Source organism: Lichenostomus cassidix, chromosome 4 (genome assembly GCF_008360975.1).
Source record: "Lichenostomus cassidix isolate B80296 chromosome 4, HeHo_3.0, whole genome shotgun sequence".
NCBI classification, from domain to species: Eukaryota; Metazoa; Chordata; class Aves; order Passeriformes; family Meliphagidae; genus Lichenostomus; species Lichenostomus cassidix.
The window spans coordinates 66,790,558-67,070,011 of NC_139484.1; the positions used below are offsets into that span (position 1 = coordinate 66,790,558).

At 39.1% G+C, this 279,454-nt stretch overlaps 4 protein-coding genes across 22 annotated transcripts; 1 reads left to right on the forward strand and 3 right to left on the reverse strand.

The window, feature by feature from the left end:
* Positions 1-46,198: 46,198 nt before the first annotated feature.
* On the reverse strand, positions 46,199-99,331 carry TRMT44 (tRNA methyltransferase 44 homolog). Of its 2 annotated transcripts, none has more exons than XM_085059725.1 (11): positions 98,941-99,331; positions 97,170-97,287; positions 96,108-96,327; positions 94,818-94,886; positions 92,548-92,655; positions 91,069-91,140; positions 88,338-88,444; positions 87,511-87,694; positions 86,451-86,841; positions 85,477-85,593; positions 46,199-46,603 (listed from the first exon to the last, which is right to left on the reverse strand). In XM_085059725.1, the coding sequence occupies exons 1-11, from the start codon at positions 99,329-99,331 to the stop codon at positions 46,416-46,418; spliced, it is 1,965 nt and encodes a 654-aa protein (XP_084915851.1). In that variant the 3' UTR covers positions 46,199-46,415. The 2 variants fall into 2 exon arrangements, with proteins under 2 accessions (XP_084915851.1, XP_084915850.1); XM_085059724.1 differs by lacking the exon at positions 46,199-46,603 and adding an exon at positions 82,608-83,053.
* On the forward strand, positions 99,287-182,111 carry ACOX3 (acyl-CoA oxidase 3, pristanoyl). 7 transcript variants are annotated; one of them, XM_085059719.1, is made up of 18 exons: positions 99,287-99,422; positions 101,655-101,833; positions 103,352-103,585; positions 104,598-104,669; positions 105,339-105,428; positions 105,896-106,039; positions 106,913-107,001; positions 115,669-115,765; positions 116,181-116,363; positions 117,634-117,756; positions 119,348-119,468; positions 119,950-120,069; positions 121,219-121,332; positions 122,669-122,784; positions 125,392-125,566; positions 126,028-126,095; positions 126,797-126,883; positions 181,867-182,111. In XM_085059719.1, exons 2-18 carry the CDS (start codon positions 101,666-101,668, stop codon positions 181,957-181,959), a joined length of 2,094 nt encoding a protein of 697 aa, XP_084915845.1. In that variant the 5' UTR covers positions 99,287-99,422; positions 101,655-101,665; the 3' UTR covers positions 181,960-182,111. The 7 variants fall into 7 exon arrangements, with proteins under 7 accessions (XP_084915845.1, XP_084915842.1, XP_084915846.1 ...); XM_085059716.1 differs by lacking the exon at positions 181,867-182,111 and adding an exon at positions 142,122-143,132; XM_085059720.1 differs by lacking the exon at positions 181,867-182,111 and adding an exon at positions 137,953-140,813.
* Positions 182,112-185,814: 3,703 nt separating this feature from the next.
* Positions 185,815-208,303, reverse strand: HTRA3 (HtrA serine peptidase 3). Its single transcript, XM_085059726.1, has 9 exons — positions 207,496-208,303; positions 199,904-200,003; positions 198,314-198,536; positions 197,454-197,648; positions 194,829-194,861; positions 194,043-194,157; positions 189,729-189,777; positions 187,955-188,050; positions 185,815-186,781 (listed from the first exon to the last, which is right to left on the reverse strand). Exons 1-9 carry the CDS (start codon positions 207,917-207,919, stop codon positions 186,616-186,618), a joined length of 1,401 nt encoding a protein of 466 aa, XP_084915852.1. The 5' UTR covers positions 207,920-208,303; the 3' UTR covers positions 185,815-186,615.
* Positions 208,304-239,692: 31,389 nt separating this feature from the next.
* On the reverse strand, positions 239,693-273,492 carry SH3TC1 (SH3 domain and tetratricopeptide repeats 1). 12 transcript variants are annotated; one of them, XM_085059730.1, is made up of 18 exons: positions 273,472-273,492; positions 263,946-264,198; positions 261,541-261,615; positions 259,675-259,796; positions 257,078-257,183; positions 256,445-256,588; positions 255,612-255,786; positions 254,745-254,818; positions 253,693-253,888; positions 252,661-252,788; positions 250,548-250,589; positions 247,311-248,996; positions 246,764-246,944; positions 244,234-244,384; positions 242,056-242,178; positions 241,610-241,760; positions 240,513-240,709; positions 239,693-240,294 (listed from the first exon to the last, which is right to left on the reverse strand). In XM_085059730.1, exons 2-18 carry the CDS (start codon positions 264,154-264,156, stop codon positions 240,064-240,066), a joined length of 3,993 nt encoding a protein of 1,330 aa, XP_084915856.1. In that variant the 5' UTR covers positions 264,157-264,198; positions 273,472-273,492; the 3' UTR covers positions 239,693-240,063. The 12 variants fall into 12 exon arrangements, 8 of the variants coding, with proteins under 8 accessions (XP_084915856.1, XP_084915854.1, XP_084915853.1 ...); XM_085059728.1 differs by lacking the exon at positions 273,472-273,492 and adding an exon at positions 273,006-273,263 and having other exon boundaries at positions 250,551-250,589; XM_085059727.1 differs by lacking the exon at positions 273,472-273,492 and adding an exon at positions 273,006-273,261.
* Between the last annotated feature and the right edge of the window lie 5,962 nt (positions 273,493-279,454).

A 279,454-nucleotide genomic window follows, 5' to 3' on the forward strand; every position in this document is an offset into this window, starting at 1 on the left:
TATCAGGCAATCATGCCTTTCCACTTTATGTTTTCAAATAAAAAGAATACTTTGTGAGCGCAGATCTTATTTTTGTTATTATTCTAGCCCACTGCCTTTCTAGGTTTCCCAAATAGAGTCTTTCTCTAGAAAGAAATACAGGATTAGAAAAAAATCTATTAAAAGGCAGATTCACTTATTTTTCATTCACCAGACTTTGGTCAAGTATCTCTGCAGAGCATTGTATGGGTGTGCAATGTTACAGTACATTTAATCTCTTCTAACCTTAAGGTATTAGGAAAATAGTGAAAAATTATTCCATTTTCCTTCTCATAGCTTGACTGACAACCTAGTGGAAGAAAGGAAATTAATTTGATTTCTCCACATGAATCTCTCAATTCCTAAGACTAACTGAGGTAATGTATTCCCAGATAAAGCTGAATTTGGACCAAATAAGTGCTTAACCCAAGAGAAATATCAGCTGCTTTTACCCAGTGGCTCCTTGGCAATGTGGGAAATGGGAAACAAAACACATCAACTCAGGTGGCTGAGGATCCAGGCAGAGCAGTGCAGAATGGATAATCCCTGTCTGGCTCAAAGGGGAAGTGAACAAACTTGGATCACCCAATTTCCCTACAGCTACACCACTCCTGCTCACTGCATTTGCATCACAGCCCTGCCAGCAGCAGCAGCAGAGCTGAGTTCCTGCTACACCCTTTGCAACCACTCTTGGATATCCCTGGCTGTGAGCAATATTCCATCAGCACTGGGCAGTGCTGGGGGGCTCCTGGCCACACAGCCACTCGGGACAGCCATCCTCTGTCCCTGTCACTCAGTCACTGCCTGACTGCTGCTGCTTCTGCACGTTGGTTCACCACTCAAGGGTTTGGAGGCAGCTAAAGCATTTTGCAAGTCTACTCTGATTTCTCTGAACTCTGAAAGCTTAAAAAGCCTCTACAAACAAATGGGGTTTCTCCTGTTTACCTAAATACTTGGCTTTAAAAAAAGCCAACAAAACAACAGCAACAAAAAATTCCACCTCAAACCCATAAAGAATTAAAATGAAAACAATGTTGTATTGAGCATTTCACATGCAGGTGTGCTTGCTTCAAGGACCATTCTGCATTTCTCTAATTTCATTCTTTAATTTCACTTTCATTCTTTAATTTCACTTTCAGCAGATTTTGTTTCACTTCATTTCATTTCCAACCTTTCACTGTAATTTTCTTCCCAACATTTTATTGATAAAAAACATCAATTTTTTAAACAAGGAAATATCTTTTCCCTGTTTGTGAACATTATGGCCCCAACACTAACTTCCTGTTTGCCATATGCACACTGATAATATTGAGCTTATCCCTCTCTAGGTCACCATAGAAATATATTTAATTTGCTAAAAAAACCTCTCTAAATTATTATTCTGAAAAGAGCCAAGGAAAAAAATTTACATGTTGAAAAACATATTATATTTTTAGCTCCTTTCATGTTTGCTTGAAAATCGAGGACCCTGCTCAGCTGTCACTGAAAGCAGTTACAATTCCTGTTAAACTGAAGGCAAAACAATTAACCTGATACTCGATTTTCCAGCAGCGTGAGGCTACGTAGAGCAAACACATGTGCATTTCTCAACACAGCCTAGTATTCTCACTAATGGAAGGCTTCATTAAAATATTTATTCCGTTAGATTTGCTTCTACTGTTCGTTAATTTGGGAATGCAGGAGGAAAATTTCCGGGATGGCACCACTAGAGGGACTCGGTATGTGGATGAGGAGCTGCTGGGCAGGCTTTTCCCAGCCCCGGGGGGAGAGAAGGGCTGGTCAGGAAGCCAGGACACTCTCACCTGCACTCCTTTTTATGTGTTTGAAAGAAACAAACAAAGAACCACAGCAAACCCCCGCTTTTTTCTGTGTAACACATCAAAGAAGCCAATGAAGTCAGCATTAAAGGAAGGCCAACGCTGGAGAGAGCATCCCTGAGCATTGTTCTGGGAACAAACAGTTTCATCTTCAGTGCCTTGCAGAGCACTCGCTGTCATTCCAGGAAAAGTCCTGTCTCATTTTTCCAGGTGTACAGCTAGTGGAATATCTTACAAATGTCGGTTCTCAGCCACAATTTCAAGAATATTTTTGCAAATTTACTGTCTTTACAACCTGACTTTTAAAATAGTAATTGGTTGGAGCCTCCCACTGACTTCCCAGGGCCTTGAGTAATCTCATTAAAAATCCTTAAAACCTTGACCTGCAAAAAACTTCTACTTATGATTCAACTTCATGCCTGTAAGTTGTCTCAGTTAAATGAGTGAGAAAATATGTGTATGGTTAACAGGAAATTTGCTATACAAGGCTTTTGGATTAGACTAGAGGCTGTCCTTGTTTCAAAGCTTTGTATAGTACTTAGTGTGCATTTGGCACCAAATAGTACTGAATGTAGTGCTAATCTAGAATACCAAACAATACTAATATTAGCCTGTGTAGCTGTTTCTTAACTATGAGAGGAGCTATTAGAACAATGCATTTTCAGAAACCACTTTGTTGGTTTAACTCAAAAGAGAAACACAGTCCTCTCTTTCCCTGAGACACTTTGATGAAGTTTCCCATGGAAGGAAACAGACTTGCCTCAGGCATGGCCTGTCTCTCTTCACAGGCTGCACCTTAGTCATTCCCCTTAACTCTGACTCAAGACTGCCAGCTGTGCCACCAAACTGCAACTGGAGAGCAGAACTAATGCAGAGTTTGTGGAAGTGGATATAGAGAAATCTTGAACTCCACAAAACTAGTATTTCAGAATTTACCCAGTGAAATGTGGAACTAATTAGGGCACTAAATGTGACAACCCCAAGTTCAGTTTTTTGCAATCATACTGGAAAGCAGTAACGACAATTGCATGGCACATATTTGCCTTTGCCTGAGGTCAAATGCCTTTTTCTTTTGAGACATGTTCCTTTAATCCACTGCAGGCTGCACAGGCTTTGCCAGCCTCTGTGGGGCTTTGTGTTCTGTGATGGGAGTGCCAAAGCAGGAGGTTTTACCTTTTAGTTTCCCTATTGCACTATCAGAGCATGTGCTTGGACTGACACACTTTGCACCAACACACAGCTGGAGCAGGACCTTGGCCAGAACACCCAGGTGAAGAGAACCAAAGCCCTTGGCAGTGCAGCTACAAGAGCCAGGGGTGCATTCCCTGGTTTCCAGCATCCATTCTCGTTGTCTCCAGCATGCACCCAATAGTGGGTGACAGAGAGGACTGTCAGAGGACTCTTACATTTGTCATGAAGTCACAACAGTTTTAGTCCTCAAGGTCTACTGATTTACTAATAATCACTAAAAGGTGATTCTTAACATGTTCTTCTGCTAGGATCATGGCAAAACACACCACACCAAGGCTTGACATCCTAGTTACAAATTTGTCTGGATAACCCTTCAGATGCTTCAGTCAAGTCAGATGTGACTGTCCTTCCACCCAGCATTGCAGCCAGGCTTCCCCTGCTGCTCCCTGTTGTGTTCCCAAGGGCAGGTAGAGGTCTGGTATCAAAGGCTGGAAGGAAATGTTGTCACTGCAAAAATCCAGCCTGCAGTCTGGTGATCAGGCAGAGCTGAAATCCTCCCTCTCACAGAAAGGATTTTAAACTCCAAATTCATCAAGAAAAAAGTTCCCAGCCCTAACTGCACCGCCAGAAATTACACAGACTAACAGGGTATCACTTCTATTTGTATTATATGTTGGCGAAAGAATACAATATTAAATATCCAAATACCAGAGAAAAGTGAGAGTTCAGGTACAATCTGTACCCAGAGCTTTCTGTTAGCTAGTTGTAGGCAGGCCTAAGCTTATGAGAACAAACAAATTGGGTTAGACCAAAGAATCATCCATTGGAGACTGATACAAGCAGCATTTATCAAGGACTGCATGTGCCTGTAGAAGGGCTGAGATCACCACGTGGATATTCTGGGTCACTGTGGTCCCCTGTGTCTCTGTACTGATTGTAAGAAAGGTCTGTACCATCCCATTAAACCACGTCAGTGAAAGATGTAGAAACTCTCAGCACTCATATGTCTCTGCAGATCTTCGGTTTGTCCTTGAGACATATAAATCATATAATGGAATATATTTCTTGCTGCTCCACCAGCAAACAAAATAACTAGGCTCAGAGAAGCACTAAGGCAATACATCCCTGTACCAAGTAGGAAAACTGGTGAGATAAAAGCCTTTGTGTTATTGAAGGGAAGTGTTCAGCCTGGGACCTGTGGGTTGGAGGAGCAATTTTAAATAAATTGGTTCTACTCTCTCATACTCTCTAAAAATACATAAAATTGTTCCTGCTGTTAAATTACCATTTGCTGGTACCTGGCAGACTCCTAATTGATTAGAAAAAACTAATTTAGTGCAATGAATTATTTGCAAGTGAAGAATCTGAAATATCTACTTTATTAATATTTTTGATGTAAAATTATAATTTTATTCAGCTGTCTCAGCTTGTTATAGTTCAGAAAAGTAACTTAAAGGAAGGCTGAATAAAACCAATCCCTGGTGCAAAAGCAGCTCAGCGAGCAGTCATGCCAAGGATGAACTTGTCCCAGGATAACTCTGTTCATTTTGTTGGCACTGCACCAGGTTAAACTTTTTCAGATAGTTCAGAGTTATTCCCTGATGGGAAAAAATAAGAAACTCATTAGAATTTGGCAGCATCTTTTTTTTCCTGTTAAATTATCCTGACCTTTCCTGTGAAAGTTCAGAATTTGCCAGCTAGCAAAAATTCAGCCAGGATTCCAGCACTGATTTCTGCATGAATTCAGGTTTAGCATCCTTTGCTCCCCAGCCCTGACCTTCTCCTCTGGCAGAGGCCACATCATGCCCTCCTTCACACCTTTCACCTTTTCATCTAGCTGAGGACACCTTGTATAAGAGAAATGGAGAATATTTTTTTGGGCAATATCTTTTGTTCATTATCCAAAGTTTCTTCTATTTGTAGTCCATATGGATGGCCACATGCAAGGCTGCCTGATTTGTAGAACAACATAATGAAAGACAGCTGAGTGTTTGTGACTTTTTGTATGAAATCTCTTTAAAACACTGCAGTTTCACTAAATTCTGAGTCTACTCAGGCTTCTCCATCAACACTTCCATCTAGTCAGGCACTGTGAGAGTTAGAGTGGTATAAAGGGTTTCCAGCACAACACATGGGATGCAAGAATCTTCAAAAGATGCTTGCACCCTTCCAAATATCTTCCCAGTTTCCAGAGGAATGGGACATTTGAGGTAAGGATTACTGGCAGATATCTAGCAAAATTCAAAGCTAGGCATTTGAATATGAAGCAGCAAAGGGCTACAGAGACCAGCTCTTCCCCCTGAAAACAAACAAACAAACAAAAGTATCCAAGCAAAACAACAATTAAAAAAAAAACCAACAAAACCGGCAACCAAAAAAAACCCATAAAAAACACCCACAAAAAATCTCAAGCCAAATTATTGAAAGTTATCTCAAATGTAGTCCTGCTCAATGACTGACGCCACACAGCTCTGCTGCAGGATGAGTCTCAGCACACTCTGCACTCCCTGGGCTTTCCTGTACAGGACTGTCCCTTCACATCTGTCACACTCACTGTTTGCATCCCAGCTTGGTCAAGATGCAAACATCCTGAAATGTGCTGTTCCATTTCCCCCTCCTCCTAGATATCACTGATTAGACATCCACAGCTGCAAACATGAAAATGACATGCATTTCACTCTTCTTTCCTACTCAGGAATTCTGGTTTCACTTAAAATCATGAAATATCTGTAATATGAACGTTCCCCACTCCTCCCCTCACCCCTTTTTTTCTCTTGCCATCTTACTTTTGCATCCATGTTTGTCATGTTTTTCTACCAGCCAGTTCAGTCTGACCTTTTACCACTTTACATTGTAAATAATATGTCTTGAGAAACAAGAACACCTCAACAGTGCACCAGTCCCTGGCTTGTCCCCAGTGGTTCAGAGCTCAAATATAATACTGCAATAAGAGAAATTATAAAATTGGGAATGGGGAGAATGGGCTGAGTCACACTATCCCCACACTTTGTGGTTTGTAAGATTCATACACGCACTTTATATTATTTCCTATTTACAGCCTTTAGTAGTGACTCACAAAGCATGAGAGCCTTAACCTGCCTCAAGCCCTTACTACCAACAGTCTGAGCATCCTCTTGTCCATCCTGAGGCAAGTGTGACATCCAGCCCTGCATAGCAAGGGTTGAAAATAACAAACTTCAGCTGCAAAAAGCAGTGGGATTTTGTTACTTGAGCTGCTCCATGCAGGAGGAGTGAGACAAGCAATGAATATGCTGCAGTCTTGGCATGGCTTCTTTCCCTTCTTTTTATGGTCTCAGTGGTCTTAGAGGTCACTTCCAACCTTAATGAGTCTAAGGACAAGACAGTTTTTGCAATAAGTGTCTAATTAAAGCAGTTCCCAGCTGAACTGCTGGAAATAGGGCAACACTAAGAAGTTTTGGTCCGTGGGGGGTACAGCCCCAGCATGGTCCTCTACCACTGCTTTTGGTTACCAACCTCCACACAAAACAGGCATAAACCACCACCCTTCAGACCCAGCAGGATTTTGCACTTCCATCCTACTTGTGCTACAACGTACACTGTGGTAAGGGAAGAAAAAGCTGTGAGCAACCTAGACCTTAATAAGCTACAGCTGTGCCCCTAAACAAGTGATATAAAAAACTTCATTAAAGAATAATGCAGAAAATGCAGACAGACCTGTGAATAATTTGGTAGCTAACTGTAATGTAATAATAAACACCTGATCTGCATGTGAAGAAAGGGTATAAAAAGAAATAGTAGGGGCTGATGCTTGTCACTGTAGTGGGTGTCAGCTATGAGTTCATTCTCATTACACCTAAAGATGTGTAATGGTCATGCCCAATGACACTGTGTGGTGTTTATCCAAAGCAGCTTCACAGGACACTGGTTTTGGACACAAAGTTGATGTAAATAGATCCTACTGGGGATTTCCCTTTGACTCTGCAAAAGGGGTTTTTTGCCCTTTGACTCTGCAAAAATCAAAGGTGTTCCCTTTGACTCCTTTCCTTTTTTCTACCCTGCATTCAAACTGCAGTATTCCTCCTTGTTTGTGATTGACACATCCAGAAAAATTGCACCATCAGCCAAAATCACTTTAACCACTTACCCTGACTGAGCCAAGACTCTGAAAATCCATGGCTCCAACACAGTTTCTCCATGGTACTTTCACCTCAACCAGATGCATCAGAATAGTCAGTACTTGAAAAAATATCAACATTCACCCAGACACATTAAAACAGAATAATGCATTTGAGCAGGAAACACCTCGACTGGATGTGACATTAGCTCTCAGTGATGATTCTCACTAACCAGTGTAGTTATCCTGACAGCCTAGAAACTACTGCATGGGTAGGATGTTATCTCTCTAAGAGTAAATAAAGCCTAGTGATGCAGTGCAAAGACAGACCATGCAGAGCAAAATGTTGGTTTTATATCCTGGAGCACATCTAAGATAGATAAACTACTTTCAATGGAATATATTCAGTCATCCCTAATATTTCATTTATTTTATGTAAGAAAAAACAGACCATATGGTTTTAGGGGTTTTTTTAAGAGACAAAGATTTGCTATGTGAAGATTTTTAATATAAGGAAATACCCTAATCAAAACTATGTTTTCAGAAAACCTAAATGCTCAGCACCAAAGCAGTATTTCCAATGCTTATAGGGGGTCCAGTTCATCCCATCTCTCATGAATATAACATAAACTTTCCTGTCAGTGCCTAGGCATTCCTACTTTGCTTTTATCCAATGAACACTAAGATTTCTTCAGTTTCCACTCCTTTATTAAAATATATTTGGGGTTTTCTTCAGAAAATAAACATTCTCACTGACAAGAAACTGGACAATTTTAAGCAGTCTCTAGCTCCTGGTCTATGTTTGTCCTAGATACACAGACAGCATAAAAAGCATCAGTTATAGAGACACCAGGTCTTGTTCTGTCACACTTTAGTGCAAGGAAACTATTTGCAGAACACCAATGAGCCACCTGTAGTGCATCTCTGTAGGGATGTATCTCCACACAGGAATATCAACAGCATGGTATGGTCCCAGGGTAAGGTCTCAGCTACTCAGACAATCATATATTTACTTATAAATAACTGAACAGAAACAGATCAATAAATTAATCAGTACTAGCTTGACACAAATGACACTTTCCAGCTCTGTGCCAAAGCTTGGTATAGTTTTGTTGATTGTATGACTAAGCTATAAGTGGAGATCCAATTATAGTACCTCCACTAGGGTGCTGGTGATGAAATCCAGCTGAACTTCTAATTTAACTAATAATGTGCAGGCATGGAAAAAAAAATCAAACGATTTCATTGAGCTGAAATAGGTGAACATGCTAATACACTACAATGTAATCGTTTGTTGTACATTTACATCAGGCCATGAGGAGTGAGCAGTGAAATTTGCAGACTGTTTTCTTACCACTTTATAGAAGTTTTCCTCCAGGCTTTTGTTTCATGCCCCCAAATTCAGCTGTAGCACTAAATGTTAAACTTCAGACTTTCAGGTAACACTGGTCATTGCCTTCTGCAGCTCAGCACTCTGACTCAGCTTGCAGATTCTGTCCTCCTCTGTCTCTCTGTGAAGTGATGCTAAAGCCAACATCACCAAAATAGGAGAGTGAGGTTTGGAGATGTTTAAGGCAGATATGGAGGGAAATCACATAGGAACAAAATACAGCTGCTAAAATGCACTTCTTGAGGTAAGGTCTTCCCATCAAATCAATGCCTATGTGAAGGTACACTGGGGCTGAGATGAGCAGGCAACAGTGGGAAGGCTGAATGTTCTACAAGAAGGAAATCTAAAGGTGCAGGAACAGGACATTCCCATGTCCTGAACAATGAAGCAGCAGGGAGGACAACCAGCCTGGCTGAACAAAAAACTTTGGCTAGAGCTCTGGACAAAAAGAGTTTATCACTTTTGAAAGCAGGGGTAACTTAGGAGGACAACAAGGATGCCATGAGGTTATGAGGCACAACAAAGTGAAGCAGGAGGTGCTACCCTTGGGTCACAACAACCCCAGACACTGCTACAGGCAGGAAAGCTGCCCAGCAGAAAAGGACCTGTGGGTGCTGGTCAACAGCAGCTGAACATGAGCCACTGTGTGCCCAGGTGGCCAAGAAGACCGATGGCATCCTGATCTGTACCAGAAATAGTGTGGCCAGCAGGACTAGGGCAGTGACTGTCACCCTATACTGTGCACTGTTGAGGCCACACCTTGAATATTGTGTTCAGTTTTGGGCTCTTCTCTGAGGTAACTAGCAATGGGATAAAAGGAAATGGCCCCAGGCTGTGCCAGGGAAGGTTTAGCTTGTATATTAGGAAAAAATTCTTAATGGAAAGGGTTTTCAAGGATTGGAACAAGCTGCCCAGGAAGGTGGTTGAGTCACCATTCCTGGAGAGATTTATATATGTAGATGTGGCACTTAGGGATATGGTTCAGTGGTGGAGCTGGCAGTGCTGGGTTAATGACTGGACTCAATAATCTTAAAGATCCTTTCTAAGCTAAGTGATCCTATGATTCTAAGATCTACCTGGACAGGGGGCTGTTAAATGGAAGACAGTAATGAAAGCTCTCTATTCAAAATGGAATAGGAAATAGGGAAATGAACTTCAGATTTGCCTTTGATCTCTTTAGGAATATCTCAATATGACAAGTTGGAAAGACAAAAAAGCATACCTTAGATCATGGAGCAGAAGCCACAACAGGTTTTAAAACCCATCAGTAATCAAATACTTTTCAAACACATGGCATTTCAAAACAAAGCGAAATATGCACATAGTCCTGGGCTGTCTCTGGTCTTCATCCAGAGATTCACATCCCAACAGAATATGCAATCCAGAAGACTAGGAAATTCACTTCCCCAATAAAATGCTGAGGTGGCACTAAGCATGGTTCAGGAAACTGTGACCAATTTGCAGTCTTTGTCAGGCATAAAGCAATTACTTAGTATTAAGTGTGAGTTAATGATTTTCTTTGAAATAGGAACTTCCCCCTCCAATTTAAATACCCTTGGAGCATCTTTGCAGCTCTCCTCCAGACTTGCTTCAGCAGGTCCATGTCCCTCCTGAGCTGGGGACCTCAGAATTGTGTGCAGCACTGCAGGTGTGGTGTTTAAAGAGTGGAGCAGATGGGCAGAACCCCTCCTTTGCCCTGCTAGCCACGTTGCTGCAGCTCAGGATACATTCATCTTTCTGGGCTGCAAGTGCACATCGTCTGCTCATGTTGAACTTCTTGTCCATCAACACCCCCAAGTCCTTCTCCTCAGGGCTTCTCCTCTCTCTGCTCTGCCTGTATTTGTGCTAGGGGTTCCCTGACCCACATGCAGACACTGCACTTGGCCTTGTTGCACTCCATGAGGTTCACCCAGGCCCACCTCCCAGAGCTGCCCAGGTCCCTCAGGATGTCTCTTCCCTCCAGTGTGGTCTGCATCACACAGCTCGGTGTCATTGTCACACACGATGGGCTGAGGAAGGAGAGGGACAGAGAGCTGAGGAAGCAGAGCATTTCTGAAAGAAAAGGTTTTAGAAATCAATTGGTGGAGCAGATCAAGTTTTTCATCAGACTTTAAACCTGGCAATATTTTGGGAGACTTTAAAAGAATTTTCCCCTTTGGTCAAACAAAAACCTGTTCTTGCAATCAGCAGAGAAATCTATATTACTGCAAATTGGCACTGAGAAGAGCAGAGATGTTGAAATACAGAGTAATTTTCACCGTTGCTGGATTGCTGAACTTTTCCAGCTTTCCCAAAACTTCCCCTGGCCCACCATGGATGCCAGGGGCTGATTTTTGCTGACTCCTGACAACTGGGTGGGCAGAAGAGGTTGCTCCCATTTTTTAAAAATTACTATTTCAGATGTATCTGGGAAATGAATGTAAAGAGGGAGGAAGTACAGTTTTGATCCAAGAGAAAACAGATAATTTCCTTTAAGGAAAGGTTGCTGCTAATCTGTCTGGGACAAAATGCTTCTTGCAGGGAAGAGTCAAATTATAGGCAGGCATAGATTTATTTTTACCAGAGGGAATTGGACATGTGTTCATATAAGAACTTCTCAGAATTATCCCAAGTGACTCGAGTGACTGAAATGTCATATATAAGCCTATAAACCAATCTCTGTTAGAGACAAGAATCTAAAATGACATATTTTTACCTGTTGTCTACAAGTGGCTGATTTGTACAGCTTCTACTAAAGTAGCTGATACTGCCTCCATCTGACTGTTAGATTACATGTCTCTTGGGTCCAATCTGCTCTGCAATTCCTGAGTAAATGTTATTTAACAAATCTAAGATGGCATAAAAGTCAGGGAATAATGACTAAAAGTCAGAAAACACTGACAATTATTGACCACTTATATTAGTAAACCCTCTCTCCATACTTAGTCACAGCCTATACCGTGACTCACCTTTTCATATAAAGATTTATTTTATCACTTGGTAGACATTAGCAGTTAAGAGTGGATAAAAAATGCAAACCACGCTTTTCTGGATACTATAAAATATGTTAATCTCCTCGCTGGGGGTTACAGAGGACAGAGCTCCAGAGTCCCAGAGAGGAGATAAGGTGCAGGGGAAGAGAGGGTCTGGCACTGACTCTGGTCTGGCACTTTCTCTAACTGCCTACTCTGAAATGTATAAGGTAGAGGGTTTGATCAACCAGTGTTGAAATAAACCTTAACCAGTGGATAATAGATATTATACAGAAAATTTTAAGCTCATTGTTTATAGGAGTAGCACCTACAGCTGCAACAGGAAAATGGCCAGAACCCAGCAGTTTCTCAGGCTCTTGTGAAGTTGAGAATGTCATGAAGGAACACATCTTCAGGTAGAAAAGGGTTGCAGGTGACAGCACTAAACAAACAAGCTGAAGTGCCAGCCCTCAATATCCACCAACTGGTGCAACCTTGTCAGGATCAGAGCACTGTGTTCTGTAGAAAGTCAGTGAGCAGGGTCAAGCTCCTAGAAATTTGCTCTGTTGCATCCCTCACCATCTGGACACCATTTTTGAGGGCAGTGCTACAAACCTGGATGCAGCACACAGGAGCACCCCTGTCTTCTCCTGTCGTACCTCCAAAGATGGAGTGGTTCAGCAAGTTCCCAGGAAGGTGCTGGACAGCAAATGCAGATGGAAGAGCTTGTATCTCTTTAAAGAACAGCTGCTTTCAAGTGCTAAAAGATCATTTATAACCCTTGGGAAAGCTAAAGTAAGATCCTTTTAAGGGAAAGAGATGACAGCAATTTTAGGCCTTTTTTTTTGTACTCCCACAATCTCCAGACAGGCAAAGCCACCACAGAGTACAAAACCAAGCCTTAACACCAGAAAAGTTGAGCTGACAGACCTAAGCTAAATTAGTGGCCTGTATTTCAGACACCAGGATTTCAGGAGAAGCTGCTGAGTGCTTTTCAAAGTGCTAAGTTCATCTGCTTCTTAAAACTGTAAACTGTCATCACTAACCAAGGAAATTTCTACTCACAGCTCACCCAAGAGCTGCAGCCTTGTGCACTTAATAAGGCAGCAAGGTCTATCCTTAATCAAAATGCAGAAGAGACAATTTGCTCTGTGCTGCATCCATGTTTTTGTCAATTGCAGAAGATGCTGCTGAGTGCACAGCACTCTTACAAAGTCAGAACATTTCTTTCTGTTCATAAATATTAATTCGAGGCACTCAACCACAAACATTTGAAATTCTTGGCTCTTTTCTATTATTATTCATTGCACAATGATATTTCAATTGGAAATAGATAATTACCAGAATATTAATTCTGTTCTACTGTCTTGGAATTGATATGAGTTTATCTGCACACAAAGAAACACTGCAAGTGTTTATTTGGCTGTGTCTTAAAACTGACAAGTGTCTCACTATATTGTATGTAAACATTACACAAAATACATATTTTACATCTAGATGCCTGCTATCATAATAGTGATGTTTTTATAGGGCAAGAGCTGTGAGAGGAACTGCATTTCCCCTGCTGCAGCCTTTTACAAAATCAAAGTAAGGCAGAGGCTCTAATTAATTTCAAATAAGAATGAAAAGTCTGTTGGGCTTGACAGCAGCATTTTGCAGAAAGCTGATGAAATCTGGATTTGACTGATAATGTGTTAAAAACATACTGTTTTGGTGAAATCACTTGATTTTTGAAGGATCAAATTATCCCTGCAAGGAAGCCAGGTTTTGACAAAACCAAAGCAGAAAAACCAACAGAAAGTTGAGCAGTTTTTAGCAGGTATGCCTTGCTGAGCCATTCTTCCAAGAACTGCAGTGCCAGAGAAATTAGCAATGCCTGGGGTGCTTTTCAAAGTACCCAAATGTTTGTCCAAGCAATGGGCCTAGGATGGCTGTCCCTCAGCACTGATCCTAAATATCCCCTTGGCATTGTTTCAGACATTTTTTTCCTGGGTGGAGGACAAAAAGATTATTTTTCTATTTTTTTTTTTTTTCTGAATTTACTTACCTGCCTGCCAGCTTTATTTTAAAAGCATGCAACTTGTAACATAAAAGCAGAGACAGCAACAGCTTCATGAAGAGTGATTTTTCAAGAAGGACTTTTTACAAGGGCACATAACGGTAGGACAAGGAGTAATACCCCAAAAGGAGGTAGATTGAGATTAGATATTATGAAAAAATTCGTTACTGTGAGGTTGATGAGGTACTTGAACAACATGCTGTGGATGCTCCATCCCTGGAAGAGTTCAAGGCCAGGTTGGATGTGGCTCAGAGCCATTCTAGCAGAAGTTGCCCTGCCTGTGCCCTGTCCAGGGGTTGGAACTGGATGATCATTAAAGTCCCTTCAAACCCAAAAGATTCTCTTGCAAGTTATTCACCACCAGTGCTGAGCTGTTTTCCTTTAAGAAGCGCCTTTTTCCTTTTGAAGGTAGGTGTGAAATATTTTGATATTCAGTGGGCTGAAGATCACAGCAGCTACGGGTGGTGCACTCTCCTATTATTCTCTAGCAAGTTCCTGGTGTTTCCATACTGATTAGTGGATTACCCAGTCAAAAGGAACAGCCTCTGGAGGGGCAATCAGGGGAAAGGCACTGAATGCCTCTGTCCCAGATGATTAAGATTGTCTCCTGAGAGACAGAGAAGAATCACTCCAAGTCTTTGCAGCAGGACTAATGAAGACTGATTTCTCGAGGCTGCAGTACAATTCCCCAGCTCCATACCCACCCTTCCCTCCTCCCCTGCAGTCACCTCAGCTCCCCTCCACGTCCTCAGCTGCCTCTGCAGGAAGGCTCAGGCACACTCCTGTGCCACTGGAGCCAGAGGTGTGCTCTGGGCCAGCTGGCTGCTGCTGGCATCTCCAGTGAGCATGGAGCCAAGAGCCTCAGGTCTGCACATGGAGGGAGAGCTGAAAAGAAATCTTTGACTTCCCCACCCTTCTATCAGGTTTGATTGGAGCTAATCAATGAGTTGGGAGTATTATTGCTGAAAGAGAGGAGTTTCTGAGATAGCATGTGGATATCTTCCCTTTCTTTATTAAAGTTAAGAGAGGCAGGGGGAGAAATCAGCATGTTGTGCACAACCTTAATAAAATGCCAGGCTTTTGGAAGCTGGAACTGGGATGTCTGTCTGTATAATATTTCTGAGCAGAAGTTCAGGCACCAACCTGTTAGTGCTGCTGCTCTGTCCCTCAACTTTATTCTCCCTCTGAAACAGTCATTTTGAGTAAAGGGCTTATGAGTCTTAATGCTGCAGAGTCCTGCTTAGATTTGAAAAACATACATTTCAACTGGTCATTCACACATGGCAAAGGGACATCAAAAATCTCTGCTGGCAGTGAATTAATCATCTACTGAAGAATTTCTTGAGCAGAGGCATCCATTGCTTTCTTTCATAACAAGTCTGGCTTGATGCAAATAAAGACATGGACAAAACATATTTCCAGCTGCTCTTTTAATTCCAAGTTCTCCTCTGTTTTTACAAGGAAATAAAAAGAATAAAAAAATTAGAAAAAAACCCTACCAAGCCTGAAAGCAGAGCTGTACCATAACTTCACACATGGAAAGAAAAGCAGTTGGCTGCATTCAAAAATTCTGACATATGGTCTCTAACTTTAAAATTCAAACAGTGATGATAAAAACTATACTTTGGGCAAAGCAAATTTTATTAGTAAAGGTATAAAAGAAATGCACTGGAGCAGCACTCTGAGAAAATACAACTTGGAGCATCTATTTTGTTCCAACTTTGAGATGCACTGTAAGAGGTGGGCTTTAAGAATTCCAGGACCTCAGTTTGCAAGTAGGGAGTTGCCAAAATTCCAGGTGCAGTTCATAGTGCCAGGAAGGGATCCTGCAGGGAAATAGGTAGGGATGAGGCCAGCAGGACTCTGAGGCCAGAGGCAGAATCAGGCTGATAAAACCGTGGGTTTCAAGGCTTTCCTGCCCCCTCACCTGGCCTGCTGAATTACCCACCAGTCCTCCTAGAGCTGGGCAAACCCCATGCTGTAATGAATGTTCTTTAAAGCAACTTCATGCCACATGGATAACAAATCACATGGATTTGCTGCTGCAGAGTTCAGCTCTCAGTAGCAGGTCATGTTTAGAGTCCTGAAAATTCCTGGTCTAGTAAATACCCCTTTGGCCAATGGCTCATCAGTCACAGATCCACCAAACAAGGTGTGAAAAAACCCATTAACTCCATTACATGTTGATCTCAGGAGCTCTGGAGTCAGTCCTGGGTATCAGCATGAAAAAGAGATTTCAAACCCTCTCCAGGTAGAAGTGATGTGCAGTGAAGGTGAGGTGAAACAGAGCTGCTCTCATGCATGATCAGGGTATACAGAAACAGGCATGAAATGACTTTTATATAGCTACTATGTAAATTAAGGAGATTTATTTATTGTTATTTTATGGATCATCTCAACATTGAATCTTAACTTATAAAAGTAGGGGGGAAATACACATTCAACAAAAAGTATATTGAAGTAATGAAAAATTCTCAGGAATCTAAGAGTTTGGAAAACTAGCCATGCTTCTGCAGTAGGATTTCTTTATCATTTGTCTAGACTAGTTAATAAAATTCCTTTAAAATACTGAACCTCATTTTTAAATTAATGAGCACAAACTTCCTAAAGCATTGTAAATTCATTTAAGTATTAAATACAACTTCTTTACAGATTACTAAGCTATTCAAGTTCCCACATATGAACGTTATTTAAAAAAACTCATTTTCTATTTGGTTTTAGAAAAAAATATATTTAATACTTCCAATTAAATAATTCTCATGTGAATTCTTGTGAGGAAAAAGAGTCTCATAATACTTATTTTCAGATGAGGGAAAAAATAAGCTATTCTATATGCAAATATAACTGATTTCATTTAAATGTTCCTGAGGGAAGAAGAAGATTTGCATGCAAACCTCTTGCCAACTGGTAGACTTCAACCTCCTAATTTTTTTTCCCTCTCAAATCATTAATTAATAACTGCACCTTCCTAATGGGAGACAGTGTAGCTCCTGCAGGGCATTGTATTCAAGACCTCCACATCCTAAAGAAGTCAGCAGAAGCTGAGGGTGGTAGGACTAAGCTGTGGAAGCACAGAGACAAATGCACAACATATCACAAGCCCAGCAAAGCAACAGCAAATTTCCCCAGAAATAGTACTGCAGGAAGCATTTATTAGCCCCCATGAGGGAATTCACATCATCCAGGCATGCAGTGATCAAAATGATCATTCCAATGTACCCATATGAAACATCCTTTGCTGATCCTTGAGTTCTGTGCTGTTCCCATGGCAAGTGGTAGAAGCACTTAACTCAGTGGCACAGCCAGGGGCTCAGGAGAGACAAATAATCCTTCATCAGGCCACTTAAATTTCATCTCTACCTTTTACCCTGTGGGAAAAGTCTATGGGGTGTCTGGTGGAGGAAAGCATTTTGAAATTACATTGTGACAACCACAAAAACCTATATCATCTCTGCAAAAGGCAATCTCACGCTAGCACAGCTGGGGTTCAGGCTGCATCATGAAGACCTTTTTCTGTGTTCTCTCATTCTGATGAATATCCCTGAATCTGTCTCAGAACAATGCATTCTTGACTCTGCTTAGTTAATTTATCCACTTTACATCCAGTTTATATACAAATTCCCATCTCCCCTTATTTAGCTAATCACTTCATGCAGTTTAAACACTTCACTAGCCAGTCAAAAGGCAGATTTACAGTATACTCAATATACATAAACCATATCTACTAGTTTAGAAAAGAGAGACACCTAAGGAGCCGAGCATAGACAAAGCTGAGGACACCCACTGATCATTCTGTCCCTTTTGCCAAAGAGCTTTGCAGTTTTCTGTGTCACACACCTCTCTGTCAGTAGAAGTGTTGAAAAACAACAAATGGTTGGGCTTTCATTCTTTTGCTCCTGAATTTGCACTGTGGCTTCTTGATCTCCACACAGAGAATTTGACGAGCATGTTGAGCTCACCAGCCCTGTGCTTTAATGACCTGCTCCTCTTCAGGTGCAAATTTCAGTCTTTGGCAGATGTGATTTCAATTGCATCCAGCTGCTCTCATGCCCACTCCAGGCACACCCAGGCCCTTGCCTGTTCCCATGCACCCTTCAGCCACCACTCACACTGTGTGGTCTTGCAGGGCAAATGGGGCTCAAGCAGGACTCACAGCCCAATGGAGTAATTCTAGCCTCAAGAAAACCTGATGTGTGTTCGGGGGTATAGTGAATTGATCACTAGAGAAACCAAAATACTATTCCAGGTGCTAAGTCCACCACTCCAAATGCTGGCAATCTCACAAACATATACATTTTGGTGTCTTCTGAAGTCCTAGTGCATCTACCAGGGCATACAAAATATTATTCCACACCTTATTTTAAAACGTCTTGAGTTTTTCATAAACTTTTCCCTAAAGAAGCAACAAGAGAACAGCTAATTAGTAGACAATTTATCTTTTATGTTGTTACTCACAGCAGTCTGAAAGAAGAGTGGTTTATAGACATGTAAGAATTATAGTGCAAATAATTAAGTATTTTCCAAACAATAGATAACATCAATCAGTTCCCAAAGCAGTGTTTGAACTTGACTATGGGACTCAGAGTTTGTTTCTCCAGATGACTTAGAGCTTTCATTCCATGATCATACACTTTTTCTACTCAGAAACAGAGCAGAATTTGTTTAGAGGAACAGAAATTGTTTAGAGGAATAGTGCCAGGATTTTTTGTTACTTATTAAGCCAGGATCTGCTGCAGATGGAGCTAATACAGAATGCATGACAAGTAGAGCTGGAATATTAGCTGCATCTATAGTCAAATTGAAGAACCATATTACAGTATTTATTGTTCAAAATTATATAAAGATATGATTCATGGTTGAAAGTTTTGTAGCTATTACAAAGTCTGCCACGTTAGATTCCCAACATTTATCTTAAGCCCCTTAATTATGACTTTGGGAGCATAACAGCCAAAACCTGCCAGCCAAAAGCAAAAAAAAGTCATACTCTATATGATGACTTATGGATTAAAGCCTTTGTCAACAAAAACCAATACCATGTCATTAAAAGTGTTGCTGAATTAGAGATGGAAGTTACTATTCAGCTGGAAGTCATAGCAACAAAACACCTGCATGTCTTTCTCTGGCTTTGTCATTGATTTCAGGAGTGAATTTTGCATGGTTTGTTAGCTTCCCTATCTACATGCAGAGGTTTTGGAAACTAGCTGAAGTTCTTACAGTTCCTATTAATGGAAGTGAGCGTACAAGAAATACTGATTTAATGAAGTGGTAAAATTTATGTTCAGTATTTCTCAGCAAAATAGATTAAGGAACAAAAGTGTAATACTTCAGCAGTTTACATTGAAAGAAAGAATTGAATCCTATAGCTAAGAAGAACTTATGTGTCACATCACCCTTCTGCTTTAAGCCTCTACCCTGACTCCTTGACTTTCTTCTAAAATAGTAGCTGTCAGGACATCATCACTTGAACAAGGTTCTTGTTAATCTGACAGTCACTATAATCTACTCACACTCTAGATCTGCACAGTTTATTGTGCTGGGTTAGATTTTAATTCCTATATGCTCACTTATAAAGACAGATTCCTCAAAACGGCTTTATACACTTCTAATTTTTCACAGTGTTGGCAGTTTTTTGGCACAGGCTACTTAAAAACAAGAAATACAACCAAAAAATTCACATGACCCAATTACTGACCCAAAGCAGAAAAATCTTGAAGCTGACAAGTCAATCTCATTTGAAAACTGACAATCATATAGACAGACGAGCTCAGGTAGTTTTGTGGGAATTACAGAAATGTGTTGTCCCTAGGGCTAAATATTAGCTGTTTGTGAAGTGGTTTAGAAGTCAATAACGCATCCATCAACTCATTAAATATAGTTTTTTTAACTATTCGTTCAGAGCTATTTTATGATAAAACACTAGCAGTCTTGTAACTGAGTCTAAGCACTTGGATACTGCTAGATTAATATCAAATAAGTCCCTGTTAGTCTGAGCCAAATAGATTTAAAAGAAGTGTTTTGTTCTAGCAGTATGAAAAAGTTAAGGAATTTTATAATGGATTTCACTATAGGCAATCAAAATGAGATTTAATACTTGACTTGCATGTGAATTCAGCTTTTAGCAGCTGCAAAAATGCTTTTCTGCCATTTGGTTGTAACCCATTAACTGTACTCACTCAGTTCCCACAGTTTCTAGGTGCAACCAGGAGGGAATTTATCCAGAGTATTAGAGCTCCTGTGAGGTATTTGGGAGCAGCAGGGTTGGAGCTGCACCCAAATCTTTAATGCAGATCTACATGCCATCCTGAAGATAGAGCAAAAACTTAAGACTAAAGACAGATATACCTACAGCAGATCAGCTCAGGGCCAGGTGTGAGCCTAAATGAGATTCCTGGGTCTGTGATCAGGGGTGGGAAGAGGTCCCAGGCGAGGCTGGTCAGAGCCATTAAGGGCCATTCCTGCTCTCAAGGTATTGGCAGGCAGAAACCAAAGGATGAGGATACAGAATGGCTGTAGAGCTCAGGGATTTATGAAGAATTTCATGTGTCTGGATAATAAACCTAGGAAGAAAGGTAAGTCATACCATGTGGAAATTCCAAATGAGAAAGTAGGACTTGAACTCAGAGGGGATGTTAAAATCCATGATGGAAAGATGAGATATAATGCAAATCAAAAGAGGGGTTTAAAAAAAAATCCCAACAATACAGCTAAAAACTAAGAATGGAATTTGATGTGCAAAATGCCCCCAGGGAGGGAAGTAGGACTAATGGTACAATGCAGAGGTAAGGCTGAAACACTCAACAGAAGCTCAGACACGAGTAAATCTGGGCTGTGAAACCATGCTGCTTCTCTCCCAAAATCTGCAGTATTTTCCTCTCTCAGTAAATTGGGAAATAAGAAGATGATGTTACTGCAGGAGGTGTACAAGTAAATAATGGTTTGGAGATTCTTTTGGTTTTTTGGGGTTGAGTTTTTTTTCCAAAATACTTTGTTTACTTCCCAATGCCGATTCAGTCACAGAACCACAGAATATGCTGAGTTGGAAGGGACTCAGAAATTATTAATAATGTAGAAAAATCGAAACTTACTGAGTGAGTGCTAACTGTCTTCTGTCCAGCTTCAAGAAGGAACCTGGAGGGAAAGCATCTTTATGTGTTATATCTGACTAACCCTCATAAAAGGAAAGCTATTCACCAAGACCTGAACTGAGAATGCACAGGCAATTTTGTTCTGTCGAGTGTTTGACTCCACTATCTACATAATGTTCCTCTGACCATTTCTTTGAGTATATGATGTACCTGATGTGCTTTTCTGGGTGCTCACAACAGGATTAATGTACCTCCAAGTGAAGCTGGTGAGCCCTTCAAATGTACTTATTAAGGTTAACAAGATGGCTTATTTGAATTAAACTTTCATGAACAAAGGAATGCTATTCAGACCTCACATTACATAACAGTTGTCTTGTTCAAAATACTTTCAGAAATGTATCTAACTGTGGAACATTTTTAGAATGTCTTGCTGCTTCTAAGAACACTAAGGTATTTTAAAGTTTGTAAATGGAATTTGAGTTCAACAAGTCTTCTTGTTCTAAAAGGTTCAGTAGAACATATAAGGCTACAGCACTGAGAACTGTATTTTTGTCTTGCAAAGACTTCCTTCCCACTGACTTGTGATGAGTCTGAGTAGCCTGTCAAATTAATATACACTTCCTACTTGGACTTCATTAATCTACCCAGAACACATAGTCCATCAATATTAAAAGTACCTTAACAAGGAGAGGGGGTGGACAGGGAGTGGAGTTGTGTCTCATCAATTGCTGTGCAGCAGGTCAACATCAATAAATGATTATGGCAAGGAATAGACCATTTGTACAGCAAGGCTGTTCCTAAGCCCATCAATTTAGGGACTAAGAATGAAATGCAATTTTTATATTACTTATCCTTATCTCCACTTGGTTTAATTTTACTTTCCTCTCTCCATCTATTTTCCTCTGCTCTCCTCAGCAGTTGTCATTTCTGTCTGGAAAATATATCTGCAGGAATTCAGCTTTTGTCATTCTTCTCTCTCCTTCTTTTCTCCCTTTTCCTTTTTCTTCACAATACTTTTTATCTTTCCTTTGTCATGTATTTCAGCTTCCCTTTTTCTTTCCTCTTCCCCTCTCCTTTGCAGATTTTTTTCCTCCCTCCTTTGTAGATTTTTCCCTCCCTCTTTTGCAGCTTCCTCCCTCCCCTCCCTTATGTATTTTTCCTCTCCCAGACTCAGTTTCTGATGAAATAACCACTTTACTTTTATAAAATACAAATTATTTACTTATTTTTTTGAAAGATCTGACTGATGTATAATTTTGCTCTGGTTTTTAGGTTGTAGAAAATCAGCAAAATTCTTTTATCATGTTAGAATCTCTAAGTTTACCTCTTCTTTTTCTGGATCTATCTAGATCTGTCCATAAAAAATGAACTAGATTTTAGTAAAAATTTTCCATTCTTTGGCCAATGTCCCTCTTGGCTGAACATTTTCAGAAGAGGAAAAGATTTTTCTCATTGAATAGCAACTGTGGAGATGACATTGTCCCAGCCCCAGGTATCCTGGAATGGAAAGGGAACATGATAACCCTTGCATCAAAAGCAGCTTGTCTGTGGAAAGAGTTGTTGTGAATTCCTAAAGACTTAGAAAGGGGAGAGGAAAGTGGCAGCATGTTCCAGCCACCTGAATGCTGATTCATCAGGCTAATTAAAAGCCAATTCTTCAGTACTGAGAGCTGTCAGCAGAAGGGAAAGAAAAAAGAAACCCCATGGGTATTCTCATTTTTTCTTTTTAGTAATTTCCCTGGAATTTTCACTGGGCAAAACTGAGCTTGCTGAAACCAAATAATAAAGGCATCCACCCAGTTAGTGAATGTGGAAGAGGAGAAGCATGATTGCTGCTTTGCTGGATTAAAAATGCTTGAGATAACAAAAGATGATGGGAGCTGGGAAGCAAAGTGCAGTTTCAAGGACAGGCTGCTACTAATAATTCAATTTTTTAATTCTTTTCATAATGAGATGGTTTCTGCTATCCAAATTGGGAAGGAAAGGGCTCTCTCTCCTAGCAGAACAGCAACCAAGCTGTCCAATAAGTGATCCTTTTGAAACATAAGCATTTTTAACTGTGTTTTTTCACTTTATCTCTGGCACAAAAAAGAATCCATTGCAAAGGGGAAGTTGAGTTCACAGAGTGTACATATATATTTACAGGGTATCTGTTCCTGAAATATATACTCCAAAGAGCTTCTGCTCTAAAAAACTATGGTACTACTGTGTGGATATGTATGTGGAGGTCAGCTTGTTGTGGTTGTGGTTTATTAGGAAATATGGAATGTGCTCTTCAAGCCAAACAATCCAAAAATCTTTCCAAGTTATATTCTGTTACAAATAAAACCAGAAATTTGTCATTTTCAGTTGATGCTCTCAAAGTTAGACTCTACTAATGTTGCATCATGAGATCCATTTTAAATAAAGCTTCTTGTATATATTATCTGATGTTACATTTTCAGGCTTTGCTGCTTTAGTGTCCCTTCAGAGACTTCTGCAATGTTTCACAAATCCAGATGATCAGTACAGGTTCTAGGTAAGATGTAATTTGGCTCAGGGAACACATTCTTAGAAGAGATGGTAGAACTTCCAAAATGCTGCTAAGAAAAATGATGTCTGACAGGCTGTTTAGGTCTCTGTGAGACGATCTGTCATCTTCTCAGATTCTTATAACTAGCTGCAGGTGAAAATGAGGGTAAAATGTTAAAATTTGTCCAGAGCATCTTAAAAGCCATTTTCAAGAAGTGGCTTAGACAGAAGTTTAAGCTTTTAAGTCTGGTAATCACCTGTCAAAAGTTTCTCTATTCCAACTTCCTAGAATGAATAGAAAAGTCTTCATTTATTTACCAGAAGTTAAAAAGTGCTTACTTTTGGCCACAAAGCATTGCTGAAATGTTGTCAATGAGGACTAAGAATTGGAAGTGGCTTGCTGAGCTGAGAAGGGGTGGTAATGGGTAAATGCTCTGACCTTTTAAGTGATTAATATGAAGTTTGAAACTAAGCATGGAAGGAAAATGCTCTGGTCTCAGGAAAGAAGCAGTGAACACTTGAATTATTTTTCCTTCTTCCAGAATCTATGCCAGTAACAGGAATTTCCCCAAGCAGTTCCATCAGTAGCAGATTAGGGGTTTATATTAAATATTCTTGCCTGGGCTGCAAACCAAACCTCATCCTTCTTGCCATTATTTAATATGTTGGCCATCAAAGATTAATTTAAGGAATGAAATATTTAGTCAACTTCTTACTGTCCTTATGTGATACAAGGCTGTATGTGGGTGGAAGGACAAAGATTTGATACATGGAACCATGACTTTTGTTTTGCGGTTTCTGCTGTATGGCAGCTTGAACACACAGGTTTCCCACACCATCAGAGTCACAGAAATGCCATGAAGACCCTGCATGTCCACCAATGTTTCAGCCTTTCCCTGAGCACTGTGGAAACACACCAGCTGATCCCAGGAAAAGTCTTGTATGTGTGAAGTCTTGAAAAAAGATTTCCTGAACTCTAAAAGGAAAAAAAAAAAAATAAAAGTAAGGCTGAGGAATCTGGGGACTCTGGGAGATATCTCTCTAACTGGTCTTTATTAATAATAGCTTTGTGCTGTGGTTATTTGCATACATTTACTGAGCACAGCAAAGCTATTCTCCTTGTTCCGGTTTTGTCTTAGAAAACCATGAAACACTGATGTGAAACAATTTATCTAAAAGCAAGGTGGCTTAATTATGCTTATGCTTGATCTTTAGTAGGTGGGTTTAGGATAAGCACTTTTGTTTTGTAGCAACTTCCAATTTTCCTTGCCTTTACCACCGTAGCAGTAATTGCTCATGTGCTTATTGCCTGTCATATGAACATGCAGCTCCACAGAGGGATGGGGAAGGCTGTGCTCAAAAACAACCAAGGTATATGGGACACTCAGCAAAATACCCAGGAGCCTGTTTTTTGAGGCTGATTTATGCCAACAGGCAGATCCTCACACAGTGTGGAGCAGTCCTGTGCTGATCTCAATAGAGAGATCAATTTGGTTTGGTGGGGGCTAAGAATCTGGACCAACCTGTGTGATTCTGTCCTGGTGCTGATGCAATTATCCCCCCTGTGCCTAAGGAAAGGTGTCTTTGTTTCCTACTCTCCTCTCTTTACTGCCCAGTGACCCTACAGTGCACTGTTTCTTTGCTTTTGCTGCAGGTTATCCATGCTGGGGGCAAGCTGAGTTTCTGGCTCGGTGTCACTCCCTGTGGGAGCTGTGATGCCACAGGCTTGGTGGCAGCAATCACACAGTGGCACTGACGTTGCTGTAGCCTTATTGCCTACACCAGAGCCCCTGGGCTCCCCCAGCTTGTCCAGCTCTGCCCACGCTGCCATCCCAGCTACTGCTGGCACTGGATTTGTCTCTGGACACCCAGGGGTTGCTTTCCTCCCTGCAGATTGGGAGACTGAGGAGATAGTAGTTACTCTGAGCAGTTTCCCTGCCAGCAGTGGCTCATCATGCTCTGTTGATCTGGCTCATTCCTTACACAGGACAGCAGGGAGCCCTTCCTTTCCTTGCTGCTGCAACGGTTTATAATTCTAAATGCATGGCCCATTTGACTAGCACTCCATCTGTTTGTAGGTTAGATGCAGCTCCCTCTGGGCCAGCTTCACACCTTCAGCTGTAGATGTAGGTCAGCTGGCTGCCATGCAGTATGTTTGTCATCCTTTAGAGAATGGGACATCACACACAGCTTCACAGTGCATTGCATTTGCACATCTTTCCACAAAGACTCATTTTACTAGAGTAGCAAGTGGTTCAGCTGCTTGTGACATTAGCAGTCCCACCAGGATGGTGACAAAAAATTCTTCAGTCTGTCTTGCACACTTGTAGTGAGGGTGTTTTCAACTGTTTCACTTGAGGGTTTTCCTGGCAGTGTTGTGTAAAGGAGACACTTATCCCTATCAGTGAAATTCATCATCAAGTGTGGCATTTGGTGTCCATAAATCAAAGCACATCCTTCAGCTTTTCTGCTGTGCTCAGAGATTCTGTCTTCTGATGCTAAACCAAAGATTTGTTCATTCCTGCATTCTTGAGAACCCATCATCAGACCTTTGGAGTTTACATATGAAAAGGATTCTCATGAGCTTGCACAAGCCAGTTGGGTTCAGATGAAGTACCTGCTCTTTCCTCTATCATATAAATTTGCTACATTGCTCAGATAAGGCAAAAAGTGGTTTACATATGCATGCCTGCAGTCTTTAATCTTAGATACGATGCTTAATATGCAGTGAATTTTTTTTGCATGGATTCCTAAGAAATTGAGGCTTATGTAATTCTGATGTACAAGTCCCAAATGATTTTTCAAAAAAGACAGCATGAACAAGAACATGGGATCACAAATCAAAAGACTTATTTTGAGGTAAATTTTACACAGAGAAGGGAAGTGGTGTGGAGTGAACTTTGCATGAGATGCAGGGACCATGCAGCTGCCTGTGGGATCATGGTGTGGTACAGAGAAGGTGGGTGCTGCAGAGCTTCATCAGCCAAGGCTGTGTCTCTCTGTAGTCCTCAGGTAAATGTCCATGGAGGAAGTGATTACACTGCCCAGCCTAGTGGTGGGGTACAGTCTGTGCTGGGAACTCCTTTTGTTATGGTCAAGAGCTGAGGTGAAAATAATCAGAACAATCAACCTCACGAAACCCCTGCCTCCCTGGGTCTCCCAAAATCACACTAAGATTGTCTATCTCTCATCTTGCTGACTGCCAACATGGGCCAGCCATGTCACCAGCCCAGCTGTGGTTGGGGACACCACCACAAATCTCTGCATGCTGTGATGTGGCTTCTTTGTTTTCGGGATTGTTGCCAGGAGCTTGTGTGGCACCCAGGGACAGAGGTGTGGAGCTCCAGTGTTCTCAGAGGATCATCCATCACCCAGTTAGACCATGACAGTATTGGCTGGATTTGTCCTGTCTGCCCAAGAGTGCATTGGCAGTTGTCCATTTGAGTGGCCAAGGAGGGAGAGCACAGATGTGTGCCATGGTTTGGCAACATCTCTGTTATATCAGGCTATAACAGAAGAATTAAGAGTGGCCTTTCCTAGCATCATGAGCAGCCCCTGCCTCCCTGCAGTGCTCAGGCTCACCCTCAGGCTGTCTGTGTGTCACCTCCCTGACAGCCAGGAGACACCCATCCCAGGATAACCACGTCACCAACCTGCTGCAGCTTGGGCTGTCACCAGGAAAACCTGAAACAACACTCTAAAAAATCTCTTTCAGGATGTAGAAAATGAAAACCATTAGACTGGCTTGAACACTGGTCTGATCCAACATGTTTATTTGATTTATTCATCATAACAAATAAGTTGTACCTTTTTTAATTACGGTTTATTTTTCTCTGTTGCCTTCCTATAGACTTTAATACATAACAACCAATTTGAACTGGAGAAGACCAGTCTGATGGCTTATACTGAGGAATACATATGTGAAATCCATAGTTTATCTAGAAGCTGGAGAATATATTTTAGAAAGAGATGATTATTAAGTTAGAGAGAAAGACAAATCCTGAGGTGAATTTCTTCCAAGTGTAATTGTTATCCTGATTAAAGATGCATACATTATTTCTTGTCTGAATGTATTTAACTTCAGCTAGATCTGGCTGTCAGATACTATTATAACTTTTCTTCTAAAATAGAAAGTCTTATTGTATCAGGAATATTTCTTTCTCTCTGGATAGTTCCAGGCTGTGATCATATTAACCTCCCCTTTGCTAAACTGGTGCCTGAGCTCTCGTAGACTCTCACAGAAGGTAGATGAGACTAACTCCTCAAGCACTAGTACAAAGCTACCCTGGAATATTTACATTTTTACAAATGAAAAAGTGTTTATAAGGAGTATTCTGGATTATTTTTGCTTCCTTTTAGAGGTTTTCTTTTCCTCCTCTCCCTATCCACATGTCCAATTCCTGTATCTTGGTTGCCCAGGCAACCTCTGCTGGCTGAGCCCTGAGTGCAGTGCTGGGTTTTCAGTTCTCCACACAGAAGGAGGATGATTTGAAAGACAGAGGAACAGGTAATAAGCTTAAGTGGGTTAGGAAAGCCCAACAGATGACTGATGGCAGTAATGGGAGTTTTATTTAAAGGTTAAGAGCTTTAATAAATGCATCTATGCAGATAATTTTAAAAAATCCTATGACTTGCAGGAAATAGGAGGGGGAGATTTTACATCAGTGCATTTCTAATATCAGGTGCAGAGTAATAGCTAAAAGTAATACAAAGGCATGAGTGACATTTGATAAGCATGTTACTTAAACTGAAACTGATACAGCTCATGCCTTCCTTTGCATTTGGAAAGCACAAGCAGAAACTACCACCCAGGCAAAATAAGTGCATTTAAAACATTCTGAAAGTGCCTTGAGACTTGACTTTTAGGTGAGAAATCACTAACAATATCTACCAAGCTACAACAGGTAAATAGAGGGAAAGTTTAAACATTTCAAAAGCCCAAAAATTATATTCTCACACTAAAATTTTCTTCTTATGTGGATTTCAGTGTTTCTTAAGCAGGCAGCTCTCCTTTGGTCCAACAGTTGAATTATGTGTAAACAACTCACCTCCAAGTAGTTAGACTTGATTCTGGATCCAAAAGGGGATTAGGTCAGTTTGTACCACTGTGTCACTGACTTGAAAGGTGGTGGCAATGCCTGTGAGCTTCTGGATGTTGCAGGCTCTTGGTACACAGGTAGAGCATAGCTTTGAATCATAAGTTTCAAAAGCTTTTGAAAGCTTTTGACATTTTGCACCTCCCACTGACAGATGTGGGCATGGTACTTCAAAGCTCATTTGTCTCGTTTGTTAGCAGAACAGGTGACGTATTCTAACATGGAAGGAAAAAAAAGAGAGTCAAAAAAATTTTAAAATCACTAAAAATTATAATAGAAGAGATAACAATCATATTCCTGAAACAAAGCCATACTGAAGATCATTTAATAGTGTTTAAAATACTACCAAAGCAGAGAAAAAGGGAATCTGCACAGGAGACTTTATTACCACCCAAATTAAAATATTCCTCCTACAAAGTAGTTCAATTTCTCAGTATAAAATAATCAAGGCTACTTCCACTTTTCTTGAAGGAGCTCACAGACCCAGAAGGTTTTGAGGAATAAAGCATGAGAAAGATTCAAGCTCATATTCAGGAACACAAGAGCCTTCAGTCAGCTGGGTTTTTATTGAGAGCTGAATCTCTAAAGTGATTGACCATCAAAAAGATGCTCTGGAAATGTTACTGTGCTGCTACAGCTACCACTGCCAGATCATACAGCAATAAGGATTTATTCTGTGATTTCTGCTATAATGAATGGTGCAGACTATACCTACAGCTGTAAGCAGGAATTATCAGAGGAAAGGAAGGAGATTCAGAATGACCCAGAGCAAGTGAAAAATGCAGAAGTTTTTAATACAAAATCATGGAGAAGAGTTACAGACATTATTGTAGCATTGTCAGCCTTAGGGTTGTGTGCACTGGGAGAGACTGAGATTAAAAATATTCTCTCTTTTCTCCCAAATAACAAGTAGGTGCTAGATGGGCAACAAAAACAAAGTACCTGTGGCAACAAAAAGGCAGCAAAAGAGAGTTTCCAATGAATACTTGCATTTCAGCCATGCCAGGCTTAAAGCACAGACAGCTTCAGCCTTTCTTCAAAGAGAGAAAGAAGAAGGTAATGTCCTTACCAAGGCTGGTTTAGGGGTCACTCCTGGGCATCTTCTGAAAACCTTTTCCTAGAGACTGTTATCCCATAGGAATGTTGCTTAGGAATTAGATTTGGTTTAAATTTCATAGTGATAAAATTATTTTACTGGAGCTCCCAGAAGACAGAAAAATTTCATACTGTCTTGGCTTTCATAAGGAATTGCAAAAGTGAGCTTCTGGAAGTTTCAATGAAAACTAATTTGAAAAAAAAAGGTAAAATTAAATTAGAAATGGTCATTAATGTGTGACTTGTGTAGATGACCTGTTATATGCATTACTGTTTTGCTCAAATATGATGAAAAAAACCAATAGTTGAGTTGTTTACCCCTTCTTGCTACAAATGCTTAGAATATAACTTGTAGATAATTCACAAGTTTAAATGAAATTAATGAATTAATAAATTACCCTCAGACTTTTCATAGTTTCAGATCAATAATCTTTCTGTCCCAAATTTTGGGGTTGCAGGGATGAAAGTTTTTTACTTACAGTCTTCTGTTTCTTTTTTAAATATCTTCACTGTAATAGGGAAATTTAAAAGGTTATTTAAAAAAGGGACAGGGAAAAACAAAATCTAAAAATAAATCTGAAGATTTAATTATTCAGTAGTTTTAGCCTAATTTTAATTTTTAATGAAAATTCACTTTAAGTGAAAAGAGTTGCATCATCACTAAAGCATTTTAAAAGTTTTGAATAAAATTTTATTCCATTCTCCCCTGATTAACAGTGTGGTTTGGATGTAATATTTCCTTGATCTTCAGTTGCTAGTTGTCTCTTTCTAAATTTTCAGCACTTATTTGATGATGACAGATTCCTAAGGCTTCAGAATGTTGATTACCTTTTTGATTGATTGGTTGATTAAAAGTGAATTCTACAGTATTTCCTTTAAAAATTCCTTAACTCGACTGCAAAACTGCTCAGACCATAATCAAGGCATGCATTTTCCAAAACCTGTTTGCTAGCAAAATTTCTAAACTTTCTGATCTGCAGTTCCTCTATAATTTCCAGTATAAATTAAGGGGGGCCCTCTGTGTTTGAGTTCTTTGGTAGTTAAGCATTTTTCAGCTACTTTTTCTTCTTACTTTTTATAGCAGAATTTAGGGATTCCAGTGTTTGGACTGCCATTCAACATGTATTTACAAGGGTGACTTGTTTCTCTGTTAACCTGGACTAGTGTGAAAACAGCTACTAAAGAGTTCAGGAATAAAGAGAGTAATGAAAGGAGAGCACAGAAATGTGTTTGTTCACTCTCAAAACATAAAAGATGAAAACTGGATGTGATCATACTCTAAAAATATAGGAGGAGAAGGCTATTGTTTCTATTGAAGGCTAATACTGACAGAAGAATAAAGAGATAAACAGAGACTATAAATAGACTGTGAATACACTTACATTTATTTCATCTTATTTTGAAATAAGATTAAATTTCCTAAGAGGTAGAGCATGTAGATTCTGGTCTGATCGGTGCAAAAGGAAAAATATCCAAATTGATTTGAGGAAAGAATAGTGCAGAATAATCTCTGATATGTCAGAAATATGTAATTGTAGCACCATGTACACACCCATGCCTAAGAGTAATTATATGGTATGACTATGGGAATGGAGTCAGTGATGTGACTTCCTTTTCCTGGTTCTGTTGCAATTTCAGTCCCAAAAAAAGGCTATTTCAGAAGCACCTTAAACCATATATCTTACTCAAGGTCAGCTTAAAAGTATTGTCCAGGCTCAGAAGAAAAATTTTCCTTTTAAAAATGGTGGGATTCTGTGATGCCTCCCACATCATAAACAAGGATTTCTCCTGTTACTCCCTAGTCGCTGAACTTTTATTTTCAGGGGTTATAGAAGTGCTCTAGCAAACCAATCCATGGATTTCCCATGTAGGTTCTTCTCTCTGCTCCCAAGATTTGTCTAGTAAGTAAAGGAAAACCTCCCCTGGCCTCCCAGGCATCTGGAGGTGCAGTGAGACAAATCCCTCTGCTGCTGCAGGATATTGTGTGTCTGGAGATCCTCAAGGAATGGCCTTAGGTCATGGGATTCATGTGTTCACTGTGTTTTGCATGCCCAGAAAGAAATGCTTGTGCAAAGCCAGTCAGAAATGGGAGCCTGAAACCTCTGAGATTGCTCAGGTGGGAGGAGAGAGAACAAGCAGAGTGGTGGGGAAGGGATAGGGAAAAAACAGAATACAAAGACAGCTCCTATTTATGTGTCTGTTTTGGGTTTGCTGGAAAGTTTCTGAGGCATTTTAAAATCCTAGAAGCAGCTGTAGTTTGTGTGCAGAGTGTGGGTAATGGAGTCAGGCTTCAAGACAGAGCTCTTGCATGGCTGCCTGGTGCACATGGTAAATATTTATGGGTGTGCCAGTCTAGGAGCAGTGGCATTTCCAGGTGAAAAAATGCAGTGAGCATATCCTTATCAAACAGCTCCAGTAATAACCTTTTCCTAGCCACCATTGTGCTCATGAGTTGTTTTTTTTTTTTTTTTTCTTTCATGAATTTTTATATGACTTTCAATGTTTTGTCCTCTGGTTTGTAAAAGAAAATTGACAGCTATACAATTATAAACTGGGGAGAGAGACTCTAAATTTCCATCTTAAAAGAGAGAAAAGATATCTAGAAACACCTCAAGGCATGCTCCTGTGGGGATGTTATTTAAAGACCCTATTTTTTTTATCCTCTTTTCTCAAGATAGAACATCTATACAGAGTTAAAACATAGCAGATCGTTCTGTGATAAGTCTTGATGGGAATTAATAAAAATAGTGAAACACTGCATTAATCTAGATTCTTCCCCTTCCCCCTTTATAATAGTATATTTTGTCCTCTATTTTCATTAAATATTCTTTTTTTTCCATCCAGCAGACAAAACAGTAGCACATTCCACAGACAAAGTGTGTAGGTGTGTTACCAAGGACAACCATCTCAGACATAAATTGCTTTTGAACCACAAACCCTTTCGTTGCTCTTTATTGAAGGCCATCTGTATGTTGTTATGTTAATTGAAATTTTGCTACTAACCCTTCTGGAAACAGCAATCTGGTGTCATAGCAAACATCCAGGTTACAGCCTTTTTCATGGGGTGGGGGCATTAAGTTTCACTGCAAATAGTATGTCCCAGGACAAGTTAAAGTTGAAAACAAATTTTATAAAGTAGGAGGAAAACCATTCTTGAAAGAGTAGTTCCTTAAATGCTACCAAAAGGGAATTAAAGGCTGGCAAAAAATACATAACTAATGATTTTGCCTTATTGATTAAATGTATACAAGAGAAATAAAGTACAATGCATTGCCCAAGATTGCCCACTTTACAAATTACAAGTTCATAGTGGTTGCCTAGACCAAATCCTTCATCACTATCAGTTTGATCTTTGCTGTTCTCTAATGAAGGTGGTGGAGCTTGAATGACTTTCGCATTTGCCAATATTTGGAGTATTTTGCAAAAAACAAAAAAAATAGCCTGACAATATGAAAAGTCAGCCAATTGGAAAGGAAAGTTATCAAGGCAGAAAGTTCTTTTTGCTTTGCTATCAGCCTCATCCCTTGACATTGACTGAAGGTAAAAATGAGTCAGGTTCTCAGGAAAAGAGTGTAATTGATGGTTTTATGAAATGGGACTGACTTATGCCATCCAAAGACCTGGCTCTTGCTCTTTATTTTGTTTCTTTAGTAGTCACAGGTGTGACTGGATCCAATTACAAACTTTCAGGTACATAAACCACATGGCTTTTTGCTCCTTTTATATTACCAAAGACACTTTTGATGCTCAATCAATTATGACCATTATAACATTAGTGGTTTAGTTGCAGAATCCTGCAGAGTTTCAAACACCTACTTCTGAAAGAGGTTTAATTAAATTGTTTCAGTCCATCCATCTATTCAGTCCTCAGACCTGAGATGCTATTTTCTGGGGAAAAAAACAGCCTGAATGTCTGATAGCAGAATTATACATAGAAATATTCAATATCCATGAAAAAACAGCCCTCCAAAAGAAACCCTTAAATTATGGCAGCAGAGGAGGAGGGATGGCAAAATGCACAACTTTTGCATCTGACAGTTTTACATTTTATGAGAACTTCATGTCGATTTTGAGCATTCATGTCCCTACTCTCTTAAGCACCTGTGGAAATTTGGAGCAGAGATCCAGGCTGGTCTCTCACCAGCTGATAACCACACCAAAGAGCTATGGCAGTTCCCACTGGCTGTGTGGATCAGAGCACCAGCCTTAACCTTTCTACACCATCTATTGCTGAGGGCAGCCCAATTCCATAAAGAACACAATTCCCTGGAAGTGAGAACTGTGACTAAAAATAGCCCAGAGAACCAGATCCTCTCTGAAGATGACCCCATCTGTTTTTAAGTTGTATTTTTCATGATCTTGAGAAAGCTGTAAGGTCGGTTTTCAACCTTCTCTTTGAGGTGAGATTGTAGTACAAGCTCTGCTAAAGCACATCACTGTTGTGACACTTAGAGACAGCTTGTTTCTCAGCAAATATTTTACTATAGTTTGTTTGTTTGTCAAAACTGAGCAATGGAACCAGGTAAATTATGTCCTAAAGATATTTAAAATACTCCTAGAAGAGCCACTGCCCCTCTGAGAGCAATAAGTAATGGGACAAAGCCTCCTTGCTTACCTTGCAGGGCTTGTCCAGACCAGAGGCTGAAGGGTGCATCAGCCCTGCTGCTCTCTCTGCTTCCTGCAGCTCTTGGAGCTTGAGCCCCAGAGCTCACACACCCCAAAAGTGCAGAGCTCTGAGAGCCCCAGGCTTTCCATCACCCTTCACAAAGTTACCTGTTACTGCAGGGCCAAGTGCTCTGCAATGTGAGGCACAGAGACTCCCAAAACCTTCATTTTTCAGCCTGAGTGGTAACAGTCCCTGGTGGGTAAAGTTCCTGGCCAGATGTTCTTTAACAAGGATTTGACCATCTGTCTGAAGAGATCATTTAAGGTTGTGGTCAGTGAATTCTGTATTGGTGTCTCTGTTTGTCTTCTCTTAGAGCAAAAGTCAGGGAATCTCAGCAAGGAAATATCCAATCCCTGCCCTCCCACCAGGATACAGAGTTCAACAGGTAATTCAAGTTAATAAAAGATAAGCCAAATAGAAATACCTCGTACTTAGTAGATAAGGGAAAGTGACTGCAACAGATAGGATAGAAAATAAGTAAATAACATAACAATAAGATTTCTAGTATCAGAATAAGAAAAGGTGTTGGGCTGGTGGATTTTCAGCAGTGTATGTGCAGCCAAATGTCTGTGGAAGTTAGTTTATATATCAAAAGGTGAATGAGAACATAGGGGAGAGAAAAGACAGTGTTTGAAAGGGTTAGAAAGATAAAAAATATATATTGATTTATCTTATTATTGGAGAAAGACTTCCAGAAATATCATTTGGAAAGTGCTTATAAAGAATAAAAAACCAACAAATGATATGCAAAGTTACTTTGTGTTTCTGGAGTATCTCGGATAAACTCTTATAAAAAATACAAGGAACTTGTATATCCTTGTGTAACTTTTTATATGGGTATTGCCTGGACAGATTACATCTTTCATGTGCACATAGAGAAATCCTACGTTTCAAATTATTTTTCAAATGAGCTGCTTGAAAAGGAATTTTGAAATAATAAGAAAGAAAAATGCTAGCATTTAACTTGGCAGAGATGAAATCTGAGGGATTTGAGGGCTTTCCCTAATTCACACCAGTGAAAAGGATCACCATGCTTAACTCATCAGATAAAGCAGAACTCCCTAAATAAATGGCTCTGCAAAGCTGGGTTGACTTAAACTATTCAAACAAAGGAGATGAATCATTGATGATACAACCATAAGTAACAGAAGCAAAGAAACATAGAGATTACTTTTCAGAAAAAAAGTCATGGCGACATGGGCATTAGTCAGTCTGTCAGTCTCCCAAAAGAAGCAAAAGAATATTTTGTAAAAATCAGACTGTAAAATACAATAAATGGTCTGAAAATGAAATACAGCACTTTTGCTCTGGCAAGGAGACAGCAGAGAAGCAATCTCTTTTCCAGCTCTAGTGCTGTCGTTCCTACGCTTTGCTTGCCAGTTTTCTTTAGCAAAGCCATCACACTCAGCAGCTAACACACATCTTGCATGTCCTCTTCAGTTGTACTAGAAACATGACAATTTTTATCTGTGAAAATCCATATTTTCTTTATTCCTTCCCAGTCCTGGATTTTCATAGTGCTCAGCAAAATATAATTTAAACCCTCCTAAAATGAATTAGATCTGTATCACATGAGTTTTTTAATATTTCCAAGTAAAACAAAATAAATCCCTGTGATATTTTCATAAATATATTATTCTCTTTTTCAGCCATCCCCAGCTTTTGAAGAAAAATGGGAAGCTTAGAAGTAATTGATTTCTCAGATCATTACATAAATTAAAACAAATTAAAAAGAGGTAAAATAAGTGATTTTTTTCCCACCAAAACAATACTTTGCTCATCAGCTAAGACAGCTAATGGAGACTACACCAAAACATTTCCATCTCATTTACTTGGAGCTTATTCTTCTTTTAATTTATTTAGGAAAATATGAAACCAAATGCCATGTGGAAATGTATGGACTTACCCTAAGTGCTCAATTAAATATTTTCCTGCTCCTTACCTCTGCCTAGTAAAAGCAGTGTGAATGCTAACTAAGCCCATTTTCCTATTTTACGATTCCACTTTTACAACATAGTGCAAATAACCCAGATTTTCCTCCAGGAAAGGAAGCACAGACTCCCACATAAGACTTTCCCCAGTTCCTTATCCTGGCCCAAAGTCAGACTTCATCTCATGAGTCAGAAGTTCTCCACACATTGAATTGTTTGGCAGTTGCTTGAAAAGAGACAGTAAAAACCAGTCAGGACTGTAGAAGAAGATCCAATGACAACAGAAGCAAAATTCCTTTCTTGATCTCTCTGTCAGGAGAGTTGTGATTGATATTGCCTGAAGCTGCTGTGTTGCATTTTGGGAACTTCTAACTAGTGCTGAATCTAAACTTTTTACACAAAAAAAGCTTTCTATATCTAGAAGAAAGACTAGCAGCTGGCCCTCATTTTGACCCATAAGGGACCTGATTGTCAGCATCACATGGGATACAGACCTGGAGGGAAGCTGGGTCCAAGTGTTTTGGTTTGTGCTGCCACTCAAAGGCACCTCAAGGGGCTGAAGAAATGTGCCAAAAAGAAATCTCATCACATGTAATAAAGAGAAATAAAAACCCCTCTAGCTGGGGGGAAATAACCCCATGCATCAGTGTGGGCTGGAAAAGCTCAGCAGAAAAGGGTCTGAGCTGGGTGGGATGGTGGCACCACCTTGACCATGAGCCAACAACGCATCCTCACCCTTCCAGCCCCACTAGTTCTGTGATTTTTTATGCTGACATGTTTTCATGTCCATGAAACATTTCATGTCACATTTTCCTCAGACTTAGCAAAAATGTATCAAATTCCACTGGTGCCAGCTGGCTGAGGCAATAGCCTAAACACCAGAGGGGATTTTCACCCATCCTCGTTCACCTGTTTGTAACTTGAATGTGAATCTGTGATGCTTCCTCACTGGTTACTCTGTAATGCAGGCCCTGAGCACCACAAGCATACGAATTAGAACATTTGTAAGTACAATAAGCTTGGCAGAGAAGTTATAATGATGTGGACTGATCAAAAGATGACTTTCATTGTGCAGCTGAGAATACTGCAATTCAAGAGAAATTAAAGTCTTCAAAGTTGTGGCTGTGCAGCTTAACAGATGGGCTTCTTCAAAGATTCATTATTACTCTAACAGAAACTATAAATACCAGCATGTGAATTGAACAACCAAACCACACACCTGCTGGTTTAAATCCATAAGGAATATGGTCAGATCTCTGCAGCAAGGGCAATGGGGGCAAAAAAACAAAAACCAAACTCCCTGTTGGCTAAAGAGAGAAATATCAAGCACATTGTCTTGAGAGGTGAGACACAATGGCTGTTTTCACCACATAAATGATTAGAGCAAATGGGACATAATTCAATTTCATTACATTTTTAGAAAAAGAAAAGCACAAATGAAAACACATTTTTATACAGAGATTGTCATTCTGGGGAACAAGGAATCTTTAAAACCTGTGATTATCCTACAGGAGAAAAATTACAGACACTTTTCAGTATTGTTCTTCATCTTCCCTTCCCTGCACAACTGATGTCTCTGCTGCTGGTGCTCAGATTACTTTGAGAAAATGTCTGGTTGTTTTAGGTCTGAAAAATGCAAAGCAGCAAAGGGAAACACAGAAAGGCTGTGTAACAACATAGCATTTCTAGATATACCAAGGGTAGAAAGATGTCAGTTGAAAGGAAACACGAATATAATAGGCTTCTTCAAAATCACCTCCTGCTTTGGGTTTAGACAAGCCCATCCTGACAGCCCTGCTGCTGTGGTTGCACAGCTGGCAGAACCCTCACCACCTAAATCAGCACTAGCTGCTGCCTTTGCATGTGTTGAAATCTCACCATCAGTTGCTGTTAACCCCAGAAATAAACCCCTGTACTCAAGAGCTCAAAGAGTAAAAGCAGGGGAACAGCCATGCAGAACATTTGTGTTGGACATTCCTGTGAACAGACATGGAGGTTTTTGACTAAGAACAAGCTTGGAGCTGACAGATGGGATTGCTCCAAAGGCAGGGACAGAGATATTAACTCCTGCTGGGCTCTTTGCCACTTCCCTGGACAACAAAGTGAAGGTCTGTTCTTCACCCTGGAAGAGGAATACCTGCAGTCTCTGCCTGTCCCTTTGGCAGAGACTGCTGCTGAAAAAGAAAGACAGTTTTCAAAATTACTCTGTGTCCCTTGCACTCTGTAGTTGCTTGCACAGAAGATGTGGCTTTTGTTGCTCAGTTGCCCACATGTGGTTACATGCAGCAATAACCTCCATCATGGGCAGCAAACACAGGGGAAAATCATTTTCACTTCTGCTCAGCTCTCACCCCACCTCTGTTTTTGACTGCTGCACTGTATCATTTCATTTAGTAGAGTCCTTCTGTGCAGTGATCTGCTGCATTTCATCTCTTTGTAGCATGCTGTGGCTTATACTGAAACATTTAGCCGAGGTCTGGTCGGCTTCACTTTGTTTTCTCCTCATCCCTTTTCATCTGCTGTAGTTCCTCCTTTCCCTCCTAAGGCCTTGCTATGTCATTGAGTGTTAAGCCTCACTCTTTATTGAAACCAAAAGGGAGTTTCCCTAGAAAACGATGGCTTTCCTTGCTCAGAATGGGTCACCTCTCACTCCTAAAAAACTAATCTGCAAAATGCAATTTTTGTCTCACTCTCTGAGTTGTGTGCTGTGCCAAGAGGTGCAGCACCTGTACCTTGTCTGTACAGCACAGCAGCTCTGAGTGTCCCTGGGTGAGGCTGAGCTTCCTTGTGTCTGCAGGGCACAGAAAGAGCCTGTGCCAGCTCTGCATTACCTGCATTTTACACCACAGAAGACACAGACAGTGAGTTATGAAGATGCAGGCACAGCTTCTCCAGGTGGTTAAGGTTAATTCCACAGCTGGGGTCTGGAGCAGCCTGGGATTACACAGATTTTCAGAGTCTGGGCAAGGAAAAGTTGAACCATGACAGCAGAGGGATCCTGCACACAAACACAGCTCATGCTGCTCTAACTCAGCTGAAGATACAGCCTGCTGCTGTGCTGGAAAGGCTCCCCCTTGCTGAAAGGCTAAATCCTCCTGGATAACTACAGCATTTCTAATCTGAGCTGCCTTGCCTCCAGATGGTTCAACAAGCTTATTCCTCAAGGGCTGTGAAAAACCACACAGGCATCTTCTGTCATTTGGGACAAGCAGCCTCTTGTCTTTTACTGTCCAGCTGTCTAAAAAAATAAATTTCCCTTCTCTGTGTGGTCTTGTAAGGATCGCCACATTGAAAGTTTTTATATACTCAATTAATATGGAAATATAAATATGGCTAATGAAAAATTTTATTTATTAGTATTATTACAATTGCAATTAAACACTGTCAAACCTGACTGAAAATTCAGACACTGAAAATTCACAGAATCATAGAAAATATCCTAAATTGGGGGGGATCCACTAGGACCATCAAGTCTAACTGTCAAGTGATTGCCCTGCACAGGGATCAAACCCATGACCTTGGGATCATGACCTTCATGCATCACAACCCACAACCTTCATGCTCAAACCAACTGAGCTAATCTCAGGGCCGTTTGGGGCTTTATATTTTGTAGCTGGCTGAGAATCAGTTGTCTCTAAACCCTGAGGTGTGGGACCCCAGCCATGGTAGGAGTGCTGTGACTTCACTGTCCCATCTCTGTCAAGATTGCTCATATTCACATTCATATAACTCAGGCCATGTTGCTACACAGGCTTTGGTATGAATTCTGGAGGAAAACAAAAACTGCCGTTTGACAGGGAAGAAAAGGATGGTAAATTGATGTGTAAAATATATTTCCACCAAGACAAGTCACCTCCCAGTCCCCATCCCCATGATGTGCTTTCTCCAGCTGACACCAACATTCCTGACACCTTGCAGGGAGGAAATGTGCAATAAATAAACATTAGTCAGAATTTTTTAGCTAGGGTTTTAATTAATTTTTCTTTGAAACAGCTTCGTCACAGTTCCCTGTGCTCATGCAGGGTTAAGGTTATCACAAGTGTGGGAAAAAAGAAGTTTTGTGCAAACAGTGTAGGCAGGGAGAGCAAATGAAATTGGCTGTTTGAACTCAAAGCTGCTCATTACTTTAGAGGAGAACAAAATTAAAGGCACATGAAGAAAAAGATCAGAAATTCCTGAAGAATGCTGTGTACATATATCCTCCAGAGTCTCCTTCAGCATGTGGCTGTATTTGGAAAGTGAACACACACTGCTTTCACTGGGGAGAAAAGGTAATATGAAAAATTAATAAATTAGCAATCAACTGAAGTTAACAATTACTTTTAAAGGAAAGTAAAGACATATTCCTTTGCTTCACACAAAAATAGACCTATGAACCTGAAGAGATTTAGCCTTCTATCTAAACCACTTGAGCTCAGGTATGCCAAAAGCCACTCCAGTGACTCATTTCAGGCAGTGTTATTCTAGCAGTGCACTATTCTAAAATATATTCTTTATCTTTTATTTGGCTATTGGATTCTCCAAACAATGTATACTCCAGCTGGTGAACAATGTAGACATCATTTTTAAGAGAAGCTGAAATAAATGCTTCTTTCTTCCTACTGTCTTTTAGCTTTTCTTTGTAATAAAACAGCTGTGATTTTTTTCTTTAGGTGCTTCATAGACTCTGACAAGAGCATTCTCAGACAAGAAGGGGGGAAAATCTTTCTTCAGGAGGACATTTATGTCAGTAAGGTTCCCTGTTAATTCCTGATTGAGAAGTGGAGAAGTTTTGTTGACAAGAAAAAGAGCCCTCAGTGGCTCTTGGAAATGTGAAAGTACATCCCAAGCATAACAATAATCTCTGAAAGTCACACTCAGTCAGCAATACTTGTCTGAACACAGTGCATGCCATAGCTGAACAGGGTAGAGGGGCCATTTTATTTTCAGAGTCTCTGGAGAACCTATAAAATCTCCTCTGAAGTTCATCATTCCTCAGTTTCCATGTGCTTCACAATATTCAGCAATTGCACATCCTATAAATCAGTAAGCCTTGATGTGATTTGAAAAGCCCTGGGTGGAGTTTTTGAGAGAGCTGGCTGTGGCTTTTTGGCTCTCATCCCTGCTTCCAGATGGTAACAGACATTTGAAGACATTACATACATTTCCACCCAAAAACAAATAAACACAGCCCGTGCTGAAATTTATTACACACTCAAGCACCAGAAGTTAGCAAATGTGAAAAGGCAGGGTCAGCATACAGTCTCATCTCTAGCTGGCAGCATGTTCTTCACAGAAAGTTCCAGCTCCTTCCCAGCTCCCCAGCCCAAGAACAACACAATTCTTTGGCAGATACCTGAGTCCACCCCTGTGCTAGTTTTGCCCATAGTCTTGCTTCACCTGCACAAAGCCAGCCCAGGTCAGCTCTAAGCAGGAGATGCTCAAGGGATCTCTTCCCACCAAACTGATACCACCTATTGCCATCTTTACCTGGGGCTGTTCTTTGCCAGTCTGATATTACTTATATACTAAAGATTTCTTCCTATTTTGTACTCTTGCAGCAATATTCAGAGCAGCCTTAGGCCAGGTCTGGACAAACTGAGAACATATATTTACAGAACCAGTTTTGTTCATTATACCTCCCTTTGGAAAATCTGGGCTAATCTGCAGCATACACAAAAAAACTTTTTCTTCCTGGAATCCTTATACAGAAACATCCCCCCATTTTATATGGTTTAGCTTTTGTTTATGATGCTGGACACAAATTTCCATAATGGCATTGATATATCACTGTCTACAAGTCATTACCATGACCGAGTTATTTATGTCCCTAAATGTTTACGTATTCCATTTCAACCACAAACTATTTATCAAACAAAGGCAATCACTGTGAAACAAACGAAGCCTTTTGCTCGTGAAGAATGATCCAAATATAAGCACTCTCTTCCTTCTGACTACACATTAATCTTCTATGAAATAAAAAGTCTGTCCCTTCTTCCAAGCCAGGAGCAGCAAAATGATTACAGGCTGAATTTTTGAAGTACTCTGTAGCAAATTGCTCTTTTGAGAAATCCTGGTCAACACATTTAGTTCCATAAGCATATTTCATAGCATAATAGGTTGGTATTAAATGTACATAACAGCAGCATAAGAAAAATAGTTATTAAAAGAGCAGTAGTCATTTCTTTGACAACAATTTGTCTTCAAAGAGTCATGTACAATTAGTTATTACTTTACATGCAAAACTCATCCTATTCCTATTTTATTGGCCAAGATGACTTTTTTTTTTTTTAAAGATGAATTGTTCATCAAGAGATTTGCAAAGGGCCTGAGAATAAGCCTGAATTCAGTGGAGTGGAGCCCAGCTTTTGTTCTGGCTGAATAATCTGTAGTCATCCTGCAGATCCTGTGCCAAACTGGACCCAGCAGGCTGATTTTGCTACTAATAATTTCAATATGGTTTGCTTGGACCATCACTTCCAGCCTGTCCATCACTTCACCCACTGCATACAAATATTCTGTCTGCAGAGGGACTTCCAGAAAACAGAGACCTCCCAGGTCCATCCCTCTGTGCTAAGCAAGATCAGCCACATTTAAATCATTCCCCACAGGCTTTTGTCCCAACACTTTTTAAAAAAGTCTCAGTAATAGGAGTCCCATCAACAATATCACCAGTAACAACACACTTCTCTGATTGTTAACAGCAGTGTTAAACACTGCAGTTATACCAGGTGCTGAAGTAATTTTGATAGAAGCTAAGCATTTAATACTCAAAATCACTTAAAACTTAAATGAGGCACATTATTTTAGACTCTAGTTTAAAAAGCAATCTTGGCACGTAAATGTCTCCTTAGCAATTGCTGGGTTTTCAGCATATTTTTCTAGCAACTAAATTTGATTGGTTTTGCTCCTGAAGCTAACACTTACCCCCTCATGAAAATAATGTGAGGTACCTATCTCTGTAGTACAAATCACAATAATTGAGGCTATAAAACACACATACAGACCTGCACCATAAAGTTCATGGTCAGATTAATCTCTGAGTTGTTGTTTATCCACACAAAATATTCTTTTACTGATTTGCATATGAGCAATATACATATTTCTGGATTTTATTGTCATCATCTGTTTACTGGCAACTAGGAAACATGAAAGCACTAAATTCAATGAATAAATTATCTGCTGTCAACAGTCCACCAAGTACTCTTTTTTTTTTTTAAACTAGAATACCAATAGTTAGCTTCAAAGGAATTCTTTTAGTCTATTTTTTTTTCTTTTGAATGGATCAAATTTCTAGAATAAATCAGCTAAAGGAAACAAAAAACAAAGGCCATAAAAATAATTGTCCCGTGGTGTTTTGGGTAAAAAAAAAGTGTGTCAGGCTAAAAGTAGCTGTGTCTGGCAATGTTCCTATGCCAGGTCCTGCCCTGGGCCAGCCACTCCAGCTCCCAGCAGGCTCCTGATGCAGATCTCTGCTAAATTCCCCAGCAGGCACAGGATTCTTCAGTAAGGGTTCTATTCACTGACATTTACGCAACAGAAAATCCAAAATAAGGCAGCTTTTGCTGTCACAACTCACATCAGTCCCTGGAGAGCTTCAGCAGTACAAAGCAGCAGATAAAATGAAAACAAGAAGTCAACAGGCTTTGGAAGCCCAGGAGCTGCTTGCCTGGTAAACAAAGGATGTTTGTGGTGGGAAGTCCTGGGTGAGACATGGGCTGGAAGGAACTCTCCCCCCAGTGACACATGAGCATCAGTGCCTCGTTAGAGGCAGTGCTTCTTTCAGCTCTGCAAGCCTGTCATGCTCTGTCCAAAAACAAGTCCTAAGCAATAGGTCATAACTTCCACTGCCCCAAGAAGACAGTAGCAAGTTAGAATTTTTGTCCTTAGAAAGGTGAGGACCCAGCAGGCAGGGGTGGATGAATGTGGATGGGACACAACTCAACAAGAAATGACAGCTTTTCCAATGTCCAGCTGTAACTCTATTGTCTCCACCAGATCCAGAAAACCACATCACCACCAAAGCACCTCAGAGCTCAGCTACTTGAGCTAAGCTGTGCTAGTTAGTCTTTAAGACACAGCCACATAATCATAGTCAAGTGTGGTTTTAATTGCAATCCAAATCTATTAATGGGTCCTTTAGCTGCTATTCATCTCCTGTGCACAGAGAGCTGAGCTAATCCAAACCATTTCAGGGCTTTCTTAGCTGGGTTGTCTTTGCACAGAAGTAGCTGAGGAAAAAATATGTGACCTATCCATGTGGCTGAGCCTTGAGACAGTTACCTCCAGAAGGTACAAGCTAAGGACAATTTTCCTTAAACTGTTCACATTACTTCTGTAAGTAGACCTGGATTAGCAGATGGATTGGGAACATTCCAACATCTCAAAATTTAGATTAGGTGAAATGTTGCTTGTTAATTATTTTTTTCCTAAATTTGGCTGGAAAAGGAAGACTTGGGAAGCTATCCAGGCAACAGACAGGACAGAAAATCTGGAACCAAACCATGGAATACAGACATGTGTTGTGCCATTCTTATTAGCAACATGCCAAATCCAAAGGTCTTCATCAGGCTCCTTAGCTCTGAGGGATTAATTAACAGTTGCTGCTAACGAAGAGCTGTATAATAGTACAGCACATGTCCCATCTCTCTTTCAGTAATGTGATCCTATTTCAGTGATTCCTACTTTGTTTTATATCTACTTTTCAAGAACTAAAAAACATATTCTTGCTCAAGCACACAAAGCAATTTTGTTTGTTCTGGCAAAACAGCAAGGATGAAGCAGGCTTATCTGTAAACAATTTCTTTTTCTTTTATCACTTCCACATATTCCACAGATTGCTTGTCACAATATCAGAAAGGCACCACTTGAGAAAAGAAAAAAAAAGAGCCTTACTCAGGTATTGGACTGCTGAGATAACACTGCAGAATTGGGTTCAGGGGAAAATAAAAGCAAGATAATGTATCAGAAGTTCAGTTTGCTAAGCTTTAGCTAATATTATTTTGTGGTCCTAAAATACCTCACACTTTAGATACCTTATAAATAAAAATAATTACCACAGGACTAGTTATCACGCCAGAGTGCAATACTGGGAAAAAAGACCATACTAGCAGTGCACCACAGAGGCTGTGAAGAAGCACTCTTTTTGTCTCTTGCCCCTCAATTCATCAGCTGTTAAACCCAAAACTGTCAGCACAGCTCTCTAAAGCATGCATGTGTCTGCACGGGTGTGAGTGAAATGCTTTTCACAGTTTGTCAGAGCAGAAGCACTAATGAATGCCCAGCTCAGCTCTGGTGCTGACACATGCAGTGCAAACCGAGGGCTCTGCACTGGGTGAGCAGGGAGGGCTGGGGCTGCCTGGGCTGCTCAGATTCCCTGCTGGTGACAGACAGCCCCAGACAGGCAGCAGTGGGGCAGGTTTGCCCTAAATGCACAAAACTGGCCAGGCTGGTGAAGCCAACACGTGCTGCTGGCAGTGCCACACAGAGTGGCTTTCCCTGACTCCTCCTATACCCATCAAGCCTGCATTTTATCAGGATTTGAAAAATATGGTTTAGTTGCTCTTCATCCTGGCAGTCAGAGCCTATTATCTCTGTCATAAAGAGAACAGGAAACCTCCACTACTGCAAAGGGTGGTCAAGAAGCAGAGAAAGTTTCTCATGTAAATTACATGACTCAAACTATGACTCTACTTGTGTTTAATGGAAATGCATCTAAATCTGTGTTTTGCTATAGAACTATCAAAGTTGTTCAATAGTACTGTGAAACATTTTGCAAGCATTAATGAAGCAGCATCTTCCCTTTAGTGCAATTTTTATCACGTGGCTTTTCCAGGTAACATCAAGAATGTTTGCAATCAGAATATGAAATCAAATTTTCTTTCTTTTTTTATCTAGTTTAATCTTTTTTAAACACACCTGAAATTTACTTCTCACCTCTTGCTGCATGTTGAGGTAACATATATCACCACTTATAGCTTTATCTAAAAAATGAGGAAAAATATGACTTTAAGTATCTAAAATTTTTAATTCAAACTAGTTCATGTTGACACTTTAATATAATTATGATGAAAGCATAAACAAATGTTCATGTCTTGAAAGCTAATTTAATAATTTGAAGCAATTATTTCAGTTTACATATGTGTGGCATTAATTTTCTTACACAAAATTAAAAAATAATTTTAAAGCATTCAATTAAAAAGTAGAATATATTTTAAATGTTATATAGTTACATTATACACTGATACTGTATTATATAGTGTATTTATACTACAAAATACTGAGGTACTGATGTTTAAAAACTTGAAAACTGAAGCAAGTGTGTTCCCATCCTCATAAATTCATGCTGAATTTAGGTTTTAGCACAGACCAATGGGTTGAAAAGCAATAAATCAGCCCTAGAAAAATGGGTGAACGTCTTAAAAGAAGAGACTATATGAACTCACTCCTCACTCTTGAGATTCCTTCCTGACTTAAATTTTGATGGTGTGCATTGCTCTCAGTCCACCTGGGTGGATGACAGACTGCATTTTAACCCTTGCTGTGCTGTGGTCTCTTCACAAGGAAGGAGCAGAAATGATGCCCTGCTGAGGAGCCTGCAGTGCTGGTGGCAGCCAAGCAGCTCTGAGTGGGGCAGGAGCACCCAGGAACTGAATGAAGTAAAATACAGAGAGAAGAGGATTCTGGCTGGAGGTCTGCCCAGCTCTTGTTTAGAGAGGCTGAAAAAAAATAATAAAAAAAAAACTTTTTCAATCATTCCCAGAGACATATTGGTACAAAAATCTTTGTAGTATTAAATCCCCCCTCATTTTCAAATTTCACTGTGCTGAAATTTTAGCATTTCATACTAAATATGTGTTTTATCACCCTCTCTCCTTCCCAGCTATCCATGATAGACATCTGTGACGTTTTATTTCCACTGAAGGATCTGGTTACACACTACCCTGGCTGGAGCTCAGCTGGGTGAAAAGGTTACACCCCCAGATCAGCAATAGCTTCTCACCACCACCTCCCTGGGGAAAACTGGCACACTTTCACATCTCTGGCTGCAAACTGCTCAGCTGACAGCTCCCTAACCTGATTCAGTCAATCCCATCAGGTTCAGTTAAACCAAATTCAAAAGCACCTGCCCAGGCCAGGGAGTTGTCAAGCCCAACCCTTTCCAGTGTTTCATCCCACCTTCCTACCAGAGGTCTCCAGCTCCTCAGAGCTCCCACTTTAACTAATGGGTTTGGGGTTTTCTAACTACCAGTAATTGCAGAGGGTTTTCTTTAATGCAGTAGAGTGAAAGAAAGAAACCAGCCCAAAATGGTTAATGTGGGGAGAAAGATGACTTCAAGGCAATGCTTGGAACAAGGTTGCTCTTGTTCAAAGAGCAAAGATGGGTTGCAGCTTCAGTCCCTAACCCAAACCTGCCACTGCTGCAGCAGATTTGCAGCTCCTCTCCTAATCCAGATTGCTCTAGGCAGCCTTGCTTTCAGTTGGTGTTTAGGGTGATGGGCTTTTCCACAACCTGAGCTGGCCAAACATAGCCTCCTCAAGGAGAAATTTGAAAGGTTTTATAGACTGTTCATATTTCAAGAACACCAGCAATACATTCTTTCCATATAAGGGTTTTTTTTTTTCTCTTTACCCATAAAAAAGGAATTTTAAGTCTAATACTGAAGATGCAATGACTATTTCTGAGACAGCCTGGTCAGAACTGTAACAGCTATTTCTGTCTGTAAGGTAAGTGGTATGTTGAGGTGGTAAAGAAGGAAAGGACTGTAGTTATTATGCAAACTCAGAAAAAAGGGATTCAAGGGAGGGAATGAGTTATCTCCCCAAAATTCAAGGACAAGATAAGATATCCCTAAATCTTTAAAACTGAAAGCTATTTAGGAAGAATTATGACTTTGTACTCTTCCCTGGTTTTGCACTCCCTGTCAATAGTTATATTTTATTCAGTAAAATGCAATTTCCATTTGCATTTTGTGTATTTGCAGACTGATCTGATGCTACATTCCCATTTTTAAAAAAACCCAACAAAACCAAAGGCAGTGTCCAACACCTGTCCTCCCACTACTACCCAACAAATTTTGTTGAGCCTGGGTTATTTTCTCTGTATCTTACAGATTCACTTTTACCACCCCCACTTCTCTCAGTAACTCCTCAAAATTGTCAGGCTAGGCTGCATTTATTTAGCTGCTAGCCCCGGAAAGGAGGAATCAAGACTTAAATCTTTAGGGTAGATTTCCTTGCAAATTAACCCAAAATAGCAATGGGGCATGCTTTTCTAATTAAGGTATTAATTTTAGCAGGCAAACATGTGATTCTCTGATCCACACTGCAAAATAGCTATAAAAAATAGCAAATGCCTAGCTGTGTGATCCATGCTCTGTGCTTGACAGCCCAGAGGGAATGGCTCTCATACTTGCCATTCCGTTACTGAGCTCTTTGTTACTGCTAACTTTTGTAGATCTTTTTTCTTCTGCTGGAACCACAGAGCAAAGAAACAAGCAATGCTGCCAGCACTGAGCGAGCAGAACACATTCCACTGAAAAAAAAAAATCCTGAAAAATATACTTAAAGCAAGAGGTATTTCCAAAGCTGGATCTGCACAGAATAAATACATGGAGGTATTTCTGAGTCTCTGAATAGCTATCCTGGAATAACCTCTCGTGCAGACACCATGGCTTCATCTACACCATGTAGGAAAAGCAGGCGTGCAGTCACATTCACAAGCTGTCACAAGCACACAAACCTCAGTCTGCTCTCCATTTTAAAAATATGTCTTGATGTACCAAGGCAGTTCCCAGTTAGTTTAGAACTCCATCCTCCTTCATCCTTAATTCCACTGTTAAGTTTTTATCATCAAACTAGTTTGCCTACTCTCCCATGTACCTCTCCCAGCTGCATTAAGGCCCCAACTCCACTCCATTAAGTTTTCCAAACTTTATTTATTTTCAGTTTCTTTGTTATATCTCAGGTGACAACGGTTTTATTCTTGACTAACTATTACTCCTGACAGAACCTGAAAAGCAACCAGGTGCAGGCTTACCAAGTCAAAGCTATTTGGGGCTGCACTGCAGACTGTCACTAGCTTCAAGTCACTCCTAGAGCAGCCATCTCAGTACAGAGGAGATGGGATGAAACATCCTTTTATTTTTTTTAATTTACCCAAATGAGAAGCACCCTGCAATCTTTATGCATATGAAGAAACTGCAAACATACCCAACAGAGCCTGCAGGAACTATGATCTTATAATGTAAAGAAACATCATTTGGAAGCCCAAAATCAAAATAACTCTCTTGGAAATTTTTTTAAGACTGCAGAGACTGGTTCTCACATAATTTAATAACACTTTGTACAAAACTGAGTTAAAATGTGGGCTAAAATGAGATGGTCATCAAGGGTTCCAGCAAAGGAGCAGCAACTCAGAGTGTTGTTTCTTTTTGTTTAACTAGGTCACTGAAGCACATACTCTTGTGAATAAGTTGGAGGATGTCCTCTTTCTTCTGAGCCAATGAATCCACTAGAAGCCAAAAATTTGGGCAAAACTCTGTAGTTTTCCTGAAGATATTTTCTGAGGCCTGATGATACACAAGCTTGAAAGAGGCAGGCAGGTTTACAAAGGTTGTGTGGGTAAGTACCACCAAGAGATCCTCTCAGTTTTGGGTTTCTGGAAGCTGTGGCTGCAGGAAATGAAAGCAACTATTGCTGCAAAAGGTTTCTGTTTTGCTGCTGTTTCTTTTGACACGACTGTTATTTTGCCCCAACTTTCCAACAGCACCTTTGTTTCTCCCGAGTGTGGTAGAAAGATATACTTTGATCTACCAGTAAGTTGAACTCAAGCTGGTTAAAGTATATGGTTTCTTTTCCATTATGGGGGGAAGAAAAAAATGCACATTTTCTTCAGGAAGTAAGCAATTTCACACACACCCCCCCCCCAAAAAAAAAAAAAAAATCTAAACATGTACAACAAACTTTCCATGTGGCTCTGCTATGAAGTGGCTGTGGCTCAGCCTTGGCTCTCACTGCAGCACCAAAACCTGCACTTGGATTTAGAGATCCCACAAACACAGCCCTGCTCATAGACAGTTGTTCTTACTCCAGGCAGCATTCTGGAGATTTCCTTCCCCTGCAACAGTAGAGAACATCTCAGAATCACTAAGATGAGCAGCTAGAAAACTGCTACAAGAGCTGAAAGTGTAATAAATCACACAGCTAAGTCGGGGAAAAATGTTTGCTTCCTCTTGCAAGAAGTGACAAAGAGGAAAACATGACATTCTCAGAAAAGTAGGCTTTGTCCATTCCCACTTTGGCACTCATAGTCCTTCTCTGCTGAAAATATGTGTCTCTGCTGCATAAAGAGGGATTTTTAAGCTGCTGAAACAAATTGGTCCTGCAGCCCTCACTGCTTGTTGTAATAATAAAAGAAGAATAATTCCTGAGAAAAGTACAAGCAAAATCTTTTAAAAGGAGAAGAAAATGTCCCCTTTGTTGTAGGAAAATGTCAGCCTGATGTGCTACTGAAAAAGTCAAGGCTAACAATGCTTATTGCCAAGCCACAAAAAAAATGACTGAAATTGTGTTTTCTAGTTAGTGTCTCCACAGATGTTTACTTCAGTTTTACAAGAAATGAAAAATTAAGGGAAAAGCTATAATTCTCCAATGCTAAATAAAAATTTCATTGGTATGTCGAATGCATTAGGGTTCTGTTTAATGTAAATAAATGTATCAAAATTCATCTGTTGCCAAGAGCAGCAACAACATATGAAGGGAAAGCTCATATTCCCTGTCACTTCACCAAGTCACTTTGCTGCTGCACTAGAATTACTGCTAATTAACAGAGGCATGACTGAGAAGAAAATTAGGCCTCATCTCTAACGTGGATCTAAACATATTGCTGGTGCTTAACATATAAGTGTAGTTAAGAGAAACTAATTTTCTTCCTCTATACAACCACTCTTACTAAATACATCCTTCCAAATGTCAGGCTCCCTGATGAAGTAAACACAGTGTGAGTCATTAGCTTCTTTAAATGCAATGCCACCAAACTCAAAAAACTGGAAATTACTTTTAATTTTCACTTTAATGACACTGAAGAGTGCATATCTGTGCAATGACCAAGTCTGACACCCCAGGCAGAAGCACAGATGCATTCTTATTGTCTGTAAATCATTGTCCATTCAGTACTTCTTATTCTGCCTTGCCTTAGCTTTTTTCCTCTCAAAATTCAATAAATCATACCATGAGATTTAATCATAGCTTTCTGTATGAGTTATGAAATAATCATTGTCTGCTACATTATTTCTCCTTGATAACTTTGTTGCATAGTGGAACTCCAGACAATGTCCTTTGCTTCAAATAGCTAATTCTTTATTAACAGAGAAACAACAGGAGCAGCCCATAATAATCCCTTTCATTACACTCCAACACCCCAGAAAGTCCTTGGTGGTTTTCATACTGTGAGACACAGATACAGAAGGAGAAGATCTCTCATGAGACTGCCAAGAAAAGAAAAAACGTGGGGGAGACAAAAGAGAAAACATTTATTACTGGAGTTTAAACCTGAAATTTAGTATCATGGACTAGAAAAATTATTCCCTTCCTGAGATCAATTGCTAGAGCTGCTCCAAAGCACAGTGGGCTTCATGTCTGAAGAGGAAAACCAGATTACCCCAGTGCTGCTTGTTCACCTTTGTCTTCCACAAGGACAAAAAGCTTCCTCAGAGCTTGCTCCTCCCTCTGGCTGCAGTCTCACCACCTCTGAAACAGCCAGGAATCCTCAAAACCAGACTGGGGAAGATGGTTGAGTTCAGCCACGCTGCAGGTCAGCTAGAGAGAATAACCCAGTGGGGAAGGCAGCTCTGGTGCTTTCTGGGTTCTTGCAGGTGCAGTCCCAGTGATGGACAGTGCAATGGCAGCTGCAAAACCCTGGAATTACATTTCTCATGGGATGTCTGAGTATCATGCTAGACAAACTGGTAAAGGCAAAGCATTACCCAGTGCATCTAGTGGAAGTGTTGCCTACAGAAAGGTAAAACAAGAACGGACCATTAAAATTCATTTGTATACACTTTCAAGCCATTTACAGCTTTGCTAATGTCTTATCTGTCTCCCCACCTTTATTTCTGGGATGTTTTGGCTCCTTTCTCTTTCTTTATGTTCCTGTTGTTCCTTTAACTGCTTGGTTTATGCTGGCTCATTCTACTTTTATCATTGCTGTTGCTCTTTTTTTTTTTTTTTTTTTCTGTCAGCTTTCCAATATTCTATGTATTTCTGAGTAGTTGCTAGTGAACAACTATATTCTGTGCAAGTCAGGTGCTTTATAACATTAGAATCCTCTGAAAAGTGGTTGTGTTTGTTTCTCCAGTTACCCCTGGGAAGCTCAAACTATACACAGTTATGTTGTAGAGTAAAAACATAGGAAGCTTGAGACATCTATTTTGCTTGAAACAAAAGACTATTTAAGGAATCACTGAAATTAGCTGGTTTATGGAAAGAGTTTTCAGTTATGCATTGACAACACAACTAGATGGATTACTGTCTTCCTCCATTGCATCTCAAACGAAACACCACATATACTTTTGGACTCCAGCACTACCTTAAAATTATTTTCTGCTACTATAACTCCACTGCCTTTAACTAAGGTAGCACTGATTCATCATGCATGGGAGTGGAGGAATGAGGATGAAATGTTCTCTAGTTTTAGCAGAAGATATTGCCATTGATCTCATTTTGTGGTGACATCAGAAGCCAGCTGTGGTTATTCCTTGCTTGCCATCGTGGAGTTCAATTACTTTGACATTTGGTAATAAAAGATGTAACTCACACAGATGCTCTTTAAAAAATCTATTTACTAAAGAGACTTGAAAGGTTTTACTGCAGCAGCTGAACAACCTTGAAAAAATCAGGTGCCTGCTCATTTCACAGCTACCACGACACATATGGGGACTCAAATAGAAAGTGACCCTGACATACAGCAACATGAAGTTCCAGAACTAAAATAAGGACTTGTGGAGTGCTTCTGTTTCAAAATACATTTTTTGTCAGTCTTGCTAAAGAAATGTGTATTTGCAAACTGTGGCCATATCATCTTTACATCCAATTTACTAGAAGAGCATTCTATCTGTGTACACTTTAATTTTGGAAACAGATGGAGCTTCTGCTATGCTAAACATGGAGCCGGTAGATCAGCTGTTGTCAGTAGAGCTGGGTGCCAGCTCCACTGCTCTGTTTTGGGTCTGCTTCTCTCCAAATTCAGCTCCCAAGCAATTCCAGACTCCCTCAGTGACAGCAGAGACAGAACTCTGAATTCAAGGGGAGCTGCATTCTCCTGGGACAGCTTGTCCATTTCAGCTATCGAATGGCACTTGCTTGTTGGGGGAAACAACCAACAGGAGGTATTTGAAATAACATTTTCCTACAAACAAAACAAACAAATGAACAGACAGTGAGAGTGACAAGACTGAAAGCTCTTCTATTTGGGATCAGTAAAAAAAGTCAGGCTATATGAGTGAAGGCTCTCAGCACACAGGTGAGGTACAAGGGGTGAGATGCTGTGAATTTTGAGCCAAACTTTAGCAACTCCTGTAGCTGTGTTTGTGTGTCTTTCTGCTGCCCGGAAAATGGAAGATAATTTACCCCTTTTACCCACTGTTTATCTCTTAAGGTGTGCACACAGACAGCTGCCTCTGGTTTCTAAATTCCACCTCACCAGCAGTAACATCTGGAAACAGCACACACCTACGGCAGGAAAGTGATGATACATTAAACTCCCGTGGCAGGAACACTGCATTTTAATTGGGATTAAAATGTTATTTGAATGTAGCATAATTAACATTCCCGGTAAGCTGACCAAAGGCTACTTTAATTCTGAATGTAGGTGTTCACAGAAGGACTAAATGCTTTTTAATTAAATCAGAATTAAGTGCCAGTGGAGGCTGGGGGTCTGCTGCTGACAAGCCCTCAGAAATCATCACATGCAAGTGGTCAGAAGAAAAAGCAAGCTGCATGTGCTAGCTTAACTCCCTCATGTTATCTGCTAAATTATGGTGTCCTATTAAAACATTTCATGTTGTTTGACAGTTAACAAAATTATGTAAGAACCAGATTTGTGAGATACCCTCATAGCCATTTCTGATTAAGTATTTAATTAAGTGTCAACCAGCCATGAAGCCCTGGGTTTCAGGATAAATAAAGGTTAAAGAAAGAAAAGTAAATATCAAATGAAAATTAAATACAATAAAGGGGGTTTTTATTCATTGTGGTATTTTCCCAGGTTAATCTTTTGTGCATTTCATAAATGGCATCATCTGTTAACTACTTAAGCCAGTTAGCAACCTCTACAAAATATCCTAACAAAATTCTACAAAAATTTTACCAGAAGAACTATGAAAAATTAAGTGATGCTGAAATGAAATGGAATTTTCTCCCACATGTGTTGTCTGCATGTAGCCAGAAAAATGGACTTAGGTGGAGGTCACCAGCGCAGTTGGCATTTTTGGAAGCATGTAAGTATTTTAGAAGCAATAGTATAATTGAAAAGTTTCCCTGGTGCTTTCTCAAACCATATAAATACACCTGAAGAGTGCATCCCTCAGAAAGACAGACTTAGCTCTTCAAATCAAAGAGGTTTGGAAAGCCATCTGCTCAGCACAGGCTTGTTCTGTGTATAATCAGGCACCAAGATGTAGAAGCCTTTACAAAATCCCAATTTTCCCCACAGGGTGACTTGTCAAGCCCGTGCCAGGGCACATACCTTGGTGAAACCACCAAGCTGCTACAAAATGAGAAGATTGCTACAGCATGGCACAGAAGATACCCCTAGTCAGTAATTCAGGGTGTGCTGTCACTATTACGACTGCCTGGGGATCTTTTAACAAAACAGTTTTGGCTTGGAGGAAGTCTGCTTATTAAAGGTCAAGCTACCCATTGAAACATGACCACCAATTAAACAGGAATGGCATTACAAAGAGGCATTTCCTTTGCTCTAGAATGGCTCATGAATAATCCTGTGACATGAACATCAATCTCAGGTCTGAACAGATGATTTTTTTTCCCTGCTCTTCTGAGGTTCTTCCTTGATTTGCACCATGGTCCTCACTGCGAGGTAGTAGGAATGAGTTTTCTCCCAGGTCCAGCTGTGGTGGATGGAGATTTGTGCCCCAGAGTGTTTGCTGCTGCTCTGCTGCCCCAGGAACCTGCCTGGTCACCTCTGCCAGCTGAGCAGAGGGATGGACCATATCTCCTATGAGAAAAGGCTTGGAGAATTGTGTCTGTTCAACCTGAAAAAGAAACTGGGGTGACCTAAGGTGACTCAAAACCAATTCTGCAAAACTGCTACTCAAATAACTTTCTTCACTTTCACTAAAAATAAAGGGCAGCAACTCCACAAATATATTGGGCAGGAGGCTTCAGGCACCATCAGCATGCAGCTGAAGGTTACTGGCATAAGCCAAGACCTCCATCCCAGACTGAAGCTGAGCTGACACCTCCTGTGTTCGAAAATGCAAGTCCAGCCATCCAGCTGATCTGCATGAGTTTTTCCTACTTGCCTTTCTCCTTCTCCAGGCACTGTTTTACTTAATAAGCACAGTCAGTCAACGCTCGGCACCTCTCCTTTACACCAGTCAAATGATTTTTTTCCATATTAAAATATACTCTTTCTGGCTAAATTAATATTTATTTATACAACATTAAGTGACACAGCTCAGAAAGTGGAAACAAAGGAACCATCAAACCTAGAATTTAGTAATTATTGTCACAATTTCAAGTTTTTTCTAGGACTTAGAAATGTATTTTTTACCATTCTCAGCTTACAGGATGATCTACAGCCTCAGCCAATTACCTTGAGCTTCTGAAACCCCAGCAGGTACTAATTATGTAGGCAAATGCACCATTTTATGGTTGCTATCTATGAATCCATTTAATTGTTCCATCACTATTCCTCCTTGATGCTCATCTCCCCCTTTCCTTCCCCAAAGCAACAGAGCTGATTTATAAAAGCCTTTCAGTTCCTATCTGTAGCACACAAAATCCTTTAAAAAGCTAATCTCAGGTTTTGTTTCGTTTGACACTAACACATTAAGCCTCTGAGAACTCTCTGAATTGTGCTGTCAGCTTACATTTCTTAGTGCTATAGGACTGAAAAGATGAAAATTAAGTGGCAAGCCAGGTCTCCCTCCATCAGCACTGCTAGCTGCTTCAATCTCACCTTTTCAGCCCATTTTTGAAGGCAGCTGAACAAATTTTTCCCCCTCTACATACCCAACTTTCATTTCCTCTGCAGCTGTAACACATCCCTGCTCTGAGGTCCCACCAGCACTGCAGCAACTTGCAGGAACTCCCCAGGCTTTCCAGTTCAGGCTGGGGGCAGCAGCTCCCAGCAATACCAGCCACATCTTTCCCACACTGAGGGAAACAGAAATTAATGCTTCTGTTGGGCTGTGGTGTTGTTTGCTCCCAGCCAGACACAGAGCTGGGCATATTTGCTTTGTCACTCATGACAACAGCCTGCAGCTGATAAAGGATTGTATTTGCAACTGGTTTTCTTCTGTTCAGGCTGCTTTCACAGCACGGACACCGTGTTCCTACCTTCTGCCTGTGCGCTGGGCTCTCTATTATGTGAGACAGGAGGTGGTTCACTCTGCCCAAGTTCATTTTTGAATCTGATGGTTCATGGCCTGACATCACACACCAGTCAGAGCAAACCCACATCACACCCTTCTGCTGCAGAAAACAGAATTTTACAGAAACTTTGTATAAATGCCCTGTAAGAGGTGCAGAACACAAACCCTTTGTGCCTTGTGTTTTCCTGCCGGGAGGTGGAAGGGAAGTGATGTTTATGCTTTCTTTTCAATTTCAATAAGGTTTCTCCAGGCCTTAGCAAAGCTGCAGAGGGAGAGGAGCTCCCTGTTCTGGGAGAGCAGCCCATACTCAAACTTCACACTGGCTGTGGCAGAAAAGCCTCACTGCTAAATGCCAAATTGCTCCCCAAAGAGCTTCACTTCTGGTGCAGCAGATAATGGGTTGCTGGTAACAACTCGATTTTCTTCCCAGACAGCTATAATTGTCTAACACTGGTCAACATTTAGTCTGCTAAAAAGTCATCTCACAAGATGCACAGAAAGTATCTTGCTCTCTGCTCAGGACAAATAAAAAGCCAGAATCAGATTAATTTCATTAGTGTGGTCAAAACTTTCCCTTTAAAAGCTGCTTACAGAAACCTCGACTAGCATGCAAAAAATATCACAAGAAAATAGATAAATGTATTTCATAATATGCATACATCTGTATACATAATGCATACAGAAAATGTATTCAAGCAGCATAGATGCTCCTATAATCAGAATATAAATCAAGAATTTTTATGATGGATTGTCCTGTGATTGCTTGAAAGTCAGCCAGTAGCTACAGGAAAGTTAAGAATAACTAATTTACAATGCATTTCTAAGTCAACTACCCATACCCACACACACATATAAATTTTCACAAACATATATAAAATGCTAAGAAAACTATGCATTATAAACAGCCTGTCTAACAAACTAACCTGTTTTTAGATATTAACTTGAAAAAATCACACAGAGATAATAATCAGTAAGTGCATAATTCCTACATAACATTCCTTTGAGACCTTTATTTGTCGGATTTTCAGACAAATAAACACTTGATCAGTATTTATAATATGCAAGGAAAAAAACTTTCTGCAAACATTTATGCTAATGAAAAGAAAAAAGGAAGCCCTTCTCACAGGCTGGATAGTACCTTAATGTGTTTTGAGCTGCTTAAAGGAAAAAGGCTATTCAAACAGCCAGGCTCCCTGCTGCATGGAAAAATACAGGTATCTCCTGGAAATAGATCTCAGTATTATCTCCTAACCCAAAATGAATTGTGTTCTAGTCACAGATAACATCAGTTGGTAGCTTGTTCTAACTTGCAAAAATTAGCAATCTTTTTTCTTAAATGTCTCATGATAAAATGCTTACTCTATGCAGGAATTAATGAGACACCAGTGGGTTTAAAACTGTATTTTAATAAAAACAGTGTTTAGATTCTAAAACTGCTGCAACTTTTATAGAATTCATATAAAGAAAAAAAACCAGTTTTATGACTAATTTTTGTTAGATTCAGTCCTTTTGTTTACACAACTTAAGCTGAACAGAAGTGCTCTGGATATTGGTGAGTGTGTAGAGGACTTTGCAAGCATTTTCATTGCATGAGAACATCACTCACTTTTGTCCTAAGTGATTTGTAGCCTCTTTTCCTATTCCTTAAATGTACCTACAGGGAATAAATCTATAATAATTGTTTCTCTAAAGAAGATACAGAGGCAGGGTCTGCTACCCCCTGTGATACAGCAACACCTGAGCCAGGCACCATATAATTCATTTGGAGTTTATGGAGAAAATCAGGCACTTCTGGAATACATTTCATTTCATCCCATAACAGACAGCTTAACCAGACTGCAGAACACTCCCTTTAAAGTGTTTACTCCTCCTCATTCCTTACAAAAAGACTTTAGGGGAGCTAGCTCTTATGCCAATCATTACAAACTAATCATTACAAGCAGTAACTAACCATGGTGAATCCTTAGAACCACTGTCCTGTTTAAGGAATCTGGTTACCCATTTTCATTAAGTTCTCGTGAAGCAATAGAAAACTACTCTTAGAAACATACTCTGAGCTTCTTTTCAGCTTCTCAGCAGTGGGTAGAAGTGAGAAGGAGCCAGCACCATCAGGACAGCCAGTTTGTCACTGTGCTTCATCATGTGCCCCACAGGATGGGCTTGGAGAGCCACCCTCACACAACATGGCATCAACAATATTTTCATTGCCTTACTGTCTGGGGAGGAATCCAGCAGAGAAGATGCACAAAGGGCTGTTGAGAAGCACACAGATGAAGGCTGCTCTGGCAGACCTTGTGAAAACAGTCTGGATGAGAGTCTGAGAGGGGAGGAAAAGGCAAGGAAGCACTGGAAGACCCTGATCTCCAGCAGCAAACAGACCTAAGACTAGCCCCAGTTTTCATATCTGACCAACAAATTATTTGCATAGGGCATGTTTACTTCTAGTATATATTCAATCATTAGAAGTTCTTGATGTGATAAATACTTTGTTTCTGGTACAGCCAGATCTCCAACTGCACAAAAGCCATTTATTGCTGTTTTTTAATGCTCCTTAATAAGCGCTGCATGTTTAATAGTGCCAGCAATCTCAAATATTATGATTACCTGTGACATTTTCACAGTGTTCCCCCAATAGGAAAGACTGTCTGGGAGTAGTTAGAGAGCAGCCACCAGGTCCTGTTCATTCAACATGGCATAAGTCCAGGAAAAGGGGAATCAACTTGAACCTTTGTACTAGGCTTGTAACAATATTTTGAAAGGAGGTTTATCCTGACATGAACTTCCTTCAAAATGTAGAGCTTCTGATCCCATGTGAATTGGCTTTGACATTTAATCAAATTCAATTTTTAGGAGAGTTTATACAAGACTTGAATAGACAAATAAAAATATTTTTCTCTCCATACATCCTTATTCACTCTCACCAAAAATTTATTTCATTTGGCTACAGAGCTGTATTTAACTTCACTGAAGTGTATCAGGCAAAAAGCTAGGACAGGAAGAGCACCTTCCCTTATTTTAGATATATGGCTTCAGCTTGGACTGCAGGACCACAGTTTTGTCTGTGAAGGCAGAGATTTACGTGGCTGCATCTGCATGCACTAGAGCACATTCACTTTTTTGACTCTCTGAAGTACATGAGAAGTTTCAGAGTGGATAGGCACAAGCTGTACCCTAGAGTTTAAGTCTCCAAGTGCTGTACCACAGATAATTTTATTTTTTATGGCCTTGGAATTGCCAGTTTACACAATCTGCAATACAAATTCCCTGTGGAATTTTCATTCCATCACACTTCAGCACTTAGGACACATGGATGCTCTGCACCTGGATAATGCAGTCCCAGAAGATTCACTGTCACAGTCCCATCACCTCATCACCACCCCAGTCAGGGGTACATGTTGTGATAAGGCTCCACTCATCTGTGTGTCATGGGTGATATTCAAATTCAACCCAATCTGGGACGTGATTCAGTGAATTTCTCCCTGGCAGAAGGAAGCAGGAAGATCTAAGCCAAAGCCTCTCCCATCACTTCACCTGAATATCTAATGAGGAAGGTGGCAGGTACTAAGAGAGTGAAGCTAGGAAAGAAATGCAGTAGCTTTCCTTGAAGGAAGAGAAACAGAAATGAAGATTGTTTTTTTGTGTTTGTGTTTTTGCTTTAAATCCACACAAAGGGGTTTGTAATCTCCATAAGCTCTGTATCCACTACCGTTTGTGGATAAAGCTACTAACTGCTAGAAATACATGGCTTTTGGACATATTAGGATGTGTGCAAGATGCAAGACAGTAAATGGAAATGTCTGCCTTGTTTATTGCTCTCCTTTTCCAAGCATCCATTAGAACCACAGTCTGAGACAGTTCTTTAGTCTGATATTCAGTTTGTCCCTCTTAAATCTGATCAAAATATCGACTAATTACTTGACACTGTTATGTTCTCAGACTTACGTATTGAAAAGATAAATGCTAGAAATCACCAATGAGCAAGGCTGAGAATTTTTTTCCCAAGAGAATCCCATTCTAACTGCAGCATTGACTGAGTTTTAAATATTTAAAAATTTAGAGACCAGACTTTATGATCTAATCTTCCAGGTATAGGTCCCTTTAAATCTCATTTCAATTAACACATGGTGATTAAATACACTAGTAAGAAACTACTGTTCCTTCTGATTGCACTGAAGCAAATAGATTTTCTGTAGCTCATAATCTAACCCCATGACTCTTTTATAGCTGAACAGAAGAATCTACAAGAGACAGAGGTCATGCTGACTGCAGGTCTGAGGACAATACTATTCCTTATTGATTTCTTTCATTTAAAAAATATATATATATGTATAGTTCACTAGCCAAATGTTTGATCTAGCCAGAATAACACTCCAGTAGTTGAATAAATGACCCATAAATTTTCAGTAATTTACACTCATTTTATGTTTAAAAGTCCTCATATAAAATTTCATTATCCCATAACTTTTCTGCAGTATGTTGGTTAATACCAGGAGAGCTCTAGCCAAGCAAAATAGTTATGTGGTTTTTATTATTCCCCTTCAAATAACCAGGCATAACTTCAGCCCTGATGTAAGAGAGCATATCTTAATCACAGTCATTAGGGTCTGTCTTTAGCTCTTGATGTTGAAAGCTAGAAAGATGAAAACTGTTAGATGAAAGAGAATGTCAGTGCTTGCTGTATAACCATCCTTTCTTTCCCATTCCTTGACCATAAAATTTACGTCCGTGGAAAATCAAAACATTTCTCTAGCACTGTTATCAAGTTTTTATTCCCCAAGCTTTCACGTGAGAAGTTATGAGGCTAATTTATATTTACTCTAAATCAATATGTTAATTACTCTACAGTCTTAACGTGTCCAACAGAATTAATGAGAAAAAGAAAACACATCTCTCAACCTCTTTATTTTCTCCACACTAAATGTCTACAGAAGTTGTTTAAATGAAATAAAAGACAGAATCCTTTTGGAAATATTGGTTAATGTGCAGAGGCCTGTGAAGTCAGAAAATCTATTGCATGATTATTTATATCTAACATGGATATATATATATATATATAAATATATATATATATATATATATATAAATATATATATATATACATATATATATATATTTATATATGTATTTGTTTGGATGAGGATTCAGGTAATGTGCACAGAGACCCAGCAAAATAAACTCCTGACCACAAGACACAAGTGGCTTCAGGAATTGTCCCATTTCCTACATCCATTTCTATGGAAGAAGAGACAAAGAATATTCATGCTGGCAACCAGTTACACAATCACCCAGCTGTAAGATCCCAAACTCATCTTTCAGGATGGTACTTCAGCAAAAGGAGGAGCACAAATCATCTTTATTATTGATTTGCTATGTACCACAAATGACTGCAAACACAGGATCAGTCCCTATGTTTCAGCCTCAGATCCAACTAAGCAGGCTCACCACTTTGTTTCCACATACTGTTCTCTTATTTTCTCACCTTCTCATGTCATTGGATGATTGTTTAATACAAAATAGAATGGCTCCAAACCACGACCTTCAGACAAAGAACTCTTCATCTCCTTCCTCCAAATCAGAAGCAGATGTGGGTTCAAATATTTCTGTTAAATTACTCAGTCCAGGAAGAAGCTGGACCCAGCCTTATACTTCTGGGAATTTCCCCAGGGGAAGGGCTAATAGTTATTCTAAGAGGCCTTTTCTCCTTATGGAAGGAGAAGCAAGGCTTAAGCAGAAGAACTTAAGAAGGACTCTAGCCAAGTTAAAATGTGAATTTCTGTCTGGACAACTTAAGTGCTTTTAAACCACACTCCATCTGGTCTAAGTTAATTCAGTTGGGTTTGAGGCTACACCTATAATAATAAAAAAATAAAAGACAGACCAAGTTTGCCATGATTGCTGATACTGCTAAACCTTTGGCTTCTCTAGTGCAGCTTTGTCTTATGCTAACTACTAATCTCCCAGAAAATGTTCAGGTTGTGAAATAGGTGAGGCCACTCTGAAGAGAGGAAAGCTGGATGCAAAACATGACATTTTCCATCAGAGCCATTATCAAGGCCCTTGCACACTTTTTTACTAAAACAAGCATAGACAGCCTGTCTCCCCTTGGGTATTTTTCATTTACTAGTCTCTCTTTACTAGGCAAGAGGTGATCTAGAAGTTCAGTCCTGCAAAAGATAAATATCTGAGGCAAACCAGTGTTTATTTTCCCTGTGTCTTCCCTCATTCTATGTATAATGGGAGGACCTTCAATTTTTTTCCTTTTATTTGTATAAAAAGGCAGACTGCACACTGTGATGCATACTCATCAATATACCCTGAGCAATAGCCCAGTTATGTAGAAAAATAGGTGAAAAATTCATCTCAGGAATATGGGGATACATCATCTTGAGGTCTTGGAAAGACAAGAGATGTGACCTAAACCTACAATTTGCCTTAGATTCAGAGAAAAATCCTTGAGCATCTATTTACACACAAGAAAAAAGTGGTCAAATAACAGGATGCTTTTATGTTGGCCTTTTGTTGGACCACATATAAAGATGTGTTTGATAGAAAAAAAACAAGTACTATTGATCACAAGAGAAAAAGAAATGAGCACTTTACATCCAAGGACATTTGCCAGCCGTGTTACCTTGGATTAGAAAAAAAGAATATTCACAGATGGGAAAAGCAGGTTCACTGGGAACAAGCCAACAAAATGAAATTAAAACAGCAAGAGTAGGAAGTTTCAACAAATCACAAAGTGAGAAAAGGCAGCACCTTCTCATCTGTGAGGCTGCCATCTGGTGAAGATTCTTATCCCAGTCCTTTGCCTGTCTTTAAAGCAACAAAAAGATTTTGAAATCTTTACTGGAAAAGCATGCAGACAATAATATTCAAAAGATATTCTATGGGGTTGCTCTGGGGTTACCTTACTTCACACATTTTTCTGCATATCGCTATGAGGCATAGCAATAGTCTAGTCCCAAACCATGAGCTGAAGTTCAGCTCAATTCTCTTGCAAAGGGGAGGAACAAAGCAGAGCATGGCATGTCAGGCAAGTAGTAGATCCTGTCCTCTGCAGTGGCAAAATGGCCCCAGCAAGCAGAAGAAAGTGGGAATGAATTTTAAGATATTAATCAGCAGTCAGGTCTTTTTTTTTCTTTTTTTCTTTTTTTTTTTTTTAATGTTTAAACACTCTTTTGTGAGATTTCTTAAAAGTAGATCTAAAATAGAGCAAATCAAGATCTTGTGGAGGAAAAAAGAACAGTAAATTATTTCTTTTCTAATTCCTCAGAGGTAAAACAATACTGAAAATTACCTGTACATTTTTAACATAAAGTAAAAAAAATGCCAGAAGGATTGAAAGATTACCTGTGGAAAGATGACTCAGACACCCCACTTACTGAACAAAGCAAATTTCAAGTCAAGTTTCTGCTGCAGACTGGGCATACCAGGTCAGGTCACACCCATGAACTCAACAAGCACTCTATGCAAAAAGCCACTATCTGCTCCATGGGTAAATGCCTTTTTCTGCTAACTTTGCAGCAGAAATCTACCTTGAAGGCTGCCTTGAAGGCTGTGTCAATCATTTTACTGAAACTGAATAACAATAGCAACAGAGTGTTATTTGATGCATATAAACCAACATTGCATCAGAGACACTGGGTGTTTAACAATTTGAAACATATCTTTAATTTAGGTGCTAATTATCACAAAATCCTCTCAGCATAAATATTTTTCATCTCTTTTGCTAATTGCAAATTTTTTTTTCTTTTTTTTTTTGCTTTAGTTACTGAAAAACAGTCTGCCTGTCTTTGATATTTGTGATGTCCAGAACTGAAACCAAAAGTTTTCTGGTTCCAAAAAGTCACAAAAAAAGCAGGCATATCTTCTCAATCCAAGGGTAAATAGCCTCATGCTTTACTAGTGGAGACATATAAAAAGGCCTTTCTTCCCATAATTCACTGTAAACTCCATTTATTTATTTTTCTTTTAGAGAGACTGAACAGTTCTAGTGTTAAAATTCATATCAGCGCTGAAGCAACACAACTTCTTTTCCTGATGTGCCAAAGAGGACCTCTCTGTGCTTCAGTCTGGAAGAACTGCCATGGCCTCACTTGATGAATGCCTCTTGTCTGGTTTAAGCCAGAAAATTGCTACTCTTCAGAATGCTCTGCTCTATGAAGAATCATCTACATGTGTACCAGCTTCCCAGCTGTAAAATCTATAAAATAATGTCCTGGTGCTATAACACAATGTATTGTGAGGATAATTTCTCCACTGTTTTGAATTTGGATGAGCATTGATACAAAAATCATTATAGAAATTTAATCATAAAATGACTGAACTCGTTACTCTGCCATTCAGTGTTTAGTATAAAATTTCTCCCTACCAATGGAGTTTTCCATTGTTTGGTCTATTCATTTTTCCTCTTGCATTTGACCATACAGAATCAACTCTTTTCTGTCTTCCACAGGCATTCTGAATTGCTCTCATTTTCCTGTTTGACTATGTCTCTTTCAAATTCCATGTTATCTGCAAATATCATTAGCATTGCAGATTTCCTTTTTATTTGTAAAAAATGCAGAACCGAAGTACATGTCCTTGAAGAGGAATACATAAAATAATAACTTCCAGTGAAAAAATTCATTTGCAACATAACAATGACTCAAAATATTTCTGGTACTGCATAGGAATCCTGGCCACACATAAACTGTTGATAGGAACACCAGAACTGGGTAGATTACACAGATCTCTTTCTTACCTGGCAAGATCTGGTTCAGTGGGTCTAAGGCAAGGATAAAGCTAGTCAAGCACATCTTGCTGACATCCACTGATATTCTGGGGTTACACACTAACCATCTGTTGAAATTATTTCATTACATAAGAATATCCAAACTTCTAAGGAGTAATGCATTAGATGTATTAGCACACATGTTCAAAGAATTTATGGACAGAAATTTTGTAAATAGTGAAAGCACATCATTGATTTAGCAGATCAAATGTCATCTGTTGAAGCTGGGTCTTCTGTCAAAGCCTATGACTTTTAGATACCAAACTAAGCACTGCAAATCTTATTTTGAAATGGACTTCAAAGGGCCTCTGTCTTGTCTCCCAAATTGGTAAGGCAGAATTAAGAGCTCAAAATGAGTTTCAAATGTTTGTTTGAAACTTCATGTATGACTTCAAAATATTATTTTAGATTTCTGATTCACAAGGTTTATTGTTCATGTATAATTTGTGTTGTCATTTATTCAAATGACATTTATACATTTCACAATGAAAGCCAAAAACATAAGGAAACAAATAAATTTTGGCTCAAAGTAAATTAGAGGCAAAGACTATTTTGCTTCTTTTTCCACTACCTTAGTTGTGCAAGTATATTGCATAGTGTTGACTTTTTTCTCCTGTTGTTAACTAGGTAAACATAATATAGTATATGGGCTCATTTTGCAGTGCAATAATAGTACAAAAATATAAACTGGAGTTTGCTCACAGAGCTGTACTGGTCTTTGTAAATTGTGGGTGTATTTGACCTTTCTAGATATTTGTGACATCCTACCATCTCATTCTGAACAATTAACTCTGAAGCAGTTCTAGATACAATGTCATCTAGTGGCAATTAAATAAGATCAAACATTCAGAAAGTAATAGTGCACATGGATACCATGATAACCCTTATAACATTTTCTGTGCTATCTAATAAGCAGTGCTAAGAAAATAGAACAAAATTCTGAGAAAAAAATACCTTGCTCTGACACTGATACTGCTGCTCATGTCCTCTGCTTGTTGCCCTTTCTTTTTTTAAATACTAGATTATCAATGCTTTCAGGTTGAAATTTAGATGCTCATTTTAATTATTTCACAGTTATTTCAATTATGATTGAACAAGACAGACGTGAGTTTAATTGTTTTAATCCTTCAAGTTTCAGAAGATTAGCTCTGGAAGCATCTAAATGCACATCCTTTCCTGTCTTTCCCTTGCTCCCTGTGAAGAGGGAGTTATCTTCCAGCCTAGCCCAGCAATAAATTAAGGTACCCCCCTACTGTCACAATGGTTCTGAAGATTGCTTCTTCACCAAGTTGTTCCAGAAAGAGAGTAAACAGGTGCATACAAGTGAAACAGGATATTTTAATAAATCATGAAAAAGTTTATGTATTTCTCAAGTTGAACAAGGCTGTTCTGGAAGAATTTATCACAGTTCAGATGAACTGGCACTTTACAGTGGAAAAAAGAAATACAAAGAACATTTACAGGTATGCCTGGTAGTGGGACCTTATCCTACCTTACTCTGCACAAGCATACAAATCTAGGAATATCTATTTCTGATTCATGTTCTCTGTTTAAAACCAAACTTTGGTGGCCAAAGTTTCACCTATCACTTCAAAAGCAAAAGCTACATTAATTCCTCAATTGGGCATTGATGACAAAATCTCTTTATCTAAAGTATAATTGATAACACAGTGTAGCAAGGGTCTCCATTTTAGTTTGATTATGCATCCCAGCTTCATTCTGTCTCCAAATAAAATGGCAATTCTCCAGAGAAATGTCATAGTTTAATTGCCCCTTTTCTCCTGAACTGCAATCAAATAATGCAACTAATGCAGCAGCAAGAAAAGTGCTGCTCCTGGAGAAGAATTCAGAAGTTCCCTCATGCTGTCCTAGCAACTTTGCAGAGTTGACATAGATTCTTATCTTTTTTTAAGGAGGAGTAGGTACACATCAGTTTGAAACAGTGGTGTTATCAGACATCAATTATCTCAAGCACTGAAAGGAACAAAATATTGGTTTTGTGATTTGCTTTTTTTATTAAAAGGCATGCATGCTAAAATTGATAAAATATATTATCAAGGAAGTAAACTTAGGCCCAATTCACAGTTTGCTGAAGTAAAGAGAAACTGGCTTCAGAAAATTTTAGTTGAAAGAGGAGATTTTTAAAGGTATCTAGACAGCCAAATCCCTTCATAAGCCCCTCAATTTACTAGGGAATTAAGTGTCAACATATTTCAAAAACCTTAGTCCTACATCACTAATGAGAAAATAAACATCATCATTATTGGCATACAGAAATACGTCTGCTTGCTCCTGGAACACAGAAGATAAAGTAAAATGTACCATGGTGTTACATTGCACTGGCTGGTCATTCCTTCTTCTCTGCTCTGGGTTCTTTTTAGGATTGGGCTGCTGTGGGCTGCCTGGCTTGGAGAACACCATTGCCTGATGCCAGCATGGCAGCTGCAAACACATGCCTATATCCTGGTGTTCAAAGTACACAGCCCATCACCATCAGAGCTTTCTTCTTATTCTGTCAACACAGGGGACATGGTTATGGCTGTTTCTCTGCCTGCTGGGAAGCTTCCCCCAAGAGTTTTAGCCAGATTAATTCTGGGTCACTGCAAAATGAAACGTGCAATTCATACTCTACCCAAAGTGTCATCTTCCCTTTCTAGATCTGCAGAAGCTCTGGGTTCCTCTTCCCTGTGCATGCTTCTGCCATGCTCTTCCTTTGCCTCTTCTCATGCTTGTTTAAGGATTTCCCATTTCTGCTCTTTTTCTCCTTGATAAAGCACCAAATCTCTTGGCTTAGCTGATTCCTTCACTCTGTTACAGCTGCAGCTTGAACACAGCAGTCTCTGGGGACTGTGCCTTTCCCCTCAGTTCCAGGCTGCCTCTCAGCCACCTCTGCTGATTCTCCCTTCTGTCTCTTTCTTCTCAGCCATAAGCTGTTGAATTGCCTTGCCCCTTTCTGGTTAAAGTAGATTCAGCTTTATTTTCTGCCAATACAAAGACTGAGGTTGCTGCTTTCACCAGATGCTCAATCTGTCCTTGAACCAAGGACACATGCTCTGAATTTCAGTCATATGCAGCTTGAATTGACTTCTAAGGGGCATGATTATGTGGACAAAATCAATAATTATATCATACTCCTGCTTCATATTTTGTCATCATGCTTTAACCAGCGATTTGGTGTAAATTATATTTAATTTTCTTTATTTACATGAGACAAAGGATTTCAGGGAGAGGAGGAGATGCTTTGGTTAAGCTCATATTAAGCAACACATTAACTATTAATTAACAGTACTTTGTTTAATTTTTCTTCCACTGAAAGGAGTATTAAAATAAAAAAGGTCTCATGACAAAAATAATTTCTCCAGATTAGTCTTTTTCAATGATAAAATATTTTGACAACATGCTCAAAATTTTTCCTACACTTCAGTGACAGGCTATAGCTTCCTAACGAGGTAACTGCCTCTGCTCTGTGTTTATAACAAATTCAGAAGATTCCTAATTGCTGCCCATACCTTCAAGAAAGGCAGGTAAAACAGTAAGCATGACTGCAAGCTAGTTAATCTAATATGGACAAATTCTCAATCAAATCCTGTATCAGTTTATCAATTAAAATATAAGTGCTGGAATATAATTACAGCCATGGATGAAGATTTTTGAGAAAGCAGATCTTATTGGCCAAATCTTATTTAGTTATTTGATGAGGTCAAAATTTTCTTTAAAAAACATAACTGTGAGGATATATTTAGATTTTTACAAGGCATTTGACTTATGCATAACCATGTGATCACCTGATCTAAAAATTAACACTATGCTTTATTAATAAAGCACATAATAAGTGAACTAAAAAGTGGCCCACGAACCTCTAGAAATAGTCACAAAAGGGAAAACATCATGGAACTCAAGAAATTTTAATCTGATCCCTTAGGGTTGGCACTGGATTTTGGAATATATAACATTTTCATAAACGATTTTGAAATAAGGCTAATGCAATCTTAGAACAATTACAGCTGACAAAAACAGGCAGGATGATAAAGAGCAGAGATGGAAGAGTTATATAGAATGATCTCAAGTAGTTCAGCATATGAAACAATTAAGCCCACAAAATATTTTAACAAAATCACATTCACATTATACCCACAGAAAGAAAAGTGCAAATCATGCACAGAGTGGAGGGTGTATTGGCAAAGCAGTGACTTAAAATAAATCTAGAGTTTAAATGGGCAAACAAATGATAAACACAATTATCATTAGTCTTAATGCTATAAAGACACAAGGAAGATTATTACATTCCTTCAGTATATTAACCTATGAAAATATTAACTTCAGTGCATTGTTTGATAGCACTGAAATGGAAATGATGCTTCCAGTTCTGGTGTCCACATTTGGAAATGTGTCATAGCACAAAACTGAAGAGACAAACATGAAAGAATTGAAGCTATACTGCCAACCTTTTCAAGAAGAGACCTATAAGGATGCTGAGTCATTGCAGGAAAACCAGGAAGCAGTGGAAGACAGGTCAAGTTGAACATATTTAAATTGGAAACTCAACTAATTTTCAACTGCAAGAGTGATGAAGCACCGAGACCTTCAAATCAAGATAGAGTACATCTTTGGAAGAAAGTCACAGACCTTTAACAGCCCTTGGTTCTATCAATTTATTATAGGTTAATGAACAACCTGTCAAAAGTAATAGGAAACCAGCTTGAAGCTCATTGTCATCTGAAGACATTTCCCATTGAGCTAAGGACCACAAAAAGAAAACTGTGACATTTATGAAGTTTTTAAACCGTTAAAGTAACACTTGAAATTGAAACAGAAGGCTCCCTTCAGCTCAACCCATTCTTATCCCTGCCTTGGGGCTCTTATTTGCAAAGAGCTTTAAGGAAAGACTGCAGTCAGACTACAGCAAAAATGACACACAGACTCTACTCTGTGTATAACAAAAATAGATTAGGCCAGATCCTCTATTAGCATAAATCATTGAAATCACTTTTTTTTGGCTCAGTCTCACAGGAAAACAGGAAATTCCCAAAAGCAGGGTTTTGAGAGACACAATTTCCACATAAACTAGAAGAAGCATGAACATATTCCTCAAATAATTGCAAGATGATGCAAATATATTTTGGGATGATGTTCAACTGGCTTGGAAAGGCTTTCCCAGGTAGGAAGTATGAAAGAAGCAACAAAAAGTTTCAAAATGTGTATAGGATCTATAAATTCAACCAAATAATCCAACTCAGTTTACTGCTTCTCACTTCCTTAAAGCTGAGATTATATCAGAAACACCCCACATCTGATGTTTAACTTGCACATTAAAAAGTGCAGGAGTAAAATATCTTCTCAGCATTCCATTTTGGGCTATTTAATTCTTACAGTAATTTGTGTATTCCAAGGAAGGATCTAAGGAGGAACACTGTAGAGAGCCAGTAAGGGTGGAAAACCAGTCTCTCCCTTCAGAAGGTCACACATCCTAGAACTATCAAATGTTAGGAGAAATCCACTGAAGCTCACACATCTTGTCAATAGAATGTAGCTCCAACAGCATGAGGCTATGAGAAATGAGTCACCAGCCATTTCAAGGAGCAACATGTAGGCTTGGGGGGGGAAAAGAACTAAAAAATTTAATCATGGTATTAAATCCGCTCAGTTGAGGATCCACACAAGCAGACTAGTGCAAAACCTTGCTGAGAAAGACATCCATCAGGAATGCAGGGAGGCAGTTCCCAATCTTGTTTCCCTGAGTGTCATGAGGTTTGATAAATGACAGAGAGCAGCCTCGTAGTCACCACACCAGCACCCTCAGCTGAATGCCAAAAACTCTCACAGATTTTTAGAAAATCAGCCTTTCTGAGCAGTCTCTAATCTGTTGCTCCACACTCTTGGTTGCCATCTCCTGATGGCAAACTGTGGTAGTACATGGAGAAGTCTGGGAGCAAGTTTGCTGTGAATAGTGAGGAAAAAAGGTCTTGAGAATTTCAGGTTTTGCCCCACTGTCTATCATTAGGCTCTTGTTCACCAACACTTCTTTTCCTAAATTTCCATCAGTAGCTGGCATATTTTTGGAATCTATTCTTACCATCTTTAATGCTCCCTGCAGGTTTTAGCTGTAGCTGGGCTTTGTTATTTAAAATTCTGTACCTAAGTACCAAAGCAATGCTTCTGCATTGTTCTTTTGTTTTTCTATATTGATGTCCACCTTTTCCTAGATCAAAACTTGGAGAAACCTTTCCTCAATCCAGCCTATAAGGAAAATTAAACACATCAAGAATGTTGAAACAACAGACCATGTTCAACAGACAGACATGAACACACACACAAAAATAGAGGCTTGCCTTGGCTGTTTTTTTACATAGCCCTTTCAAGTCACCTTTACAGGGGTTAGTTGCAGGAGCACAGAATTAAAATGAGGAAAAAGCCTCATTGAGAGCTGAGTCCATCTGCTTCCATGTCCTCCATCTGACAAGGGGTAACAGGGGTAACAGGAGATGATCCAAAACAGACAAACCCACTAAGGGCAACCACAGGACAACATGAGCTTTGAGAAACCAGCCTCTTCCATCCAGATGTATGAAGCCTGTCTTCTTTCTTGAAGTGTGTAGCTCTTTGTACATTTTTTTTCCTAAAGTCTTTTTTATTTTAATCACCTCTGATATATCAGGAGATTTTCTCATTATCTATTGCACCTTTTTTTATCCTAATAAGCTTCTGGCAGCAATGATATCAAGAGACAGTAGGGTTCAGAGGTTAATTGTGCCTTGTATTTAAAAAGTACTTCCTTTTTCCATTTCAACTGTTCATTTTTAAATAATGCTAAAATAGAAACTGGAAAAAAAAAAACTATAGCACAGTTTAAAATAAAAATTAAATAAGAGAGAGAGAGTTAAATTATGACACCCAAGTAATTCTTTCCTGTAAGCCCTGGGGGAAACCTGATGTCAATGAGAACTTAATGTAAATTGCTACTGTTAAGGTTAGATTAGAAAGAAAATTTTAAAAATAAGTCATTTAATCAGCTCCTCAACTGGTGTGAATCAGCTCAGTTCTTCGGGAGTTTTTGAGCCTGAAGTGATTTATGTTATCTGAAGATCATGCCCTTTGATCTTTAAATATCTAATAATTTTTATGGATCTCCTGCAGCCTTCATTTTTAAATCATGGTGTACAGAACCAGACCTTTTACTTCACCTGCGGCCTCACCTCCTGCTTCCTATGCCTCATTTTCTTACTCATAAATCCCAGAATTAGATTTCTCTCTCTTTTGCAGATCCTTATTCAGTTTAAGATCCATTATAAGATCATCACCCAGTCAGTAACTCCACATGTTGTATTTTTAATGCTCCCTGCCTGCCTACAAACTCACATCTCCCCCCATGTATTTAGCACCTGAATTTACTAAATTTCATCTCACTGATTTCAAATCACTTATGCAATTAATCAAGACAATTTCGAATTATAATTGTGTCTCTCCCTTTCATTTTTCCTCCAGGAACTACCTCCTGCCAGCCAGGGACTGTCTTTTCTAGCTCCAAACTCAGTTCTGCATCAAAATAATTTCATTCAAGGAATGTAACAAGTAGCACAACACTGGCATACTGCTGGCTATACAGCCCTCTTAGGACTTGCTATACCAAAGCTCAAACCCAAAGATTTTAAGATTTATTTTCCTCTTTGATAATATACATACATTGTGTATTATAAACCTACTGCATGTTTTATCATTTAACATGGTTGGACTGGATAATCTCAAATATCTCTTCCAATTAAATTAAAAATTAGCACAGCACATCATGTTTACACAACTGAATTACTCTTTATATATTTTCCTGTCTTATTATAAATATCACAAAATCACAGAGCAAGCTGAGCTGGAAGGGACCCACAGGGATCATCAAGTCCTACTCCTGGCTTTGCACAGCACCATCCCCAAGAGTCACACCCTGTGCCTGAGAGCATTGTCCAAACACTCTTTGAACTCTGTCAGCCTTAGTGCTGTGACCACTGCCCTGGGGAGCTGTTCCAGTGCCTGAACACCCTCTGGGTGAAGAACATTTGTCTAATATCCAACTAAAGCTCCCTAGACACAACTTCAGGCCATTCCATTGGGTGCTGTCACTGTCACCAGAAAGAAGAGATCAGTGGCTGTCCCTCCTCTTCCCCTCATGAGGAAGCTGTAACTGCAGTGAGGTCTCCCCTCAGTCTCCTCTCCTCCAGGCTGAACAGACCAAGTGCCCTCAGCCACTCCTCACACAGCTTCCCCCCAAGGCCTTTCACCATCTTTGTGGTCCTCCTTTGGAAACTCTCTAACAGTTTAATATCTTTCTTATATTGTGTTAGCCAAACCTGCCCCCAGGCTCCATGTGAAGATGTCATGCAATGTGTCAGTGCTTGCTTGTGTATAAACCTGGATCCATGTGAAGCATGCTTCCATATGGAGGAAGATTATAATGCAGCTACTCTCCTCTTTTCTGAAAGAAACAGTTTTGTGCCTCCCATTTGCTTCTGACAGCTAATGAGTCAAAGGAGAATTGTTCAAAGCTGCTTGACTTATGCTAAAAAAAAAAGCCTTAAAAAAACTGAGCACACACAGATCTCATCTCTGCCTGAACACCTTCCACTTGTTCAGGACAAATGCAGAAATGGTTGACACACTCAGTATCAAAAGGTACAGTCTATTTTCAGTGTCAGACAGCCAGCAGCCAGAACTAATCTTGTGGACATACACTGTGCAGTGTAAGCAGCAATTATTTATTTCAGAAAGATCTAAGGAATACAAGTGCTATTCTGCTTTTCATCCTCTCTAAAAACTGTTGGTTGTGCTCACCTAATGGGATTTATCTTACCTCCCTTTCTCTTCAACACCCACTTGGACAAGGAAACACAACCTATAGGTTTCTCTGTCAAGAACATACAGCTGATTCACCATTTGACTCTCCACAGATGTAAACATTGCCATCTGTAAAATCTCACAGTGCCTGGCAGAAATTAGTTACTGTGCAAAGAGCAGCAAACTTCTCCTGACCCTACAGAAGGTCTGACAATGATTCAGAGTAAAGTACTTCAAAGAAGTAGCTGGGGCATAACTTGTTTCTTTCACCAGAAACATCAGTGCTCTATTCATCAGAATCAGGCAGAATCATTAAGCTTTGGCAATCATCATTTGTGGAGGGAACACACATAAAAAGCCATTTCCCATTAAGGCACGTATTTAAGAACAGTACTTGCAGACAAAGCTGATTGCCTGTTGACAAAATTACAAAATACATCTGGATTTTTCAAAATTAAGCCCATAATCTACTAAGTACAGAGGTGGAGTGCTGGGATAGATGAGTAATGGCAGCAAAGGTGTTCAAAGGAAGCTGAACCTGCATTAAGGCTTCATCCTATATCTCAAAGCAGTTAACAGAAAATAACTCATGGCCTTTGCAGGGCCATAATAAAGGGTCCTTTTTTTTGGAACAGAGGAGAAAAGAGGCGTTTTTTCTTTTTCCATAGCACCAGAATCTGATTGTAAATAACAAATGAGGCATGGGAGTGGTGGGGCTTCCTGTCCAGCTGCAGAGGTACCTCTGCCCTGTGATCAAAGTGGCAGAGCCCAGCTGTGATGCACTGGAGTGTGGCTCCATGGACCTGCCTCCAGGCTGACAGTGATGTGACAGATCAGCACTGGAACTTTCTTTCATGACCATCAAGTGCCATTTATACTGGCTTAAAGTATTTCTTCCCATTATTAAAGTTAGAATCTCTCTACCCAAAAATCACCTTTTTGCTAAATTGCTGTCCAAGGAAGTTCCTTCTCGTTTGCTCAGGAGAGGGGCTGCTACTGCTTGGTTGGCTGTTCTTACAGTAGACAACACCAACCCTATCCACTGTCTTCCACTTTTCTCATCATAATAATGCTGCTGAGTCTTTTTATGGACTTTCCAAAATCTTTCCAAAGCTTTAGCAGCATTACAATACAACACAGTATCATCAAAGAAATAAAAAAAACATGGTAGTACAAACTGAAGGACCTCCCTTAATCTGAAGTATAAATATTTTCTGAGGAAAGCATCAATGTTTAAACAGAGAGAGTGTTTCAGTGACTGAGACACCACGCAAATCAGCTTTGCAAGGCTTGTGTCAGATGCAAATTGATGTTAAATATCTGGTGGCAAAGAGCAAGAAAGATGACAAGCTCTTTTATTCAGTAACTTGAGCTATGAGTAATTACATGCCTAAACACATTTTAAGAAGACAACTGGCTGTGCCCAGCCAAAATCTTGCTGATCACCCTTTCTTGTTCAACATCCATAAGCTAACTGGCACATCTATTATTTTTACTGAGACACTTCAAGCTGGTTACTCATTTAGTTTTATAGTAGTCTTTTGATGGCACAAGGTTCATAAATATCTTTAAAACACTCTTTCCTATTGGAATGATCATTTTGTCTCCAAAAGCTGACAGAAAAAGAAAAAAAAAAAAAAAAAAGAGTTCAAAAGGCACTTAACTGCACCATAAAGACACTTTCCCACATAGGGATCCCTGGAAACACTAATTTGTACCACTGTGAAGCATTTTCGTGATTTGTTATTTTGGCCATTACAGTTACAGAAATTTCAAGAAACCTTTAAAAATAAAGATTTTGACAGGTCTCTATTAATCAGGAGGCATTCAGAACTTACAAACACACCAGAACAGGAGAGCTGGCAAAAAGCACCATTCTTTTCTCCACCTACTACAACACCTAGAACACCACAGGCATTTTTAAAAAGTAAAGCAAGGTTTCAAAGGAAAAAAAAAAGATGCAACATTAAATACTCACCTTCTTAATAATAATTTGCATTTCAACTTGCTGAAAAATTACTTGAAATAATCTAGTCTCTTTAATCTAATTAGGGCAATTACCAAAATAATGCCACTTGCAGCATACTTCAGTTACTTCCCTTGGTAATATATTTCAGGTATTCACGTTTATACAGATGAAAGATTTTAGAGAGATGTAAATGCAGGTTATCTTTTAAAGGGGGAAATACAGGAAGATGCTGAAAGAAAGATTCAAGACCAAATTTACAATATCTAATGAAATACAACTCAGCCAACCAGCCCGATTTCCCCAGCTGGAGAAGCATTCCCGGGAGCCGCAGAACTCAGGGTTCACTGCTGCTGCTGCTGCTCTGTCTCTGCTGCCTTGTCCCTTTCCCCACCTGCTGGCCACGCTGGAAAGCAGCACAGCACCAAAGTACTCTGGAATAGCAAAATACCCAACTCAAGTGATTCTGTCCTCACACCCAGGTACTTCCACGGGCCACTAATATACCTGTTCTGCTATTTTTTTACTGTTGAAATTGAGATTAGAATGTCTGATGAGGCATTCCAGTAAAACAACCATGAGAAAAGTGCAAAATACCTGATCATTAAGTCTTTTCAAAACATCCCACATCTGCTTAGATTCCAAATACAAGAGAAAATATGGTTGCTGGGTTAAACTCAGTAATTATGTTCACAGTGCTATCAGGTCACAGTTAAGAGGTGATGTGTTCACTGCGGGATTTAAAATTGCTAAAATAGTCTGCCAAAACAAATATTAAATAAAAAAGAAAACACAACCAAAATATCAAAAACAAATAAAAACCAAAAACAATTCTAAAATTATTATGTCTGTACTGTTCCATTGCATAACAGAGATAAGGATAGCAATGTCTGTACTGTATGGATTTCCTCATGATGCACCAAAGGCTAGTGAAGATATACCATGGTGGTGGAAAGTAAAAGCATTGCTCCTAGAAAGGCTACACAGTCAAGGGAAAGAATAAAGCATGATGTGCTGGCAAAAGACAGACAACTTGAAAAATCTCTGCTCTCTCAATATTTTGTACTCAGGAAAGGGCAAGCAATTTTCCCTTCCTCTCCCAGGTCCATTTTTTCCCACTGGATTAAAAACTACTAACACAAAACAAAAAGGCAAAGCAAAAAGGCTCTAATTTCATAGCAGCTGTATCTCTGTGTACACCCCACTCATAATACAAACTAGCAGTGAGGGTACTTTCCTTATTGCTACTACAGTGAGCCAAATACCAAAGCTTTCAAAATTCAGGGCAGGCTTTCCAGAAGACTGTTTGGATTTAGTGTGCAGCGTCTGGCCAGCTGTCAGACAACAAGACTGACTGGCAGCTTGGACGAGGGTGTTCTCACAGCGTGGCAGGTCCATCCAGCCTCAGCAGCCAAGTCCTGCTCCCTGAGCATCCATCCACAGCACCCCACACCTGAAAAAGGCTGGATACACAGCTGTGAGCCAAGCACGGGGTGGCTCACAGAGAAATTTATGCAGATGGAACACTGATCTCTGAACAAAAATTTGCCATGATGCTCCTGCCACGAAGGCAACCAAAGCTACTCTCATCTATTCAGAGCTGTTAAAACCTGTTACAATGAAATTGCAGAGGGAAGAGAGGAGCTGGCTTGCAATTGCTAAGCAGTTTTCATCCAGTAGGACTGTAAGAGCACTCAGTTAGAAGTGGCCCAAAGCAGTGTTTATAAATTGGTAAATGAGCTCTAACACATCCACCCAGGTTCAAATAACAGTGTTCACTGCAATCTGCCCACAGCATGCAAAGCCCAGCCATGAAACCACTGCCATGTAAGCACAGTGCAGCTGCACCAGGCTCCCACAAGAGGGATGTGCCAACACCTCAGAGAAAATTGTAAGATGCTACTCACAGTTCCAGCACAGCAGAAAATCTTGATTGTGAAAACTATTCCCTGTGGTAATGTGTTGGCATTACACTCTGAGTGAATTCCCAATTAATTGCAATTTTTGTATGGAAAGACACTTTCAATGATATAAACAGAAGTAACCAGCAATGAAAAAACATATTGTCTGACATCAGTTGATGCCAAATGTTTAGTTAATTTTAATGGACACCTGCCTCAGTATTTGTTTTACCTGTCACTTGGTAGGATTGTTACTGATTTTACATTTCATCTCTGTTGATTCTCAAATACCTACCATTACTATGTCCTAAGGAAAGCTATTGATTGCTCACTCTTGCCCGTTTTCTATAAATAAAGCTAGATTCCACCTCATAAAAACATGTAAGATCTCCAAAGATAAAATGCTTTGGAGGATCTACCTTATCAGGGCTGAGAGTTGAGCCTGTGCAAAACCTCAAGAAGTTCAACAAGTATAAACTATTAAAACTACCATTTAAAACTTTAAATCTGAACAAACAAGCCCCAAAACTCAAAAGAAGCAGCCTTATTTTATTAAAAAGCGTACCTAGACACCTGTATTTACTGTCAGCAAGCTGTAAGACTTCCTCCAGAAATTGCTCTAAACCTGAGCTAATAATTGAAGTACTGACAGCTATATCATAAACAGACAATCCAAATTATACACACAGAGAAAATTTTCTTGTTTGGGATGTATAAAAAAAAAAAAATCAACTGTTCTGAGGCTATACATATATATTCCATAAGTAACAGCAAGTAGTCTTGCAATTTGTTGTCCATTTAGGGATCAGTAAAGAAATGCAGTTCTTTACTGATGTTTAAGGGAGAAGGCAAACACAGATTTCTTTGTTATTTAATTTAGAATATTTCTACAACTGTAATGAAACTGTAGCTAATCTACAGATGGAAAGACAAAATTTCTGAATCCCGGAATTTTGATTGCAATCTGACATTTAACTTCTCTATATACTCTCAAGATATCTATGATGAGATGAGATATCTACACAGCAAGTATTTAGCCTCCATGAAACAGGCTTTAAATAAAGCTAAATTAACTAATGGGTAGTAATGGTAAAAAACTAAGGAGTATAATGACAGCATCATGTGAACAATTGAGACTCTATGCTTGAATTCCTTGTGGATCAAGAGCTTTTTTTTCAAGAGTTGAGCTGATTCTCACTCCACATAGTATTTCATCCATTGCCAAAGCTGTGTATTGTATTAATGCCATTTTAAGGCTGTGGATCACACAGGAAGCAACAAGATAGACAATTTACATAAAATAGAACCATTTTATGCCTTCAGCAGCTACCTTCACATATAAATGCAGAATTATATAAGGTTGGCATTTGGATGCAAAAATGTTCTCTTACCCCTTCTCCAAACAACAGGGAAGTTTCTGTAATTACAGGAGATTTGCTGGCTGGCTCACCACCTGCAGTGATGCCACACATGGAGGGAAGAGCCATCACACATCTGTGACAGAGCTGAAAGCTGCTGAGTTCAGAAACAAAGGCTGCACAGAGGAGGCAGTGTCCTACAGTAACAGTAGCTATTCTACTTATCATAGCACTGCACAAATAATAATAATTTAAAAAATGTAGTTTTAAAACTAACTCACTAGTCTTACAATGTGTGTATTTGCAACTTCCATGAGTCAAGCCCATATTTCATTCCCCTTTTAATGGAAAGAAGAAAAAAAAAACCAAACCAACCTTCTTCCAGCTTCTTAAGCCTGACTTCCTCCAAGCCCATCTAAAAGGCTCCACAGGTGAACTCAGGAAATCACTCTTTTAAAATAAGCACATCCTTCCCAGAGGTGAATTATCAGGGTAGACACCAATGACTGGAAACTAATTGAAAGTCTGTTTTTCTTCTTTGCACCATTTGGAAATAATCTCCATCTGGAGATAGTATGAACTTTATTTTACAAGGGCCTCCTCCTCAACAAACACATCCATATGTTTACCACAATAAATAAGCAGCTTGAGGAACTCTTCTTACTCTTCACATAACCAAATAAAGGCTAACTCAGGCATCATCCTTTGATTACATGCAAGTTCATACCATTTCCTGGCTTTTCTCAACTCTTGACCTCTCAAAAAGCAAAAATGTTTTTCTGATTCTTACAACACTTACTCTATCAGCTGTGTTCCCTTTCTCTGCTGTCCTGCTTCACAGGAGTTGCAGTTTACCTGACTTATTCTATTCTTTCCCTTAGTCCAATAACCTTCACTGGACTACATCTAACATACCCTTAGTAGGGAGCTGTGCCACTTAGCATATTGGGTAACATGGTACATGACCCATGAGCAAGGTGCTGCTGCACTTATCAGGGTCACTGTGATCTAGCAAGTGCTGCTTTGTTCAGGATCAAAGAAAAATGTAAAGGGAGAAGGGAGAACATGCAACACCAGCCAGTTCTTTCCTCCCATCCCGCCAATGCATTTAGACCCTGTGTCTTCATGCAAGGGACTGCAGCCTGTTTCTCAAAATTAGGGAGGGAGAAAAGTGGCTTTGGAACTGTTTTCAAAAGTGTTTCAGTGCCATCTTTCATTTTTCCTCTGCTTTGTATTCAATTATTTACTTCTTTTCTTCTTCAGATTCCCTGAGCTCTTACAGAGGTCTTACATGGCTTATTTACTCTTACCCCTAGATCTCCCCTGCAATTCCTTCCTGTGTCATTGCTTTCATCTCCACATTTCTTCCTTAGTAACTTTTTTTGTAATTTTAATGTTGCCCTTTCTTCAGTGGGTTTTGTAATCTAAGTCTTGTCTCAGTAGATCAGTTTCCACACTATCAGTGTACAAACTAGGCCAGAAAGCAATTCCTTGTCACAAAGCTTGTACAGCACATATTGAACTTTACAAGTATTTCACACTTCACAGATATGTACTATGACACCAGTTCAATGACTGTCACTGAGCAATAATTAGGATCAATGGTAAGTCTATAGAATCATAGAATTGTTTAGATTGGAGGAGACTTCTAAGATCATTGAGTAGAACAATTAACCCAGCACTGCCAAGTTCACCACCAAACCCTGTCCCTAAATGCCACACCTCCATGTCTTTTAAACACCTCCAGGGATGGTGGAGGCATTCCACCCTTTCCCTGCACACCCTGTTCCAACACTTGACAAATCTTCTGGTGAAAAAAGTTTTCCTAATATCCATTCTAAACCTCCCCTTGTGCAACTTGAGGCAATTTTCCTTTAACTTCACTTGTTATTTGGGAGATCGATCCCCACCTGGCTACAACCTCCTTTCAGATGGTAGAGTAATAAGTACCCCTTGAGCTTCCTTTTCTCAAGGCTAAAAAGCCCCAGTTCCCTGAGTTGCTCCTCACGGGACTTGTTCTCTAGACACTCCACCAGCTTCATTATTCTCCTCAGGATGTGCATTTAACTTTAAAAGTTAAGCCTTTTAAAGAACATAATAGTCTACCAAAGAAAATCATAACATGCTCAAGGTGCTAAATATTCCTTTGTTATCTGATACACAAAACCCCCATCATCCCAATATTATTAAATAAATTTTCTATTCTTAGTCCTTACTTTGAAAATAAAAAAAGAAAAGGGCAGGTAGGATAGGGCTTTGAGCAACCTTATCTACTGGAAGGTGTCCCTGCCTATGGTAGGGGAGCTGGAACTAGATCATCTTTAAGTTTCCTTTCAGCACAAATCATTCTATGAATCTATGACAGTGTGGCCTACAAACCCCTAAAAAACATACACCTACATCTGAAGCCTTCCACAATAATTTCCCAGGAAGTGGTTCTTCAAACCAATTACTTTGAATCAACATAAAAAGCAAGAAGAGGACTAGGAAGGATATTCTATAGTATTACTGCATAGTGACATGGAAAGCAAGCTGTCAAACCAGGAAAGAGTGAAATCTCTCTCATTTCTGATTCCCAAGAGCCACTATGAGTTACAAGAAACCATAAATCCTCCTGTTAAGGAACACACTCAGTGTAGCTAGCAAGGTGAGTGGCTGAACTGTGAGCTGCATGTTGAGCTCTGGATCATGGGAGCCCCAGGCAAGAGGCCATGAAATGCCACCTTTTGCATAGGAAAGGGCCAGGGGACTTGTGGCACCACTCAGAGACAGGGCAGGAGCCAAGGAACCCCAGACCTCATGTGCTGAGCCTGTGAGGGTGTAAAAGCCCAGGGGTTTCCTTTGTTTGAGGTCCCTCCACATAGGCAGCAGCTCAAGCTGTTATTTTGTTATTGCACCAAGTTTAAATTATTTAAGGACTGAGACATCTGAGACTGTGCTATGGGAATCCTGGGGCCAGGGAGTAAAGGAACCTTGTCTGCCTGTGAGAGTGTGGGGTGTGTAGGGAGTCAAGCAGAGCAACCATGGGCTCACTGGAGCTGCCTGCTGTGAAGGAGCTTCAGTCCCAGCTCAGTCCCATGGCTGTCAGAGTGGCATCTGGATGGCTGGACAGGAAAGTTTCCTTAACACTCCTTGAAAATGTGGAACAAAACAGGCTAATTTTCAGGGCTTGAAAATGCTACATCATGTACTTTTGATCTGATTAAGGATCATGAGGAGTTTCCCAGGGAAGTAGGTTTTTAAACTTTTCTTATACAAATGCATGCTAGACAAGCCATGACAAATCCAAAAGTGTATACATATTTTACTATATCTTTTCCCTGTTTATAAAAAAATACAGAATTAGAAATTCAGGAAAACATGTAAACCAACTGCAAAATAAGATGCACAGAAATTAGGAAAATTCCTCCATATTCTCCAAATTTTCATGTACTACGGAGTCCCAAAGTCAATCCTAGATTCAGTTATGTACACAAGCTTAAACACAAGTGGCAACATTTTATTACTGTATATGTTTTTTCTTTTTAATTATCTGAGACTGCCTTAGCTCCTCAGTCCCATGAGCATATGGGCAAGCTTCAGAAGGTAAAGAACAACCATCAGGATGATGAATGAAAAACCAACAGAGGCGTGTTTTAAATGCTTCAGCTGAAAGGCGTCGTTTCACTTCAGGTCTAGTTTTACTTGGTGGTTTCTCTTTTCTCCAGTCACGAATATGAACTCTCCCATTTAGAACTAAGATATAAAAACAAACAAAAATGCAGCTGTTAATAGACAGCCATGGGAATTATACTAGAAAAAATTGCAGTGACATTCTGTGAATAAAAAACTTTCTACAAACGGATCATTCGGAAAAAACCAGATTAGCCAATTGTACAGAAATAGAAAGAAGTACACAACAAACTAAGACAATGTAGACACAGCACAAAGAAGACTTAATTGATTTCCTTGAGAGATGCTTTACTGTGATGCTGAATAATTTGAGGCACCTTTGCATCATCTTTGTAGAAGTTTGTTAGTTCATTTTAAATATAGCAGTTGGGATCATTTAGACTAAAATAATCTGAATTTAGATTGCAAGTTCTCACAAAAGAAGTTTCAACTTCAAGAACTGTAATTCTTCCTGTGTCCACAGCTTTATAATTCCACATTTAAAATGTGATCAACAGCAAGTGTCTTCTACTACTTCCACAGTTCACTGACATAAAAATGCACTGCATCAAAGAGATGACAAGTCTAATCCTTCATGTGAACCAACAGTGAATTATCACTGATTAATAAGGATTCAGCACTTTGGGATTTTTAAATTAATTTGCTGTGTTACAACCATAAACTGCACATGCAGGCACTTGTGAACTTCTGTCAACTCCTTAAATGTGTAAACAAAATAGATAAAAGGAAGTTAGCAAGAGAGGAAGAAAAAAACAGATGAAAAACAACAGTGAAAATGAAGAGGGAAGAATCTGCCACTTTTAAGTTGCCATGCTCTATTTTCATATTCTGCTTCAATCACACCTTCTGTATCACACACTTGTAGTTTGGCATAGTCAACCAATGCCATTTTGCATTCTCATAATTACTATTCAAAATGTAACAAGTCCAGTGAAAGCTGAATATCACACAGTCTGGACTGGATGAAGTCATGCCTCCAGGTTTCCTTGTGGTACACAGACAGATGTGAATTCACACTAAGCCAATCAAGAAGCAATTTCAGCTGAGCTTTACAATCCCTCTCAAAAGATGAGGAAAAATTAGCAGGTATAGTGCTATATTGGTCAAGCATAATTTTTAAAGAAAATCAGTCTTGTAATGGACAAAATACCTGATCAAAAGAAACTGCCACCGATCAGTTACTCTAAGCCACTTTGAATGTTTTGTTTGGTGTGTGTGCATCCACCTGTTCTCCATATTTTAAAAGAAATATAATTCAGTAAAGATGACAAAAGAGCTGTAGCCATGCTCTTCTCTGTCCTCCTGGGCATGAGCAATGTCCTTCCAGACCACCAGAAGTTTCTTGTTATGGTGACATGTTACTAAGAGAATAATCAAATGGTGTCTCCTGAAGCCCTGGGGAGTATCCATGTGACGTAAATTGCTAAGAAAGACTAGGATTAAGGACAGACCTTTCTTTGTGGGTAACGTGCACACAGCCTCCAAGCCAATTTAAAATGCTCATTCCATTTACAATGTAACAGGTTGCAAAAATCTATTTCACCAATTCCTAATGATAGGGAACCAAATTCATACACATAATACACTCAGTGTGACCAACTCTTTTTAATGGATGGTAATTCAAAACGATTTTATAATAGCCAAGTGTACAGAAATCCCTAGTAGATGCTAAACTTGCTTAAGTTAACCACTGGCAACAAACAGGTTGCATACTCAGGATGACTTGCCATGGGTTAGTTGATCAGTAATTTACAGGAGACATAGAATTGTTAGGACATAACACACTTTGAAATTTGAAGCTGCTTTAATGCTGATAAAAACTTGAATATCTCATTTTACTGCAAAGCTACATCTCAGTTTTGCAAAACTTCACACTGACAAAAAAGCCCCAAACCAATCACACAAAACACACCACCACCACACATTACAAAAGGAAAAAAAAACCCAACCCCAAAAAACTGCTATCAAAAACCCCAGCCAGCCACAGAGACCTGCTACTGAGTTGTTTCTGCCATGCTACCACAAGCTACATAAACACATCAAGCCTCACAATTACAGGTCCTTTTGGAGGCTAGTTTTGTTTCATGTCAGCATTTACACTTGGAGGCTTGCTAAGATCAGACCAAGACTCAGTTCAACGCTTAGTAAACATATTCTGTATTTGACAGCCCCAAAACCATCAATACAGCATAGGAAAATTAGAAAGTCAAAGAACAGCATCGAATTAGCCACTTAAACTAAAGGTTTGTCTTCTCAGATAGTCAGCGTAAAACATTTTGCTGATACATACCTTACCAATATAATTCATAAGAGTTTTACTAACAATATCTTGGAGCAAAGAGCACATAAAGAATATTCAGCTTTCCACAAAGGTACAGAAAGCAGTTAAAAAACCACCACCATAGTAATTTTTCAGTTAAATTTAACTGCATATAGAGGAGGTAAAATAAATGATTAAGGAAAAAAAAAACTCAAAACTCCTTTACCTTCAAATACTTGATGATTGTTCTTGAGTAGTGTCTGCAGGCCTCCATATTCACTTTTCAGCTTTTTTAAAGTCTCTTTATTTAAGTGTTCTGCCACTTCTCTCAAGGAAAGGCTTTCTGCAATAAAAAATGGTAGAGATATTAAAAACTTTTATATATAAAACCTTAACACAACTCAACTTTTACGTAAGGTAATGATTAATGAGCAGAGTGTCTGAATTATCTACAAGTACCGCAGCAACTTTTTTCTCACAGTATGATGCCTGATATATATTTTATATGTGTATTGTCTGTAAACCAGCAGCTTTCATTCTACAGGGCTCAGGCCAGAATTTCCACAGTAAGACACACTTTTTATTTGCTCTGCTTTTTTCACAGTAGCATTTAACCCTTTTCGTAACAAGCATTGTTTGTAAGCACATAGTTAGAAGACTCAAGCAGTAATATATGACAAACTACAGTCAGTAAATAATAAAAACAGATGGAGAAAAATGGAAAGGTGGTAGTAGTGAGCCTGACTGCTTATACCATTAACAGCAACTTAATATTATTTTGTTGCTAAGACTAAACTAAAAATTTGTAATCACGTTGTAACCTAATGGCACTTTAGAGCACTTATTATATAATCCTTACAGAATTATTGCTAATTTTTATGTGAATATTCAAAACCATAATATTTCCTACAAATAGGGCAGAGTGTTGTAGCATTGTGGGTTTAGCGTGGTTTGGTTTAATAAAAATTGATTCTATAACAGTATTTAAGTACAAACCAAAAAAAGACCTCACACTAATTTCAGAATATTCTTCTACATGCAATAAAACACAGTGGAAAAAAAAGCCACCTTTGATTGCCACTTTTCTGTTCTCAGTGTTTCCTAAAGATCTATCCACTTACTAAATTGACAAACATGAAAATTTGCTGGAAAAGACAGGTTCTACCAGCCAAAGATAATGTAAAGGAAAGATAACCTCACCTCCTTGATTCCAGGTATTCACATTTCCACCCTGCATGTCAGAAGATGATTTTTGGGGGGCTGCATTCAACAGCAAGTTGGCCACGTTGAGAACCACTTCATCCACAAAATCCCGAGGGAGGGAAGCACAATTTCTGATTTGCTCTACTTTTTCTCTGGGTTGAAATCCAGGCATCCAAATTGTATCAGCTGTCTCAATCTCATCTTCAGGAAGTTCCAAGGCTGTTTCTTCATGTAGAGCATCACAGTGATCCTTATGCTTAACTCCAACCCTTCTGTCACACGTGGCCACAGCACAGGTCTGACGGCTGTTAATAAACTGTGCTATCTGCTGGTCAATCAGAGCATGTTCTGCAGCTGGATAGGTCCTGCTTTTTCCAATAAGGCTGACCTGGTTTAGTAGAAACAGCTAAATCACTATTTAGAGTCCCCATACTTACACCCAGCCCCACAACCTGCACATGTTCATGCAGGCTTCTCACTAAACTACAGGAGAATCCAGTATCAACTCAATGCTCAGTAATATCTGAGGGGTTTTTAATTCTAGCTGTTGAATACTGGTGCCCCAGAAGAAATACAGTAAATAAATCATAATCCATCATGCTATATTGTCACAGAGCAAAAATATTGTTCCTGACCCTCTGATTGTTTAAAGCTGGACACCTCTTCCTACTGTGAAATCATTTCACTTTGAATTTCACTGGGCATGAAAAACAGCAAAATTAAGTACATAAAAAGCAAGATAGCCAGCTTTTTGCCAGCTAGGCAAAAAATATGAGTTTTTTTAAATTTTCCATCATATATAGTGACATAAGAGAAAAATCATGAAACATTTCATTCTTTCCTGCTTTAGGACTGTACCTAAAACATTAAGAGTAAAATTCCCAAGAAAACAATGAGTGTATTTAGGCTCTTTTCAGAGCATACTGTATCAAGTAATGAAGCTGACATAATCTTATCTTACAACAGTAAAAATGAACAAACATTCATATGCTTCAAACAGAGCAGATTGAAAAAAAAAGAAAAAAAAAGACAAAAGCCCTACACAGGCCAAAATTACCCTTTTTGTTGATGGAATTCTAAGGCAATCTTCCTCCACATGAAAGCCACATACAAATCCCACTTGGGCAACAAAATCAAGATATTCTCTGTACTGAGTTTTCTTGCTTTGTCTTCGGCTGTATTTTCCATGGAAATCAAAGAAGCAGCATGGCAGCACAAAGTAGCAACATGAATAGGAAGACCTACAAGAAGGATAACAAACTGCTGAACAGTAAGTTATTTCAGAAAACACAGAAATTTATCAAATAACCTATCAGATAAAATCCACAATGGAAATTTTTATTAAGCAACATTTTCATGCAATAGTACTTCTAACTTGCTCTTTCAGTAGAATTATTAGTTTAATCAAAAATACTACTTAAAAAAGTATTTGCTGTAGCAAACTACTTTGCCAACTTAGTTTGCAGAAGTAAATCTCTAAACTACTGCTGCTGGTTATAAAGAGTGCAACAGCTCAAGGGAAGGCAGAACCATAAGCATTTCTTTACAACAGAAAACCACAACAAAAAGAGAAACAACAGATTCACATATAAGGAATAAAAAACAGTTCTGGCTTTTGAACTTCAAAAGCAAAATGCTGCACTGAATTCTGTGAGAAAGTAAATACTGCAGCTGTGCTTCTCCACAGAAAAAGAAACACTTTGTAAAAATAATCAATTTGCATCAAAAGTAGCCAGTCTTGCAAGAACAACAGGTGTAGAAGCAAAAAGGAATTTTTTACCAAGCCCACATAGGTAATTACGGGGAGTTTGTTTGGGTTTTTTTCTCCCCGTTTGTTTTTTTTTAATTCCTTCCATCCCACTCCCCTCCCTCTGCAAAACATACCTAGCTGCAATTACAGGTATCCATGGTGTTAATTCATCTGAATGGTTTCCTATGAGCCAGTCAGTATCTGGAAAGAGATGACTGTCACCTGGAATGATTGTAGCTTCCTAAAAAACAAACCACCACAGTAAGTGAATCCTAATACAGGTTTCTATAAAGCATTTTATTTAAAGCACTAAGCAATAATATAAAGTAATACCAGCTGACAAATACAAGGTGAATGAGCACCACAGGCACCAACAATGTTTTCCTCAGGTAGCAATTCTTTATAGCTACAGAAAAGTAATTTAGCAAACACCCACAAATCATTGGTCAAAAAAGAAGTGGAATAACAACTCTGATTAAGATATCTAGCATTTAAATATATAAACAAACATTATACACTGAATTATGATTTCTTGCCAATCTCCTTCTGTCACTTGTATGCCTGAACTCAATTTTTCAGAAAGTCACTGAATTTGCTGTCTTGCAGTCTGTAGGACTCACACAGCAATTAATCAGAACACAGCTTCATTGTTATTTTCTCTTTCTTCACAGATGCTGCCCAAATCAAATCCTAGTATACAGAACACTCTTCACACCCCATCATCCAATAAAAAAACAATAACAAAACAACCCAAATAAAACAAACAGGATGAATTCTTCACACAGGCTAAATTTCAAAACTTCTAAAGTGCCTATAATGTTTGTGCCTCACAAACATGTTTTCTCAGTTTGAACTATGTTCAGCAAAGAAAGTATTGAAATGTGTTGATACCATGGAAGTAGACACTCTTCCTTGAAAATGTGTATGAACATTAAAAGAATTATTGGGTAAACTCGAAAAAAGCTTTAGATTTGAACTTCCACAGACCTTTAGGAAAAGTTCTGAAAATTATGCCCATAATATCTTTTCTTTTATATAGAAAATGTATGTTTTATGAGCTTAAAATTCACATGCATATGCAAAGCAGTATCTACATAGGAATTAAAGAAAAAAAACCAACAAACAAAGACAAAACAAACCACTTACTAGGGAATTTCAGACTATCCTGGTTACATTCCAAATCCCCCTAATGGATCAATATGGTGATTATGTTGACTTACAATTGTTCACTTTAAATACTACAGCTCATTTTTAGTTATGTATGTACATTTCTAGATAATGAATGTAACAAGTTTCTTTTTGGCAGATTAGTAGATGTTAAATTACCAAGTCATTGGTAAGTGTTTTCTAAAGGCTGATTAAACATGTTACTCATAATTTACATCTCAGTTTTGGTCATTCAATGCAGGCCTAGCATGAATTATCAGTGCCACACTGCCCATTTTGACAGCCCCCCATAACCAAATTTGTATTCACCAGGTCTGACAGCACTTTGGAGACACAGAGTGCCACCTGTTACATCCACTCACATTGTCAGCATTGTACTGAACGTCACAGATGGCAACATCCATCCTGCAACTCATGCTTTAAGTAAAGATCAAAACAAAATTAGCTTCAGGGGTAACAACAGGCTGTGAGCAGGTGCTTTTACCTTCTGTGGCTCCCATGGCTACAGGAGCCTTGCAAAATCATTTCATCCTTCCTGCTCACTGTCTAACTCCTAGCATAAATCATCACTTTCCTCATATGCGTATTTTTATTGTTTCTTTCTGGCCAAAAAAAAAGGAACATGTAACATAAAGACACAATGCTGTTCAGCATTGTCAGATGTGACTGAATACAAGAGGAATGAAGGAACACCACAGCTTGATGTTTCAGGTTGTTTGTTGAAGCTTTTCAGTAAGATCTGCTTGCAGACTGCAGCAAAGGACTATGGCAGTTTTGGCAGTCTGTACCCAAAATGGCAGGGTGGCAAGGAGAAGGCTACACAACACTGAAATCTTCACCTCCCATCTGTGAAAACTGATGTGCTTTCACTAATTTAATGTAAATTGTTAGCATCCAAAGATATGTTGAATTAACTTTAAACAAAACTATTAGGGAATACCTACAGGTGGAAAATTATTTTATTGTATTGGAAGCTGACAATTTTTGAGAGAACACAGTGAGAAGTTTTAGACTCTGGAGAACAAGAGATGAGCAACATCTCACCTCCAAAGGGCAACTGTTCATTGGCACCATACTTAATGGGTACCAGATTAAAGATGTCTAGAATCAAAGCGAATCTTCTTGTGCTCAAATTGTTTATAAAAATGCTAATATGGATCTTGAAATATAATCCCTCTTTCAGACTCATTGTCCTGTTCATTTCTGAAAACTGTTACTGCAATTATTTAGGTTGGCTCCTTTAAGGTTCAACAACCATTTTGCTCCCAAAACAGAACATAGCACTAGAAGGCTAGAACAATTTTCAAGATGATCCAAAATTATAGTGGCTTTATTATCTTTTATGAGCTATTGGTGCAAATAAAGGTGCTTAATACTGATCTTTCAGTAAAAAGAAAGCTTGTTTCATGCTGTGAAAGTCTCTACATGCAGTAAGGCATCACGCCAGTGGTTCCTGACTGAAAAATAAGTTGCAAATATGCAAGGGTATGATACACCACTGCTGTCATAATTCGCTTTACAACCTAATTTATAGATCCCCCAGGGGATATGGGTGGCATCACACCAAACCCATGTGTCACTTTAGACAACTGTCTGTAACTCAGTATGCTTCCTTACACTTGCATCAATGCACCCTGAAACAATGAACAAATGAATAAATTTACATATCAGTAAGACTGACATACATTTCCATAATACCTCTAAATGAGTCTCTGGTCCATACATGTCCCATATTTTTCTTCTCCTCACATCAATTCCTTTGCCTGAATGCTGAAATAATTGAACAACAAAATGTGCCAATTTAAGTACTACTTTTAGCAGAAATTGTCAAACAGGCTCACTAAAAGTACATATTAACACTGATTACTTCATTCATGCTAAAATTTAGACATGAAACAAAAAACAGCTTTGCCATTTCAGGCAGAAGCTGAATACTTTTAATCCCTTTCTTCTCTTTAAAATATGATGAGAATTACTAGGAAAACTTAAGAATGTATCTGGCTCAAAATTTTACCTGGGCACACCTACTGAGACTGCTCTTGAAAATCTGTATCTCTACAAATGTAAAAGCAGAGGTATTGATTTTTGGTTTGTTTGTAAGTTTAAAACCTTTCATAAGGTGAACACTACTGCAGCACCTCCAGGGCTCAGAGAAGAATGTGACTCTAAGCAGTCCTTAGTGGAGAACCACCTTTTGACTATAGAAGCCCAAACACTTTTGTCTCTCTCTGAATTAAAGGGAAGAGGAAATAGACTGGAAACTAAAGCAAGAAATGAAGAATATGTAAGTACTTTAAATTCAAGAACCTTGTGCAGAACTAAGCAAAAGCAATTACTAAAAAAAGTCTCATAAAACTCTCACACATTATTTTTTTGAGTGTTTTTCAGTATTCCACCTAATGAATGAATGAAAAGTCTACAGGGAAAAAAGCAGCTCACATAAACAAAATTTTAGTGGCCACAAAAGAATATAAAGCTTCTTTTAGGAGAACCTGGGACATTTCCATCTGCCCCCAGTGATATCTATTCATCTAATAAGAGATATTAATTTTCTCTACAAATTTTACCACATTCTCCCGAAAGTGGAAAATTCAATTTTCTGGAACAGACAGACCCAGCTTCAATGGGTTTTGTTTAGTCTCACTGACTTTTTTTTTTTTGCTGTTGCTATTTAAGCAACTATGCCTCAAGAAACTGAATTATGCCACAATTTCACTCCCAAAAGCACAGTATCTTATAAGACATTTTCAATTAAGAAATCTCAGTATTGTTTTCAAAGATATAGAAAAACATTTTCAGGACATCACAAGTAGAACTCAGTCTAGATAAAAGTAAGTTCATGAACACATCTTGTGAGAGAGAATCGCTATGTCAAGATTCCACATTTCATTTCACATAACTAAAATACAGCATTACTTTTTCATTTTCTTCTTAGTTTCTAACCTTAGAAAAAATAGCCTTGAATTTAAATGAAATGCACTAATAAAAATAGATAAACAAATGAAAGGTTTCTAATGTGCTGGTAGGGATTTTCTCTGGGTAGCTAGAGTAACAAAATCCTATTTTAGCAACATGAACTGATGCGGTTTTGTCTGTCTGCATGCCAGACAAAAGGAAAGCAGAACAAGAATACTGACTCTACTTTTTAATTATTATTTTAGAATGCACTCTGTTTACCCCTTCATTGTTTAGAATATGAACCAGTAGACCATTTCCACATCCAAGATCAACAAATGACTGTTTCTTGGTCAACCCTTTTTCCTTTCTCTCTTCTTCCCAAAGAATCTAAGACAAGAAAACAAAACATTTTAGATTTCTGCTCTCAAGTTTCCCTATAAGAAAAGAATCAACATTATTGGAAATGAAAGGAGAAAGCTGGGAATGCAGATGTGACAGAAAACATTCACTGTACTCACAGACAAAATAACTTCAGAGAAAAAAAAGAAAGAAACAAAACAAAACCAAACAAACAAAACACTGTTTATGGAGTGGGACAAGAATTATGTTGCAAAATACCAGTAATTTTCTAAGCAGTAAGCACATCCTCCAATCCCTTTTTCAGTCACTGTTAGTTGAAATTAATCAGGTCTTTACAACTCTCTGCTAGAATAAGCATAAATGTAAAATCAATTGCTAAAACAATGGGTACAAGATAAGAACAGTGGAAAGCAGACAAAGTATCAAGTAAACTTCAATAGTGTCTCTTCAAGTAACACCACAGATGCATTTATATCCACTGTATTAAAAAAAAATTGGTGGCAGAGCTGAAAATAAAACCCAAAATGTTCTTTTGTAATCACTTGATGATATATTGGTACATGTTAACATTCCTTTCTACTGAACAAAGCAACAGTGTTACCTAGCAAGTTACTGACCCAAATTCTACATCAGCTAATGGGGTTTTAGCCATATTCTAGTCCCTGCTCTGTACATAAGTAGTTACTTTTACATAGAAATGTAATTTATAATTAATAAGTGGATGTTTCTCTGCAGAGCATGGAATAATCTCTGTCACTTTCAAACTCTTTTTCCTTCAATGAGAAATTAGAGACCACACATTCACCACTCTGCACTCTGATTTTTCACAATAACTAAATCCTCAAGAGTATTTAACTATGAAAATTAGTATTTGCAACATTGTCACTTTTGAATATCAGTTTTGGAAAGAAGCTGAAGATAAACAGCCTGATAATCTCATGATTAAGTTTTTAGATTTACCAACCATTGCACTATGGCACTCTAGGCAGTACAGAAATCCTTAATAACCTCCTTCAGAGATCATACCTATCCTCCAATTCCTGCACAGCTTTTCACAACCCAAACTCAACAGCTACTTCCTCGGGCATGCCTCTGGACAGCTGGTGACATCAATATGATTGCAGAATAAAATGAGGTCACATCTTGATGCCATAAACCCATAATCACTTAACATTGGACCTACCTTCTCTTAACCACCAGTTTAATGTACTTCTAAACAATGAGTTTCATACACCACTATATAGATACCCAAACATTTTGCAGAAGGTTAGGTTATTAATATCATACTTTAAGTTTTCACTTATATAAGCTGTGTATTGAACTATTTTAATCAAACTACTGCTATATCAGCTAACACATAACCATTGTTAACCAACGTTCAGATGTACAAAAATGCTATCACTCCAGAATTTTCTTGTGGCTACAACTAAATTCCGAATTTCCAACATCAAATATTAAGACAGTGGTAAAAATGGTATAGATTAGTCTATTACACAGCTCTTTCCACAAGTCAGTATCTAAGATTCTAACAGGTTAAACAGCTAATTATCAAAATAAATTAGTCCTCAACAAGTACTGTAAATGAGCTAACTTACTTATAAATATTAATTTAGATAGGATGCTACGAGTATAGTTCAAGGTGGACATGCTCTTACCACACTCTGGATGGCAGACAAAAACATTTATGTGACTACACAGTGACACATTTTGATGCCTCTAAAAAAACCAGAAGTTTATAGTAACTGCAGGTGGCAGAATTTTCATAGAATCTTAAGTATGAGATGCCTGAGAAAACTGCACTAAGCATTTATCTGCATTCCTAGCATCGACAGTTGGCCTTATTATATTTGAAGATGGGATTTGAGATGAAATTTTAACAGGGGAAGGTGCAGCAGTGGAAAACCTTTAGCATAAAATGAAGTAGTAATAGAAAAATTTATAAAACAATCAATCCTAATCTCTATCTGGTCCATGTAACCACTTCAACATCAGTGCTTTTGGCTTTATCACTCAGAAATAAATAAATCCTGTCTATGTAGATCGTAAATTTCCTGTGACAGAAGACTGTAAATCTTCATCATACCTTCACAAAGAAGTTTTTGTTTACCTCTAAATGATCTTCTTTAGAGAGGTTCTATTATTAGGAAAGAAAACCTTACAGCATATTTTTAAGTAAAGCAGATCCCTACCAGCAAGTAAGTGGCAATGGCAACATCTTCATAAACAAATTTGTCAGGATCTGTCACTTCAGGCCACACCTTCAGAAAAAAAAAATAGATTAAAAAATAAGAGAAAATTTCTTTTCTGCATCATTTGAAATAACCTCAACAATGCTCAGACACAGTAACTTGGATACTTATTTGCTTCAATAGGTTTCTGGACTTTGCAGATTTTGCATTTTAACCTCATTAAAATATACACAAAGAATATAAAGACTGGTTGATTTTGAGTCACACAGAGGAATGATGGTGTAAAGAATGTCTGCTTTTGAGCAAACAATAGTTTCTACAAACATCTTGGCTACACATGTGCAGGTCACTTGTAAACTACTGCATCTGTTCTGCAAAAGACCAGGTATCTTTTGCTTAACTTTCTCACAAGAAAAATTCTTATCTTGTACCTGTGCAACATTAATAAAATGGACATTTGTAAATTTCTTGTCACAAAGTAACAGAAAAAGAATTATCCTGGCACAACAGAACATGAAAAATCAAAAGCTGAAGCAGGAAGACAGAAGTTACAAGTATCATTCCCAAGTGTTATTTTGTAAATGAAGAATTGAAACAAAGACTAAAATGCTCAACACCATCAATTCTACTACAGAGCCAAAGACTGATTACTGCCTTAGCCAAAAGTCCAATTATCCTCTCCTATGTATCTTCCCATTAGTACAGAAATATTAACAGCAAAACCTACCAGCATTTTCACTGTATGTTTTACAAAAGCATTGACCAATTTCTTTTGCTTGCAGCTAGAGCCAAGTTTGTAAGAATAAAAACGTTACTTCATACAGAACTTAAGGTGATCTCTGTTGCTCTTCAGGATCCCCAGGATTTAAAAAAAAAAAAATTACAACACTGCTCCTCTAACTCAAACGCCTATTAAGTAAATATCCAAAGGTTTTGGAGAAGGAGGTGTTTTATTCATGCCTTCAAAAATGTGGATGACTTAGTATTTATTCCACTGACCTACTGCTTCCTTTTTATCACAAGGGATACATCCTGGAAAATGCCTAACTCCTCCAAATATTTATTGTGAATTTGGCTCTAACTCTTCTTTTTCCAGTTAAGTTCTTCCAAGTATTAAATTGTTTTATTCTCCATACATACCACCCCCCTGCCAAAATACGAAAACAAAAAACATACATTATAATTCAATTGTTTCTTTTCTTAAAAAAAAAATATTGAAAGAAGCAGCTTCATTACACAATGTAAAAAAATATGAAAGGATGATATTACTGCATTTACTGCTGAACTTACCTTTACCATCTCTTTGTACTTTTCCTTGAGGTCTTGATAAACCTTGCTGTATTTTTCTACAGAAATGAGTGAGAGAGTACTTTTAAACTCACTGGGTTTTTGCTCCACTGACCATTTAGCCAGTTTGGACAGAAGTTCATTTCCAAGCCATGCAAGCTTGGGGTAGACAATTCCATCTGAAAACCAATCTTCTGGAAATGGAGCTACAACAGATACAGACCTTAAAAACAAACAAAAAACTTAGCTGAAATAATGAAATACTGTATTTATACTATCTCCAGGACAGAGAAAACAATGATCAAGTGGAGCAAATCAGCAGATCAAAGATATAAAACTAGACTGTAGAATAAGGAAATAAGTAGAGAAACAAAAGGAAAATAAACCAGAGAAGTTACTGAAGAACAGAACAGTCTCCCCTGAATTTTGTTATCTCATTATCTCTCAACTCAAACACTGTACATGGGAGTCCATGCTGCATTTAACACAATTAATGAGGACTCACATATGATGAGCAACCTGATTTCACAAGATAGGCAAACACTAGACAGCAAAAGCCAATTTATTAAATTCCTGAAAAATAACAGGAAAATTTAGGAGAAAAATATATCCATGGCCACAACTCACTATTTCATCATCTCTAACTTTATTCAGACTTTAGCACAGCTACATGCCCATATGCTCAGGACCAAACTGAATGATGTACACTTCAGTGACTGAAGCTCAGTGGGTTTACAGCAACTCCAACTCCTTTTTAACACCCACAAAAGCTTTCTCACAGGCACTACTACTTCCTCCTGATCAGAAGAGACATATTTTTTCTAGACCACACACAGATACAGTCCATGGATACATTCAAAGGTGAAACACGTTTGTTTTATGTTATTCTGGCTATTGTAGATGTTTCTTTTAATAGAACACTATGCACTCATACAACACTGCTACTGTAATTTACTAACCAAGCAGAAAATTATAAAGTCTAAATTACCTACATACCAATACTAAACCATTGTGTGACTCTTGCAATAACTCACTGTTTGCTTCCTCTTTCACTCCCACACTTACCATTCTTCATCTTTTATGTGTTTAAGTTGAATTTGATAAATATTGCACTTTTTAATCAGGTATTTTCCTTCACTGTTTTCCTCCAAAGGCAGAAAGGTCACAGTTCCATTGCAAACATCTGAAAAGATATGCAAACAGGGATTTATTATTCTATGGTGCAACCCACCCAGGTTAGCATCAAAATGAACTTCTGCCTCCTTACAACATTAAATGCAAACCAGTGGGGCAAGATCTAAGACAACAAAGAATGAACCATAATTCTAGGAATAGATCTGTTTCTTGGTGTGCCTGACATCTGAGACTGCTGGATGAATTGAATTCCCAAAATTTAGCATTCTATTGCATGATTTTTCCAAAATATCTAAGTCTGACCAGGAGTACTCATTTTTATCAATCTTAACTACTTTAATAAAGTAAAAACTAAACAATGAGATTTTTCTAGCATATGACTACTGCATTCCCATAGTAAATCCAGAGTTTTGGAAGCAAATATACACTTATTACTCTATTATTACTACTACACCTATTACTCTATTATTATTACTCTACTACACCTAAAATTACTCTATTAAAAAAATTAAGTCTTTTTTTGCTGTTGCTTAGCAATTTCTTACAGTAGCTTGTTAAGTTCTCCATTTTGAAAACAGTTTTTCAATTACCACCAAAACACACATTCTTGCAATCAAAAATGCTTAATGGCTACATAATCAATTTTCAATGGACTCCAAAATTTTCTGAGTGAGACAAGAAAGAATAATTAGTAATAGAGCAAACACTAAGTCTTGCTATCTTGTCCCATCCTTAGCAACTCCATCTCCAACATTTTTAACTGTTAAACACATAGATTAAAAAAAAAATTCCTAGGCTTTTTCTTAGAGATAGGCTCTCTAGATGCAGCTCAGGAGCATCTTCTCTTAACATCAAAAGAAAATATAAACCAAAACTGCAACATATATTTTTTTTGGAGGCACCAATTTTTTTTTAAGGCATCAGATAAGAATCATTGGCCATAAGAACATCCCAAGACAGCCCCATAAATGACTATTGGTCTTTCTGAATTGTAAATCAAGTTGTTTCCGGAATTCTGACTCTTTCCAAAACATTACTACTAGAATTCCATCAGTATCCACATTTTTTTCCAAAATTTATCTTAAAAACCGTGTCAAGCTCTATCCTATGTAAGTTTACATTAGCAGGATTTATTGCAGAGTATTACCATCACACAGTGTTAAAAAACACTCCAGAACAAAACAAAAACAAAACACCAAAACATAAAAACCACCCAAACAAGTTGAGCTTCTTTCTTAAGCAACACTAAGCAGTGGGAAAGTCGACACAAACCCTTCGACTTGGCCAGCAGGCGCCACAGCTGCCTACAGGTTTCAGTAATTCCACATTTCCAAACACTGCAGTCACTCACTACAAGCTGCCATCAGTCTGCACTACGAGCAGTGTTGGTGGGCAGCTCACCCATGACAGGAGCTCCTGAGCATCTCAGCTGTTTGACCTCTGTAATTTGTATTTCAGCTACTGAAATTCAGTGCTTCCCAGCGCAACAACGGAGGGGAAAAACAAAACCTAAGCACACGATCAGGACAAAAATACATCTTCATTCCCACAGGTAGTGGAGGGGGGAAAAGGGGTATTTCTATCATGTGCGAGACAATCTCCGAGGGGACAGGAGCTCCACGACAGGACCACAAGAGCCCCGGCACCTCACCCGCTCAGCGCCGGACTGCCCTGCCGCCCGCCCAGCGCCGCCCCCGCTCACCTTGCACCGCCAGCTCCCGGGCCGGGCTTGCGGCAGCTCGGCCCCGCGGCAGCAGCGTCCTCAGCACGGCGCGGAGCTCGCCGGGCCCGCCCCAGGCCGCGAGGGGCGGCGGCAGAGACAGCTGGTCCCGCACCTCCCTCCAGAGCCGGCTCAGCTCCGCGGCCCCCGCCGCTCGCCCCTCCTGCCCGCCTGCCCCCGCGGCAGCGAGGGATGGAGATATCTCCCCGCCCTGCCCGAGCCGCACAATCCCCTCCGCCTGGACGGCGGCACCGCTCAGCCGCCTGTTTGCCACCTGCGGCTTCTCCAGCCACACGCGCACGGCCGCCCAGAAGCCGCGGGGCAGCGCGGAGCCGCCGGGGTCCCGCACGGCCGCCGTCCCCACCAGCCCCATCCACCGCCCGCTGCCGCCGCCGCGCCGGGAGGCGGAGCGCGTCGCAGGCTGCTCCCGTCAGTTCCCGAGGCGGAGACGGCGGCGGCTGCAGGTACGTACCGGGTCCCCTCGCCCCGGCCCGCGGCTCTGAGGCTCCGAGCGCCGCGACTGACGGCAGCGGTGCCGAACTGCGGCTGGAAACACGGGGAGCCGCCAGCTCCCGGCAGGGCTGGCACCGCGAGTGCAGCTCTGTGTGGGGAATGTCTGTGCCGCTGGGACAGCCGAGCTGCCTCCTGAGAGCAGCGGGCTCCGGCCCGGCACGGCTGACTGACACCGGACGGTCAGCCCGGCCCAGCAGGGAGACGCCTCGGTACACGTTTTGCAGCAAACAACAGTACATTACGCAGTCTCTCTTCGCCCTGTCCGAGCAGCAGCGAGGCCGAGCCGTGAATTGGGGCCGCTCAGGTAGCGGCTGTGCAGTGAACCCTCACAGGGCTCTGCCGGAGCGCTCCGTGCTCTGCCTTCACCCTGCTCTGAGCGGCTGCCAGCAGCAAACTGCTCGGAAGTGCAGAGCCGCTAGAAGATAAAATAAAATAAAACACTGGTGGTATCATCTCGCAGCATAAGGGTGCAGAATCATTATTCTTGACGACTGCCAAGTGCCTGAGCTGTGTCATTGTTACGCGAGAAAATTGACGATAGAAATTGACGATAGAAATTGACGATAGTGCCCTGCAAACAGACCTTTCCCCTCGCTATTTGTGACCCGGTTTTGAATTTGAATTAGAATTAACTAGCAGCAGCATTTCTCACCTAAAAAGGTTTTTAACTCAACTTTTCGCAGTAAGACTGCATCAATTCTTTGCAAATTGAAAATAACGTGGTTTTTACTGCCGCCTGCACACAAGTTTCAAAATTCCAGAGCAAGGCTGAAATTAACACTGAAGTTATTCTTTAGGACAGTCCACTGTTACTTTCCTATTGTAACCACTCGTTTTGGTTTCTGAATTAGTTTTGAAACTTGGCTTGGAGAACCAAAATTATACTAAAACATTGGGAAGTCAGAGAATTTATAATGTATTTTAAATATAGAACAATTTTTAATGAGCTCTTAGGTTTTCTCATTTGGGCAATATCAGTGATCTGCAATGCAAATAAAGTTAGATGCAATAGCTGTAATATTACAGTGTAATTTTTTTTGCCTGTTATGAGTCTGAAGCTGTGAACTTCTACCCTGATTTACCTGTTTTCCAGTTAGAAGTGTAATATCTTTTTCGTTGGCTGCATGTTGAAACACTCCGAATGCCTTTGTTTCTTTCCCTTGTCTTTCCAAACCTGTTGCTCAGTACTGGAGCTGCATCTTCCTAGGACTGATTTGGAAGTCACATGCAGAAATACTATCCTGCAGTTCTCTTCTGCTGAGTTTGTACTGTCCAGAACTAGAGGATGACCTCCGTGAAAACGATGAGGTTAAAAGAAAAGGGAAGTAGCAGGGAGACACGTCAAGATGATGAGGAAGAAAAAGGGATGAAAAAAGCAGACTGCTGAAGTAGTAGTTCCTGTACTTTATTACGTACAAAATCAGTACTGAGCGAGCCCCTGGCCAGCCCTGGGCCAGGTGTCCTGTCTGTACCTTTAAGTTGCTTTTTCCAGCCTGTCCCATTAAATCGTGCCCACCTTCTGCTGCCCTGCCCGATGGCTTTTGCACCTTCCCAGCAGAGCAGAGACCTCTGCTGTCTGTGTGGTGGCAGGAATTGCTGGGTGTGCCGTGAGCAGCGGAGAGCCCTCCTACACCAGCTTCTGGAAGCAGCACAGGCATCAGCCTTTACTCCTTCGGGCCAGGTTCTAATGAAAAGCAAGATTCTCCTTCTCTCCTGAACCAGTGCAGTTGTACCTACTGACAGGGAAATCCTTCAGGGTCTGTGCAGTTTTACAGTGCTTTTGCCTGACCCATAGATGCACACAAGAACTTCGTGGAGCCTTACTGCTTATGTTATTTAAGACATGGTATTTTCTTGTCTGGGTCTTGTATCTCCCCCTTTCTTATTACACAATATGGTGATAACCAGTGGTGGTCCCTGTTTCATATTTGGCTCATAGTTTAATAACAAAGACCGTGTAATTAATTTGCATTGGATCAAAGGCTTTTTTTTTACTTTGTATCAAGCCAGTTGAACTAGAAAAATGGAAAGGCAAGCTTTTAGTTGGTTCTGCACTGCTGTACTCGTACATTTAAACAAGTCCATGGATTTAATTAGCAACTCTTTTAATATGTTTTTATTATTAAAAAATAGACACCTGTGGTGCTTCAGTTTGTGATTTATCTTTTTCTTGTTTGCTGCAGTTTAGCTAACAATGGCATCCACACTCAATCAGAAAGAAATGGCTGGCAACCAAAATTCATGGGATAGTTTGCTACCAGATTTCCCTAAAGGCCCACTTTCCAGGTATCGTAAAAAAGCTTCCTTCAACTGGAAGGAGATGGCTGTGTTCATAGAGGGTGAAGATATCGTCCAGCTGAAGGTAAACTTTGCAAGAAGTGTAAGCCTATGTTAATTTTGGAGATATCAGTAAAACTAAATGTGTGTTTTTTAAAGAGGGTATGGTTAATAATATTCTGTAAATATGGAGCATGAAGAAATTTGATTTGCACATCCAGTTTTCAGAACACAGATGTACTTCTAAGCAATCTACTGTGCTGTCTCATGTGACTCATGAACATCAGTGCAGGGGAGACCCACAGGTGCTAAATTTCAGAACTTCAATGTTCATTTCAAACTGAGAAAAAGCTATACTCTACCATATTTCTTTACTGTTTCATTAAATCACACATCCCGTGGTTTTGCAATGCACTTAAGGGGAGCTAAGTGCAAGCTGCTGTCAAATAGTATTTCTGTCTTGCTTTGACCTGACCTGACATATTTTCATACTGTGTTCTGTGCTTGCATTAATGCTTATGTGGTATTGCAGTTGGAGATTAGCAGGTCTACCTGGCTAAATGCTAACCCTACTGAGAAAAGAGATTAACTGCATCACAAGAGATGGTTTGGAAATGCATGGAGATGTAGGAGGAGAAAGAAATAGCATTTTGAAGGTGGTGTAGATTTACATGGATTTAAGCTAATCTTGAACCTTCACTGTAATTATAGAAATCCTAGCAGGTAGAGCAGAGAAATCAAAAAGACCTGGTTCTGTATCTGACTGGTGTGTGTTGGAGCACAGAAAAGCACAAGTGCTCTGTGTCTGAAGGAGATTCAAAGCTGTGGCATATAGTGTTGTTGATACAGAGAGAAGGAATGACTCTGCCTCTCTGCCTTTCAAAGGAAAGCACAGGAAGCCTAGTTTTCTTCCTTCTTAGTGTGTCATTCCCTTCAGAGAGGAGTAAGGGACTTTTAAAACTTTTTCTAAAGATTTTGCCTAAAGCACTGCATTTTTTTTCTAAATTATGTGAAAGACAAAAAATGGGGGTATCTTGAAGACAGACCTCTGTGATAAAAAATGCCATAATATATTATCTAATAAAAAAAAACCCAAATTAAAACATTAAAAGATATAGATCCCCATGTTGAAGGGCTTCATATGATGGTTCCATTAAATGGAGCCTTTTTTTACTTTCGTCTGGGAACAGAGCAGTTGTGGTAGCTTAATAGTTTTACCATCATGGCATATTTCTAACTGAATGTAACCCCTGGAGTTTTACCATTATCCTCAGACTGAAGGACTTTTGCTCCTTAGATTCTGCCAGCATCTTCATGTATTGAGATAATGAAGCTGCTGTACAAAGCAAGTTTTGCCATACTGTTATTGTACATTCAGAGTGAATCACTTCATGGTGAAGGAGATTTCATAACATTTAGCAGCATGAGCTGTATATATAATGGCAGACCATTTAAATATATTTTCTGGATTTTTTTCTTTCTAAGTTTATTCCTTCTAGCAAACGATTATAGTTTGAGGCCCAGAGTTATTCTAGAAGAAAGTCAACTGGTTTTGTTAATGCTTTTAGATTACCATTTTCATGTTAGTTTTTTACCCCTCAAGAACAGAATCTTCTCTGCTCTGGAAAGTGATCCTGTCTTTGCACATCATCCTGGAGAAGATATGTGCCGTGAGAAATATCAGGAGCTGACATTCCTGCGCTGTAAAAGGTTCTTTGAGCATGACTTTCTTACTCAGCAAGAGGTCCTAGAGAACCCATTAAAGCTTTTTAGTATGAATATCTGCCTGGGAATGTATGATTGGTCTCCATCTCTCCAGTTTGCCTTACATTCTGTTGTAAGTACAGTTCAAGGGCTATAGTGGTGTATGTTTGAATTTAAGTAGCTTCTAATACCATAATTCTGTTGCTTTGTGCCTATTTTATTAAAACTATATCTTTTCCTCATCCTAGTGTTTCAAAAATGGAATTAAGTTTTAACTGTTTAGAAGGATTAGAGAGCTGTAGGTAATCTTTGTTGTTAAGCCCTGTCTCCACTGGAATCCCACCTGGAAAGTAAAGGTGAAACAGTATAGACAGAGATACAGAAAAAAATTTGATGCCTAGAGTTCTGTCTTCTTTTGTCTTCTCCTTTGCCTCCTCTCTAGGGCAGTAGCAGCCAAAGAACTTGGTTTTTGGTGGCTGTGTGTTTGCTAGAGATTTGCAGGTATCAGAAACTTAGCTTCTTAAGCCCCAGTGTCTTAATTAAGGGCAGAATCCAGAAGGAATGGAAGTCAGAGTAAAGTTTCTCACTGATGTCAGTGGCTGGATTCTGTTAATCAGGTGCTTCCTGGATGGCTCTCTTACAAAGAATACTTGACATAGCTGGTAAAATAATATCAGTTTAATTAATTAATTAATTATTAGTGTTCACATGGCTGGGGATGGTCTAGGAGTTAGAGTTTTGTTCTGTGAGCATCCTTGTAGGAGAACTGAAGATAGATTTCAAATCAGCATTCTTGTTTGATCCTGAAGCGATTACCTTCAGTTCCCAATCCATGTGTGGTAAAATGAACTAAAATAGTCTTTTTTCTTCTACTCAAGGGGACATCATTAAGGACAAGTACAAAGTGTTTTTAAGGCTTGTTTTGAAGGCTTGAACAGCTTAGAACTGTGACAAGTTCACTCCTCTTTAAAGGAGCCTTGACAAAATCAAATCCTGACTTGCCTCCCCCAGCTATAGTCTAAGTATAGTTTACTGTGCAGTCCACTTTCCCTGATCTCTTTACTGGACATCACTATTACACACCACGTGCAATTTGTGCTTTCCATCACAGGGCACTGATTTCATTTATCATTCTGTTTTTACAGATATTTGGAGGTGCAGTTATGAGTGCTTCTACAAAGTTTGCACACATTGTGAAACAAGCTCGTAGCATGGAGGTAATTTTTGTAATCATTTGTGAAAAATGGACACTATTAGAACTGTGTCACTCTTTGCACTTTTGTGTTATTTCTGATGGAGTAGATTCAAGCACTGAGCTCTGTCTATTCTCACTACTAGCTCACAAACCACTGGATATGTTTTAGACTGCCCAAGTTAACATGCAGACAAAATTTGGGAACTTTTTCCAAAAAGCAATATAGATGTCATTACACCAGTTTAGTCTCTGTCCACAGTAATTTAAGAGTATCCTATTAGGATACATTAACCTTGACGTGTTGCTATAAAAATTCCAAAATGGAAAATTATAATGTCTTAATGCCAAAGAAACACCACATGGAGTTCAGTGGACACTCAGGACCAGGTACCATGCAGAATAAGTGCAGCCTGCCTGATACAGAAGGTGCCAATCCTAAACAGTTTTTTCACTCTAGGCCATGTCAGCATTCACTGGCTGGCCAGACCCTCTTTGACTTTGGAAGATAAATATTCTGAGTGCACCTAAACTGAGCTTTGTGCTTCTTTTGTTGCTCACTTCCTGGTATGGATTGTTTTTTATTTTGCCAGGTTACTTTCCAGCAACTGAATTTGCAATCGTTTGAAAGTCTTGCAGTTTTAATTACTGTAACAAAGTGGTCTTGAGCCATGCCTTGTATCTCCTTATTTAGATTTTCGGATGTTTTGCTCTGACTGAGCTCAGCCATGGAACTAACACCAAAGGCATACGGACTACAGCCACGTTTGATCCCAGCACTCAGGTTAGTCCTTAAAGCACACTGTCAACCAGGCTTCCTTCCCACACAGAGCTGTGTAAGGAGGAGGTGCATAGGCTTCAGTTCTCACAGCTGAAACAGCCCTCTCAGTCTCTTACTTGAACTCACATCTCAGTTTAACCTAAGATCTAAGAAATGCTTCCCAGTCCATTAATCTGCTTTACTTTTTTTTTAACTGCTTAAATGAGCAATTAAAAAGGCTGAGTTTCAGGCTTTACAATGACGTTATGAGATTTTAAAACTCGGATTTTTTTCCTAACTACATGTGTTCTCTCTGAAGGTGAACACAATAAGAGAGATCTCAGGTGCTGGAATGCAGTACAGAATAAAATCCTGTCAGTTAATGAAAGTTTTCAAAACATTACCAGAGTAGGGAGAAAAAAAAAAAAAGAAAAGAACCATGAGCTGATTTTTATGATTTATATAGTTTTCCCTTCCTTTTCTGGCAACAGGAATTTGTCATCAATACACCTGACATTGAAGCTGCAAAGTTCTGGGTTGGTAATATGGGGAAACATGCCACTCATGCAGTTTTATATGCCCAGCTCTATACTCCTGATGGACAGTGCCAAGGATTACATTCCTTTATTGTACAGGTAGGGTGGAAATATTGCTAATACTTTTTGTCTTTTGGGGAGAAGTGGGTTCAAATTAAAGACTTTGTTATGCTGTTATTTACATCTGACTGGCAGATTCTTTATTTAATGCCTTCAGTTTATTGCAACTGTAACCAGTGTACTTTTTTCAAATGTTCACTGACTTTGTGAAGATTATAGAGCCAGTTTTATACTGTCAGTTTTCTGCAAAAGATTCAGAAAAGTACAAAAGAGCTGAAAAGTCTCCAGATGATCATGGTACTTACATAGTTAGAACTCATCTGTGTTATTTGAAGTCCTGAAAGTCTTGCATGGGATTTATGTGATGTAATATCTTGCAATATGATTTATGTGTGCCAATGCTGCAGGCTGATCTGCATGAAATCTGCAAACTTCTAACACAGAAGTCATTTTATAAGATTAAAGGCATTAGAAAATATGACAATGCAATAGAAAACTTGTATGTAGTAACATGAACTAGTTTCAGACTGAGCAGAGCTTATTACAGAATCAGGGAATATCTCAAAGCTGATTGCTACCTAAAAGATCCATTGGTTCCTACTAAGTCTGTGTACACCTGAAGAAGGTTACAGTGCTAGTCTGATGAGAGCAGTCATCAGTGTTAAGGACCATTTAACACAGTGATGTAATTAGTGTCATATTCCAAAGTAATTTTCATTAAAGTATCTACGTCCTGAATGAGAGGATACGTAAGTACAAGTTATATCCAGGATTATGTGCTTGGAAGGAACAGAGAGCTTTCTTTAGCATTAATAACAGGGTACAAGTTGGGAATATTTTCAACATTTGAAAAATTCAGCCAATTATTCTCATTGTTCCACTACTGAAATGTTTTGCTTCACTTCTATACAGATTCGAGATCCAAAAACTCTCCTACCAATGCCAGGTGTGATGGTGGGTGATATAGGAAAGAAACTTGGGCAGAATGGGCTTGATAATGGGTAAGTCAATACATTTGAAAGAGGAAACATTCTAGGGTATATCATAATGTAGTTGTGCAAAGATCCCCCTGTATCAGTTCTGTCTTTACTCCTGAAGTGTTCACTAGTGATTTTAAATTGTTGATATTCCTAAAAAAACCCAAAAAACAGACTTAAAGATCATGAATTTCAGTATTTTCTTTCTGAATAAACAGTCTTTCAGCCTCTCTCAATTTCAAAATGTGAAGTGCTCCTGGTATTCTGTGAATATCCCCAGGCAGTCTTGCAGTTGTAGACTCTGCAACAATAATAATGGGAAAAAAATCCATTAAGTTCTGAGTAAAGAACTTTATCAGCCTGTGCACCCATCTGAGTTTAAGCCTTTAATTATTTTCTCTGTTGATTTCCAGCCCACAGGAAGGCTAGTGAAGGCCCACAGACAAGATTTATTTTCAGTAAAGATGTAAGATTAATGAGACCCAGGAGAGAAACAATGTGTCTTGTTTAAACCATGGGATTTGTAGACTACAGAAGAGGAAGGGAAGGCTGATCATTTTTTTTTCTGCATTATGTGTGTACTGTTGAAATAAAAAAGTAGCTGGTTCCATTTCTTAGTCATGGATGCCAATGGCCTTACTGTGTCTCTACCTTACTAACCAATGATATCTGATGGGGAGGAGATACAGTGAGGAAACAGAGGTAGATTTCTGCATTAAAACAGTCATTATGTAAAAATTATCATTTGAACTCTTGTATTGGTTACATAGCTCTTTATAAAGGCAGAAACCTAAAATGGTAGAGAAGGATTTCACTTCTTTATGCCTCAGATTTACCTCTTTCTGTTGATTCAGTTCATTACAGATATTTATATTGTCCTTCAAAACATACCATTGCCATAAACATAGTATAGACGTCTTAAAGTATCCTGGTTTCAGATCTAATAGCTTTGACTGCCTTCCAGAACATTGTAGGAATTTTGTGGTTATGTAGCTCATTATATTGATTCTCTGTTTCCTGAAGACACAGAAGAGATAAATTAAAAGAGAAAAAAAAAAACAAAACCAAACGACCCAAATTTAATTTATAGAGGAAAACTGTAAGAAAGGCTTGGAAAGGAGGGATGTTTTGGGTATGGTGGGATTTTCCTGTTTCTGCATTACAAGCTAGTAGCCACCAGATGGCACAGCAGCACGGGCCTGAGTAATCTAAATGCTATTCAACTTCACATTTCTGTAGAAGTGTTCAAGTTCTGCTGTTCATTCTTAATTTGCAATATAGTTTTATGTGAAAAGTGGGAAAGAAGAGTCTGCTTGTTATGTGAATTTAAAATGTAAATTTTGAATAATTTTTAATTCATTTCTCCATTATCTACTGGGAATAATAGAGTATTTCTTAAAATATTAATAATAACTCTATAACTTGAAATCATAGTCCATAAAATACACTGTAAATAAGAGATAGTGACTTCCTATCCTAATGTCAGATGGAGTCCCTTATCTCATTTGACATCACATAATTTAAAGCAGTCATAGGGCATTCTAATCTTTCTGTTTATTTTGTGTATGTTGTTTTAAATAAATTATTATTTTGTTCAAACAGTAGTGCCTGAAGAGCTCCAATCATGGATCTAGGTCTCTTAAATATGCGTTAAGACAGTCCCTGTATTAGAAACTTTAAGACAGCACTTGAAGATTAAGACAGAAGGATGAGGGAGCCTGAGGTTACCAATATATACCCCTTATTTAGCTAAAGACTCTTGGGGACTGTGTTCCTGAACTATGTCAGCTAATTTTTTGTTTAATAGGTCTAAGGTTAGAGGCAGGCCAACACTGTTCTCAAGAACTAGGGGACCAGCTTTTGTTCTGCAGCCTCCCTGCTCAGGCTGAGATGTCAGAAGTGTCAGGATTTGTAGCTGTTGGCTCTCAGAGGTACATGAAGTCTGGACAAGAAGTTCTGCATTTGTTTGCAGAGAAAACAAGCCATGCCACCCTAGAAAATGGACTCTGGGCTGCATGATCTGCAAAATGTCAGGATTCACAGGGAGACATTTCACCATAAACTGCCTTGTCAAGATGTTCTCCTTGGCCATTTAGCAATCTTATATCCTAGTTTATCCCTGAGAAAGCATGGACTTGTATGTGGAGAGGCAAAAACATTCCCTTATGATGTGACTGCAAGTATTAGTCTCTACTACATGCATTGCCAGGTTTTTTTGAATGTATGTGTGAAGTCTGGTTTAACTACCATGAACACTCAGTAAATCAGATCTGTTTCCATGTAGTAACACTCAGGATATGTGGTCACAGTGAAGATCAGAGTCTGACATCTGTGAAAGGGATATTTGATTCTGTTTCTGTGCCTCTAGAAATTTATGCCAATAATTTTCAGTATGGCTACAGAGAGTTAAGTTCCTGAACACTAATGATGGTCATGGGGAAGAAATGTCAGAGCCTTCTTGAAAATGCCATTGATTTATGCTATGTAAGAGAACAGAGTAGTTGACTGGAGTTGTCCCTTTCGCTTTGGAAAACAATGAATCTCTTGAGTTGTTTGGTTAAAAGCTGGTTTCCTGCTAATGCAGAGTGTAAGGTTTTTAATAAGAGAAAGAATTTCAGAAGTGAAGTGGGGATTTTTCCAGTATAAATCCATTTCTAAGTTTGTCTTTCCAAATAATTCTCATAGATTCTTAATTCAAATGTCCAAAAGTCACATGGGGTTTGCAGGTCCTTGTAACTTCAGTTACCCTGACAAAAAAGACAAAATCACTGTAAAATATTTTAAAATATTTTTCTTTCTCTAGGAAATTTGTAACAATTTGTGTAATCAATGCATAAATGGGTAAACATAGAACTCTATTTTTTCTTATGGAAAATTTAGACTGGTTTTGTGTTACCAAAATCAAATCAGGCTGCCACTAGGGGATGCAAGTGCTTCAGACTTTATTTTATAATATTGAAATGTCCACCTGTTGCTAGTGCTCTGGCAGTCCTTGAAATGTGCTGTTCACTGAAGACCCAAAATGGAAGCAACTGAGGAAAAAACCCAACTACTGAAAAAAATCCCTGGGTGTTTAGGATTTTAGTGGCTTTTCAGTAAAATGTATGGCAGGCATAAGGAGTGGAAAGGCAACACACACATAAAGCAAGAGTTGGATAAGTGTTGATGTGCATTTCTATTTCTTTCCTTTGGTGTGGAGGGGATTTTCTGGGGGGGTGCCTACCTTGGCTAATGGAACATTGCCAAAATTACCCATTACTTCAGTGTGCATCAGTAAATGATTGACACTGAATTGGAGGTGAACCAATTTCATGTCCAGTTGCAACTAGCAGCAAATTGCTGCTTTCTCCTCTGCAGAAATGGAAATGATGCCCAAATGATTCTGCATGGGGAAGAGTGAAAATCAGCTCTAATTGCATTTCTGAAGTGGTGCTTACCATGCCTGCCTTTGTAAAACATGTTCTGAGCTTGTTGAGCTGTATCCACTGATAACATGTATACAGTTTGTTGAGCAGATAAAACCTATGGTAAGGGAAGAACTAGAGAAATTAAGCTGTCATTTTACCTTAAGTCTCTGTAGGAGAGAAAAAGGGTCTTTCTGAAGGAAGAATTGTTAACTCAATCTGATGATAATGGTGCAATAGCAATGAAGAGGCTGTAGAAGAAAAAATGAGTGTTAAAATCCTTGCCTCTGTATTTACATTATCTGAATATACCATGAATACTTCAGTCCTTGTAAAAAGTGCCACTTTCACAGTTAAAACTTGGTATTTTGCAAATATGTCTTGCATATTTGCAGTTTAAGTTAAAGCCATGATTTTTGCATTGGAATCACTGACATTTCTCTGCTTTGTCCTCCTCTTGTAGTTTCTGCAGTCAGGATTAGACACTTCATGGGTGCATGAAGCAGTGCATGTCCATGTTACTGGGGTGTGGTCACATTGCTGCACAGTGCTGCCTTATCCCCTAACTTTTGTCACATTCATGTGCCTCAAAACTCTACAGCCATGGCTACTTCACACTGAAAGGCACTTAATGAGGGTGAAAATGGGACACAGTAGATTTAGATCTGGTCACACATGTGTTTTTTGACCCACAGAGATACAGCTGCACATCTGCAGTGAACTTCAACCAACCATTTTTGTTCCTTAGCAGAGCTCTGTCAGCTCTCAATAGCTGCAGCAGCCTGCACATCCAGAGCTCCTCGCAAGACTGGCACCTGGACTATAAAAACTTCAGTGTGAGCAGGTCTTTGTGTGTCCAGGAAATCCATTAGGTTAGGATTAGGAGGCCTATAAACTATGTTGTTTTATCATTGCTAGTGAGCATTACTGTACAGAGCAGCATTCTTAGATTAGACCCTTGATTGTAGAAAACAGTAAAGTACTGCCATGCAGTTTTCCCCAGTTTCTCTGTAACTCTTTGCAGCTCTATCCTTTCTGTGTGCTTCAGTTTGGAACATGTGGCAATTTTCTTTCCTTTGGCAAGTTTTTCACCAAACCTCTGAAATGGTATTCTTCCCAAGGTTTACTGTATCACATAAACAGCCTTCCAATAGCATTCACCTGCTTTCTCCTTCTGGCTGGAAGTCTGGCTGGTGTCACTGCACCATCTCTAAGGTAGTCAGTAAGAAAAGCTGGCAGAAAAGGCATTTTAGTGAGTCTGAAATTCACCAAAGCATGTTTGAGCTATTTGTACTTTAGGTAACAGCTTATTACTTTAGTACTGGCAGAAGGAGCTCAGAGCTTTTCCAGCTGCTCCTCTTTTATCAGCATTACTGTACACCAGATGAATTACTATTGCATGATTTAAAATCAGTGAGATTAACTTCGTTTGAAATGTTCCCTAAACCACTGGCCAAAGAACCCAAACAAGAATGCTACTATTGGAATGGCAGTTCACCCTGCTAAGCTGCTCTAGGTAGAAATCTGTGTGATACAGGTTTTTTAATCTGTGGTAAAAAAATGTGTCTACATGATGCAAAATTGCACGTTGCTGTAGGGCCCTGTGATATCTATTTAAAATGACAGCTGTCTGTCTGTCTTGCTGAAAGGTTTTAATCTCAGTCACACTATTTGCTGTGCTGAAGAGGCCCTAAGTAGGGCAGCTTTCAAACCTCTGGTCTTGTCATCACTGTGTGAAATTTAGCCATTTTCCAAACTTGCGGGTACATAATATCCCCATGACTGTGTATACAGTTCCATTATTGTAAGATATTTCTTCAATTCTTTAAGGATATTTTCCCCCTAAATGCGTTGACAGATGTGGGCCAAGTCTATACCTTCTAGGCTAATAACCATTAAAAATGTGATCGTTGACTTCGTTAAATCTTACTATTTATTTTTAATATGTTCCAATATCAAGTTCCAATTGGCCAGTGTGTCTAACAATTCCCAATAGCAAAGTTCTTGGAGAAGGAGTATAACAGCAGTTGGCAGCAATCTCACAAGGTCTCTTAACCCACTGGTCCTGTGAGGTTCTGCTTTTATTTTCAACACTGGAGCTTATAGGGAAAATATCTTATTTCTTTACACATGGAATTTTTCTGTTGAATTTTTAATTGCTAGTTCTGCCACTCTCATTTGCTTCTTAAAGTCTTTGCCATCTGATAGGCATATCCACATATCTTATATAATGTATCTGTAATGGGTAATATCAAGGGGCAAAAAAAATCTAAACTTCCAAAACCTGTTACTTGAATTTATTTTGATTTTAAGAAAATAGGTTAATGTATAATGATTTTAAATTCAGCATTCTGGTTCACTAGCTGTGAAAGAAGTTGTTAAAGAAGGGCGTGCAAGTAGTTTTTAATCGTTGTAATTCTAGGTCATCTTGCATGTGGTATAGAATTAGATTCCTTATATTTGTGTCAGACAGATTGCAAAAAAACTTTCTTGAAGTTTGGGGGTTTTTTTCACTCTTTCCAACAAAAGACTTCCCTTAGGTTTATCTGTTTGGGATTGTATCACAGCAAGTGAAAATGGGTAAAACTGTTTTGTTCAGCACACATCTCTCCCATGTTCATTATGAGTAGGCTTGGAATTCCTAAAAGTAGGTAATTGGTATATAGATTTACCAAGCAGTAGATTTGAATTTGCATTTTATAAACGCTCGAGTCTCAAGCACATGTCAGTATAAAAAATTTTCTACAACTGCACAACTTTGCTTAGTGAATTGAACTAATCACTACAGTGTAAACACAACACAGAGGATAATTTGCCATTTTATTCATTGTCATTGTCTCCCAGGTAACAAGTGCCAGAGCAAAAGGAAATGTCCTCAAGTTGTACCAGAGGAGGTTTAGTTAAGATACAGGGAAAAATTTCATCATCGAAAGAGTGTTCAGGCATTGAGACAGGCTGCCCAGGGAAAAGGGTGGAATCATCATCCCTGGAAGAGTTCAAAAGAGGTGTGGATGTCACACTTGGGCACTTGGTTTAGTGGTGAGCATGGTGCTGCTGGGTTAGTGGTTGGACTCTGATATTGGAGGTGTTTTCCAGCCTTAATGATTCTACGATTGCTACTGTGAATCTTACCATTCATCGCATACAAGGCTAAGCATGTTCCAGAAATGTATTTCCAGAGAGAAGGTCCAGGAGCTGGAGCCCTTTGAAATATCTTCCTAATCTGTGCCCCAAAGACTGTGTCATCTCTCTGTTAGGTCAACTCTTCCTTTGGTCTGGTTTATAATTCCAGTTTTTAATCACCCATTCAATAGCTTTTTAAAATAATACTTCATTACTTTCTTCCATGCATCCCTTCCTACTTGGGAGGGGTCCTTATAAACATCCATGGAGCTCCCTTACTTTCATCACTCTTATTCCTTCTTAAAATTCTCATTGGTTCTAATGGCTTGTAAAAAAATGCCATTGGTTAGCTGCTGGTGTGCTGTGACTGGCAGGCATCCTGTTAGGAAAATATTCTTCAGTAATTAGTGTCTGCTTCACTGTACCATCATATTTGTAGCTTCCTGCCCTGTGCTTGCATTGTAAGGTCCTTGGAGGAAGCACCTTCTTGGAATTCTGTGGATGTATAGCAGCTTTGAAAAAAGAGTGCTAAATTACAGACCTTAACCTTGGCACACACACTTTTCTATAATTAAATTAACGAGCGATAATAATTAAAAAGCTCAAGTTCTGTCTAAGAGGCATGCTATTGCTTAAAAATACTGGTGGTTGTACAGTTTTAGCTGTTTGGGATTTAGGGAGTAGAGAATGGGATTTAACCACAAGATCTTTCTAGAATGAGACTTTTTATTTTCAGTAATCTGAAAAAATATTAAGAGACATGGTAATCAGATTTTTTGATATTCTGAATTTGCTTCTATTACAAAGAAGTGTTGCCTCACTGAAACTGGCACTTAACAAAGCACTTATTAGCATTGTTGAGGCAGTTGGTTCTTGGTTAGGATAACATGCCTTTCTCCATGTCTAAGTCCGAAAATACTGTGTATCTCTAAGGCTGAATAAATTCAGTATTCAGATATGTTTCCTTGGAAACAACTCATAATTTAAAAGCACATGCAGCAATGCAGCCCTTATGTAATTTATTAATGTGAGAGACCAGGCTCTCGTGAGCCATATTAAATAGATCAGCCTTTATTGGCAGGAAAAAGGAATTTTCTTTGATTACAAATGCAGCTTTTCAAGTGCTATTAGATAGTGAGATATTCGTGAGTGGGGTTGATACTGTTGCTATTGTGCCAAATTGTGTTGCCCATTTGGATGAAACAGTCCACTTTCCTCCTGAAGAATATGAATACTAGGGACATTCTCCCTGTTCTAAGTGCTTCCCTCTTTATTGCTTCTCGAGTGCTGCAATTTAGAAAGGGTTATCCTACTTTTTTAGGGTGCCACATTTTGGGGAACAGAATTCATAATTTGAGTTTAAACAAAGGAAAATTCTCCTTTTGGTTCCTTTTCAGGGCACTATTTCAGCTATGTCCTTATTTGTATTGCAGTAGAATGAGTGATCCTCACAGATCTATATTTTAGGCTCATGAAAATATATAGTGTCACTTTTCCAAAGCAGTCTCCAGACCGGATTAAACAACACCTCAGTAAAGAATATGGTTCTGCAGAATTTTTTTGGGGCAGGGAGTTATTTGGAGTCAGAATAACCCAGTCAGAATGGCGTTGTCCGTTCTAGACAGAGAAGGAAGTTGTTCATCTTCCCAAGCTTTTTGACAGCTGAGATACCAAACTAGGGAACCTAAGTTTTGCAGCCTGAGGATCCAATTCAGGTTTCTGAGGTGCTGGTGAAAGTACCTGTCAAACTGCCTGTCAAACTGAGGGTCCCTTCCCTCAACCAGAATACATTGCTCATCCTTCCATTACTTTTTCACTTCTTTACTTACAAAACTGCTGAAATGGTCTCCTAGAGTCAATGAAGTGTTTGTTTTGGTTTTGTAAACATCTTTTTAAAACAAAAATAACAAAAATCAGGTGAGTTATAACAAATAATTTCCCTTCTTGAATTCATTGTGCTGCTCTGAGTCTGTAAGTCTTTGTTGTTCCAGGCATACTTTCCCTAAAATTGCCTACCTGGCTTGATGGGTGCTGTTTTCAGTTTACTGACATGCCTGAGGTAGTTTTGCAATCCTGCCTTTCTTATGATGTTTTTTTCTGTAATAGAAACACCTCAGACTGCGTAGACATAGATTTTATACTGTTTGTGCATTTGTTTAAACAGATTCGCCATGTTCCACAATGTGAGGATACCAAAAGAAAACATCATGAATATAGCTGGAGATGTCACAGCTGAGGGGAAGTACTCAAGTTCAGTGAAGGTATGAAAAAAGGTTTTGTTTCATAAATATACAGAGGTATAAGTAGGTTAAGAGACAAGACCAATGGGCCTCTTATGTTGAGAAGGACTGTATATGTGAACTTAAATAAGGCTGTTGACAATTTCACATGAAGTAAGAATGTCAGTTGTTTAATTGCATCTTAGAGATGTCTCAACTCACCTTGCTGACTTTACTGAACTTTGTGCTCTTTGCACTACCCCAGTGATCCCAAAGAGTTTAGAGTTTGGCTATGTTCAGGCAAGACTGTTCTGAGTCTTGCCTGAATACCTCATCTGAGTGAGTCAAGAAACAAAATTGGCAAAATTGCTTCTGATCACACTACCAAATTGCATCATTATGGGGGCAAAATGAAATGTTAGCCTCACCATTCATTCTGTGCCTTCTGTTTGTTCAGGATGTCAAAGAGCGTTTCAGTGCAGCTTTGGGATCCTTGTCCACTGGCAGAATTATGATCACAGGAATGTCTGTGACCAATTTAAAGCTTGCCTTGGCAATAGCCATTCGCTTCTCAGCAGCTCGCCGTCAGTTTGGACCAACTGAGGATGAAGAAATACCTGTCCTTGAATACCAAACACAGGTAAACACTTTGGAATCCAATCTACAGACTTTTATATAATGAAACTCACATTCAGAGGTAGTGCAGGTCACAGTAGTGACTCTGAAGTTAGTGAAATTAAAGCTGTCTGTGTCACTTGAAGCATCATTTTAGTGCAGCTGGGGGGGGTTCGTTCCAACTTAAAACCTTCTCCTGGCTTGAGCAAGCTTTTAACATTAGTTCTGAGAATAGCAAAACCAAAAAAATCCATGTTTCTCTGAAGTACCTAGAAACATTTGTCTTCTAAAATAGTAACCTTTTCAGAGAAACACTCTCTTATATGCGCATGTGAAAGTACTGAAGATGTAGAAACGAGCATTTGTTTAAAATTATCAGTGCTGCTTTTGCTGCTACACTAATTTTCTCATTTGTAGTCTGTATGCTTTAAAAGTATAGAACTCAATGATATTAATTGTGAAGAAGTCTCAAGCCAATACTAATTTGGAGAGTATTATAACCAAGGTTTCCCTATGGTTTATGCAGATAAAAAACACTTTTTGCTATGAAAAAAATAGAACAAGTGTATGTAGAGTAGCTGCAAAAAAGGGAAAACTCAGATCTGCTGAATGAAAAAGGTTTGTTATATATATGAAGTGCTGAAAACAAACCTGCCCAGTTCGTCCTTGAACTGTAGGTGCCTTTTTCCAGGTTGACACTTAGTCTTGAAATGTTGAAATATTTCATGGGTTGTGCCTTCCTTCCACCATTTCAGAATAAGCCAGGGTCTGCTTTCCACTGTTCTTTGAGTCTCTCAGTTTTTCCCAGTTTTGCTCTGTGGGTTCTGCTTGCTGAACCTCTCATTCCATTCTTTCTTTAGCACAAAGATTTTCAAGCAGTTTTTCTTTTCCTTCATGAGCCCCATGAAATGGTTACAACCTCTGTCATGTTTCTACTGGAGAAACATATAAATCATGACTGACCCTGGCATGCCAGACATTTTATAAACACATGGCAAAAATATGTCATTGGTCCCCAAAGCTTCAGTGAACTTTTTCCCTGGTTTAACGGAATGGTTATCACAAAGTCATGAAATGTGAGAACTGAAATAATATAGTCATAACTTGTATAAAGAGAACAATAACCACCTATAACATAATTAAATGTTATTAAATTATGTTATAGGTGGTTATTTTTCTCCAATCAGCAGTTTTCCATTTTAAACACAGTAAAAATTAATGGGTTAGTTCAATAGAATAACTATTGAAAACTTATATCAATTTGTGATCAAATCAATTTAATTCTTTTTTTCCAGCAATGGCGTCTTCTTCCTTATCTGGCTGCTCTATATGCCTTAGATTATTTCTCAAAGTCTCTGTTTGTGAACTTTGTAGAGTTTTTTGCAGGTGTATTGACAAAGCAAAGGAGTCAGAGACAGGTGAGATATTTACACATTCCTTTTTCACTGAGTTGTTGCTATAATAAACTACAAACTGTTAAATGGAGGAACTATTTAGAAGTCTTAGGCTCTCTTATGATTACGAATGACAGAGCAATGTCTCAGAAATATGGGCATACAAAGTACTGATTAAAGTTGCATTTAAAAAAGCATTCAAATTAGTTTTGATGGTGAGATTAAAATTTTACTGATTTCTGTGGGATTGAAGGTTATGTTCACTTGCAGATTTTTTTATCATAAATATATTATGATGGTGTAAATTCAGCTTATAACTGTTGTAAATGATTCTGCAGGGAGCATATATCAAAGACTTTCCGAAAAGATACTATTCTTAATTCCTGCACAGACCCTGTGAGTCTGGCTTGTGTTTGCAATTCAAATTCAGGCATTTAAATAAATATTTTTAGAGAGAAAAGTTGACTTTTGAGTCTTAACACTGAATTTTTCAGCCACAATCAGCTGGAAGCCATTCCTTTACAGAGAGAATAGTTTAATCTACCTGTCTCCGTGCAAGGACTGATTCTTAATCAAATTAACTGCAGTATTGTGTTTTTATAGCATATAAATTTTGATTATTTTTATAGTTTTTGGCAATATAAATTTTTAGGGCCCACACACTAGCTCTGTATTGCTCAGGTGTTACTTAAATCCTCAAGCTTTTCTCAGCTAAAGTAAAGCTCATGAAATATTTTTATATTAATGGCACAGTAGTCTAATTTCTCCTTTTTGCACAAAAGACAGAAGAATCTATTTGATTTTTTTCACCTGATACTTCGTCTCTGGAGGTCTGCAGTGCAGTCACTAATCTTTGGGAAAACTGGCTATCAGGAAAAAAATCATGATAGGAAAGAATCTCATTGTTGAAAATTTTAAGAATGTAATCCTTATGGATTGCTTTTGTTCTACAGGGGATCTTAAAACAAACAAAACCAATCAGGGAAGTGCTCTTAAGCAAGCTTTGGTTGTATCAAGCCCCTGTCTCCAGAAACCAGAATTCCAAATGCATTTTCAAAGGAGGGTCAACAGAGTTAGAGTAAATGGAGGCTACTGTAATTCTCTGCAATCTCTGAGGGTGTCCATATAAGTTTTCCTGCTCTTTGCAAAACTGATGCTTAAAAGATCAGTGAAAACTGTGTAAGGCAATAAATATTATAAATATCCTACTCCTGGCTGGGGAGAGAGATATTACCTAGGTCACAGAGGGAACAGAGGCTTTCTGTGGGCAACCCAACCACCTGCCTCTCCATTTTTGGGAGGGGAAGGTTGGCAAGTGGTGAGCTAACTCATTCAATGCTGTGCCAGCTGGCACAGCTGAGCTAAGATGCACCCATGTGCCCATTAGCTGACACCAATTATTGCTGTCCCACATAGGAAAGTTGGTGCTGAAGGTTCCTCAGTTGTGGCAGGGTTTTTCTGGGGCACCAAAGAATATGCTTTGCACTTACATAGATCACAGAAAGCTTTATGCCTGTATTGCCAGTTACTGTTCATTATAAAGCAGTATCTATGGCTTTAACCAACTTACTTTGTGTAAAAGTTATTACTCATTTATAACTTGTTTTTCACAAAGGCTGATTTGGGACGTGAGATTCACGCTTTATCTGCTGCCAGCAAACCACTGGCAACTTGGACTGCTCAGCAGGCAGCCCAGGAGTGCAGAGAAGCTTGTGGAGGACATGGTTACCTTGCCAGTAAGTTACAGACTACTGCATGCACTGATCAGAAAGAGAGTGGTTATTTTATTGTGTCCTTTGACTGCTTTTGTGTCATGATATCCGAATTTTAGCAATGTGTTTAGAAAGTATTTTATGCTCATATCCATATTTTAAGATTTTTTTCATACCTGAAATCACAAAAAAACCACCCCTAAACCTGTACTGGATCTGCACCAGGATTTGGACAGACTGTACAAGTAATTCAGTCTCAGTTTCAAAAATAAAGATGCAGACTTTATAGATGGAAATTCCTCTTGTAAGTTAAATGCCACACTTCTCTAAAATCTTTACTGTACAAGCTAATCAGAGAATTTTCAAGATTATTTATTTGTAACAGTAGTTTTACGTGCAGGAACAGACAACTCTTTTGCATTTTGTCCCAGAATAATTATTTAGTCTCTCTTAGCTTCTACTAATACATTGCAATATATTAAACTGTGGACTTGTTCTTATTAAGTGAATCGTCTGGGTGAAATCCGAAATGACAATGATCCAAACTGCACATATGAGGGAGATAACAATGTCCTTCTTCAGCAAACCAGCAACTACTTAATGAGCTGGATGAACTGCATAAGAGGTATGTTTTCATTATGGAATCTTATGCTGGAACCAACAGTGTGTAGCTAATGGAATTAGGAGGTAATTTCATACTGAAAGCAATTGGCAGTCATGTTATAATTTTGTGGAGCATAAATAACGTGCTTCAGACTCCATCATATGGTAAATTCACAATACAGAAATATTTGCTGCAAGAAATATTCTTTCTCCTGTGTTGCAGAAGCTAGCTAGATGTTTTGCCATCCCTAATCAGGTTAAGCCATATATTAGTCCCTGAGAAGTGCAGTTTAGTTCAATGGAATTACCTCAGTACTGCATCCAGCTCTGGCGTCCTAAGCAAGAAAGATGGGGACCTGTTAGAGAGGGTCCAGAGGAGACCATCAAGACCTCTGCTATGAAGACAGGCTGAGAGATTTAGGTATGTTCAGCACAGAGAAGAGGAGGTTCATTATGGCCTTCCGGTACTTAAAAAAAAGAGGGAAAGCTACTTTTTATGTGGGCAGATAGTGGTGGGCCAAAGGGGAATGGTTTTAAACTATAGATGAGAAATTTATATTAGATCTTAGGAAGAAATTCTTTCTGCAAGGGTGATGAGACACAGGCACATGTTGTCCAGAGAAGTTGTGGATGCCCCATCCCTGGAAGTGTTCAAGGCCAGATTGGCTAGGGCTTGGAGCAACCTGGTCTGTAGAAGGTGTCCCTGTCCAGGATGGGAGGGTTAGAACAAGAGGATCTTTAAGGTCCTTTCCAGCCCAAATCATTCTATAATTCTGTGATTCTGTAATGGTAAAGTCATCGTCAGTCTGTTTATTGTACTTGAGACAGTTTATATCGCCTGACTTGGTAGAAATATCCATCACCACATCTTGGAGTTCTCTAGATTTTGTTTCACTTTTCCAGCAGTGAGTTTCACTAGCATCTTACAGAGCTGGAAAACTCAGCCATTGGAGTTGAATCTTACGGAGAATAATTATAGGCAGTGATGTCAGGTTTTTCCACACTTGTCCTCTCGTCCTCTTTTGGCTGGACTAGGCCATAATAAAATAAATATAATGGCCTAATTGCATCTGGCCTGTCAAGTGTATGCATGGCTTTGTAATAGGCTTTTAGTTCCAAAAAGTCTGATTTCTTTTCTCATAAATCATTTTTATTTTCTCTGGTATTTCAGATAAAGCTCCTTTTGAATCCCCTTTGGGAACAATAAACTTTTTGCGAGACTACCATCATATCCTTGGCTGGAAATTCACAGCCATTAGCGCTGAAGATTGCATGGATTCCTCAGGTAGGCTTCTGCTGTTATTAAACTGATTCTAGAGTCTTAAATTCCTTTCCAAAGGAAAGGATCCAGAGATTTGAGATTCAGCCTCTGCTACTTATTAGATATTTGTCATACTTGCTGACATTTTTTGTATTACATGCGTTTTAGTTTACTAATAACATAGTTTGCATTTCACAGTACATTCTATTTTCCCCAATTTCATTTGTGGAATGGGGGAAGGCATCAGATATTTTTCTTCCTTTTTTATTCCTCCAAAATAACATCTTTGAGTTAGGGTTTTTCACCCCTGTATTGCTCTTTTCCAGTTCTAAGGGTATTGATCACCACTGCCTTCTATCACTAAAATATTTTCTTTTAGAAAACCATACAAGGAATTTACAAGTACATTGAAAAGGTGTGAAGTTTGTCAGCTTCTGACAGTTGCTTTTGGTTGTACAGAGAAAAATGAGTAATGGTGAAAAAAGAGTTCCCTGCAGTTTTCCTGCTTTACTCTGCCATAATCATATCAAGTATGATATTAGATGCTGTTCCCATTTGTGAATCACTGTGAGCCCAGACTGGCCCTTGGAGGCAAAAATTGAAAGGAATACCAACACATAATGAGAGAGCAACAGCACGTGTTCTCTCCTCTCATGTAATACCTGCTGAACCAGACCATAGTTAAAAAGATACCTGACTCTGTTTATTGATCCATTCTGTTAGAAACTGGACTCTGAATTTAGATGCCTAAATTTAGGCAGCATGTAAACACTCCCAATACCCTGAAGCATTCTGTACATTAATTTTCAGCTGAGAAACAAGCAAGAAGGATTCATGCAAGGACTTTATGCTGAATGACTTTTTACCTTAAGAGTTCTAGGCTGCTCTACAAATATGACACAATTCTGTACAAAGCTAGTAATTTAAATGCAATTACATTCAGCCACCAGTGAAAACAATGTTCCAAGTCATATGCTTCCAGTAATTCTGGACTGTCTTCCCTTTTTGTATTCTCAGAAGAGATTTCATACCTTGCAGGCCTAAGTCTTAATATGAAAAAAAAAACCCCAAACCTACAGCAAGCTAAAAAATTCCAAGTAAGTCTAAACTGAGCTGTGGACATACCTTGTCTTCCAGCTTGCAGTCAGTTTGAAGTAGTGTATGGCCAGACGTGTTTGCATCTTGTACACTCACAATCTGACTATCCTCCCCAGATACTTACTGTATCTCAATGGATTGATTAATTAATGCTTTCACTTTTCATCTCAATAACAAAATCTGGGACTGCAGTAGAATTTGCATGTGGCCTCTTGCATTATAAACGTGAATGTTAAGAATTTTGCTTTTCTCTCTTTCATAGTTCCTTTAGCAGCTTATAAATGGCTGGTTTGCTACCTGCTCCGAGAAAGTGACCTAAAACTGAGTAAGGAGAAACAGGCTGGGCTCAGTGATTTTGAAGCAAGAAACAACTGTCAGGTAATACTTATTTGTCTTTCTTATTTTATTTATTTATTTATTTGTTTTCATCCAAGTCTGTCAGTTTCTGTTAGTTTTACCTTCTTGTGTCGTGAGATACAATTTCCTCAGCCATAAAGCAACAGGTCAAATAACAAAAAAAACCTTAATACCTGACCATGTGCATTGCATAGAACATGACAGCAGGAGGACAGTTACCATCAGCAGAAGTCTTCCAGAATATATTTCCCTTCAGAAAAGTTGCAGGCATGTGCTGTGTGGTGTCTGCAATTTTGATAGCACAACTTCTGAAGACTAAATCTACTAGTATTAAATGCAATGCAGCATCTGATTATTACTTCTCCATCTGTGCTTGTGGCCAAATACATACTGTAGGAAAGAATCTTGCTCTGGCAGGTAGGTAAACTAGATGACCTAATAGGTCTTTTTCATCTCCAATTCCTATAGTGCAAAATACTCATGAAAGATACCAGACTGACAGCACTGGAACCTGAAAAGGAAACATTGACAATTTACATATAGCAGATCCACTCTCACCAGAGAATTTTAACAGCTACGAATGGCTTAACTCCAAATTTCAGTATATATCCCCAAGCTCAACAGATTCCTCTGCTACCTCCATGAGAAAAACTGGCTCACATCCAAACAAAGAGCACTTGTCATTTGTCACTGAGAAGGATCAGTTCCCTGAAGATGGTCAGTGTCGTTCACCTTATCTGCAAAGCTCATTAAAAACAGCAGGAAGGAATATTCAACTCTGCACCTAGAAAGAGCCAGCCTGGCTTCAGCAGGGTATGATCTGTGTGAAACCACTGGTAGAGTGGAGAAAATCTTTCCTGTTTTTACCCTAGAAACAGCTTATTAGAGAAATTCTTCAGGGTCAAAGCCAGAGTGAGAATTGCTAGAAATTCCAGTCTGATTGCCTGTCTGCTGGCTGGATTCTGGTGAAGCTGGTGGTGGGGCCAGTGCATTAGAGAGAGTGGTGTGCTCAGAAGTATGAAGATGGTATTGTATTTGTATAAAAATACAAATGTATTGTATTTAAAATTCAAAGGTATTCAGGAACACAACTGCTTTTGAGATAGTTGTTGATATACCTTAGGTCATTAGGTTTTCTTTTCTCCTTACAATTCATCCTCAGGACAGCAGGATTTTTTATTTTAAATGTCATGCTTCAAAAACATCTGAAAATTATTTACAAGCTGTGCTTTGAAGACATGTACATATTTGATTAAAACTTTCTGGGCATGAAGAAACACTTTTCTGTCAGCCCAGTGGTTGACTAATAGAAAATATTTGTTCATGCTGTGGGGGATCTGGAAGAGATTCCTAGCCTATCCCTAGGTTATTTTGGTTTGGGGGCAGCTTGATGGAAACAATACAGAAGTGCAAGCACAGGTGAAGAGGAATATAGAATTACAGAGGAGAAAAACAAGAAAACAATTCTTAGTGTTTCATTTGTGATATTAAGACTTATTTCATTCTCACTGGGGAGTTGACATTCATATCTCCAAAAGTCCATCTAGTAAGAGAGAAGTCCTCCCTAATCCTGCAGAGAATAGATATGTATTTTGCTGTTCATGCATGTGTCTGACCTTGGACATAAGTATGCCCCTGGGCAGCTGTTGAAAGAGAAAGCAGTCTTTGGAATCTGCCTTTTTTACATGTTGCTGTGGATTTAAATGCAAGGATAATGCATGTATATGAAAGAAAAACAGAAAAACTAATCAACTAATTCTAAATGAAAAAATTAAACACCCAACCCTTAACAAATGGGCTAAAAATAAACATGAGTTATGGCATTGCAGCAAGTCAGCCAGGACTGCAATGGCTTCATATTCCTGTTCTGTTCACCAGCTAGAATGCTGTCAGTCAGCAGGCTATTTCACGTGGCACATATGGCAAAGGTGAAGTATATAAATGTAGACAAATGTTCCTATGTAAGTACAATCACTTAAAGTTTTGTACTCCACATTAAGAGTAACTGGTGACTAGTAACTGTGCAAGGACTAGTTGCATAGTTCCTTCAAAACATACTGAAATCTACTGCAATCCATTAACAGAATCAACTCATGCTGACATGGTCAGATTTTTATTTATTATTATTTGAAGGGACTGTAATAAGTTTTCAATAGGAAGATTTTATCCTTTTTATAAAACTCTGCATAATATTAAATAAATATAAACCTACCTTTTTCTTCGTAGAGTTATGTAGGTTTATTAACAATCCTAAAATCAGCAAACCTGATTTCACATTGTCTTCTCTCTAATGTACCTGCTTGATCCCATAAAGCCTGCGAGCAACTGCCAAAGTATACTAGTAATAGGCATGCAGTCTTAATTCTAAGAGGCATTTCATGAGACATTACATAACTAACCTTTGCACAGACATTGTCAAAAGTGTTTCCTTCTACTGTTTTTTAAAATTTCTCAAACTAGATCACCACACCTAAATCAACAGAACTCTGCTACCTTGACCAGACCAATGCCATTCTGCACAGGCTAGGACAGGTTCTTTGTATTTTGTTGCTCAGCATCCTTCTTCTCTGTCTCCTAAGGTGTTCTTTGTATTTTTTTACTGAGTGTCTTTCTTCTCTGTCCCCCAAGGTGTACTACTGCCGATCCCTGGCGATTGCTTTTATCGAGCAAACAGTCTTGCAGAGGTACCACGACTACACTCACGATCCCAGCGTCCCAGCAGCTCTGCAGCCAGTGCTCAGGAATCTCAGTGCTCTCTATGGGCTCTGGTCCTTGAGTAAACACCTGGCTGTGCTCTACCAAGGTGAGATCAGCTCCCTGAATACGCTGTGCAGGTCACTTTTATAAAGCCCTGACTTGGCAGGGGCAGGGAATCCTAGCAAGGATTTACATTAGAGCACTTTCTTATTGCTTGTTTAATATAAAACAATCATTCCCGAGCAAATTTTCAGGAGTAGGAATCTGCAGTGAAAAACTTAACCCAAAAGGCTCTCTCTTACCTCAGAGATGATGGAACTATTACAAGTTTTGCTGTGATCCAGTGTGTGTGTGAGAGGATGAGGGATAAGCAGCAAAATGCCATAGTGTAGCTTGTAACTGCAAAAGGCTCTAGATAGCCTAGATAACAGTTTTGCAGTCAGCTCATTAATGAAGGACTGAGTTCAATTACACAGGTGCAGCTGCTTAGTTTCTTGACTACTGAACTCATGAACTTCACATAAAGTTTGTATCAGTGTAATCTTAACTTCTCTGAATGTTTTTCAGGTGGCTATGTTTCTGGTGAACAACCTGGGAGATTTATTCAGAATGCTATTCTGGAGCTCTGCCACAGGGTAAGCCTGTTTATTATGATTAAATAATAATATAGTATATAAACATTAAGAAGGAAATAAATGATTTATGGTCCTCAGATTGTTCTGTACTTTCATGGGGTAAATTAGCAAGGTGTTACATTAATGATTTCTGAATAATTTTCTGTGAAGTTTAGCAACTCATTGACCCTGAATCTAGTCTTAATTTATTAACCAGTAAATGGAATACAGTAAGTCCTACAAAATAACACCACAGCATTTGTGGCCTTGCACTCTTCATTGGAAAGCCAGTGAAATATTTCAATCCAGTTCTTGTTATTTCATTATTGAGTTAGCTTGTGGTTGGTTTTTTTTCTTAGCACAAAAGCTTTTCAAACTGCAACATATTCTTTGCAGGTCAGCAAAATTTCAGGGAATCTGGACATTATGTTTTTGTAGTCCAAAAATATATGTGTTTATGTGTGTGAACTGCATCATATTTGTTAAAATGTGTTTAAAACCCCCTAGGTAAAGAAGCAAAACATTTCAAATACAGTCACTGTATGACTCAGGCAGTTACCCCGGGAGTGAAAAAAATCAAAATAAAGCTAGGGTACTTATTGTGGATTTCTCTTAAATTATCAAAGCCAGTACTTTATTGAAATAATCTTTATGCTGCTCTGTAGTTGAGCCATAGACAGCTACAGAAGTTGTCAAATGGTATGCCTTTTGGTTTTAAACAGTTGAAAGATGATGCAGTTGCCCTGGTTGATGTCTTTGCTCCTCCCGACTTCATTCTCAATTCTCCCATTGGTAAAGCAAGTGGAGAGGTAAGAAAATCCATTTTGAAATTTGTAAGTTTAATCATGAAGAAGATTACTGCCTGTAAATAGCCCTAATGTATTTAAGACACTTGACTTGTACAAAAGAAATGAAAGACACTTTGTCAGTGGAAAATGCAACCGGAGTTACATTGATGTCAGCAGAAAATGAGTTTTTGCATTTACTGGAGATAAGCTTTGATGGGAAACTTGTTTTGCCCTAGTTTGCTGTTTTGGGCATCTGTGCACTGGACCAAAAAAAAGGCTGAGAAATTTTTTGATATAGTTACACAAAGCAAGAATTAAGAGCACAAGAATGGCCTTACTGGATTCAGTTCACAGGATGCCCTGTGACTGACAGGGATGCATGGCCAAAGAGAACATTATGAAACAGATGAAATACTGAGGTTTTCTTTCCCTGATGTCTCAGCTGTTGGCAGTTGAAGGGATGTCTCATGCCATAGGTTCTGTTTGTATCTTTCTGTTTAGTAGCATCAGATCAGTGTCTATTCTCCCTTTTTTTCCTCTATTTTCAAATTCAGCTGTCATTTGGCTGTATATCACACCATCATTTCTACAATTTAATTATGAATATTGTGAGAAAATAATTCCTAGTCCCAGTCCATATATATTTACTGTCTTTGGGAACCTTTTCATTCCTCTGACAGACCTTGTTTTCCTCCTCTTTTTATTTTCTGCTTCTGCCATATACTTTCTGAAGTGTGGGTGCAGAATGTGGGTGCACCATGGACTTGGCTACAACAGCTCCTCGTCCCTCCCTGCCTTTTTTTTTTACATACTTCAAGATCTGCATTTTATTCCAAAGTCTCAGTAAACCAAAATTCTTGCTTACTGGCCAAACCTACTCAGCAGGGCCAAGCTGTGGGATAGCTATTCTGTAGAGAGCAGTGCCACAGCACAGTAGTTTGGGTTGGTGTGAATGGACACTGTAGACAATCCCTGGAGCCTGGGGAGCCTGCCAGGATATTTGACAGGAATGCTGAATCAAAGGGACTCCATGGTTTTCAGTATTCCCTGTCACTTCTTGTCTAGGGTTGCCCGTTGTTCCCATGGTGATCAAGCAATACAGAAGGCAGAACAGATGTTTCTGTGCTGACCTAACACAGTGATTACTTTGTTAACACAGTCTTTACAAATGATGCAGGAAAGGCTGGCTTTACCTATCCAGCCCCCTCCTAGAGGGCTGTAATCACCGCTGGAAACTTTGTTTCCATTTCTGTAGGTATTTGAGGATTAAATTAATGCTTGAGGTCATGGGAGCGAAGTTCCAAAGGTAACTCTTCAGAGAAGGAACTTGGTTTGTGGGAATGTTAGGAATATCTGTATTGGCCAAAAGCCCATTTTAACACATTTTGCTGTCTCTAGCAGAAGCTGTGAGCAGGTGCTATAGGCAGAAGTATAAAATCTGGTACAAGTACACAGTGATCTGTTCCTAGAATAGTATCCCCTTTCTAGCAGTCACCTGGAGATTTCTTAGCAGCAGCTGATAAAGCTGACATGTGATGGATTTGGCTGGCTCCTCATTGGCTAGCTCTTAGCTCTTACAAACGCAAGAGGCCACAGAGATTTTTTATTAGATACTAATATTAGGAGTATGATATATGAGACATGCAGATGGGAATCTAAACACTACTGATTTCCTTGTCTACTAAATTTTTTACAAATTCTTGAATCATTGAGAAAATAATTTCAATCAGTGCCATTCAACCCATGCTTTGCAAAATTCAGGAAGGTTTTCTGAACTGCCTGTAAGTCTGTGGCTTTCAACTTGTGTAAATACTTTCGGCTGAAATTTGAAACAGGCTGCCAATCCTGCACTCAAAGAAAATACTTAATAAAGATCCTTGTCTCCTGGCTGTCTATGTTTAATTCTCTATTCATTGCTATCTTTGTAACTTCTAAGAACTAAAGCAAACATTTTAGTAAGAATTGCAGTAAAGAATAGATTATCCAAGTGTAACAAAAAAAATTAATTTAATTCAGGGTAAGTTGTGTTGTGCTGCAGTGGACTGCAGTAAGCCCTGTAAGCCACAGATCATAGCTGGAGCAGAGGAAAAGTTTTAAAAATTTTTATAGGCAGCTTTAAACCCTGAAAAAGAATTCAGATTCTCTGTAAAAGAAACTTCGGTAGTGTCAACATAATTTCTCCATAGACACTTTGACAATCTCAGCCTAAGGGTGTGAAGGTATTCCTGCATTTATTTCAGGATTAATTAAAAATTGTTAGATAATATTTAATCCAAATTAGAATGGAATAAATAGTTAACATTAGCCCATGGAATCACGGTAAAATATTTTTATATTAAATATATTATATTTCAATATTTATTTAAATCATTGCAGCTATATAAGGCCACACCATCTTCTGATGTAGAAAAAAAGCTTTTCACTTTACCTCACTGACTGTTTTTATACTGCATTTATATTTTATTTGACTGTATTCTATCTTACTGCTGAAAACATATTCTTTCTTTCCTGATTTTTCTATAAAGTTATTTAAACTTTCGTTAATTATGAATTGAAAAATATTGCTAAAATCATACTCTTGAGAAATTTGCTTCTTTTTAACTCTCCCACAAAAAATTTGCAAATTGGTAAAATGACAAATTAACTATCTTCTTATGAGAGAGGAATTTCTTATGCTCAACTCAACAGTTCACATCAGGGAGAGAAGCTCTGTTACTTTCCAGAAATGTGTTGAAACAAAGATAACAACAGCCATCCATGAGTGCTTTCAGACACAGTCCTCAGGTTTGGACAGAACAAAGACTAGCTTAATATGATCTTGTTTCCAAATTTCTACCTTTGATAATACAGCTCCTGTAAAGTTGAAAACAAGAAATAATAAAGGTTACTGGTTTCCTGCTCTTATGCCAAGGGTGGTCTAAATGATTTATACAGAAATATGATGCTTACAGTATTTTGAAATTCTGTGTTTTGTTGTTCTGTTTATTCTTGCCTGTATGTATTTATTCACATTTGTTATCTAGAAATTCAATCAAAATCTCATTTCAACCAGTAAGTTAAATAATTTATCTTGCAGAAGTTTTCTTTGTTTCTTCTGTATGCATTAATCCTTTTTTATTATTATTTTGCAGTTATATAAAAATATGTGGGGAGAGATCCTTCAAGGCAACAAAGCTCTGAACAGACCTTCATGGTGGGCAGAATTTTGTATTAATAAACCTGTTATAGGTAGGCTGAAGTCAAGATTGTAAACCAAACAACTTGTAACAGTCTGGATGGGCCTGAGCTGGATACCTCATTTCAAACATCAGGAGGAAATGACCATATGTCAAACACTGAAAATGAAAGAGATTTGCATTGAGAGGTGCCAAGTTTTAAAATAGCTTTGAAATCAAGTCCAACTTGATCTCAGGGATTGTTGATATAATAATGACAAGGGCAAGAGCAACACATCTGCACACTATCCATATTTACTCAATTAAATTTTAAAAAATGAAGATTCATCATGATTGCCGCTTTGCAAAGTTTATATAAAAGAAATTTTCCAATCAGTCTCTTGTCATTATTTTCATATTACAGAAGGTAAATAATTTAAAAACATTTGCCACCAGGGATTAAGAATAATCTGACAAAAGCAAAAAAAATATTTATGACAGGCCAGACAAAACCTGTATCAACTATGATTATAGTGAGAGAATATTTGGGGAGCATCTTCCCCTCTGCTCCCCTGTTCTCAGATTGCAGAGAATCAACCTGGATTGCCTTTCAGAAAAAAAGAAAGGAAGAAGTAAGGAAAAACAATCATTTCAATGTTAACAAAGCCATCCCTGGAGGCATGGGGTGCCTTAGAGAGCTTTCTGGCTGTCAAATTTCTAAGGAACCAAACAGTAAGAAACGTGGCAATATGAAAAGATGGCTCTGATTAGTGGCACACCCTGTGTTGTCTTAGCTCAGAAGTGGGAAGTTGGAAACAATCACAGGCTGTTAGCTTTTAGCTGAAAGGAATGTTCTTTCAGTAAAGATAGCTTCATAAGCCAGACCAAGAGTGCTCCTAAATATTAATAATTTTACCACCACTACTTCAAGGTCAATTAAAAATGATCACCCTCAACACACTTCAGTTAAAAAAAAAATCAAATAAAAAGCCTGAAATTCTTTGTTGTTTATAGTCCCATTGGAAAAATGTATAAAAACTATCTTGTTTAACTTTACCTGTATTTTTTTCTTGAATTTCTTTTTCCTTGCCAGAGATAGAGTCGCCTGTGCTTTTTCTGCCAGTATTATTTCTTCTTTTCTAATGAGTTACCATAATTCAGGATGTCCCAATAGCAGCTCTTTTTCTTGCTATTGAACTATAGGAAAGTTTAACCTTCTTTGCAGAAAGAAAAACAACCCAGCATTAACTTTTTTTGAACTGTTTTGCCTCTTTTAATAAAGTCCAATAGGTGGCATCGTTCTATGGAAAAAAAAGAATAGATCACTACAGCTACACACCTATCATTAGATATTAATGGAGTCAGGGGTCTCATGATTATCTTTAGCAGTTCTTTGCACCAATAGGGAATCCAACAAGTGTCTCCTGCCTGCATTTTTGCAGATCTGAAGGAAACAAGCAGAGCTCCTTATGCCAAGTATCCAGTGTGAATGCCAGGAGCTCTGGCAGTGAAAAACCCAACTGGGAAAGAAATTCCATGCTCTGTGGTCTGCCACTCCATATTGTCTACTATCAGTGCTGATCAGCAGCATTATTTCACTGTCATACATGTGGGTGATTTCACCATCACCTCTGAGCTCTTTGTAAGTGACATGGTCTTTTCTTGCCTCCTTCCTCACAGCTGGGAAAGAGCTGTGTGTAAATCTTGCATATAAATTGTAAGTCTGTATATGAGGCCTTGGTAGCCCAGAAGAAAACACAAAGATATTTGGCATAGAGCTTAAGTCACTTCATCCCCATAAAGGCACAGCAAAACTGTCACAGTAGCACAGACCTGGAGACCTGGTGAACCACAAGGATATTCACCAAACACATGACAGGATAAAGAGAGATGCTGTAAAAATATATCCCTTAGCTGTTCCTGCTAATCTTACTTATTATAACTATTTTGGCAACAGTCAAACTCACTGATAAAAGCTGAACCCCTCTGCTGATAAGGACTGTACAAATTGGCAGGAAAGGGTGCTGCTTGTTCTGAAAACTTCAACTTGAGCAAGCACTGCAGAGACTGCACCAGCAAAAATTATTATGGGCAGGCAAAATGGGATACTCAGTTAAATAGCACAATTATGGACCCTAAATATGAAATGTCATGCAGTCCGCAGTAAATTTAGAGCTTCGTGGGACCCTTGCATTCCTGGTAAAGGGCAGGAGTCACAGACCTGAGCACCAAAGCTGCAGTAAGTAGAAGCACTGCGAGGCCTTGGGGATTTACTCTTTAAAAAATCCTGCACCCCCGGCCAGGGAGTGCTGGTGGCTGCTCACCAAGGCTGTTTGCTAGCTCAGTGCAGGTGTTCAGCAGCTGTCAGGCTTCACATGCTGCAGCAAATGCTGTCAGTCTTTACTCTCACACCCAGTGCTAAGCCATGGTGCAGCAAAGACAGACTTATTCTATGGGCCAGAGCCACTCTGCACTTGACACTATCAAAATTTTTATTTTCAGTATGGATACGTGGATAACTGTAATCAGGTTCTTTAATCAGATGTGACTGAATTTCTGATCTGTATGTAATTAATATTGTAATTAAATGAGAAAAATATCCTTTTCCTCTTTAACTGACAGCCAAAGGTTCCATAGGTCTTCCACATCCAGCTTCTCAGATCAGGAGAGTTTCTAAGTTTGAATTTGCAGAGCTGCAGCATGGAAAGAGAAAGATGTCATGAAATTTGGCATCCAATTATCTACTAAATCATAGGGCTATAATTCAGCAAGCACCACAAGATGTCATTATTATGTGCAGTTTCTTCCTCTTTGTACAATATTAAATAAAAGAGGCCTCTGGCAGAACAGAGAAGTCATTTCCCTCCCACTTCAAATGCCAAATAAACTTGGATGTGTCATTTTATCTTGGTTGGGGAGCTGGGTCAAAGTCAGTCAAATAACTTCAGTCCAAAACAATTTGGCCACAGGAGTATGTCCTTTTGAGCTGCCACGTGAAGGCACCAAAAGTTGAATCCAAGTAGGCCTGAAAGAGCCTTAAAACAGTGTTTCCCCAGTGCCCTGCTTCTTTCCTGGAGAGTGGCAGTTTCCTGCTTTGTGACTGTCAAACCATCTACCTGCCAAGGGTATTCCAAACCAGGTGTTTATTCTATGGTGAGAAACTTCTGCTGATGTGACTCAAAGCAAAAAGATTCTAACAGGAAGAATTAAATTGTTAAAGTGCATTAGAACACTGATGCACCTCATGCACCTCCCTTGCTGATGTGGCAAGATAAATACATTAATATTTCACATCACCATTTTAGGAGTGATAACTTCAGGAGAAATGTTTTGTGGGTCAGGTGGAAGCCCTACCATCCTTTACAGCTGGAGTTCTGTGAATGCAGGTTTCCCAGAGGTGCTTGTTTTCTGCAGGAATAAGTAGACTCATATGCTGCTATTTCTGTCTGAAAGCCTCTTTCCCACTGCAATAAATGATTTATCATGCATTCTGCAGGGTTGCAAGTTCCTCTTCTGTTTGCCTTTGCTCCTATATTTTCTTCACTGATTTAATGTGCTTTCAAACACGAGTGGTGATTCCATGCCAGCCCGTGCTGCCAGCATGAGCAGTCCTTCAGTCCCAGCCGTGTGGACATTACAGAGGCCATCTGTCCTCCGGTAGCACTGCACCTTCACAGGCCACAAGGAGTTTGTTATTCTTAATTCTCATTATGCTGAGAGCAGAGTAAGATCATTTGAACTCGGTTCAATGGCCTGAAGAGCACCATAGGCAAAGGGGAGCTTGCTGCATGAGACATCCATGTGATGGAATAATCTGAGCCACACGATCCAGCCCAGTGCAGGTCAGCTGGATCACAGCAGGCTGCCTGCAGCACTGTCAGGGGCAACAGAAGCAGAAAGCTTCGTTCTTCTCCAAGCAAGTCAAGTCACAGGTTTATGAAATACAAGCAGAGCATTTCACATCAGTTCCTTTCAAGGCAAAGAGGGAGATAAATGCTGAGAACAGCAGTTCTGTTGACTACCTTGCCTTGTTTTTTCTCAAATGTTTGCAGTCATCTGGCTGCATTTGTTCAGCATTCCCACAGCGTGAATCTCTCTTGAATAAATTCAAGTTCCGTCAGGAACTTGTTCACTGTATTTCTTAACTGAATAGACTAGTAAGTGTGTGGCTAGAGAAATTCCCAGTGTATTTCCTGAAGACAATTTACACATTTTTTACATCTTTTGTTTGGGAACTATGGTCAGCTTTAGTATCCAGCATATGCTGAGATTTTCAGCAATCTCCAAAGACCCAGCATCAATGGGCATTAGCTGCCTTCACCTGCCCATGTTCTTCCATCCTCCTGCACAATGCCCTTCCCAGCTCATTTCACTTGTCATCTTGTCTCTACTCAGAGCTTTGCTAAATACTCTTTTTTGCCGAATTATAAAATATCCATTGTTATTCCTCCTTTTAAGCAAAGGATATTTTTAAATTCTATATTCTTGGATAGAAAAATGCCTCAATTCTTATCAGTTTTGTTTAGAAGGGCAGATCCTCCAGCTTATTTGCCACGGAGAGATAACCAGGAGTTAGAAAACAACCTGTGGAAGATCCAGAACCAACATGGATCTGGAGTTTGTCCCATGACTGTCATAGGGGCATAATCCATGATTTCCAGATGTGATCCATAGGCCAGGACAGGTTTCAGGGCACCCAGAGGAAAGCCACCCTAGTGCCAGTGTGCTGTACAGCATACACTGCCCTGGCCTTACCACCTGCACCTTTTTGGGGCAGCCTGTCCACAAGAAATGGGCAGCCATTGCCTGAGAATGAATCTTCTTTTAACTGTAGGATGTGTTCTTTTTGTAAAATGTAAGAATCAAAACACGAATCTGCAGACAGACATAATTTTCTATGGCAAAAATATGAGCTTCAATGACAAAATTGTTTATAAAGAGGCACAAGGAATATTCAACAAGTGGCTCTGCACTGTATTTACATGCTCTTATCACTGGGATGTGATTAAATACTCTCCAATCCCTCAGTAACCCAGGAAGCTGTTAAGCAAAACATACTATGGTAAACACTAAAATCAGCAGATCCATATAACAAAAGATGATGAAGGTTTTATTAGTAAGATTTGACTGGCCTAAGCATGCTCATTTCTCTTACATTTAGGAGTATCAAAGAAATTTCACCAGATTAGAGTTTGCTGTTCTACCAATATTTTAAAAGGAAGAAAAGTGCTGAAGTTAATTCTATGATAAACAAATTAATAGAAAGCCTGAAAAGGGATTCAACTAATAAAATAATTAGCATATAGATATACAAAAAATATCGATTGGAAATTTTACAGAAAATACAGTTTATCAGACAAACCTGATTTCATCCCAGGTATTCTCAAACTGTTTTTGGCATATAGGTCACATGCAACACAGACATTTATGTCTAACACACCATAGTTAGAGTCACATGACACAGGAAAAAAAAAATCAGCATTCTGTCTATCAGCAAACACACTTGAATTGGTTAGGAGCTTCATGACTGAGAGGATCTCAACAAGCTGCCAGTGGAGAAATCATTCTGTGTGCTTTAGGGATGTTGTTAAGCATAATCCTAGACCTGCCACTGCTTATTATTTTCTCAGTGAGCTGGGAATAACTTTAAAATCTCTTCTATTAAAATGTGCAGAATTGGTGGAGTGGTAAATCAAGTGATAACAGGCATAATCTGAAATGCTTAAAAAGTTTAAACCAGACTGGTTTTGCTGACCCAAGTATGCAACAGCTCCTTCAAAAATGGAGGGGTAAAGAGATTTTGTCATTCTAGGTCAGACAGAGCTGAGGGAAGGTGAATGCTTTTGTCTCCACCCTGGCTGATTGCTCTCATTAACAGCTGACCTCCACTAATGCATTTGGGAGAGAATTTAAATTTTTCTAAATGCTACAGGAGTATCACAGGAAGAGTAAGAAAATGAGAGATCATTATAACCTTAATGTGATCAGAAAACTGATAGTGTTAAAATCCTACTCTTAAAAAAGCCACATCCAAATGCCAGCCTGCCTGGAAAATGGAAACTCTATTGTGGATGAGTATTCATCTGTACTTGCAGAAACCATATGCCAAACTCCTGCTTTCCTTACAGGGTACAAACTAACAGAATGGGGCAAAAATATTGAATTCAAAGCCAGAGAAAAGTGTGGTACAATAGGAAACTGAGCCCACTCAATGTTTAGCATGTCAAAGAAGAGCTTAAAATATGAAGCAATTGCAGTATCATAGTCTTCTCCAAAGTAGAGCAAAATGTTGTACATCAAAACAAATATAATTTGTGTCTGATCACTGGGGAGAGATTTAAGGATATGGTTTACTTTGAAGGAAAGTTTGTGCATATACACATTATTTGGGATGACCAAACCAGGGTCTATGGTTCTGTTACATGCTGTACCAAGATCCTTTAAATCAGAACAGATGGTGCCATATGAACTGCCCTCCAAAAACATACTTGTCTGAGTGTCATTAAATAATTTCTAAGCCCACACAAACACTTGGCTTTTTCCATCTAGTTTATCAATGATGAGTGTTTGCAAAGTCCAGAACTGAGCACTGGCTGTGTTTCACTAGTGTGAGGGAGAAGCCAGGAAAAACATATCTCCTGGGGAGTATTCCCAGTTGTAAATTTATTTTTGACACATATAGGATGGAATTGGGTTTCTGTGCTTGTTTTGATCTCTTTACAAATTCTTATTAAAGGGATGTCTTCCAGCTCAGCAGAGCTGCATATCCTGTTCCAGTCCTAAATCTGTGGGTGAGTTGCACAGCCAGAAGTGTGGGGCAGTGGGACAAACACACAAGTGCCTCAGACACTCAGCAAGCTGCGGCCCAGTTCTTTGCTCAATACATAAATATTTGCATGGTTGAGTTATGCTCTACAGCAGATGAAAACCATGGTTTTTTTTTCCCAGCCGTCAGTTGCACTCAGTGCTGTTCATCCAAGGCACAGCCCAGGGGCACAGATCCAGCCAGAGCCACTCTGCTCTGCCTGCTGGGCTCTGATCCCAGGTGGCCCTGTGACAGTGACCAGGTGACCCTTGGCAGGGGGTGCAGGGCTGTCCTGCTGGGCTCTGCTGGAGCAGAAAGAACACGTTTTTAGCCTGCACAGCCCTTTGTGGTTACAGCAAGAGCATGTGCTCAGGGATTTTCCTGCTATATTTTTGGCTCACTTTTTGTTTTGGGTTTCATTTGGGTCTTTTTGATGAGGAGGGAGAATTAAAGAGAATTTTACCTTTCTAATGACCAGGTTGTCTGTTTTGACAATAAGGAAGACAGTAGGCACAGAATTGCTTAGCTGTATTATAATTTCTCCTCCTCAGTGTCCAAATTTCTTGTGTCTTCTCATTATACTTCAGCAGTGAGGACAGTTCAACAGCAAAAGTTGGAACGTTTGTAGTTTTATTTCTGTTGCCAGGCTCCCTGTTCATTGTGGGAGGATTCCATATGCAACCAGATATGATCTTCCTCTGTGTTAAGAAATAGTCCTGGCAGTAAACTGTTTGAGTCATCCTTCTGTTTGCTTGACTTCTCCCATAATAATATTATTCAAAGCTTGATTCACCAGCTAATCTCACAAGACAGGATTTTAGATGTTTAAAGAAAAAAAAATTTCTTTTTTTTTCTTTTTTTTCTTTTCATTTTGACCTAAGAAAGCTCAGAGTCAAAAGGCTCATGCTGTATTTTGCTTCAGTTGGGTAGAGAGCAAAAAACCTCTACAGAAAAGCACATTCCTGAGAAGTTCAATCTGCAGCATTATTGATTGCAGCTTGTTTTAGTGGGGAGGAATATGGTGGCATCACTGTTAGTAGTGAGGCGTGTCTCACCATTTCTCAGAACCATCATGTTACCTCTGAACTACCAGAATGGTTTTCTCATGTGTATTCAAATTCCCATTCCAGGATGAAACCAAGATAAACAATTAGGAGGTCCAATACAAACTCACTCATACATGTTCCCACGTCACAGGAGCTGAGGCAACTCAAGTATCATCTGGTCAAATGCTGTTCTTCAAGACGAGATTAATGGTAACTGTGATAGTCCTGAAATCTCACCTTTTCTTCAATAAAGATCCAATGTTAGATTGTTATTAACACACTGGAACAGGCAGGTAGTGTTGTTTTAGAAATCTAGTATTTTTTCATCCCATGTTTTTGGTAGATTCTTGGTGGAGAGAGGGGGAGAGTTTGTAACTCATGAGAGATGAAATCACAGCCCAGGGCCCACCATCATAAGTGCTGTACACAAATGTTTGCTCACAAATATATCTCAGAAACACTGGAATTTAAAGAGAAGACGAGAAATTATGCACTTTAAACAAATCAATATGTCAGTACTGGGTAGCACTGTGTGCAGGAATCTCAATGCTCCATTTGCCAATTTTAGCCAAAATTTTCTGAGGCCTTCCTAATTTGGAAAAGAAGCTTACACGAAAAATTGTAGTCAGTACTCTGCCTACAAAGTGGCATCATGGAGGCTGGAGTAAATATCCTATCAGTAAATAAAAGATTTCAAAATTAGGATTAAACTATGATGAGTTTTGAGAGTGAAGACCAAGAATTTACACTTAGTGTAGAAATGAAGTCAGTGGAGAGACAAGGAAAGCAAGGGACAGTGCCAAGTCCTGTGCTAAGAGAAAGTGCAAATATTGCCTTGCATTTGGCATGGAAGTGATAAGGACAGAAGTGCATTTTCCAAGGACACAGGGAAGGAAATAACAGGCACATACTTCTGTAAGTACATTTTACTGTTTGAGAGGGAAGTCAATAGTTTTTACAGAGAACTCAAAGGAGTTTTAAAGCTTAGAGATGGTTTGGACATAGGAACAAGTCTGGCTGATGGTGAGCTTTCATCCACACTGGAAGTGTCTCCTTAAACCACTGCTTTAAGTAATTACATCTGCTGAAATTTTTGTTCAGTTATTTTTTGCATCCGTATGTATCTAGGCAACACCTGGAATAATATTATGTTCTAAAAACTTCTAAAATCCAGTGGTTCACTGCAACATGTTGCAACATTTCCATATGCAGACCTCATACACCCACAGACACATGCTTATTTACAAAACACAACTCATTCTTGTGTGTTCAGAAGCAAAAATAAACAATTTTAAGCACACTTATTCAAATCATTCTCTTTCTGGTTGCTACTTCTTTCTGTCAGAATTCAGCCAGAAATTAATGTCTAAAGCCAGGTTAGCATGTATGTTGTTTTAACAGAGTCATAACATTATCACAGTAATCATCTCCTTATGAAAGTGTTATGAATGGCAAAGAGAAAATAAGGAGCTATTTGTAATATGGTATACTAATTAGAATCATAATAAAAGTTAATAAGATCATTATATCAAGAGTTACAGTATAATGTAGGACAGGGAATTCTCTTATTACATTCAAGAATTACAGCAGAACTGTGAGCATACTTTACATTTTAAATTCATATAAAAATAATTTGATAAATCTAATTTGTCTAATGAAGTTGCAGTTATATTTTTGAGTCACATAGGGGAATTGCTATTATTTTAACAAATGCGTCTTACAGAAGATATTACCATTTTAATCACCTCAAGATGTTTAGAGACATTTCCTCTTAATTAAAAATCAGAGGACCTAATGGCAGTGGTATGCCTAAGAGCCCAGGGAAATCATTTGTTGATCTGTGGTTGCTATGAGGCTATTCAGAGCTATAGATTGTCTGTGGATTAACATATAGCAATGTAAACTATAAATGGTTTGAAAAGCTTGATGGTTTCATGCAAACTCCATTTCAATGTATACACCCACTCTGATTAGTGAAGCAATGTGTTTTAAATTATTTCATTGTGCTGTTTGCACACTTCAAAGGCAAACTCTCTAAACCTTCCTCGAATTTGTGCACCTATCCAAACTCCTCCATGTCTCATGCAGGTTTTGGTGTGTGTCTGTGGCACAAAGAGTAAATCAGGGATTAAACCACACCAAAAAAAACCCCAAAAAACCAAAAAAACCCAGAACCAATAGTGAATAGTCTCCAGTTAGCAGTGGTCTCTGAGACAAAGGGTTTCAGCTCATGAAGCTGAAAGAAGCTGTGGCAGGCAGTGCCCTGTGCAGGGGTGTGCACTGGCTGATCCTGTGCCACAGGAACCTGTGGTGACAGCTTCATCAAAGTGTCCCCTAACTGAGCCAAAGCATAGAAAAGGCCATGCTGGTGAGTCACCCAGACTTACAGTTCAGGATCTTATTTCCTCATCTTGAAATGTCATGAGGTGTCAGAGTAAAACTGGTTAATTCTGTCAAAGATCACAGGTCTGGGTCAAACCTGAGCAGTATTTTGCAAGAGTCACAGGGGAGCACTGTGGGCTAGCCTGGCCCCAAGCCTCAGTGCAAGGCACAGCCTGAGCCCAGCGCCCTGACCCTGTGGTTTGACAGCACCTGCCCATCCCCAGCAGTGCAGACAAGCAGAGCATCTGCAGAGGCTCAGGCTGAAACATCTGCATGTCACTCCACAAACACAGCTTACCATGTGCTATTGAATTGCCAAGACAGCCTGTGATTCAAGAGCAGGACTTCCGATGGAAGCAGAGGAAGAGTGTATGTGAAAAAACTTTTTATTTACAGCACAGTGTGACCAGAAGCAGATTTATAATTGCATTAAATTGTTTACACAGCAAAGTAACAACTGATGCAGCTGTTTCCTCCTCCCACTTGTCAAAGTCTGTTTTTTCCCTTTTGCTATTTCAACATTTTGGTTATTTTGATGAAATACATTTTACCATATTGCTTTACTGCCTTCTTGTTTTGCCTCATTATTTGAAGATACTGTGCTAAACTGCCCCATGATTTAAAAATACTTAAGTCCCAAGTATAGATAAATTGGTTTGTGTACCGTTACATCTTCCACAACAGTGAGAGAAACAGGGATTTATAGACAGAATTTGTCCTTTTCAGGAAGCTCTGCAGAACAAGGAAGAAAGCTCTGTTTAGAGCTGCCACTTTGCAAAACTAAGTAATGTCCTCCAACAACATTATACCAGAGGCTCCATAGGATGAAGCAAAGTCTTGCCTGGCCTATCTCCTCTCTTGAAAATATTCCTATCTCCAAGAAACAACATCTCAGAAAGCACCATCCATCTCTTGCCAGCTGGCATTTTTGACTCAGTAGAGGAGCCAGAAGACAGACACAAAGGCTGAAAATCAAGATTTTTGATTTCTGTGCAATTTAGGTCAAATTTGAGCAAACCGTGGGTTTGTTTCTTTTTTAATTTCCCACAAATAATTCCACAGAAAATCAGCTTCAGAAACAGTGCTACATGCTGTTCCAGAAACTATATTCCAGCATCCTCTTACTCCTTTGAAACTGCCTTACTGTTGTGTTACAGAATCTCAAAGGTTTTTGATCTATGTGAAATGTGGACATGAGAGAATATCTCTCAGCCCCTTTTTTCTCTCTTCCCTACATCATTTGTATACTCCCACTTTTCTGTAAACTCATCTCCCTGTCCTACAGAATGTAGAGGGCAGGATCATATCCATCACTGCCAGTGGTCCATACTGGTGGGCCACAGCCCCATGCAGCTTGGCTTTAGTCTTTCTGTCAGCAAGGTTTCTTCTGTGTAACCTTAACCCACCCTGTCACTCCTCCCTCCAGCCCTTTAAATTCCCAACACGAGGCATCTGCATGCAAAGTCACATAATGAGGTGGCCCTGTGGCAGCACTAGGGCCTCAGAGCAGGTGACAAGGTCCCATCTATGAGCCTGCCTGGTCACAGGGGAAAAGAAATACTGGTTCATGGAAGGAGGTCACAGAAGATATGCAGTGCTGCACTGAGGTTGTCTGAGATGCACTGACCAGGACATGGATTTCTCTGAGTGAGTGAGTCAGCCTGGATTCCTGTACTGAACCTGTACTCCATTTCAGGCTTTCTCATGTCTGACCTATATGAAACAGAAAATCAAGCCATTCAGCCACCATTTGGTTAACAGATGCCACAAAAACATTGGGAGGTAGGTAGCCATGGCTTTTCAGCTACTAGCCCCAAGACCTGAGTATGTGACAGCAAGTACAAAACTTTACATCTTGCTTTGTTTTCCAGCAAAACAAATCCTCTCTTCAAGCTGATGTGATGCTTTCAACCTCTCTGTGCCTCCAAGCCAAGCCCAGGGTGCTCACAGCTCCCACAGCACTCTACCTGTTTCCCCTATTCTCCTCCCCATAAACACTGATGTGTGACATTCACTCTGTCCTTGTGCCACACAGACAAATTAACATACTGAAAATCCTCCTGTGACTCAAGTGCATTTACAGCCTTAGGCAACTTGTTTTGCCATCCTGGCTCTGGGGTTTTGGCAGTGGAACAATTTATATTGCAAAGGAGTGCCATTGTCCCCTTGAGTCGGAGGTATGAGATGGCCTGTGCCCTTCTCCCCTGCCTGGCAGGTGAGCATTGAGCTGTCTGGAGGTTAACTCTTCCCTGTGCACTGTGTTTGACACAGTTTCCCCAAAAAGCCAAAGATAACAGTGCCATCATCCCATACACATAAATAAACAATAAAGCAATCCATGAAGAAGCCATTGCCACTTTTCTTTCTACTTCCACCCACTGTGAGCAGCTAGTCAAGGAAGGACCTCCTGAATGTCCCTCTGCAAGCCCTGAGCAACCCTTATCATGTTACAGATCTTCCTCCTCTTAGAAGTTCTACAGGCACATTGAGCTAAATCATGTACATGCCTTTGAAAAATCTAGGCACTCACAAGTTAGATGTCTGTACTGAATGGCATTGGGAGCATTACTATCACAAGAGGGGTTTTTCAGAACCTTAAAGGAGCTGATGACTTGGGCTAAGAGTATATAAATTGATAGTTTCTATGGCAAGATGCTTTTTTATCCAAGATAAAGGTCAAGCACATCTGGAAGATATAATAGCTGCGTCCTATAGAGACTACATCAACTATCTTGCTGCCAAAATCTACTATAAACAGGCACAAAGGGCCAATCTGCTGATTTTCCCAGCTGTCACTGGTTTATTTAAGGGGCTAAGTCAGTTTTCAATTATTGTTCTGTTAAGAAAAAATGAAATCTATTGTGTAAGCTCTGTGTCAAATTACCACTGCTGCATGCTATGATTCATTGAGTTTTGAAAAGTTCAGTTTCTGTTCTACTTATCTTCTTGGACTATACAGAATTATTACATGGTCCCTAAAATTTTTTAGCCATTTCTCACAACAAGAAAAGCTTCTTTCCTTGAAATAATTATAGCAAGAAATCTGCTTTGATTGGGACAAACATTTGCTGTGCCAATTTAAAGGTTTATTGGTTTAAACGCACCGATATTAATTTTTACTTTATTTTTGAAGTGCTAAATTAACTCACTCTAATCACATTACTCAAAGCTGCATGGCATAACTATGGGTGGGAAACTGCAAGAGCACAGGCATTAGCAGGTGTGTGTATTGTGAACAAGAGAGGTGCAGGGCTGGGTGACAGGAGGCATCCTGCAGACAGGAGCATCTAAAATCTTGCTCCTCTCTGCAGCCACTGACTCCAGTTCAGGATGGTGATGAACAGCCAGGAGAGTTCAGAGCCCTGCTCGGTGGGTAAGGCTGAGCCTTCATTACCATGCTGCCAGTGACGCCTAAAGCAGCCTAACTGAAACAGGGGCCAAGGCAAATTAGGAGTACAAAAAGCGGACAAATTTGTTCGAGGTCTTCAAGCAAAGTTCCCTCTTATGGACCTACACCCAAAATGGATGCTGGGTCACAAGCCCTTATGAAGACCTTTTATAAGTTTTGTCTTATTAGGATATTGGTCCCTGATTCTCCAATCACACCCTCAGGTGATGATGTTAACCACCCCAGCCCTGCTCTCCCCATTTCACTGTTGTTTACATATTTTCAGGCCCTAGGGCAATGAATGTGTCCTTGAATGCCTATTGAGAGAGCTTTGTTTTGGCTAAAGGTGCTGGGAACAGAGGTTTTTAGCACTTTGTAAGAAGCACAGAACTACACCAAGTTACAGATTCATGAAGAGCAAAAAACCAGAAATTATTGAGGCATCATTAGCAAGGAGGTGACTCATTCAGAGAAGGCAAGCACAGCACCCAGCTCCCTCCTTAGCATGACCTGCACTCCCCAGGGGAGATCCTTCACCACTTCTTTCTGACTGCAGCACCTTGAAACCAGCCTGGAGGCATCCCAAGGTGTCAGGAGCAAAGCTAGAGCTCAGCAGTAGGAGTTTAGACTTGGTACATGGGCTCCAGTTCCTTCTGTGCTCCACAAGGCCCTCAGCACACAGCCTTCTGTGCTGTCCTTGGCTGAAGCTGAGGAGCAGTGTGGCCAACTGCACAAGTGTGACACATCCTCAGGGACCAGGGCTGCTGACCAGGACCTCCACCAGCCACTGCAAGTGAAAGTGCTCTCAGGTTATATTCACCACGCTGGATACTTTCTGTGTCGAATAGAAAGGTTTATTCTCAGTCTGATATTGATTCGTCCATTTCATTAATCACCATTATCACTGCTTGAGAGCTTAAAAATTAGCAAGGAGGTATCAAATGCAGAGATGTGCTAGAATGGCTGGACTTGTAGAAGCTGGTTTGAATGGAAAGGCAGGAGGTGAAGCATCAGAGGTTGGTTTTTGTCTTTATTCCTGGAATCAGAGCAAGTGAGAAACTGCCATTGCAATTATTTCTTTTGCACAAGCAATTTTATTATTTAGAGAGTTAAAGTAAATAAATAGAGATAAAGAAGTTGAGAAATGAAGAGTCAAATAAACTATTACTTGTAATTTATTCTACTAATTAAATGAAGAGATAACTAATTAAATGAAGAGATAACAAATAAACTAATTAAATTTAACTAATTAAATGAAGAGATTTGGCGATAAAGCTACACCACAGAAAGTTTGTTAGAGATTTCTGCTAGGGATTTACACCACTTGACTATGCAGCAGCTGTCTTCAAACTTACTTGCTCATGGTCTCACCTAAATTTTAGACTGCTGTCTCCTTAATTTAGGCCTTAATGGACTTTTCTTTATCCCCAAACATAATTGCTTGACCAGCCTTGTAGATAAAAAGAAAGCATGAAGACACTATCTGTATATATATCTATATATATGTGTGTGTGTGTGTAAGAAACAAGCTTTCGACCAAGTACTGGTCAACAGCTCTCTAGTTTTTGGCTATACTTGCTAAAGCAGGACAAATTGGACATGTACAGTATGTTTATAAAAATCTTTTTCTGCTCTTATCCTTTTTTCCAGACTGGGTCAAGTTAAATGTTTGGGAAAAAGATGATTCAGCTCCTTTATTTACATGGAGCTTTTGTAGATCACCAGAGGTGGAGGACAATTAAATGCTTGTCGTGTGAGGTAATTCATGAAGGATGATTTGTTTTCCTGGGAACCCTGTGTTATTAGAGGTGATAAGGTCTGGAGAAGTTCCAGGACAAAGGGGGAGAATGCTCCAGCATTTAACAGGAGAGGATCTGATGAGTCAGCACTTCTGAGACAACAGCAAACCCAGACCACAGCCAGGGTGTTGACTGGGACCTGTTTGAGCAGCAGGTGCACATTAGTCAGCATCTACCAGGAATTTTCACAAATGCAGTCCCAATGTGCTTATCTGGGCACAACCCCAGCTATTGAAAAACTTGAAAATTCTGATTATGGCACGGGAACTTGTAGGTCTTCCTCAAATACAAGTCGGGGAGGGTGGAAGGAAAACTTGGGCTCAGTCTGCAAGCTGGACATTGGCCAAAGGGTGTTGGACACACTGGGGTGGAGAGAGACATGTAGGAGAAATGGAGGATTTGATCTCGGATTTTTGCTCTGTAGATAAGTATCTGTGTGAGAAAATAACAATCTTTGATACTTCATCGAGAGATGAGCTGAGCAGGCCCCCACCTAGACTTACATTCAGCAGGGGATTTGTGTCTGAACCAGACTCTCCTGGCCTCAGATATCTACTGAATGGTACAGCTGTGGTGATCATCCAGAATGCCTGTATAACCACTGAACAGAAACAGGCACTTGCAGGGTGCAGTTCAGAACAGCTATTTCAGAGTTCTGTGGTGCTGTGAGTTGACCCACATTTTCTGCAGACAATAAAAAGTTGTATATTTCCAGACTGGAATATTGGGTAGGGCACATGCTTGTAGGTCATATAACCCCAGATCTGCTGCACTTGCACCCAGGCAGCTCTGGTGAGATCCAGAAAGAGCCTTTGAGTATCTACACACAGCCTCTGCCATTTCCAGCCATCACAGGGAAAAGGAACAGTATCCCACTGAGGGGGTGATGGTCCCTCTTCTCCTGAAGCATAGAAAGAGTATGACCATGAGTAAGAGAGAGAGAAAGAGCATGAGAGCCATAACATTTCAGACTAGGTAACTTTTTGTGTCTCCAGAAATGAAACTTTAGCCAACCAAGATTGTTTGGATGGAGAATATTTATTAAGTCCTACACTGGATATTAGACACATCAGTCAAACTGCAAGTTCTGTAGGAAACATCCTGTTTATCCAGAGTCTAACACAAGAGGAATGAAGCAACACCATTCCTCCTTAAGTGATGTTAGAGACGAAAGTGAGGAAGGAACACAGAGTGTACCTGCCAGGGGAAAGTGCCTCAGCAGACTCCAAGTTAAGCCTCTGCTGGTAAATTAAGCAGGTTCAAAAAGGCTGTCAGGCACTCAGGGCAGCTGGCACAGGGCAAGCCCTGTCTGCCACAGAACTCCCCTCTGCTCCAGGACAGGGCAGCAGCATGATGACATCACCATGGGGAATGGCCCTGGGAGCTGCAGCATGAGCTGGCTGTCCCTGTCACCCCAGCCCAGCCACTGCTCTGGCAGCTCAGCTCTGCTCAGCTGGGAGCTGTGCCCAGCATTGCCTCATTATTTGTAGAAATTTAACTGGTAGGTGAAAATAGGCGAGGAAAATTCAGGAAGAATAACAATTAAAATCATGCTTTGACCTTTCCCTTAGACAGCAACAAAAAGGAGATTTAAGCAGGAATTTTCAAAAATTTAGCAATCTAGGGCCTACTGGTTTATTCTTTGGAAGTGCTGTAAAGGTAAATCTCTAATCCACAGAAATGCTCTTGAATTCACTGGGGTCATCAGAGATGGCAAAAGGTAAGGGGATTGTCTATAATGGAGTGCAAAGGTGCCTTAGTTTCAGAGCTGGAAAAATATCCAGTTCTCCAGATGGAGAGTGAATTGAAAAACATTCTTTGTTTATATTTATTTATTCAATTTCATGGTGTCCTTGGTTGCCCAGAGGAGCTACTGAGAGTAATTTCTACTGTGCAGTTGGTTAGAGTTAGGTTACACACACTTTTAGAAATTCAGCTGTCTGCCACTAATGAATTGTTCAGTGTAGCTTGAGGGTAGTGATGCAATTAGCAAAAGTAAGCCAAATCTGTCCCAGGTGAAACTCTACTGATGTCAGTGGCTTTATTTGGGATGATGTGCTTATTCCAGTGTGTGTAGGGACAGTATGCAGAAAGAAGAGTCTTGAAAAAGAGCTTATATGGATTTCATTTGTCTTTTCTGATACTTATCCTGCATCACACTGAATAAAATGTCAAAACACAACATTTGCATTGACGCAGCAATGCATTTCTGTGGGCTGACTCATGGGATCAGGGCATTAATGCAGAAACCTGATCCAGTGGGTGACATCCCTGCCCATGGTGAGTGAGCTGGGACAAGATGATCCTTAAGGTCCCTTCCAAGCCAAACCATTCTATGATTCTGTGATTCCAAGTTCAGTAATTATTTTATATTTTTAATAGTGTCCTTTAAAATTCTACCCATAAGCATGTAAAATAATGGTCTTCCCATCCCGTGATGACATGCTATTTTTTTGAACTTGTAAAAGTAAAATAAGTACTTAAAGTCTTCATCCCTGGTTGTTCAGGAATGAATTTACTTCAGAGGAGACCATAGCAAGTGCAAAGCAGACAAAAAGAAGGGTGAATTTTGCCTTCACTTCCCTCCTGAACAGGGCACTGTGAAACACAAAATAATAAGCTTTCCTAGGCCAAAAGGCTTTTAAAGTCTGTTCCATCCATTAAAGATATATAGTATTGCAATGAAGTTACCATGACTTCATGACTGCTGCCCCAATAACTAAGGAAGGAAATAAACATCCGAACTGAAAGCACAAACCAGCTATTTCACCCAGGTTGCACAGGAAGTCTGTGTCAGAGCTTCCAAATCATTCTGATTCAGGGTTGCTCAATTATTTTTTCTGGACTTTGCTGGAAAGTTGTATTACTGTCCCCTTGGTAGAAAGCAAAGCCTTGATGCAGGTCTGCCTGGCCAGAAAGCCTCTCCAAGCTGCATGAAGCATTGGCCTGCATTAGCATGGGAGACATCAACATCTGTGACTGACAAAATCCAAGTGAATCAAGTTCCTGGTCAAGATTTTGTCCAGAAATCATCAGGCCTGGCTGGTGTCTGAAATAAAGAGCCATCCTCCCTCTGATTGCTTTCTAAACATTGAGGGCAATTTTAGGATGAGCAGGATAGTCCTCTGGATACTAATGTAAGGAGTACAACCTACAGTCCTCAGTTTTATTATCTCTGAAAAAAATGTTTTTTTAATGGATCTGCTTAAGTGTGACCTCTTGAATGATCTCTGCTAGTGGGTTATAGCAACAGCTCCCCAGCTGTGCTGTTATTCATAAGTAACCATAGAAATTAAAGTGCTGCCAAGTATGTGCTCTTTGTTTTTTTCTGAAGGGCTGAAAGATGAGGCAGTGATGTCTCTGCCCCTCCTGACTTAATTCTGAACTCACCCCCTGGCAGACCTGATGGAGAGGTGAAGATGAGACTTGCTGTTATTGGAAAGCTCTGTCATCAGGGAGCTCAGTCAAAAATGCCACTTCTGCCACTGGGATGCTGGTGCATTTCAAAAGGCCTGCAGCTAGAAATAGGATGTGGTGGGAAGTTATATCCTGTTATTCAGTAATTGCTGGTTTTAATGAAAAATATTTTTTGTTTATTTCTATTGAGATTGAACTGAAGTAGAGTTGATATCTTTAGCCAAATAATTTGTTTTGGAAAGAAAAGGTTGTAAAAAATTTATTCTACAGAGACATTTTCAAATTATTTATTGGTCCACATTGATCTCTAAGTTTCTCTGAGTAATTCTGTACTTAGAATAGTGTTCTCTGACTCTGAACTGGCATCCAGGCTTTTTCAATATCCACTAGAGCGGCACATTTCCAGTGGGCAGTACTATTACTCTGTCATGATGGGATGATTCCTCTTTCTCCCCAGTCTTAGAGGGAGACGATTAACTGAGACCCAAATATTACCTTATAGGCAGCTACAGTTAGGTGAGAGGACTACCATGATGTTTTACTGCCTATTTACTGGGCAATTTAAGGACTAAGAAACTTTGGTGTTTTGCTTTTTGTTACCCTGGTTTTTTTTTTTGCCACAAACTGCTCACAACAGCCAGGTATGCAAGGGCAATGACAACCCAATGTGCTTTTGCTTTTTATTGACTAGGCAACATCTGCCCTTCAGAAAAGAAAACTGCTTCCCACTTGCCCAGGAGAATTTAGAGAACATCCACAATGCCTGGGGAAGTGTGGTGCAGTGATCTCTGTGGGAGCTTTTCAAGGGGGAAATCATGGGAGAAGACTTTCTATCTTAGCATGGCAGCAATTAATAGTGCACACCTGACTCAGGTGTCTCTGAGCTCTTCTGGCTTGGGATGAGTGCTGGAGGAAGTAACTCATGTATGTCTACAACAAGAGTGAAAGCACAGCTACCTTGGACTCGTTAATCAAAATTGAACAAAAATAATAGATTTGGAAAAAATGTATTATTTCCCTCTATCACCCTTTGAGGGTTCACTACTTCCCAGTTTGTTTTCTTCATAGGAACTTTGTCTAAGGGGAAAAAAGGTGATTTTAAAATTTGACTTGTACTTGCCAGATAGCCCATGCTGATGTGTACCAGTAATGCTGGTTCACCAAAATGCTTGCAGTCTGAAAAAAAAAAATCAAAGCACATCATGTTGGTTCAAATAAAAAAATCCTACAAACACCATAAAAACAAAACTGCCAGTTCCACAGTCCAAATGAAATTGGAAGTCTATATTTAGCTTCTACTATTTCTGTTTCAATTATAAAACATTTCTTGTTAAATACACACCATCATCTCAAATGCTCCACTCAGTGTAGTTACTTGGATCCCCATAATTCATCTCTATTTTTAGTTTGCTCACAGATAGAGGAATGGCAAAGGACAGCAAGTAAATGATTCAGGCTGGTGTTTTGACAGGACCCTCACAGCTGCTGTGCTAGAAATTGCTCTGGAAAAAATCCAAACTTACCCAACTCCTGTTAAACAACTTCTCTTACAAAAGCAAATGCCAGATTTTAAGCAACCCTTTCCCTGCTTTTGGGAAAGGTAGAAGAAAAGGGTACATGAATCCTTGATAGAGCAGAAGGAGTTGGTTTTCTAAGTGGGCAAATGACAGTAAAATGTTGCTTTGTGGCCATGGAGGGGAGAGTGAAAAGGATCACACCTTGAAAGAGAGAAATGTTTAATTTAAATGCCAGGCCTGGATGTTACTATGGGTATTAGGCTGTTGGAATTTTTTATCCTGACTATTTGGGTTTTCTTGAAAGATTTGCAATTCCCTAATTGCACATTAGAAACAAAAGCATTTCCATCTTCTAATAAGCTCTAAATTTCTCTCCAGAATCCCTTCAAAATATTCAGGGTATGTTGCATGTGCCCTACTGCCTGCCACAGAGCATTTCAAATTTGCTACAGAGCCTGGATTCAGGAAGTGAAACGGGGAGGGGAAATGCAGAAATGGGAATCACATGATTACCACTTGTAAATAACAGTGGGCTGAAAAATAGAGGGGTTTATTTTATTTTAGATAGAAAAATCCACATTTTTAGCAGGTTGTAGAAAAAGAAATCGAATTGATGCAAAATCTGGATGGACAGTGGAGGACTGGGGCCAGGCTATCTGCTTTCCCTCAGGCTTATGCCAAGGTGTAAGGGGTCAGGTCTCAGCAAACCCACTGGACACTTTTAGGGCAATATCTTTGCTTTACCTCTCTGTCACATGCATGGTGCTTTTCCAAGCTCAGGGGGAGTTAGACTTAGCCAGCACCAATTTGGCTGAATGAGAATTGGCTTAGCTGCCTGGTATAATTAACTGGGCTCTCATAGGAGGAAGTCAGGAAAAAAGGAAAATTTAAACTGGAATACAATTTCTACCACTTGAACGAAGCAGGATATGAAGCTGTGCCATAAGGAGAGAGGCTGTTTCTTGTATCCAAAGCCTTTCAGAACTGGACCACACAAAACCCTAAGTACTTCTCCCAGGAGCAATCATCTACTGGTGGGAAGATGGAAGGGATGAGGTAACATGAGATAGATATTAAGGGACAAGGAGGGAGGTATATATCCCCAATAGAGAGAAAGAGGCAGGCAGAAGGGTTAAAGGCTAACTCCAAAAAGTCAGCCATAATTGGCTAGTAATCTAAGTTTTTAAGTGTGATGTGGAAAACTCTCATTCAGCTGCTGTTAATCCTGGAAGCAGCTAAGTCTTACTGGTAGCTCACTTTCCCTGTAAAACCTCCCACTTGCACATCCATGCTTGCCTCAACACAACAGCATGAGGCAAAGCCCAGCCAGGAGCCCTCTTAGGCTGCAGGAATAATTGAAAATCCCCAAACAAACAAAAAAAAAGAAAAAAATGAAAAAAAAAGAGAAAACCACCCCATTTTTCTCATTTCCTAGCCTAATTTGTAGTCATTAGGATATGACCTAAAAGGCCAGTTTTGGTTCAACCTTCTCTCCCTCCAACTATTCTTTAAAGGTAATTTCTGAGCTGAGCATTTGAATGGTGTCTGTGCTCAGGACACAAGTCCAGATGGTGCACCTGAGTGGGATGACAGCTGATCCCAGTGGCCTTGGTGCAGCTGCCAGGACAGTTCTGTGTGAGGACTCCAGTGCCATCTCTCCATCTCCAGCCCCTCCTGGACACAAGGGCAGCCCCAGAGGCTGGACCCCAGTCCCTCAGATACAGGCAATGCCACACTTCCCTCCTTGCTATGGCCAAAGTTTGGTAAATTCATTAGGAAGTCTGCAATTTCAGCTTCGATTTAGCCACTATTCAGAGCTACAGACAGGAGCAGACACAGCATTGTCATATGTCCAAACTCAGTCCCAAACATCAAACTACTTAATTGTACTGAAGCATGTTTGCACAAGCTGACTAGAAGGTAGAAGATAAATGTTGATGTCTTCGTGTTTATATGAGAGTAACATCAGTTTCTTCATGCATGGAAGAAGAGTTTAAAACTTACAATTCAGAATAAAAATTATCAGAAGTTCAGGATTTTTAAAAATTAAATATTTATACTGGGATGTTATCCAATTTGATTAGAAGGAGTTTAGAAAGTAGAATTGGCTTGAAATAGCTGCACATCAAACAGCTACTCTCTCAAAATAAATTAATGAATAAAATATGAAGTCCTGTACAGCACTGTGTCACATACATATGGTTCAATATGAACCAGAAAGAAAATGACTCAGTGCTTCAAAGCCAGAGAATATTTAAATACAGAACTATTTTTAAAACATTGAAAACAAAGAGAAGTTTGACACTGCAGGAGATCGCTTTGCACAGCAATATTTTTCCAGCAGCATATCTCTTAAAAATAACAAGAAAATGAAGAGTCTCTAGGAAATATCAAAGATGATTTTAATAAAAGCAACTCACAAGAAAAAAGAAGGAACAAGAGAAAACAAAACTGACAACCTTCATGTGACCACAAGCTTTGATTTAATGCTGAATTTGCACTTGCAAAGACATTTGTTTTGCAAAGTGTAAAATTTACTGCCTGTTCTGAGCTGCCTGTGTCTTGTTTTATCAGTGTTCAAATAGCATCTGATGTTGCTGATCCCCTGGAAGATATTTGTTTTACACACCCAGTGATGTCTAGTAGGTTCCTTCTCCTCCTAGGAGAGACTGAGTATTCATTTGTTACAGCAAATTCCCAAAAACTTACAGTGAACTGGAAATCATCCTAACTCAGCTGCATCTTCTCGGAATGACACGTACTGACTGCCTGCAGTAAGATGAACTGAAAATACATAACCTCACTTAATACTAGGTTGTCCCAAATGTCCTTGCAACAATTCTCTAATGATTTTTATTCTCCTTAAACTGATATCACACATTCATTCCATCTCAGAGTGTGAAATTTGAGCAATACAATGAATCATGGAAGCTGAGGCATTGCAAATACAGACTTACTAAGAGGCTGGAGAAACAGCCCATGAAAAACAACAGAGAAGTATCTACAAACTTCAGTGAACTTTGGGTCAGGCCTTGAAAAGCACTGCCTTTTTGTCTCCTCCAATGACCAGCAAATTGAAAAGCAATTAATTGGATTTACATTTAACTTATGTCCACTTCTGAGCACAAAAGTGAGATCAATTTTCTACATTAAGAGTAAAATTCCCACTGCTTTAGAGGATGTATTTCTTCACCAGTAAATGCATTCACAATCAACTTCCCTTAACCATTATTTGAACTGAGGCTCCAACCATCACCTGAGTTGAGAAAAATGCCATGGATGGCCAGGCAACCAGCTCAGTCAACAGATTCTTCTGAAATGTCTCTATGTTACATCTCTTTCCTGCATATCTCTAATAATCTGGACATGAAACTGTCACTTCTGGTCCTAAATTAACTCCATGTGTTAGTACAGAAGCACTTCTGGGTTTACAGTGCTGTCATGTAGGATGGTGCTCACCAAAAGCCCAAGGGTGAGGTAGCCAATTCCCATCCAGGTGGTGATCAGAGGGCTAGAGCACCTCTGCTATGAGGATAGACTGAGAGAGCTGGGCTTGTTCAGCCTGGAGAAGAGAAGGCTGCAGGGAGACCCTTACAGCACCTTCCAGTACCTGAATGGGACAGTGAAGAACTGGAAAGACATTTTTGATGAGGGCATGTAGTGATAGGACAAATGGGGATGGATTTAAACTGAAAGAGGGGATTGGATTGGATTGGATTGGATCGGATTGGATTCGATAAAAAGAAGAAATTCTTCACTGTGAGGATAGTGAGACACTGGGACAGGTTGCCCAGAGAGGTTGTAGACTCCCTGTCCCTGGATATATTGCAGACCAGGCTGGATGGGGCTCTGAATAACTAGATTTATAGAAGGTGTCCTTGCCCACGGCAGGGGATTGGAACTAGATGATCTTTAAGGTGCTTTTCAACCCAAACCATTCTAGGATTCTATGTTTGCCCTGTAGCTCAGTTTCTGTTTACTACTGAGATATGATAGAAGGTCCTTGATTGAAGTTTAATGTTTTTGTCATCTTTCCTCTAAAGGACTACAACATCAAGGGTTCATCAAAGTATGGAAATGTTTGTGTTATCCAGAATCAGCCCAAACAATACATTTCTAAGTTTTCTTGTCAGAAAACCAACATCAAACACTTGGCACGCTTGACACAACTGGTTTTTGAGAGACATTGCAAAAAAAAAAAAAAGTGCAAAGTTTCCAATGCCTTAGTTGGAAGCACGACATCTCTTTAAACATGTTCTCTTAAGGACTATGCCCCAAATGCAGGGAAAAGTGATTTATAACTTCTTCCCAAAAGAGGGTCAAATCTCTAAACATCAAGGCTGGTGTCATTTTGGTGTATTCTGAAGAGTTGAAGTGCTTGGGTTTGCCTATACAAGAGGCTCCAACTGCAGTTGGTAATGATATAGACACAGTTATGCTTACTTACATATGCTTATACTTGTGTAGCTGATTTTGGCCAGGGGAGGAATTATACTGGTAAAAAAGTTTTTATTAATATACATTCATAACTCCTTCCAAAGCAGCATTATGCCAGCATATATACACTGGAAAAATAATAACGCTCTTAAACAATCCCAGCTACATTATTATAAACACTGCCTGTCTTCTCAAATGGCTCTTTATGCTCCTTCTGAACACTTACTATGAGGATGAAACATATAAAAGTGGATTGCAGTCTATCTTTCCTGCAGAAAACAACCTAGTGTATGGTCCATTTAACATCTTGAAATAACATTAAGCGAACCAAGAAACCTGAAAGTTGGATTTGGCATGTGACATATTTGTAAATCAGCTTTCCATTGCATCAAATCCTCCATTATTTTTAATAATGAAATTGGTGTTGCAGCCTTTAGCTAAGTAAAACATTCACTCAACATGACTGAATCTTGCAAATGATTATTCAAGCCAGGAGCTGGTCTGTTATGCTCTTTATGCTGTGCTTAGAAGCCGAGGAAAGTCTCAGTTGAGGGTAAGTCAGTAAGAGACTTCCCAGAGGACTTTGGAGGTTTTAGCAGCTATTCTGCAGAGTAGGTGCCATCAGGTGTATGCATTTAGGAGAATTCCCAGGAGCTGAGCAGACAGAAAGGTTCATCTCACTCTTGCTTGTTCCACCCTCAGAAGTACTTTTGCCAATGAAGATGATTCCACAATTGTTTTTCATTGTTTGCAAGAAGTATTTAAAATTGTATAAAAATCAAGTGCACATATATAGTTTAAACCTTTACTTACCATTTTGGAGGGTTGTTTTCTAAGGGCTTTTGGCAAATTAGGAAATTCCTGCTGCAGCTGTGAGTACTTTTATTTAAACATCTGAAATTCCACAGCTATCAGCACATTAGCTTGAGCTTCAGTGACTCGTAAATCTTTCTCAGCATCTTATTTCATGAGGTCTAGTTCAAGCTTTAGATGGAAATTGCATTTTGCAGAGACCATATTTGAGTGCATTACTTAAAGAGAAGCAAATGGATTTTTATTTAACAGAAGTCTAGGTAGATACTAGTGAGTGTTCAAAACATCAAGGTTCTGGTTTGAGCTAGACAGCAGGTCTTTAATAGAAATAAAAGACAAAGGTATTTTTTACCATCAGTAATGACATGAAACATCAGGGATATCTGAAGATCTGAGACAAGAACACAGTGTCTCAAAATGCAGACTTGAGGCAGGCAGATCCTTGACACAGCACTTACCTTGCCAAAAGCTGGTGACAAGGGACCCACCCACCCCAAGAATGCTGTTTCCATTACAGCTGCTTCAGCCTCACTTTCAACACACCCTGCAGACAATGGCAGGGCTGCTTTCAGTGTTTTGAAGCTATCAAGTGCTATCTGATGATGCACAAGAGCTTTTTAAACATCCATCTTGGACTGAGCTATGTTACAGATAACAGTATGCCTAGTTAAGAAACAAGAAAACTCTTTTGATGATGTTCCAGGTGATTTTCATGTGTTTGCCAGACAGACATCCATTTTTCCTGATCTTTAAAAGACGTGGCCTCCTTGTGTCTGCTGAGAGACTCAATATTTTTCTGTATCACATGAAAATAACTCAGTCTGGCATAGCACCTCACTGATGGTTAGGGCTTCCTGCTCAGTCCCATGATCTGAAACTTCCCAAATTTTAGAGAACATAGATCAGGTCTTCTCCTTTTCATTCCATCACTGTTCTATGGATTGCTTGTCATACCTGAAAATGCAAGAGTTTGATACTCTTTCCTAGAACCCAGGATGACTTTTGCTTTGCATGAGGCTGCAGCGTAGCCCAGCCCTTTTCTCACAAAGCAGATGCAGATCTCCCTCACCCCAAACATCCACATGGCTGCAGCACTCCTGTGGCAGAAGAGCAGGTTTGCATCTCCCCTAAACTGGGCACAGTGCCTTACCAGAGATGACAGAGACACTTCATCACTTTCCTCCACAACCCAGTGATTATTCAACAACTTCTACACAGTGGAATTAACCACTGAGAAACCTCAAGAGAACACAAGTCAGGCTGTCCACCAAGAACCCCATGGTTTGGATCCCCTCTGACAGACTGGTGGCACTTAGAATGCACTTATTCTTCTGTGGAAGGTGTTCACTAAAGACTGAGAGGAGCTACAGGCAGGAGAGACTTCACTGACCTATGTGAGAGAAAGGTCAGCAAAAACATCTGGGCCAAGCTAGACACAGGAAAAACTTTCACCCCTGGATTGTCTTCACCATTGCATTGTCAAAGACTAGAGATTTGACCTCCTTCTCCCAGATTTTCTCCAGGCAGACCTGAAACATGTCCTGAGAGGCCCAGGGTATAAGGACACTATGAGGAAGACTGTCAAAACCTGTGGAGCCTAGGAACCCTGAGAGGATTTAGATACTGATCTGCTATCAGGATTTTGAAAGAAATCCTTATTTTTAACACCAGAAATGTAGACATCTAGAAATTGTCACTGATGGGAATTCCATTTATTTGAAAGGTATGAAAAAAGATCTATGTTTTGGATTTAAGTACCTTAAGCTCCTTTGCAGACCTTGGCCTTTCCTTTTTATCTCTGACACTGATGTCATTCATGGCTTGTGCACTTTTACAGGGCAAGTGACATAATAGTCTACTCCAGTCAGTCAATAAAAATCCAAATAGAGCTGCAAAAAAGCAAAAGGCTATTTTTTCTAAACCCTGAAGAGGAATTGTGTGTTGTTTAATGGACTACCTGCAGTGTAGGGAATTGCTTTGGGGCAGCTAGAAATGGGGTCCAGAATTCCTGAATACAGTCAATGCAAATAGTTTCCAGACAGTGACAAGGTTTTCAGGATTAATAACACAGGTGATGTAGTGCAAATACGTAGCCTGCAGAGATACCAATCCTCCACTCCTGCTTCCTGAAAGTCAGCTCTGGAGATTTTATTGTCTGTGTGACCATTCTTTTCCAGCGAATTCCCAGGCAGATGCTGCTGTCAGCACATTAGGTTTTTCAGAATGGCCAATAAAACATCAGATGTGTGACACAGGCTGTGTAACTGCAAAATGGTAACCCCTCAGTGTCTCCATTTTCACCAGTCACTTATGTACCCAGTCAGCAGCAGCCAGACTTGCTCTAGCACTGACACTGAAAAGCCCAGCACATCAGTTACATCAGAAGACTATGACTATTCTCCTACCTCTCCTATATATTACAGATTTTTACAGCATGTCTACTGAGTAAGATTCTTCGTGGAAATGCCAGCAAAGGTTTTGGCAGTCGTGATGTTGTTTTGTCATCTGTTACTGCAGCAGGCAGAGTGCTCATGCAGCCTGTGAAACACCTATTTCCAGTTGTTTTCTTAGCCTAAGAAATATCAAATACACATGTCCTAGGAATGGGATCTAAACATTGAACTGTTGGAGGATGACTTCATGCACCCTTCTAGACAGCCAGCTTTCCCTGGAGTTATAAAAGATTCACTAGGCCAAGAGATAATCCTTCTTTTTTCAGTTTAAGTATTCCTTTATGAGAGCAGACTCATGTTCCAGTCATTGCAGTAAGACCTGTTTAAATATCTTGTCCAATTACTATGGATACTGGAGAAATAGGATGCAAAACTCCTAAATGCAGCAAAATTAGAAGAGTGCGTTTGCATCTTTCAGGGAAACAACCCAACCACAAAATTAAAGTGTTGATTTCATTACTTCTTCTGTCTCATTCAATTTCCTTGGGTATATCAAAACTTCATAGTACCATGGATAGAAAACCTTTAATCCTGACTTTGGAGGGCCACATCCATATTTCACTTCACTTCTGATTTGCTCATGATATCTGTAGCATAAGAACACACTCCACAGCGTGCACTCATTGTTTGGTAAAACTAGTTAAAAATAACCAAACCAAAATCTTCACATGCACAACTCTGATGCTGTTGGGCTTTCATTTTCTTTCTGGCAAAATCAAATTCTGAGTGTGAAGAAATTTAGTATCAATCAATAATTTTAATATTCAGCCTTAAATTACACTGAGTTCATCCTCCTTACTCATGCCCCTTGGGCTATCACTCCTCTTGCTGTTTTCTTCAATAAATACTTTTAGCAGGTTTTCTTCTCTCTCTTAGTCATAATTTGGCATTAAATTTTTTTTGAACTTTCAATGTTTTGTTAAACTGACTCATTGACTTCTCACTCAATACTGTTAACTCTTCAAATTCAACAAACATTTCTCTGTTGCAATTAAATTATTTAATACCTGTCTGAACTTCACATTAGAAGCATGGAAACACTTGATTCTGGAACTATTTAATGTTAAAAGATGATTTTCCCTTCTTGATTTGTGTTAAAACTTCTTCATTGACACCAAGATTTCAAAATATCTTTCTCCAGCTATGTATCTCATTCCAAAGAAAATCCGGTAGAGAACATAATTTAACCTTTTTCCATATTTAATAGCATGAATTCATCCTGAAAGCACTTCAGTGATGTGACTACTATATTCATCTGGATTTTTCCTAAGTCTGTGGAAAGGTACTTCTAGACAGTACATCCTTCCTCTTACCCTTGTCATGTTTTGAGGTACATTTTTACATTCTTTTTTTTTTCCTCCCAAGAAAATTTAGAAAACGAAAATGTTCTCAGCAAGTAGGACTCAGCTGAAGCTAAGCAAGATGTCTTCTCCATCTTCTGTAGATTTTGGCAACTGCTCTGGACTTCAGTGTTCTTCAGTTTCCATTAACATAATAAATAATGGCTTTTAGTAAAGCTGGGCCTAGCACCAATTCTTGTAATACTCCTTATGTTCATCTTCCCTTCCAAACTGGAGCATTGCTATTATCATTAACCTTGATTTATGGTCCCCTGTCTGCCTGCCAGCCTACTTGAAAGTGTAGCTATCCTAGTCCTTTTTAATTCATTTCTGAAATGAGAGTCAGTGCCATGCTATTATAAAGTCCAGGTTCAGCAAATATTCCAAATTCCTGTTGTGTATTAATGCTGCCACTCCATTTTACCAGAGATGTCACTTCAAGGAGAACACAAAGCCCAAGGAGTGTTAAGAATGAGCATTCCCAGCACAGCAAGAATTGGGAAAATAGGTCTGACAGGTTGAAGACATGACTCTAGATTTCAGGAATAGTCACACCCCTTTTCAGTACAGCTCTGCAGACCTTCTGTTTTATCATTATGCCAAGGAACCAGCATGAAATTGTCTTTATTCATTTTCCTCAAGAATTCATAAGCATGGGCTCCATTCATCTGCATTATTAGAAAAATAGTTCATTTCTATTGTTATTTGTCTTCTAAATACCTTCAGGAAAGTTGGCATTCTGAGGAGGAATTAGTTTAGTGTGATCATCCTTGATGTATTCAATACAGTTCAATTGTATTCTAAGGACTAAAACCTGTTCTTTTTAAAAAGTTTTTTAAAACAATGTTTGTTCTCAGATGTCTCACTCTATAATCATCCGTCAAAGAGATAGTTAGGCTTCTCCATTGCTGAAAATTCATCTCTGCTTGATTTCTTTCCACCTTTGTCTTTACTGGTAAGAGGAGTGGAGGGAACTGAAAATTATTCATACAGGCAGGAATTCTGAATGTAGATAAGAAAAAGCCTCCTCTGCAGTGGGGCAAACCACCCATTGCCCCACAAAAGGGCATCTGAAGAGCAATGAAAGGGCAGAAATTATTTCTATCAAATGCAATTAGAAATCTCTCACAATTTCTTAAAGTTTATAAGGAATATAAGTAAGAGTAACAATAAATTATCTAGCAAACCTTCTATTTAATGGTATTCATTTCTTCTTCCCTTTGTTCCTGTGACCATTGTTGCACAGGACAAGCACACTGACAGATTTTTAGGTGGTGTAGAATATAGTTTACAGCTTCTTCCAGAAGGAAAATAATTATCAGCAAAGTTTGGGGCTGAGGAGTTCATTCATTTTCTAACTCTGATTTCACAGAATAAATGCCCAACACCAGCAGGAAGTAAAGAGCAACACTCAGTTGCTAACCCCTAGTTTTCATCCCACTCCAGGGCATCTCAAACACAAAATCTCATCATGCACACTTTGATCCAATAAACTGATGCTTCTGCTGTGACCTTGTATTTGGTGCTTACAGCTGTCCCTGTGCAGTAAGATAACAGAAGAAATATAGGAGCCTCAGGCAGACAAAATAAATTCCTATAAAGCAACCAAAATTGTACACAAGAACTAAGGTGGAATGGGAAAATGTACATGAGAGAAATCAAGACATTAGGAATGCTTGACAGGGTTGGGGATTAGCTAAAATTGGTAGAATTTTAGATGGTTTCTTTGGGCCTGGAGCACGGAGAGGTGGAACAGTGTCTTGGCTGATCATGAAACGCGAAGAGGAAGTCATGGTAGGTATGAGAGCTGGGTTACAATTATGGGCATTTCAAGACATTTAATTCTCTTTTCTCCATGTCTTTTCTTTTTTTTTTTTTTTTTTTTTTTTTTTTTTTTTTTTTTGCTGGTTGGTTGGTTGGTTTATTCAGTGGGTTTTGGTTTTAGGATTTTTTTTTAGAATTCTATATGTAAGGAAAGAGGGAGACAGAAAGAACCAGCTTTCTCTGCCAACGAAACCCATTTTGATCCCTGACATTTCATTCCATTCTCCATTGTCTTGCCTACCACAAATTCAACATAAACTTTGGAAGACATTAGTGCACCTATTTGTCTGAAACAACTGTGCTCTTTTTTCTTTGTTTTAATCCCTTTAACAGCTGCTTTCCAGCAACAGAGAAAGAATTTAGGTCTGCTAGATGTTAATTATTACACTGCTTGCCTACTCTCTCCTCCATACATACACCCTGATCCTATTCTCCTTCATCAAAAAAACATGACAAACCAGGGGTAACGTTACAGTAAAAATGATTCTACACACAGAGGTCCTTATCTAGTTATTGCTCAATACTCTCTCAGGGAAACTTGACTTCAGTGGGAGCAGAGATTTCAGGTCATGAACTGCAGAGCACAGGAACTCCCACAGAAATTTTATGTAGCAGATCAAGGCAGTGAAGCTCTGCCAACACGCTCTTGTGGGAATTCTGACACCACAACTGGAAAGTGTTGACTTCTGCCTCTGCTTGGGATATACTGCGAGATCAGAACCTACATTTATATATCAGCTTAGGGCTGTAAAGCCTTTCATGACTCTTCAAGTTAGATAAAAACTTGTTTGTTACTGTTTTAATATTACTTTTAGCGTGATCTTATTTTTAAACCTAATACTAGATTTAAGATATCCTACAGGTGGAGATGGTAGCACTGCCTACTATTAAACATTGCTAACCCTTCCACTTACAAGGCTCCATATTTAACAGCTTATAGCTTTGCCAGACCTGAATGGTTTGGGCTGCAATTTTACATGTTGCTCAGAAAATACAGCCTTAGGCTGAATTTTACTGGCCAGTACCAGCCAAAATTGCTAAACTGTTCAGCTTTCTTCAAGAACAAAACTGAGAAAACTAAATATTTTTTGCAATGTTAAAAGTACACAGATATTTTCAGACATTTTCTTGGAGAATCTGGAAGCCCATGCTACAAGACATATTGGAAACACTATGAAAATTATGCTTTCTTACATGAAACATGCTTTCACTGCTTTCCACCACATCTACACCAAGTTTTATGAGGTAAACTTCGATGATATCATAGATAAAATGAGCTCAGCAGAAACAGCTTCTGTTTTAAAAGCTAAACAGCAACAGTTCTGTCCTCACTGAACAGTCTTAATCTTCTCACATCTCCTGCAGTGCTGGTCTTCCAGAGTTGGAAACAGGACATTTTCCAGATTCCCTCTCTTTGGGGCACAGATATTTTGGTATAAAAACCAGGTAATAAAAATTAAGCTGAAACTGGGACTTGGATGGGAGGAAGCAATGAGAAGGGGTCTACTAAGAACTGGAGAGGAGACAAAGACAGACCAGTGAAGGGAATGACACTCTGAAAATGAGTAAACAAAGATTTAAATCTTTGCTGGAGGGTGGAAAGTGGGCCTGGATGAATGGCTTGGAATAAGAGGCCCAGAAGAATCAATGCAGTCATAGGAACATGTTGGAGAAGGTGAAACATGAAGTGACAAGTTGAGAGTCATAACATACTTTTTTTAGCCTGCAATTGATATCCAGCTTCCTAAGCCTCATCCTTTGCTGTTGCCAGATAGTAGCTGTGAAACCCATTGGTGATCTATTTTTCTTCTTCACAGCTGGTCTCTATAAATTATGTCAATTTATTTCTGCTATAAATTATTTAACTGCTTGACAGCACCCTGCTGTGCTCAGCAATGATTTATGATTAAATTGCTCTATTTCTTTTACAAGAAATAGGAAATCAGACCTAGTCAGACATGGACACTGTGGTTTAAGGTGACAGTGCTCTCTAAGCCAGAAATTTTATTTCCTTTGGTGGCTTTAACTGTACCAACGGCCGGTAACTCTAGATGAAACACCTAAAAATGTTTTTACCATATTTAGTTTGAATTCTGGTGAGGTTTTGGTGAAAAATGCTCAGATCTGACCGATGTTGCACTGAACTGGAAAAAGAGCATTTGCACAATCTGGTCACCTAACTCATAATTACAGTAATCTCCAGATAGGACATGGCCTAAAACACAATGAAAGAATTTGAATACTTCATCGCCTAAAAATTCCTATTCTGTAGAAAAATGATAAATAGGCAGGCCTTTGTTAATTTATTTGGTACTATGATGATACAGTGGGCTTGTGGAAAACTCTGCTTGATATCAGTGGAAGGAAAATGCTTGTGCTCAAAGAATTATTTCTTAAGATTTCAATGCTTGATTTTAGTCTCTGGATTTGCCTGTGATATTTTAAATGATTCTGTATGTGCTAACATGTATAATTCCCTAAAATGAAATGTTCCTTGAGCATTATTTTTTCATCACACCAGATCTTCTTATTTTAATTCCTGGTCTAAGAAATTTCATTCTGGATACCAGAATTTATATGGTCCATAGTTCAGTTCAGTGTTCAGTTCTTTATTTTTGAAACCAAAGTGGAAAATTACAATCCATTTTTTGTGAATTGCATATACTAAACAAAAAAAAAACACAGAGATTTGTTTGTGGTTGGAAAAGCATGGTACTATTTCACCTACACTTGAGGATAGGAAGAGTCAGTCACTGTTTTTTCCACTGTTTGGCTTGGCCTGTGACTTTGTACAGTCACTTTGTGTCACACCAGTGCCAGCAAAGCTTTCCTTTTCATTCAGCATTGAACACCAAACCTCAGCTCCATGGAATTAAATCCTTCCTCTTGCTTACAGCAGAGATGTTGAAGCTTACTTGAGCTAAACCAGCATATATTTTCTTTGCTCTCCAAGGCTTCCTATTGCAAGGCTCAACAGTTAGGTGACTTGTTAGAATTCTGATCAAACACTGCTGGTTTAGGATTTTCTTAGAAAAGTCTTTTCACTTTTCTGAAAAGGAGGAAATCTGAGATTAATTTTCAGAGGAGGAAATGGTTCACAAACTCAGGAGTTGTCAGGCTCCATCTTACAGCAGTGCTGCCTATCCTTCTGGCTCTGCAGTTAGACTGCAGGCCAGGCTGAGGAGATCTGGATTTAGTTCTTGGTTTAAATAGAGTAGATTTAGGCAAGGCACTGAGAGCTACAGCCAGTGAGGAAGTTAGACCATGAACAGAGAGAGGATTTTGGTAGAACAAAGGTACCAATGCCCAAATGCCTCAGGCTAGATGCTTCCTGCCCTGTGCCTATCTGGGACACAGGCAGAAGCAAGTCCTCCAGCTTTGCCCAAAGAGGTCCACTTTAGAGAGATTCCTAATCCTGAAGAAGACAGAATACTATTTGTATGTTTTCTGCCTATACTCTCTCCAAAGAAATCTCAGAGCAGATTTTATCTGTGCTAGAATGGACCAAAACACAAGACTCCCTCCTCCACACCAGCCCCAAGTTGCGTACTCCTTCTGGCTTTGTTCCCTGCTGGACCTTGGATTCCTGTTGGCTCAGTGGAGAGGGAGAGCTCCAGTTCTCCCCAGCCCAGCCCAGGAGGCCAGAGCACTGGTGTCTGGCAGGAACAGCATGGTTGAATGCCCCTCATTCAGTGCCTGCCTGGACCAGCTCCTTCCCTGGTAAGAGCTTAAAGCATAAGACTCATAAAACAAGGGAACCACTTTTGTCTTGAGGAGTGCCATTTTAAAAGAAAAGCATGAAGCATTATTCTTTCAAAAAACCAGATGTAAATCTCTAGCCACAGAAGACCCTCTAAACTCTAAAATGTATGGATACATCATTCTGTAGGCTTGAATCCAGAGTCTATGCTCTGGAGAGGGATAGTATTCATAACACATAAAAACCCCATTCTTAGTTTTTCCTATTGGTTAGCATTAATCTTCTCCTTGCTTAATACATGTGTTATGTGTTTTCCAAGATGTCTAATTTTCCTCCTGCTCTTCAAAGGTAGGCTATGTTCTTTCATACACACTTATTCTTTGCACTCAGAGGGTCAATGAATTAAAAATGCTGGTGCATCAAAGTTCTCTTAGGAAACCAACCTATGGGCTAGATCCATATAATTAAATTTCTTGTCTGTGTATGTAACAAAATTTGGTATCTTGATTTACTTGGCCTATTTGAAACATCCAGAGCCCAAAAACTTACCCTCAAAACAGAAAAACATTTTATAGTTTGACAAGCAGAATGTTTACCAAACATATTACAGAATCAAAACACTGATTTTTTTGGACACAGAAATGGACACAAAAACGCCCTGTATAGCAGAATCAAAGCAAACCACTGGCTGGAACATTATGCTTTGTGATTCAAAATTAGTACCTTTTCACCCAGGCACTGAAGCCTCCCAGCATATTCTGATGAAATCTGTGCAACTGATTTGCTCTTGTAAGTGGAAGAACTAGCTCAATCTATACTCCTCCTTAATGTGAATGGGATTAGAGACAATCACACATATTGACATATTTCAATTATTGTCCTAAGTGTTGCAAAGGCCTTACCACAAGAAACTAAATTTCTGTTAGGATTCCCTCAACCACATCAGTTATCACTGAATGATGAAAGGATATCACCTCAATCTCAAATTCCCTAAGTCATAGGAGAATCTTTGCTGGCAGAATAATACAAGGACTATATATCACTGATTATTTGCCCTTTTCCTACTCTATTTCTTTAGAAGATGTTGCTGGCTACTCAAAAGCAGAGAATGCTTTCCTAAAAACACCCTTGCCCTTCCTGTGCTCTTTAAAGTCGATTATCGACCTGTTGGCTGTGAGGAAATGTTAAGAGAATTGAGATTGTTCAGTTTGGAGAAGAGAAGGCTTCAGGTGACCTATTTGTGACCTTCCAGTATCCAAAGGAAGCCTAAAAGGAAGATTGAGAGAGACTATTTACAGAAGCTAGAAGTGACAGAACCAGGCAGAATGGTTTTAATCTGCAGGAGAATAGGTTAAGTTTAGATGTTTGGAAGAAACTCTTTACTGTGAGGGTGATGAGATACTGGAACAGATTGTGCAGAGAAGTGATGGGTGCCTCATCCCTGTGAGTATTCAAAGACAGTTTAGATGGAGCTTTGGGCAACCTGATCTTGTGAAAGACCAGCCTTGTCTGTGGCAGGGGCGTTGGATATAGATGATCTTTACGATCCCTTCCAACTCAGGTCATTCTACGATTCATTCTATGATCTGGCTCTTTGTTCTAAAAACCAACAGGTACCCACCCCACCAAATCCATCTGTATCACAATCTTTAACTTCATGCTAGAAAGTTACATGTTCCAACATATGAAAACTTAATCATACAAATCAAGAAAAAAAAGGAGGCTTAGACATTTAAGAAGGCTATGTATTTTCAGGCTGTCATCAGCTTCAAGCTACTGCATTGTTGGTTTTTCTAGGTTGGTCTGTGTTGTCTTCAAATCTCTCTGTGCTTCAAATCTCTATTTCAAAACTTCAGTAATAACACTACTTAGACATATTTCAAGAATATGTGTCTAATATATGTCATGCCAATAGATGTCATTAATAAGTACCCAGGTAAAAAATTAGCATTCCATCATCACATATTTGAGTTACACAAGTCAAAAATAATTGCCCTTTTTAGAAAATAGAGAATTATAGGAAGAGAAAAACAGGCATCTAATACCTTTAAAATGGTGAAACAGCAATTATTTCACCTCCAATACTTTGAAAGGCAAATAACACCACTTCAGTACTGAATATACTGTTTATGAAAAGCTATGAACACAAAATCGGTCAGATTTCTCTTGCGTCATTTTCATCTTTCTGTGCTTGTATTGTTTATACACCCATTGGTTTCTCTCTCTCCCTGACTCAGACATGCATCATCGCTATTTCTGGGAAAATATTAGTGACATTTTGTCCTTGAGTGTCTGTCACTTGTGGGGGGGCAGGGTGAGACTATCTAATGCATGGAATGTAGGTCATAAAAAGCTGAGGGCACTCAAGATGTTTTTGCTCCAGAAAACAGACATTACTGGAATGGGAAAATAAGAAATTAGATGGCTTCATGTGATTTAATTTTAGATGCTTCACTGAAACACCACAGCTGCTCTGCTGGTAACATCTTTCCTGGAGACAATGAGCTGAGTGTCCTTACAATGGCTTAGTGCTGGTAGGCAAAGTGGGAAAAAATCAGCAATTAAATGGAATTTCCTTTTTTACTCTGCAGAAATATTGGGGAACTCAACTTTCCTCTCCTCCTGTTCATCTTGCACATGCACAAAAGCTGCAAGGTTAGACACTACCTCACCACCTCCACCCCCATCCAAGGCTATTCGTAAAGAGCACTTCACATTACTGACAAAGGAATTTGGGACAGTTGGAAAGTGTTTCATGAGTTTTTTCCATTCCAGTTCTTCGTTCTGGGCGGTCCTTACCAAATCCTGCTAGGGGTTTTGGCTCTTCTCTACCCATAGCTGGCCAGAATAATTTCAGTTATATAACATTTGCCAGACACTCCTCTAGTCTTCAGACTGTTTCTTTTCACCACATTGCCTCGGATTTCCAATTTGCCTAATAGCATATTCCCCCCTTCCTACTTTATCAAATTCTCTCCTTGGTTGTCATTATCTCTGTGGGAATCTCTACATAATATTTAAAATTATTTCATGGCCCCAGCTCCTACTTCAGAACCTTAAAGTTAATGCATAATGCATTAGCTCTCCATAGCCACACTTCAGTGGGTACCCAACAACAGTTGCAAAGGGAGATATTCATATCTCAGCCATTGGCATCTTCCTTAGGCATTTATTTCCCATAGAGTCAGTGGAGAATGCTGCTTTTTCTACATTTGGTACAGATTGAGGAATATCTTTAATCCTGAATATGCAACACAGAGGCTTTAGAAGCACTCATGTAGGAAACATAATTTTCTTCTAGGAAAGCAGAAACCTCTCTTTTATGGTTCTGTGTTCCACCTAAATTTTTGAGGAACTAGGAGGAGTGATTACTTGCAGGGCACAAAAACACTGCTTTTGATCCTTGTTGTTGGTACTTTTGATGTTCTGCTCCCCTCCCTGTGCCCTGATCCAGTGCTGTGTGACCAGCAGGTGTTGGTCACTGCCTGGGCACGATCCTGAACCCACATCCCACTCATGCCCTGAAGTTAGCCTTGCATGTTTAATCCCTAATGGCAGCCAGGTGGTTACTGTGTGTTTTGAAGACTACTGACCCCAGGGATTTCCAAACCACTGTTTATGCAAATGGGAGGCACAGGATGTTTAATGTCTGTCTGCTCCACTTCTAGTGCAATCACCAGAAACCATGGAATCCTCTGTCATTATTTAAGAGCTCATTTGAGAATAACAGCCCAATTCCCCTTTCAACAGTTGTGGCCCAGAAAATGCAAGATTACTTGACTTCAGTCACCTACTGACAGCTTACAAGAAAGTAAGTTTAAAAGGTCTTGGTGAGGTCGGAAATTTCTGATTGCAGAAGCCCAGTCTTAAATGAAACACCATAAAACACTACTAGGGAATAAAACACATTCTCTCAGAGTTACAGACAAATGCACTTTGCAGGTAATTTCTCAGGAAAAGTGCCTACTAGGAATCCTCAAGTTTGTCTGCAAATGCAATAAAGTCCAGGAGAGGAAGTGATGTTGGAGATAAATGATGCAGAAGGATCTCTGCAGTGGCTATGGGAAAAAAAATACCATTTGAAAATATGTGATCTTACTCCATCTGATTTTTAACAATAACGGGAAAGAAGAATAAAGAAGAATAAATTTTAAAGTGCCAATTCAGATGTACATATGTTGTAGTAGAATCTAATTAGCCCGTATAAAGACTTTAAGGGAACAGTTGCAAAGGGTAGATCAGATCAGGATGATAGCAAAAAGGAGAAAAAATTGCATATAAAAATCTCACCTGAAAATAACATATTCAGGGCCTAGATGCTCTCGATTTTCCTGTGATATCCAAAGCATAAGGCAAGAAAATGTACTAAAATGTCATTCAGTCCAAGAGAAAGAATTTGGATGGATTCACTGGTTGAACATAATAGAACTCCTGAGATGAGTGAGGCTATCAGGATAAGTTTTCCTGAGTAATTAATTCACAGAGAAGAAAAAATTTGGAGGTAAAGCAATTAGGAATGCCAGCACCAAATCTGAGAGACTAGTTAAATCAGATGTTTGAATTAATGACCTGGCTGTATTTCACATGTGCTTTATCACTCAGTTTACTATCAATAAGTAAATGAAACTATTAAGGACAATACAGAATGCAAAATAAACCTTGATTAAAGAAAACCAACAATTTTAAATCCAATTCAGCTAAGGCTTAATACTTAAAAGTATCAGACTGTTAACTTCTATGCCAGTTGTTCAGTTAGAGCCTAATTCAGTTAATTTCAGTTTGAAAATTAACATATTCCTTCAGGAATGCAGAATTTCAAAATACAGTGCTGTTGCATGTCTTTTTCCACTTGATCTACATGATATAAAACTAGTAGAATAAAGTCAGATTGCAAATGAGTTTGGATTTAAAAAATCTGGATATGTTATTAAATGCAGACAATAAGCAGTAGTAAGCACATGGGGAAATTCTACGTTTCAAGCCACGATTTTTCTTTTCACTAACATTTTTGCAGCTCTGCTCTTTATATAAACTGAGGCTCCTCAAGTTCCGTCTGCCCTTTCTGTAATTCTCTGATGGTACAGTCTGCAAACAGGCTAAGTACCAAAGCCCTCAAATATACATACCAGTCCTTCAAACCCTTTGAAAGCCAAGCTTCTTTCAGCTTTTCCCTTGACAAGAGCTAGTGGGACACACCAGCTGCTCAGACCTGAAAAAGGGCTTTTTGATGCAAAACACATGAGTATAGCAAATACTCAAAATGAGACTGCAGCACATACTGACTGTCTGAAAATTAGGGATAAATCAGAGCTGTGACACCTAGAGTGGTATTTGTATTATATAGGCAATATTAGCAATTGGCAGCATCTTGGTTTAGACAATCAATCTGCCATCTCTTTGACTTGGCTCACTATCAGGTGACCTAGTCAAAGAAAATAAGTTCCTGCAAGTTTGACAAATGCTCAAATTGATAAGATTTTATGATTAAAACCAATTCATGGCAGATTTTGCCACAGAGTACATAACTTGCATATCTGCTAATGGCACATGTCATTCCTTGACAGTTTCAGTTTATTATACACTCTCTTATGATAAAAATAAGAGTAGGTTTTTAAAGCTTTATCTGTAGAAACTTTCCCCCTTCCAATGGCTTAATTTGTGGAGGAAAGAGAAATCTTATTTCCATTGGAGAGGCAGGCAGGTAGGATGGCAGTATATGTCTGGGACTCTAGAAAATATAGGTAAAGAAAGGTCTTCCCTGGTCAGTATTGCAGTTGCTGTCCATTTTTACATTTTTCCTCCATAATAAGGTTGAAAGCCACTGAGAAGATTTCTCCCTGGCTGCCTGCTCTATCTATGCTATGGAATGAATACAATCACCAGAGCAGAAAGATTGGACACAGCTCTCGTGCAGATACTAATGAGGTTCCTGGTATAATTTCCATACCCCCTCTAAGCTGATGCTATAAATAACAGTCAATGCAACCTTACATGGCTAAGTCTTGATAAACTTTCTGATGGTGCCAAAATATCCTATTTCTCTGCTTGCCAGCTGCTTTCAATAAAGTGACTTCCATCTTATGGAGCTGTGTTTGCATTACCCTCCTCCCCCTGAGCTGCTTACAGTGATGCTTACAGTTGGGTCAGATTTTTTCCCCACTCTTGCCCTTTTGCCTCTGTATAAAAAGTAGGATCATTACTCTCTGAAGCCACCCACAAAGAAGAAAGGATATGTATATATCACCTCTTTCTGAAAGCATTTCACATTGATTTAAGACTTTCTTCCATTCAGGGCTCACTTCCACTGCTCTTAGTGAAAGCTCTCTAAAAGTGGCCAGTAACTATGGAGAAATAAAAAGAAAGCTGCGTGGAAGGATAAGAGCTCTAAAGCTGACAATCACACAGGAACCTTTTGTCCTAGTCTCACCACAGCTGCATTGGCATTGGATAAATGCAGAGATGCAGATGTAGGTTACACATCTTTGGAGTTTGGATGTTTCTCAGGATTGATGGCAGCTGGGGAGAGACATTTCAACATTGCAGTAATTCACCCCAGTATCTAATCTCAGTGAAGATTTATTTCAGGTAACTTCTCAGACTCCAGTTCTCATAATCCAATCTGGTTTTTGGCTTTTTTCCCTTGGGGCAGGAATAATACAGAACTCACAGGACACTGAGTAAGAAAATCCAGTTTTCCCAATTCTTATTTCCAGTGCAATTGGCCAGTGTATTGGTTGTAATTCTTGAGAGGGATCTGTTCAGAGCTTAAACGTCAGCTAGTCTGAATGGAACTAAATTCTTCTCCTGTGTGGAAAGAAAGAAATAGAAGATATGGAAAAAACCAACCAACTAACCAACCAAGCAACCAACCGAAAAACCCTGAAGCTTTCCATAGCATTCCAGTTCCAGTAAGTACAAAGTGAAGCAATTGCTGTCCCTTCTCCCTCTTGATGAGCAAGCACATGGCTGAGTGCAGCACATCTGCTGAATGGGGTGGTCTGACAGACACTTTCAGATATCCCACACTGGGATAAGACCTTCAGCAAAAGATCAAGGAAGCTGAGGTGGAGATGAGAGTTTCCCTGCAAGCTGTGGGACTGACCCCAGAACTGCTCAGTCCTTGACTACCCACGTTCACTGACTTCTGCTTCTGTGGCTCCACTGTTGCACTCCAGCCTGCTAGAAAATTTCACAGATGAAGTCTTTTACTATTGATGAGGGAGAAGTAGTGAAAAAAGTGTATTACCACACTCTTGCTTCTGCGTTAAGCCATATGCCAGGCAGGCAAGAAATCTCAGACCAAATTCTCAAAGCTTTTGGGAAATCTATCAAACCACAAACCCAGGCTAAGTCAGAACGAGTTTGTGAGTCAATGCACTTATTTAGGGCTCAGTAGTAGCTGGGCTACAGGCTGTGCACACAGAGAGGAGTCAGTTGTTGCTCTGAAGCTGTTCCAGTCCGCAGAAGGACACCCAATTCTCTGTGGTACGTGCAACAGCAAATGTTTAGTTTTCAAAAGGGAATTTGAATTCATTTATGCCCCAGAAAGGAAAATCCTAATAATAGTCTTATCAGAACTATGTCTACTTTATTTGGAACTGGAAAGTAGGGTTGTAAAGGTTATTGTCTGAGATCTGATAACTCTTTACTAAAGGATAGAATTTTATTACATGCTATTGAGAATCACATTAAAGCTATTCTATTGGAGTCTTCCTAAACTTCCATTATTGGTCATACTACCTTCTGTATCACCATAAATGGATTTAGAAAAGTAACTGGAAAAAGATCTGATCTAATTGCAGAAGTAAGTACAGGCTCAAGACTCATGATGTTATGGGTTACTTTTTCAGTTTTCAGCCAAAGATTTTAAAAAGCATTCTTACAAAGGGCCACCATTAATTGGGAGATTCTCCCAGAGGAGCAAAATATCTGGTGTAACAAAACAGTTGCCACAATTTGTAGAGTTAAAAAGAGATATTTGTTTCATAGTCAATTTCTGTTTGAACAATAAGATAGTGTTGCAAGAGATGTCATAAGAATCATTTCATTGTGTATCAAAAATTTTGTCTCCAGACTATAAGAGGCAAGGGGCAACACTGAAGCTGAATATTTCTATCAATATATACAGCTCCAAAATAAATGTTATGAAACTGGCTTTGGTGTGATTAAATTTTATCTTACTGCTGCCTTAGTATTGAAAATATGATTTTATTAGCTCTGTGTTTATACATCAGAGGTAGACTGAAAAACTCGCACAATATTAAAGACTGGGACAAGATTTTTCTATTTAATCCTATTCTAATTATACCTTGGATCTGGTATTTTGAATTGAAAGTTATTATTTTGATTCTTGAGATACCCTCCATTAACCTAAGAAAAAAGTAATATGACATCTAGGCTGTTTCCTGTGGAACTGTGTGCTCTGTTTTCTCTTTCAATTACAGTTACTTGTGACTTTATATTTCTCACTTCAGCAGCATCATTAGCCCTCTGTTTAGTCTAAAAGCCTTCACCTTTTAGTAAATGCTAGTCCTCCTGTACTCAGCACTGCTGAGGTCACACTTCAAGCTCTGTGCTCAGTTCTGAGTCCCTCACAACAAGAAAGACATTGAGGGGCTGGAGAGAGTCCAGAGAAGGGCAGTGGAGCTGGGGAAGGGTCTGGAGCACCTTCTCTGATGTGCTCATCAGACTCTGAAGTCTGATGAGGAGTGCTGAGGGAGCTGAGGGTATTTATTTTGGAGAAGGAGGCTCAGGTGTGACCTTATCATTCATTACAACCACCTGAAAAGAGGTTGCAGCCAAGGGGTTTCATCCCCTTCTCCTAGATAATCAGTTACAGGACAAGAGGAAACAGCCTTAAGTCATGCCAGGGGACATTCAGATTGTATATTAGGGAAAATTTCATCATGGACAGGGTTATAAAGCACTGGAACTGGCTGCCCAGGGATGTGGGGAAGTCACCATTCCTGTATTTAAAAAAAGTGCAGCTGTGACTCTCATGGCCTTGGCAGTGCAGGGTTAGTGGTTGGCCTCAATGATCTTGGAAGACTTTTCCAACCTTAGTGATTCTTTGAATCTATGATTAAAAGTCCAGATACACCTAACCTGTTCTGAAATTCATGCTGACCAGGGTAAAATTCTGATTTGAGGACAACATTTTCTTAAGGATTAAACTTACTCAGTTTTATTTAGCTAAAAAGTGCAGACCATTACATAATCCTATTATTTTTACCAACTGTATGCATTCCTTGAGAAGAGTATTAGAGAATAACACCCAGTGACTGCACAGTCACATTTTTATTTATTACCAAAATAAGGTCAAGTCAGGTAAGGACAGAATGAGAAAGAGACACAAAACAGAATAGGATAACATTGAATAGGCCAGGCCAGGCCAGGCAAGACTAGAACTAGATTGTCCTCCATTTGATTTAATGTACCTGTAATTTGATTCTTGCAATGTTTCAAAGGGATCTGAACACTTCTAGCTTTGTTTCTTCAGAAGGAATCAACTCGGTAATTTATCCAGACCCTAAAACTGGCAGTATATTTTCCAGCTGGCCACTTGGCTCAAATCCAGGTCACTCCTTCTCACAAAATTCATGACTGATGCAAAAGGACTTTGTTGCTCTTCGACCAGATCTCAACAGCTTGTAACTTACCACAAAGCCTTGTACCTTGTTGTACTTGCAACAAGATGGAAGGGATTGCTGGCTGGATTTGCTCCTTGTCTTTTTCATATTGCTTCTCAGTGTCATGACCAGGAACAAAGGCCACCAATATTTATCAGATAATGGGGTTTCTTTCACAAAAAAAAAATTTAAAAAAAAATTAGGAAAATACCGTTTTCCATCCTATAAAGAAGATTTCTTATTTGCCTACATTTAATGATAAGCTAATGAATAAATTTTGCCTTACTACATTTCCCTCCTGTGATTTACAATATATGATATAGGTAATAACAATGTAGCTATTCTGGTTGAAAATTTGGTATTTCCTAGATTTTTCTGTTCGTAAATACTCCCTTTCTTTGCCTGATGTTTCCCCAAGCTTGTCTGCTGCATCTATTTGGAAAAGTCAGTTTGGTAAAAAACATAGGGTGGGAGTGGAAAGACAGGGATAACAAAGCTGGAGGTTATTTAATTTGATAACCTGTCCCAAGTGGTGAAGCACAGAACACACAGCTCTAGTATGATCCCTAAAGGATCTTCTGAAGGCTTTACTAGCAGAAAGGCTGGATGCTTTCTTGCATTTTGAGGTATCAAAGAAAATTGAATAAATCTTGTCTTCTATTTTCCCCCTCAAAACTGGTTTTCTCAGAACTCTTGCCAGTTCCCAAACAGCTGCCTGATGAGTTTATAAAGAGCACAGATTACTTGCCTTATGTTAAAATCACCTTCTGCTGTATTATTCCATACATAAAAATAGAGAATATCAGCCAGTCCGTGCATATTCTGCTTTCTAACAGATTTACGAGGAGGCTGACAGGTAACATGTAGTTAGCCATTTCCAGCACATACCTTAAAACCCTCAGCTGCTTTTCATAGTTCAAACACCCCAAGAGCTCCCAGATATTTCAGACCTTCCAGAACCAAACACCCACAAAGATGTTTATGGGGATTTTTCCTCTTCCTGGTGGTTCTAATGTTGAGTTACGTTGTAGCTGGCTGATAACAGAGGCTGTCTGCACAAAAACCTGACCTTTCCAGACAAATGTTTGCTGTGGTTGTGCAGGTGAGATCTGTCAACGCAGGCACACTTTTTGCATTTGGGGTTTTTTTCCTCCAAGCCCTGTAAAAATTGGAGAGCATCCTTGTGACTCAACATCCCTGAGTTTTGATTCAAACACCGGTCATTTAATCTCAAAAGGTAAAAGCAAGTGGAAGATCTTCTGGCAAGGCTGAATTTATCTTCTTTGACATATTAGCTTTGAGTTTTTCCTATGATATGAAGTATGGCACTAACTTTTGAAGGATAAAGAAGAAATTATCTGAGGAATACTTTAATTTTATATTTACTGCTCTGTCTTTAAATTAAAAGAACCCTATATCCTATGAGAATTTTCTAGCTGAGAGCTGACAAAGAAAGAAAACATATAAAAGAGAAAAGAAACCAAAAACAAACTACCAGCTTTGACTCCCTCTGTTAAAAAGGAAACAGAGTATGTCTTTAAACCAGAAAAACAAAACATGTTGGAGAATAGGTGACTTATCAAGATTTAAAAAAATAATGAAAATATAAACTGTCAGCTGAAAAATCAGTCCAAATTAAACTTTCAGATGCTTAGAAACAATACTCTGACTAACTGAGCATGTTGTCTTTACCCTGCTGAGACACTGAGTTCAGACATCTATTAAAGCTCTTATTCACAGCCACGAGCTAAGGTTTCAGTGAAGAGACTGAACATCAGAGAGGAGCCAATGTCCATTTAGATATCTGTCTTCTAGCAGACCACACAGGCTCATTGAGTCTATGTGTTGTTTCAAATCACATACAGACAGTGTTTGCAATGGTAGTTTTATCTTATTTTCCTGAGCTTTCAGAATGCTTCATGTTAGCATTTCTACCAGTTACAGCTAATGGATTCAGGAACTGAATCAGAGGAGGAGTTAAACAGCCAGTCCACCATGGATCACAGTCTGGAACAAATTTTAAGTGTAATCCCCCTACTTTTCAAGTGAGTTGAAGAAAACATGTTATCTGTATAAAGTCAGGGTTTATTTACAACAGCTACCTCCTCCCTTGCACTCTTCTTTCCATGTAATTCTCATTCCTGGTCAGATTTTGTTAATGTCTGCTAGCCACAGAATTCATCTGTGATTTCCCTGGTGAATGCTTCCACAATTTTTATATTCTCTTTTATATTAATTTCTACTTTTTGTACCTTATATTTGTATAGACTGCATACACACACACAACATGAATGCATTGTGTATGTTTTATGGGATTTATAAGCTGGGGCTCATTAGAAGTGAGTTTTCATCTCTCCTAAGATCAGGGCTACTATGGACTTGCTACCAGTGGCAGATGAAATACATGCTGGGCTGGCAAATTGTGATTACTCACTTGCAGAGATTTGGAGGGATTTTTTTAATATTTGAAATATGAGAATTCCAGCAAATGTTTTCTTTCCTGGATTTTAGAATCAAGCCCTAGGTTTCTATGCTGTACTTGTGCTGGACCCACAGACAGATTATTTGTTAAGCAGACACAGCTCCCCTGCCTGGAATTGAGGAGCAGATGAGTATTAATTTCATGGATAATTAATTTACCTGTTTTCCCTTTCAGGATTTTAGTTACTTTACATTGTCAGTCACTCTCCTGTTTCAAATGAGCCAACATGGTGTTTACCAAGGCTCTGGAGACTTAGCATGGAAAATGAGCAGAGTTATTTTGATTCATTGTTGTAGCAGACTATAAACTTCTCCTCTGTTTGTAGAAACATTTACTGTAGCAGCTGAAAAATGATTTTTCAAAATACTATTGCTGCAGCCTTGGGATTAGGTCTTGGGTTTAACCCAGAATATCTTCTATGCCACTGACACTCCCTTTTCTAATTCCCCTAATCTCTGCACACAAGCAAAAGAAAATTAAACAACCTACAGTGACTGGGTTTTTCTTTTCTGCTTTTTGGGAAAAATTTCAATCTAAACCAAACCTATCTGTGTAGTAAATTACAATCAATATGAATTTTTATTTGTTCATGTTGGCACAATCAGAGGTGGGGAATTATCAGTGAGAATGAACTATTTTTTTGGTTCTAACAGCAGAAAGACTCCTGCTACATATTGCTAAGCATTAAGCCTTAATTTCATGCAGACCTTTCCTATTTTGTATAAATTTAAAAGCTGGACATGAAGTAGTTTCTCAGAATTGTGTGATTTTAGCTTAAGATGCTTACTATGGAGCAAACCCACATTTTTAAAACTATTATTATATAGCTGCCATTAAAAAATGGAAAAATTTCCTCCTTACCTTCTTCTGGGTACTCTGTGGGCCGTGTGATGTAAATTATTTTATTTTCTTTCTGTCTGAGCTGCTGATATGTTTGTAGGGAGATAAATGAATCTCAAAATGTGCCACTGTAGTTAGAAGCATCGAGATGAACTTGGGCAAAGACTTTGCTCCAGGAAAGAGGTTTACATTCTGATGTTTTCTCCCCTAAATCAGGACACAAACCAGGACTGTGGTGTTAGATACTGCCACACATGGATAAATTCTGTCTTATGGTCAGTCTCTAGGAAATACAGTACCACACACAGCGAATCATGTAATCTATAAGGTATTCATGGAATGCCACCTACACCTTTTGGAGACTCTGGACCTCAAACGCCATGGGAATGGGACAGTGTGAAGACAGAGTTAGTGTAAAGACAGTTAAATAAACCTCTGTATCATCTGACCACTCCAAACCGCAAGAAGAGCAAGCTGAGCTTCAGGCCAAGATTGCTTCTCTCTTCTCCTTCATTTTCTTCCAGGCTAATTATGAAAGCAGGATGGCAGGCAGCTCAATTTTCACTCTTTGACATCCCCTTACTTTTTTTTCTCTAAAAATTAAAAATACCACAGAGGCTTGATTTCACAGAGGGTACATCTGTGACTGTAAGCCCACGCTGCACATGCAAAATGTAAATGTGCCAAGAGTTGTTCAAAATCTGAGATTTTTTTAGCTGCACAACTTTTTACTCACTCACCACCTGAAGCTTAAGCATCTCTTTGCATTTACCCCCCAAGCCACATTGATCTAAACGAGATGATAACTTTAGCAATTTGTTTTTGCATGTTAGAAGTAAAAGGTACACAGGAATCAGTTTTCTGGAGAAATGAGAACTGTGTTTCATGCTGATTTATCACCTGCAGAAACATGTTCTCAAACAGATGGAGGTGGATATCAGAAAGCTGGGGGGGAGGATATAAATCATGCCCAGCTGTTGTAATTAATAGCAATTGCTGAAAACTCCCACAGCCTTCACAGTTACACAAAGAGACAAATGTAGCCCTGGCCTGCAGCAGTCAGCAGAATTACAGAAATCTACCCAAATTCCATGGAAGGCCTTTGCTAGCTGACAAGCTAACTTTCAGGTATCTTTTACAGGATCTCTGTGCCTTAGTCTTTTATTCCAGAAATTGACTCTGTGCCCCTAGGGTTGTCAGCATTAGCAATTCAACCTGTTGGGTGAAATTTCCTCAGTAATGTGTTAAATATGTGTTGTGTTATGAAAACACTGCCCACTTAAAAAGTTATCTTAGTCAAGGTTCACCTTTCTCTTAAGAAAATATTGATTTTATTTAATTACCTACCGTGTTTTGGAGTAAAATTTTTTTCAAAAGTAAGTTTTTTCAAATATTGTTCCAATTAAAGGAAAATTTGTAATGCCAACCAGTGCAAAATTTATAGATTATTACTTTTATTTTCGATACAAATATAAAATATATTAAATGGCATAAATAAGCTGTAGGAGAGCTTGCTTTATTCTAAAAGACAGTGGTGGTATAGAGAAATTTGCCAGGCTGCCTTCAGAGGCTGCTCTTTTTCAATTTGCCAGAATTTACTTATGTGTCCTTTGCTGCAGCTAATGCTACAGATGTTAAGCAAAAAACAAACAAATAAAACACACAAAAAACCCCCAACCCAAAACAAAACAACCAACCTTCCCAAAAAAAACACCCGTTGCATCTCCCTCATACCATGTTCAGCTTCTGGGTTTGGTTGTTTAGCTTCATACCAATAAGAGTAAAGAGATATTGATTAGCAAGAGATCATAGCTATTTCTTAAAAAATCTCAGAAGCACTCAGAAAATTTATTATTCAAAAATAAAACCAAGAGAAATGGAGACCACATGTACAGACCTTTTGGGGGAAAAACATGCAAAACAATAGCATATATTCATCATTCCACCTCTCATCACTTTCTCAGACTTTGCCCACTGATTCTCCTCTTGTAACTGACAATTCAAACTACTAAGAAACTGTGTAGGGTTTTTCAAAACATCTGAAGTCCCTTAACCTGCTGCAAAAATTTCTCTGCTTTTCCCTAAAAGAGGAATTTCACTGTACAATTTATGGGCCAGAATGGCCAAATCTAACCCCAGGGGAATAACATGGCAGCTTTATTCCCTCAATGTGAGCAATAGCTGGTTTTCCAGTGGGATGTACAGCTGGCAGTAGGTGACATGCATGACTGGCAGAGGCACACAGAGCACTGCTGTCCAACCACAATGACTACCAACACGATGGACTTGCAAGCTCAGACAGTTTTATGTACATAAAAAAGGGGAGCATTTCTGCTGGTTGAGGTATATTTTCCTATGTTCCTTGCATCTGGATTTGTAGATAGGAAAGAAACAGCTTTGGCAGTAAAAAAGCTAGAAAGGCAAGTGTAAGTAATGCATTTCAAACACTGATCAGACAACTTTAGGTAGGTGGCTGTGGTGGACATGCTGTGGTGTAGTGAGCTTAACATCTGACCAAGTCAAGAACCAACATTTTGCTACCTTCAAGAGAAAAACCTACCCCATGCTCTTGTAGATAAACCTACACAATACCGTGAAATATCACATATTATTACACACAGGAAATGCATTTCTTGCCTTGTCACAGAACTTTATGGTTTATTTCTGCTGGACAAGGGAAAAAGTTGAGAGGGTTTTTTTGCACTCATTCAAAATTAGGATTGAATTTTAGCTAGTAAAAAACCAGCCATTGTACTGAATCCATTTTAAAATTATAAGGTTTTTCATTGAAAGTCATCTTACCTATCGTAGGATTTGTACATTGCAATCATTACACCAGTTTGGGTTATCTGATGTCTCTTCAGAGGAAGGAGGCTTTATAGTAAATATTTTAGGATACAAACTTTTGGACTTGTTTTGAACCTCTGCTTTCTGAGAAGAGGAAAGCTATTGTTTCTTTCTCTTGATGCTAAGGGACCTCTAGACAGGGAGCTCAGGTGAAATGCCCAGCAGTCTGTGTGACACAAACCCTGAGGGAGACTTCTTCCTCCAGGAGGAGGAGAGAGCAGTTGGCATTACTCTTGTAATGCTGCACATCTTGACCAACAGTGATGTTACAAAATCATCATCAAAAGCATTAGCACTATTCTCCCTAAATTCATGATCCCTCTGACACTTAGGATCTTTCTGAGAAGACGTTTGAAGGCTTTTTGTTTTCTTGATGTGTGTTGGGTCAGTCGTTAGGGTTTGGTTGTGTTTCTGTTTCTTCCCAAGCTGCTCCTGGGACTGCAAGCAGCAAATCATCATGCCGTGCTATTTATAGCAATGGAGGTGAAAATCATTTCAAGAGTGGAGCAACACTTCAGATGGAGGCAATGGAGAAGTCATTGAACTCAGCAGCTGTGCAGCTGCGTCACCAAAACCCTCATGCTGCCCAAGTATTTTCTTTGGCAACTGCTTCCATTAAGAACTTGTTTTTTCCTGACTGTGCCTCAGTTGGCTGTTTGTGAAGGCCTGGCCTGTGTTTGTTGAAGAAAGAAGGAGCAAGGAGTTGCTTCTGTTATTCTCCAGAGATCCTTATAGGGAAAATACTGTTTAATATTGGCATATTCTCACAGTCTCTGGGGGAGCTTTTTGACAGAAAGGGAGGGGAAGAGGAAGGGGGGATGGGGAGGCACTGTCTGACCTTTCTCCCCAGAGGATAGAAATCAAAAGAGAAAAAACCCAAATATATTTTTCCTTTTTTTTTCCTTTTGTGACTGTCACAGACAGAAGTTCCTCTCCTGTATCCATGTTCTGTCCTCCTTGAGCATTAGTTCATTGCTAGTAAATATAATGTGCATTTTTGAGTATAAAAATGCAATATAAAATTTTCTCTAATGTTTGACAGAAGATAGAGAATTGGACTAACCAACAAGATCTTCTAAGCCACTCTGCCTTTAATGACAGTGGGTTCTTCTTTTTGCCTCATTTTACAGCCCATGGCATCATCTGCAATGTTCCTCTGCAGCAAAACTCCACCAAGATGTTCTGCTGACACTAGCACTGGGAAAGAGTGCATAAAAGATTAAATCTACTTGTCACAGAACACCAAAGATGCACAAATAATCTGCTACTGCTGGAATAAGGATCAGAATAAACACAGACCTGGAGGCTTTCCCTTAGGCACATCCAATTAAATGAAGATTACAGATAGCCAAGAAATAAGGGGAATAAAATAAAATAAACATGCTAAACACCCTTTTCCTTCCCTTTTTAAGTCTTATTCCTACTTCAAAGCAATCCTCAGACTCCAGTCCTGTATGTGGGCACAGAAATCAAACCCCATGCTGTCCACACACACCCTCCCTGGGTAAACCCTCAGCCTTGTATGTCTACAAACACCAGTTCCTGCTGGTGGTGCCTAAACAGAGGCAGCATCACCTTCTATGTCCTGCAGTGTCTTGTGGTGAAACAAACTTTTCATCCACCCAATGCCTTAGTGTTTTGCTATGGGCTTGAAACACCCAGCACAGCACTCCAGACTTCAGAGCTTGGGAAGAAAGAAATAAAAATCCCTCCTTCTTCCTGATTTCTGCTAAAACAACAAAGCCTCCAGCAAGAAACAAGCAGTCAAAACAAACTTAAAAGAGTGTGAGGCCGCTGTCTGGGATATATGGAGGTATGGAATAGCTGGTGCAAAGCCATCAGAGAAGGGCAAAGAGAGCAGCTGCTGCAGAGGGCAAAATGCAGAGGTGTGAAAATCCCCTGTGGCAGACGCTGTGGGGAGAGCTTTGCATGGAATAACTGGTGCAGAGGCAGTCCCAGGACATGGACAGAAAGGGGGGACTGTTGGCTGGAGTGTGGTTGGGTGGAATGTACACAACAGCAAGCAGAGGGCAAGTTGTGCAGAAGAGCTGCCTTGCACTGATTTTGTCTGTGAACACTGAGGTTCCACAGTAATCCAAATCTCTGCTGCCTTTTCAAGCCTTTACAGATCTCCACAGGCCAAAATTCCTGGAGCTGCAGCAGATACAACTGCTGGACCATGGGATTGCTCTGGACAACACAGCAGCCACAGCCTGCAAAACATGATCTTGCTGTTACACATCAGCATGTGTAAAAGCTTTTCAAACACCGAGGCTCATGCTCCTCTTGTGTCTTGTCCAGTTCCCTGATAGGTACTGGATTCTGGATTCACTGTTTTCCTTGTTTGCAAACAGTGCCTCTCTCTCTCTTCCTAGTGATGTTTTTTAGCCAATATCAGAGGTACCAATGTGTTAGAGCACTCATGCAGTGGGGAAGCAGAGAGCTACAAATAATCAGCCATAGGAGCTGCTGGGTGGGGCTCAGGGAAGATGACAAAGTGTATACCACACAATCTACAGTCTAAAGGCTCTCTCTCCATTACTGGTTCCTCTTGGGGAGAGCAACTAGTGTTTTGGGATGTTACCCATCCTATACTGCTCTCAGGGTACAAAGTTACAAGATGTCATCCCTGCAGAAAGGAATCTTCAAGTACCTAGCAGCTGTACAGCAGTCTGGCCTTGTGTCATGCCCACCTGGTTATATAAAAGAAAGTAACACACATACCTTCTTTTCTTTTTTTCCTAAGAATGTGGTTATTTTCTTTCTCTTTTGTGCTGTTTTCTTGTTTCCTGGTCCACCCATACCTTGCCATCCTAACAGCCACAATCTCTGTTTATGAATGTTGTTTTAACATGCATGGTGTGCTCTCATTCCTGTTTTGTACCTAACATTGAGCCTGAAATGTTGTCATTACCTTTCTCAGCTTCAGAGCAGGCACAGGTGAGCAGGACAGGTGAGAGGGCTTAGCTTGGGTAGGGCTGAGCAGCAACCACTGACGAGCTTGCTGAGCTGCAGCACAGAATCATCCTGAAATATTCATCCCTTTCTTATTGTAACTGGTGGTCTCTTTCCTTATTTTGCTGATTAGGCCTTGCAGAAATAATCAGGCCATGGACCCAGTTTTGACTTGGAAACAATGTAGCTGCCAGTCCAGTTCTTCTGAGAGATCAAGATCATGCTTTTGTTCCTCTTTTTTTTTTTTTTTTTTTTGTTCCCTGAGAGACACTGCCAGCAACTGCTTATAACAGAAAGGCTGCCAGAATATTTTGTTTTAAAGAGACACCGACAGCCATTTCACTCTTTTATCCAAGAAACAGAGATATCAAGTTTGGGTCATAAACTTAATGCTAACTGCTGGCATCAGGAGATGCTGACTCTATCTTTGAGTAATTACCCTTTGAGTTCTGGCCGATGTCAGGAGGACAAGTGGAACTTAATAAAATCTACTCATATCTCGGCAGACAAGGGTCACACCACAGCTGAAATGACACAGATGCTCCTGCAGCCAAAGCAAAGGACAATGCTTTCTTTCTAAAGGAACCTCAGCTGACCTCTGTTACCTCAGAGGGAAATCTGCTACAATGCAGCAGCACTTGCAGACCATTGGATGTGATATGTGAGTTCATCAAGGTTTTCAGAGACACTTTATAAAACCAGGAACTGCTAGTAGAATGCAACATTTTTTGATGAATAAGGAAATAGCCTTCCTCCCCCCACACAATGACTTGATTAAAAGGCCAAGGCATTTGGCAAGCACCAACAACAGTGTTTTCAATTTTTAATATTGTTGTGGCACTTCCAGTCTATCCAATATTGCTGTACTAGGAGCTGTTATGCAATTTATTTCAAAATCAGCAATGTGTTAACTGGAAGACAAAAAGCTTCTCTTACAGTAAAAGAAGCTAATCACTCTCTGGGTCTTCTTAGTAAACAATTCCTTGGCCAAAATCTGAAAAAATAGCAACAAACTCAGAAAAATTTTGATTTCTTTAGTATTAATCAATGGTTACAAACAGACACCCCTCACAGACCACAAAATGTTGGTACTAACATGGTACACATGGATGGACAGGCTTGACTTCAGCCATGAGAGCATCCTTCTGCATGCCACAGCTACCCAAAGTTCAGAACATGAGAATGCTTTTTGCAAACCTGGCTGCTAAGGCTGCATCTTAACAGAAAGGAACTGGAATATTCAACAGGTATAACTAAGCATCTTCTGGTAGTGGGGGTGAAAATAGCTCTTTGTTTAGTGATAGCAGCAGGGTGAAGCCATCATTATAGGTACATTGTACTTTGGGGATGGAAAGAAACACTATTCATTTTTAAGAGGAAGGTACCCCATCCACCTTTGAACTGTACAGTTGCAGTCACAGGCAGCCAGCAAGAAGGGAACAGCTTGCTCTTTTCTGCATGTCTGGCATTGTACAAACCCAAAGATGCAAGGCTTGTCACACCTGAGCCTGTTGGTATAACCAGAAAGTCTAGGCGTGATATCAACCTCAGGGGGACTGCTCCAAAGACTAATTCCTTTTTGCATCAGTGGAACAAAGACACAGGTCTAGAAAGCAGAGCTTGCAGTGGAAAATGCTGCAGATAGAAACATTCCTCTGCCTCTTTGGGAACTGAAGCGATATTGACTAAGGAAGAAGATAGTAGTTTGGTTTAGGGTACCTAGGAGATCTGGATTTAGCTCTTAGCAATTTCTCTCCTGGGTTTATTACACAGAAGTCTCACACGCTCTAGCACTAAAACAGGGTTACTGGTGCTTCCTTTCTGCTTCTCATCACGTACAGGGAGAACTGAGGACAACAGGATCCCAGCTCAATACTCTCTGAGTGACATCAAAGCACAGTTCATAAATATGGAAAAACCCAGTGTAAATAAATTACTTGTGTGCAAAGCATTTCTAAACATAACCTAAATAAGGGCAGAATAATTATATCATAGGGATGCAAAGGGTTTTCATAACATCAGGGCCCAATTTTCTGTAAGAAAATTTTCTCCTGGGAGAGTCTATTCCAGTCAGATAGAAAAGGCAGGGAAGACATACTTGTTTAAAAAGAGATTTACATCAATACATTATTCATGTAAACTTTAATCTCCTTACAGTAGAAACATACAGTCAAAGCCAAAAGTTGTGTAACAATTTTACAGCAAAGCTTACCAGTAATATGCAAAACAGGTTTGTATCAAATACTTTAAAAAACTGTGCACTTTCTCAAACTTAACTTTGTTCGGCACATCATTTTGATTTATATATAAGGCATTAATTCTATAAGAATCATTTACTATATTCCAAAAATCGCATGACCTAGGTGTAACACTCTATAGCCTGATACCATTTTTGTTCCTTTCAATATTTACAGATTTTATCTTCCTGCATTGACATGGAGCACAGAAGCACTAAGAACAAAGACAAGCTTTGCCAATGATACGTTCACTGAAAAAGTTACATTAAGAAAAAAAGCAGCTCAATTTTGCATTGCAATAGCTTGGGTCTGCTACAGCCATGACTGTGGTTTAAGAATAATTCCCCCTTTTATATGCTTCCCCACTTCCAGTAGTATTTTGGTATTTCAAAACACAGAACTGAATCTGCAGGTGCAGGAAGTGGGACCCATTTCTACCAACTACCCAAAATTTGTTTTTCTCCTCCTCCCTAGAACACAGTTCTTAAGTTTCTTTGAAATTTAAATCTTCTATCAGTGGCATCTTTGAAGTCATTCTAGCTACTATGTACAGAAATGGCTCAGGCAATTAAGTTAGTCCACCTTGTCATTAGTCAACAGGAAGTATAATTACTGTAGCTGTAAAGGAGGTATCTAGTGTTCCAGAATAAGTGAGTTTAATTATGGTGAGAGCTTCCTCAATTCTATTTACATGACAACTTCAGGCTCAATGTTAAACAGCAAGTCATCATTTCCTCTTCGAACTTCAAGTAATAGAGGTGATTCATTCATCACAGCCTCCTGCAGGTCACTGGAAGTCATCAAAGGACGCCCATTGACCTTCACAATAATATCTCCATCCTGGATCCCTCCTCTGCAAAGACAAGAAAATGGCAGTAAGAATGCATTCTATGCAGAGGAAAAGCACAAAGGCTATTCACCACCTCTTTTGCTGGTGTGATAATTTTTTACTTGTCTTAGTCACCACAGAAGGGAAACTTCACCCTTCTGACTGCAAAAGAGTAGCAGGCAGCACTTGCTAAATGCAAAAGAAAGCCCAGGTTTTTCATTGAGGATTTTCTTCCTACAAAACTACAGCAAATGAGAAACAGAAAATACTTTTATCCACTATTGAGCCACTTCACTCAGTCCATTTTCAAGATCATGCTTTCATGCCTCCAGTATGTATTTCAAGCATTGGACATTAAAACCTTCTCAAAATTTCAAGACAAGTAAAGTGCACCAGCTAAAGTATTGGGAAATTATTTCTCTCTTGCTGTCTAAATATAATCCAGAATAGGTCCTTTTAAGACTTTTGCTTTTGATTTTCCTAAAATCATTTTTAGAAATATTTCATTTATTTTGCAACTGTTACATAAAATAGCCTCTTCCTGTAAGATTAAGCACTGTCTCAGATAACAGCTCTGACAGTGCCTTATATGAACGCTCTGTTTCCTGTTTAAACATAATCCAAGTTTCTGTTTATTAATATTCAACATACTTCACAAAAACCCCTCAAATTTGTTCATTGTTTTAGGGGTGCTCTTTATATTTGCACACTGTTGGTTTCACAATGTCATTAAAGGAGGTTGTAGTGAGGTGAGTGACACTCTCTTTCACCAAGTAACAAGTGACAAGACAAGAAAAAAGGACCTTAAGTTGTATGAGGGGAGGCTTAGATTGGGTAATAGGAAAAATTCCTTCATGGAAAGGATTTTCAAACACTGCAAGAGGCTGTCCAGAAAAGTGGTAGTGTCACCATCCCCGGAGGTATTTTAAAGATGGGTAGAAGTGGCATTTAGGGACAGGGCTTACTGGTGGCCTTGGCAGCTCTGGCTTCATGGTTGGACTTGATCATCTTAAGGGTCATTTCCACCTTAATTGTTACCATGATTTAGGTATTTTAAATCTAAAGGCACAATTTTTAATTGTTTAAATACAGATCAAACCTAGTATGAGAAATTACTTGAATATAGAAAGAAATATTACCTACTAGTATCTCTTTGGACATTTATTTGTGGTGAAGAAAATAATGTGCTCTACCTACCTATGAGAAGGTGAATTTGGAACAACTTCGTGTACATAAATTCCACTTCTGACATCAGGAAAATCAGCATTATTGTGCTTCAGTTCTTCCACCAAGCTGAAAGAAGAACAAAGGTATATAGAATTTAATTGCTCTACAAAATCAGAAGCATTCAAATATTAATTTAAAATTTTTGTGACAAAAAATAAAATACAACAATTAATTGAACTTGGATTATAACAAATTGCATAGATTTTAAGAGAGGCAAAACTACTTACCCATGCAAAGCATGCTAAACCTAATGGTCTTGTACATCACCTGCAAAAATCTGACTTTAGCTCTGTGCAGCAGTAGCACAGAGGGCCCTGTACTTAAGCACAAGGACTGCAGCACTCTCAGGGACAAATCATTTCTGACCAAAGAATTAATGCTGCTGAAGGGGCAGAAATTTGCTAACTATTCTGCTTCTTTTGTTTTGTAAGTCATGCTTTTTTTGTCTTTGTCTAGAACAACAGAGCTTTTGTTAACTTCAGCTACCAGAGAGATCAGAACTGGAAACTTCAGTTCCCTCAAGTTTTCTTTGGGAATTTATTGTGCATCACTTTCTAAAGAAAGAATACAGGAACCCACTGCAAAATAGAGGCTCTGCAAACATTGCCCTCATTTCAGAGGTGATGACATCACTTCAGGTGTGTGTGTGCAGTGTGGATTAAAGCCCATTTCTAGAAAGAAAAGATTTTAAACCAAGGATGGATCATCCTGCTGTCTGCCATGAAAAACTGGGGTCCCACAGATGGAAAACAAGCTAAAATAGCTGCACGCAGCTTCTCTTCATTTGATTTTGTACTGAGGAAGGTAACAATTGAATAATAAAGCAAACACACCAAGGGAAGTGGTGTTTTTCTGAAAACAGGCCTGCAGACATCTTACATGGCTTCATTAGGTGCCACAAAAGCAGTAAAATCTCACACTGTGTTCACAATCATGCAGAGAAACATTCTGAGCTTCTCTCCATCAGTGATGTTAATGCCATTACTGATTCATTCCAGCTGAGGATCTGACCCTTCAGGGAGAACTCAAGAGTGTAACTCAATAAACAAAGATGGCTTTACTACAACCCCAGCTGGAAATTGTCTTGTTTAATTTTGCAGTCTACTGCCACATTGGAAACATGCCTACTGCTGGGGAAGAACATCAGCATAAGAGCCCTCATTTATTATCCAAGAATATATCTGGGTAATGGGAAAACACAAAGCAATGTAAGAGAGAAAAGGCAGTAAAGAGCCAGAGGAGGATGTCCATTTCTGGCTTTGTTAACATGGAGGCACAAAGCTTTAGTTTGGCACTTTAGGAATGCTTTCTAGGTAATGCTTAGGTACCAAATCTCACATCAGACAGCCTCCACTGGCACTGATAAAAGTACCACCAAGTCCTCCATCATCTGATCTGTCACTGGCACTCACAGTCCCTGAAAGCAGCAGCTTGTTTAAATGTCACCTAAAACCTGGTGTAGCTCCAGATGTCCTCCTCATCAAGAACCAAAATCTGTGCTCAGGTTCTTCCTAATTTCCCTCATCTATCAGCAGGACATCCACCACTATCAATATTTAGAGAATTTCCAGGTCTTAGAACACAGATTTCACCAATATCATTAAAATACCTGCAGATTTCCTGGAAACCAATGCTCACTGCTGGATTCTCTGGAGATTTGTCATGAAAGCTGAATGAAACTCTGAACCACTCCTGACCACATCCAGTGTGCATGAACATACACTGACCTTTCCAAGATACTTACGCAGGTGTTATTGTCAGCATTCTGATGCCAATAAAACGTTTCTTCCCATCTGAAAGGAATACAGAGGATATTTAAGACATTTAGGCAAACACTGGCAAAGATAACTGCTCTCATGACCCAAAATACCTGAAAATTAAAACAGAATATATCAGATTTTAACAAAATTGAACAAAATCATACACATCTTCACTGAGGTAATTTTCTTTATTTTCATTAACCTTGGTGCACAGGATGACAATCCCTCTCCCTGCAAGTAAGATGGATCAAGAGTGGCAGTAGGTATCAGGAAGAATTTTTTATGATTAGAGTAGTAAAACTTTGGAACATGTTGCCTAGAGTAGTGGTAGATGCCCCAACTCTCAACATTCAAGGTCAAGCTGGATGGGGCTGATAGCAACCTGAAAGGTGAAAGGTGTCCCTGATCAGGGCAGGAGGGTTGGACTAGATGACCTTTAAAGGTCCCTTCCAATAGAAACTATTCTATAATTCCATCATTAGCCAGGCCAGGGCTCTGTGGAATTTTAAATGGTGAGAAGTCACTCCTTTAGGACGAACACTACACTTCTGCAGTTGGCTTTTAGTTAATCCTGATATTGCACAGCTGTTTTATGAAAAAAATGCAGTTTGATGACTTCCTGAAGTGAGTGCTGCAGTACTTAGTTACATCCGGCATGAAACAATATTTCCCCTTGCTTGTTCCAGCACAACTACTTCACAAGATCTTTGAGTTTCTCCAGCTTCTCATATGAGGAAAAAGGAGATGTACACAGTCTTCTCTAGCTCTTTTCCTTTCCAAGAAAAATACTCTCAAGCAAAGGATTTAGTTCTGAATTTTACACATGTCCAATATTCCCATTGGGGTCACTGAAAATGTTGACTGCTAAACACTGAATTTAGTACACACTGAACAATCTTGCATTCATGACTGTCATCCCTGCTTTGCCATGGAATATTTGGGTCTCTGCTATTTTCAAGTAAAACTAATAAGATCAAAATCAGCTACAACAGGAGTATCAAGAAGTTCAGTTTCTCAAAACTGAAGTCTGAAGAGCTGTGGGCATGACAATGAGCTAGCTCACAGTACTCCTCCAATCTGCCTGGCAGAAATGTAGTTTTTCACTTTTTAAAAATATTCAGACTTTATAATTCTCCCACCTGAAAATAATCCCCTTGTCCATGCAACATGGGCAGTTAAATACTGAAATTGCCTTCATAAAACACACCAGTGACAGAATCTCTGGCGACAGTTTTTTGTTTGCATTAAACAATTTGCTGCTGCTCATTGCCTGTGTGAGGCAGAAATTTGCAGAAGCAAAAAAATACTCAGAAGCCTGAGTTAGGAATGTTTACATGAATGAAAAATAAAAATGAAAGAAGGGACAAAAGAAATTGACTTGGAAGAAACAAAATACTAAGAACGAAAAACCACAGAAGAAATAACACTGGTGATGATAAAGGGAATTATTTCCCCAGTGGCTAATGATAAATGTAAACATAAAGCTTTAGGGAAAAAAATAAATCTTGTAACTACAGACTTATTCCTAACCAAAATTCTAATTCTTCCACCACCTTTGGGCAGGTTGAAGTATTTTTTCACTCCTGTTCATACACTGAAATGCAAAAAGGCCTTCTGCCCTCTCTCTGGAGTAGGTTTGTCACACTGCAAGTAGCGATTCATACTTTAAGAGCTGCAGGCTGTTGTAGAAAGTAAAACTAAAAATTATGAGCTATGGATGATTTGAGCAGCAGAGTGTACACTCCTCTCTTTCTCCTCTCCAGACATTTTATGTCAGAATACAATTGAAAAATTCAGTCTTTTTGTTTTGTAAAAGTCCATTCCACTCAATTTAGCCCAAGACAAACACTTTCAACAAAAACCAAAGTTTTCATCAACAACCATTACATGGAATATAATTGTCCATCTTATTTGAAGTAGCAGCAGAGATTGAACAGCACAGATAACCAGTTGTGGTATTTTCTCACTCCCAAAGCATAGGCATGGTGATGTTGGGGCTAAGTCACATCAGCAGAACAGTATGTGGCACCTGGAACTACCACTGCCATACTATATCTGCTCTGGGAATAAAAAGTCTCAAAACCTGTCATTCTGGCAATTTGTGCCACTCCTGTTCTTTAATACACCAGATATTCACAGTTATATATAATGGATGAGATTTTAAGAATATATGCCTTCTCTATAAAAGTTATCTGATCAACTGAGATTCAAAAAAGTAAGGTCAATCTTATTAAACAACTGAGTATCTACTATGCCAGAATAAATCCGCAAAGAGTGGTATCCTAAGGGAGTTTTATCATCTTCAGGCAATATAATAGTAAGAGCAAAATAGTAATACCCTTAAAATTCTTTCTATGACCTAATTGTACCATAAGGGAGGATCCCATTGAAACTACTGAAACATAACTGGAAGAAAAGAAAACATGATAAAAACACCCCTAAATGCTGCTTACATAAATTTCATTATGCCAAGAAATAACAGCTATACAATGAACCTGAAAACTGTTACTAAAGGCCTAAAAAATGCAAGCTATGTCTCAAATATATGGTGAAAGTATCTCCTAGAAACTACTTCTATGCATCAAGGGCTTTAAATGACTTTTCTAATGTAGCAAAGTTGCAAGAGGTACTTCAAAGAAAAAAAAATTGAAAAATAAAAAAAATAATTAAGTTGCCTGTCCCCAGGGTATCTGAAGCAGTGATAGTCACACTAACACCAAGAGAAAGTATAAATACTTTTGATTAGGGGATAATGTGACATGATAAAAAAAAATCTGTATTTTATACTGTATAAACTTGAATTTTTCACAATGTTTTTTTCTTAGTGTTCCATGTGCAAAGCTGTCCCTGGGCCCTTAGCTGGGTTCATCGTTCTGTGGAGGCAAAGGTGCCTGAAGGAGCAAGGTGGCTGATTTCAGTGGTGACATCTCTAACCTTCACAAACTTTCCAGCCCCAGTTACCAGGAGATGGTGAGCTCTGTTCAAGGCTTGAGTTTGTGCCTCTAGGTCAGGCTAGAGCCATTGCTCCTCCCTGGCTTGGCTGAGCAGTTTGGTTCTGAAGAGTAACATCACTAATGAGACACCTGCTTGTTTCAGAAACCAACTAGCAGTTAGTAACCAGGGTGAATAAATAAGATTTCGGACTTGTTGACTGAAACAAAACTAAGCCAGCTACTTTAAAATGCACTTCTCAGCATAAAATTGACAACTTTTTTTCATCTGCTCCTCCTCCTCCCCCCAACTCAACAGTGAAAACAGTAGAATTTGTGAAATTGAGCAAAACACAGATGAGGGGACCCATCAGAATTGTGATGCTCTCATACATACAAGCAGATGCATCACTTTAAAACTGCTGACTAAGGGAAATAACACTGAAATAACACTGAGAAGACAATGGTGTAGGGAAACAACTCTGGCATCAGAAACTGGATGAACTCAGGAGAAGACAAGATTAATAACAAAAAGATTCAAGAGAAGAAGCAGCAGCCAACACTCATGATAAAAGATGAGTAGTAGGGTGTGGACAGATAAATTGGCAAACAAAAGAGTAAGGAAGGTTTGGCCTGGATGCATCATTACTAGATCAGCTTTGGCTGTGCAGCCTGCAGTATGACATCTAGAACAGTGACAGATATGGTGCAGGCATGTAAAAAAAGTCTAAAGTACTGCAGCTGTCACTGCCAATATATTTAGATTTATATGCTCCATGGTGCAGAGGCCTTTCTTTTTGCCTCTCTCCCATCTTCCCATGTATTTCTTCACAAATTAATAACAGCCCTTCTTCCACTAGGGTCTGAGAGTTTCTCACAATACCTGATTATATAGCACTGACATACATGACCATGATAAAATAGAGGTCAGGTTCTACAGACAATGCACACACTACACCCCACCTGTGGACAGGTGCTTAAAAAAGTTTTTACCTTAGTCTCTACAGTACTCCATAATCTTCTTTTTGCTTGGACAATAAATGAAAAGAGGAGAATAAGACTCCTTAAACAAGTGATCATCTGCTCTCAAGATCATTTGAGACAGTGATGATTCATCTGTGTCCTCAATATCCTCAGAGGCTCTATTTCCCATATTTATACAGATTTATACTGTCTGCTCTTTGGGGGAGTGAGTAATAAAGTCTCTCCCAGTTCTGTGAAGTTGTTTTCTCTTTCCAAGTCTGTGATGCTCTATACTGTAAAATGATGCTGCTCCTTTCAGTAATAGGATCCCAGACCTGTGGCTTTTGGCACTTCAACTGATCAGGGTAAGGACTGGAAGATGTTCCTGTTCCTGGCAGACCTTACCTTTACTTTGTTTGTCATGTGACTCTGTGAGAAACTGAGTGATACGGTCTGAAGGAATAGCAAAAGAAATTCCAGCTGTGACCTTCAAGGTGTTAATCCCAATCACTTCACCATCCTGTTGAGAGACAACACCCAATTAATTTGCTCCTAAGTACAGAGCTCAGCTCCCTGCCTAATATTTCATGTTAAAAGCTGGTGTAAGAAATTTTAGAGTGTTGTAATCACTCAAGAAATAAACATTACTTATAAGGGAGTATCTGGGCTTTGATTCATAATCCATTTCACATTTAACTGTGATGGCCAGAGAGATTACAGTACAGTGTGTTCATCCAAGGTCCATCCCACCAGTAAGCAAGAGATTCCCTGGGCCAAGCAGGCAGCAGAGTAACTACTACCACTACAGCCACTGACCTGCAAAACCAGTGCTGATTTAAAGCAATCTATTTGGAAATAGTTGTGTGGGTTAAGCAGGTCCCACCTTTGCTATGCACCCCAGGTTCCAGAGTGTGAACAAGCAAAACTCCTCCTACCAGATCCCATATTCCTCACTGCCATGTAAAAATCTTCTCTGCTTAATGGGGAAATGTTTTCCTGTGGGGTGTGAACTGAGACCTAATTTGCATTGCCTGCATCAGCTTCAGGCTAGCAGCCTACCATTAGCTCAATGAAAGAAAGCTGGAATGACCTTTGGAATCTTTCCAAAAGAACATTCTCCTACTATCTTCAAACTAGCTCTTGAAACAAAACAAACCAACCAACAAACAAAACCAAGTCACACGGACTTACCAGATTAACAAGAGGTCCTCCAGAGTTGCCATACTGTAAAAGTGACATAAGGGAACAATAAATTAATACTTCACTGCAGGAAATGCAATTCTCATTTCAAACAGTACTTTGTAAGTAAATGAAAGAGAGGAGGTAATTTCTTAGGTAGCACTGACACACACAATATTGATCACAGAAGACTATAGGTAGGTATTATCCTACCCCTTCACAGCTCTCATGATTATAATTTCTTTTCAGAAACAGGCCTTAAGTTAGGAGCCACTCCAAATAGATAGACTCTATGTTTTAGGCATTAAATAGTTAAAACTAGTATTTTGGTTTTTCTAAAGACTGTCAGAACAAGGTTTTGAAATAATTAATTGCTATTTAAAGTTAGATTTCAGTGAGGTGCTTGTACAGTTTTAGTTTTCTCCATCACTTTGGTTTATAACACTGTCAGTCTCTCATTGTCCAGTGGAGCAGAATACAGTGTTTTATGTATTTAGTGACAGCATATTGCTATGAGGTAGCTACTACATAAGGATTGATTTAGTAACCACAGACATGTATCCCTCTCTAGGGAGGGCATATAGCAGCTCTGAGCAGTCCAAAATTACCTAATACCTAATGCCCTTCAAAGGAAATATGCAACAGGACCACAGGAAATGAGAGTTGGGGAAGTTGCTAGTCCATCTTCATGTTGGCTCAAAAAGTTTGTTTTTGAGTGAGGCCAGAGTTTTCGAGTAGGTTTGCAAAACAGCCAAGAGCAGCAACTTACCACTCAAAAGAAACAAAAGCTAAGTGATGTATGACAGAAAAGTGAGACACAAACTGTTTACACTTAGATAGGACTAGGCAAACCTTACAGATTCTTAGGAGAATAAAACAGATATTAAAGTTTATAAAACAGCTTCAAAGTTCAAATTTAAACAAATAGATCTGTTCCTTATATTGTATCTCTCCAGTGACCAGAGGCTGCATGCTTGATTTTTATGTCTGACATGAAGAAACTAAGATAATGATTTTTCAGCCTTCCTCAGCACATCATCTTTCATTCGTCTTCTGCTTGAAGGGTGTGAAAGACCTTCAGTACATGCAATACAGCTCCATTTAAAACCTTGTGGCCCTGTTTTCTCCTGCCCTATGTTACTGCTGTCCCAGCATTTCTCAGAAGGCAGCTGCATGCACATTCCTGCAGGAAAGTCTTGGCTGAGCCACAGGAATGCTCTGAACAGACCAACTCTCAAACTCCTCCCATTCTCAGGAGAAAATGAGTGCATTAGCTAAGCACAAAGCATCCTTATGCCAGGGACCATCTTCATATTTTGTGGTCTCAGATGGCAGAGCAATTCAAACTTATTGTCATTTTCCTCACCTCATCTGCAATCACTCCTCCTTTGGTCTAGCATTATCTGACACACTCTGCTATCCTTGTCTAAACCTGCTCATTAGATTCAGAGGTCAGCAAATGTCTAAGTATATACACAAGGAAGCAGTCTGAGCTTGAAAAATGTGTATAGGCAAGAAGTCAAGAATTCCATGTTCAAATTCTGTCTCTGACACTAATTCAGTGCTTGCTCCCAACTAACCCATCTTGCCTAAGTTTTCCTTTTCTCCTTACACAACTGAAGAGAGTTATTCCAATTAAATGTCTGAAGAGGTCCATCTCCTGGGTCATACAGAAGCTTTTTGAAAAAGCTCATTTTTATGTCATATCTTAACCCAAAAAATAATTACTCTTTTTCTGCCCCATACAATTTCTCTTGACAGGTCTGACAATAACCTTTTGTAAATCACCTTGTGTGTGTAAAACATTAAGTGTTACTACTTGTTATGTCCAATTTGACATTTACATCCAACAAATAAATCCTGGAATGTTTCCTTTCAATGTATAACAGATTTAAGCTATAAAATTTCAGGCCATTTTCCATCTCAGATATGTGTACAGCGCTCTTTTTAGAAACAGTACAAGTTAAATACACACCCAAGGACTTCACTTAAGCTCTCTGGATCCCTCCAAGCTGCTCTGAAGGAACATTATTTAATGTATTTCTCTATAACATTCAATGCTAGGACCCTTAGCTCCAAACTGTACCTCAAACTTCATGTTATTGTATTCTTGATTCTTGTTTCGAGTATGTAATGTGCAAAGGGAAAACAAGAATGGCAACAAAAACCCCCAGCCCTCTCCTTGGGCTTTTACCTGGGTGTCCTATCATTAAACTGAAGCACATATTCTCAATTTGACTACTCCATCTAGCTCTAATGGATGGAGATGAAAGAAACTTTGCCTCTATTCTGCAGCTTCCTTGACCAGAGCAAGTCAGCAAGCAGAGAGAAATGCTTTGATTTACTGTTGGTTGATACAACCATGTGTTACATGAGATTTACAGCATTAAAAGGGTCTGATCTATGCAGTATCTTCACAGACAACCTAAAAGAGAGTACTTTTGTTTTCCATACCTTTCACAACACTACCTGAAAGCAACTTACAGACCCTGCATAGACTTTGATAAAAGAAGAGTTTCTCCGACTTTAAACAAAGCTGCTTTTATTTAGTGGATTCATCTTCCAGAGCAGGTACTTCCATGCTGCATAGGTGGGGAAGGACTGTGAAGTAAAACTCATCACATGCCTCATACTTACATTAATAATGGCATCTGTCTGAATGTAATCCATATCAGAGTCCCTCAGGCCCAGTTCTTTGCCATCTCTCTGAGCAGTGCTGACAATACCTGTTGTCACAGTGTTCTGTAAGGCAAATGGACTCCCAATTGCCACCACAAATTCCCCTGGCCTCAGATCAGCAGAGTGGCCCAGTAACAATACTGGTAGTTTTTTCTGAAGTAAACACAGAGAGGAAGAAATAAGCATTAGTTCATACTTGAAAATAACCTGACTGCAAAGATAAAACCTAGCAACAACTTATGAATATATACTTTTCATTACATTTATCAAAGAGCCACTCCCTATATATCAAAAATTTATGCCAGGAGGGTTGAGGTTTTAAACTGTCTTCAGAAGCAAACAGGTAGCAGCATTTCTTTGCAATTTCACCCAGAAAAAAAAAGCCAGGATGATTTCACCCAGCAAGATTTCTCCATTTTCCAGTAGGATTGTTCCCTCCTCTTAGAAGCAGCACACAAACCAACTGTTGATCAGCCTGCCTCTCTCTGCATTATGCAGCAGCTTGCAGTCTATGCATACTGCCACAAAGCTTAGCAAGATTAGCCAAAATAGCCTGGGTCTTCAGTTAAAGATAGCAGAATTTTGCCACATTTTAAATGAGCTGCATTTTTTTCTCAATTTTTAGCAGTTTCTAGCACAGAAGACAAATTAATTTAATTGCAAGATATGAAAAATTTCCAGGCCTGTATTTCAGTACACTGTTTTCCCCAGATACTTCTAAGGGATCCTTAAACATACATTCCAGTCAATCACTCTGTACTAAGTGAAACTGAAACAGAGTTCCCAAGTGAAGTCATTCTTCTGTTTATGCCACTCACCTTAGGGTGAATCTTTATTGTTGCAATGTCAGATTTCTTGTCAATGTCTTTGATGGTTGCTTCATAGGTGTCTCCATCCTGGAGCTGTACCTTCAGTTGCTGTCTCCCTGAAATTGCATTTGTGCTTGACACCACGTGGGCATTGGTCACAATTAAACCAGAATCAGACATAATAAACCCAGACCCACTGGAAAGTGGCACATTTCGACCAAAGAGAGGGTGCCTGTAGAAAAAAACAAGTAATTCTATGTCATAACAGAAACACAGCTTAAGAAAAGATTACATTAGACATCATTTACCACTTTTCACCCTGAGAAATAACAAAGCATTTGATGACAAATTTCACAATCCCTACAAAATTTAAATTTAAAAAAAAAATACAAATAAAGGATCCCTTCCTGAAAATTGTGAGAACTTGGTGAGAAACAACACATACTGCAAAATAGACAGGTAAAAGATTTTATAAACTGTTCAAAGTATTATGATTATTCTCTCTGAACAACTGCTGTAATGACCTTAGATTTGTTAGGGCAACAGAAAGTGCCTGCATAGTAGAAGATGGATGAGAAAAGGCCCACAAATTCTTTCTTCCAAGACATGGTCCTGGTTAGGATATTATTTGAAAGTTCTGGGCTATTTAACAGTAAAGAATTGGAGCCAATCCCAGGAAAAAACAGCATCAAAATTAGGCTGCTGGCAAACATTTACTTATAGAGAAAGAACAAACAATCTTAACTATATATGCAAAGGTCTTAAGCATCCTCAGCTGTAACATTCTGTCAAAGGACCAATCACCATGTGCACAAAGCTATGTTTCCTGATATACCTGATCATCTTGATTTTGCATATCAAAAAAGCCTGCAAAAATTCTCCAAGAAATCCTTATGTCTGTGGAAAATGAGAGGACTCCAGGAAGAAAGGTATTCACGTAATGGAGTACATGCAATATTTGCAGTAATTTATTCTGACAGCAGGTTGTTTTGAGCACTCATATTTAAACCTGCCTCTCAGGTTGTTTTGAGTACTCAATGTTAAACTTGCCACCTCAGCTCCAGTTTCAGCACCCTGAATATTGGCAATGTTCTGGAAAGCAAATTTAGTACATTTCTTTCCTACCAGAAGTTATTTCTGTGTTTAGATAGGTTACATCTGCTCAACATTCTACCTCTAAATGTCTTCCTGCCAAAATAAAATCACCTCTCATTGAATGTAGAAAAAGCAACAAGCTATGTTTCTCCAGCTTACATTTTGTATGTGTATATATATATATTTATACTTAAACTGAGATAATAAATACAATCCAGCAATCAATACATTTTAGTGAAGGCTAAAGAGACCTCAAAAGATGAGATAGGCTTATTTTAGGGTAGCCAGTATATATTGTATAGTACTGTAAGCCCATTAGAATAGATATACTGAACATGAACAAAATACACAAATGTGTAGTTCTATGGAGAAATGAGTCTGCTGTAATGTTTTAGAGTATTTTGTGGCTGTCACAAATTCAACGGGAAAGCTACTACACTGGGAAAAAAACTCTGTAGACCTTTGTTAAACAATGTAACTACAACACAGAATTGAAAATCTTACCTGAGGAAAAGTTCAATGTGTACAACTGCAGGTGCAATCTTTTCCACCACATCAGCTATGAAGTTGAATTTGTATCTTGGGCTGCTGGACTGTAGGTGACCTATACTAGCAGAAAGAATTGGATATGTTAATAAGACAATACATTCTTTTAGCAAGTAGGCAAGATAAACCTGCTTTGAATGGGGTCTGTTTCTCCTACTAGAACAGTTTCCAAACAGTACTGGAAAAGGAATCAAAGTCATAAAGATTGTTCAAAACTCATCTAACATTTTGCTTGATCCTGAGAAAATTAAACATGAGCATCACTGTGAGTTCCTTTTTTTTTTTTTTGGAAGCCTACAAGGCCTGTCTCAAGAATTTTTCTCAAGACCACTACTAATTGTTATCCAAAACACACAGGGTCATAAGATAGGTCAGGTTGGAAAGGACCTTAGGAGGTCACTAGTTCTACCTCGTGCTCAAATCTGCATCAGCTACAAAGGCAAACTGAGTCAGGACTTGCAAAACTCCAAGGATGGATACTCCAGAAACTCTCTGGGAATTTTATCCCACTGCTTCCCTGTCCCCCATAATGTAAAAACTTTTCTTCTATCTAGTCTGAACTTGTTGAGTCTCATGTTTCAACTCATGCCCGTTATCTCTCATACTATACTTTTTTATGTATATATATATATGTATATATGTGTACATATATGTATATATTTGTATATATATGATATACATATATCATAAACACTAATAACAGTGCTTGTCCTACAATGTCATATTCTCTGCAGTCTCTAATACACAGAGACATACCACCACACCTAGGGGATGTATCACCACACTCCAACAGCAATCTTTCCTGTTCACAGCCTGATGCTTTAAAATTAACTGTGGGATCTAGGGAAGGGAGCAAATGAGCTGAAGAAAACAGATCAAGACAATTAGGAATTTCTTCATAGAAGACTGAGTTCTTCATCCTGTTACTGGACATGAGATTTACTTCTGAATGAAAAGAAACCATGCTTACATTTAGCAAGCTAGATTCACATGATACCGGATAAACAAAAGCCACATCTTGGCAGGACTAGATTCAGTCTATTATTTCTATGTACATTCTCATGCACTCTAAAAGATCCCTCCAGCCAATTGAATATGCTTGTTTTAATGCTTAGTTTAAAAGAGACACTGCAAACAGGAATCACAGAGGACAGGCAAATGTAAGCACAATATACTGTTATTTATTTTGCTTACTAGGCCACTGAAGATTTATCTTACCTTCAGTTCCCAAGCAGCTTGCCTGATTATGCAGTATATCCTTTGAAGTCTACCAACATGACTTTGAACACTTGCATACACAGCAATGCACACTGACAGGACATAACATTGCCATCACATTTATCTTAATAGACAAGACCATGCATCAGTGAAAGGCAGCTGATAAACTAGCACAGAACTGGGGTAAAACAGTGATGAATGCAGGCTCTCAGCTGGTGTAAATCAGCATAGCTCTGTGTGAGTCAGGGAAACTAAATCCCTTTGCATCTTCTGAGTGCTCAACTGTTCTGCCCAGGCCAAATGCTTACAGCCCTGTACATGGCCAAAAGCACAGGAAGATGCCTGCCAAAAACCTCAGGTCTGGACCACTCCTAGCCACCAGGCAAACATCATGGGTGGCAGTGGCTTTCCAGGTAGGATTTGAGGGAGGCAGGGAGAAAATACCTGAAAGAGGTAGTGGATGAAACATGAAAAAATATGAAGAAAGTAAAATGCAGTAATACAGAGAGGAGACTAAAACTGAAACAATGCTTGCCTTCTTTTCCTACCACAGTGAAAACATTTCTCAGCCTATGCAGAAGTCTGGAACCTCCCTGCTGGGGTCAGGAGACAAGAATACTTAATTCTGAAAGACAATCAAAATCTGCACCAACATTAAGGGGAAATCTGAAACAAAGCAGGATCAAGACTAACAGACACTCAGATTTTGTATGAAAGACATGCTTGAAGATCTGCGGGGCTGATCAGAGATGAGCTGCTCTTGCTCTTGTCTGGTGGGGACCAAACACTGGTGAAAACTGACTTACAAAGCTGAGATACCTTCATAGAATCTGATCTTTCTTGAATCATGTTCTGCAAGCTGGCAATGTTGAGAACCTTTAAATACATTATATGATATGCCAGGAACTCAAACAATGGACGTGGAAGATGTAACTGCACACTCACACACAGCACTGTTTAAGGGAACTGAAGTGTTGGCTATTATTAACAGCATTTTAGAGCATAATTTTTAAACTGATGGTTTCCATCTACTACTGTAGTAGTAGAATCTATCCTATAATTGTTGCACTAGTTGGTAGACACTAGCTGCTGCTTCTGTCCTTGCTAAAAGATAAAATTAAATGTGTCTCCCCCTCCATACTCCTGCTGCCTTGTGGAGCCCCACAGAGCCTTCAGATCTCTGCTGCCCTGTGTATGTAACAGCTCTGAGCTCACAGCACCTTTGTGGATTTTGACCCATTGACCCTCTGAGATTTTTCCACATAGTTTTTCAAAGGTCTCTCAATAACATGCATGATTTTCCATGTTATTACTGCATGTTCAAAACCATCTCACACTAATGAAATCTAATTTATCTTGGCAAAAAGACATAATTTAATCTGATTAGCCACCTGTTGCATAACCAAGATTTCAAAGGTGCTGCAACTAGGTTGTATTTGAAACAAAATCATATTTATGTTTTATGACTCTTTAGATGTCTATGCATTTCTTAGTCAAAAATCTAGATTTCCCCCATCTGCTCCGCAGCCAAAAAAATCAACCAGATTTTCAGTAGACTTGAACTTTGATCCTATCATTTCAACTAAGTGATTAGATCTTCAGGTCTCCAGCTCCTCTCACAGAATACTCAAAGTCCAGATTTCAGTGTAAGTGCATAAACTGGAGCTAAAGATTTTCAGCCTATTTTGTAAAATGTGATCTTATGCTTCCTATTTTATGGGCTCCAGCTACACTGGTTTGAATGGTTAAAGTTCAGTGCCTGTCAGGTAGGAGTAGCCTTATTATCAGTTTAAGACTTTTCTTGGATAGTGATGTTATCTACATGCTATGGGCTCATTTAATAGTGGTTTATCTGCTTTCTTGCAGAGAGAATAGACCCACTCCAATCTCATTAACACTGCTGTAAACCAGGAACAATGCCAATAATGCTATAGAGTTAACCTAGTATGAAGAGAACTGGAAAAAAAAATCAGCAGAAATAATCATTATAATCCCACTGAAAACAATAAAACCAGTCCAATTTACATTTGAAAAAGACTGAACATTTCTGAATATCTGCCAACTTAGTCCCTGTAGAATTAAATCAAATCACATTCACTACCTTCTTAAAGACAATACATTGTATTAAAATTCACAGTTTTATATTCATTAAGAATTTGTGAGCCTGGGAAACTCATTCTTTTAAGGCTGTTTCCCCATCCCCCTTTTAAAACCAGCTTCAGAAAAGATTTGTGCATTCAGCAAAATTATTATGTCTAAGGGAGGACTGCAACCTGGCAGATCTGATCACCAGGGATAAACACTGTCCCTACTGTGCTTTCATGGAAAGAAATGAAAGACAAATAAAAGATTATAATGTCTCTGCTTAAAAAACAGAAACATCTGCTGGAAACATAGGTTCATGGGCAGCTTTTCTGATGAATTCAGCATTAAGATCAAGTTGCATAGCTGTGCACTGACCATAAAGCCTTGGTGAGTTTAATGCCACATTATGGTTCAGGCAACTTGTTTATACAATGGATGTCTACCGTGCACAGATGAAAACAATTTGGTGAACCAACACCAAAGTGGCTTTCTTGTGCAATGCAGCAATCACAAGGGCCAGACAGAGACAGGCTGCCACAAGCCTTCTAGCACAGGCACCTCACTGACTTTACATGATTGTTATTACTGCCTTCCAAGTGATCTTCATGAGGAGATGCAATGAGAATATCCCTCCTGCTGCCTTTCCTCTACAGAGCAGTGAAGTGCTCTACTCTGCTTTGTATACAAAATACTGTACAATATCCATCCTCACCTGCAGTAACTCAAACCAAACTCAGACGTAAGGAAAACAAGCAGAACAGGAACATGACTAGAGTTTGGGTTTCCAGCTAATACCTTGCAGTCCATTTCCCTAAATACAGCTGCAGGCAGCTGTAAGGCTTTGATATCAATAACACCAGTAGGAGACTTCAGTATCTCTGACTGGGCCAACTTCTCAGAAATGCAAGTAATCATATGCTTAGTTGTTCCTCTGTATCTTCAACATTATGTACAATCACACGTCAAACACCCCATGGAGAGCTGTGTGCAATGACTCTGCTCCTGCATTAACTGTGTTTCAAACATTATCTTAGAAAAATGGACTTTTAGGCTTATATCTTGCAAAGATTTGACTGACATGGGTGAGGCTTTACATCATGACCCCTTTCTGAGAGTGACTTCAGGTTAACAGTACAGAGAACAGCAAATGGTCAGTGTCAAATCCAGCCTCAAAAGTTTTCTAGCCAAGCTTTAATTTTGACAAAAAATTAGCACCATCGACAAAGTAGCCCCTGTATTTAAAAAGAAATCTTTTTTTTTGTTTCCATATCTTAGCAAAGAGAATGAAAACCTTTTGACATTTATACTCTCTTCATAGAAGCTATTAGCAAAATAACCTTGCAGGGAATTTAACTCTAAGTTGTACTGAGAGATCAAAACCAGTCCTTTGTTCAGGAAACAAGTGTGACACAAACTGACTGTAGACTGCAGGTGACCAAGTGAATCCTTTGAGAGAGAAGTTTGACACTTTAATAGATTGATATGTGGCATTGTTAAAACTTACACTTGATGCCCTGAGAAAGAGGGCTCTGTAAGAACAGGTCTTTGATTACAGAGGTTGTCCTCCATAAGTGTTTATGCCATTACTTACATGCTAGTTTGTAATAGCTTGTCTTTATCACAGTAGGTGACAGAAGACAGGAGAAAACTAGCTACTGCAGAATATATTCCCATATATTAAGGTATGTGGCGTTGAAAAAGTTTTAAAAAACCCCAGTATTTGTATCAGGGAGGTTAACTTTGTTTGAGCTCTACAGACTGTTCCTGTTAGTATCTCTGAGAAGTCCCTGGGCACAGGCATATTGTAGAACATCACTTATGGAGTTCCTGGACCTTCATGCAGTACACACCCTGTCGAGTACACTGTGCATAGAACTTGCAATTTGGCATGGTGCTCTTCAAGCTAATCCAGGACTTCAACAAGGAAAAAGCCACTTTAAATTCTGTCAATTTCACAATTATCAGCCAGTAACTCCAGCCACCTCCTCCACTACTCATTTTTCATGCATCATACACCAGACTGCTGTCACTAGAAAACCACAGCTAAGTTTCTCAGCCTGTCTTGGTTTATCACAGCGAGAATCCAACTCAGCATCAACATAAGCAACTGGAAAAGGACAGAAGTAGACATTTCAGGAGCCACTCCTCTGGGTCTGCGCACGTTCTAAGTAGGGTCCAAGTCATAATATGAGAGGCTTCTGTTATCTGACATTGTTTTAACATATGGATGGTTAAGTAAAACTGCATTTACTTCACCACTAGCTTATCCCTTCAAACCCTGAGTCATCTGAGGCCAGGCAAGAATAGGCAAAAGAGAAATTTGACAGCAATTTCAAACCGTCAACTTTCTTCCAAGCCTCTCATTACAGCCATTGCATGTTACTGCTTAAAAAAACACAAACAAAAAAAATACCATAATTGAATTCTATTCCTGGCTCAACCACTAACTCAGTCTGACCTTGGGCAAGACACTCGGTTTCTTTGAGCTTCAGTTTGTGCAGCTGTAGAACTGAATAAAAAAAATTAAATCTTAACAGAGAACCAGATGCTTCATCTAAGCTGAGGTTTCTGAGACAAAAAAAAATAAAGCCAAAATAACATGAACACTAAAATAGTTGCTTGAAAAAATAAAAAGTTACCTCTGCCTCACAGCTCCAAATTCCTAAGCCTATTAACATTAGATTCAGGAGGATTCCTTAAGGAAAATGTCATATATACCAAATGCCAAGCACTCAGCAAACCCTCAGATGCAGGCTAGCTCACTCATTTTGGTTAAACATTCTGATTATTGCACGTGGATCTGTTCCAACCAAGTTTGAGGAGTACTAAAACTAATAGATGCTGATGTGAAAAGGAACAGGCAAAAAACAATTTATAACTACAAAATACTGGAGAATTGATCACTGAGGCTTCAGGCTGGCACCTGGAGCAGTTCTTGGCTCTCACAAGACATGCTGAAGGGAACTCCAGGAATACCATTTGAATACCCTCCCTCTCTGAACTGATTTACCCTTTCACAAGAGCAGGATATATATGAAAGGTCCCCTATTCACAGAAAGGCTACAACAGTAGCCCTTTTCCCTCTGAACCCTCCCAATAATTTCGGCCAGTTTGCTATGAATAAACAGGATGGTTAGTGGTTCACCTGACATAATGGAAACACTAATGCATGTTTTAAAACTCCATTAAGCATAGGACTTCTCTTTCCAGGAACTCTATGGGAAAGGCAGCATAATATTTTAATATTGCTATATTAAAATAACATATCAGTAAGTATGTGGAAAGATACTGCCAGCATTAACACTTCCATAAAGGGACATATTTAAATACTAAAAGGAAATTACTAGCCTAACAGATTACTAGACTTTCCAAAGTTAAATCATCAAGCCTGATGTTGTCATAGCATATGACAGGATCTGAGCAAAGGCCTCAGTACTTTACTATAACCAGAAAACTATTTGATAGCCTAAGAGTCAATATTTTACACTGTAAAAGAGGTTCTCAGGCTTTTTTCCCTTACTTAGGGCTCTACAAGACTACAACACCCTTTGGTGAAGAAAACAAAGCAAGCAAAAGACTATATTATAGGTGTCTTATCTAAGACGCAGTGCTTTTTCTACCCTGATTAGCTTTTAGAGCATTTCCTCTGTCAGGTGGATCTGATAAACACCCCAAACAGCCCAGGGAGCAGAGGTGTTCCTGGATCCCTGCTCTGTTTGTGCAGGCTGTGCTGCTGCTGCGGCTCTGCTGGGTGACCTGTGATGCCACCCAACCCCGGCGGTCCCTGGGGTGCGATGAGCGCAGGTGGCACTGGCGGGACAGGACAGCTCGTACCGCTGCCCTGCCTCAGAAAAGGGCACTGCTGAGGAGGTGGCTGCTGCTCTGCCCCGGCAGCACAGCGACCTTCACCCACCTCGCTCCCACCGGGCAAGCGCGTCAGCCTCCTGTCCCAGGAGCACCGCGGCAGCCACCTGCACCTCACCGAGACACCCCAGCCATGCTACCGGGGGAACCTCCCCAAACCCCGGCCAAGCCCACGCGGAGGGTCGAGGAGAAGGAGTACTGCTGTTCAGAAAGCACCTGAGCATCCATTCCGCGCACCACAGGTGGTGTGAAGTGCCATGTCCTTGGAGGTTTTTAGAGTCCCTAGAGCCACCCAGACTTCCCAGGCCACTGAACATCATTTCTTTACCCTGGAAGGCAGGTGTCCCACCCCCGCCCCGCGGCAGGTCCCACCATGCTCCTACCCGATTCACAGGCTCCCTTCTGGACCTGGGCGACGGCGGGCAGCCCGTGCTGCAGCGCCTTGCGGCTCACCGCCTTCAGCTGGCAGATGTTGTCGTAGGTCCGCCCGTCGCTGCCGCACACCTGGGCGCTGAGCTTGCACTGGCAGACGCCCTTGGCGAAGCGCTTGCCCATGGGGTAGCGGCAGTCCAGGCTGTCCCCGCACGGCGGGTCCTCCTTGCGGCCGCACGAGTCCCCCTCGCCCGCGGCGCAGATGAGGCAGCAGCCGCAGCGGTCGGGCACGTAGCCGCTGGGGCAGCTGGGGCTGGGGCACTTGGAGACATCGCAGCGGACCGGGCACTTGGCGCGGGCGAGCTGCAGCTCCAAGGCGTGCGGGCCGGCGCTGAGGGACAGCAGGAGCAGCGCGCTCAGCAGCGACACCCGCATCCTCGGCGGCGGCGGAGGACGGGCTGCGAGCCCGCCCGGCCCCGGGGCAGGAGGCGGGAAGGTGCGATCGCGGCGAGGGAAGGGGAAGGCGGGCTTAGTGCACACACGGGCGGGACAGCGTCTTCTGCCCCGGGCAGCGCTTCTGCGGGCGGAGCGGCGAGCGGAGAGCGGCAGGCCGCAGTGCAGGGCCGCGGAGGCACGGCCGGCTCGGCCCTGCAGGACGCGGCGGCTCCCGGGACTCAGCTGGCGGGGCTGAGGCGCCGAGCCATGGCACGGAGAGCGCCGGAGGCAGGCGGCAGTGGGACGGGGCTGCAGGGCGGCAGGGTTATATGTGGGACGGGCCCGCCGCCTCCAGAGCACCGGCAGCCCCGGGCGGGCAGGCTCCACCCCGGGCGGGACGGACGGACGGACAGCGCGGGGAGGGTCCGATCCTCTCCTCGGGGCGCTGAGGGGCAGAGCCGCCCGTCTGCTGGTAAATCACCGCCCAGAGTGGGGAGAGCCCCGGCGTGAGGCGGCTGCGGCCATCCATCCGCTGGACACCAGGGGCTGTGGGTGCTCGACGTGGCATAAACAAATGCGAATGTACTTCATGTGAGCGGCTGAGCGGCTATGACCTGTGTGAGTGCACGGGCTGAAAGTCGGCAGCCGCCTTGCCTTCCCTCATGCTTGTCTTTAATATCAGCGTTAATAAGGGCATTTGTCACCGCTGCCGCTGAAGGGTAATCCAGGTTCGGCCTCTGTTGTGAAATTGAACACACCAGTTCCTGGATATGAATCCTCTTTTACAGGTGTCAAAGCAGAGACACAAGTAGCTGAGCATGGTCCTTGTCGCCACTTGTTCTACATGGCATCATGGCACATTGTGTGAGACACTTTCCAACTGCCAAAGGCAATAAAGGGGATCTACTGGGCTCCCCATCGTCATCTGCTTCAACAAAAGATTTGGCAGCTTCTCTATGATAGTAGTTGAAAGTATTGCCAAAGCCTTAATATTTGAGGTTTGGGTTTTTTCTAGTCTGTTATTAATCACAATGTATTCAGTAAGACTGTCAGGTGGAAAAGAGAATCTGTTGAGCTCTGTCATCTAGTCACCCCTGGAGTCCTCATAACATGCAGAGTAAATCTTCCCCAGGCATGCCATCTTTATCAAGAAAATACTCACATTTGCTATAAGGTAATCATAACTTTAACTAGGCATAACTTTCAAATTAATTAATCCAAGTATGGGTTGAGCTGGCTTCCAGAAAATTCAAGGTGACTTCAGAAAAAAGAGCTCTGACATAGCTCACCCAGAGACTATTCCAAACTTAGGAAGTCTTACTTGCTGCATGTGACACATCCAGCCTTGACTTCTGCCTGCAGTTCCCCTACCTCTTTTTCATGCAAGAGATAAAACTCGTGTTGTCCAGCAAGGTACTACCTCATACCTTCTCCTGAAGGGATCCTGTGAACTAGGTTTAGGTAGGCACAATTTACAGAGCAGCTGCAGCAGGCTATAGGGTTGTAAAAACGTTGAAATCACGATACTGTCTTCTAGTTAAGAACCTCTTGAATGCAGTAGGCAGCAGCCAGAATCCCCCACAACAGTCAGTGATTTAGTGCTTTGTTGTTCCCTCTCTTACGGGGGCAGAGTTGGTCCAAAACTGGATTTTCCAAGCAGCAGCACTATCACTTATGCCAAAAAAAATATATATATGATAGCTAAAGACATGGCATGTCTTGTGATAAGAAAACGCTAAGATTTTGCTGTAGTACACATTTTCCACTTTTTGGAGAGGTAAGATTTACTAAATGACTTTATAGAGCAATATCTAAAATACAAAAAATGTCAGTGTTTTGATATAAACTTGCCGTTTAAGGAAACAGGAGACCAATAAAAGTGAAAAGTGTTTGGCCTGAAACATGGATCAGGGGGAAACAAGAGCACTATGTGTAGGTGAGGTGAATATTTTCATTATTTGCAGTGACAGTTACAAGGAAGAGGTTGGAAAAAATGTTTCAAACTACAAAGCAGTAAATAGTAAATACTAAATAGTCTGTGAGGTACTGCTGTTGCTACTATTGGACTACAGACTATTTCAGAGTTCTGTTGGATTCCTATTGTTATCTCTGTAGTCACACTTGGAGATTTCAAACACAATATAGGAAAACAGAGTGAATATCAGCAGATAAATACAGCCACCTTACCTGGAGGGAGTTTGCAATCTAGGATGAGTGTAAGAGGTTTCACAGGATCTTTCTTAATTGGTTTATCAGTCTGCATCTTGTTCATTTAGGATTAGAAAAAAAAATCTGAAAAGGGTTTTCTGCTAACTGCTGTCTTGTAGCCAAATGAAATAATTTCTCTCACATAAGCATAATAATAGTATAGTGTAATTTTTCCTCCCCAGAACTCATTATTCCAGAAAAAGAGAGTGATGCAGAGAGTAAGGTTAGGAATAAAAATGAAAGTCACAACAAGTATTGGGTGTGTTCCTCTTGGGAACAGTGAGTAAAGTTTCTTGGCTCAATGACACTTGTTGAACACCTTTCACTAGAATTTGAATTCATTCAAAATTCAAATGTGGCACTAAAAGCTGTTTAAATGATAACTCATTCAGTAATAGTTGTCCATTACTTGGAAAAATGACCGTTTCATGGGCTCTGAATCACCTCTGTCTGGTGGAAATGATGCTTTACTGCAGAGCTGGAAGGGAGGCACCTCAAGACAAATCCAAAGCAATGCAGCAAATGTTACTGGTGACTCAGTGGGTCTCTGTTTTCTCTCTTGAGGGCCAAACTGTGTTTTTGCAAGTCCCACAGTGAAGCATTCAGTCTCCACGTTCTTAAGAGAATATCAAGAGTTAGCTCCAAAACTCACGTACTGCAGTCTAAACTCTCTTCTTCCTCACAGTAGGAAAGAAGTCCTTGTTGCCTGTTTAAGAAGTTGATTGTCCTTTTATGCTTGTTTGTTTGCATCTCCTGGCATACATGCAGGGCAGGTTTCTGGTCCCTGCCTGTTCCTATTTGTGCCTGGCTACATATGTGTCATCAGAGCCATGGATGCTGAGCTCTTGCATGCTGTGTAGGCCACATAGCCATGACAGAGAAATAGGGTGGCACATGACACTAAACAGACCTAAATGATGCTTTAGTGCTGTTCTGGGGATCTAGATGCTGCTGATAAAGGAAGTGCCATTTGAATGATATCTAAATTTAAATTTATGAGCCCATAAGCATCAAAATGCATACTTAAATGCTTGAGTAGAAGAATATTTTCCACTCTGTCTTGTCCCAGTCCATACTGGGTAATTATGTGCCAGCTTTTTAAATCTCTGTATGTCTCTTAGTTAAAGTTGCAAAGCATTCTAATTAACACATGGTCCTAAATCCTATTATTCTAGTTCATCTCAGTGTATCCATAAGTCTTAAAAGTTTCTTTGAAGTCAATTTCTGTGTAATTCAAATTTCTTGTTGTTTCTTTAGTATGGTTAAAGATGAGAAACACTCACTGCTGTCATAACCTCACTATACAAATTGTGTAAATTAAAGACCTTCTGACCTTGCCATTGAGGTCTCTAAATTAGGAGCACATGTTTAATATTCATCCACAGTTCCTTGTAGGAGTATTTTGAAAAGAAATCCAAACCGTACTTTAAACTGGAGTAATAAACACTGTTTATTTATCAGATTGTCTGCATCTCATTTCCTGAACTAAACAGCTAAAGTCTGTTTGCACTCCTGACATTGCAAGTCTCACAAGCTGATCCAAGAGAACATCTGTCAGTTTGTTTTCAAGACTGGACACTGCAGAAGAAAAGAAGAGGTGGGAGGAGAAATAAGACTTTCACAAACACATCAGTTCAAACAGAGTGAGAACTTTCTCAGCTGTCTTGATAAGCCAGGCAAGCCATGCCCTAGAAATATACTTTTAAGGACAATTTCTTTCTCTTTTGCCCACCCCCTAATAGTAATTGAAAAGCAGAGGTAATTTTTTGTTCCTGTGTTCTGCTGAAATTGACGCCAATCTTTGGAAAGGTTAATGAATCCAAAAGTCTATTCAAGAAATGCTTTCAAAGCATGCAGAAAGCAAATTAAAAAATCCAGAGCTTGTTCTCCTTTAACATGATACTCAGCTACTCTGACCTCATTGCATTTGGTGCAGGAGAAAAAAGGTAGGCTTTTGGCACTGAGACAGGATGATCTGAAGGAAATGCCACAGCCTGCTCTGTTCTGCACTCCCTTTCTAGCCAAAAGAACAGTTTGTGTTAGTATATTTAAGAAGAGGAAATTGAGACTGTTAATAACAGATCTGGCCTAGGTATCACATGCTATAAATTTTGCCACAGACTTCACAGATTTTGCTTTAGCTGTGGAAGGGGGAATTGTATTTCAGACTTTATCGTTAAGTTATTCTGCAGTTAAAAGGTAAGTGTGTATTTGAGCAGGTGTTTGGGAACAAAATAAGAATCTGGTTTTTATTGGAAAATACTGATTCATAAAATTGAAAGGTGTCCAGAGGAACAAAGCAAGATGACTTGTGTTTTGAAGAGCTGTTTGATGTGTGAGGGTGTTTATAAAGAGATAGGGGTGGGTTAAAATATGTGCTTGAAGAGGGAAGAATGGAGAAGGAAAGAAGAAAACACCTCTTTGTTTTTTCCTTCAATGAAATCAAAGGAGCAAAATTTCAAGCTTTTTTTTCTGAGCTGTAGGAGACAATTCCAATTTTCTGGTCTTTCTGGATAAGAAGAGGGACTTGGTTTTGATGTTTTGGTGTTGCAGGTAAATATTCTATCTACATTGAAAAATTCACTCTTCTTATAAACTGTTAGAAGTTTTTGATTTTTTGCAGAAGCTCAGGTGGCTGCTGAGGGGGCTTAGGTGGGTTCAGCAGATCTGTGGCCAAGTCACTGATTAGCAGAATACCAAAGTTTGTAGTTCTCTAAAAATACTGATCTACTGACCTTTACCTCCTGTTGGCTCTCCAAGGAGAGAGCAGTGACACCAGTTACTACCAGTTCAGCACTTGTAGGGCTGTCTGAAAGAAAGAGGAATCTCCTTCGATTCAAACCATGCTTTTGTGGGTTCTTCAAAGTTTTGCCAGACCTACACTGCATCTGCTCTAGCTCAGAGATTTGTGTGTGTGATTGAAATCTGTGGAACCAGCAGTCACATGGAAATGGTTGTGAGTCATAGAAACTCCATATTCTTGTCATAAATGGCTACAGTGAATTGGAGGAAAACATACAAACATAAATGGCATTTTGCTTCTTTCTGCCCATGTGCTGCTTTGCTGTTGAGCAACTGCCTAGAATTTCAGATAACTTAATCCCAGCTGGTGTGTCCCTGTGAATATACATATCCTGCAACATTCTGCTCATCAAAAAGCATAGAGTGCATTAAAGTGGACTTAATTTCTATGAAATGAGTTAAAGGGGTCACTTTTAGATGTTTTCTACTTGGCTGGGCCAATATGTTTCACCTTAGGATGTTCTTAGTGACCTGCCAGAATCGAACTAGAAGGACAGTTCACAGTGGAGTGAAAATAAAGTCATCTTATAAGTCTTCAGAAGACCATAAAGTAATAAGCAGACATTAGAATTAAGAATGTACCTTGTCTCACAAGCCTAATTTTATCCAGGATAGAATAATATAGTCATACAACTGCACACTGATATCCTTAAAACTATTCTTGCAAGCAAACAGTGAAATTAAAATCTGAGTGAAACTTCACAGTGCACAATTTCTCGGAACTCTGCTGTCCAAATAGTCATCAGTCCTTCACAGTCCATCAGAATTTATGTCAGATGTTTCCATAGGAGCATATCTTGAGCCCAGCACTGTTGTCATGGTTCCTGCAGCTGAGTGCAAGACAAAAGAATAGAAAAATTGAAATTTAAAATTATTATTTTAAATGGAGAAGTGTTTTCAGTAAATAAGATGCAATTTAATAAGAACAACTGCAAACTGCTACACTTTAGCACAAATAATGAGAAATGCAGTCATGAGGCAGGGACTGACTGGCTCAGTACAATTCAGTCTGTAAATTTTCAAGGTTATGGGAGACCTCACCACTTCACCCCTCATGTTTCCTCTTTCCTCACTGCTTGTAAGGTCTCAGTTGGAATTCAGTGCCTAGATTTAAATTTGCTGCTTAAAAATATTACGTGAATCAATTGGAGAAAATCCACAAGAGTGTAAAATCATTAGAGGTTTAGAAATATGACTTAAAGCTAAGCTTCAAAGACCTGAAATTGTTTAGTCTAGGACAAAAGAAGACAGAAAAGGGTCATGATAAGAGTATTCAAATATGTAAAACGTTGCTGAAAGAGAGTAACAAGCTGTTATCCATGTTCACTGGGGTAGCTCAAGAAGAAAAATACTTAAAATGCTGCTGGGGAACTTTAGGACTGGTACTACAAAGATCTTCTTCAGTATAAAGGGACTGATATTTTTAAATATAAAGATAGCAAAGGACTGGAACTAAGTTTTGTGGACAATGTGTGGAATATCTGTTTTTTAAGACCTTGTTTATAAGAAAGCTTACATAGTTACTGTTCAGAAATGACTTTAGAAAGAACAGATCCTGTCTTGGATGCGTAGGATCTTGAATTCCCTTCCTACTATATTTCTAATTCTGTCACCATAATGCAGACAATCAGCCTGATTAAAGAGTACATGATTGGATAGCAGAAGTCCTTAAATGAGTTCAGAACTCAGAACTTCAAGATAAAAGAAAGCAATGGATTGGAATTAGAGATGAAGAAGGATTTGGCCAAGACTGTTGCAGACTAGGAGTTTCAGTGGCACGATAAAACCACAGGCAAAACCCAAAGAGAAATTCAGTGAGCCTGAAAGTGAAAATGGTTGTACAGCTAGAGTCTGAGGTCTAGGGATGATCAGAGGATAAAGTGCTGAGGGTGGGGGCATCAAAGAGAAATACATAGCAGATGGGAGGGTGGGGGAAAGAGAAACATTTCCTCCAGATGGCATGTATTATCTCCTGGAAGGATTGGCAAGATTAGAGAATCTTGCCAAGAGGAGGATATACTGTGAATAGAGCTATACTAACTGCATTATATTAAATTCTATTCAGCAAGTAAGAAAAGACTTCTTGTAAATTAGTTACTCTTTTGGAAGTGCAGATTCCATGTATTTACCCAACTTGCTCCCTTTGTTCTATCATTATTGCTATCACTCCATATTCAGTATATAACTATGCATATTTTCTAAAACATCCCAAAAGCAACCTCCTTCTGTTTTCCATCTCTTCCCTAATTTTTTTTTTCCTGATACCATCCCATTTTATGGGATTGTTTTTTCCCTTGTTGGCAGAGTAACAAGGTTCAGGGGCCTGCAGATTTTATACATCTTTTTATGGTGGCTTGGCTTTGTGAAAGGATGGTGTGGATATCACTGGATATCAGCCAATCTTTCTGTGAGAGGGTCTGCACAGTGGGTGCCAAGAGGGATTGGGATTGGAAGACTGAAACAGAATTGTAGAATTAATTACAGAAACAAATATAGAATTAATTCTCGAAATCAAAGTTAAAAGTTTAAATTAGTGAAGAAACCTTTATTTTCTTTAATTCCTGAAAGGACAAATTGTTGAATTTAACTTGGAAAGGGTTAGGAGATTTACCATAAAAATGGTGCTTGCCTAGAGTATAGTGTGCTTTTCTCATCAAATTTTTCTAATTACACAATCAGTCCAAAGGAAGATTTCTGAAGAAAGGTGGGTTTTGGAGTCTTTCCAACCTCAAGTTTTCAAACTCCTAAGCCTTTTCCTAGTTACAAATTTAAAAATTAATAACCTATATTTGGAGGTGTGTGTGTTTATGGTCTTCTTTTTATAAGCCTGGGAGTTTTGTTTTTGAGCTTCTCTCTGTGAAATGAGAACTGGAAAAATGTTTTATTATGGAATGGAAAGTCTCAAATTACGGCAGTAGTTAATGTTTGAAGAAAAATACCACATTTTCAAGATTTGCCATAAAATTGTAAGAGTTGGAAATTTTACTTTAAGTTAGAGGCCTAAAAGTTAAAGATAAGTAGAGCTACTTCTGAGGCTATAAAGAAAAGGCAACAAAGCACAATGATGAAAATTATAAAGCAGCCTCAATTTTCCCAGTGAAGACTGAAGGCAGAAGAGAGCAGCTAGCAGAACTCAAAAGCCAGGGTAGGGAGGTTGATAGGATGAGGGACACCATGAAGAGGAGAAGACAGGGACAAGTGTGGAGAGGATAAGGTAAGTCCAAAGGGCCAGTGTCCTCTAATTTATGGTGACTTAAAACAGGTCCTTGGAAAAAAGTAAAGAAAGTGACACTTTTCATGGTAGATGGTGCTGCTGATTTGGAAGCAGCAGTTTTCTCATATCCTGCCATTTTAAACTGGAGCTCTCAGCCCAGCAATGTGACTCAGAATAGCTGTGAGTGAAAGGCCTGGACTGCAGAGGTGGTTGTTACAGCTTCTCACCCAAGCTATGGGCATTTTTATTAGCTCAGCCCTGTGAAATAATTGGCCAGAGCAAGTTAAGAGGACAGGTGTTACTGCTGGTCCAAGCTGTTTGCCACAGGGTTGCATTTGCTTACCCTGGCACGTTTCGTGTGATGTCAGCACACAAAGAATGTTTCTGCAGATAAAGCAAACAGCAAATGATTTCATGAGCCTGTTTGTGACAGATGTGTGCAGTGTGAAGAAACATTGTAGCACAAACTCATCAAGATCATGTTATTCCAGATCATTAATCACGTTTCTCTGGTTTGTCTCCACGGATGACTATCTGTGAAAACTCACCAGTGTTCACGACAAGGCTTTCTGTTTGCCACCCCCTCTACATGGAGGCCTGTTGAAATTCTGTGTATTGTTATCAAGGCCACACTGGAAGACAGATGGGAGCTGTACCTCTTTCACGTCTGCTTCACACTCCTCTTCCATTCAGGGCCAAGAGCTGCCTTGTATAGGAAATCTCCCACAGCTTTTCATGCTGAAAAAAAAGTTGGTTTCATCAGTATTCTCACCAAATTCTTTTATCAGTGTGCTTTATCCAAATAGGTGAAAACCATCATGGCTTTTTTTGGTGATGACTGGATAAAATAAGAATAGATAATAGGCACCCTAAATTAGAGGGATTTGCATAATGAAATTACTGAATCATATTGCTACAGTGAAATTAGAGCATAAAATGTATTTGGAAACATGCATATTTTAAGGGCACTTTTTTATGCGAGGGAGGAAAAAGAGGAGATGCTTGTCTTCTCACCACTCCAAAGAACCCAAGGGAATGTATATTTACTGCTATCCCCAGGACTTCTCTGTGCTCCTGGCCCAGTCATTGGAAAATTTTACTAGTCAAGGAGTCATGCATGCCTGTTTCCTCATCCTTTACTTGTCATGGAGCAGCTGCATTTCAGAGTTGTTAGGAAAGAACAGTGACTACATATGGAAGAGAAGAAGATGAATATATCAGTATTTGTAGTTGAGATCAAATTTGAAAAAAAACAAGTAATGTGATGTTTGTCACTGCGAGAGGGAACAGGGATTTCAAAAATTCCCTCTCTAGTGGTGCATAGACTCATAAAACTTTTCCACAGAAAACCTTTTAACATTGGTTTAACTTTTTTGGCAGGTTGAATTGCAAGGACAATTCTTTTATGGTTCTGCCAGTTTCTTGGTGTTCGGGAACAGCACCAGTGAACCACTCCGGTCCCAAATGGATGTATTTTTCTCCATTGGGCTGCTGTTCAGTCGAGTCAAAGAGATGCAAAGCTTTATGTTCCAGTCCCACTCTCCCCAGCCCTTGGTGCTATCCTTTGAGAAGGAAAAAGGCACTGCACTCTTAGAAGGATTAGGGGGAACTTCAGTTTTCAAAGGCAGTAGATGAGGTGTTTGGTGTTACCTTGTGCTACAAAGACATGAGCAACTGAGACGGGATGGAATTCCTCACAACCAGGTAGCTGAAAATCCTAGAAACAGGCCAAGTGTGACATTGCCAGCTGGAAGTGACTGCAGTGAAACAAACCCAGGACTGAAATAGTTTCTGCACTGAGGCATCTGGGTATCATCCTTGAATGCACATTTGCCTAAATCTTCTCTTCAGGAGGTCTGAGGGAGATGAAGATTTAGTCATATTTTATGTAGCAGTGTAAGGATTGGAGAAGTCATCCTGAAAGCAAGGAAAAGCACTGCGTGCTGTTCTCACCCAGAGGGTGAGAGGAGCTCCTCTTGGCTCTCCTTCTAACCTGTCAGTAGCGACTTCCCCAAGTTCTTGAGAGGTTGTCTCATCAGAACTACTTTGTTTAATGTAACCTTTATCTTCTCATCCAGCTTCTTGAAGAATCTCTCTCCTTGTTTCCTCCATTCACCCCCTGCCCCATTCACACCCCACGTTTAAAGAGGTAACTTTTATCCCAGATTTCTGATTTGTATGTGATGAACTTCAGTCACATAAATGATATATTTTGCCAAAGTATAGAGGTCCCTTTTCAACCTATAGTTAACTTCGCCAAGGATTCTGTATAAAGATTCATTTTATGGTAGTTTATGTCAAGCTGAAAGTTTTTTGAATGGTAAAGTATTCGATGGAATATTGAAAAAACTGTTCCTAAAAGTTTATGTCAGACATCTTAGGGACAAGACCCCAACTCTCTCAGTCTATCCTCATGGAGGAGATGCTTCAGTCCTTTGATCACTTCTGTGGCTCTCCTCTGGACTCATTCCAACAGATCCACGTCCTTCCTGCGATGGGGGCCCAGAGCTGGATGCAGTTCTCCAGGTGGGGTCTCAGAAGAGAAGAGGGGCAGAATCCCCTCCCTTGCCCTGCTGGCCACAGTGCTCTGGATATAGCCCAGAACACCTCTGGTTTTCTGGGCTGTGAGCACACACTGCTGGCTCATGTTGAGCTTTTCATCCACCAACACACCCAAATCTTTTCCCCCAGAGCTACTCTCAATCCATTCTCCTTCCAGCCTGTATTTGGATTGGGACTGCAGACAAGTCTGTCTCTTGTATCCACAGGGTATAACCAATCCAATGAATTGTGATGATGTTTGTCCCTCCATATCATGGCCAACATTTTTCTTGTTCTGATATAAACCAACCTGCCCTTCCTGTTGTTTTTCTCCTGTTAAGTATTCCCCATCTTATAATAAATTTGAAAAAACTTTTTAGATGCAAGCATTTATCATATTGAAATGTTTTTATCAACAAATGGGAAGTCATCTGTTATCAATATTTAGTAAATAAGTATGATTTGGCAACACCAAAATGTTTTTTCCCCATTTTTGTAATGCTCTTTTCTTGAAGTGCACTAAGTGCCAACAATCTGTTTTTCTATTGTAGTTAATGCTTTCTTATACAGGCTTTTAATGGCAGTGGTCTAAAAACAGCTGCTTGTGGACAGGATCACTTGGGATTTTGGTTGCTTTTGGATTTCCACTTCAGTCTTTGGAGTTCAAACTCCCACTCACCTGACATCAAAACCAAACCAGAACAAAAGCCCATCTGCTGTGGATGAATTTCCCAATGCACAGCTGAAAGCTGATCTAGAAGGGAGCTAAACCCAGGGCCAAGTCCAGTGCAGCTTTTGGTTTGTAGAGCTCATTTTAATCCAGAGTGCACCAGGAGAAATCCTGGCACCCAATGCTAAGTGAGGAATGAAAAACTAAACCCAAACTGTTCTAGACTTGGTTTTACTAATGTATATTCTGGCCAGGACACTGAGGTCAGTGTCTTTTCCCTTTTGAAATGTTTAATGAGATCTTTACTTGACCACAGGCCACCCAGAGCCAGGTTTATCTTTCTCAGGAGTACAGGGCCTCTTTGAAGCACACCAGGCACTTGGAGGGAAGGCTGCTGTCTCCTGAATCACTACCAGCTTTTCACTGCAGCATCCAGCAGTGCTTTGAGATCACAGCTTTCATCCAGAGTTTGGCCACTCTGAGCCTGCATTGCTCTACAAAGTGTGGAGAGATGATAATCTAAGTTGGTGTAGTGTCTGAGTTGAAAGCACCTTACAATTTAAGAAACCTTTAAATCAAGGGCTGATAACTAGGTTCTTTACTATGCCGGCAGGCTAAAATTTCTGGAATAGATACAACTTCCAGAATACAAATACAGCTTTCAAGACACCACTAGAAAGATCAAACTGAGTTAGTTAGTGAAAAGGCAAAAATGTATGGGGAACTTAGATGTCTTATTAGAGAGTCTGTCTCTTTGGTCTGAAAGCTCCCTCTTAGATATCTAAGTCTATGCTTACAGTGAAATGGCTTTACACAGTTTGCAAACTTGTGTAAAGATATAGAAAACTATATGATTTGGAGAGCCATTACAGCTCTCTGAGGAGAGAAAATCCTCAATCTGGAGGCACTGGCAGAAAAATGAAAACTTCAGCTCAGTGTTGTTTATCAAACAAGATAAAGGCTCTTTAACTTTTTTACTCTTACAGACTTTGAGTCATAGAAGAGCAGAATCTTTAGTTCAAGACAAGCAGAACATTTAGTTCAAATAATGAATATCATCAATGGAATTTAAGTTGCAATTAATTTCATCAAATGTGGGTGTCTACTTTCAGATTAGAGTAATAATTTTATGTATTTAACTCATATATTATCTCTATTAATATTAATATTAGCCTGGACACTTGAGTTATATGTAGACATGTCCTTTGCAACTACTTATGACCCAATCCATTTGGACACATGTGGATCTATTGCCATCTGAGCAGCATTCTATCTGGCCTGCTCAAGGGCACTAACACTCCAGAACAGCATAGCTCTCTCATATACCCCATTTTTCCTGGCAGCCTTGCAAATGTCTTGAATATATTACAGTGCTAAAAATCACAATCTGCACTGGTACTTAAGCAGTTGAATTCAGACCTAGAAGTTGGGGGAGAGGAACCACATGCATTGTGTCTTCTTTCATTTGAGAGCTGGAAGAGGATTTAGTTCATCTTTTACAGAAGACGCCATCAATCTTTGCCTGGGTTTAGATGGGAGTCAGATAAGCTGTACAAAATAAAGGTAACAGCTTGGGAGACTGAATAGCCCTCCAAAACTGACATTATCCAGACTGCATTATTTCATTTTAAATAAAGATGAAACTAGTCAGAATCAAAGCTCTGCTCATCTAATGGCTGGTTTTATCTCAGTCCTGTATTCTGGTATCTATATCCCTGATAATACTAGTGAAGTTGATACTAGATATGTATCTGTCCGAGGTTACAATATAGATGTATTTAGTATTCTATTACCACCAGCTGTGGGCCATTAGCTGCTATCTCCTGCTGTGACTCACCCCTGATAACTGTTAATGAGCTATCAAGAACAAACTGCATGACTCATGGAATTATCTCATCCTATTGTGAGATGCTCCACCCAGGAGGGAGGAGCCAAGCATTCCCACCTGGATATAACCTGCCCTGGGAACTGCCCAAGGCAGCTCTGTCTACTGGGCTCCCTGAGGACCTTCAGCTGGAGACCAGACCTTCTACAGGATCACTGCTTCAACCTAGCTACTTCACTTGGACTGCTGCCACCACCCTGACTAACAGGGTGTCAGGTTGTATCTGACTTTGTCAGTGCTTTTCCTTGTATTATTTCACTTCTTTTTAATCTTTTCTATTAAATTATAATCCTGCCTTGTGATCTCCCACTGGTTTGTTTTCAAGCTAATACAGTATCCAAGACCCAGGTTTTGTAAAACTGCCAATGGAGTTTGATTCAGCTTGTGAAGCTCCAAGTTCTGTAACTGTGAGCAGTTATTTTGTAGTCTCAGTAGTCCAAGTAAAGGCAAAGCAGGTCAGGCAATTGCCCGACAGCTGGGGGTTGAGGCAGGGCAGTCAGCATAGCAGTTACAGTGCAAAGATGTTGGTATGATGGGTCCTGGTGAACATTTGCAGGAAATTTGTCAGGCACTGAACATCCACACTGCTTATCAGATTCAAAGAAATTTGAGGGGGGTCTAGAGCATTCCTAAAGCATGCTGGACAATCCAGCATACCCACTCTCTCACAGCAGTGGAGTCATTCCTGTTGACTGCAGCATCAACAGGAGAGAGACTAAAAGCACACTTCTGCTGCCAGAACTCTCAGAGCAGAAGCTTTTTTACAACAAAAACCAGTGCATTTAAGAGTTGAAATATAATACACGTCATTTTCCTGTTGAAACTTCCTTACACATATAAAGCTTTGCTTCTTGGCTTGCATAAAATTGTCCTGTCCTAACCAAGCTGGATATCGAGCTCCCTGCTCTCTAATAAAGCCCACTACTCTCCACACTGTTGGTATCTTTATGCCAAATTCTTTTGATGAGTTTGTTTCACTAGGCATTTCATGTACACACAGAGAACAGTGACCAGCAGGCATTTTACATTAATTCACAAAGACTTGAAGAATATCCTTTCAGAAGGAGACCAATATCTCTTTTCCCTGTCGTAACTGTCTTTCAAATTTGGCTTCCCTTTTGACAGCAGAGAGAATAGAAGAACGTGTGGGGTTTATGAATTGTTGCTAGCAAACTTGAGTTTCATCTTTTTAGCTAGATTTTCACGTTTGAAAATAACATCTGCTCCTTCTCTCTTTCTCAGTAAGACTTTTTAGAAAGAGATTAGATGCAACCATTTTCTAAAATCCTAATATAATGAAACAGCTGAAAGAGAAGCTTAAAAGAAGGCAACTGAAAGAAATATATTCCCCACCATGATCGTAACTCATAGCTATGTGTTGTGAGAACTCTAACAAGCTAATCCGTCTGGTTTTGGTTTTCAGTCACAGATGAACTAACAGCCTCTCATTTAAGTTACTGCATGGAACCACTGTGAGCTTAAGAAGCATTAGTCATTTTATTTGCATTCAAAGGGTTGTGTTTTTTAAAATGTAAGGAATATCTCTTCCCTTAAGAAAAGAACATATCCTGCATAGCAAGGATTAGCAGAGAGGCAGAAAAATCTGTGTTAGCTAAAAATTGATTACATAGACTCATTCGGGTTGGGCAAGGATACTTCTGTGTCATCAATTCCATTCCACTGCACCAGCATCAAACTGATGATACCAATCAGACTGTGGGATGGGAGAAAGTATAATTTCAGAAAGGAAGAACCTAAAATTATTTCAGTGTATGTATATGAAATTAAGGACCTTAAACTGTTCTGATCTCTTTCCTGTAGAAAGCATAAGCAAGATTTGCATTATTTTTGCCAACTTTCTCTCTAATACCCCCAGTGTAATATTCACTGATACACATTTTAATTCTAAATATTTGTTGTTTCTTTTCTCACTGTTTCTTTCAAGAATGTTACTAAAAGTCCTTCAGGAAATAGTTATCAGCAGATTACATTAGATTTAGCAACTATACTTTTGCCACAGAGAAAATAAGGTATAATGGACCTTCAGCTTGTCTGCTTCATTAAGGCCCATTGCAGTAAATGAATATTTCTAATTGTGGAAATGTGCTTCCTTTCAAGGGAAGCCATGCCATAAGGAAGCAGCTTTATTCACAACAGGCTTCCTTTTTCAAGAACTGTTTTAACTCTCACTCAAGTCTTTTGTAGTTTTTACACTGCTTCCATTTGGCATTGGGTCAAGCCTCTTCAATGATAAGTTTGAAACCCTGATAGATAGGAGAATATTCTATGCAATAATAATTCAAAAAAATTACCATGTCACAGTGGAACATAGCGGAAAATTTTGCTGTAGTAGGAATTCTGGTCTTTCATTTTGGTTTTGACCTAGAAATTATCTGACATGCTATAGACAGTTACCATTTTTTGATTGTATGCATAATTTTAAATAAGCTTGGCCAGCTGTTTTTCAATATGCTTTCTATTTTTTTTCGTATTAGGTTCATTGTACCTTAGTCCAGTGCTATCACTGTAGATTTCATAGGAAGGCAGAGATTATCGTAAAAAAAAATTGAACTACTTTATTCTTAACTCACTGGCAATGTGTTCTTCATTTCTCAGAGTCTGAAGAAGCAGCACTCAGCTGGGCTTGGGAGGGTGTTGCCTTTAGTTCAACACATATCTAAGTCAATATGAATCTGGTTTTCCTGCAGATAGAACACCAATCAGATGTGGGTCCATGGCAAGACACCCCAGACTCTTACACTGTAGGATATTTCATTTCCCAAGGAACCATAGGAGGTAACTGTGTAAGGTCTCAGTGAAAGAGTCTGCATGTGGCTTTCTTCCCAAAGATCTCCTGCAAAAAATGCCTTATGCATAACTTGGGTCAAAGATGTCCAGACTGTTGATTGGAAAGACTGAACAAAGCTCTGAATTTCTTTAGCCGGAAGATCTCTGTGAAACAGTGATTTCTGCAGTTCATGCTATGGTACTCATGATGGTCATTTTATGGGGTTTTGGTTTGGGTTTTGGGGGGAGTTTTGATGTTTTTGGGTTTGTTTTGGTTTGGGATTTTTGTTTATTTTCTTAATTATACATTCTTAACTCCTTTAGAAGCTTCGGTATGGTGTGACTGTTTCTGTGGACCACATCTATCATTAGCCATTGTTTCTAATTCTTTGTAGTTATTTCACTTTTTCTTTTAGACTATAACATTTTAGGGAAGAGGATTATGGTCTTCATTCTGCAGAGATAATTTTGTGTACCCATATGGGAGTATATAGACATATTTGTGAAGGAGTTTCTTTTCAGACCTCCAGGAGGAAATTTTTGTTTCTCTTTGGAAGCTTTGAGGATATTTGTTCTCTGTGGTGTTTGCTCCGTTACAGTCTGGGTAATACTGGTAGAGATCCCACAAGCTGTTTATGTGAGAGGTTAGCAACTCATTTACACAAACTGTTATTCTCCCAACCAGCTTCATAGTTCTCTCCTACAGAAAAATGGGATTTGTTTTGTTTCCCTTAGGCCTCATGATGTAGGTCAAGATTTTCCATGGACAAATACAATCAGCACTGGTATCATTTCATAACTCAAAATGGCTCATAAATCCACAGAAATTTTCCATTAGTGAGAGATAAAATTTACCTCAAATCTGTTTTTCTGAAACCCACAGAAAAAATATTCTTGAAGCCATCTCCTTTTATATGCATGGCAATAGCCATTTTGCCTCGAGGTACATTTGGAATTACTGAATTTTCAATTTAAAATTTAATAAAAACACGTAATTTATTGATCTCACTCTTCTTTCCTCACTCATCACCAGTCCTGTAGAAAGAGGAAAAATTCTGCACATTAAAATTAAAAATTATACTAAATATTTTTATTTTCCCAGTATTTTATGTACTTCACTTTTTCACCAAAGGAAAGTAATTTTTAATTTAAAAATATTTTCAAATAATTTCTTATCTGTACTATTTACAGTAATGGGCTAGTTATTCTTAAAAACAGAACCAGGACCAGATTGTCCCTTGTGGCATATAAGGCCAAAGATGATGGCTGGAAACTACAGCCTTAGTGTTGTCTTTTCAGTCCACAAGTCTCAAGCACAAATATGGATCTCCATTAAAATTAAAGTAGCTCAGTAAGAGTAATCAGAAGAAAGTAATTAGGCTCAAGGTCTTGTGATAGCCATATTCTATAAATAACAACAAGCAAAAATAAAAAATGTATGCCGTCATTAAAAAATATTCTATTGCTAAATTATGTCTAGCACCTGTGGAAGACAGCAGTCAGCACCCAGCCTATAAATTTCACATTTTTTGTTCACATAAGCAAGTCCCAGTTCTTGCAGACTTGCTTTGCAGACTTGCTTTGCCATTACCTCACTGAGGATTTGTGCTCACTGGTGTGTTTGTGTAGCAGTGGAAATTTTTTTTCAGCAAGTATGAAAAGAAAGCCTGCATGTTTTTCAATTTTGAAAATATTATCTTTGGCAATGAAAGTAATAAACTCAGTGGCTAAAAATTGTGTACTTTCTAGGGTATATATCTTGGTTTATCCTGAAATAGTACACCAAACTCAACTACAACAAATCTCTCAGGTGACAAAATTAGCACAGTAGCATGGACTTTGCCAATTAACCACAAGAAGGCTCTAATTAATCTATATTTTTGGAGTTATGGAGTGATACAAATAATTTATTGCACATGTTACTGATGTGAGACCATGGAATGGTTGAGTGCACCTTTGTAACCTTTGCAGTGTTCCTGGAGAACAACTGTAGCCACTCAAAAAGCAGTTGTCTTTTAGTCTTCAGGGTACTGGCCTGAGTTTTTATTAACTTCAAACCACAGTGCTCAAAGCTGACAGGCCAATATAGGACAATCAACAAAGTCAATGGGATGTGTAATGGAAGTTTCCAACATTGGGATCATTGTTCTTCACATGCAAATGAGACCCAGCAAAAGTGGGCATATGGAAATTGCTCCATTGTTTTACTGCTGGGACTTCCTCTTGCAAAAGAAAATTTTTATCCCAATAAGGACCTGTTTCTGGAACTGCAAAGCCCACATCTGGGACCTTCAGATAAATACTAAGATATCCAGTAGTGGTCTCCATCAGTTTATGGTAAAACACAAAGCCAGAGAGGCCCTGTGTGATTTCACAGTGTAATTGACCTGTTTGGAACATACTGATAAAACTTACTCCATTTTCTATTACCTCTTCCCCAAAATTAACACTTCCTGATTATTAGGGAGGGCAGCCTGTTGCTGTTACTCCTTTTAAAAGATTTTTTTGTTAAGGAATTTTGAAACTGCTTTCTGGATTGAGGTGTCAGTCAAAATAAGCAAAGGAATATCTTGTTAGCAGGTTCTGATGGGACTTAGATTTGAGGTTTGAGCTAGTCATGATGTAGAAACTAAAGTTATACCACTGGAAGAACATCAGTCAAGAGAATCCAATGGCCAAAATTATGAGCATCTATGGGCTTCAGATTGCTTTAAACGGCAGATAAACATGAGTTTGGAGTTCTGGAGCTTTGGTGTCAAGTGCTGAATATCTGACCATTCATCTGTCTAGCTCACACAATAGCACTTCAAAGTATTTTCACTGAGGGTGGTCGATGGAAAAGAGATGTAAGCAGAAGAAACAAATATCAAGAAAAATACTGGAAAAGATTGTGTCATGCTTCACCCACCATTACGTCTGATTCTTCCTGTTAAATATTGTAAAATTTTGCAAGTAGCTTCATTTTTCAGCTACAATTAGGGAGTCTTACATTCAGCTGAAATAAAAATGTGCATATTAAACAATTCTGCCTATAAAAATGTTTTAGTAGTGGAAATGAATTGCTGAACAGACCAGTAACATGCAATTGATGTAACATTTCTGTTCTAAATTATGGGTTTAAAGTCCAAGATGTCAGTGGCAGCTGTTCATTAGCCTATACTCCTCTCCCAATCTCATTTCTCAGGGGACAGGCACCCATAACAGAATCATCAGTCTTGGTAAGTAACTGCATCAGCCTGGAGACTAAACTATCCTCCCATAAACTGAGAAATCCTTTTAGCATCCTGTATTTCATGCTGTGCCTGTGCTGTGCCTGTACAGATAAAGAAATTATGTCTGTCTCTTTTGCTGTCATATCTACTTCCATTCACAAGCACTAAGCTTGTCTGAGCACAAGAATAATACAATGGAAAAGCTAAATCTTCCAAAAAAGATTTTTTATTGTTTAGCTTGGGTATACCAAAGCCCATTGAGTCACTGTAGGATATGTCATTCCTTACTAAGCATCTATCCAGTGTTTTGGTACAACCACCATTCAATATCTCCCCTGAACTCTTCAACCTGATTAAATCCCATGACACTTACAGCTTTGTCACTGTTCACAAGCACATTAACACTGACAGTGCCAAAGATATGGCTATACCCTCAAAAATCTGAAAGAAAACAGGTTTCCCCTATCTCTTGCTCTAGTGATGTAACCGTGGTTTATCCCTACAGAGCACAACCAAGTGAAATAATGCCTTTTTAGTTAGTGGTTGGACAACTAGACATGAAAGAGTCTGAATCACCATCTCCTTTGGCTTCTATCCACTATGGTCTGGGACATTTACAGATGGAAGTCTTTTGATCCCTCCAGCTAAAGCTGTTCTATTTTGTCAAATTAAATCCTGGAAGCATGCAAATGCAAAGGATCAGAAGGATCTGTAGGGATCTAGTGCAACCCTGCTGCTCTGAGACAGAAATACCTACAACTGAGACACCAAATATTAAAAGAATATTTATCTAATTTGTTTTTAAAAAGTTGCAAAGGATGACACCCTCCATATGTGATTGAGCTTGGTACTTTAATGAAGTACTCCTTCTGTTATGAAAATATACAGTGTAAATTGCTTTCATTTCCCCTGCAGATGAGAAGAGCCATTCCCTTTGTAAAAGGCTTTTACATTGTCAAGCCTGTTATATCTGCCCTCCATCTGTTCTAGACTAAACAAACATTGCTCCTTCAACTCTTCCACAAAGTTCATATTTTCTAAACTTCTTATCGGTTTTATTGCTCCTCTTTGTACTCTAATTTGTCAACATGTTTCTTGTGTCAAGTTGTGCCTAAAATGGATACAGTCCCAAGATCTCACTGGACAGAGAATAAATTTCTCTCTGTTGTGCATGACACTTCTGCTGATTTGAGGCTTGCCATTTTTGTACAACAGCCAAAATGTTTATTATTGTCTGACTTGTCACCCATTATAATCCTCCATCCACCTCTGTTACCCAGTCAGCTATTCCCCATTCCACATCTATTTTCCATAACACAGGCCTTTAACACAAGCTTCCTTTTTCAAAGAGATTTGGATTCTGATCCTGCTCTCAGTAGTGCATTTAGCCCCTTCCAATTTGCCATTACAGGCAAATTATAGACATCCAGATTTCTTCAAAAGTAGGATGTTGATGTTTGAAATCCTTCCCGTTTCATAGTGTGGAGTCCCAGCTGCTTGTTTTCCAATTCTTTATAAATCACATATTTACATCATGTATTCTTGTACAAGAGGATGTGTGAAGTGACACTGTTTTAAAAAATTTGTCATTTATTACTTCACCTTTATCCCCTGTCCCATTAAAGCACTTATCCTGGGAAACTCTGACATGTGAGCTCAAAGACACTTTACCATCGTCTTCGTACTTCCTACTGCCAATTTTATGCCAGGGGCACATATTATGCCTTTCTTTTATTAAATCCTACTTCCAGCATCTTTGGGGTTCCAGAGGAAAGGTGGTTACCTAAATTACTGCTACAGTGCTAGAGGGTTTTTTTTTAAGTATAAGAACAATGATAATCCAAGAATTGCAATGTTGTTGTGAAATCCAAACTGCAGAGACTTTATGCTTTTCTGCTGGACTCTTTATAATAATAAAGAATTCCATCCAAGAGTAGGCTCTTGGGATTAACCCAAATTTATATGTTCTTTGGAAAAGGATGTGTGAAATAAATTTGTTACAAGATTTTTTATTTTAATAAGTTCAGTTATAAATACATAAACCTGCCTCTAAGTCATGATTTAAGCCTCTACAATAATGAAAATTTATTTGCATGGTGATTTTTTCCAGAGACTTTTATTGGTTTGTTTTCATTCATGAAAAATGAATTTAAAGAATGAACATGATTTTAATATGTAGAAGAGTATGAACCACATGAAAAGTGATACTTTACTCCACCCAGCAAAGAGCTATACCTCCCCTGAGTAGACTGAGAATTTGAAAGGAAAAAAATAGCTTCAGGTTAGTTTCAGATGTTCTCTAAAGTTGGATGAATTTAATCCATTTTGGTTCCCACCGTTTATTCAGAAGTATTGCCTCAGGATATGGATTATTTCAAACATTGATATTCCACCACACCCTGTAATATGGGATACAGAAGCTAAACACAACAGTAAAAATTAACAGATTCTTCTTTCTTATGCCTGAATTCAACCAGTGGCCAAGATTGTGAACATAGCTGAGAAATTTACACTCAGCTGACTGAACCTATGTATCTGGGGAATTCAAAGGTTGTAACTGTGGTACTGTATTCCATGAGGTCTAACAATTATCTTTGTTTCATGTATTATCCATAATGTCCTCATCCTCCTTCTATTGTATGAATATAAATACTTCAGTCAACTTAAGCAAAATAAAAATAGGGGTAAAATCTTAACAAGAATTGTATGTTTAAAAAAAAAAAAAAACCAAAAATTTGAAGAATTTCTGATACGTAGTAAAGCAATAAAAATAGTAGCTAAGATATGGAAAATAGGCATATTATACCAAATTTTAATTCTGCAAACTTCTGTCTTTTTGCAGTTCTCTTGGTACTTTTTCTTGTATTTTTTTACTTTTTTGATACATGAAATTTTTACCAAGAGCTTCCTATGGGAATGTAGCTAATGAATTCTTGAATCTTACTGGCATGCACACTCTTCAGTTACCAATTTGAGTCTCTATACTTGAACTGTGTTACTGGTAACACAGGAGTGACTTTAATGGCTTTATCTTTAGTTGCTATGGCATAACTAATCAATACCATGACAAAAAAATATACCACTTTTGAAGATGCAATGAAGATATTAAAAATTCATTGCTGTCCTGTGCTTATCCAATGCACAGATGTAATTTTTCTTTTGTTCTCTGAAAGAACTGCTTGCATGATTTATTCTAGAGATTATGGTTGGGGTTTTTTGCAGAGTAGAAATAAAGTCATTAAAAGCAATGTAGTAACACTGTATTAGATAAAAAATAATAATGAAAAAGAGGATCTAAAAGTGTCATGAGACTGCTTTGCAATGTTGGAACTCTCCAGGCTGCTTTGACCATAGTGGAAAACCACTGCAGAATATCCCACATGCACTGTTACTTTAGTAAAGGCCTAGATGCATATTCAGTTGGGTGTTCACAAGAGTATTTTAAATTAGCTGAGTGATAGTGAAAATTCATGTGCTTGCTTAATCAGAACCTTTATATTAAGGTGTTTCAGCTTTAAGTTACAATTTCTGAAATTACAAAAGAATGAGTGAAAATATGGCTTGATACAACTTTTGAGAAATAAAAATCATTCACAGTTTCCCTTATATTTTCCCATATTTCAGGAGAACTGAAGACTCAGTTTTACAATTTCCTGACTCCCCAATATTGAAAATTAAATGAAGAATAAAATTATCCTCTCATTGATAATCTCTCATGCAGTCTAACTGATAGAATTACTGTGCAAGGTTTTTGCACAAGATGACTAAAGGAAGAGCCTGAGCAGAAATTGTCAAACTCCTGTCCCTGTAAAATCATCCAAATATTAGCTTCACAGAAGTGTAAACAAAGCAGACAGTAACTTGGCTTAGAAATTGTGGAATGGGAGAAGACTTTAAATACAAAAATGTGAATCAGCCAATACAGGATTATAAATTTTTTCCGAAGAGAAAAAAATCTGTAAGATCCTGAACTACAGAGAAAGTGAGAGACTGGTTTTAGAGCATGTGCTTGTGATCATCTTCCAAAATCAGACCTCTCTAACGGGTCTTTTAAACCAAATCCTGTAAAATGTGTCCCACTCTTCAGCCCCCTTTCCAGTAGAACCTTTAAAATTTTGTAGAGCAGTAAAGGAGAGGGGAAGGTCACCGAGAGGACAAACAAAAAGGATGTGCCAAAACTTCTACATCCTGTGGAGAAGTGCTCCTCATGGTTTAGTGCAAACACAACCATGAGGAAATCTCTCCAGTTCATCCCTGCCCACGTAACCCACTTCTCCAGACTCTCACACGGGAAAACACACACCAGAGCTGCTCCCAGATGGGAGGAAGGTTCAGTCTCTCAGCCCACATTCACTGTTCCCATGATTCCATTCAACTTGAGCCTTTCTGCAGGACCTCAGCATTCAGCTTTTATCTCCTGTGGCAAGAGAATGTTGTGCTAGATGTAGACCTTTAGCCAAATCTCAAGTTCTTAATTTGACCCAGATCTAGGGCTTTATTTTAATGGAGCTTGGCTGATTAATGTGAACTGAGAATATGGTATATTGTCCAAATCAGAATTCCATGCCTCAGCAACTGAGTAAAATAAAACCTTAACTTGTGAACACAGAGATCCAAAGGCAGCAATATAAATATTTTTAAATGCTCAAAGTTTATATTAGTTTTAACTTGCTATAAACCATATCCAGCATATTTAATACAGGATTAGTTCATAAAAAATAATTTAAAAATAGGAAACAGTTCACAAAAGATCAACAAATACATTTGGGTAATCCAGGTATAGATTTTAAAGTTAAGTAGATAAGCACTAATAAAACAGCTTGCAAAACTGCAGATATTTGCACATTAACAAAGAATAAAACCATAGAAAAACATGCTCAGTGCACTGCTTTTAAATTTTACCCCTTGACAAATAGAAAGGATGTGTTTAACCAAAAGCAACAGAGAATTCTGAATCCATATGATTGCTGTGAGTATGGGAGACTGGATGTGATGAAGCAGCATCTTCAAAAGCAGCTCCCATGGCATTTTCCCTCATTTTGAGCAGAGGGTAAATTCTGTTCATACTTCTCAAAGCTTTTCTCTTAGTTTCCCTTGGAAGTCTTGCAGGTTTATTTGCTTCACCCTTGTCAGAGCACAGAGTGTACACATGGCAGAGCCTTCTCACCCCTCCAGATGCAAGTAGATGAAGCTTGCTCAGTAGGTACAGAATTTTGGTAGCATGCTTCAAACCATCTTTCCTACACAAGTTAAATTTTTTTTAAAGCTTATGACAGGAATAATTTTTGATAGGAGAAAGCACACAGTTTAAAAAATCCTGCTTTCCTGGCAAATCAGTGTTCCTGGTCACTAAAGCTTAACAGTGAACAGGTAACCAGACTTCATTTGGTCTAAAATAAACATTGACCAATTAGTACACTTTTCTCTAGACTCATTCTTAGAAATAGGATTGATTTTTTTCCAACATTAACTGGTATGTGGCAGACACCCAGGAACCAGCAAGGGTGATGAAAAGCCTGGCAGACATAAAAGTAAAAACCATGTCTAAAAAAGGAAAGCAATAGAGCAAACATAATTGGCAAAAGATGCAATAAGGACAGCTTTTCTCTGATTTAATAAGCAAGTGTGTCATCTTTTTAATGACCCAGAAAGTCACAGATGCAACTTTACACACATTGATCAACCAGTAGGCAGAAAAAGGAAATATGTAATAGCAAAGTGATTCTACACAAAAATTCCACTTTGAAAGAAGAAAAAAAATGTAAGAAACAGACATCAACTAAAATTTGTTATTAAAGGATAGATTTTTAGGCTAAAATACTTTTTGACACATACCTCAATTTTATTGAAATTCCCTGTAGTTGCAAATATTTCAAGCTTTTAAGAAACCTCTAGTTATCAATAAGTTAAAAAAAAAGATATCTTGGATAATAAAGAAAGAATAATAGTCATCTAATTATCATTATTCCATGCTGAACAACTTATTTACTCAGCTGTATGTTTGCATGTAAGACTGCTGTTATCTCTGGTATGCAGGAAGAACAGAAAAAAGATTTTTTATACAGTGTATAATTGACAGACCTACAGCAGAGTATAAAAGAAAAACAGTTTTCAGATTACTTATTAAGCAATTTACAAGTGTTTTCTCTTGAGTTCAATTCATCAGTACCAGAATGCATGACTTTTAACCATGTCTTTATACCATGTAAGTCTTGACCAATATGAGACAAAAATTTATTATTTAAAGAAAATTGTAGTACATATCACTTTAATCTACCATGGAAATAGCTACAGATTTATGCCAAGATTTTAAAAGTCAGGAAGAAATAGTTTCTAGGGAATAGCTTCTTAGACAGGGTGGCTGTATTTATTTCACTATTCTGTATCTTTATAATTTGGATGTTTCTGCACAGTTAGCACTAATTTTACAGGAAGTTCCACCTGAATATGAGGAAGAACTACTTTACTGTACTGTAAGAACTACTGGAATAGGTTGCTTGGAGAAGTTGTGGAGTCTCCCTTACTGGAGATATTCAAGAACTTTCTGGAAACAATCCTGTGCAATGTACTCTCTGCTCGAGCAGGGAGGTCAGACCAGATGTCACACTGTGGTCCCTTCCAACCTCACCCATTCTTGATTGTGTAAATACCAACTCTGAAAGCATAAGAGAAATCCTGACCACATTTGACATTTATGCTCAGAAATTTAAGTCCAAATTAGGAAGAGAAGACTGAGAGGGGATCTGATCAATGCACATAAATATCGCAGAGGCAGGTGCTAAGAGGATGGTGCCAGACTCTTCTCAGTGGTGTCCAGGGACAGGATGAGGAACAATGGGCATAAACTAAAACAAAAGGAGTTTCACCTCAACGTGAAGAACTTTGCACTGAGGGTGGCAGAGCACTGGCACAGCTGCCCAGAGAGGTTGTGGAGACTCCCTCTCTGGAGACATTCAAAACCTGGATGTATTCCTGTGTCACCTGCTCTAGGTGACCCTGCCTTGCCAGGGGGTGGGACTGGATCATATCCAGAGCTCCCTTCCAACCCTACCCATTCTGTGATTCTGTGAGTTGGGAATAAAATAAACATTTGACTCAATAAACAATAGGTTGTTCAAGGCTGAAGATATTTTTTTAAAGGAATGTAGGCTAAATGTAATTCATTTACACTTGAATTTCAAGGAAATACAGATGCTTTGCTGCATTGCCACTGAGGAACAGTGGATTTGGAGGGTTTTGTATGTTATTAAATTGATAAGAATTGGCAAAGAGAAATTATAGAAAAATGCAGAAAATAGCCTGGGGAGCTGGTATATCACTAGACCTAAGTCCCCAGTTCTAAAATCACCCACCCCCACCCATTCATGACCAAAGGTCAAAATGTACAAGAACTCCAGAAAAGAAGCCAACATTAGGGTTCACATTCAGTTTCAGTCACTTCTTAAGCATTCACTTGTACCTCCTAATAACCATATGCTCTTAATTTTTGATATTACAAAAAGCACACAGTTACACTGGCCCTGGGTTAAATCTTCTTCTCCAGAGAGAGAAAGAAAGAGGGGTATTGCATCTTAACTATGCAGCCATAGCATATATTAGCAAAGGCAGACACACAAAATGTATCTTTATCTTAAGGAAAATATGAACAAGTGGATAATGGTCTGTGATTCTTGTCTTTCCCCAGTTTGGGAATGAATTAACTCCTGAGAATTTTCTCTCTCCCTCAGGGTATAACCTGTGTGATAAAACAGAAGTATCTAATACCAGCACATAATGTAAAATATACTTCAGGAAAAACACAGAAAGAATCAGTGTTATTTTTAGAAAGGCAAAAATGCTCCATTTATCATGCTCATTCCAACATCCAATAAATTAAGTGTTTTCCATGCAAGGGTGAAATTCCCTTCTGTTGCCTTGGCAAAGAAAGGCTACTTTGAACAGATTTCGTACATCTGCTACATCAGGAAAAACACCTGCTGACAATTTTCAAGAGTTTCCCAGCACAAAACTCTCTAGAGTAATTCAGCATCTAAATGGCATACAAGTTTCATAATATTGTAAGTCAGAGTAATTGTGTTGAATTTGCCTTTTCATGGAAATCTACAATCCATTTAGTATGTCAGTGCAAACGCAACTTAACTTGCCCCTCAATGATTAAGATGCCAGAGTGAGATAGACATTCTGTGAGCTTAAACATTTTTCTTACCTTTATTTTCTGAAATGGCCAAAATTAAGGCAGCAAAACATTAGGAGCAAAATATTTAGAGGACCATTTCCTTAGCATTCAGCAGAGAATAACACTAGCCAGGCAATTTATATTAACTGGGAAAACATTTACTAACTCTACTACTATCTTTGGTACATCTTCAGAAAGAGTTCTTTGCTCCTTTGGTTAAGTATTTTGATGTCTCTGCCTAGAATACTGTAGCACCAGGTTCATACCAGGAATTAATGGGGCATTTCTCTTGATGAAACAAGTAGATGTCAAATGTTGACCACTTAAAAATAACACCAAGAGTTTTCAGCATGTGCCTGCATCCAACCTCATCCAACCTCTTCTCCACCACAGTACTCCGCACTTGCACAGCAGTTTTCCTCTTGCAAAATAAATCTGCATACTTCCTCCAAGCAGCCAACTGTCTCTAGATTGTTTGTGGACAAGTCAGTTAAAGCACTTCAAAGTAGCTTGGAATAATTATCTACAATTCTTTTTACTCCCTGCAAATGCTCTTTTGCTTTCTTGGAGCATATTTGCTTTGCAACGTGATGCTAACTGGGAAAAGCTCTTTGTTTTTCTTGACCTGATAAAGGGGCTTGAAGAGTTTTAGCTCATCCCTTTTTGAGGGTGTTTATTTGAGTGGGTCATGGGTTTTGTAGGGCTGGTTTTTTGTTTTAGGAGATTGTAGCTGGACATGAATTGCAATGAAGAAAGTGAGCTACTCTTGCAGGTTCCTGGGTTCCTTTGTCAAGCCGGCAGGCAGGAAGGCACTGAAGCAAAGCTAGACATTGCCACCCTGTGGCCGGAGGCGCTCGGCTGGCCAGGGATGGAGCAGAACCAGCAAAACAGGGAGTGTTCAGACCAAATCAGAGGATTAGGGTCCTGGAAAACCCAGCATGAAGGAGGTTTAATTTCTCCAAGCAGGCCCAAGTTGCAAAAATGGGGACATGAGAAGGCAGCAAAACTCTTACTCTAGTGAAGATACTAATGGATGCCATACAACCAGGAATCCTGGTCACTTTACATGCCAGACTCTATTTCATGCAGAGACACATGAAGGAAGGCTGTCAGAGTGTGGGAGTTGGAGCCCAGCGTTCCATTACTCCAAAGTGAACTGCTTAGCCAGGAGAGAGGACAGGGCTACCCTCCATTGTACAGACATACACAGAACATGCAGAGTTTGGAGTATCTTTTTATTGCGCCAGGAGAGATGGAGAGGACAGGCCCCTAACTGCCTGAGTACAATACTCTGTATTTTCCTCTTTGGAAACATGAGTTTCTACAGCACGACATCCCTTCCAGTAATTAAGTATTCTATACCATCATTCCATCACTACAGTTTCCTTCTCTGAAATCCCATTTTAAAAATGAAGGGCTGATACTTGGGAACATGACATTCCTAGATGAGAAAGCACCACAAGTATCTGGCTCTGTATCTGACAAGGTTCTAGAGATGGAGCTGCTCATGGGCACCAGTTCATGCCTTCCTGGAAGCAGGACCTTGTTATTTCAAATCAAGCAGAAATACCTACAGTGTGTCAGTTCCTGCAGAGCTTTACAGCCCAGCAGGGCTTTTTGGCTCATTAAGAGTATTAAATTTGCTACTGATCAGCTACACAACTCATTCTGGGTAGAAGCCCTCTGACTCTTCATGTGCTTCCTATGTCTGTTTTTCATTTATGATTCAAACATCCCATCCCTCGCTGTCTTTTCTAACAAACACTCTGCAGAGGTATGCTTTTTATAGCCTGTCTAGGAAGTATCTAGACTCCATGCTGTTCAGCCTTTTTGCTTCATTAAGCTGGAAGAATGTTCTACCAGTTATCTGGCCAAAACTGATCATTTACATAACGGCTGTGGGAAAACTGTTTTATAATAATCAGAGTTCCATTCAATAAAGACTTGCACCAGGAAGCTCACCAGGTTAAGATTCACCTCATGCACCTGTGGAATTCTGCATTGCACACACTGGACCATTCTCTGATGCTAAAGAGACTAGGGCCACCTAACAAGTGTCTTCTGAAGGGAAGATGAATCCTACCACTCCTGACTAGATGAACAGGACTTAACTGTGTAATCTTTTTACCCAAATTCAGTTCCTCTCAGAGCTTGTAAATTCCAGATTTGTTGTTCAAGCGCATCGATTGCATTTGTTATCTCAGGATCATTAAATGATGTTGTGCTTCCTGGAGAAAAAAATATGTATTTAAAGACCTAACAGGTTTTGAAGAATCTTTTAAAAATAAAAAAAGCCATTTATATATGTAATAGGAAAGCAGTTCTTTGAAATCCTCTGCCTGTGATGCACTTTAACCATATGCAGTAACAAAACAGAATTCCCATGTCACCAGAGCAAGGAGAGAATTCATGTCCTGCCTTTTCAAAAACCAGATACATTTTTATTTACTGCTCTACTGGCTTCAAGGGAATGGTCAAGAAATTCCACGTACTATACACTGCTCAAGCACAGTTTAACACTGAAGGGTGAATTAATAATATACAATTAGATTGCTATGAAAGCAAAAATTCTGTGGAATTAAGGCAACAAGATGAAGTAGCCATGCAAGAAAGAAGATAGGCCTTATCAGCAGAATTGAATTCCAGATAAAGTGCAGCTTCCCTTCCTAGAATACAGAGAATGCCTATGATTGCAGCAATCAGAGTCAGCAAGAGGTTGTAAATTTAGCTAGTCTGGAAACCAAATGAAATGGAAAATAGAACATCAAGCACTGAAAAGCAAGTTAATTAACTGAGAGCAACATCCACAATTTTCATAGCTCTGCAGAGATCATGCAGGACTTTTGTTGAGTTTTCAGGTCAAGATAATGAAGAGCATATGGGATAATTAATTCCCCATGCTTAGTGGGACAATATGTCACCAGTGTGAATCTGAATCATCAAGTCATTCCTCAAACTTCCAACTTTACAGTGGCAAAAGAGAAAACAAGCAAAAAAAAAAAAAAAAGCTAATTATATAAAGAGACTTCTAGAAATAACAAGGTGTTTAACCTCAAAGATACAGCACTGAAATGCCACTTCACTTTCTGGACCTTGAGTTAAGAGCAGGACAATAGAGAGTTACCTGGTCTGCCTAGGTCATCACACCTCTTCAAGGTAATTCAGAGATCACAGTTGACATGATGGTGACAATTATCTGTTATATAAACCATGGGAAGACCAAGGAAAAAGATCCACTTCCCACTTGCCTGAAGAGTATCTCAATTATACCTATACATACATATATATTTAATATACATATAATATATAGATATATACAAACATATGTGTGCATATATATTTTCTCTCCCTGTAGGGAATAAGTAAAACTGACAAAGAATTCAAAAGGTCAAAAAGATGACAAAAATCAGATACCTGAATGTATATACAGAAAGAATTCATAGCATGCTCTGAATGACAGTCTTTAGGAAAATAAAAATTCTAAGGTAAAAACCAAGGCAATGAGATTACATAGATACAGAGATCAGGAAAAAAAAAATAAAGGTGTGTTTTTCACCTTTCCCCAGGCTTGACAGTATGAAGAAACATTATGAAGCTAACAGCACCATCTGGTTTTTGAGACTGTATGTGCAACTTCCAAAAACACTTCTATACTTCCATTCTTTGTACTATCCCTTAAGCATAAAATAAACCAGCAGTTTCTGTACAGAGTTAAGAGAATGAGAAGGCATAATCTCAAAATGAATCAAAATATGATCTACTATGTAATTTCTACCATAGTTTTGGTACAAAAACGATTTGTGACAAAGGTTTGGAACTATCAAAATTAACAATCTGGATTTTTTTGTAAAGAAAGTGAAATAATACATTTTTCTGTACAATATTTAGTTCTATGTAACAGAGAAAATGCTGTAAATAAGTCATTGTAGGCAATTCTGACAGTTCTGAAAAGGGCAGTTAAATTGTCATGAGAACAGGGAAGGAGGGCCTCCACATGACCACTGAAATCCACAAAACAACTGCTCACATGTAATGAGAGCCTTCAGTTCTATAAACCAGTTAGTTATTATTACAACATGTACATAAGCTTTCTTGAATTAGAAGATAAAGCTTAACTAGTGCCCGTAAGTACTGCAGTAGATGAATTTGACAGAAAATAAGTAGTGTGTGGGGAACTGGGTCAAACCAATTCTCAACCCCACCTAAAATGCTTGTGCAGATGCATTTACTTGATGTCAAAAAAAGTAATAGAGCTAGGTCAGGCAAAGGAAGCCACAATTCATATTGAGTGGGTTTTCTTCTGTAACACTTTATTAAATATTTTTCATTGCATCCATGTATTAATCATTTTCCAATATCCAGCAAGGCAGAAAGACATAGCAAAGAAAAATGTAGTTTAAAAAAAAAGAGGCTGTTGGGTTTTGGTTTTAGTTCACAGACTGATCCTTAAACAAGTACAGGACTGTATATCTTAAAGACAATGAAATGTAGTTCACTGTCATATAAACTGGTAATTTAGTCTGGGATGATGAGCTCCAGTTTACACCACACAGATGAGTCACTGAATGCAGTCTGCATCCTCCTACAAATCCAGTGCAGTATTTCTTTAGGTGCTTCTGTAGTAGTTAGGCTGCATTTTCCAAAAATGCTTATGAACTCTTGTAACACTGATCTGGAGCTAAATTTATTCTCCTAACATTCAGCTCTGTTGCAAAGGTTCTTGCCTTTTGGTAGAAGAAGAGAGACATTTCCCGATCCACAAGGAAGTTATGGTAGATCACTGCGAGTCTGGTGTAAATCTTCAGCTGAGCTTTTTTATTGCCCAGGTCCATGGCAGCAGCAAGTGCCAAGTGGTAATAACCAGCTGCATCAAAGGGGTCCTGAAATAAGAAGCTCAAAGTTAGTACAACCAGTGCAAAGGCACTGAAGAGCTCAGTCTGTAAGTATCTCACAAGAATAATAGATTCTGAGCTTCTCTAAGTTTCCCCACTTTACCATTTACATTCCAAACACACAAAACTAGAACATGGCAAAATGTGATTCCATTAAATATTGCTCAGTATAAAAATTTGCTGCTGATGTTATTAAAATCTCTTACCTTAAGGTCATAGAATATTATATCTCCTAAAATCAAGTACACCTTGACGTAATAGAGTGTTTCCTCCTCAAACTCCAGAGGAGAGGAGCAGAGGGACAAGGCCTTTAAATAGAAGTGTTCAGCTAGTTCACAGTGACCCAAATGGTGATGGATGGCTGCCAGGCGATGGTAAGCTATTCTTTCATTTAGCTGATTTCCTAAAGGGATAGCATACAGGTCAGGATAAAAACACAAAGTATTCAAATCTGTGCTACTTTTTAAAAATTTCTGTACTGAACTTGCTGAGCTTTTATTGAATCAAAACACTTTTGCTCAAGAGATACATGGTCAAAACATGCCTTTCAAGAAAAATCCTATGGAATTTCTGAATTTCCTGCTGTAGTATTTGACTGTGTCCAGGATTTTAAGAACTACATTCATCTCTCATGTGTATATATATATATTATAATATCTGTACTCACACACACACACAGAGTGCGTACTTACAATGAATACAAATAGGTTATTATGAAAGAAATGAAAGAAAGAAATTTAATGGGAATAAAGACTCCCCTTGCCCATCCCAATATATATTTTACATGAAAAATTATGACAAAAAGATTATTTCCAGACTGATCAAAATGACCTGTGGGTGCTTGTATAGAGTGTTAGGAAGGTTCTTAATCAGTTGAACAGCTCACAGGCTTGAAGAATAGTAGTTTTGAAACTAACCCTATCATTTTTGATTTTTCCAGCCTGTGTTGGATCACTATCAAGGCTTTGAGCAAATCTGAAAGTATGTGACACTCAAAAGCCTCTCAGGACAACGTTATTCATTAGTTTTGTATCTCAGCTGTTAGAAGCACACTCAGGTTGGACATAAAATTCCAGGTTTAATTCTATGCTCAACCAAAGGTTTTCGATTTGATCCCAAGTTAGAAGAGGAAGTAATAAATTGCTCATTCTTGAATAGAGGCAAAAAATAGCAATTATCTAGTAATGTTATGAAATCCTAGCAAGAAATGACTGAATGCAAGGGAAGAAAACTCTACATATAGAGTTTGGCTGTATTTTTAGTGGTATCACTCATACTCAGCTATAAAGGAAATTGTTCTTACCTAAATTTATGCTGAGGACAAGAGCTACTCTTGCATGTTCCAGACTTTCCTCATAAGCCTTCAGATTCATCAGCAATCCCACCAATTTATTGCATAATCTCAGTTCAGTGGTTTTGTTGCCAGTCTGAACAGCAAGTGGGAGAGCCCTGTCCTGAAACACACAACATCAGCTTAGGTATGGCTGAACCACAAGGTGTGCACTGACAGGCTCTCAATTATGTCAAATCAAGTAATTCCTGCTTTCATTTTGCTCTTTGCTTAGAACAGATCTTGCAGCCAGAAGAGGATTTGAAACAGGTGATATCTACTAATACCATGACAAGTACTCAGCTGCAATAGGTTATCAACAGTTTGCTGAGAGGTTCAACTTTTTGTTCAGCACTTGCAGAACACCTGCTATGGTGCGAGGTACATAACTATCAATGCAGCAGAAAAACTGCACAAACCCTGTAGAAAGTCACTGCTTTCTCCTTTTCCCAAGTACCATTGAAAAATATGTCTCCAGCAGCTTCAAATAATTCCATTCGTAAATTTGGATCTCCTGTGCAAAGAGCAGCATCCTGAGCAACCTGAAAAGAAAATAAGGAAAAAAATCAAATCTTGGTTACTCTGTGGTAAAAAAAATAAGTATTAGCAATTGAAGAAAGATCTTTTTATTATCTGTCCTATTATAATGATAAGAAAGGCCATATTTGATGTGAACATGCTCTTTTTTGATATCCTCTTTTTAAGCAAGCCAGTAGCAGGTGCTAAAGAAGAAACAAAAACCTGTTTTCCATTTTTCTGGCAATAGTATCCTACTACCTTTGTCAGCACATGACACTCTAACAATACCATATTTGATAGCTGCCACATTGCCACATAATATGTTTGAATTAGATCTAGCATATCATGGAAATAAATTCAAATTGCAAGTTAGATATTGGTAACTGCAGATTTAAAAGCCTGTGTACTGATTTCTGTAAATAAACGCAGGTGTACTATTTTATTCTCATGGATAAATACATCTTGCTAGCAAAAAGGATTTAATAAAGGGCAGCATACAAAGCAAGAATACCAGGATCTTCAGTTATTGATAGGAAAAATAGTAATGAAAGCAGTGCCTTTTACATAAGGCAAGGCTGAGAATCTTGCTCAGGCTTTGTCTTCTTTAGTTTTCAAATTGCATTCAGTTAATAAAAGTCCTTCTTTCTACTTAAGCACAAAGGCAGAGCAGTGATTATTTTCTACCTGTTTTGGCTTAGGCACCTAGGGACTCTATTGCATCCCATTGTGGAGGTTTTCCTTACAACCAAGATGTGAGAACTTGCACAAATCATGGGCATAAATCACAGTGGTCAAAGTTTTAGTGGGCAGATTCCTGCTTTGAGACTTCCTTCGTGGACAGGTACTTTTTTGTTGCATGAATATTTCATGCTGTCATGTTTAGATATCCCTAACACACTCTTCCTCTTGGAGGAAATTAAGCAGATAGAGAAAATCATCCCACATGCTGATTTGGCTTTTGTACCACCAGGTGACTGACTTGGGGGCTATCAGTTAAAATCATTTTGGGAGAGCACAGCACAGTCCCTTTTTGTAAACACATGTATTCAGTTTTCCTACTAAGTATTTTAAAATGCAACTTAACTGAGAGACAAACTCCTTAAAGTGGCCCCATGTATTATGTCCCAGTACATTTTAAACGTGAACTTGTTTCCTGTATCTTCATGCTTTGCAGATTTTTTTCTAAACCTCTTAACAGCAGGTGTCTGGTTATTTTATTTTGAGATCATATTTTGGTACTACTCATACACCACCCAAGAGTCAGGTCTTGCCATACCAAGCCCTGTATACACCCTGCACTATAGCAACCTCCCTTACAGTGAGAGAAAAGCATTTTTAACTCCTTTGCAGAAGTAAGGAATTACATCCCCAAATACTTCAGTGGATGGTGATGGGTCATCCAGACAACTGAGTCAGACCTGGGCTGCAGTGCAGCTCCAAGAAACACTCTGGATCACCCTGTTCAGCAACCACAAGGGCTGGATTCCAGTTTCAGGTCACCTCACCACCTGTTAGCCCAGCAGTGGAAGCTGCAGCAGGTCCTGGGTGATTCAGGGGTTCTGAGGTGTGTAATCCATGTGATCTGCTCTCACTGATGCAAAGACAACAGCAGCTTGAGCTGGCTCCATGCCATGCTAGGCATGGACACAGGAGGAAACATTCAGATGCTCTGGAAATGCTTCCTGAAGAAGCTACTCTGTTTTCCTGGGTTCTGGCCCACAATCCAGCAAGCTAAAGTGAATATTCTGTTACCCACCATATGTCATATGCACCTGTCATATAATTGCTGTGGTGCTGTAGAGCTGGTAAATAGTGACAAAGAAACACACAGAATTAACAGGAACTAAGAAAGGACATCGTCCAAAATCCTTCCAGAGTCAAACAACAGATTAAAATGGAGCACCAGTGGGAAAATGCTGAGACTTTCAGCTGCTGAGCATTGCATGAACAGTGTCACTAAATAATCAGAATATCAATTGGCAAAATCTATGGAATTTTTGTATCTAATTACTTACTCTTACCATGCCACCTGCACAACACTGATACCATGTGCATGCCTGTAAGTGTTGACAACATACCTGAATATAAAGATCCACAAGCTCATTCTGCCTCAGAACATAATATATCTTTCCTGCCTGTAGCCAAGCATATGCCTCCTTCTCTTTTTTCTGGAGATCTATGAATATTCCAAGGCTTCTTTTGGTATATTCCAGAGCTGACCTGTAGGCCCTGAAACAGGGAAAATTGCTAATCACAGAAGGGTTCTTCAGAATTGCAAATGGTATTCTTCATAGCAAGAAAAGCCTTATGCTAATATTAAAGACATTCTGTTTTCCCTATTTAATGCACAATTATAATTTCTCAGCTATATTACACTAGCAACTAGAAAACTCAGTTTTCCTCTTTTTTTATCTGTTACCTCTTAGATTGTTAGCTATTATATTGTTATATATCACGTAAACATGTTCTATATATAACATTATATATAGATACTTATGTTATCCATACAATTTATCCTGTAATATTGTATATTATTTCAAGATAGTTTAGATATGTCCTTCCTCTACTTCAAACTTGTGAGAGGTAGAAAAGTCTTTCCTCATCTTTAACTCTTCTATCACTTATGGATGTTTCCTAAAAACTTCAGAGAGAAATTGCATCTAATATTTTTGACCATTTATACCTCTGACTTAAGTGCAATTCAGACTAATCAGCAATTGATAAAAACACAGGAGAAACTGGGAGGAGAGTGATAGGGCAGAGGAGAATGTGACATATCATGATCAGTTCTAGAAGCACCTAAATTATCAGATTTATTGATGTTATGGTGCTATGTCTATTTCTATACCAGACACAGAATCCCCAGACTCATCAAATCTTTCTCCATCTCCTGCTACACGCCCATCACCTTGACCCAATGCATTCTCTTCTGAGCACAAGACACAAACATATTAAAATATAACATGACCTGCACAGATTTATGTGAACCCTTACACAGTGCACCTTCAGAACAGCCTACTTAGGCCTCCAAAGAGAACCAAAACAAATCTAAAGGTAATAACATCCCTTGTGTTTCACACTATCAAGATTTCCGTTGTCTCAACAAGATCTCATCTGAGGGGAAAAAATTGTTTTTACCCTTTCTGATTCCTACAGGAATTGAGGAGATCTGTCACTCCTTCTATAATCATGAGAGGAAGTAAAGATTCACCAAACAAGCCTGACATCTCAGTCATCTCTGCTAACATGAGCAAAAGAAAGGTAGTTGAAGTAGACAAACTCAGCCCAATTACTGAATGCTACTTCCATCCCTCCATCAGAGCTTTTGCTTTTACAGCAGGTAGAAGCAAATCCAATCCATAACCCAGCACAGCAGCTGGAACAGGTCAGGATGTGTTCACTGGCATGGACACTGTAGTTTAGAACAGACATGACATCTTTTATTACTTATCACAGACACAAATCCTTGTTACTCAGGGCTGCTAGCACAAAGGACACTGTGATGCTGTGGTCTAATACCATATTGAGATTGTGTTATCTGGTAGCATGCTAAGGTTACACAAATCCACATGCTAAGGTTACACAAATCTGGAAGCCAGGCTCCTGGGATATACATATTCCACACAAAGCAGCAGCTTCTCCAGCTAGTAAAATCTTCCTGCAAATTCCAGGTAGCTTGAAATCTTAACCAAGAAAAATTTTGAAAGTTTTGATTGAAAAATTTTCTTCAATCTCTCCAAAGGATGGTCACCAACTATATCATTAAAAGGCAGTAACAAAGCTAAATGAATTGGGTGACCTACTAAGCACATTAGAAGCTCCAACTACAGCCACTTAAAGCTAAAATAGGCATCTGTTCTCTTTCCATGACTGAGAATATTTTTTGCATCCTTGCGGAGGCATGCTTGAAAATATCTGAATCTAAAGAAACTCCTTGAAGTGAAGTATAGCAAGAAAAAAAAGAAAATCAGACAAAGCAGCCTTAAAAAACACTTAACATTCTTAGAGAAAACTGCAAGCTCCCTCAGCTATTGTTACTATAATTTAACTTGTGCAGTCTGTTATTTCAATACATCAGGGAAAAAAAATGGTATTTGGAAAATAAGAGCAATATGGAAATTGCTGAAGAGTAAATCTATGTAGGTTTGTACATCAGCTTTGTACTTATGTAAGTTTTGACAAAAGTTTTACCTCAAAGAGAATCATTAATGTAGAGGCTAATGCCTGATCTGTTTGGAATGTGTCCTTTAGTGTCTTAAAAAAAAAGTCTTGCAAAAATCACTGCAAACAAATCACCTGGTACAGCAGTCAAGAGCTGCATAACATATAATATGTTTAAAATGTATTTACATAGATTTTAAAAATAAATTGGTTCTTGAAGTGGTGCTAATCCCTGCAGAACATCTTGTCTCCCTTGAGAGATTATAGTTACTTAAAAAGAAACAAGAAAATTCTCCACTAGCACCAGACTCTCCAATTCTGACAAAGTGTATTAGCAAAGCAGAGAGAAAAAAAAGTGTCATGTTCACCTTCTGCAAAAATTGAGATCCTGTATATGATAGAAAAGTTAAAACTAGAATGAAAGAGAAGTCACTCAGTATGTCTTACCTTTCTGTTCCTAAAGACAAATAGAGCTGACTAATGGTTTCCAAAATTTGTCCCTCCAGAACTTTGTTGGACAGCTTTCTAGCTAAAGATAGTTGATATTCATTGTAGATGACACACTGAGTCTCATTGGGAGCAACTGTACTGTAGAACTGACACAGCAGTTTAATTGCTTGCAGTTGACCTAGGAGAATAGGTTGGAAATATGAACATGAATCTCCACTTTAAAATGAATTATTAATTAATTTTTAAATTATCCATTCTCCCTGTTTCACAAATTCCAGCACAAACAACGAAAAATATAGAAATCCTAACAAGAATATTCCACTACCATTTCATTCTCCTCCAAAATTAACAAAGGCTAGAGGTTATCTCAAACTTAATTTCCAAAATAAAATAGCAACAGAGTCACCTTACAGGCATAAACTGCCTTAATCATGGTAGGAAGAATAACAAAGTAAGACATGCATCCTCTAAATACAGATCTAACATACCTAACATTCCCAAACAGGGTACATTTTGCAATTCTGAGAGAAAAAGATATACTTACTCTCCAGATGACTTGTCTCCATTGCAACTAAAAAAGCCCATTCATAATAAAACCTTCCTTTTTCTCTTTCAGTTTTACCAACATAATAACATCCCAGCTGAAGGAGGACTTGGATAAAGTCTTGACCACAGTCCATAATTGGAAGCTTGGAGAATAGCTTAACTGCCCTGATAAAATAATGTTCTGCCAGCTTGCTGGCTGCAGCATGCAGGCAGAGAGCCCCAAAATTAGCCAGGGCTATGGCTTGGTTATGGGTCATCTCAGTCTCTTCTGACAGACACAGTGCTCTGTAGTAGCTCTCAGCAGCTTCTTTTATGTTGTTTGTCCTTTTCAAAGCTATAGCAAGCATGTTGTAAGCGATGCCGAGTTGCTGAGGATTGCTCCATGAAGAGCCTACAACAGCATTTAAAATGGATAAAGCCACATCATACTGCTTGTGAAGAATGTATAGCCAAGCAAGTGAAACCAAATAGTTAACAGCTTCCTCTGGCTTAGCAGAAGCAGAGTCCAGTGCTTTCATCATGTAAGCAATGGCTTTTCCATACTGTTTGTGGTGGCTGTACAGCTTTGCTAAGCTAAGACAGATAGTGCTGCACAATCCTTCCTGCTCATTAGTAAACACAGCAGAAAGTGCTTGAATGAGGTAAGGTGCAATTTGGGATGGGAGCATTTGTCTGAGTTTTCTCAGGCCATATAGTTTGGGAGCATTTTTGATGACTAAATCAATCCTTTTCAGGGAATCCATTAAGGTACTGGAGCTCTGGGGAGAGGTAACTTTTATGCAACTTAACACAATGTGTGGCAAACACTTTTCATGGTAGGACTCTGCTAGTTTGAAGTAACAGTTGTTGGATAAACTATTTTGTAAACCCAGGTCATTGAGCAAGAGCTGAAACCTTTCCAAGAATGGCAGTGCCTCTTCGTGCTGTTTGTGTGCACTGTAATGTTTTGCCAGTAGAAAACATGCCCTTGCCTCTGCATGTTTGTTCTGGCTCAAAATTGTCCTCTTCAGAGCATATTTCAGTATATCTGACTCCAGGTCAGCACTGCAAATGTAGTTGGGAATTGCCATGAGAAGAGATGCAGCCTTGTCAAAAATATGAGTACACTTTTCCCTGTTCTTCTGGGTCAAGTAGATGACTGTTAGATTTGTATAAAGAGCAATTACAAAGTACAAGTCACTAAACCCTCCAGCTACTGCTCTCAATGCTTCCTCAAAATACACCCGAGCTTGGGAAAACTTCAGCTTTTTGACACTGAGTCTGCCTAAGAGAAAGCACAGCCTTGCTAGTGCCCAGGACAGACCTGCTTTCTTTGCTGCTTCCCTTGCTAATCTTAAAAAACTAACCAGTTCTTCTTCTTCTGAGAATCCATAGAACATGCTATTGGTAAATGAGTAAGTGAAATCATACAGGCTTTTGAAGTTGCTCTCATACTCTTTCCTATTTAAGAAGAGTAACAATGGGCCAAAGATGTCAGATTCTTGGATCTCATCTTGACATATGGGGAAAGAAGGCCCCTCAGGTAGAGGAGATATTTCAGTCTTTGAAGAACCAGTAGATTCCTTCCCTTCAGCAGTTGGCTCTTCAGCTTGAGTGGCCTCCAAATTCTTGAAGTTCTTCAGCAATTCTTCTATCTTGCCATTCTTGCTAGTGGATCCTGTGCCAGAAGGTAAGGATGGGATGTCTGAAATTTAAAAATAAATTACAGATCACAGCTTCCTGCATGTATGCAAACAAAGATCTTTGATAGACCAACTAAAACATTTGCCAGAGAAGATGCTGTTACAAAAACATTATGTAAACATACTGTGATTTCTTAACAGTATGTCTAGGAGACAAGCCAAAGGTGTAAAAAGATATCAAGAAGGATCAAGAAGTGTGGGAGACTGAAGGAGTGGGGATAAACAGAACTCTCCACATGTAAGCAGGTTAGTGATCAGTACACTTGTCTAGCCAGGCCCTGTGCCTGATCCAACATTAATCCAGCTGAAGTCCAGCTCTAATTCAAAGTGCTATGTGTCTGTGCATAGTCAGAAAGTATAGTCAGTGTATATTTTCTATTCTGTCCATGTGCATATGAGCAAGAGACCTGCCAGAGAAATACAATTCAGACTTGTTGGTCAGCAGAAGAAAATCTAAGAAGACCCAAGGTCAGGGTGTGGATGCTGATTGCAATTAAGGTCTGAGGGAAATGAGAATTCAACCATTCAAGCTGGGTAAGGCTATGCCTATGTCCTGACAGCATGCTAAGGCAGGTTAGCCAGAACATGGAGCAAAACTGAGCTGTTGAGGTCTCACATGGGTGCTTGGGGGTACCTGCAAAAGTTCTGTTCTCCTGTACAGATGTGGCCAGACAGGACACATTGTGTATTGTGTAACAAGATTTCTTCTATCAATCAAATATCAGCCCTGATTCTCTGCTGGCACAGATTATCTTTCACAAAATTACCAATTTGTGGCAACTGATGTGGCCATTGATCTAAATTCTCCTAGTGTCAACATGTTGAATACCTTACAAATATGATAAAGACAGATACACCATCAATTCTTAGTCCTGCTGTTTTCCAGCCCAGTTAATAGGGCAGGGATTAGGGATGTAGTTTCCAGTCATACTGAGTGCTTAAGCTTACAGCTGCAGATCAACAGGAGCTTGTTGAAGTTACAGATTTAGAGCTCAATTCCCTTAGAATCTCATTTCTGAAACTGCAGCAGAATCATAAATATAAAAATTGTTGTTTAGAAAAATGTGGTACAATATGAGTAATGATAGTGACAGCTTAGCAACAAAATGCCAAAGGGAAGTAATTCTGCATCCTCAACAAAATATCTCCTCTGGGAAATCTATTTCTGGACGAAGTTTCTAGCAGACAAAAAAATCTGCTGGAATTCAAAGTCAGCAGTTGCCAGGTGCCCCATGGATAGTATTTTGCCTTGATAAACAATGTGGAGGGGCTGGGAGGTGGTGCATATGTGTGTCACATCAGTGGAAGTTAAGTCCTACAATTTGCAGTTGGATAGCAAGTTCCAAGAAAAACATTTGCTATCAGTGAAAACCCACAATGTCTTACAGAAAACCTAGTGAGAAGGGGTTAAAGCAAAATCTCAGAAAGCAAACAATGAGAGAAGAAAATTAGCATGTGAAGAGACATTAAAAGGAGAATCGCTGGCAAAGACACCAAAAATATCAGAAGCCTCATTAATTTTATGTAAAAATTGCATGCATATGAAGTATTACCACATTCATGAGCTTTCTGAAATTCAGGTTCTTCTAATGCATCTGTAAGAAAGAAAAAAATCATGTTAGCAATGGTATCTTAGTTATTTTTCAGTTTTAAATCTCCTAAAATAAGACTGTTTTTCAGTTCATAATTCTTTATGTCAGAAGAATTTGATACATCCTGGAAATTGGGAAGAAAAGAAGTTTCTAAGTTTGACCCAAAGGCATCAGGGATTTACCCTCCTGCTAACACAATTCACTGCTTCTACATGGTGTCATCATGCAGCTGCTTCTGCTCAGTGAGGTGGGGAGAATTTCCCAGAATCAAAGCCAAGCTGTCCTCCATGAGGGAGGCCTTTCTGCTGCATTAAAATACAAGTGGGCAGCGAAGATATGAGCATTGTCCACAACCCTCTTGTAAAATGAGATAACAAGGAGCCCTTAATATTTTGTGTCACTCCCAGGGTAATGGGGAGGGGGGTGGGAAGGGAAATTATTTCAGATTTTTTGTGTAGATAAGTGTGGGCATTCCAATAGCAGATGGATGAAAAAACCCTCACTCTTATTTAAAAAGATTTATCTTAATTTTGTAGACATTGACTGTAGATCTGCCTTTACATTTAAACATAGCACATCTACAGAGCATTTAAGAATTACTATTTTGTGTAGCAGGTATTTCTCAAGGCATTTCAGTTGTCATGCTGCACTTCAGGAATATTTTCACTGTCTTTCATGCACTTGATGCAATAGAAGTGGTGCTGAGGTATGAAGGATAGAAGAGGCTCACAGACCTATTTAAGCTCTATTTAAGCTGATGGAAAGCTACTTTATTAGCCTTTGAGAACGACCTCTCACTGACTGTTTACTACTGGATCTCCTTTCTTATAAATGCTTTCCTGACTTTGGTGGATGAAAGCCACAGATGTTTACAGTAGTTATCAATTAATACTCTGAATATCTAATCAGGGAAGTGCTCATAAGTAAATACTTCATAGATTGATGTAGAAGGAAGGAATTGAAAAACCATTTACTCAGATCACACAACAAAGTATTAAGTGAATATTGAAAATGCTCTCCCTGGACAAGTTATGTGGATCAATTGAGCTGTTTAAGAGAAAAGTGGTAAAGATGGGATGCAGTGAGAAAAGTGCAACAGCAAAAGTAGCAGTATGTCCATTAAGCCATGACACTGCTTTGGTGCCTTAGAGCACACTTCTGTTCCCAGGCTTTTCATGTGAGCACAGAAGGTGAGATGTGGAGGCATTTAGCCCATTGCCACAGCAGGTCTGACATGCCTTAGTTGTTCACACTCACAAAGACACAGATTTGCAGAATGAAACCAACCCACCCAAGTCAAACCTACACATCACCTCCTTTCCAGCTGGAGCCCACAAGCCTGTCTCCCAGGGTGGCACCAATGGAGATAAAACTTTGTTAGACATTTGACAAGCATATGCATCACCAACAGCCTGTGGTGGGATAAGAACTTGCTGCCTCTGGTCAGTTCAGCAAGACATTGCCCTGCCTTACAGTAAGTCTATAAAGGTGAAACCCCTGTCACCCCACTTGCCTATACAAAGCACAGAGAAATAACAGCTGTACCAGAGATGCTTATATGACTAGATTTTGCTATTTTTCTATACCACTGAAAATTAAATCAAGCATGAAGAGGTGTATGTTTGCATTAGCTGTCAATAATTATTACGCTGCGCTACCTTTCCCAAGATGAAAAGCCAGCAGTGTTTGAGTGAGCATACTGCCTTTCATAGTGCAGCCATGTGAAATTATAATTTATAATGCAGACATGTAAAAGCTTGGAGATCTCTTCAGCTCAATAAGAGTTTTTAAAAGCCTGCTGTTTAAATTCACTCTGGAGAAATAAAAAAAAAAAAAAAAAAAAGACAAAAGATTTGCAAATGCTCTGCTGGGGAAAGTCTTGAAACAGCAGAAAAATAGCCAAGATAATAAAAAAGATTTTTACATGCCACATTGAAGATCCAGTTGAATACCAAGATATTTCAAAATAGGTGCAAATGCTGGAATCTCAATGCAAAAAAATAAATGTCATAACAGGGATATAGGAACTACGTAGGTATCTGGTGCAGTAAAAAGAAGCAAAACTCATACTTACCCATTCTGTACACAGAGCAAACATCTGTGATGGAGGTTTGTTTCAACAAATGTACTACTTCTTCCAAGTCTTTTTCTTTTGAAAAAAAAGATAGCTCTTCTGCTTCAAGAAAATCCAGATCTTGTGGTCTAGCAAGGAAAGAAGTAACTTTGAAGGTGCCTGAAGGCAGATTTGGCTTAAGGAGCTCACTGCATCAGTCAGACATCAACTTGTTAGTGAAACTAATACAATCTTTACATTATAGTCTGTGTTGTGTTCAAAATTAGTTACAATCAATTTATAAAATATGCATATAAACTGATAGTAGCTATGCTTGCAGCTAGCAGTTTCTGCCATATTAGAGTAAGTTTTATGTCAGTGCCATTGTATAGCATTTTATGAGAGTATTTATTAGAAGCACAAGTCTTGAAGGATATTATGGTATTGATTTTCTAATATAAGCCTAAAGTCACACATGCAAGCAGCATTTAAGAACTCCTTGTTTCAGCATGCAAACAGTTCAGGCATATTAATAAGGGCAGCCTATTTACATCATGCCAGGGCATTATGAAATGCACACTTTTAGAGGTTTCAGTCTGCATTAGCAACTGCTTGCAAAGGTCCCATTAGAAGCATTTTAAAGCCTGTAACTGAGGATACTAAAAAAAAAAAAAAAAAAACCCACAACAGAATTTAGATGCTTTAACATAGATCTTGAGAGACCAGCAAGAGAACTTTCTGCAGGGGTAAAGATTCTTGGATCTTGTGAGCCAAAGAATAGAAACTAAACCAATATAATAACTCAAGCAACCTCTTTTCCCAGGAAGAAACTCAGCTACAGACTAATAATATTTTGCAACATTTAAGCAGACTTCATATTCCAATTCCTTTGCTATTTTGACTGATACATGCAATGACAATTCACATTAAACCAACAACAACAAATCTCCCCGCCCCAAAAAAACCCCCACACGCTGAATTTAATCTTCAGCATTTTAAAGCTTAAGAGACTAGGTCCTTTTTGTTTATGAAATGTAAATATATATCACTCACTTATTTCTAGATAAGTCCAGATTAACATGACTTGTCTTTACAAAACCTATTTGGCCAGTAAACACATGTCTTCCAAGAAACCATTCCATGCATTCAATGAAGTAGCCAAGGATCTCAATTTTGTCCCCTTCCTGGAAACTCAGCTCTTCCGACACAATACTTTCATAATTCATCACAGCCAGACAGGATCCCATTGCTGTGTAATAAGGAGATAAATAACATTTGCAGATAAAGTAATTTAACAATAGAAATACAGTTAATAGAATAGCAATTCAGCAGAATATATTTAGCAAAAGACATTCCTGGAACTCATGAGCTGAATATCTGCTGTGGCAAGATTTAAAGCACCCAGACCTCATTGGTTTACTTTGATGACTGGAATTGTAAATAGCATAAAAATCCTCATTTCTCAGCTGTTAGAAAGCAAAGTCTAAAACATTTCCACAACTCCAGCAAACTTAATCACAGAGCATCAAAAAGAAATGTTTTAAGTCCTTATTTGCTTCTTACAAAGGCCTCTGAACTTGGGCCAGAGTAAAACATTTGAACCAATTTTGAACCAATAAAACATTCCCTATGGGATAAATATGGCTATGTGCAGTCAATACAGTATCAAAACTGGCATCATGGAAGAAATAAGCCATATTTGCTCTCTAACCTCAAACCATCTGTACAAGTTTTATTTCTTGGGCAGGATGAGATAAAGCAGTACACATGTACAGATCCACAATTACATTGGTGCATTTTCTTATTGGAAAGATTGTCATCACAGCTACAGAGGCATCCTCAATTCAATTACTCTGTACTACCTTGTGTAGTATTTAGGAGGTACAAGGGGAAAGAAAAGACCTTAAAGTTGAACTCTTGAGAGTTTAACCTTAGACAAATTTATGCTTTCACTAATTTTACTGCAAACTAATTTTGAGAGCTGTTTCCCCATTCTAATAAAATGGAAAAGAAGTTATTGAACCACTTAGAGTCTCTTCTAGCAAAAGCATAGAGTAAGTTTGGGGTTATCATTCTAACATTGATGCTTGAAGGAAGCTTCTTACCAACTTTTCTGATGGATTTAGATCCATTTTTATATGAAAAGTCAACAGGATTAGAATACCCTTTAAGAAACCATCTGAAAGCAGAAAAAGAAATAGAAGTTAGTGTATAGAACACTTCACAGAATGTTGTGACATTAATAGTGATATTTAAAATACATGTGAAAACTGATATATCCCTCCCACAACTTGCTTTTAAGTTCAGCACTGCTTAGACACTTCAGACACAGTTATGTTTGGATAAATATTAGTGGTAAAAGTATTGCTACTTCAGGCAAGCAAACCAAACTGAAAAAGTCATGCTCTCAGATCAGTTGAGAAAGTCATGCTATTTGTCCCTTCCGAAGGTCGACAAAAAAAAAAAAAAAAAATCCCAGTTCTAAGTACTAAGAGCATCAAGAACTAATGATTCTCTGGTGATTCCTGAAGTGAGTTTTTTACATAATTTTGTTGTGAGCTTGGATATGAAATTGAGAAACTGCATTAAGAAAGTGGATGACTCCTTTCAATAATGTTGAATAAAAACACTGCTAGCCAATTCTGATCCACATTTATAAGCATCTCACTTGCTACTACCCATATATCCAAGCATCCTGAAAACTGAAAATTTTTACTTTGTGCTACTCTAAAACTGTTAATAGATTTTATGTCAGACTCAGGGAAAAAACCAATAGGAACTCACAAGATGGCAAATCAACTCTAAATAAAACTCTGCAGGCATCTGGATTGATTTCAGTTGTGTGAAAGGAATTAGAGTATATTTTTATCGGTGTTAGTGAAGATGGATGTTCCACAACAAGTTACCCTGTAGAGACATCTCTAAGCAGACATGTGCACATAGGAATCAGGCAGGTAGAGTCAGGTACCTACTGATGGAAAGGGTCCAGCAGCTCCAGAGAAGCATTAGACAACACAGACATGTCACTACCCACAGATCCACCTGTCACATCTTCAGTAAAAGCCCCAGGCTCAAAATTAGTTATTTCATTGTCTGTAACCATCATCTTTCTTATAGTGTTGTCAGGACACAAACTGAAAAATGATCCTAAAAAAGAAAAAGCAGTTGAGCAGATGTCATTTTATGTGATGTTTTAATGTCATATAAGCCTTAAAACTGGCTTCAAGAGCATCAGTAATGTTCATTTAGAAATTGAAAATCTGATCTTTCTCAAGAATTTTCTTGCTGATTGTCAGATATTTATACATTTCTGCTAGTGTCTCTTTCAGTAAAAAAAAAAAAAAATCCAGAGATGAGGTCTTAATGAAGCACAGAGCCCTCTGCTGCAATTCTGCATATTCCTTTTGCAGAAATAAATGATCCATCCATCCTTTCATCCTGTCCCTTGCAGTACCAGCAGGTGATGCTATTTAGGAGAAGCACATGAGCCTGGCAACTATTTATAATCCTTCTCCTGCACATCTCCAGAATCTGCAATAATATTAAGCAAGTTGGAATGTACATCCCTCCCTAATCCTTTTGGTATCCATTTAAGGACCAGCTGCACATGAATTTCTTCAATCCCTTCATAATCTTACTGAGCCTAATCTGTGTTTGTTCCTTTATTTGCTCTTTACGGTGCACACTCAGAGTGAGTAAATTTAAACTTGAACTTCATTAAGTATTTGAATAGGTCCTAATGTGTTATTTAAGGATTTTAAAGAAAGGTGATTCCCTGAGCCTTAGCATGTACAGTCTTACTTACCTTCCTGTACTAGCAGACTTCTATACATCAAATTCAATGATTTTTCATTTACACAAACTTCAATGCCTGTATCTTCCTCCTCTTGGGAATATAGCCAGAAAGACTGATCTAGGAATAAATTCTCCATGCAATGATTTATAAAACCTAGGAAAGAGAAAATTCAATTTCTTTTCTTTGCCGTTTTACAGTATTACACAAAAATATAAACTTTCAGAGAGTTGGAGGCTACTCCATTATTACATAATACTCAGTGTATAACTAATTGTACTATATATTATTTGTAAAATTACATAAAGTCACAACCAGTCCAGCTACTTCTAATAGCTTAGCTCTCACAAACTACACCTCAAAGACACACTTTTTGTGTATCTAACTTAGGCAAGACATCTACCAGGACCAAAAGATGTTGTCTGCCTTGGGATAAAGGCAGGTTTTCCTGGAGGCTGCAGGGTGTCTCCAGCCTATTCACTAGTACTCAGTTTATTACTTATTAATTAGAATATTACTTACTTATTAAGAGTCAATTAAAAAAAAAAAAACCCTCAAAATTTTGTTCTACAAGTTCCCAGAAACTGTGTGCAACTGAATAAAAAAAATAAAATATTGAACTGTTGCATCATGAAACAACTTTACCCAGTGAGTGGTAGGTCAGAAACTTCCATATTTCTTCAAAAGTTTTAAATGTCACCACTATTAGATCTTGATCACTGTGAATAGACAGGAGTCTGGCAGAAAGCTCCTGGAAATCAAAACCAATACTTTAATTATAATTACACCAGACTTTAACACAATTTCTTACTAGGTAACACTTAGGCTAAAATTCTACACATTAAGAAGGATAAAAATAAAATCCAGGATTTTATCTTTATGATATATCTATCCTTTAACACACACCTACAACACACAGGGGGCCAAGTTTTAATCTGACTTTTGCTCAGCAATTGTACCAACTGTTTAGGTAGGGTAATTTACAGATTAAACAAAGACCCCATGAGTGAGACTCAAGGTTTGTCTAGTTCAGAGATGTCTATGTATAGTCACATGTATAATCATATAGTTATCTATAGGCAAGTATCTAGCAGTTGTTTCTGAGAATATCCTCCACACAGAATGGTTTACAGCTTGGGAGATGCCTTTGCCAGACGTGTGGGCATTAATATTAATAGTGAAAAGGAGCTAGTTTGGGGTTTTTTTTAACTTAAAATTTCTCACATGATCACTGTAAATTTTTAGGTTCTACAACCTCCTGGTGTAGATTACTCTCAGAGTTCTGCACACATACAAAAATGCATCTCCTTTAATGCAACTTTGAACCTGCTTCCTGGTATTGTCAGTCTTTATCCAGAAGAGATATTGAATAGTAATTTCCAAGTTCACTCTTTTTTTGGTTAAAACAAATATACTGAAGTACAATTTTCCTTTTTTTAAAGATGCAGTAAGATCTTTTCATCCTCATTTGTACTGGTTCATATTGCCCAGGTAGCGTTAAATTACACTTTTAACAAAGACAAGCAATGATCATTGTAAGTGGTAATGACGGATTTTAAGTAATTTCAGAAATGCTAAAAGGGACAACTATATAAACCTTCAAATAAGTGAAAAAACCCACCCCATTTTGATGGATTCTAGACACAGAGGGGTAATATACACTCTGGTTGCACTCCAGTTTGTAGCTTAAAAACAGGGCTCTACAATGATGCTGGCTATTGCCTTTCAGGGAAATACCAAGAATTGTGGTAATTTATGAGACAAGTATCTGAACCTCTACCTCAGAGAATAAATCAAAAGTAAAGCTAACAGGTATAATGCTACTGTATCATTTCCCAGCATTGTACCCTTGCTCCCATCACATCAAATTTGAAACCCAGCTTGAAACAACTGAAGGACTGATCGAGAAACTGATTCTAACTCAAGGCAGCAGGGAGGAAATTGTCTCTAAAACTTTTTCTGTTATCTGAGTAAGATTGAACTGATCCACTGATTTTTTGACTGTTACACCACAATTTAAAAATATCTCTGATTTAATTCTGTTTAACTTCCATATTTTCAGTTCACACAATCTGAGCACATTAAAATATAAAAGTCCAACCTAGGCTTCTTCAGCAGGCATGTCTAATCACTGCTTTGATCTTCTGCATGCACCTTTCCACACTAGATTACATATTAATGAGAGCCTGAATTCTATTAATAAATTGCCAACACATGCTAAAGTATGTCAGCCTTGGGGGCTTCGTGCAGTGCTGAATATCAAAACAATATTCTGAGGGAAACTTCTCATTATCAATCTTGTTTCCTTCAAAGTGTTTTCTCAGTCTGTTTCTAATAAGGCCACAAATCAAGTCTATTTGTTTGCTCTTTTCCTTGACGCCCAATCCTACCCTCCTTCCCCCATCTCTCTCTAAACACAATCCAGAGGAGAGCAGCAGCAGCACAGACTGTTTTCACATCACAAAGTCAGCAGCCTGGTGGTGGGGTGCTCACAACACATGAAAGCAAAGTGGTGTAGAAACACATGCCCAAGGCAGTGAAAGCCATAGCTAATTAAGATGTCAGTAGTTTGGTTTGCTAGTGAAGGAGGCTGGAACCCAATCCACAGACAAAAAAAGAGACACTAGAGGCCAAATGGCATCATTCTGATTTTTTTTTTTTCCAAGAGAGAGGAGGAAACTAACTTGTATTCAAAGCAAATCTCTCTGGTTGTAGAGGACAGGTTTGCCATACACAAACAAATTAAAGACAGTTGCAAAATTTGGCTGACTCATGTATACTATTTAAAGTTATGGCCATTTAGCCCTAGGAAGTCCATTATTTAGGCTGTTCTCCTTCAGACTTCCTCTTTGTCTTAGCAGTGAGCTTCCCAGGAAATTAGCATGCCAAATGACTCCAAGGGTCTAGAAACTGAAGTGATGAGTCAACACAAGGGCAAACGAAAATAAATCAAACCCCCATTATTTCCTTTGATGTAAATGAAAGCAGAACATTTTTAAAATAAACCCATTCAACATCTTATTAAGCTGGGTTTATTTATTTTACATCAATTTGATGTTCCAATCTTTTTCAACGATTCAATATTTTTAAAGTCCCTAAATGTTTTTGGGCCCCAGGAAACTGGTCACTCAAATCCAAACACCCAGCATGTAGATGGAAACGGGACCCAAATATCTTGCAGACTATTTCAGTAGCACGAGGTGTATTATCCGAATAAAACAATTTCCAAGCAATTGACTTACACTGAAAACTGTCATCACCTCCTTGCTGTCATTTTCCAGAAGACGGAGCTGCCCTCTGAGCTGTCTTTGGAGCCTGGGATCAGGACATCCACTCTTTACCATTGTTAACTTCAAGGAGATATCTGGAGGAGGATATCCATTTTCAGTACTACAAGCTTTGTGAATCCCCCAAACCAGAAAATCCCCCAAAATCATAGAATACATTAAGAATTTTTTTTTTTCAGCTTCAGAGACAGGCACACAGAACATTGATCTGAACGCTGTTTCTAACCTAAGCTGGTTGAGCAGTACTAACCAAGTTAAATGGTCCAACTAAAAGCTCTCTGACATGATTTTACCAGCACATCTGAAAGCAGCTGGATACCTGTTCCCAGCTCTTGGCATCTGTTTATGAGAAGCTTTTACTACAGCTAGGGGTACAGCTCCAGCCAGCTTCTCTCAGATAAAGAGGATCTTTGACAAAGCTGCTTTCATTCTGCATTAATTTGTTCATTTAGCTCAATAACAGTAAATCATAGGTTTTCAGATACACAGATGGGCACATATAAGCCAATAATACCCACTCAGGAAGAATTCCAATTGCAAAGTATGTAAATAGGTCACATTTCCAGCAATATGGGATTGTTGTGCATACTAAAATATTCCACCTCCTCTGAGTCTGAGATTTTATTCAGGTAAAATAGATGGGTTTTTTACATTCTAGTCTAATATGCTGCATCTTGATCTCTTTTCAGAGAGCTTCCCTTGCATGTCTCCAGGATGACTAGCAGCTAAATTACTCATTACTTTAGGGTCAAGAAGGGTGGCTCAGAAATACAAACCAGTGTTACTGAATTACAAGACCTCTCTCTTTAAGCTGCAGTCATATACTCAGTTGAAAGAACACAAACCAGAGCCTTTGAATGTTATTCAGATCGCTGCTAGGGAACAGAATTATTGACTTTTTCATTTTACCTGAAGACATAAAACTTACTGGTGCAAGAGGATGTTCTGAGGTAAATATGTAATGGCAGACACACAATCTAACTTTCTATAAAAGTTAACGTTAGTGAAATCATAATTACATTAAATTAAGACAACAGAAATATAGATGCTTCTGTCAAAATAACCCCACAATAATGCCTAAAAGAGATGAAATACGGTCTAAAACCCTGCTGAGGTCTCCTGTCTGCTTCTCTGAGCCCTGACCCATACTCCCATAACAAAGAACCCAAATTCTGTACACAGCAAGACAAGCAGGTACATAAAGCACAAATAATTTAACTAGAAATCACCATATGCCTGGGGATGACTTTCTGCCACTGATGTGATTTGTCAGGTCAAGCCAGAGAGGAGGGAGCAGCTCAGTGTTGGTTCTGATGGCAAGAGAAGGGAAATGTGCCAAGACCCTCAATTCACAGAGCCTGCCATGAGCCCTCCAGAGGTGAAGCCTGCTGAACCCACTTACTGAAGAACAGCACTCAATTGACACTTCACTGAAAATATGGCATTAAAAAATATAAAAATTTATACTTTGAAAGGCCACAAACTTTAAAAAATAAGACATTCAAAGGATTGAAAGGCATATGTAAAACAAGTGATGAACTTTTTATTCGCTTCTCTTTTTTTCTTTGACATTACAATATAGTCCATAAATTATTTCTGGTTTTTATAGCAGTTGCTTCTTTTTGTGAGAAATTCCCAACAAGTCTCATTAACAAGTTGTTCACTTCACAGCTGGCATGAAATACATTATAAACTTTACAGGAGTGGCTACTGCAAATGTTGACATACTTGAGTTGTCTCAATTAAAAAAAAAAAAAAAAAAGTAAGCAATGAAAAAAGCATTATATTATAAAGATAGGACGGGAAAAAAAAATGTCTTACCAGTTGGAAAATTCTCTGCCTGACTGGGAAGGGTCCTTGAACTGACATTCATGCATTTTTCGCTTGGAGAACACTCTATTATGATAAATGAAAGGAATGGTTATGTACCTTTTTCTGAATCATATAGATCACACTGAAAAAAAAATACCCCATGCTTTCAAACCATTTGATGCATCAGATAATTACCAAGAGAAAATAACTATTTTCTCCCCTTCCTGCTATTTAATTACCAAACCCCACAAAAGTTATCTGCAGAACATTTCTTTCCTCCTGGGCTGGAGGGGAAAGTTAAATCTTGATTTCAATATTTTGATGTGAAATTTCAAGGTGATGGAGGATTGGTGGAAGGACAGGTTCTCAGGAAACTGAACTCTCATTTGGGAGGAAGAAAGAGTAAGACTTCATTTTCTCTTCCTTTGCACCTATACTAAAAATGGCCTACAGTGATTCTTCAGTGGTATAAATTGCTGCTCCTTGTACCAATTCATACATGGAGAAAAACAACCCATTCTCTTTATTTGTTACAAGTGTGATGACACAAATAAGGTATGTTTTATATTAAGAGTAATCTGCTTTTTTCTTTTAGCCCACATTTCTTCCTGTGCTTTTGGGTATGATATATTTTCATACTGATAAAACACCCACTGCAACTACATCCATTTTCTCAAGGCTCCCTGGGCATATACCAGTGAAGACAAGGCTTCATATTTCTAAGAATAAAAGTGGGAGAAATAGATCTTTTATTTTTAGAAGAAACTTTCTGAGGCAATTTTCATGTATCCCAAGACATCATCCTATGAAGTGCTGCTTTTAAGAAAAAATCCCAGAATATAGCAGGGCATGATAATTTCCAAGTATTTTGCATCTTCCCTCAAGTGCATCTATCAAAGTTACATGAACAAATTCATGCAAATAAATAAGGATACATAAAGCAGTTTTCCCACCTCACCAAGAAAGGAAGCAAGCAGTAAAAATGTTGTCTTTGAGCCCTATTTCTAGCATATGCTCAAATTAGAAACTCAAATCCTCAAACACTTTAGTTTTGTAGTGTTTTCATTAGGTGAAAATGGTGTTTGACAGAAGCACTGGGGTTGGGGTTTTATTTATTTTCTTAATAAGGACTATATGATGTTTGTTTTCAAATAGAAATTTGATAGGAAGCTCACTGCTGTGCAGGCTGACTGTGTTTAGGAAACATTCTAAATTTAAGTTCTCCAGAGCTTCTGGGACCATACTCACCTGTAGTTCTGCTTTTTTTGGTTTTAGTCAGGATCACAGACACAGAAATCAGCAAAACTTTGACATGTTATCAATCACTTTGATAATCATTTAATAGCTGACAAGGACAATAAATTGGCGTATGTATTTGATATGTGAACTTTCTATCACTTATTTTGATATTACCAGCTATAACTTTCCTTGAAAGGTGGTTATCAAGATATTAACATCCATTTCTGTGACTTCTAGGAATAGGCAAAGGCTATGAGCAAGCATTTGAATTGCTCATCAGAGTTTAATTTAAAATAATAGTTTGCTGTTAAATTTGAGTAAAAGGGTAAGAGTAACTATAAATACTTTATATACTATACTATTTATATACTATAAATAGTTTAAAGTACTATAATTAGGTTAAAAAACTTAATATGATCTCCACCCTCATTCCTACTTTGTGGAAATAGCTTACATACTTCTTGGAAAGCTAAAGAGCAACTTTATACTGCCCTGGGATGCTTGTACCTAGTCTTTGATGTTAGAAGCATTGCAATTGTGAACAGAAAGATGCTGTTCAAGTCACAGGGTGTATACTTTTAAATGAAATAGTTTTTTCCATGATTGTTTGAAATTTTTTCACATTCAAAAAGCTCTTGAGCCTATCGTAAAGTAAGAGCCTGGCCATAGCCACCTACCTATGTCACTCCACCCCTCCACCCAAAAGGTATTTCTGACTTGCATGATTTTACTGCATGAAATATGTTTTTATTTCTACAAAGATAGTACTACATCTCTGACAAAAAAGGAAGTACAAATATTAAAGTAGAAACATACAATCTAACTTGACTTCTGAATCTTACAGATAGTGCAAAAAGTGCAAGACAATGAACTTATATTTCGGTACTCTGGCTTTTGGGTTGTGATAATTTTAATCTCATTTTACTAATAGATAATCCAATTGTCTGCCCCAACTGAATTTCAGTGTAGATTGTTCAATACTCCAATCTATGCAGCATTTCGATGGAGGAAACATAGCTGCTTCTTGTATTTCAAAAAAAGCCCATCTGGGTTCTGTGATTCTGTGAAAAACACATGACAGTTCTCAGCTTGTGCAACATCTAAAGAACACAGTAATTCAGACACAAAAGGAAGTCAAGAGCAGAGGCATCAGGATGTATTGTATGAGTTCTTACCCATTTGTTCTTGCAGCATGTCCATCTCAACTCCATCCCTGACAGGGCTGATGGCAGCACTGCCCTCCACATGTTTGCAGTCACACCTACACATTCCCTGCTCCATTTCTTCCCTCTGCAAGTTCTTGTCTTGCTCTCCCTCCAGAGTAGGGATGATGGTGTTAGTGCTGAGCATGGATGTGCCACCTGCCACTGCCAAACTCTCCATCATTTGGAACCTCCTCACAGTGATGCAATTAACATTACCAACAACCTGAAGGGGAAAAAAAAAAAAAAAAATCAGATTTTTTATTTTAAAAGTGTCAGAAAAGATGAACATATTCAAGAGCTGTCCCTCTCCCGCAGGAGTTATTTTTAATTGTAATATGGATTAAAGAATTTGCTATAGGCTTCTTTCAGAGGAACAGTTGTGTAACACCCAAATTTATCCCAGAAAAAGCTCCTGCAATGAGGTGGCATCACTGCTTTAGCAACAAAGCAATAGACTTGGCTAACAGCAATAATCCAAGGCCTGAAGTGAAATGTACTTGTGCCCACTGCTAATTATTCATTCTTGGCCAGCTTTAAAGCAGAGCCTCCAAGGGATAACATTATTCACATTAACAGAAGACTTGCAGGGGAAAATCATCATTTTCTAAAGGTGACAAGAAGGGAATGAGGGCTGCATGCTGAATTCAAACAAAGGTTTATATAAATTTAGATAAAGAACGAATCCTCCACAGGAACCCACTGTGCAGGAAAACTGGCATGCAAGGATCCAAATATTACTCTGCAGCAAAGCAGAAAAATGAAGGTCTACTGAAGCTAGAGGCTGAGTCTGGCAGCAAAACCCTTATTGGCATGATCAGGAGGAAGGAACAGAAATGGAAATAGAGCACAAGTAGTTGCAAGCTTCACTGCTCCCTCCAGTCACTGAGGTGAGACATCCTGCAATCCCATTTCTTGGGCTCAAGCTACTTCAGCTTCAGGAAGATGCAGCCAGACCACCAGCCAATGCATCCACAAAGGACATGGGATAGGATAGATTTCACTTCAGTCCTGTCATTTGTATTTAATCTCAGTTCCTCTGTGCTTACTCTGGCCATACCCATTAATGAGCTATGTTCATGAGTGTGCAAGTTTGTGATCTTCAGGAAATTTCATCTCTCATTTATTTTCCAGCAGAAATTGGTTAAATTTGAAGCTGCAGATGAAAGATGTACTTTTGCTCTGCTAAAGCCTCAGACTAGTTCCTGGCCACCTAAGTATCTACTTATGATCAGCCTTCAGTCTGGACAAGAGATTTCCCACTTCTCCATTTACCCATGCAATGGGATGTCCCAAAGCACATGGTTCTGCTTTTCTTCTTCACATCCATGCCTTCCAACACTTCCTGCCCTCCAAGCTTCACATCACAGATCCCTAAGCCTGAGGAAACCAAGCAAACATGAACAGCACAGCAGCTACCAGCAGCCTGCCAGGGTAGTCAGGTCCATGGGACAAGGCAGGATCTGTCTGCACAACTTTCACACTGGTCTACAGTCATTGAAAACTTTACCCCAAATGAGCACTTCTCGAAAAAACAGTAAACTATATATAGACAGAGGCAAGTTGTGCAATTATAGAAAATTAATGAGGTATAGTTACAAGTTCTATGACCAGCTCAGAGAATTAAATCATAACCATATCTACCACAAGCTAATGAAGTATGAAGAAATCTAGGTTGGATTTTGCTTTAATCTTTGCATTGTCCCATTTTGCCATTTATTCAAAAGTGCCAGTCAGAGTGCTGAGACTGATTTTTAAAAGATGGCTTTGGTGCTGCATCACAGCTCTCCATATAAAGCTATCTGTATGAATTCATATATACACCCATGAAACACAGTTAGTTACTCAAACACAAGTAATTTTTATGCCTTCTCTCACACACAAAAAAAATTTTAACTTATATATTTGGTTAACGCTGCAAAACTGCCTATTAGACTTGATGACCTAGTTATAAATTATTAAAAATACAGGTCTGCCAGAGGCCAAACTCCCTTTGCCAGGGATATCATTTTCCAGCTATATAGCTGATCCTTTCCTTGAAGTAATGGCAAGTAATGGTAATTGCTAACGCCATTCTTTTCAGTATTGTACCAGAATTATATGGAATGCATTCTGATTTTCACGCTTGAGAATTAAATACTTTTCTGCATATATTTTTAAATACTACTATCTCTTGTTGATGAAAATGTAAATATTTTGGTATTAATGATAATTTCATTCCAAAGGTGCTTGTTTAAATTGTATTGTTCCATGAATCCAAAGCCAGCTGTTATTTTTAGATCAGGATTACCCTTAATCCCAGAAATGAAATTCAGTGTTCAGATTAATAATTTTTTCCATAAGCTCCTAACCATGAGCAAAAATATCATCCTGCACAAAATTTAGGAAAACAAATATATTCTGACTTGAATTATTAGAATTCAGTTGAGTTGGAGAAGAGATACTGATAAATTTTTCACATCTTCTGCATCATTTTATGTTGGTAATGGTAACATATAGGCAGGTCTGTGAACAAACCTAGAAAGCTTGGTGCTGAAAGAGCAAGTAGGACATCTGAACAAATCAAAATGGATATAATCTATTTAAGAAGATTCAGTCATAGCATCCCAGAGCCTAAGCCAAGGGGAAAAAAAATCAGAATGAGTGGAAGAAAAGCAGAACAGGTATGTTCTTATGTATGTTTTCTCTTGGTTCTTCCAAGATGAACAGAAGGAAAACTCAAATCTTAAACATTTTTAGCAGTCATGCTCTCCTCTGCAGATTCTTTTCCTGTTTTTAATGTTTGTCTTAACTACCAAATGTCAACCCATGTGGTTTGGTAAGTACTGATAACAAGACAGAAAACTTTCCTGTAGCTAGACACTGAGTCTACCTGGGCCCTTTTGAATGTTTATCTGGCATCTAAAAGTGTCCCAAAGATGTCACAGAACTTTACACCACATCCCTGTGCTTTTACCATTTGCATTTACCTATCATCTAAGTACCCCAAGAAGTAAAACTCTAACACATAAGAAATTCTACAGTATAATTATCCAATTTATTACACTGATGCTTTCTCAATTATTAAACAGTCCAGCACCAATTAAAGCAGATTTAATGGCACAAAACCAGAGAAAAACATTCATCCAATATAAAACATCTTTAGAGAATATTAAACTGCAGTGCTTGAGTCACTCTCATTTTTTAGAGATTTTTTCATAAACCTATAATGCTAGTAAGTATAATGGTGAGTTAGCAACTAACCATTTGTTGATAGCAACAAATACAAGATTAAGATCTTCAAGATTAAGGATCTAGCCCCATATCAAGTATGTCTTTAACTAGTTCTTGCAATCTACATTTATGTGTACTGACTAAGCATTTTATTTATAATTTAGATAATTTTTTTTTTCTCATGCTCTTTGAGGCTTGACCAAAAAATTCCTATTTGGTTCAGGATGTTTGCCATAAAACTCAATGACCTTCCTGTTTTTCTGAACCCAGAGCCAACCTCTAAATAAAATCCATGCAGGCAAGATGTGGCACTCACCAGTGCTCAGGAGGACCCTCCCTTGGTGAGGCAGCAGAGAGGAGAGGCACAGGCTGGACAGCTCAACACCTTCAGTGCTGCTGGGGGCACTGCTGTCCTCCCTGCCTGTGGCCTGAGCTCCCTGGACACTGGGAGTGTGTCCAGTGGCTCTGTGTGCTGCCCTGACACCTGCCCAGGCTTGTGAGGCTCAGAAAGTCACTCCACCTTCCTTCTCACTGGGCCCATCAGGCAGGAAAGGTCTGTATCCAACAGCTGTTGAACGTGAGGTGGAAATGAGACACTATTTTTTCCTGCTGGAAGTTAAACAGAATAAGTCCTTTATCATGTTGTTCTGTGTTGGTGCTTCCTTTTTACAGAATGTTTCCAAAGCACAGCTCAGCTAACCAGAAAGAAAACATACAGGTTGACATTTTCCATGCAGGCTGAGGTTGTTTTTTCTCCCCTGCCTTTTGTAATTATTTTAAGAGGCATTTTGGATGACAGGAACACTCTCTCCCACCAATTTATTCCCATTTAGAGGGTGTTGAAGGAGGAAGCCAATAACATTCACTGAACCAGATTCTCTCTCTCTCTGTCTAAAGGTATATTTCTAAGTATGAGACTAGGACCCATTATATAAAAATGGGTTATATTCAAACTACTTGCCTAAAACCTGTATGAAATACAATATTTCTTTCATTTATCATCTTCCCTCTAGAAGCCTCAGGACAAAGACCTCAGTCTTGCAACTATACTGCCCTAAGTTAATCTAGGTCATTCTTCCAAACTGATGGTAGAGTAGTTATTTTATTCCTTCCTCCCAGATTCAATTAACATTTCACATCTTCTGTATTAGGCTACAAACATCTTAAAGCCAAGATCATTATAAGCTTTTTCCTCAGAGTGTAAATCACAGCCTTGATCTCTATGAAATTCAGTCACAGGCATGAATATAAGAAAATTTTAAAAAACATATTAGGTTCTGTATAGGCAACACTTAATTTTTATGTATTACACAGAAAGGTGAAGCAAATCTAGAATCAGGGTAAACAAACTTAGGAATCTGAGTACTTTCTAAAAATGGAAGATTGACTCCTTTATCACTGAAGTAACTTCAGGTTAGTTAGCAATTCTCAGTAAACAATGTTGCAAGCAGTGTCATTGTTCACTGCTGGTCTACAAACAAAAATGCCCTAGCAAGCTTCAGAGATGCAATAGATTCATTGAAAAGCTTTAACCTTCTCTTATGAATAATTTTATTCATATCTCAGTAGCACTGATATATATTTTCTATCCTCATCACAGCTCTGAAAGCACCACAAGTCCAAAATTTCCAATTTTAGATATAGACAATTAGAAACTAAAATCCACAATCTCATAACTGCTTAAAAATAAGCACTAACTCTAGCGGTGCTTTAAAACAAAAATCAGATCACTGTTAGAAAGCTATAAAAGGCATCTGTGAATCTCAGTACCTCACTCTGGGTGCTGGATATGATAGAATTTGGCCTGTGGCAGATAATGCAGAGGAATAAAGTAGGAGCTGTTGCTACTGAGCAGCAGCTCAGCTCACACAACACTACCTAGAAGAAGGAACACAGAGCAGCACAGAAAACCCCAGAAGGTTCCCATAACTGTGACAGACCACATTTACACATATTTTCCAGTCAGAACACTACCAAAATTACCCCTGTTTACCTAGCTGCAATTCTAACACACTGACAATAAAACCTACAGTCAAATACCAGACCACAAGTACCTAAAACAGAGCAAAAGGACAACCAGATAGAGAGAGAACGACTTTGCCTACCTTTTTCAGGCCTGATTCACTGTTACATGCTGGTAAAGAGCAGGCAGATCCCTGCCTTCCTCAGCTCTGCTCAAAACTGACTCCAGCACAGCTCTTCCTGTTTGACCTTCTTATCTTTCCTGTTGATTGCACAGCCTGGCTTGGATGTGGCAAGTACAGAAAGTTGTCTATTAACCAATACTGTTAATTCCAAAACCTTTTTTTTTTTAAAGGAAGAAGAATTCCTGAGCATGGAGTTGAGCTACTAAAGTTCATCACGCAAAGCGGAAATGTATCAAGTGTGCTGGAAGGTTCATTCACACACTCCTCTTTTCAAAGCAATAATTCATTGTGGCATTTTGCATTGGTGGCTGAAAGGCTTCAAGGGACACATCCAAGCCATTGTGGTAAGAAAGCATTGTTCAGAAAAAAGTGACAAACAGTCTTTCAGGTGGAGTACAGGGCTTGGGCACCCCTTTTGATTGCAAAATTAGAGTTCTTGCTACCATTCCAGCTGCACAAAACACTGATGGAAAATGGTTTGACAGCAAATTTACACCAATACGCTCAGGTGTGAATGGCAGAAGTGTATGGTTTAGCAGACCTGTCACACACTATTAAATATCCCTTTGTGGAGTTGAGCAGGACTGTTGGGAATATACCTGGAGCTTATCTTCTGTGTAACAAAACTGATCCATGTGCCATATCCTAAATGAGCCACCAAAGCAGTGGGGTTTGAGGTGATGGGCTGCTCCCTCTGCACTGCTGCCCTCCTACAGCTCTTGCTGGGGGAATACCAAAACCAGACCTTTCAGATGCCTTCAAGACCTTAGTTATGATTCCTGCCAATCCATCTCAAGGAACATGCATTTCAGAGTTGTTTGTAAACATTAGAAATTAGGTATTAATTATAAATCATAATCTCATTTACCTTACTTCATCCCATCACACCATGTAAACATGAATTATAAATGCTACTTCACATTGATTGGCCAATCTGTTCCTGCAGTACACTTGGGAACTCCCTATCTACCCAGAAATTATGGAGCTGGAGGGTACTCAAGTAATTGTGTAAATCACAACCAACCAATCATCCCAGAGGGAGCTAATTTGATATTGCACTATAATGCAGTACACAAAGCATACCACTTCAGGAGCAATAAATTTATGTAGTAACTATGCCAACAGCATGAAATACCACATTTCTGTCTCCACTTTAGTAACTAATTTTCCATGAGTTTCATAAATGTCTAAGTCTCTTAATCACATTTATTTTATATGCATATTTAAAGATAATATTTGGTTACATTTTATAACATCAGTTCTTCCCTTATATTCCTCTTTTTTATGTGATTCAAAGTAGTTTTGAAAAAATCTGGAGTCATCTAAGCCTGTATTTTTTCCCAATGAATAATAATCTTTCAGTCTCTGTTTCTAGGTCCCAATCATTGTAGAGTCAACCACTGATTAGTATGTCCTTAAAATCTCAAAAGATACAACTCATTTAATTTTAGAGTACTGAAATTAAGAGAGATGCAACTCACTTCATGAAACATGTAACAAAATAGCACCAACTGAACTCCAGGCTCCTTAACTCCCTTTTCCATACCTGCATATGATCATAGGTTCAGGTTGGGAAGGACCTTTAAAAGTCATCTTATGCAACTCCTCCCTCCAATCTTGTACTAGATCAGAACTCTTCAGCTTCCTCTCTGATTTGACTCTGAAGTCATGCTCCATGGTATTTCATCACACCACACCCAGTACTGCAATTCTTGGTGGTATATATGGATGTGTAGTTTAGGTGGAAACAAGGAAAACAAACTTTTCAGCAATAGGGTAATGACATCAGAAGCTGGACATCCTGTTGTCTTATTGGAACAGTACCAATCTGCAGTACAAAAATGTAAGTGAATAACCTTATTGGACAGCTGCTTTCATGAAATAACTCTAGAGAACAATAAATTGCAGCAAACAGGAAAAAACCAGAGGTTTCATGGATTGGTTTCCATATTAGTAATCACATTCCTCATACTACATTTTAATTACTATAATTGTCTACCTGTTTCAAGTTTCCTCTTGCTAAAAATAAGCTTCAAAGTTATTTCTTCTAGCCAATTCTTTAACTAATAAAATTACATGAAGACTCAATGGCCCTGTTCATATTGGGTTGTCCCTGATCTCTTCAGAATTATTAAAAGCAGCTGACAGGAGGCTGGGGAGCACACTTGGTGTTGATGCAAGTCACTTCCTCTAATTGTCTCTCTCAGGCATTGCTTTTCATCATCCTGTTTGTCTGCCCTTCTGCAGCTGCATGTTTGTCTGGCCATTTTTCACTTCAGCAGCTAGTTTCAGGGAAAACACCACATTTTAATATTAAGGCAAACTTATACCTTCCAGTATAACTATTATTCCATCACAGCTGGGGAAATACCTATGAAGGAACAGTCCACTGCCAAAGCAACTAACTCTAGCTTGTAAAAATATTGAAGCACAACTCATTTGATTATTAACTGATAACTGAAAGAAATACCAGTTTTAGGTGAGAAGGGAACTTTCTACACATTTTACTAAATTCCTGTCTGATCTCTTTCATCTCAAGTCCAATTAATGTTTAAAAGCTTATTTCCCCTTGCTGGAACCAATCATAAAAATATCCTTTTTGTTCCATGTTTTGCTGAAATTAGCATTCTCCACTATTTACATCTAGCACAACAAATTTGAAATCATACAAGATACCAACTGCTTTCTTGGCTGACTTAGTCTCTATTGGTTCCTGTTTCATCTAGTAATTGTGGTACACCCACTTAAAAAGAAACGTAATACAATCTGTATGGCAAAGTTCACAAAGAAATATTAATTGAGCCCCAAGAGGTGAAAAACACTCTGCTTGAAGTACTAACTCACAGTGGTAACATTTTAGGAAACATAGCCAATTCTATTAATTATAGCCAGATCATTAGCATGCATAGATATTAGTTATGTTATGTTATGTTCATGCAATGATTACACACAACTTCCACAGAAACAGGTTCAGCCATATGTTTCCTTTTGATTAGCATGTTATCTCTCCACACCAACTGCATATAGAACTAGCTTAAATGCTTTCTTGTGGTCTCCTGTCATCTCTGCATCTGCCTGCTTGAAACCCAGATAGCTTTACTTCCCCCCAGGTCTTGAAAAAACACCATCCCAGCTCCATAGCCAGGTTCAGAAAGGAAAAACAGAAAACATGAAAAGAAAAATATACTGCCACCCATCTGCACGGAAATGCTGTCGCCTTGTAGTCTGCAGGAAAATGCTGAGTCAAACCATGCAGCTGTTACACCACTCACACAGCTCCTAAGCCATCTACACAGCCCACTCCAGAACAGCTACATTTACTTAAAATTACCAAATGCTAATTATAGATGTTACCTAGTTTGCTGTTCCTGAGCACAAGCAAGAGCATGGTGCACATCTGGCATTGCTTCCTCCTGAGTGTAGCAGATCTCAGAGCCACTGCTACTCTCTTGAACACACCTTTAGCTGCAGACCAAAATGACAACGTGCTTCTACCAAGGAAATCTCAGCAAGCAAAAAGGGATCTAGTCATGATTGGATTCACAATTCCATCTCAGCCATGTCATCATGGATCACAGGCCCTCCCACAGCAGAGAAAAATAGAACTTCTAAAAGAGTCTCATCTGCTCAGAGTAAAAATTGCCGTTATAACTTACCACTTAGAATCGCTAACCATTAATACTCAGATTAATCATTTCATTCCTACATGATCTGGCTCAGCAGGATTCATTTTCTGCCCCACAGGGATAGCAGCCTCCCCAAATCAAGCACAAACTTTGGAGTTTCATGCAGCACAGAAAGCTTTTACTTCTCAATCACCCCAAACCAAATACACTGAGAGAGTTTGTATTCACAAGCTTCAGCATAGGAAATGAGCTTTCCCCATTTTTTCTTTCATCTTGCAAGTGGAATTAAATTCCTCTCATCTACTGGAATTAACAAACCCCTTGCTAAATAGGGCCTCTAAAACATCCAACCAAGTATCTAGAAATTAGGAAATATATGCTGGCATGCAGACAATAATTCTGTTCTTCTACAAACCTCCAACTATTAAAAGGGGAAAAACGCCCCTATATTCCAGGAAATTTACACTTAAACTCCCACAGAACATCCTTTTTTAAAAAATGTATTTTTGTTACCCTTGACAGGCTAAGTCCCCACCTTTTATAGCATTGCAGGGCAATTAAAGGAAAAATAGATACAGCCTTTTATAAGTAGGTGAACTGATTTTTAATTAAAGGGTAACAATTTTCAGCTGCTTGAAGTTTGCAGGTAGAAATAGGAGTTTATTCTTAAGGAAACCTTCTTATAGGTAGCCAGGAAATAATTACATATTCCTATGTTGAGTAAAGATTTTCTATTATGTTGTTCAAATGGATTTGATATCTCCTTTCCTTCAGAGGACTCTTCACAAAGTCACATGTCCATCAAGGTTGGAAGGGACCTTCAAGATCATCTAGTTCCACATTAAGCATTTAGAAAAGAGCCTCACTCAAGGCTTTTTCCCAGAATGAGATTTCTAGCTTAGGTTGTCACAGCTTTTCTGCTGCCTTTCAAAGCAGAGAAAACTATGTCAGTATATCTAAAACTGTTTATTCTGGGGAGTGGAGTAGAAAGCCACGGCTCCTTGATCTTAAAAAAGAAGAGGGAGGAGCAGCAGCAATGAATATTTAGTTCTGCTTCAATTTCTGCTCCCTTCTGAGGATTTGCATGAATGCGTACTATTTGAAATGTATTTTTATATTTCTATATACATATTCAAACTCTTTTTTTTACTAGCATGCCAGAGCACTTCTGGGATGGAGAAAAACACTTTCAAGAAAGAAGCACTTACAATCCTTAACTGTACACTGCAAAACTTAATTTGCAGAACTGAAATTTTACCCATCTGTTTGGTGATTCTGCGTAGTGCTAAAAAGTGCAGGGCCATGGAAATTTATTTATGGGAGCTTGAATATACGTGGAATACAGATATCTCCCGAGCTAGTTTTGGCGTTGAGAAATTAAATTTTTATTTCCTTAGGCATTCAAAGTGGAGAAAAGATATTTAAATATGGATTCAGTAGAAATGAAGGCTTGCTTTTGCCTCTCCTAATGCTCTGTGGAAGAACATGCCAGAAGGAATATCTGGAAGACCAAAACCAATAGATAGCCACCAGGATAGATCACAGAATTTCAATTTAAAAGCTCTGTTCCATTCACTAGATGCAACCTGGATTAGTGTCAGTAGTTTTCCCTTTGATGAAGGTAACCCAAAATAGTACCTTCCTATAGTTTGGTATTAGCATCTCCATCCACCAAAATGTCCACAGTAGAGAAAATCCTATAGAGAAAATCCTATAAAATCCTGACATAAATAAATTGCTGCAAATGTCTGCCTTCATATGAAACTAGCAAAACAATTGGATTTTTTCCAAATTGCTGGTGCCCCCTAGTTGAGACCTGAAGAAGGGTTCATGTGTCCTTTTAAGGCAGCTTTATCTGCAGATCTAAGTTATAATTTCTAGTAACTACTTTCCACTCACATTTATCCTTTTAGACCATTTGGCCACAGGTACCAGAATGAAATATATTAAAAGGTGTTTATAAACATAAGCACAACACTTTCTGCTTAAGTATCTGGCCTTGCATGCTTGAGACAGTATTTCTTAGAAGAATAAAACATTTAAAAGGTATAGTGCAACCCTCAGTCTTGAGAAATACAAGGAAATATTTTCTGTTTATCAGAGAAAATCTGAGACACAGTGAAACTTTTGCCAATATGGATCCAAAAACTATCAAAACTCTAGGTGCTTCCTATGTGAAGTTTGGCCTTGGAACCATCTTACAATTCCATTTATGGACCTTTGATTAAATCAACTGTACTTGCACTCACCACCACAGACAATAATGATGTTAAGGTGTCAAGATGTGGGGGTATGCTACAAAAAGATTCCTACTAAGTTTAAGGGAATGCAGCTAAATCCAAAAATTTTAACAGGCATTAACCCATTCTGGACTCACTCCATTAAACGCACAGTAAGTCCATTAATTACACTCAGTGCTATTTTTTCCACTTTTTCCCATGTTTGAAAAAAAAAAAAGTTTTCCTTCCTTCTTTTTTTCCTAGCTCACATCTGTGCATACACCATCCACAATCCCCATGTAAACTTTGAGTTCTCTTTTAGGTGGGCTTGGTCCAGGGCCATTTCATACAGGCTGGGACCTTCCCCTAGTGAAGCCTGGAAAGCAACACTGATAGTACAGGACAGCTTGGATGCAGCTGAGGACACAGAGAGAAATATCAGTCACAGCTGCATTTTTCTAGGGCCTGATGCCTCAGGAATGTTCACTGCCAGAGTGGGCTGAAAGTTCCTGTAGACTTACATATCTTTCCAGGCAAAACCTCACTTATACACAGTGCTATGTGAGAATTTTATCACCTCAGGAGAGTTTATATTCTGCTGGCATGGGGCTGTATTGTATTTTTTTTTTTTTTTGCATAAAACCAGTGTTAGATATGCAGTGTAGGATAAGGAATGGGAAGTCAGCACACATCAGCCTGGGCTGCAAAGCAGAGTTAAATTGACTCAGGGCCAATGGATTGCAATGGCTTCTTCTCCCTTACTTTAAGGGAGAAGCTGTAGCTTCACATAAAAAGTAGTTTTCCAAGGAGTCACATTTGCAAGGGATCACAGTATGCTTAATAAATGTTAACCTCTCTGCAACAAAAGGGACCATATTATCCTTCTTGTTTACTACAGAAAGCACATTATTTACATGCTTACTCTCATAAGTACTGATAGCAGTGGTTGCACAGACTGTGTAACATTGCACTGAAATCCTTGCAAGCTTCATCTGCCATTCCCAAATTCAAATTAAATTTTTGCCAATGTTTTTTACAAGTGCTGTGACTTCTATATTATTCATGCTGTGTTTTGGCTCTTCCCCAAACCCTTCTCTGCATTTGTATTTCTGCACATTTCACTGCTGTAACCTGGGAGTTTGTCATCCTTGTGTATGAATTCTGTATGGATGCTCATCATTACCTGCTAGACTTCCTGTCATGTGCAACAGCCTGCAACACTAAAATTTATTTGTTCTGACCAACTTTGCAAAGGCTGACTGCTGACATGAGAGAACAGTCCTTGACTGTCTCACTGTAACAAAGATTTCTTTCATCCTCAGCCATTGTTCCCTTTGATGTTATTTCACGCTTTCTATTTTCAAAGTTTGCCTGGGAGTTTTACTTGACCTGCTGATCATAATGTATTTAGGCTCATAATGAGTAATGGATATCTAAGTTATAACTGCTGATGCAGTGTTTATATTCTTCCCACAGCGTGAGAGGAGCTTTGTATAAAAGTTATTACTGACATCTTGATAGTGCAACTCAGACATCTTAATATAGTGCCATGTTATTGTTTCATTACACTGCTTCACACTAATTCATTATTTATAAACACGTGTGCTTCTGGCTCACTGAGTAGCTGGCAATTTATTCCCATACCCAGAATCTCATTTTAAGATCCCACTCTGTTACTCTTCTGGGACTTCAGACTTGCCTTATATTTTATTTACTATCAATGTCATTCCAACACAAGCACAGTAAGGTGGTGGAGAGGTAACTGCTGTCACTGGTTGCAAACTCAAGTGTGGCTTATTTTGGCAACTGCCCCAGTACCAGTAATTCTGATATAGTAGTCTTAATGTCAAAAAGCTCATAACTAGATATGGAATTAGTCATAAAATTAGAGAAGTTCAAGGCTAGTTACAGGACTGTAACCCAGGCAAAGTAGCCCAGCCCTGAATTCCTAAGAGACATACAACAAAAGAAAAATAAAAGTAGAAATGTCTTTAATACAGATGTTTAGGGAGCTTTCTTCACACAAAAGGGAATCAGTAAAAAGCCAAAGAGGGGTCATGACAGCATTTCATGTCAGATTCTTAATCTTCTGCGATACAAAAGATTTGCTATTTTTGAATTAATAGGAAAATGACATATTTCTGCAAATTTATAGAACACGTTTGAAGGATAATTTGTCATTTAAAACATAAGCACTTCAAAATACATTACTATAAATTGCAAGAATTCTTTTTGTCTTCCAGAAGATATAACAGCTGTCAAAAGACAGCAGCTTAGAGTGAAAATCAGCCTAAAATGTAGATTTCAGGTTAAAAAGTAAAAATTGCCAAAGTTTCTTAGGAGCTTAAGCTCAGTTTTCAGGACTAGACAATAGAACTCAATGGCATGAAACACAGAGCTTCACAGTTGGATTTACAAAAGCAGGGCTAATTTATGCAGGTTTTTTCTGATTTTTGTTTTTCCACGAGATATCCATTTAAGACATTTTCAGAAGGGTTTTAACAGCTAATAGCATAGCTGGCACAAACTTATTGTTCTTTCAAGTTTCACTCCAAGTTGCTATTTGACCTGAAAATCTTGTGATACTGTGTCAGCTTTGAACACGAAGCCAAGGATTAACTTCACCAGGTTAAAGAGCTGCTAGGATTTGTAGTCTTCTGTAGTCTGGATTAGCATGTAAATCACTTCTGGCAACTGGATAGATGCTGGCTTTTTCCTCAATTTTTTTGTTTTGTTTTGTTTGTTTGTTGTTGTTTGGGTTGGTTTTGTTTGTTTGTTTGGGTTGCTGGTTTGTTTTTTTTTTTGAAGACACAAAAGTTCTGCTTCATTCCCAGTGCAGATGTTCCAGTTCCTGTCCCTCTTGCTGGACCATCCATCACTGAGATACTTTAAAAGTATGATCCTTCTCATATGGCAATGACCTAAAAAACTTTGCAGACAAATAATCAAATAAAAGTAATAATTTTGTTGTCCTGGAAGCCCATGACCACCCCATTGTTGCAAACTTCAGAAATATTAGAAACAATCCTTTTTTTCTTGCTTCAGCTGGACTTGTTTTAAGGGAAGATACACTATATTGAATGTTTTGTTTTCCTTTACATTTATAGTGCTCACTCTTTTTTTTCTTTACTTGCAACCACATTCCCTTACCTGAGGGAAGATACATAAAAATACATTCCCTTACCTGAGGAAGATGCATTTTTGAAAACTAGGATGGTTACAAATTCAGTAGATAGTGAAGATTTTTTTTCCTAATACAGCTAATACAATAGAGCAAGACATGTGAATGTCCTTAAGACATACAGTTTAACTGTACATGGACAGTGAAATGTAATATAAGTTCTTCTATAACATAGTCCAAATAATATTAGTGGAGAAATATTGTAAGACATTTCTACGCTAAAAGGTAAATTTCTCTTGCCTTGTATAGCGTTTTTTAAGCTCCTCCAAAAGAAAATACCAATGCTCTCAAAAGAATTCAGGATGACATTGAGGACATGAAGGAAGAAGCAGGATCATCAGGTTTGCCAAGTGCCAATTCAATTCCCAGTAATGACAGAGATGGTGCAAAGTGCTGACAGGTCAAAGGCTGACTTTTTAGCCTTCTCTGCAGTAGCTGGACAAACTGATTGCTTTTAAAAAAGAAAATCAAAATATGACTAGCCTGAGATTGTTAACAAGACACTGATTATTAGTGCCCCAAAAACTGTATTTGCCCATTCTCAGGATGGATCATTGTCCTGAAATATCTGAGCTATTTAATCTGTGAGACTGGGTGCTCATTTTAAATTGTTTAGTACAACCTTTCTTTCCAGCTCTTTCTAGATGATTTCACTTTGACCATGAAGCCAACAATTCCACCACGCTTTTGCCATCAACCTTTTCAAAGCCAGCTTCTCAGAGAAAGAGACAATGTCTTTCTGGAGAGCCAGGATAACATCAAATCCAACAGAATTCAGAAAAAAACTCTGGCAACTATTTTGCCATAGACCACTCATGCACTGAACTGTGACCTCTTCCCAGGTAATGCTTGTATCTTCTGTGTCATCCATGATACTGAACTATCTCCAGAAATCATGGAGGTATGGCTTTTCCTGGATAAGCTTGGAGAAGACCTCTCTTAGGCAGTAGACCTTTAAGGGGTGATTACTCTCTTGCTCATTGGTTGGAGTAATGGGGTCTTACCAAGAGTAGACTATGACTTTGGGGCATGGGAGCTCTTCATCAAGCTTGTGGCAGGTGGCATTGCCCTAAACAAGGAGAAATTTGAAGTCCAT

What these genes read in the sequence shown, in the direction of transcription:
- HTRA3 (XM_085059726.1), bottom strand. Translation starts at nt 207,919, where the DNA reads ATGCGGGTGTCGCTGCTGAGCGCGCTGCTCCTGCTGTCCCTCAGCGCC. An exon ending in CACATTGAACTTTTCCTCAG is followed by an intron (nt 198,537 to 199,903) that starts GTAAGATTTTCA and finishes TTTTTTCTACAG; the next exon opens with GCACCCTCTCTTTGGTCGAA. An exon ending in GAGGACCTCTTGTTAATCTG is followed by an intron (nt 194,158 to 194,828) that starts GTAAGTCCGTGT and finishes GTCTCTCAACAG; the next exon opens with GATGGTGAAGTGATTGGGAT.
- TRMT44 (XM_085059724.1), bottom strand. Translation starts at nt 99,331, where the DNA reads ATGGGGCTGGTGGGGACGGCGGCCGTGCGGGACCCCGGCGGCTCCGCG. An exon ending in GACCAGAGACTCATTTAGAG is followed by an intron (nt 88,445 to 91,068) that starts GTATTATGGAAA and finishes TTTGTTTTTTAG; the next exon opens with GAAGCTACAATCATTCCAGG. An exon ending in GAATTCCATCAACAAAAAGG is followed by an intron (nt 86,842 to 87,510) that starts GTAATTTTGGCC and finishes CTACTAAACCAG; the next exon opens with GTCAGCCTTATTGGAAAAAG.
- SH3TC1 (XM_085059727.1), bottom strand. An exon ending in TTGTCTTTAGGAACAGAAAG is followed by an intron (nt 244,385 to 246,763) that starts GTAAGACATACT and finishes TCCCTGTTTCAG; the next exon opens with GGCCTACAGGTCAGCTCTGG. An exon ending in TTGTGGATCTTTATATTCAG is followed by an intron (nt 242,179 to 244,233) that starts GTATGTTGTCAA and finishes TTTTCTTTTCAG; the next exon opens with GTTGCTCAGGATGCTGCTCT.
- ACOX3 (XM_085059716.1), top strand. Translation starts at nt 101,666, where the DNA reads ATGGCATCCACACTCAATCAGAAAGAAATGGCTGGCAACCAAAATTCA. An exon ending in CGTTTGATCCCAGCACTCAG is followed by an intron (nt 105,429 to 105,895) that starts GTTAGTCCTTAA and finishes TTCTGGCAACAG; the next exon opens with GAATTTGTCATCAATACACC. An exon ending in TTCTGGAGCTCTGCCACAGG is followed by an intron (nt 126,096 to 126,796) that starts GTAAGCCTGTTT and finishes GGTTTTAAACAG; the next exon opens with TTGAAAGATGATGCAGTTGC.